Source organism: Amblyomma mixtum, chromosome 3, assembly GCF_055824585.1.
Source record: "Amblyomma mixtum isolate Tamu chromosome 3, ASM5582458v1, whole genome shotgun sequence".
Classification (NCBI taxonomy): domain Eukaryota; kingdom Metazoa; phylum Arthropoda; class Arachnida; order Ixodida; family Ixodidae; genus Amblyomma; species Amblyomma mixtum.
Genome location: NC_143014.1, coordinates 290,180,011 through 290,468,368, shown reverse-complemented (window position 1 = coordinate 290,468,368; position 288,358 = coordinate 290,180,011). Strand labels below are relative to the sequence as shown.

The 288,358-nt window shown below is 47.0% G+C and overlaps 3 protein-coding genes, 1 long non-coding RNA gene and 2 pseudogenes across 10 annotated transcripts; 3 read left to right on the top strand and 3 right to left on the bottom strand.

The window, feature by feature from the left end:
• Positions 1–66,596: 66,596 nt before the first annotated feature.
• On the bottom strand, positions 66,597–97,534 carry LOC149355140 (uncharacterized; annotated as a pseudogene).
• Positions 97,535–99,235: 1,701 nt separating this feature from the next.
• Positions 99,236–237,203, top strand: LOC149355137 (DNA (cytosine-5)-methyltransferase 3B-like). 3 transcript variants are annotated; one of them, XR_016291463.1, is made up of 20 exons: positions 99,236–99,371; positions 99,430–99,615; positions 120,106–120,246; positions 121,258–121,359; positions 133,241–133,343; positions 137,397–137,486; positions 141,624–141,665; positions 141,782–141,921; positions 148,244–148,308; positions 154,221–154,275; positions 156,918–157,122; positions 165,318–165,463; positions 175,041–175,131; positions 178,483–178,634; positions 181,662–181,747; positions 184,454–184,532; positions 204,019–204,137; positions 229,722–229,880; positions 235,040–235,133; positions 237,031–237,203. XR_016291463.1 is itself a non-coding variant. In XM_089583638.1 (19 exons), exons 2-18 carry the CDS (start codon positions 99,439–99,441, stop codon positions 229,876–229,878), a joined length of 1,950 nt encoding a protein of 649 aa, XP_089439764.1. In that variant the 5' UTR covers positions 99,236–99,371; positions 99,430–99,438; the 3' UTR covers positions 229,879–229,880; positions 237,031–237,203. The 3 variants fall into 3 exon arrangements, 2 of the variants coding, with proteins under 2 accessions (XP_089439764.1, XP_089439765.1); XM_089583638.1 differs by lacking the exon at positions 235,040–235,133; XM_089583639.1 differs by lacking the exons at positions 235,040–235,133; positions 237,031–237,203 and adding an exon at positions 234,666–234,685.
• Positions 106,727–111,528, top strand: LOC149355139 (uncharacterized; annotated as a pseudogene).
• LOC149355138 (uncharacterized) lies at positions 121,909–123,418 on the bottom strand. The gene is made up of 2 exons (XR_016289699.1): positions 122,677–123,418; positions 121,909–122,052 (listed from the first exon to the last, which is right to left on the bottom strand). It is a non-coding gene; the product is annotated as an uncharacterized LOC149355138 (long non-coding RNA).
• Positions 204,077–249,166, bottom strand: LOC149355136 (uncharacterized). 5 transcript variants are annotated; one of them, XM_089583640.1, is made up of 5 exons: positions 248,821–249,166; positions 248,201–248,316; positions 247,388–247,577; positions 227,602–227,794; positions 204,077–204,129 (listed from the first exon to the last, which is right to left on the bottom strand). In XM_089583640.1, the coding sequence occupies exons 1-3, from the start codon at positions 248,924–248,926 to the stop codon at positions 247,482–247,484; spliced, it is 318 nt and encodes a 105-aa protein (XP_089439766.1). In that variant the 5' UTR covers positions 248,927–249,166; the 3' UTR covers positions 204,077–204,129; positions 227,602–227,794; positions 247,388–247,481. The 5 variants fall into 5 exon arrangements, with proteins under 5 accessions (XP_089439766.1, XP_089439770.1, XP_089439767.1 ...); XM_089583644.1 differs by having other exon boundaries at positions 248,990–249,166; XM_089583641.1 differs by lacking the exons at positions 204,077–204,129; positions 227,602–227,794 and adding an exon at positions 243,165–244,208.
• A 24,983-nt stretch (positions 249,167–274,149) lies between these two features.
• LOC149355135 (uncharacterized) lies at positions 274,150–276,624 on the top strand. The gene is made up of 3 exons (XM_089577602.1): positions 274,150–274,973; positions 275,286–275,493; positions 276,149–276,624. Exons 1-3 carry the CDS (start codon positions 274,482–274,484, stop codon positions 276,529–276,531), a joined length of 1,083 nt encoding a protein of 360 aa, XP_089433728.1. The 5' UTR covers positions 274,150–274,481; the 3' UTR covers positions 276,532–276,624.
• The last annotated feature ends 11,734 nt before the right edge of the window (positions 276,625–288,358 follow it).

Sequence of the window (288,358 nt, the reverse complement as noted above, 5' to 3'; positions counted from 1 at the left end):
GACAGCTTTTCCGAGACCAGCGAGTGTTTAGAAGACGACTCATTCGACGATTTTGGACTGGACGAGTCGCCTTTTAGGTATAATCCACGGCCGCGCGAGCCAGCCGAGTCACACCACAGGCCGCGTCACCTGCAGCACGGAGACGGTCTGAACTCGGAGAAGTGATTACTTGAGTCATTTCTCGTGCATGCATTTGTGACAGAGTCGTCAGAACAAAAGTTAATGAGATGCTCCCGACGACAGCTGTTCGTGTGGCCAGTGCTGGCCGACCCAGCCTGATGAAAGAATCTGTTGCCGGAACGTTGCCGCGGTGCACAACGTCCTTACAGGGGCATGCATCACCAACAGTCCTCTCTGCGAAGCTTTATCTCGACGGCGAGCTTTTGGAAGTGAATTCACGCCAGCTACAGTTCTACAATCCAACATACCCCTTCTTCATGACGGCCGCGCTTCGTTCAGCTGGCCGCTGCGATAGACGGTTGTACTAGAATAACGTTGGCACAGAATATGTCTTCAAGCGCCAGTTGAACGAAGCCTTAGCGAGTCCAAAGCTCTTTTTGAAGTACACGCTGTCTTCATCGCAATCTGGCGCGAAATGTTCCGAGCACAAGCGAGAATGCTTCCTCGGAGACCAGTTTACACGGCGAACAGCTCTCACCAACTTGTCGCGAAGGTTCTTATCGCTAGGAAACCTACGCTAGATCACGCCCGTTGTCAGAGATCAAGAATTTGTGCACACCACAGCACAACAGAAGTTGCCGTGACCCATCACTCTGGCGTACACATCACATCAGGCACGTTGTGATGGCGCGAAATTGCACAGGTGGTCGAAATAATTCCGGAGAGCTCCACTACGGACCTCTTTCTTCCTTTCTTCTTTCACTCCTCCCTTACGTCGCGGTTCGGGTGTCCATTACTGCGTCATTTACTTTCCTCAAAACCATTTTCAGTTTTCTCCTGCACTGCCAGCGCCAGCGCGCGCCCAACCAGCTTGACACATATTAGCTCTATGCTTGACACGCCGCCCCGCCAGTGACGTCACAGAACAGGGTGGCCTGTAGAAGTTGCTCGATCAGTGGGTGCCGCTCGCGTCGAGGAGCGCTTGTCTTCAAAATTCGCTTGCGGAAAAACTACGCCGGCTTCAGGTGCGAAATTTTACATGAGGCATCAGACTATCATAAAGAATACAGACTTAAAATTTCATTTCAATTGATGCACATCGAAAAATCGCCGGAGTTGCCCTTTAAGCTGAACCATTTTGTTAACCTCCACGTTGCTGCACCATAGGTGAGTGCAGGTATGATACAGCTGTTGTAGACTTTTCTCTTGAGAGATATTCTCAGATCATGAATGACAGTGTGCCAATAACCCTCAAGAGAAGAGGTTTTTCCAGCGGTGACGAGAAAGAACCGACAACAGCTTAAACGGCGCCGATGGTGAGGAAGCGAGTGCAGGAGAGTGCGCGGCGCGTTCATGTGAGCTGATCAGAAGGACCGACGACGCCTTTTGTTCCCTGGAACCTCTTCCTTCTCCGCCACTTCTTTCACGTAGCTTAAAAGAAATTGATTCATTAGGTGTGTCTTCATAAATAGCGAAGGGTCAAATATGAAGCCTCTGAAGAAAGCTTTTTTATTTTAATGGCCTCTCAAGACTGCGCAAACTCGTGCACAATGACACCTGTCATGGTTGACACTGCCTTGTTTTCTGAAGTGAATACTATACCACTTAGATTCGTACTGATTAGTATGAATGGCATTCGTACTAATTAACATTCGTACTGATTAGTGTGCATGATTGAAGTTTATTCAACCTTTCAACACAGAAAAAAGCGCAAATACAGGAGCTAAACCCGTAGCCTGGAATGGGCTCTTGCTTCATGCAGCAGTCACAGATTTCATAAACACACGAATACAAAACATCCAAATATCGATAGTTAAACATTTCCGTAATCATTTTCTAATATTTATTTCCTCATCGAACGTTTGGATATACGCGAGCTGATATCAATGCCACCTTTTAATTTTTTACGCCGAACAAGGACGATCGTTCATGAAGTGCGCCGAAGGAGTCGTATATGAAATTCCCGCCTCGTGCGGCCGCTCCTGTATAGGGCAAACTGGGCGCTGTGTTAACGAGCGAATCAGGGAACACGAAAGAAACGTTCAGAAAAATAAAGAAGGCCCAAGTATGCCTAAGCATATAAGGTCCCGTCCGTCACGCTCTTGTGAGCTATGTTTTTCCGGTGTACGCATTCTGTCAAAAAGCAAAGATATAAAAGCTAGGCAACTAATTGAAGCCTTTTATATTGCAAAAAAAGAATCATGTGCGTCAGCGACACATCCATATCTTTGTACAAGGCTGAGAGCAATTTTCTCACCCGTTCGCTATCACATCAACTTTGAAGATGACAGTATTCCTTGCATGTAAGACGGCATATATTTATGCATGTTTTCTTCAAATAAATAAGTTGTTAGTGGCGCTTCGTGCCACCTGTCTGCCTTGTGTTCTGTCTTTTTTTCGCGCCTGTAACCAAAGATGATCTGTTAGTGAATGCTCTTTCACGTTGAGGAATTCCTCATCTTGCACTAGCTTCTGGGGAGCGCCCTGTGCATGCATGCGGCCAACCCAAGGCTGGTGTGGGCCTGCTGCTCGGCCCCCTATTGATGCTGCTTTTTCTGCTGCACTCCGGGACGCTGCCAGACCACGGGGTGGGCGGGGACTGCCTGGCCTACCCGTACACCACCCTCAAGAAATGGTGCCAGCAGGCCAGGAGTGACCCGGGCAGGTAACTGCTGGTGGACATGCTGGCTCCTCTGGCCCTACGAGATGCCACCGACCCTGTCAGTCCCGTGCAAGTTGGCTGTCCGCAACCAAGCATTCACAGGGCTACCGACATCTATCTGATCCGTGGTCTCGAGGATTGGGCTCCACGCGTCGTCCTCAACTACCTTCTGCTGGGCATAACCGTACTGCGGTTTCCGTCGCAATGGTTGCTTGCAATCGCTTCGAAAGGGATGATGTTTAATCACATAAATTAATTCGAGAATTTGAGCTGTAGTCCTTCATGAGTAGCGCGTCTATTACAAAATGCTGGAAAAAATCGGCATTGTGGTCAGTCACAAAAGGCGTCAACAGGTTCAGACAGTTAGGAGGTCATCACGTGACGTGACACACCACCTCTCCCCTCTTCCTCTCTTTACACCAGCATCGCAGGAAACCGAAGCCTTCTCACGGAAAAGAGCTGGTGGTCTGTCATAAAGTTTTCGGATTGGTTCAGGTAGTTAGGAAGCCATCAGGTCACGTGACCTGCCACCTTTCCCCTCCCTTCGCTCTATCCGGTGGTGTGGTCTGTCCTAAAAGTCGCTTATTGTAATGCTATCGCATTCCCTGCACGTAATGTAATTGTCACCATAGCTTTTTTTTTCTTACGGACACTATCTTATCCTTCCCATACTGTGGGTGAGCGCTGCTCAGTACGCGGGGACGGGGGTGAGAATTAGAGGAGGGGGTATGCGTCAGTCCGACGCCTGATGGACTGATGACCGTAGGCTGGCCGACAAAATCGAAGCCAGCCCAAGAATGTCCAGGTACACCAAGAGGAGTCGAATGGCTGGGAGGTTTTTGCGGCTGGGGAGCAGGAGGCGGTCTCCGGTGTCGATTGGTAAACCTGGATGCAACTCCTCTGCACTCGCCTTTGAATGGCTGATTAGAGCGTCGCGAGAAGTTTTGCTGGGGCTTTTACCGTTCGGCGCTCGGCCGCTGACGGACACGTGCCGCGCGCTCCAAGAGTCGCGTTGTGTTTCGTGCGCTGTAGAACTAATGCTAATGCGTTATTATTGCATTCACCCCATTGATCACACTTCATTCTTTTTAATCTGGTGGAATTACAGTGAACCATGAGAGATATTCTAGTAGTGTAACAGGGGCAGAGAGTTCAGTAGAGGGAAAAAGAGGGGGCCTACATGCACATTAGCCCAGGGGCCCCATTTTTCTAAATTCGGCCCTGTTTTTGCGGCCCCTATTCTTCGGCGCAGTTTATTTTAATCGCTGCCAGGAGGAGTACCAAACTCTTCCATCTCTTGCCAGTGATCGGCTACAGCATGTGTGTAGTGTCTCTGTTATTTCATGTGGCCATTCTCGCCTACTCAACTTCGGAGCGCGAAGCTTTAAAGAACCACGCGGCTCTACACAGCTGAAACCGGACCCAGTGAACAATAGCTTGTGCCTTGTCCGACTCAGTAACATAGGCTCATGTTGGCAGTAAGGAAAAATAACACAAATGTTAGAACTGCTGATTATGAGGGTGAGAGTGAGGGACGGCCGACAAATTGAGGTGAGGGAGAAGGAGTACCACATTTTACGAAGTGAGGGTGAGGGAGGCCGAGGGAATTTTACGAAATATTGGGTAGGGCCAATGATTCCATGCTCAGGCTATCGAAGGAAAGGCGAAAATGAAGGCATTCCCACCTCTGATAGCGCCTTTTTGGTGAAGCGTGGAAGGATATTTAGAAGAATGCTAGGGTGTTTTCGGAGCTTTCAGAGTATAGCTGTCCCTTCTTTGTGCAGTTTAGGTGTAAGCATACACAATAGAATTCAGGCCGGTAGTCAGGTCATCTCGTATTTACTTGAAGGTAGGGAAGCCCGTCCGAATCAGAATTTCTTCGTGATGCCATATCTGAGAAGGGCGATATCCACAGCGATGGGGCAGATATTCCGTACAGCCGATACAGCCGATATTCCCAAGTTCAGTTTGCCGTAACAGCCGATATTCCCAAGTTCAGTTTGTGAAAGAGTGTGCGTGCCTAATAATTTCCATGTGGCACTCTTCAAGGAGGCAGCTTCCAGAAGTGTTGCCCTTGTCAGGGATTTCGCTTTACTAGATGGAACGCTTCAAGCCTGTTTTTTTTTAGAGCAGAGGGAGTCGAGACAAATGCTTGGTACCGGGTAGAACGCCTACGTTTCCTACGGTGGGGCCGGTAGCACAATACGAGGAGACGCTGTCAAGCACCGCAACTGTGACAATATAGTTTCGCCTGCTTTCTATAGTCTCGGCATTCGTGCGCCGATATGGGCAACTGGTTCGTCCCTTTCATCGTGTGTCTGTCCTGCAATGCTTCCAAGGATCACAATGATCTATTTTTTATGACCCTCTCCTTTACACCTGTATTTCCTCCCCGAGAGGAATAACCGTGCCATTACAAGGTTTGTGATACCTGGAATACGGAGGTCGTACTAAGCAAGCATAATGCGTTTGAACACTCATTCTGAATTGTCATACTACGCGTGTCATCGTTGAGACACTTCAAAACGGTTTGATACGATTCGAACATCGCACTGGAAAATGGTACAAATTTCACACTCCCTCTTTTCACAATTTGTATTTACTTGCAGCGCTAAAAAGTAACAGTACAACAAAAAATAGCCCACTGTAGCGTTTTAGTGAACCACGAATTGTCACCATGACTTCCACAGCCAGCAGCGATGCAAAGTGATGGGAGCCCGAACCCAGTCCCTGTTTCCACGGTCGATGTGGAGGCAGCGGCGCGCGAGGCCTCCACGCAGGAGGTTGCGCACCGTCGTGCGCCGCTCGTCTCTTGCCCTCTCTTCCTTTTTCCAAGTAGTCGGCGACTGCCGCAGTTATCACCGATTGAGTCATCTTTTAAATTAAGAGCTCATATCTTGATCTACATACAGAGCTCACCAACTGCACTCAGGAGATAGAGGTTATGGCATTGCTATTCATATTCCCGGTTTCAATTCCTTGCCGCCTAAGCACATTTCGTTAGAAGCGTGATGCAAAACGAAAATTTGGGGATATGAGAGGCTTGGTGTGGTGTAAATTAATTACCTATCATCCTCTATGGCGCACCAGATAGTTCAGGCTCTCAATGCCAATTACTTTAGCCAATCAATGAACGAGGCCATTTTTGGCATTGATTTTATAAATGCCGGCCACTCCCACTTGTGGGTGCTTTCAGCCTTTGACACCGACTTGTAGCTTCCACTGTGAGACGCATAAAAAATGCAACTGAGGGAGCGGCTTGTAACCTAACATCTCCCGTCCGCTAGCTCCGCTGCCGAGCGCACCGCAAAAATGTCCATATTTTTTGTTGTGAGACGACGGTGTTGGCAGTAAAAGGATGCCAAGAGCAGGCATTTAATTGTAACCCAGGCTACTTCCGAAGCGCTCTCCACCGCGGTTTCGATGCGAAACAGGCCTAGCGACGACCAGGACAGCCAGAGAGCAGTGCAGTTCGTCGCCCGGCGCGCCCGCGTCCAGCGCCGTGCCGAAAGTGCGCTACGTGGGCAGGCATGCTTTGTCGCCAATACACGGCGCAATCAAGTGTTGGCGGTCCCTTATTCGTATGTCAACAGCCTCGTAATGAGTAAGGAATATCGAAAGGTGGCAAAATGCCTATGCGCTAGAAAATTCTATCCTGGAACAAAATGCAGCTGCCGCTCTGAAAATCCTCGGTTTGCTTGCGTCCTGCGACAAGCGGAATGTAAATTGTGAAGTGAATCGGCTGCACAAAGAGAGGATACTGAGTGCCACTACTAATGCTCTAATCTCGGGTGCTCTTTTCCTCAGCAGCACGTCAGAAGATGAGGTTGCCGGAACTACATCGTCGCTTCAGATTGATGCATGGCCATATTACGAAGTCACACAGCCTACGGTCCGTGGTATAACCCGCAATATCCACAAAACAGAGCGATATAGGGTTCAAGAAGTCAATTTTGGTTCGTTAAATATCGACTGTCATATGTAAACACAGCATTTGTATGTTGAGGGCTCTAGGAAGGTCTAGGTAGTCCATCTGTGCGAATTATTCAGTTAAAAAGTTCGTGGGCGCTGAGCAGTATATTGTATTCGAGGCTTTCTATGGTCACCATAATACTTGCAGTTGCGATATTAAGTGTAGTATTGACGGTTCGCTCGGAAGTTATGGAATTGAGTAAGGCGAGAGTTTCCCTAGCACTTCGACCACCCAATTAGGAAGTAATTAAGAAAAAAATTGAACCGTTTCGTTACACTAAATAATCCACCCAAGTAAAAACTTGGAGGCCTTCTTAATCACATTTTTAAAGAAAATGCCATAGCATTTAGTTTGCCTCCTATAGAGTCTACAATGAGCGTCTAAGGTTCTTGCGATACACCCGCCGAAACTCCAATTCGAACTGGTTCCATTGTCCTTATAAGGCATGCATGACTCCTGCCATTCTACAATGTTCCGCTACGTTGGGGCAGATTATCATAGGATATTGTGCTAATCCGGCTCACTGCTCCTTCGCAATCCTCCCAACAATTCACCTTATTTTGTGCGGTTGGCCTACTTCCAATATTTTGTGGTTATTTTGGAATTTTCTTTTTTTTTTTGGGGGGGGGGGGGGGGCGGCAACTTGCAATTTTCACGGCTCCTCAGGTTTTAAAATTTGGCGGTGTTGATGACGTCATGACCCTCTCGACCTATCAAGCAATTTTATGGCAGAGATGCCGGAAATTGGTAAGACGACAATTGAAATGCTCTCAATAATGCCAAAAAATCAAACATCTTTCACTGCTACTGAAATCTTGGAAGTCGGTAATCTTGGAACATCAACTGGAATACTTTACATTCATATCGGAAGCCGTGCAAAGTTGTCTGCTCCCTCAGCTAGAGGCTCAGATTGTAATTCCAGAAACAGGAATTTAAGCCTCAAGTGTAGTGCACTCCCTTCCGCCTTAATTTTTGGGGGCTGCTCGATCACTTCCCAATTTCTTTTTCATCTGCACAAATAAGAAACAGACGGGCTCGATTTTTTTTAATTATCCTACTAGTCATCATTGTTGTTCGTATACTCATATCAAACTGTACATGCTCGTTCTAGACGCGTATGCAACCTGAAATGGCATCGTCGCTCTTACTCAAACCTATCACTCATGATTGATGAGATTGGGGAAAGTAGTACTAGAAGCCCATACTTCAATACATAAAGGGAGGAGCTAGAGCCAATCTACTGTGTACGGGTTCCACTAAGGGAATTATTTTTGGGACCGCAGCGGTAGCCTAGTGGTCCGAGCATCCGCCTCGCATGCGGGCGGCGCAGGGTTCGATCCCCAGTGCCGCCGGGCACCCACCAGTGATACAATGGGTACAAGCTCTCCCCTGGTGTGGTTCTCGGCTTTTTCAGGGTGAAATTCTAGAGAAATGAGCCTTGGACCCCGTCATGAGTAGAAGAAAAATGCATTCTGCCATGGCGCTCTTTGGCCACACATGCCCTTGCGCCATAAAAACACATCATCATTGGGAACTAACTTAGAGAAATTTCAGTCATCCTTAGCGAGAATTACATTGGTCCTTTCATCAGCGGAAGAAAGGGCTTTTTTAGGACAGAAAAAGAGGGGAAAGTGTGGCGGCGCAAGGAGGGGAAGGATATCAGAGGGCGGAGTACCGAGCGCGAATTTATTTTGTTGGAATTCAGGACACTGGGCATTGCAGTGGCAGGAATGAATATTGACACCCAGAATTTTTTTTTCAACTGTACATAATTTTCTTTATAAAGTCGCGAAAGAGACGGCCAGGTCGATTGTGCAGGTGCATTTTAAGGCACGGAAGACATGATCTACGTGATTGTAGATGGAAGGAGAGCAGACAGTTGTTATTGACAACTTGCTTATTTTTTTTTAGTGCACAACGCTATATATATATATATATATATATATATATGATGAAACAACCACATGCCGCCGATGGGATACGAACCCACGACCTCCGAATTACGCGTCCGGTGCCCTACCGCTGAGCTACGGCGACGGCTGTCAAGTCTTCTGCTTTCGGGGGTATTTATGTTTACAAATAACCTAACCTTGGGAGTGTTCACCAGCGCCACCCTCGTTCTTAAGCGGCGGACGTAGCACGTCCTGAGTTACCGCTGATGTGACGTAGAACGTCATCGAACGGCGAGGGTGGAAGCTGTGTGAGAACCCTCTTATGCCTCCTATGACTTCAAGGCTGCCAAGGCTGCCAGTCTCTTTCGCGACTTTGTAGCGAAAATTATGTACAGCTGAGAAAAAAATTCTGGGTGTCAATATGCATTCCTGCCACTGCAATGCCCAGTGTCCTGAATTCCAACATAATAAATTCGCGTTCGGACCAATGATGAAAGGACCAATGGCGCTGGTGAACACTCCCAAGGTTAGGTTATTTGTAGGGGTGTGCGAATATCAAATTTTTCGAATACGAATCGAATACGAATACTTGGTTCCGAATATCGAATCGAATATCGAATAATCAAGGACAGACGTATTTAACCACTGTAAAACATTATTTAAACATCCAAGAACATCACAGTTCAACTATGAGTGATGAAATAAACACAAAAGATGTGTGTGGCTGCACAAAAAGTATCAAAGTCTCGAACATTATTCTTAGAGGAGTGGAACATAAAAGCTTGCCGTGAAGGAAAACCGGCTGCTCCACATGGTCAGGCAGAAGTAGTTAGTTCCCTTCTAGCTGAAGCAACTTCTCCAGCCACAAAAATGCCCTCTCAATTGGCTCTGGGCAAAAGGACTTGCCGGGCTAGTTGGTTCATTTCTGAAATAAAGATTTAACTGCGCGAAAGGGTTAGGACACAAGGGAGACACATTCACGACACTTAGAAGCGCAGCTTCGACACTGAGAAGCGCGCTTCCATGTGTCGTGAATGTGTCTCCCTTGTGTCCTAACCCTTTCGCAGAGTTAAATCTTTATTTCGTATTTGCTCTAGGCGCCGCCATATTGTTATGTCTCTGTCAATAGGACTTGCGGACCGATATGAACACCGGTGCTCGCAATAGAATATTCGGCTGGGTACGAATATTCGCGTCGGGTCGAATATTCGAAACAATACGAATACTTGGATTTCGAATCGAATACGAATAGTAAAAATATAATATTCGAATTATATTCGAAAATTTCGAATATTCGCACACCCCTAGTTATTTGTAAACATAAATACCCCCGAAAGCAGAAGACTTGACAGCCGTCGCCGTAGCTCAGCGGTAGAGTACCGGACGCGTAATTCAGAGGTCGTGGGTTCGGATCCCACCGGCGGCATGTGGTTGTTTTTTCTTCTGCTTTTCTAATCAATTAGATTGAAGCGATAACATATTCAGTAATGTTATAAATTGATCAACACCAGAAAATAAATAAATTAAAAATCCCCTGTGCCCTTTGGTTTCTGTGGCTGTTGGTTTCTCTCATATTTATAACGAGCCCCTCATTCCCCTTCCCTTGTTTGTTTTATATATATATATATATATGAGAGAAGCCGACAGCCACCGAAACGAAGGGACACTGGGGATTTTTTTTAATTTATTTATTTTGTGGTGTTGATCAATTAAGAATATTACTGAATATGTTATCGCTTAAAGGTAATTGATTAGAAAAGCAGAAGAAAAAACAACCACATGCTACCGGTGGGATCCGAACCCACGACCTCCGACCTCCGGAGGTCGTGTGTATATATATATATATATATATATATATATATATATATATATATATATATATATATATATTTATCATCTGAATCCGAGGCATTCAAGATGTTAAGCAAATCCAGCTTTTATATTTCTACATTGGCATTTTCCTCGTGGATATCAAGCGCAGAATTATGAGCGCAAAACTTGCTTTTACAGCCAATCGTGCAAGATCCGCCGCAAGTACTGCATCTGCATTTCAAGCCGGGGAGACGTGTTTAAAGGCCTAAAAAACGAAGCAGCCTTCATCAAGAGTCCGCCTGAAAGCGCCTCTTCCGTATGCTTTGCCCGAGTCAGTGAGAGAATCTCCTTCTCCCATCGCCTTTCACCACACCACCTTTGAAAATTATGCGCGCTCGTGACGATGTCCGTCCACAATCGTCTTACAAGGGAGACAGTTCTGCCGTACCACAACGAAGCCAAGATATCGCGCAATAGGAGTGTGTGCTGTTTGCAAGTAATAAGAGCACGTGGAAGGTGAGCGCTGCACGTATGCCATTGGGAGGTTCATGAGGGTACGCGGAAACTACCTTTTTGGTGAAGATATGCTATGCTCATAATCATCTGCTAGCTAAACTTGCATTACTTGGAATCCCGCAAACATTACTTATCTGGTTCGAACACTTTCTGAAAGGGCGCGTGCAATTTACATTCGCCAACTGTTGCAGCTCATCGCATACTGACGTCACATCAGGTGTCCCTCAGGGCGCAGGATTATCACCGTTGTTATTCTTAATCTACATAAATGATCTCCCAACTAACACAAGAACCAAACTTCGACTTTTTGCAGATGACTGCGTCGTTTATAACATCATCCATGCCCCTGAAGACACCATTAAGCTACAAAATGATATAGACATAATTGCATCATGGTGTGAAAAATGGCACATGCCGCTAAACCTATATAGGCAAATGCCAACTCATGACCTTCTCTCGTAAACAAACTTCTATTAACTGCACATATCATATTAATTCAACTACCATTGCCCGAACTTCCTCTTACAAATACCTTGGCGTTCACCTGACATCATCTTTATCATGGGTCACTCATATTAATTCAATATGCTCCCAGGCCTCAAGTACTCTTGGTTATCTGCGACGGAACCTAACATCAGCGCCACCTGAAATCAGACAACTAGCCTATCAGACATACGTACTGTCAGCAGCAAAAGTTTGCGGGATCTCCAGCGCGTGGCGGAGCGACGCAAAACAGCATTCCAGCGCCATCTGCCGCGATTACGCCCGATGTCGAGGCTCACAGCATTTCCGTGTTAGCCATTATTTGTGCATGCCTGTCCTTTCTTTGTTATAGGGCATGTCTCATCGCGTTCTTCGCCGGGATCCGCTTTTGCCACTGGCAACGAATCGCCGTGTCACCGTCGTTGCGCGTCTGTTTCGGCTGCTGCGATGGTGAAAAGTGCTCCGATCCCTCGCGCGAGCCAAAGTAGGACTGGCTGCGAACATCACACAGCGCCTCAGCGGTTTCCCTGAGTCTGATAAGCACGTCACGGGGAAGCAAACGTCAAGGCATGCTTGATAGCGAAGAAAGGATAGGCATGCGCAAAGCGTGCTTCAAACGCCATTTCCGTGAGCCTCGACATCGGGCGTAATCGCGGCAGATGGCGCTGGAATGCAGTTTTGCGTCGCTCCGCCACGCGCTGGAGATCCCGCAAACTTTTGCTGCTGACAGTACGTCCGAAGCTCGAATACGCCTTATCCATCTGGAACCCTTCGCAAGCTTACCTTACAAATGAATTAGAAGCCGTCCAAAATCGAGCTGCGCGGTTTACCATGTCACAGTACTGGCGTGATAGTAGTGTCACTGCACTAAAACGAGCCCTTTCCCTCCCAAGTCTCCAATCACGTCGCATCGTATCACGCCTATGCCTCCTCCATTCCTTTTTCTACCGCCCTATTAACAGGCATCCTTTGCTACAGCCGCCATCAAGAATATCCCCTCGCCTAAACCACAGTCAACCCATAGCTCCCATGAAAGGCCGCACGTCAGCGATGAATGATTCATTCTTTCCAGACGCAATAGCCCGATGGAATGCCCTGCCTGATAGTATTGCTTCTTGCTCAGATCGAGCAATTTTCCGCACTAAATTAGCGAGTCATCTGTGTTTCACGTGATGTATTCGGCTTTACCAAATAATCTGATCCTGTGTTACTGTCTCCTTTCATGATTTTTTTTTGCTTTGTTTGGTTCCTTTGTTTTTGTTTTTGTTTTTGTTGAGCTGGTATCATATGTTGTTACACACTGTTCTTGCCCCCGCCTTATGTAATGCCCACGGGCCCTTAAGGCTTCAATAAATGAAATAAAATGAAATGAAAGGCTTTTTAGAATTTTTTTTCCGCATGTGGCTTATTGCTCTGCTTTGAATACAGCTAAGTGGAGTGTCGTATCATTCCGAAATAACCTGTTTATATCTTTCACAATGTTCATGCTATCTGTGATCGTCACAACTGTGCGTTAGGTTTCAGAAACTGCCGGTAGTCCGTCTGGTCGGGTTTTTGAGATAGTCGAGAGAAAACTGACGGCAACGAATATTTTAATTTTGCCCAACGTTTTGGGCCCTTCTTTAGGGGTGACTTAAGTGTGCCAGCAGCAGCGGGGTGCTGGCTTCGCTCTCCCTTTGAGCATGGCATTTTGTAGACGACACCCGGTTGTTTTTCTCTGGGGACGCGGTCTTTCGGTCGTGGTGAGAAGCAGCTTATTGTCGAAACAGGTTTGTGAGCCGCGTAGTTTTCCCGGAATGTGTGCTAGTGCCTCACTGGTTCCCCTCACGTATGGAAGCACCACGCGCGCGCGTTTTGTTGTTTCATTGTTGGCTGTTCCCCCTGTCCTCCGAGGCTGACGGCGATCAACGCATTGATAAAGCCACGTGTGTAGCAAATCTTCTGTAGATCGGCGAAAACGATGGCCTGTTCTGCTTTTTTTCTCCGCTACGGAGGAGCAGATTGACAAACTCGTCAAAGATATCGATGTATTTTCACCACAGAAAGTCATCCAATATATATTCTTCAGATACTTTTGATGGGATTTCACTATAGAAATTGAGTCTGCACGAACACATCAAAGTTATTGATGTCGTTTCACTCCAGAAATTCATTCAATACGAATTGCTAAAATATTCTTGATGTGGCTTCACTACAGACATTCAGACCACATAATCTCATCGAAATTATTGATGTTGTTTCACTCCAGAAATTCATTCAATTTCAAATCGCTCAAACATTGTTGATGTGGGATCATTGCGGAAATCTAGTCCGCAATAAGCCGTCAAAGTTCTTGATGTAGCTCCGCTAGTGAAATTTATTACATGCGAATTCTTCGAACATTTGAGATGAAGCTTCACTGCAGAAATTAATTTGGCGCAAGCTGCTCATATATGTGGACGTTGTTCTGTTGTTCATTCAATACAAATTCCTCAAATAACATAACAGAGAAAACCGCCCAGCCCCACGCCTGGGAAGATTTATTCAGCATAACTGAATAATAAATGCATATAGTTTTCGGAAGAGAGATATCGACAGGCTGCTGATGCACATGTCATTTCTTCAGTTGGTATTTGATTCGGAAATGAGCCTTCATATCTCGTTTTTATACCTGGAAATGACGGTCCGATTCAAAACCACTTCACAGTTTTCGCACTCATCACAGTGTACGGCTGCCAGATGGTTTCGGCGTGACTTATTCGGTATACCTTTTTAGAGTTAACTTATTGCGGCGCTGATGCGACACTCCGCCTCACCGATACAAAAGTGGCCGCGTGACGTCGAAATTTTCTTTAGTGCACCAACGCTACACCAAACTTCTTCTGGGGCTCAATTTCTCCGATAACACTTTAGTGCGAGGCAGTACTTCCCGAGCTATGGAACCGGCTCAACAAGTTTGTGTGAAGCTTGACCTTGACAGTGATTGACCTGGCCCATGCATGCAGAAATGAAATGAATACAAATAAATATTCCCGACACTTGTTGTTGAACCCGCGGTGGTGGATTCATGAGCTTTGCTGGCCATTGCATGAGCACCCTAAAGACATGCTTTCGCACGTATACTCGGTTTATAATCGTGCGTTAAAAACTTGCCTACTTTTTCTTCTTCGTTCACTCGTTTGCTCCCCTCCACCTAGTTTATACCAGACCAAAACGAAACCTCACGCCCGCTTCGCTTGTAGCCTTTTCCAAGCTTTGCAGTACTTATCGCACGTACTGGATGAACGCTGTTTCCTTTCTGACTTTTTGGTCAAATTTGGTGAGCTTATTTTTTGGATCCTGCATTTGGAAAGCAAGCTTGCGGACTACGCTACGTTTAACAAAATAGGTATCGTGCCGCGCTTAGCCTCTTCACCTGTTCGTGGAGGCGGGTTCTGGCTATAGGCACACATAACCTCTGCAAGGCTGCGTTTAATTATGCATGCTTTTGCGATCACGCTGTTGACAATTCTTCGATTATGCACCTTAAAGTGCAGAATCAAGGATCCTCAGGGACGGCGAGTATACACTCAATACACATGCATGGTAGTTAGGAATTACGACTTTTAGATTTAAAACCCTGAGATTGAGCGGCAAGCTCTTTAGTCAAATGTAAATCATTATGTCCGGTATATACAGAACACATTGAAATGAAAAAAACAAAGCAAAACAAAAACAAAAACAGGACACACCACGAATTTTACTGAAGAATGAGTACCATTAATTCATTAATAAATTCACAAGAGTCGAAAGACGTCCATGTCTTTCATTGAATCAAATGCATGGTGACACCAGCCATTCGGTTAAAATTTCTGTGAATGCAAGAACCTTTCAAATAAATCTTATTCCACATTACAAAAGCCACACGGTAGAGTGAGAACAGATTGTTGTAGTCCAGCTACCCTCGTTGTCGCTCCAAAATTACACATGTACTTGTGAAACGGAACGAAGAGCAAAAATGGGATGTTTATGCGGTCCGTGCCACAGACGCCGATGTTGGTATGAAGCTTTTAACAAAGGAAAGCGCCATAGAAGGACTGCGCGGCACAACTGTCATGGTGCAACGGGAAGCCGGCCAGCCACCAGCGCCGGCAACGCTTCTGGATTTCGGTAAGTGTCATCATTTACTTTTCGGTCACATTTATGAACGCCAGGACTCTTCATAATTTGGTGCGTCGCATGAAATGCAGGCATGGTGCGCGCGATGGACCGCCATAGAACGAGGCTCGTTCATGAATCTGAAGTAGGCGCCGTCCCGGACACTCCCGAGAGTGGAATAGAGCCGCCACCGAAGAGGCCAAAAGTATGTGTGATCATCCCAAACAATCTCTTCGCCTTCGGTAATCTGTAACGCTGTAACACATCGTGTGCTGCCGGCCTCAGGAAGAACATAAATTCAATGTTGAGAGAAGTGGACAAACTTTTTTTCGGCAATGGTAAGCAATGTGGACTTACGATGAACAAAAAGTTGTTAGACTGGATTAGGACTGGAGCGAGTAAATCGCGATAAGTGGAGGTTAAGCGACCGCGGAGAGACCCCTTGGATTAGAGGTATCGTCACCATCATCAGCCGGGCTATACCCACTGCAGGGCGAAACCCTCTCTCATATTCCTCCAATTAACCCGGTCCTTTGCTCTTTTTGCTCTCAAATAACGAAAGTATGTATTAGGGCATTTTACTTCCCTCTAAAATAAAAAAATTTAAAGAATGTAAGTAATTGATAATACGAAATTTTTTTAGTATGCAGAGGTTTCTCCATTTTGGCTCTTTGTTAGTCGAAGATTAAGTGATTAAATGAAAGCACGCGAAACGTTACAACCTGCTGCGTATCGTGCTGTATTTTGGAAAAAAGTTTTAGTGATAACCGGAACTTCAGAAAATCTCTACTGTGGAGCATACAATACGAAGTCTCCTTTCATTTGGAAGGCTCGGAACAGTCGGCACGGAAGGGTCAATATCGATTCACAAAAAGGACGCACAATTCCTTTTAGAAAGTTTAATTGCGTTGAGAAAAGAGGTTTGAAGGGGAAAACAGGACACTAAAACGACGTTTTGTCCTTCTCAGCTAAATTAAAATGTCATCACTTTGGTGCCGCGATTATTGCGTGCAGTGAAATGTACTGTGACCAAATTCAGAATACTTAATTATTTCTTGAGGAACGTACGTCTACGTTTCGAGCAATGCATGTTCTCTTACCCTCGCCGAAAGAAGACTGTAGATGCGGAGGTTCCAGAGATATTTCCCTTCTCTATAGCAGCAGTGAGCATCTTAGCGGTCCCCACAAACCGATGTGCTACACTAATGCTCTTATGAAGATGGGTCGATGCAGGTACTTAATATCCTATGTGGTTCTGCACTCGTCCTCCTCCCAGCCCTTCTTTATCAGTGAGTGAGTGAGTAGAAACTTTATTGATTTCTAAGATTTAGCTTGCGGTGGAGGTCGTATTCAAGTCTTCAAGTCTTCAGGTTGCCTCCTTAGCCATAGGTGGTCCCCTAGTCCAGGGCTCCACTGAGTCTGGCCACCTCGCTTGCGTGTGCTATGAGTGCCCTTTGGGCCTCTAGCTCGCAGCTGGTGAGCCGGCTCTCCCATTGCTCCGCACTTGGTGTGTCGTGTTTGTGGAACGATATGTTTCTATCGCATTCCCATGTTATGTGGTATCAAATTAGGTTTGTATGTTTCCCTTGTGTTCCTCTTAAATGGTTGAAATGTTAATGACGTGTAAAATGCAGATTTTGCTTCTTCCATTTTTTTTATGATTGTCTCGCTCCATAAATGTTGCTTGTGGCGTTGAACCACAGTCACAGTCCGATGCAAGGACCTGATCCCTTTGCCGCAAAGTTCGTGCATGCCTTGTGTTTCTTTTTCTTTTGCGGGCGAGGTGGCCACGGCGCCGGTTGTTGTCAGGCGTGTCGCAGTACGGCGGCAGTGACTTTCAACCTCCCCCTTCCTCCCTCCTGCGTGGATGGAGGGTCAATGCCACCGCACCCCTTCCTAGTATTATCGCCGGGTAGCGAGCGCTTGGACGTTGTGGAGACGGGAAGCGGTCGCCCAGGCGCCCTTGCCGACCTTCGCAAACAAGTTAGCCCCGCTCCTCGTTAGGATCGTAGCTTTCTCCCAGTTTCCCTCTCTGTTTCTTCGTGCTTCTTTTCCCCCCTTTTTAACATCTGCAAATCGTTGGCGCGCTGTGCTTTGAGTTTTTGTTTGTTTGTTTGCCACGCCAACGCGGCGGCGGGAAAACCGCGAGCCGCTTAGACGGCACGGGAGCTTGTGACCGTGGCGTCAGCCGCGTCGCTCAGTTGCTACTCTATGATTGGTGCAGCGACGGAGGCGGCCCACGGAGGCGGCTTCGTGAGTCGTACCCGTCGTTACCGTCGTCTGCATGGAGGAGTTCTTTCCTTCTTCCAAGGCAAGGTCGTCTGCTGTGCCAGTGTTGCCAGACTGCGCAGCTCCCAGTGTTCCAGGCTACAAACTATATTACGGGGCTTTAGCGCGTCAAGACGATGACGAAAATGGTTACAGAGCGACGACTATCGCCGATTTCTCGCTTCTTGTGATAACACTGGACAACAGCGCACTAGGTTTGGCGCATTTAACGCCTTATCGGGGTGATGGCGAGATAAAAGGGTGAAACGAGATTATTCATTAAATGCGTAGAGCATTATCCCGCTTTCGCGATTGCTGCGCAAGACTCAACAGTTAGCCTTATCGGGGTGATGGCGAGATAAAAGGGCGAAACGAGATTTTCATTAAATGCGTAGAGCATTATCCCGCTTTCGCGATTGCTGCGCAAGACTCAACAGTTAGAACCACGCACACAAAACTACATAGAATGTTTGCTCCATTCGAATCGGAGCGAAAGCACGGATTTGTGCTACGTAGAAGACGACGATGAGCAGGCAGTGCCGCGGGACGGAGCAGATGGAGGTTGATGAAGACGACGCACTCCAATGCACAGTGCGAGAGGGCGGTGCAGTTTAGGTGTGTTGGCGGCGGTGATAGCCTAGGTCTCGCTGAGCAGCCCATAGAGATTGTTCGCGCAGCCGCGTGCTGGTCTCCTAGTCATGGATATTTCTTCGATTTCTATTTCTCCGAAAATTATCCGATTTCTTTTTCTCTTTTTCATGGTATGACTTCTAACTCAACTGAAGGTCAAAACTGGGCTACCGGCGATCGAAGCACGAGGTCCCGTAGATAAGCTTTCGCTTCAAAAAGAACATGGTTTGTTCCCGCGAAAGGCCGACAGCGGAGTCAGCGCTCAGATTCTGCAGGAACAGCCAAAGGCGAGGAGGGCTCACGGGCTCGGGTAACGAGAGCTTCATGGTGACTGCTATCGTCCGCGACTTGAGAAGTATGTGCAGGACTCGTGAAGAGTTGAAAGGTCACCGCGCCTATATGCAGAGCGGACGGGAGGAGTACAGTTAGGCACCTAGTTGCAATTAGAGATTTGTAGCCGGGCGTTAGCAATAGCCATATCAGTTTTAGAATTTGGAAAAGGCGATTAGTCTTGGCGGTGTGGCTCAACAAAATTTGGCGTTTTCGACTAGTTACGGGCCCCGGAGGGGTTGCTTTGCCTGCATGCTTTCGAAAGCGCATCTATTTTCGCGCGATGCAGCCAAATTTTGTCGAGCCACAGCGGTGAGGGTAATAGCGTTCTCGAAATTCTAAAAACTGGTATGGCTATTACTAACGGCAGGCTACAAATCTCTAATTGCATCTAGGCGGCTAACTCTGCTAGTTAAAAAACTAATTATTAAATTTAGTTAACCAGCTTACTACTTAGGATGATTCACCGTTTTCTGTTGTCCGCCAACACTGCCAAAAGCCATATTATTAACTCAAAAATTCTATTTTTGAAAAATTTTGAAAGCGCGCGCTGCAACGATCGCGTCGGCGCAAACGTCTTCAGTGTGCCGAGTTTCCATGGACACACTGGCATCTAAAAGACGTGGGTTCGGATCCCACTCAAACCGAGCGAAAAACCGGGGATAAGGGAGAAGGTTGCCGGTATTGCTTATGGCAGGGAAGATTGGAAGAGGCGGCAGGAAAAAGAAGCGGGGTTTACGCGGCTCCGACAGAGTCACCGCCTGACGGGTTTATCTCGCGTCGGCGCCATACGAGTGGCTCGCTTATCTACACAGTCGCGGCGGAGTCGCTGCACCATCGGCGGGTAGATGGAGACCCGATTGCGCCTTCCAGAAAGGGACGTGTCGCATCAAAGCGAGTGGATTTCCAGTGTGCCGGGCGAATCGGTGGGGATGCCTTTTCAAACAATAAGCTGCAAAACCAGCGAGAAACTTCCAAGCTTCGACGCAGGGCTTAACCACCGTCGCGGAAGCTTCGATGTTCCACCATATTATAAATATGCCAGCTCGCTCCGATGCGCTTCTGTCACAACCATGTAACCGCGGACAGTGGAAAAGAAAAGCCACCAGCAAAGGAGAGCCCCAAAATTCGGGAGCCACACTTTCTTTCTAAAGCCGAGGCTCTGCCCGGACGCGTACGCCGAAAGCGCGGAACGTACCCCAAGAATTAATTTTTGGTCAGATGTTTAGGGGAATCCCCAAATGTTTAGGGAGATGACTCCACTTTGGGATATTCCCCTAACATTTGAGCACCACTTCCTACTTCGAACTACTGATCAATTCGCTCTCGCCCTACCACAGGCTAGCCGTCCCGGTTAGCTCCGTTGGTAGAGTGACTACTCCAGTGAAGCGGTGGTCCCAGGTCCGAAACCCGGGCCATGAGGAATTTTTCTTGAACTACAAAGTTTCTTTTGGAGCTGTATAGCTTTCCCTTGTAGCGTGTGGCTGCGCTTGCCTTGCAGCTGCCAGTGAGAAGTTTCTTCCCTTATTAAAAATTAATGGCTGCATTAAAATTGGACAAAGTTAAACTCGTGGAATTCAAGCTCATTCCTTTTCCTTTTAGGTTCCAGTGTGCGTAGTGAGAGCCCGGCATGGTGAAGACGTTAGCGCCGACGCAAGCCGACGGTGTTGCTGCTGCCGAGACCAAAGGAAGGGAGAGCAGTGAAGTGTACGAGCCTGTCGACTGGTTTTACTGGGCCCCCTCTCACTGCCGCGAACACAGACAGAAAAAGGAACAGACACGAAAGAAGAGGCAGAAAAGCCTCGTGTCGCAGCACGCGTCCGATTACTTCGGCAACAGACATGCCCTCCTTTCACTCGGCATGCAGGCTGTAGAAGCTTATGCAAACGGCACTTATTCATGTAATAGTGAGATTGCAACTAGTGCGACACTAAAAAGAACAGCGTTGCTAAAAGCAGCGCTAATTTCATTTCGTACGTAGTGAACCACAATGAGGAAAGCAAAGGTTTATACAAAAGACACCGTACGAGAGGCAAATTTTTATCTTGTTATGAACAAACTGTGTCCTGGCGACATGAACAAAGAGAGACTCCTTGAAAACGTTGCACCCTTTAATCCTTTTTGAGCGCACAGGGGTTCTTTTTTTTTGTTTCTGCGTTCTCTGTTGCGTTCGAGCTGCGTTCGTAGCCTCCCTCGCCCGTGCTCTTGTACACGTTCGCAAATGCTGGCGGTGTCCGCGGTGTCCGCGAATCCTGTCCGCGATAGTTTTTGTTGTCTGGCGGGCTTGTCGTGTGCATAATATGTATGCTTGTGCCAACGCTGGCTTCTCCATTCCTTGCAGACCGACCTCACCTGGAAGGCGTGACACTATTGAAAAGTAAATGAAACTTGATATATTTATTATGCCTCAACGCGAACAGGTCGGAATTTCGGTCCAGTCTTGGTTCCTCACTATTGAAAAGTAAATGAAACTTCATATTTATTACGCGTCATCGCGAACAGGTGAGAATTTCAGGCCCAACTTAGTTCCTCAGTATTGAAAAGTAAATGAAACTTGGATATTATTACGCCTCAACGCGAACAGGTCACAATTTCGGGCACAACTTAGTTTCTGGCTGCTTCATATGATAATGGTATTCTGTGATATGTTCTTCGTGTTATTTTTTTTAAAGGACAAGAACGAGTTCACCGAATCCTACACTGTAGAGAACGCAATCCTCTCTTACGAGCATTGGTGCTATTGCAGAAAAGTAAGTGCAAAAAACTTTTGCTTAACTTTTACTTTGAATCAAGCGGAAGCCGCAAGAAGGCTGTACGTGAGAGGGTACGTGCTCTACGTACGCGTTCGTTAGTTTCGTTCACAAAGAAGGAACTCCGGTAAAACTCAACTGGTTTAATTGTCCGAACGGTAAAAGAAGAAAACTTTACAGAGAGTTTGGAAGCGCGGCCTTTCCGTCTCGATGCCGGGCCGAGTCCTCCTTTCTCCCACTTCCGCCTCCGGCAACCACGCTGCCCGCCCTCAGAGCCCGCCGCCCGGTTCAGGGACGGTCGCGGGGGGAAGACCGCGGGATCCCCTGTCCGGCGCCAGCCGCTTGGTCGGCTCGCGCACACACGCACACACACGCGAGCACACACGCGCGCAAGGGTCCCTGGCGAGGAAATCGCGTGCCGAATGGCGCCGCATCTTGTCCCCCTTTACGTCTCCGACAAAGACAGCATGAATAGGAATCATGCAGGTATCCTCGCGGTTCTTGAGGCCGCTGCTTGGAAGGGCGCTGTACTGGGCGAGTTCGTTGGTGCTCATTCTGACGACCAGCGCGAAATTCGACAGGGGACAGAAAGACAACACGTGCGCTAACAAGTGAAAATTTATTGCAAAGGAACGCGAATATACACGGGAGGATATAATATATAGGATTTAATATAAGGAGGATATAATATAAAAAAACGAAAAGGAAACATCACTGAACAACGCTATCGGAGACGCTCATACAAAAACGATAACTCATTATTAGGGCCCGGTAATTTAGGCACTAAAGAACCCCGAAATAGGCAGGCATCTAGGCTCTAAAAAATATTGAAATAGGCGCTATAAGGCAAAAACAGGCGCTTTGAATAATACTCTTTATTGGTACAAGATTTGAAAGTTAAGCACGGAGCGTACGCAGTCCTCAGTAGAAGCACGCCACAATAAAGCACATTCTCAGGTTTTCGAACTTGAAGCTCCTTCGGTTTTCGCTAAGCGTAGCTGTGTACTTTGAAAAGCTTCTTTCGACGTCACATGAAGTTAGTGGGGCGAACCTAAAACATGAGAGTTCATAGGAGCTCAGGCCGTCAGGTGATGTGGCCGTATCGTCTTCGCGTAGAAGGCCTCTGATTTGGGAAATTGTTTCCAGGCCCGTATTTTTTTCTCCCAATTGTTGCGTCTTTGTGGAAGCAATAGCGCCATTTCCTTCCAGTCTCCGAAGTGCTGCTTGTACTTATTCGACTGCCTTCAATGATTCATCTGTTGAGAGTCCAGTCTCTTCCAAATTTGTCATCCTTTCCGTCAATGTTGAGAAGTTTGTACTGATATATGTCAGGTCTCTTTCCAAGCTCGCCTCTTCCCACATAGCTCTTGCTTTGATCACACGCGCAGCGACATCCCTGATTTCATCAAAGGCATATTTGACCGCTTCAAAGTGGCGTGCCTAATATACTGCTGCTTTTATCCATGTTCCCCATCGAGTCAAAACAGGCTTTGGCAACAGAGGAATGTCACGTGCTGTGGTGCGGAAAACAGCAATTCGTGACGGAGATTTAAGAAACAGCTGTTTTGTGCTTGATACTAACGCGTCCACTTGGGGAAATGAGAGCCCGACACATTCGGCGACACGACGCATTGAATGAATAATGCAGGTCGGGTGAACCATCTTGTACAAAAGCGTCAGTCCGTTTCCTGCCTTTTGCACATGTGGGATGCCCCATCCGTGACGAACAAAAGTACCTTTTCATGCTGAATATTTCCTGGTCACAGAAGCTCCAGAGGTGAAGTGAAAAAACGCGCTATCATTGAATGGCTCACCTTTTCAAGAACATCTGCGTTGAGCAGGGCTGCTCGTCCGGCTTTCTCTGGGCTCAATGTTCCGACGATGACTCATTTTCCTACTCATTTTCTAGAAGGGCGCCCGAAGGTTTCGTCACGCATTTGTCCTGACTTTCAGCGATGACATAAGCTGCAAATATTTCCCTAGAAGTTTGATTGTTGTTACTGCAGATTATTGAGGAATTGCGAAGGTGTGGGAGGCAAAGGCGCTTCTCTTCCTAGCGCCGCAACCACTGAGCCACCGCGGCGGGCCTTACAGATTATGTCCTCCCGTGTATATTCGCGTTCCTTTGCAATAAATTTTCATTCGTTAGTCGGCGCACGTGTTTCCTTTTCTTTCTCTCCCTTGTTGAATTTCGTGCTGGCTGTTGCTTGCTACGGACGGGACCAGCCCTTCGGGGCATTGGTGAAAAGTGCCCCTCTGTAGCGACACTTTAACTAAATGCATAATAAAAACTAACTATTCCTGGCATGGTTCTGCGTCATACGCCAGATAGCTATTTATCCGTTTTGTTTTCGATCTTTATTTTTTGCACCCTCGAGAAAAAGAGTCCGACTGACGAGATGCTTCGATTGACAAACAAGCGCGAAATTTTAGAACAAACGTGATTCCACGTCGGCTGACCCCTGGAGCAGTCCTCCGTAACGCCGCCATAATGGCATAAAATTAGGCACACCCTCTAGGTCGTGAAAATCGCCGTTTACCAGGATGAACTGATTTCCGCGCATGGACCGAGGGGACGTTCCTTACTACCGGCTTCATCGTGCAAGCGGGCTTGACCGGCCCGGGCTTGATTACATGGCGTATAGGGCATGCACGGGACCGTCCAATATGAACGGGAACAACCACTTGGCACAAATAGTTGATCTTCGTTATTTCGTCACTAAAGTTGAAAATGACTTTTCTACATTATACACCAGTGCCTCGTCGCGAGATACTCGCGGCCTACAGGGCGCTGGGAATCATCCCGGACAGTCTCGAGACGCTCCTGTGGCTCGCGGCAGTGCGCGCACCCGTGGCAGAACAATGGTGAGCCTCTGTGCGTTCATCGAGCAGGCGGGCTTGACTTCCCGCTTGCTCTTCGCCAGGTAGTGCACGCGTGACACGAACGCCCCGTGGGTGCTACCTCGGACGGTATACGCGGCCGGGCGCCCCACCCCGGCCGCTAGTGCAGTGTTAGCAGTGTGCCGCGCGCGCGATTAGTCCGAGACAGGACGCTATGTGCGCGCGGCTATGTACATACAGTTTACTTCTTTGTTGTAAGTGATTGTGCGCAGTGGCCACTCGCGCGCACTTATTTTCGGACAATGCTTGGACATTTGCGTGCGAGCGGCACGAACTTGATTACTTTTTTATTTTGTAAATACTGTACAAAGCTCTTCCCTGTCCTTTCTTGCTATCGCTCCCCACTATACCTCTACTCACTATCCTCTCCCCTTCCCTTTCGTTTCCGCCGGCTGCAGCTCGGGTGCTTAAGATAACAGATAGCAATTGCCGCGGCCGGCAACACTCTTTTGCTTCACCTTTTTTATTTTTTATTTTAAAAAATAAGCCACTACCACCACCACCACCCAAAGTTCGACGCGCGGGCCAACGCTCTGACTGTGGGGCGAGATGGCCCCCCCCCGATAAGATCCTTTCGCGACTTCTTGCAGGCGGTGGAGGAGATGGTGAGCGATGCAGGCTGTCGGCAAAAGACGCGCAAAGTCGAGGAGAGCATCCGGGTAATAAAAGCGCAGTCTTAGCGTGCGTCACGTATTTCGCTGGCGAAATACAAAAACGCCCGTGTGCAGTGCGTTGTAAGCACGCATTAAATAACTCCAGGTGGTCGAAATTCACCGAAAGCCCCCCCTTTCGGCGTCCTTTATAGCTAACGTGTCGCTTCGGGATGTTAAACTCCACAATTTAAATTTCTTTATTTAAGCCAGATGAGCCATTATCAATGACCAGCAGATAAATAAATAAAAAATCTTGTAAAGCAACATCTCCGAAAACATATAGCTGTCACACACCCACACACACACACGATACTTAAGCAGCTACTTCGTAAAACACGCCTTCCAATCACCTCGGAATCACTGCGCCCCGTCTGCTCCTAGAGCGTGTGGACCACCCATGGCGGCGCCTAATCACGTGATCGAAACTGACCAATGGGCGGCGCGGCGGCAAAGAGAAAACAGCTGTGGAACTTTCAGAGTTCCACCACCCGGACTGTACACGATGTGGCGAAACAGCCACTTACGATCACATATTGTGGAACTGTAAAGAGGAGCCGCCACCGGAATCTCTAAGACAAGTTACGACTATCGAGCTCGCGCAGGCCGTGTTGGCCACATCAGACCTGGGCGTTCAAACCCGGGCCACTGAATGGGCTACTCAGGTCGCTGTCAGCCGTGGACTGACATCCACCCAGCACGGATCGTCTGCATGTTGCCTTTTCTGACGAACGCCAACTTCCACACATGACAAGCACTAAGAAATCGAGAACAAAGCGATATGAACGTTATTAATGTCCACGACGCAATTTTCCCAATATAGGCGCAATAAAATCTGCTCAAAACTGAGAAATACTGTACAGAGCCATATTAAGCAAGGCACACGGAACGCAAAAAAAAAATCGTTTTGGTTTCAGTGAGTGCTTATTGTACATATCAAGATCCGAACGAAATTGCATAACTAATCGGAGAAGGTGCAATTTTTTTTATGTGACACCTTGGGTTGTTCCTTGCAAAAATCTCAAAATATGAACATTCTCCACTCTTCCCACATATATACTCATTAATTAGGGACTGAACGGCATACGCGAGAGACTGCTCGCGAAACTCAAGCCATTCCTTACATAGTATGGTCCATAAGGTGATATAGAAACGCGACACATCTGCTGATTACTACCGGCGGTCTACATAATTTATATCGCAGACAGTGTGGAGAAATCGCGTCCCCTGCGTTCGCGATGCGCCGCTGTCCCGCGATGGTATACGTGCTGTCACCGGTGGGGATTAAGCGGCCCAGGTTGCTCCGGTACCAATCATTAGCTGCCACCTGCCCCGGCGAACAGTTTGCTGACTTTCCAGTGGGCAGGTAGAGATGACTCCACAAGGTCACGTGACCTGTAGGTTGCTTGCCTGGGGATTTTCCGTGGATTTTTCGCGCACGATCAAAGACCACAACGACGCCGGATTTTCTGCGACGCGTGCTCCTTGATGCTGCAGCGTTAAAATAAATTTCTGTTATTGGTCAAATACGCACGCGACTATATTCCGGTGTCAAACATTCTCGGAAAAAAAAAACATTGTAGGATACTGTTATGAAAATATTGAAGGTAATGGTCCCTTCTTCTGATATGTAGCAAAATCTTTTTTTTTAAAAGTCACCATCGATAGCATCGAAGAGTTAAGACTGCCATAGAAAACCAATCGAGAACAATTTTGGTGATAGCAAAAACGTTAATAGGAACAAAAATGCAAAACTGCCGTCGGATGATCTGCGGATATATAGATTGTTATAGTGAAATCTGCATTAAATGAAAAAAAAAGGCGTTCATTAACGATTTCTCATATCCAACGAGGAGCTTAAAAACCCGACGTTTCGGAGCCGGCTCGGCTCCTTCTCCAGGGGTGACTGGGGGCTGCTGTCGAGGTCGAAAGAAGGAACGCGGACGCGAATTTGGCGCCGGGTAGAGGGGGGGGTCGGTGGAGGGGTTAAGGCTGTGAGTCACGTTGTCAGAGTGTACAGAGGGGGACGAATGGCGACTCCTCTGTGAGCTGCAGAGCAAAGTCCTTGTGCGTACGCTGCGGGAATGTTTCCTTTCGTGCGGTTGATGTTGTTCGGGGTAGTTTGAATGTGCCAGAATTCGAGGAAGAGTCTTTTTTGGTAATTTGCTTCGGTTCCGAGGATGCTGGTTTCGTCGAAGTTTACTGTTTGGTCTGAGTCCTCGGAATGTTCGGCTACTGGATTGCGCTCTCTTGCGAAGTTGCGGACGTCATTTTTATGTCGCCGAATTCTTTCTTTTAGACGTTTTTTTCGGCAATGTAGCTTGCGTCGCAGTCGGCGCAAGGAATTTTGTCGGTAATGCCTTGGGCTCTTTCTCTCCGTGGCCGGTCTTTTGGGAACAGGTAGGCAAAGCGCAGCAGTGTTTTTAGGCTTGAGCACAACCTGGAGACCTCTTTTTTCAGGATTTTGGCGGTGATTTTGCTGGCACCTCGGACGTAAGGCAGGGCGACGTATTTCGAAGCGAAAGCTTCACTACGGGACCTTGGACTGCAATCGCGGACAGTGTAAATTTTACCTTCAGCTTAGTAAGAGGTCAAACAGTAGGAATAAATGGACCCCTGACCTTGCACTTTTATTTATTTTTTTACCGCTTTCTCCCTCCAGTGAGGATCGGCAGCGAGCTGCAAGAAGCGGTCGGGGCATGCAAACTGCAACGCAGCACATAGGACGCGCCCTCGACTCTAGGAACAATGCATCGTCAGGCTGCTTTTTCATGAGAATGCGCATACGGTACGCTCATGAACAGATTCTTCTTTCTCCTTGTGCGAGATATGTCCGCGCCGCGTAGAGCCACAGACGCGGTTGAATTACTTCACGCCTGTACAGAATACCATTTGGCCAAGGTGGAGACACTGCAGATTATCTTCCATTTTATTAACTCTTCTATTGTGCATTATGAAAACACGCGCGAGCCAGATGCATTGCGCCTCGTGCCTGCTCAGCACTTCTATGTGCTGGTCTCCGTGCTAAGTGTTACTGAAGCGCTTTGTGAAGCTAGATAGGACAGAGAGTTACAGATAGGGGGAAGGCCTTCATCTTCTCCACAGTCGCCTTCCAGGCAGGCTATGCAATCTTTGCACATATTTTTTGACGGGACGTACTATGAGTACTATGAGCTTCACACCCCCCTGTGTGCGGCAAAAAACGAGGAGAAATGATACAAGACGCAGGGTGAACAAAAGAGAGTGGATTGTTTTGCGGCAAGTTCTAAGACACTTTTTCTTTCATTTCTTTGGTGTGAATTGCGGTAACCAAAGCGGTCCCTTTCGCATATTTTACACCCATTGAGCACTGATGCTCTATCTTGATTCGATACCGCCTAATCCGTTAATGCAAACCCCATTAACGCTTTCGCCTTTTACTGCCTGGCTAGGGGGCTTTAAACATTCTAAAAACACAAAGAAAAAAGCCGGCGAACAAAATAATAAAATTCAGGGCCGAGAGAGTAAAGATTGGACAGATGCCGCCGTAGCTCAGTTGGTGGTGGTGGTAGTGGTTTATTTTTTTTTAAATAAAAAGGTGAAGGAAAAGAGTGTTGCCGGCCGCGGCAATTTCTATCTAATATCTTAAGCACCCGAGCTGCGACCGGCGGAAATGAAAGGGAAAAGGAGAGGATAGTGAGGGGAGTATAGACGGGAGCGATAGCAAGAAAGGACAGGGGGGAGCTTTGTACACCATTCTCGTACAAAATACAAAAGTAATAAAGTTCGCGCCGCTCGCGCGCTAATATCCAAGCATTGCCCGAAAATAAGTGCGCGCGAGCGGCCACTGCCGGTAGCGAAATTCGGAGGTTGTGGGTTCGGATCGCACCAGTGGTGTGTGGTTGTTTTTTATCACAATGACGAATAAATTATCTTTCAGCCATAAAATAATTACACTGTCAATTTCCCTCGGATGAGCGCAATTATTACAAAAAGGAATACGTTTGAAAAATTTCCCACAGCGCCTTTGTTCCGGTGACTGTTGCCTCCTTCATGCGTGCCATGTTTGTAAACAAAGCGAACGAGGGAGGGTACAGCCTCGGGGGGCTTGCCCTACGTTTCGACAGCAGGACTTGTCTTCGTCCTCTTGTCGAAACGTTGGCAAGCACCGTGAAGATATCCCCTCCACTGTTCGATATGTGATCATCCAAGACCGTCTGCCCTCTGCCATGGACTTCATATATTTCTAAGGTTGTTATTGCAGCTATTTTTATTAATGTACGAATTGTTAACGTCTTTTCAATTATGGCTCACTACTTACTACCAGTGGCAAATGAAACGCGAAGAGGGCATGTTGAACGCCAACAGAACATTATTGTTAGCTGGGCCGCTCCTCCTGTTGCACTCCGCCCAACACTGTGGCCATTGCTCGCTGCCCGTATCGCCCACGTGTTGGGCGAAATGGGCAAAGTATTTTGTAAATAGTGTACAAAGCTCTCCCCTATCCTTTCTTGCTGTCGCTCCCGTCTATACTTCTCCTCACTATCCTCTCCCTTTCCTTTCATTTCCACCGCCTGCAGCTCGGGTGCTTAAGATATTAGATAGCAATTGCCGCGGCCGGCAACACTCTTTTGCTTCACTTTTTATTTTTTTTATTTATTTAATATTTTATTTATTTAAATAAACCACTACCACCACCCAATAAAGACGGCCACCAGGACTAAGATCGGAAAATAATGGTTATTCTCTCTCTCTCACGGAAGATACGCAGGCATTCGAGGTCCTAAGGGGGGAAGGTGGGGGAACTTAAGGCCTGTGGGCTGTTCCTTCCCCCCCTGAGCTACGTCACGGGAAAGAGGCCCACATAGAAGTTCCGTGCAGCACGTCTCGAAGCTACGAGCGGCGCACTCGTGTTGAAAATGAGGCCTGGAAGGTACACAATGGTTAACCCCACCTATACGGAGAAGTCAGGAGACGACAATGCGATCGGTTCTGGAAACACGTGACACTCCTTTCGTTGCCTCGGGGAAAGTCACGGCATGTCGCGACATGCTTCCGAACGCACATTTCTTTCTAGACGTTGACTGCGCCTACACCTCGTGCTGCGCGTGCGGTTGTGTCCGAGACGATGTTCTAGTGCCATCGCTGGAGTGGAATGTGGATTACGCTTCTGCCGTGATATGCCTTACAAGTGCTGCGTGCCCAATTGCCGGAGTAATTTCCAATCGTGTCCCAAAAACCACGTTTTCAAGTTTCACCGGGATGAAGAAGAACAGAACACCTGGATTAGCGCAATACTACGAGAGAACTTCGTTTTATCACCGCACTCCAGGGCAAGATGTTCGAAACTTCTTCAAAGAATAGTTACTTTTGCAAAATACGATTGTATTGTAAAAAAAAGTATATTTAAACTAAGCAGCTGGTTAGCACTGCAGATAGCGAATGCAGCCTTTCAAGAAAACTCTCTTTCGAAGTTACAGCTTCTAAACTAAAATTACACTTCCTTCTAGGTTTGTGAGCTTCACTTCATTGAGGCACTGCAGATAGCGAATGCAGCCTTTCAAGAAAACTCTCTTTCGAAGTTACAGCTTCTAAACTAAAATTACACTTCCTTCTAGGTTTGCGAGCTTCACTTCATTGAGGCTGACACCGTGCGGGAGGCCTCCGACATCGACGAGGTTACAGGGCGCACCACCACTGCACCACTTTCGCATCTGCGCCTTCGCTCAGGCGCAATCCCATCAAAGTTTCCGGGATGCCCGTCTTATATTTCTAAGCCAAGCTCCTCAAGGGATCATATTCATTTAAAATATGATCTTAGAACAAATACATGTGTCTCCAATAAAAATACACATATGCAGTTGTGAAGCTAATCGAGAGTGTTTAATTCTTCATTATCGCTGTGCTTCATAAAACTAGGTGAAAAAAGATAGTTTTAAAACAATTGCAAATTCATTTCAAGTAATGCATAAAGCAAAACATCTACTGAGAAAGCGCAATGCGATAGAGGTGCTGACATCAGTGCTTAAACAATCTTTGCACTGATGGTTTGTGGCTAGTACCTCAAAATTACACATATGCAGTTGTGAAGCTAATCGAGAGTGTTTAATTCTTCATTATCGCTGTGCTTCATAAAACTAGGTGAAAAAAGGTAGTTTTAAAACAATGGCAAATTCATTTCAAGTAATGCATAAAGCAAAACATCTACTGAGAAAGCGCAATGCGATAGAGGTGCTGACATCAGTGCTTAAACAATCTTTGCACTGATGGTTTGTGGCTAGTACCTCAAAATAAATTCCGCGTAAAGTAAAAAAAAAAAAAGCTTTTGCACATCTTCGCGAATGACCGTCTTCGAGCTCTCAAAGGGCGAGATGGGATTTTTGACATAAAACTGGTGAGCTTTTCGTCTGTAATGTGCCAAGAAGTCCCCTACTTAGTACGCTCACCGTGTTCGCAGCTGTCCTATTTCACACATTTGTACGTTCTACAGGTTGGTAGTTATACGCAGTGATTGTCGAAGTATCGTGGTCCTGCCGTGTGCCGTGTCCCCCCCCCCAGACATTCTTCGTTGTCTTCCCTTGGCGCCGTCGAAGCAACGATGGCGGCGGCGGTGCCATTCTCCTGCGGTCCCCCGTTTTGTTAGCTTGACAAAGAAAGCCGACCAGCTGCCTTGTCAGAGGGGACGGAGTGAGGAAAAAAGCCCCTTCCCCGAACTTTCTATTTTGTTTCTTTTTTTCGTTACTATTTGTTTCCTTTTTTTTTGGAATACCGAAGTCCGTCAACCCCACCCCGCCCTAATCTCCGGGACGGCCACTGTACACAGGTGGGGTCTATTAACACTTCCGCTGTTTCCTCCCCTTGAAAGTGGAAGTCGTTAGAATGATACACACTAGTTTTCCACAGTCCTTTCCCCTCTGGGAGATTTCAAGGGCAATACCACACCACTGCCATTTTTCCGAAAGTCGAGGGTTCAATCTCTACGCGTTTTAATGCGTTCAGAGGAGATGTGAGCCTGCATGGTGGCCGAGCTCAGCTGGGAGCACACTCGTAGCCTTTGTTGCCTCTCTGTGCAGGAACCCAAGGGAGGATGCAAACGGCACGTCTCAGCTGGACTATCAGAGCGTGCAGATCGGAGCGCCGACTTCATGCGACTAGCTTCACGAGCTTCCGCCTACTCGCCTGCACGTTTTGTACACGCTGAAGAGATGGTCGAAGAGATGGTCTTCGCTTGGTGACTGTCGGACGCAATTTGTTTAAAAGAGAAAATGTTTGCACCATTGGATCTCAATAAGCAACATTCAGTTAATTTGTCTCGATCTAGCTGAAATAAACGGGACCATAATTTGACGCATTTAAACATTATTTACAGCTTAAAATGTCTCAAAGGATAAACCTTTTGCCGCTAGAGCTCCGGCCTCTTCGGGAGCACCAGGAAGCCACCAACTGGACCTGGTGCACGCTGCGTACAAGAAAAAGTAATGAGCAAGGTTAGGGACAGGACATAAGTTTCCGATGCTGGATTATTCAAACATCAGTTTAAGGGAAGGGGATTGGATTTCAAAATATTTCATGTGCTTGTATTGTTATACACACAGAAAGAAGAGAAAGCGATATTACGAATCACCCCACAACTGAAATGCTGATTGCTCCGTTCTATGAGGCCCCCTGCAAACCTGGAAGAATGGCTAGCAACCACCCTACTAACGCACTAACTGTGGTGATAATAGGATGATAATTTTATGGCGCTAAGAATGCTGTGTCCAAAGAGCGCCTAGGACATGAATAATGATGATCAAAGGTCTTCAAGATTAGTTTGTCGCGAAGTCGTTGCCTGCCTGCCAGTGGCGGTCCCAGACAGTAGTTTTAGGGGGGCCGGGGTGACAGACTTCTGTATATCAAAAAAGAAAAGAAAGAAACAACGATTTTTTTATTTATTTTATTTACACAATAATTTTTGTGCGCTTTGTTGTTGAAAAATAAATTGCGAACGATATCGATGTTACATCATTATTCATTCTTTCAATATTAACAGTGCTTGTTGTGCTGTTGCTGTGAAATGCTCTGTGTAGCCAAATTGTTGCTGAAGCTCAGCGGTGACGTAGAGGAGAACCCCGGTCCGGATAAATTGGATGAGATACACGCTATGGTGTCAGAGATTAGGGCGTCACAAATTACTTTACAAAATGGCTTGCAATGTGTGGAGCGTAGGCTGACCGAAATGGAAGCATCACTCGCCACATTGAGGGAAGACCATGAAAGGATAAAAGAATGCGTGAAAGCAGTCAGCGACATGGAAAAATAATTTACACATGTAAACAGGAAAATCGACGATCTAGAGAATCGTAGTCGAAGGAATAACTTGGTCATCTTCGGTTTAAAGGAAGGCGCTAAAGAAGACAAAGCAGAACTGGAACAAGCAGTCATAAAAGAGACATTTAAAGACATTCTGGGCATCGAGGTCCGTTCTGTAGAACGAATTCACCGAATTGGTTCTAAAAATGCCCGTCGTGAACGACCAGTTATCCTGCGATTTTACGATTTTGCCGAAAAGATGGAAGTATTGCGTAATTGCTTCAAGTTGAAAGACAGTGCAATATCGATATCAGAGGATTTCTCGGCAAGTGTCCGAGAAACGCGTCGACAGTTGTGGGAATCATCTAAAATCGACCGCTCGAAAGGCGATAAGGTAGCCCTAGTGTTTAACAAACTCAAGGTTAATGATGATATGTATGTGTGGGACGACACAGAAAACAAGCGAATTCTAGTGAATCGAAAATAAAACACTGTCAACGGCAATACAAGTGAGCAGGACTGACACAAGAATACTACAGCACAACTTACAATTTTAAGCTTTAATGCCAGAAGCATTGTCAATAAAACTGACAAATTAGAAGAACTTTTGCTGTTGTATTCCCCCGATGTGCTCATAATCACAGAAACATGGTTGCATTCCAGTATAGACGATCATGAAATAATCCCTCCCTCCTACTCGCTACTTCGTTCAGATCGTGATGGCCGGGGAGGCGGGGTGGCGATTGCCATTAAACAAAGTCTGACATTCCACCAAGACCCCGGAATAGCTAATCATGAAAGTACTTGGTGCAATTTAAGATTTAACGAATCTTCGATATTAATAGGTGCCATATACAGACGTCCTGGGGAGACTGAAGATTATCTTACGCAAATGCATGACTTCTTACATAGCAAAGGCAACGACCGGACTAAACTGTTGATAAGTGGGGATTTCAACCTTTCGGGAATTGATTGGGATACAATGACGATTGGAAATAAAGAAGTGCGTAGCTGTGAGCGGCTCCTAGATATAATGTTTAGTCTCTCATTGTCACAAATTGTTAAAGAACCTACCCGAGTGCAAGGAAACTCCCACGCAATTCTTGATCTTGCCTTCCTGTCAGAATCATTAAATCCAGTAATAACAATAGAAGAAGGTATCTCTGATCACAAGATGCTTGTATTAACATGCTGTAACTTCAGCGCGGGTAACAAACGCCGTAAAAGTTCTTCGATGAAAGCAGTGAAAGACTACAGCAGGGCTGAAGATGAGAGTGTAATAGACTTCCTTGACATAGCGCTAGATGATTTTTCAACCGGAGAATCCCGAGGACCAGTGTCCGTAAACAGCCTGTGGGTAAAACTAAAGAATGCGATTGCGCACTGCGAATCCAACTTCATTCCGACAAGACAGAAAAGAATTAAACGCAAAGCTCCGTGGTTAACACGTTCAATAATTCACCTGAAAAGAAAATTGCGTAGAAAGAGAAAAAGAAAAGGCAATAGAATTAAACGCAAAGCTCCGTGGCTAACACGTTCAATAATTCACCTGAAAAGAAAATTGCGTAGAAAGAGAAAAAGAAAAGGCAATAGATTAGAGGTGGTTGCGCTGTCAAGTCAACTGAGGTTGGAGATCAGGGCAGCAAGGAGGTTATTTTTTACCGACACATTAGCAAATTTCTTGAAAACACAACCGCAGAAATTCTGGCGAAATTTGGCGGAACCAAGAGACCACACCAGAAAATTAGAAATTGCTGGCATAGTCGTCGAGGACGAACACGAAATAGCCAGTTCCTTCAACACGTACTTCCAATCAGTTTTCACGCGAACAAATGCGGTAAGCATAGCTGAGACAACTTTTGATTCTCTGATGCCCGAGATATTAATAACTGAGGATGGCGTGCTAAACTTACTTCTGCAGGTTGACACGAAAAAATCATCCGGCCCAGATAGTATTCCAAATCTGTTTTTGAACCGATATGCGCAGCAGATATCCCCTTTCCTGCATACTATATTCATCGAGTCACTGAAAACTGTCACGCTCCCTGCTGACTGGCTTCGCGCGAAAATAATACCCATTCATAAACACGGAAACAAATTAGTAGTTGACAACTACAGACCAATATCGCTTACAAGTGGTTGTTGCAAGCTTATGGAGCACATTATTAACAAAGCAATTATGAGTTACTTGGAAGAAAACAACTTATTGAATCCGACCCAACACGGTTTCCGAAAAGGGCTGTCCACAATCACGCAATTATTAGAAATAACGCATGGCTTCACGAGAGCAATCAATTCCCGAGAACAAGTTGACAGCATGTTTATTGATTTTTCTAAGGCTTATGACCGTGTTGTGCACTGTAAATTAATTCACAAACTAAAGCTCCTTGGCATTAATTCGGAAGTAATAGCATGGATAGAAGCTTATCTGCCAAATCGCACCCAATATGTGGTTATAAATAATAATGAATCGGAGAACCTCGAAGTAGTTTCAGGTGTACCGCAGGGATCCGTCCTGGGACCTTTATTATTCCTTATATATATTAATGATGTTAGCTCTTGTATTGTCGATGGGGTGAAAATCAGGCTTTTTGCTGACGACTGTGTGATTTACACAGTCGTGCGGGGAGTCGAGGATCAAAGGAAACTCAATATGTCATTAAATAACATTGCTCTCTGGTGCGAAACGTGGGGCATGAAAATAAACGCAGAAAAAACTAAGTATTTAAGTGTAAGTCGTAAAAAATCGTTGTTAAGGTTTAGCTACGCATTAGGGGGGTCCGTTCTCAGCCAAACAGACACTGTTAAGTATTTAGGGGTAACACTTACACGCACAATGAAATGGGATGTACTATCGCGCTCAATATGAGTTGCAACGCGCGGTCATCGACCGGGGTTCGTTCCGTGGTGTGCCTCCTCCAAACAGTCGCTCGGAATTCTGGGGAAAACCTTTTTCCTGAGCGGGGGTGCTGTTGTTTCCTGGAACAGCAGTTTCTCCCAGAATTCCGAGCCACTGTTTGGAGGAGGCACACCACGCAACGAGCCGCGGTCGGTGACCGCGCGTTGCAACTCATATTGAGCGCGATAGTACATATTAACAACACCTGTGCAAAAGCGTTTAAAACAATAGGATTTTTACGAAGAAAATTAGGCAAGGCTCCTCCTGAAGTAAAACTTAAAGCCTACAAAACTCTAGTCCGACCAATTCTGGAATATGGTAGCATAGTCTGGAACCCGCATCAACAGTACCTGACAGATTCCTTGGAAAGGGTGCAAAATAAAGCACTACGATTTATCTACTCGAAGTACTCCCGGTTTGAAAGTGTCAGTGCTCTTAGAACACAAGCAGGCATTCCCACACTTGCGAGCAGGCGTCGTGTTGCCGCCATGAAGTTTCTTTTCATGCTTTACCATGGGTCGCTGCGCATCAACAAAGATCAGTATCTGCAGCCACCACACCGTCACACTAAACGAAAAAATCATGATAAGCACATCCGGCCATACGTCACACGGTGCAATACTTTTCAGTTTTCTTTTTTTTCCGTCGTCCGTAGAGATTTGGAATTCATTGCCAGGGGATGTTGTTGACGACGATTCTGTGTCTAGCTTTGTCAATAAGGTAGAATCTTTGTTTCACTCAGTGCCATAATGCGGAAGCTTTTTTTTCTTTTTTTCCTGCTCTTTTCTACCGTTTGATTTTGGTTGGAATGATGTTCTGTTTCAGATAACAAGTTCTAGTGTTAATATATTTTACAAAGTGTTGTACATTGTGAATACCTTTGTAACCCACTGCCTGTATAGGCCTGTCAAAGGCTTACAGTATTGCTAAATAAATAAATAAATAAATAAATTTACGTGAGCAATATTCATTTTGAAACAAGCCGACAGCTGAGATACCCCGCCACGGCATGTCCACGGAGCTCAAAACACCTGCCTGGACATTTCACCAGTGAGATTGGCGGCCTTCATTACTTAGTTCGTGGAAGGGGCTTTGTTCCTCCCTCGGTCCCCTCCTTCAAGGCGGCTGGTCAAGCCTTGTCAAGCCAACAGAAGAGTTGATCCCCTCGCTGGCGTCGCTGTGTCCCATGGTGGGATAAAGACATGAATGGGTGTCTCCTTGCCGCCCCGACGAGGCTGCTGGCCGCCGCAACCGCAGGTGAATGGCACCGCTGTCGCCGTGGCCACCGCGCCGGCGGCATGGGTGCTTGAGGCATCACAGACGAAAAAGCTTTCCAGTTCTATGTCAAAAATTGCAGCTTGTCCTGTGACAGCCTGAAAACGGACGTTCGGGAAGATGTTCAAAGGCTTTTTGGAGGAGGGCGTTGCCCCCCTCCCCCCCCCCCCTCCCTTAGGACCGCCACTGCTGCCTGCCCCTTCACTTTTGGGGCCGAGGTAGCCCAGGTGCCACTCTAAGCAAACACGTTGCGGCGTGGCTGTGACGATTTTCACCTCCCGCGTTAACGGTTAAGCCCTCGCGAGGCTGGAGGGTTATCCAAGGCCATTCCGCCCTCTCTACACTCCAGCGCTTGTACGTTCTAGGAGCCGTGGGTTGAATGCCACAGCCCCTTCGCGACCTTCGCGAAGGGTCATCGTTAGCATCTGGGCTTTCTCTCGTGTTCCTTCCCCATTTCCTGTTTTTTTCCTCCTTTCAATATCTGCGTGTACGCGGCGCCTGAAGAGTTTTTTTTTTTCGTTTCTCACGAGAACGCAACGGTGGGGAAACCGCGAGCCGAGCAGTTGGCCAGGAAATTCAGTGCGTGCGGACGTGAGAGGTAGGCAGGCGAGCCTACGCGGGGTCTGACGCGTACAGCGCGGTGGCGGCGGCCCCGAAGACGCGTAGTTCATCCTTATCCGCAAGCCCGACGCTCCCTGCGACCGGACCTCGCCAGTACGCAGCTAAGACACCTTTTCTCCCGACTCTCTTGAACTCTTTTGTTTGTCTTGTCGCTCGCTGTTTCTCGTCTTAATCTTCTGTTTAGTATTTCGGTCTCGAGTAGAACTGTTGTGTAGTTATCAGCCTTGTGTTCCTCATATTAGCGCGTTTGTCGGGGATCGTAGCTGTGTTCTTATTGTCTCGCGCCTGAGCAACTGACTGTATTTTGTGTTGGTGTTGTAATATTTCGCCACTGTTCTTTGCGCAAGTAAAGGGCTTTGTTACGGAACTTATCTACGCATCATGCCACCGGCAAACGACTAATCAGGCGTGGCCCCTATCGCCAGTCAGCAGTCGAATCTCATCTTTAATTCGCTCGCGGGGTAAAGTTTGTCGCTCCTCCCCCTCTGAACTTGCGAATAGTGCAGTAGTGGGCAGGTTGGCCCGATTAATTACAATTTCGGCGCCGACCAACCATCAAGCCCCCATGATATCATCGTGACATTGTTACGTGAGTGAATTTGCGCAAAACCAGTAAAAAAACCTGCGACATGTGTAGGGCCCTCAGCGTTCAGTGCAATTTATGCAAACTTTGTGGAGAGTCGAAAAAGAGTATAAAAAAGGTATGCAAGGCCTGAGAGTACTAAAAGGTAAATTATTGTTTAAACCAAGCTAGAGGTAGTTTTGCGTTGGGGTCAGTTGGCTTCGTGCATATAGTATATGCTAGGCTGTTCACGTGGGCGATGTCGCGGGTTTGATTCCAGGGAGTGTCATCGGCATTTCAGTGGAGCCTACATAAGGACGCCGTCCTCTTTTGATGCAAATAAGAGAACAGCCTGTAGGCGAAACTACTCCAAAGCATCGATGTAATCGGCCCAATTCACTATAACCTCAAGTGGCCTTAATTGGGCCCACACTAAGGGGATTTGAGTTGTTTGACGGCGGGACGAATCACTCACCGGTAAACGCAGCTGTTTGTTGAAAGACCGTTTTCCAGAGAATTGCACCCCAGGAAAGAAAAGCACCGCAGACCGGGAAAAATCTTATATCGAGCAGAAAACCGGCGCGGCGGCACTGGGTATCCAGTGTCTCATCGAAACATGAAAGACGATTTCATGTGTCTGTACTCCACCGCGTTCCTCTCAAAATGGGTTACACCCACGGCGCAGCTACGTCGTTGCGCAACATGAACTGGTGGGCGAGTTGGTCAGAGATTTTTCTGGTGTTTTGTCGCTTCCTCGTTTGGCTTCGAGCCGTTGCGCTGTTTTACTAAGAATTCGTTACTGCTTTTGGTAGAGCCTGCAATATTTCGCGAGTCCTGATATTATACTTGAACCTAGCAGAAAAATGATATGTGGGTATGTGGGTATGTTTCTGGTTGTATTCATGTCGCACGTCTTGTCGTTTTGGCCTGCTCTTGTTATTCGGCCACTCTGGCAGCCTAAAGCGTGCACATTAAGGCGAAGGATTCACCAGATTGCACAACGGCAGGCAGCAGAACCATGCGTGCTTCTTTCCGCACTTTTTGAAGCCGTATGTTACGAGACGCATGCAGCCCCGTCACGAGAAAACAGGTCACGATCGGAAAGAAAACAGGTCACGAGAAAAGAACCCAAGTATCATTGCACTGACTTCCTAACTTCCTGTGAGAATGCGCCTTTTTCTTTTGTTTATGATGGTTTAACGTTCGAAACCGACTCGGGCTATGAGGGGGTTCTTCAACGTGCACTGACATCGCACAATACACGACCTCTAGAATTTCGCCTAAATTCGACCCCCGCAGCCGGTATCGAGCCCGCGTGTTTCGAGTCAGCCGCCGAGCGCCATTGCCACTGAGCCGCCTTGGCGGCAAAACCGAGCTTTTTGTCGATGCGTATGATGCACGCGGACATTTGGTATCATTTTACCCTTTCAAATAGGTTTCCGCCTGCACATCTACTGCAGTATTTCTTAGTGGACAAGTTCAATATCATCAAGATGCTCTTTATCTTTACGTTCACTGCATGCATTAATCGTGCAACTTTTGCCACATACGACTTCATACTGAGCGTGCATCAGCGCTGTCGAACTGCCGTCTGCGAAAAGCACAGAAGCTCACACACAGCTGTGGGAAGCTTTCATCCAGTTCACACAAACCCAGGAATTCTGGACGAAAGCATTTTAGGAGCGGGAAACCATTTATGAACGCACTTTTTTTTTCATATAATGTAAGATTTCCCTATAACGTATACCCGCAGATCAGGCGGCAGTCTTAGTATTTTTTCTTATATTGCCGTATTTGGAATCGTCAAAAGTGTTCCCCATTGGTTTCCATTGGCAATATGAACTGTACGATGCGATCGATAGAAACACTGTAAAAGAAAGATTGTGCTACATATTAGAATAATGGACCATTGTAAGGGATCGGTAGTGCGTGCGGGGTCATTACTACCGCTAATTCTTTCTCAGTACCCCGCCGCTGCCGTCTTCAATGGACCCCCCCCCCCCCCCCTCGACGGGACGGGACCGGACGGTGGGGTGCGCTCGAAGGGAAGAATGACATTTCTTGGAACGATGCGCGCGTACGCGCGCGCGCAGGCGCCGGGTCGCTCGGGCGTCCATCGCCCTTTGGGGCTGATTCGCGTCGGCTGGGCAAGAGAGCGGTGGCAGCTTGGGACTGAAGCGCCGCCACACGACGACACCCCCCCTTGTCTTAATCCCCTCGTCTTAATGGACACTAGCCGAGGCGCAGACTCGCGACGAACGCCTCGTTCGAAAAGTCTGCAGGATTCCTGAGAGGATTAAGCACTGCCGGACGGAACGGCGTCAGGGCGCTGTTGACAAGGGGGGCAAAAGAGATGAGGAATAGCCGGCGACAGCGCGGCTAGCCGGGAGCAGCAAAGAGTCGGTGAGGCGCCGACTAAACAGCCTTGGGAAGTCGCCTTGGAACGCAGGTCCAAGCTCGCAGTGGCAGTGCAGCGGTAACTGCCCGCTTAAGCCCGATAATCCCCAATTCCGAGACGTCGCCAAGGTCAGGGGGTCATTGGGGAAACCGACGGCACGTGCTCGCACGAGTGTGTTTTGTGTTTGTTTTTACTTTTATTTTGGAGGGATAGAATGTTCTAACCCGCACATGCTGGCACTGGCTGGCACGGCTGTGCGTTTGTGGTTGTTTTTATTTTTATTTTGCAATGGAGAGGGTGTTTTGCCCTACGGAGGCTAGAGGGCTGGCCATGCTCTTGATAAGCCAATCGTATGAAGAGGGTAGTATGATTGGAAGCTACCAAATGTGGGCCGGGTATTTAGGGTTTTAAAACCGGGCCCCGGAGCCGGGAAAAGGGTTCTGAGCTAAGGTCAGGTGCTATGCATCTTCGGCTATGCCGAGTAGGGGCCTCCCCTAGTGTTAGCCAGTTCCACCTTTTGTTGTTTTGTCCTTTTGCTGCTTAATTTGTCTCCAGTGCCTAAATTTGTATGTGATGTAAATATCTGTACATAAACTTCAAGTATTCGCTTTATCCCTGCATCGTAACTCATCGCAAGACCGTCTCTGACGGGGTACCCTTGGTGTGAAGATATCGCTTCAGTCTTCCAGTTAAACAAACCGTCTCCGGCGGGGCACCTCTAGTGCCAGGAAGAATGATAAAGAACTTGTGAACTTTACTACCATTATCTCCAATATTTATACAACAGCCTCTTACAATTTTACAAGTTTTAAAAATTTTTGCCCGACAAAGCAGGACACATGAGCCTCGAGGTAAAATCCGCACAACTTTCACTTTCAACAAGCAGTGGCGATCGTGTTAACAGTTGGCTGCTGATAACCATAAAAGAAGTATTTAACTGATTGCTGCTAAAATAAAACTGATCACTAATAACCTTGAAAGAAAAGTACTTAGAAGTTGTATCCTGCGAGTTGTCGTCTGTGGGGCCTAAACTGGAAGAGAACAAAGAGAGAAAGAGAATAAACATTATATAAGAGAATTAATACTTTAATAATAATAATAATAATAATTTATTCCGTAAAGTATAACGTATTAAGTTAAAAACTTCCCGGGAAAGAGAGAAAACAGCAAAATGATCTAGAGTCAGCGTAACGTGCTTAAAGGCACTAAATAAATTATCTTTTTAGGTGAAGCTATGGTTCCTTGTGATAAATAATCAATATTTTCAGGGGCTGGAAACACCGTAATGACTATGAAATGCTCGTCATCATCTTCAGCTTGACTTCACCCACTGCAGGGCAAAACCTCTCCCAAATAATCAGATGTTTTTATGGACTGGAAATGGCTTACACTGTCATCCTGCTGAACACAACGTTGAATTCATGATGATGATGATGCGCAAGAGAAAGGTTATTGTCTTCCTCTCATATCACTGGAGCCTCCTCTCTCGAAGTTAGGGCTGCCTGTGTCACACCCAGTTCTTCTCTTGTCCGGTGCGAGCACCAAGGGATTCGCGTTAAAAAGTGCTTGCGGATACCTTCACGACTACACCATTGCAACTGGGCGGTTTCCTTGTTTAGCCCAGTCGAAATTCGAGACGCCTAGAAATTGCGTACTTTTTTCCTCGTTCTTCAAAATTGTTTCATTATTTTTAATTTGTATTCATTATTTTTTCTGGTTTTATAATTTCACTACGCTACATTTCTGCCTCATGCCTCTATAATTTACTTGCAATGGCCTACATGATTTTCATTGGCCTTCACCAAAAAATCCTGCCCATTCCCCACTCATGTGTATGTGCTATGTCTACGGAGGTCAGCAACAAAAGCAACAGCAACCTGCTCTCGAATGCCACATCAGTGCTGGGTCCACAGCGGCGTTGTGTATCAAGTGTCTGCTTGCTGGTAGCAGTAGTTTCGGAGGGAACACCCACTTCCTCGAGGAAGAGAAATGTTTCCTGCTGATGTCCCTCTTTCCATGTGCGGCTTCGGTTTTTGCCGTAGGCGATCACGCTCCGCTTCTAGGCTCAAAAGGGGTAAAGTCATCAAAAAACTTTGGTTGCGTGTTTACTTCGTCGTAATGATATGTAGGTCTTTATTATATAGGGATCACTTCGTGGTGATCGCCTACGACCGCAAAATAGTTGATATACAAATTTCTCTCACCTGTATCGGTTCAACAGCCAAGCGGTGGCTGCGATGTCAAAGGTGAGTGTAAGTCACTTCTGGCATGAAGAAAACTGTGATATACGCAGTGCTTCCTTGTTTTATTCACTAAAACGCTAAAGCCAGCCTGCCTCAAGAGCAGGAATCTCAACTAGTGAAGATGCAGCGATTATATTGCAGTTTTTTCATGTATCACGTGGCCTATACTTATGTTTAAAGTCGGCCATCCCTCGGCTCTTGGAACTGAAACCGAGAAATGTGAGAGGAATTAAATTATAAATTACTTAGCGGTCGCGGGCGAATACCACGCGGTAATTCATGTACGGTAGTGACTTACGCACCGGTACAAAAGAGAAAAAAAAATTTGGTGTCTGTACTCCTTATGTTCGTGCGAGGGTTGCCCGACAAAGCCTGGCCTTCAGCATTCAGTCGCTCGCTACGCTCTGCATGTCCCCGAAACTCCTGTGCAAGCTCAGCTGACCGGCGCGCGGGGCAGCATAGGCTGGTTACATTTTCGTGGTCTTCGTTACTGTCGCCCTTTCAGTTTTCGTTCTCGAGGATTCGCGGGAAAAGAGAGAGAGAAAACTTTATAAACTTGTCTCTGTCGTGCAGACACCGATGCTGTGTTTTCCGAGATACCAGTGACGCTTTTTCCTGCGACATGCTTCATGCATATTGGCCTTCGTAGTCAGGGTAATTTATACACTGCATACATGCTTATCGATAAATTAACAGTCCACTTCTTTCTTCAACAAAGAAGTCCGCTCGAAGAGCATATCATGTCCATACGCCGTACATTCGGCCAAGTTGTGAAGGCCCCACCGGTTTAGAGCGCAAAAAAATTGTGAACATAACATTATAGCGAACCAAAAGCACGATTATTCCCTACCGTTCCATAAAAGTAAAACTTAAAGGGTCCCTGAAAGGGGTGTCTGAGGTTGGCAAACAAATACTTGCATTATGTAGAGCGTAGGCCACTGAACGTTCATGCCGCGTACAATACATCAAAGGCGAGTAGATAATTTACAATACATTTTCAAAAACTACCTCTCCCGAGCCTCGCGGCGACCAGCGGCGGTGAACTTCCGCCCGAATCCGTACTCATTACGTCAGTTTGTACTCTTTACGTCACAAGTGCTGGGCTATGATTGGTTCGCGGTGCCAACGTGAAATCACGCATTTAACAAACTAGAAGCTCTAGATACTTCACACTCTTACTCTTTTCGGAAACATTTCGCATTTCAGCAAGCAGAGTTGTCGTTTATATGCATGTTTACGCAGTTATTGTGTGTTCGGTGTCAGAAATTAGTACTGCACTTCCGGTTTACAATGTTTTCGTCTGCTCGTGCCGCTTGTGTCACTCCGCCGGCGCCGCCGTCGAACCGAATCGAGAATCGAGGTGCGATTTGGAGTCACCGCACTACTGATTTCTGTCGCGACCTCCGTCGCATGCGCAATCAAAATGGACCGGCCGTGCTGTGTCGTTGGTTGCAAAGCCAGGGTTCGGCAAGATGTTGCCCTTCGGTACTGTCTGCCGAAAGATGGAAGTGAGCGAGCCGTTGTCGTCGTCAGGATTCAGCGCTCGATTTCTGAACGGCGTGTCCTTAAAAGCTTGGCCGACGCGCTGCACCGATCGTCGCTTGCGAACTGCCGCCCCACTACAAGCAGGGAGACACGGGGCGGTGAGCATCGCTGCGCCGCCCTACCCAAGCTCCGCTCACAACCGGTGTCGCACTTCGCCGCCGTGCAGCAATGCCTGAGCGCTGCTTGGGATGGTGTACAAATATCACAAGGCAAGATCGCCTTGTTATCAGAAATACTTCTCGAGCAGCGACAAAGCACGCCTGCTTATGTTGCGAGCTTTCGGCAACGGCACCGCTCGCGGGCGCTCAGGGCGACGAGCTCTGCTGCTGCCTGGCTGCCGTGGTCGTCGCTAGGCCTATTGCCTCTTCGGCATCGAAGCTGCAGCGGCCGGCGCTTCGGAAGTCGCCTGAGCTATAATACAAGGCTTACTCTACACATCGCTTTTCAGTCAACAGCATCATCTCAGAATAAAATAATAGTATGGTAACTTTCCGCGACTCCTTCTGCAGCGAAGCGAGCGGGCGCCAGGCGAGTCGGAGCCCACGTCGGGCCAGCGGCAGCTGCGAGACGGTTGTGGCAAGAAATTTGCTCGTATCACAGTCGTTACCTTTACCAGCAGCTCAGTATTGGTCAGCGATCCTCAAAAATGACACATTTTTCACATTTCTTATCCCAGGGTTTATTATTTACGTCAAGAACACACTTTAGCTCGTTTTTATGTCGCCGGCAGACGGGATCCAGGCTGGCCGGCCGGCCGGCATGCTCGGCGTACATCACGTTCGCACAAGAAAATGCAAAACAGCCATGATACCAGCGAGGATGCTTCCTAGATTCGAGCAACGAAAATATGTCTGTGCAAAAGTGGATCTTTCGGCAACGACACCGCCTGCGGCAACGCCGCGCGACGAACTGCGCGCTGGTCCCAGGCTGCCCTAGTCGTCGCTAGGCCTATCTGGTTTCGCATTGAAACCGCAGCTGACGGCGCTTCGGAAGTTGCCTGCGCTATAATAAAAGGCCTACTATTCACATCGCTTTACTGCGAACTCGTCCCATAATAAAAGATATGTTCGATTTCCACGATGCCTTCAGCAACGGAGCTAGCAGACGGTAGGCGAACCGCACCAAGTAGCAGCAGCACCAAACCGGCTGTTGGATGAAATTTGCTTGTATCGCAGTCATCACTTTTACCAGCAACTCGGTATTGGCCAACGATCGTCAGAAATTATGCATTTTTGACATGCATCTATCCAAGGGCTTGATATGAACGAGAACAAACAATACTAGCGCGTTTTTCAGTCGCCGGTGGCCGGCATCAAGGCTGGCAGGCCGGTCCGGCGTGGCTCGGCCCCGAGCGCCCTGAGCAGCGCGCTGTACGGCATCATGACGCTGCCGCTCTCCGCACTCGTATTGGCTCCCGCTTCCCGTCGTTGCGTTTTCCGCGCGCGGCTTGTCGTAGACATCCAGCAGGTTGGACGCAGGCGACGAGCTGCGATCGGTTGTTACGACGTCGTTCACAACGGCGCGCCGCAGCGAATCGCACACACTTTTCGCACATGTGTCCCCGCCTTAAGGCTGAAATCCCATTTCGGCACTCATCCGCAAAAGTCGTTCCTTCAGCTCGGGGTCTATAGTACGAGAGAAGCCGCAGCGAGGGTTGCGAGACACAGGTGAACATAGCAGACAGCGGGAAAGCGAGCGAGCGAGCGAGCGAGCGAGCGAAAGAGCGCGTCAACCGGAAGTAAACAAACCGATCTCGTCGATGACGTATTTGTGGGCGGAGCATGGTCCCGGCCTGTAATCTTTATTTTTTTATGGTTCGCTCCGGTGTACGAGTTGAGAGGGAAAAGGCTGGTGGTCATTTTTAATAGCCATTATCTCTGGTTCCGCACAAGGTAGATCAAAAATTTTTGCGGTAGGATGATGGATCGTTCAATGTCTATCAATACTTCGACTTCTCTTTGCCTACATGGACACCGTTTCAGGGACCCTTTAAGGTGCACGGCAAATGTAAGACGTGTCTGCGCCGACGCACAACAGTCGATTGTGGTTGGAAGCACAGGCGTAGCCGCCTCCCGTTAGCGCTCCAGATGCCTGAAGCATTTTTGCTGCGGCTGCATCATCATCATTATTATCAGTCTGACTACGTCCAGTGCAGGCCAAATGCCTCTCCTATGTCCTTTGCCACCTGCGGCCCCTGTATCCCCGCAAACTTCATTATCTCATCCGCCCACCTGACTCTCTGCCGCCCCCTGCTACACTTGCATTCTTTTGGAATCCACTCCGTAACCCTTAAGGACAAGCGGTTATCTTACCTTTGCATTATATGCGCTGCCCTCTTGATTTCGACCAGGATGTCATTTACCCGTGTTTGATCCCTGACCCACTTCGCCCGCTTCCGATCTCTTAATATTACATATATCATTTTTATTTCCATAGCTCACTGCGTTGTCCTTAACTTAAGCTGAACCCTTTTCGTTAGCCTCTACTTTTGTGCCCCCTAGGTGAGTACAGGTAAAGTACAGCTGTTGTACACTTTTCTCTTGAGGTATATTGATTAAGTTCCATTTATAATCTCAGAGAACCTGCCATATGCGCTACACCTCATTCTTCTTATTTCCCTCTCATGATCCGGATTAGCAGCCACTACCTGAACCAAGTAGACGTATTCCCTTGCCACTTGCAGCAACTCGCTACAATTGCAAACTGCTGCTGCCTTATGCACTGTTGAGCGTTACTTTGGTATTCTGGATGTTAATTTTAATACCTACCGTTCTGATCTGGCTGTCTAACTCATTGATCATCACATCTGAGTTACTTAGCAATGTAATGTCATCAGGTAATCGCAAATTACTTAAGTATCTTTCATTAACTGTTATCTCCAACTCTTCCCAATACAGGCTTCGGAGCACCTCTTGTAAACAGGCGATTAACAGCATTGGCGAGATCGCGTCTCTCTGTCTGACACCCCTCGGTAATTGGAATTTTATTGCTGACTTTATGAAGTACCATGGCAGTTGAGCTGTCGTTATAGATATCTTCCAGTACTTTCATATAAGACTCTTCTACAACCTGTTTGCGCAATGTCTGCATGACAGCTGAGGTTTCAACTGCGTCAAATGCTTTCTCGTAATGAATGAACGCCATATGCAGGGGTTGGTTATGTTCTGCGCATTTCTCTACCACCTGATTGATAGCGTGAATATGGTCTATTGCCGAGTGTCCTTTACGAAAGCGTGCCTGATCATTTGGCTTATTGAAGTCTAAGGTTGTCCTGATTCTCTCTGCGAATGCCTTAGTAAATACCTTGCACGCAACAGGCAGTAAGGTCATCGGTCTGTAATTTTTCATGTCCTTGACGTCTCACCTCTTATGAATTAAGATTATGTTAGCGCTCTTCCAAGCTTCTGGTACGCTCAAGGTCATAAGGCATTTATTTATAGAGGGTGCCTATAGCTGTTCCACCACAATCTCCGCTCCATCCTTCGAGAGATCTGCTGTTAGCTGATCCCCACCAGCCGGTTTCCGCCTTTGCATTGCTCCTACGGCCTTCTTTACTTGCTCTTTCCATACTGGCGGGATGTCCTATTGCTTAGCTCTACTGCCTCTCTCGTTAACCTTCTGATTACATTGGCTGCTGTATAGATTTGTGTAGAACTCTTCGGCTGCTTTAACTATATTTTCTATATTGCTAATGGCATTGCCCTCTTTGTCTCGTAGCGCATGCATCTGGTTTTTACCTGTACATAGTTCCCTCTTTACTGCTGTTAGGCTACCTCCGTTTTTTTTTGGAGAATGCTGGATTTTCTCCATACTAAACTTCCTTATGTCGGCTACCTTGTGCTTATTTATAAACTTTTATAGCTCTGCCTGTTCTATTCCGTCTGTAGGGTTAGACGTTTCCATGCTTTTTCGTTTCTTAATCAAATCTTTCGCCTCCTGATATGGTTTGCCGGTATCCAGTCGAACTATCCTGCCACCTATTTCAACTGCGCACTACGTACTGGTAGCTGTGAGATTATCGTTAATTGTTTGAACGTTAAGATCGTCTTCGTCAGTTAGAGCCGAATATCCGTTCTGCAGCGATAACCTCAATTTCTCTACCTTGCCTCTTACCGATAACTCGTTAATGGGCTTCCGCTTCACTAATTTCTTCCATTCCCTTCTCAGGTCTGAGCTAATTGGAGACCTTAACGTTCTGCGGTCGCTAGAACGCACCTTTCCACGGACCTCCACATGCTGCACGATACCAGGGAGAGCGCATACTAAGAAGTCTATTTATTTTTTGTCTCACCGTTGGCGCTCTTCTACGTCCTCTTCCTGTTCTTTCGTTTCCGGAAGAAGGTATTCATGATCCGTAAATTATTTCCCTTTGCGATGCTAATAACTCTCCCCTGCTATTCCTGGAGCCTATGTCATATAGTTGCCTACCGCCTGGTCTCCGGCCTGCTTCTTGCCCTACATTCGCGTTAGAGTCGCCCATTAGTACACTGTACTGTGATTTGACTTTGTTCATTGCCAACTGAACGTCTTCATAGAAGCTTTCAACATTTTGGTAATCATGGCTAGATGCAGGTGCAGAGGCCTGCACAACCTTCAGCTTGTACCTCTTATTAAGCCAAATAACGATACCTGCCACCCTCTCGTTAATACTGTAGAATTCCTCGATGTTGCCAGCTAAATCCTGATCCTTGAATCTTACACCTACTTCTCGACTGTTCGCTAATCTGCGAGAGCACCGTACGTGCCCGCGACTGCAAATGCATACCCGGCTGCAAGTGCTACCTTATAAATGCCGTGGAAAACATTCGTGTTTGCGTGTATACGGCGTGTCTCAGGATTTTAGTTTATCTCTCAGCTGTTCGAAGGCGCTGAAATAATACTTTCCAAGCTGAGTGGGCTAGCACTCTAAATTTCTGCGCGCAGCACACAAAGCACGCGCTCAAGGTGCAATGTTATTCGCCAGTTTTTTTCTCAGGACCGGCCGCGATGGCTCAGTGGCAGACGGCCAAGATGCTCGCTGCTCGGTTTGAGAATTTGAGAATCGCTGATTGCACCTGCCATCTTCGTCTCGGTTGGGTTTGTGTTCATGTTGCCAAATGTTTGCGATGATGAAGGTGAGCAGGAGAGAGATCAGGCGCGGAAACTGCCTTGTGTTCCTCCGATAACTCATCTGCTGGAAGCGGGGACAGAAGGGACAGGGTAGGGGAATACGATCGAACAAAGGCAAAGAATGGCGCGAGAAAGAATAGTAGCTCAAGTACACTTTACAGGGACCCAGAAACACAATCTTAGTTGACTGTTTTGCCTGTTGATCGCATACAGCGAGTTACAATGGTGCTATTAGCGTCGGTAATATCTCGTATATTAAGTTTTTTAATATTTTAATGCCGTCCTAAAAACAAATTTATGGCTCTGATGGTGTCCCCACACAGTAGCGGGTTTTAGCAGCGGATATGAGGTCACCTGGCGCGAGCTTGATGATTGAACAAACAGTAAATATACTGCAAACTGTGTGAATAAATAGAGACACATTTTGTCACCTGTCTGCGTTTTATATTAGATCAACAAAAACAACTTGTTCGTCTTAGATAAAAGCCCTGCAAAGCAAGTAAAATAAAAATACACCACCAGGGGCTCTGGCGTGGAAACGACGCTGCCAGTCTCAGCAAGAACGAGTTACAGAGAGCAGGCAGCCATCGAGTGCAAACTTCCGCGACGTGCTCTGGCAGGCTGTTTTGATTGGTTGCGCCAGGTGCCGTCATTGGGAGAGCGAAATAGGAGTGGGAAGCCCCGCCAAAATCGAGTTGAGGGCAGCGTTTTGTTTGCTTGTATTTTCAAATTTCTTCACTGAATAACTCCCGTTCCTGTGCATCGATTCCTGTAATTCTTTTTAAGTCAGCATCTGTGTGACATAAAGAACCCACCTGAAGTATAGCCGGTATCCCACCAAGCAGTGTTTCGCAGCCCCTTTAACAGAAGTAAACACTCGTAAAATGAAAAATTCCGAAATGCATGTGCTCTATAGCATTTGCACATTCGCGACTCACGCACATGCACGTGTCCTAGCTGTCACTGTCCACACGTTCTGAGTGCACGTGGGCGGATCACGATCATGCTGTGACATGGATTGGTGAAGGCACCTTTGAAACATTGGCCATTTTCAGTTTTCCTGGTGAGTTCTTCCGTTATAGGGTTTTCACAGTGCAGAGACGGTGCAGAGGCTGTCATACACGGCGTAGTCGAGGGCGTATCCGCATTATTAGCACGTCGGCTTGTAGCCTTGCTTTCAATAGAAACTCGCATACTAATTCCCGGCTTACATTTTCGTATGCGCTTATATGTAAAAAAAGTCAATCGTAGCAGCCTAATTAGCATCCCAGCAACGTTAGTGTACTGCGTTACTACAAGGCCGCAAAACATGCCTCCTTATAGAGTTGTTGTGTTAGTTTTAACTTTTTTATTTGAATTGCTAATGACGTTGCCTTTATATCTTGCTACTTGCTTAAAAGAAAAGAAGGGCTTGTGATGGCATATTTGAAGGAATCACGCCCACTGCAGGGCAATGGCCTCTCCCATGTCTCTCGTTAATACTGTCCTTTGCCAGCTGCGGCCACCGCATCCCCGCTAACTTGTTAATCTCACACGCCCACCTAACTTTCTGCCGTCCCCTGCTACGCTTGCCTTCTCTTGGAATCCACTCCGTTACCCTTAAGGACCAGCTGTTATCTTGCCTTCCATTACATGCCCTGCCTAAGCCCACTTCTTGCTCTTGATCTCAGCTTGAATGTCATTAACCCACGTCTGTTCTCTCACCCACTCTGGCCGCTTCCGGTCTCTTAACGTTACACCTATCATTTCTCTTTCCATAGCTCGCGGCGCTGTCCTTAATTTAAGCTGCACCCTCTTTGCTAGCCTCCACGTTTCTGCCCCAAAGGTGAGTGCCGGTAAGATACAGCTGTTGTATACTTTTCTCTTGAGGGTTACTGGTAAACTGCCATTCATGATCTTAGAGAACCTGCCATATGCGCTCCACCCCATTCTTATTCTTGTAGTTATTTCCCTCTGATGATCCGGATCAGCGGTCACTACCTGCCCTAAGTAGACATATTCTCTTACTACTTCCAGCACCTCGCTACCGATTGCGAACGGCTGTTCCCTTGCTAGGCTGTTGAACATTACTTTGGTTTTCTGCATGGTAATTTTAGACCCACCGTTCTGCTCTGTTGTCTAACTCATTGACCATGCTTTGCTGTTCATATCCTAAGTGACTTAGGAAGGCAATAATGTCATCAGTGAATTGCAGATTGCTTAGGTATTCTAAATTAACTAAAGGCCGTTAATAGCATTGGTGAGATCTTGGCTCCCTGCCTGATCCCCTTCATTATTAGAATTTTATTTCTGACTTTATGGAGAACTATGGGAGCTTTGCAGTCGTTACAGTTATCTTCCAATATTTGCACACAACGCTCTTCTACATCCTGATTCCGCAATGTCTGCATGAGAGCTGAGGTTTCCACTGAGTAAGATGCTTTCTCGTAATCAATGAGCGCTATTATAGGGGTTGGTTATGTTCTGCGCATTTCTCTATTACCTTATTGATAGTGTGCATATGGCCTATTGTCGAGTATCCTTTACGAAAGCCTGCCTAGTCATTTCGTTGATTGAAGTCTGAAGCTCTCCTGATTCAATTTCCGATTACATTAGTAAATGCCTTGTAGGCAGTGGACAGTCAGCTGTTTTGGTCGGTAATTTTTCAAGTCCTTTATGTCTTGTTTCTCATGAATTAAAATATATATTGCTGTTCTTCCAAGCTTTTCGTGCGCTGAAGGTCACAAGGCATTGCGTATACAGGGTGACTAGTTTTTCGAGCACAATCTCTCCTCCAACCTTCAACAAATCTGCTGTTATCTGATCCTCACCAGCTGCTTTCTCCCTTTGCCTTGCTCCTAAGGCTTTCTTTACTTCCTCCTTCGTTACTGGCGGGATGTCCCATTGCTGCGCTCGACTGTCTCTCTCATTAATGATCTGATTACGTTAGCTATGGTATAAGTTTGTGAAGAACTCTTAGACTACTTTAATTGTCCTATTCATATTGCTAATGGCATTGCCATCTTCGTCTTGTAGCGCATACATCTAGTTTTGAAGCGAAAAGCTTCGCTAGGCTAGTCAACACCGAGGCTAGCCTCTTCCCCGTCGTCAGAAAAAGCCACAGGTGCTCATGCGCGAACTGCGTGACGTCACAGGAGAGGCGCAGGTGGTCGGAGCCGTCGCTGCCGCGACTCTGCGACAACCGTGGCGTCACAGGAGAGGTGCAGGCGGTCGGAGCCGCCGCTGCCGCGACTCTACAACAACCGTGTGACGTCACATGAGAGGCGCATGCCACCGCGGCTCTGCCGGTTGACCTTTAGCTGCTGCCGCGCGCTTCTGCACATGCGCGGCTGTTGTCGGAGCTGCTGTGACTCTGTCGGTATATATGTAGGAGCGCTCTGAGAGGAGCGCAGGCGGCCATGGAAAACGATGCTGAAGTGGTGCGTGGAAATCGGCCGAGAAGCAGCGAATAAATGCGAGACGTAGGGCTCAACAAGCTACGCCTAGGAAACCATACGCTAAACCATGGCATTGCCGAAGCTTTTCGCTTCTGATATCCGGGCTTAACCGAGCTAAGCCCCAGCCAATTTTTTACCTATGCCTGCTTTTCTCTTCAGTGGTTTTTGGCTACCTCCGTTCTTTAGAGCATGCTCGATTTTCTCCATATTAAACTTCCTTGTGTCGGCTACCTTGCGCTTATTTAATAACTTTGATAGCATTGCCAGTTCTGTTATATTCTGTCGGTAGGGTTAGGCGTCTTCATACTTTTATGGGAAGCATATTAACGTAGGTTTCGGGCCTTCGCGCGACGCCCGGCGGTGGCCACTATTGACCTTGAAGTGAGATCACATGATGTGACGTCACGTGATGACGTCACACCGGCTGCAGATGGGGCCTCATATCGCGCCGTCGGACGTCGCCCGGCGGAGGCCTCCACGCTTCGGTTCGCGCCGTCGCGCGCGACGCGGCGGCGGCGCCACCATCGCTGCATCACGTGATATGTGACGTCACGCCAGGGATGAAGCGGCGCGCGCCCGCCGTCGCGTCAGTTTGTGCCCGCAACCGCGCCAGCGTCTTTGCGCCGGGCGTGTATGCGGTCAAGATGCCTCCAAACGCTAAGGACGTTAATAATAAGAATGCAAAACGAAGGCTGCTTTGCATCCACTGGGCTTAACCTTGATAAGCCTCCAAGTTTTTTCGTTTCTTAATCAGATTTTTCAACTTTTGAGATAGCTTGCTGGTATTCTGTCGAGCCATCTTACCGCCTGCTTCTACTGCGCACTCTGTAATGATAGCTGTGAGATTATCGTTCATTGTTTGAACATTGAGACCGTCCTCCTCAGTTATAGCCGAATATCTGCTCTGCAGCGATATCCTGCATTCCTCTACTTTCCCTCTTTCCGCTAAGTCGGGAATGGGCTTCCGCCTCACTAATTTCTCCCGTTCCCTCTACAGGTCCACAACAACGCGCACAAAGCATACACACGCAGCACCCAGTAAAACCCCTTGATAGTAAAATCTCTGGATAGTAAAACCCCTGGATTGGATGGATTGGATTGGATGGATGGATTGATTGGACTGGATTGGATGGATGGATGGATGGATGGATGGATGGATGGATGGATGGATGGATGGATGGATGGATGGATGGATGGATGGATGGATGGATGGATGGATGGATGGATGGATGGATGGATGGATGGGTGGGTGGGTGGGTGGGCGGGTGGGTGGGTGGGTGGATGGATGGAAATTATACTGTGCTGTAAACTGAAATTCAACTGATATTCACATAAATAATAGGAACAACACACAATACAATACACCAAACCTATTTACAATGATGCTACAATAGACTCGAAAATGCACATGACAGATAAACACTGATTCTTTGAGGTGTCTTGTATACATACATTATTTGCAGCCAATATGTTAAGGTAGTTATTATTAAAATTCGCTATTTTCTTTCCGTACGTTTTCCGACATTTCTAACCTTATGTCACCACTGTGCTTTTGAGGCACCAATCTTCCAATTACTTTTTGCTAACATCCACCACAGATTTATTCACATGACCATTGTTACCTCTAAACCCTAGGGTCTCAGGAAAAGTGACTGTGCCTGCATTACATCCGGATGAATACCATCACATTTGAGTATGAAGTGCCCAATAGTTTCTACAGATTTACCACACAGCACATGTGTCATCTTCGTTAAATTTCTTTTTGTAGCTGCGCATTCTAAGACACCCTGATCTAGCTTAAGAGAGCAGGGCACTGCCTCTTGAGTTACCATAGAACGATTCCTTCCTGATCTGGCTTTTCCAGTATGGATATAATTCTACACTATACTTCTTTTCCACTGAATTCAATTTTTGCACTCCGCGTTTTTAACATGTCGTTTAATGCTCTTTCTCCGTCCTCGTGTCCGGCATACTTACTGGTTAGTTTCCTAGTTCTTTTCCGCCATTGTGAGCCAACGCTCTTTCTTTATAAGTATTTAGAGGGACTATGCAAGGAATTGAAAGTTGCTTGTAAATGTTTTAAATGCTTAGAAATGACGCTAAGAAGCATTCACACCAAGTATGAGTCTTCGGAACTGAGTCAGAAATTCATTAAGGATTTTTTAAATGTTTTTTTTTTAAATTCGCAGGCCAATTCGTGTGCTCGTAGTGACCGCTTTTGAAACTAAAATCGTGAAAATAGACGTCACTATTCTCGTGACGTCGGCAGGCCACCACACACTGTCATTCGCTGGAGCCAGGACAGCCACAAAGTCACGGGCACACTTCCGAAAGCCATGAAAATCGTCTGCTCGTGCCGCCGCGCGATCCCCTAGGGCAAGCGTGAGCCAGGCCATTGCCTTCGCGAATAAGGTTTCAATGTATCTCTGCCGCCTCTTTCTGTCGGGATTCCGGAGCCACTCGCAGTGTCGTTTTAATCCGCCCGCGGCAGAGACCGGAGAGACGCTGCCGACGCTGCTTGCTGGGGTGCTGGGTGCGACAACCAGAAGTCGCAAACCGAACGTCAGCGAATGACGTATTCTCGGGCGGGGCCCAGTCCCGGAGCTGTTTTCTTTATTTTTTTTCTGGTGCCTCGCGTGTACGAGTTCAGGGGGGAGAGGAGGAGCATAATTTTAATCGTCCATACCTTCGTTGTTATTCATGCTTCTTGTGCTGGGGTGACTTGTGATGGAATGCCTATCCCTCGTCTGCTTCACATAATCTCAATTAATTTATTACATAGTACCTTTAAATGCCTTCGCAGACCACCTGTTTTCGTACAATTTCCTCAGGCGTCTCTGAGCTTCCCGTGCTTAGAACGATGCCCAGCACATACTCCCTTGTACTGCCTCGTTTGTGGTTCTGCCGTGGGCACCAGTGCTAATCTTCCAACGGCTATCTGATTTACTTCTAATCTGGACTGAACATCTGTCCATAAGCATAGAACCGCATTCTCGAAACGTAAGCCCCGTTGCGTTATTGTTGCGAACGCAACACTGCGCCAGTCGCCGAGCCATTTCGTGGAGCTGACGAAAGGCCATACTGCGCATGCGAGAGGAGCAGTGACGTCACACGGCGCACAGCTGGTGCGCCGTCGCTGCGCAGCCGCGCTGGCCAGTTGCGCATGCGCAGTAGCGGCGCATAGCTAGCGTGCTGGGGAGGCTTTGGCTGGGGCCGCCGCCGCGCGCTCTCTATTGCCTCTCTCTCTCTCCTCGTTGCTTTCGCAATCCTCCAGCTTTAACCAGAGCTAAACCACTGCCAATTTTTCATTTTCGTCTGTGTGGTACCCCATAATGCCCTATGTTTCATTATCCCGGCATCTCTTCACTCGTTCGCCTTAAGGAGCTCTTCATGCTTTTCCGTGTATATCTGCCCTTCGTTTAACTATATCCCGACATATTGGTATTCGGCCACTCTGGGTTTTTCATGACCTTGTATTGTAAGCGCCTCATCAGTTGTATAGGTGAAAATCATCACACCTGCCATAGTTGCGCTAAAACTGAAACCTACAACGTCTCCTTCGTCTCCACAATAATTAAGCAGAGTTTGCAAATTTTCCTGGCTATCTGCTAACAAACTGTAAAAAAAATGACTGAGGCTTAACTTGGTTAACCCTTTTCAGATGCGAAGCATATTGATGGCTAGGCTTGTTAATACATGGCTTTCCTTGGTTGAATACTTGATCATTTTAATACAACCACTAGAAGCCTTCGTCGTGGGGGAAGACAACGGCATGGCTACAGCGGAACGCCGACTAACCCCGAGACGCGCGTTGGGTGGGCGCCTGGATTGCCACGGAAGCCGCGTCCGCCTGCCCGGTGGAGCGAGCGTTTCACCTACACCGAGTGTGAACGCGCGTTCGAAATGCGCGGGAATGCCGCTCGAGGACATTCCGGTGTCTGGGCGATGGCATCGTTCTCCCTCTCCCAGCGCGTGACGGCGATCTGTCGTGACGTCATGTTTCACGTGGTATGTCACGTGGTGTGTCGTCACTGTACCACGTGGTCTGCACGGCGTGCAACCACAGTACATTCTAGCAAACAAGAGAAGGGGATGAGGGGCTCGTTATAAATATGAAAGAAGCCAACAGCCACAGAAACAAAGGGGCACAGGGGATTTTTTTTAAATTTATTTATTTATTTTGTGGTGTTGATCAATTTAGAATATTACTGAATATGTTATCGCTTAAAGCTAATTGATTGGAAAAGCAGAAGAAAAAACAACCACATGCCGCCGGTGGGATCCGAACCCACGACCTCCGAATTACGCGTCCGGTGCTCTACCTCTGAGCTACGGCGACGGCTGTCAATTCTTCTGCTTTCGGGGGTATTTATGTTTACAAGTAACCTAACCTTGAGAGTGTTCATCAGCGCCACCCAAGTTCATAAGCGGCGGACGTGGAACGTCCTGAGTTACCGCAGGTGTGACGTAGAACGTCATCGAACGGAGAGGGTGGAAGCTGCGTGAGAGCCCTCTTATGCCTCCTATGGCGTCAAGGCTGCCAGAACCGAGGCCCTCGCTAAGCAATTAAGCAAACAAGAGAAGGGGATGAGGGGCTCGTTATAAATATGAAAGAAGCCAACAGCCACAGAAAGCCACAGAAATTGATCAACACCACAAAATAAATAAATAAATTAAAAAAAATCCCCTGTGCCCCTTGGTTTCTGTGGCTGTTGGCTTCTTTCACAGTACATTCTAGTTCACTATAACCACAGCGACGGTGCGAGGTGGACCCTCATCTTGCTCTGTCGTGACGTCATGTGTCACGTGGTGTGCACGGCGCGTAACCACAGCGAAGGGCTGTAGTGTACCTCTAGTAATATGCTTCGCATAATATCATCTCCATACATTAAACCCGGGATCCCCTTTACGCCTAATCTGTCCAACAGATTATAACCTAATTTACTTCCTTGGAGCCTTCTTTCCACATTTATCACATAAAGCATGAACAGCAGCGGTGATAGAGGACAACCTTGCCTTAAAGGGACTACGCAGTGAACTAAAAGTCACTTGTAAATGTTTTCAATACTTAGAAATGATGCTAAGAAGCATTCACACCAAGTATGAGTCTTTGGAACTGAGCCGGCAATTTATTATGAATGTAAAAAAAAACACGTTTTTTAAAATTCACGGGCCGATTGGTGCCTTCGTAGTGACTGATTTTGAAGCTAAAACCGGGAAAATAGACGTCACTAGTCCCGTGACGTCGGCAGGCCACCACACGCTGTCATTCACTGGAGCCACGGCAGCCACGACGTCACTGGCACGCTTCCAGTAGCCATGAAAATGGTCTGCTCGAGCCGCCGCGCTACCTCCTCGGGCTAGCGCGAGCCAGGGCATTGCCTTCACGTATATGATTTCAATTTACCTCTGCCGCCTCTTTCTGTCGGGCTCGCAGCGCCTTTGTCGCGGTGACAAGCAAAGAAATCTGACGCGCGCCGCAATTCAGGAAGGCAAAGAATGTTGCGACCTTCCGGCGCGACGGTCAAGGGCGACCTTCGGGCGCGAAGGTCAAGGACGGGCTCACCCTACCGCCCATTAGTGTTCTTTTTTTGTGTGCCATCTCCCACTTGTCGTTTTCCGCCACATGTCCTTCTGGCCCGGGGAGCGCCTGGGGGGGGGGGGGGCGTTTGGAGGCTCGCGCTATGGTCTTCCGAAGTAATCAGTTAGGAGCCGTGCCGGCTCACCCAAAGCGGAAACTCTTTGTGTGAGCGCGGGCGCCGATGCCCCCCCGCTCAAAGGTGCCGCGGTTGGAAGGGGCTTTGGACAGCGTGGGGAGAGCGAGAGCCAGTTGTACTCCGGACGCCGAACGACGAGCAGCTAGCTTCGCTGACTGCTCGAGCGTTCCGAGAGATGTGCAGTTGCTTGCATTTGATTCTTGTATTTAACATGTAAATAAATTCACAGAGTTAAGTTTCAACGACTGGATCAAGTCTGATCATTTGTGATTAGGCCAACGAATAGCAGCAGCTATGCATAGTTACAACAAAGAAAGACCCGAGAGACGCTGCCGACACTGCTGCTGGGGTGCTGGGTGCGACAACCGGAAGTCGCAAGACGAACGTCAGCGAATGATGTATTCATGGGCGGGGCCCAGTCCAGGAGCTGTTTTCTTTATTTTTTCCTGGTGCTCCGCGTGTACGAGTCGAGGGGGGAGGTAGGAGCGTAATTTTTAATCATCTATATATTCGTTGTTATTGATCCATCGTAAAAAACAGCGCTAAAGAACACGGACAGAGGACAAGGTGAAACAGACTGACGGCGCTGAACTTACAACTGAATTTTATTCACTCGAAGGCAGCCAATTTATACATTTACACAAACATGCGCAAAGGCGTCTTGGCAAACCCAGATACACTGTCGCCACTCACATGCGTAAAACTAGAGAAAACAAAGAAACAACAATCATCCATTCAAAGCACGTGTGCCATTACCTCACCCTCCCTACCCAGAATGAAGCAAGCTCATTTCCCTCTCCGACAAGCTTATCGAGGATTTGCTTACGCATCCATCCCTCGCCCTTTCTGATGATGTGGAATGCTTCCGCGATCTTCCTCGTGCGCTGATCGTGATGTACAAACACCACTTCCGTGCCAACAAAATACGGAACACAGTCACACGTGAGGCAGTGTTGTGCTACATTTCTATTATCTTTGCTGCTGACCGAATTGGCGTGTTCTGTGAGGCTGTCACAAAGTGCGCGCATGCTTTATTTTTCTTCTTTCTTCTCCGACCAAAGTGGCCACGGCTGGCCACGGCGCCGGTAGTATGCGGGCATGTCGCGACGCAGCGGCGATGACTTTGCCTCCCCCCGCGTGGGCGTTGACCCCTCGCGACGCTGGGGGGGTCAAGACTACGCCGCCCCCCTCCTCAGGATTATCGCCGGGAAGCGAGTGCTTTCGCGAGGGGGGGACGGGAAGCGGCCGGTGAATGCCCTAGCACCTGTCCCAACCTTGGGAAGTTAACATCGCTCCTCGTTAGGACCATACCTTTCCTTCGCATCCCCTTCAGTTTCTTCATGTTTCTTCTCCCCCCTTCTCAACATCTGTAAATCGTTGGTGCACGGGGCCGAGAGGATTCGTTTGCTTTTATTTGTTTTTTTTTGTGGTTTGTCACGTGAACACGGTGGCGGGAAAATCACGACCGAGTTAGTTGGTTTAGAGATTTCGGTGCGTGCCGACGTGTGTGGGGTCAGCCAGGGAAGGCTCGGCAAGCGAGCCTAGGCGGTGTCTGACGCGTAGAGCGCGGCGACGGCGGCCCCGAAAGACGCGTGGAAGACGCGTAACCCGGGGCCCAAGTTCGCCCGTATCCGCACCCCCCCCCCCATCAGCACCGCGCGCTTCCGCAGCCCGACGCTCCCTGCGACCGGACCTTGCCACTACGCAGCTAAGTCACCGATTCTCACCACTCGCTTTGCTCTTTTCTTTGTTCTGTCGCTGTTCTCGTCCTATTCTTTTGTATATTGCTTTAATCGTGTAACTTTGTTGTATAGTTCTCGCCCTGTTGTTTTCCTTCTTCTTGTTAATAGTTTGTGTTTGTGTTCTGATTTTGTGCTTGTTGTTCGCATCGCGCCTGTGCATTACCGCTATTTTGCTTGGCTTGTTTCGTAGCCGTTGTTCTTGTTCTTACCCGAGTAAAAGGGTTGCTGAGAAACTTGCCTATACGCCTCATCCCTCCGGTCAACGGCTAATCAGGCGTGGCCCCTATCGCCGGTCAGCAGTCTAACCTCATCTTCCGCATTCGGGGTGGAGAAGTTTGTCGCTCCACCCCCTCCTAACTTACGGAGAGTGCAGTGGTGGGCAGGTTGGCCCGATTAATTATAACTTCGGCGCCAATCAAACATCAAGCCGCCCACCATATAGTGACAGAGGCAAATGTTGATACAACGGCCTGTCTGGCCGACGTACACACGGCCGCAAGACAAAGGGATAAGATACACCACTCCCTTCTTACAGGCAACGTACTTGTTTCCATGCCTAATTTTGCAAACGTTCTTACCATCCTTCCCCTCGCGTTTCCTCTGCACTGCAGCCCCTACTTTTGCTAGTTTATTGGGAGCAGAAAAAAGCAGGCTTACTCTGTATCGGGCCCCTGCTCTCTTTAGCCTGTGAGATAGGGCGTGAATGTACGGCATAACAGCCCCATTTCTTTCTTTAGAACCAGTATTAAGTTCTGAGGAGTGGCCGGATGCCTTCACCTTTTTGGACATCTTTTCAGTGCAGGACACGATAAGGGCCTCTGGGTACCCTGCATCCCTGCACCTGCTTGCCTGCGTGAGGAGGCTGTTTCCCATCCTATGGTGGCATGATTTATTCACAGCCATACCTAGGGGGCTCTTAACAATACCTGTTTTTACAACTTTAGAAAGGAAGGAGCCATAGTTGAGCAACGGTTTCGCGCTCCGAGGGGAGTACTCCCAAAATACATGGTTCGGTTCAAAGGTTAATTTCGAATCTAGAAACTGCAAGGATCCCTGTTGAGGCACTTCATGTGTAAACTCTCGTCCTGACCCTTTGCGGGCAAAAACATCAAGGACGTGAGACACGCAACCAGGGCTTGGAGGCTTCGCTAGTACCAAAAATTCATCGACATAGCGGTGAACGCGAGTGCCACTTCCGGCCAGCTCTTCCTCCACTAGTCTGTCAACTCTGCCCAGAAAAATGTTACTGAGAATGGGGGCTACCTTAGACCTTATGCAGACCCCAGATTTTTGCACATAAACCTGGTCGTCCGGTCCCACACTACATACGTGTTGTTGAGTTCAAAAACCAACAGTTCCATGAAGGAGGCAGTACTAATCCCACACCTGTGTGTGCCGCGGCCGTGTGTACATCGGCCAGGCAGGCCGTTGTATCAACATTCGCCTCACAGAACATGCCAATTCGGTCAGCAGCAAGGATAATAGAAATGTAGCAGAACACCTCCTCACGTGTGATTGTGTTCCGTATTTTGTTCACACGGAAGTGTGGTGTTTGTACATCACGATCAGAGCAAGAGGGAGATCGCGGAAGCATTCCTCATCATCAGGAAGGGCGAGGGATGCGTAAGCAAATCCTCGACAAGCTTGTCAGGGAGGGAAATGAGCTTGCTTCATTCTGGGTAGGGAGGGTGAGGTAATGGCACACGTGCCTTGAATGGATGATTGCTGTTTCTTTGTTTTCTCTAGTTTTATGCATGTGAGTGGCAACAGTGTATCTGGGTTTGCCAAGACGCCTTTGCGCATGTTTGTGTAAATATATAAATTGACTGTCTTCGTGTGAATAAAATTCAGTTGTAAGTTCAGCGCCGTCAGTATGTTTCGCCTTGTCCTCTGTCCGTGTTCTTAAGCGCTGTTTTTTACGATGGATCACCACCAACTCGCCCAATCCTTAGTTCTTCCGTTGTTATTGTTGCTAGCTCAAAAATTCTTGCGCTGGGGTGACGAGTGATGGAATGCCTATCTCTCCTCTGCTTTACGTAAGCACAATTAAATTACTGCATAGTCCCTTTCATGAGGTCTTTATTCTTTGTATGGAGAGTAAGGGAAATTGTGAGTCCTTCTCCAGAAATGCTTGTTTCGAGCCGATGGTGTCGCAATGCAGCGGCCATTTTCAGCAGCAGAAATGAGGAGGAATGCAGATTGGGCGCTGCCTTTCTGATTGGTCGGGCGTCCAGTTTGCATATTGTTCCTTCGCACAGCAGAAAACGTCGCGGCGGCGCGACGCCCGGCTGAAGATACACGGAGCTGGAGAAGCGGCGGCGCGCCGCGGAGTAACCATAACAAATGGCAAATACCACTGAGCGAGGAAATCTGTGAGAGCAGCGACGCTGCAGCTACTGTTAAAATCACGGAAGTGTTCACTTTTACACCAGTGTACTTATTTTAGCACGCATGCATAAGCATCTATAATAATTTGAGTGCTCGAATGCAAGCCGTCGCGTACCTTTGAACGTCCGCTCAGCCGCAGACACCACCGGCTGCTGTTTTATTAAACAATTTCGCTTCAGGAAGGAAACGCAGGCATTTCGATCCAAGATTCGGTGGTGTTCACCAAAAAAAGTGACATTTCATGACTGATGAGATTATTTTCCCGATAATAACTTTTCCGTGCCAAAATCCCTGCGTAGCTCATCGGCCATGACGGCCATGTATCCGGCGGCGGGCAGGGGCAGCCAAACTGTAAGAGCGGGCGTTCTGCGCTGCTAATTGGCTCGCTTCACCCGCCGCATCTGGTCTCACAGGACGCCGCGCGCCAATATCTGGCGGGTCCAGATCGGCGGCGGCGGGCGTTTTTCTCGACGCCGGGCGTCGAGTGCGCGCCGTTGGGCGAAAATCGCCGACATGCCGCCGTAAAAACGCTGCATGTATTCAGAATACATGGAGCGTTTTTACCGCGGCGAGCCCGCGGTTTTCGCCCGACGGCGCAGATTTGACACTCGGCGACGAGAAAAACGCCCGCCGCCGCGGCGTTTGCAAGTACAGAAAAGGCTTAGCACGAAGCGCATTGTACGGTGTATTTGCGGCGACATTTTGGACGATACATCTTTGTGACTACGTTTGTGCTGCGCAAATGCGACGTTGGTGTTTATCAGTGCGTGCAGTGCAAAAAACCTGTGGCGCATGGCGAAAGTGGAATGTTTTCGTGGATGTCAGATAGCGAATATTTTTGATGGTGATCGCACTGACCGTTGTGAGAAAGTGCACTGAGGATGGAATATGAATGTGCTTTGATGAAAATGTATGATGAGTGAATAAAATGCGCCGAACGTCGCTATCGGTCGGTCCCAGCCAAAAGGCTCTCAGGGTCCACTTCAATTCACGTGACCGCTCTGAAAGCGCCTGGCCATTCGGCTCTGCAGTGCGAGACATGTCGGGCAGTGAGCACACACACGCAAATGCGAACAAGCAAAGCAAGGTAGCAAACGGCTCCACGCTTATGAGAGGCAGTTAACGGACCGTTGGGGCATCTCAAACTGTAGCACCGTCACTTAATTTTGTTTTAATGTCCCTTGAACGTACTTATAAAACTCATCTCGCAAAAAGTAAAGCCGCTGCAGTTAACCGCACCAGGGAAAATTCGTTTCGTTCCATCGGCAATTTCAAATCGTAACGGTCAAAGGCGGTCAAAACAAAGACACGCAGGTCACTAACGGTTTTGTAAACTTGTTATGCAAAGAGGCATACGATAAGCCGTGAGTTCATAAATACCTGTGGTCGACAGGAACACTGAAGAGATGTCCTCCACTCTTGCCGGATGTGCTGCACCACTTCGCGCGACAGTACACGTGCGACATGACGCTGCTCCAGTGCGTACGTCGCCGTTTCGACTTTATCTCTTGCGCGGCCGTCCGGTCGTCTGCTGCCTCCAAGTTTTTTTTTTTTTTTTTTGGGGGGGGGGGATGAAGCTCTCTCTCTGCCTGCCTCCGCGCCGGCGCTGTCGACGCAGACGCGTTGTGTCGTCTTTGATATCTTATTTTTAATACTTATGGCTGGTTATAATTTAGTTCATAAGCATGTTTTTGTTATCTATTGTCGTCTAAAAATTTTACTTTTATTAGGCTCAACTGCAGCCGCGTTTACCGCCGATACCAGGATCGCTGCAATCGTTTCGACCGTGGCGGCACTCACGGCGCGGACGCGCAACTTGCAACATGCACGCCCCTGATGCACACTAATTAATGCCCGATACGACCTTAATGACTCAAAAACTGCATCTTGAATTCTTTACAAGGACGAGTCCATGAATCGCCTTCCGCATCCTCAGCTCGCCCTCCATAAACCCGCCCTGGAAAGTGGAGCTGACCTGGGTGCCAGCACACTCTCGGAACCCCGGCAACGAAGCCGCCAGTGAGCACGCCCGAGGTCTTATCAACCGGGTAGTGGCAGAGTCGGCCTCTTTCCAGGAGCGCAAGCACTCCTTCAGTGAGCTGACCCAGGCACACCGCGTCGAACGCCAGCTACCCCACCAAGCCCTTGTCAGTTACCACCCAATATCATCGCGCCACCTCCAGGCCCGCACCCTTTCCTCCCCCTATTTGCTTCCTGCATTTACCCGGGAGCATACACCCTCTCCTGCATTCAGTGCACCCACTCCCACGCTATTCTTACACACACTCTCCTCGAGCGCCCTGCGGACCATCCCCAACGGGGCTCGGAACTCCTGGCCACTTCGGAGGAATGGGAATACGCTTGACGGACCCGGCCAGCAATAGATCGCCATTGACCGGGCCGCCCACGTCATAGAACTCCATGTACTCATGAGCATGTCGTGCAGAGACAGGGATCTACGTGTCCCAAATCCCATGGTCAATAGTTCTTTCTCTCTCTCTCTCTTCACATCTCGCACGATTCCAGGGTGAGCACATAGTATGAAGTCTGCTTATATTTAGGCTATTTTTACGTAGTGTAACCGATCCTTGAGTGTGTTTACCAGCCACACACTTGTCTTTAGCGGCAGGCAAGATGGCAAGTGAAACGGAACACGATAATATCTCTCACGAGGGACACACACAGGTACGGTTTATGAACTTTTCCAAAGAGTAGTTTTCCCTCCTTCAAAGTGGAAGTGGTCAGAATAATACCAGTTAGGTATCCACAGCTCATTCCTAGTTCCTCGAGGATGATTTGAATGTATAATTCGGTATTGCTGCTAGGCAATTTTTCTGGAAATCGAGGGTTCAATCTCTACACGTTTTGCCCAATTAAATGGTAAATGCATTCGGAGCAGTTGAGCATGCACGATGGTGGGCGTGCTGGGCTGTGAGCCCCTTTGTTTCCTGCCTGTGCAGGCACCTAAGGGATTATGCAATGACACCACTCAGCTGCAGTTATCGAAACGTCAAGATCACAGCACCGACTTCAGGTGGCTAGCTTCACAAACTTCCGCCTACTCGCCTGCACGTTTTGTACACGCTGAACGAGGCTTCGAAGAGGTGGTCTCCGCTTGGCGGCTTTCGGACGCAATTTGTCGAAAATAAAGTGTTTTGACTACTGGTCCTCAAAACGCCAGATGCAGTTAATTTGTTTCGATGTAGCAGGAATAAACAAGGCCTTAATTTCACGCATTTAAATATTATTTATTGCTGAATATTTCTCAAAGGATAAAATCAGGCCGCTAAGGCGCCAGCAAAGTCCCGGGCCTCTTTGGGAGCGCCGGGTAGCCACCATCTGGACCTGGCGCACGCTGCGTATACAAGAAGTAATGAGCAACTTTAGAGACACTTCTCGAGGCAGGATTAATCAAGCGTCAGTTTCAGAGAAAGGAATTGGATTTTAACATTTCATGTGCTTGCATTATTATACACAGCAAGAGAGGAGGAAGTAATATTTGACATCACCTCCCAAGTGAAATGCTGCTTGCTCCGTTTTATCAGGCTTCGCTCTGCTGCATACCTGGAAGGTCAGGAAGGTGATTCCTTTGCACAAGTCCGGTGATAAACATTCACCGCTTAATTATAGACCCATTTCTTTAACGAGCATTCCGTGCAAAATCATGGAGCATGTAATTTACTCTCACCTTGCATCATTCCTACAGTCAAATGCCTTTTTTACAGATTATCAGCATGGATTTCGTAAGTCATTTTCCTGTGAAACACAACTCTTATCGTTTACGCATGATCTGAATTCCATCCTTGACTCGGGTTCCATTGTCGATTGTATATTCCTAGATTTTTCAAAAGGGTTTGACAAGGCTTTACATCAACTGCTTTTTTTTTTCAAACTAAGCAAACTTAATCTTGATACTAATGTTCTTGCTTGGTTGCATTTTTTTCTTACTGATCGTTCACAATTTGTCACAGTCAGGCGTACCACAAGGCTCTGTGTTGGGGCCTTTGCTTTTCCTAATATATATCAACGACTTGCCTATTAGCTTATGTTCATCAATTAACCTTTTTGCAGATGTCTGCGTCATATACCGCGAAATTAACAGTGACGCTAATGTAACTCTTCTTCAGTCCGGTATCGATCATGTTCTTGACTGGGCTAATACCTGGAACATGGAACTAAACCCTAAGAAATGCAAGCACATGCGTGTTTCTCGTTGTAATACTTCACTGCCCTCGTATCATCTTAATAACAGCAGCATCGAATCTGTGTCTTGTTACAAATATCTAGGCGTATTTATTTCTTCTAATCTCTCATGGAACACGCATGTAGATTATATAACTAACAACGTTAATCGCATGCTGGGTTACTTACGCCGCAATTTTTATGTTGCTTCTAGTTGTGTAAGATTACTTCTTTATAAATCGTTAGTTCGTACTAAACTGGAATATGCTGCATCTGTTCGGGACCCCAGTCAAGAGACGCTCATCTATCAACTGGAATCCGTCCAGAACCGGGCGGTTCGTTTCATTCTTTCAAATTATCATCGCAACTCCAGCGTCACGACTATGAAAACAAGCTTGTCACTACCCTGCTGTCACAACGTAGGAAAATATACCGTCTTTGCCTGTTCCATAAGATTTATTACAACAATCCCATTCTTAAGAATAAAATGATATTACCGCCCTTTTACATTTCACATCGCATTGACCATCGTCATAAGGTTGGTATTCCTTCATGCCAAACCAACCATTATCACAATTCATTCATACCAAGTACGTCAGTGAGCTGGAATCACCTTCCCGGATCTATCGTCGAAATTTCTGATAATTCTACGTTTAAATCTGCTTTAACCAACCTGCTACTGTCATAAACTCGAGAATCCTTAACACTGTCATCTTTTTTTAACGGTTGTTCCACTTGTTTTATATGCGCGCATGTTAGTGCCTTTTGAACGTGGTTTCTCCTGTCGTTTTTGTTTTTCTTGTATGCTGCTGCTTTTGTTATTATTTTTATTCTGCGATATATGCTCTGTTAATTTTTTAAATGTTTTGTCGTAACCTGTTTGTTCGTTTTTTCTGTGAGCTTCATTTATGTCTAATTTTTAAGTCTATTTACAGCTGTATTTTTTGTTCACTTTCGTGTGTAACCCACTCCCCTCTGTAATGCCTCTGGCCCTGAGGGTAGTGAAATAAATTAATGAATAAATAAATAAATAAATAAATGGCTGGAAACCACATCAATTTCCGCCATTTCCACTGAGACGCGCTAGGTGTGATGATAAGATGATGTTTTAGGGCGCCAAGAAACCTGCGGGCTAAGATAATGGCTAAACGTTAATAATGGTCATTTTCGGCACCAAACTTTGTTTGTATTGTACGTTAGAGGGTACGTGCTCTACGTACGCGTTCGTTAGTTTCGTTCACAATGAAGGAACTCCGGTAAAACTTAACTGATTTAATTGGCCGAACGGCAAAGGAAGAAAACTTTACAGAGAGATTGGAAGCACGACCTGTTCGTTCAGTGTGTCACAAAGCACTGTCCCTTCGATGCCGAGCCGAGTCCTCCTTTCTACCTCTTCTGCCGTCGCTCCCACCTCTCCGACCTCGGATAGTAGAATTCCCGGAAAGCCTGCCGCCCAGTTCAGGGACGGTCGCGGGGGGACGGCCACGGGAGCCCCTTTCGGGCGCCTGCCACCTGGTCGGTTCGCGCGCACACACTCACACACGCACACACAGGCGCGCACACACATGTACAAGGGTCCTTGACCGAGGAAATTGCGTGTCGAATGGCGCCGCATTTTGTCCCCCTTTTCGTCTCGGACAGTCATCTCAGGTCTCTGAGATGTGTTACATGGGTGACTCTGCGTAAATTCTGCAATAAAAACATGTGAACGTGCACATCATAATCATCATCACCAGCCTGACTACGCCCACTGCATGACAAAGGACTCTCCGATATCTCTCAAATTAACCCTTACTCATGCCAGCTGCAGCCACCCTATCCCTGCAAACTTCTTAATCTCGTCCACACACTTATCTTTCTGCCACCCCCTGGTGCGCTTTCCTTCCCTTGGAATCCAGTCGGTTACCCCTAAGGACCATCTGTTTTCTTGCCTTCGCATTAGATGCGACGCCAGTAAACTTTCAGATCTTGTTGAATTTAAGATCTTCTGTTCGTTTCTTCCAGGAAGGTTCCCAAACCCTTCTTCTAGTGAATTCGGCGTGGAGAAAGACCAGAAGGCAATCTAGCAGATGATGACAGATAGAAGAGCATAGATCCAGTGTTGTCGGTAACGCGTTACAAGGAACGGCGTTACCGGTAACGCGTTACTTTTTGCGGTAACTTAGTAACGTACTCGTTACCATATCGGAACTGTAACGGGTAACGTACTTATGTTAACATTTTTCGGTAACGTGAGGTGTCACGTTACTAGTTTCTTTTTATTTAAATTGTCCGCCTCCGCCTCTATTTAAAAAAAATAAACGCCGAAAATGATGTTGCAAATAAACAAAATCTACCGGTGTTCTCGACGACCCTTGTTGCGGCTCGCATGCATGCCAAAAAACAGCTGCTCTTGACGACGCACTCAACTAAAAAAAAAGCACGAACACGCACTGACACACTCATCTTCACCCCCAAACCACTCACACACACAACTCTCTAAAGAGTGGACGCATGCCGAGCCACCAATGGACCATTTGCAGAAATCTGTAAGTCAGTTTCTGCGTAAGCTTGTTTTCCAACCAAAAGGTCTCGTCTCCAGGCGACACTCTCGCATTCTTTGTGGAAGCAGTTCCCTCTTGTGAGTAAACTCAGGAATGTCGCCAGTTTACTTCAAGATGGCCCCAAGAGAGCCGTCGAAAGAGTACAATGGTACAGCACAGAAAAGGGGATTGCAGTCAACCGGCTGTTTCGATCTGCAACTGCGGCTACGTTTCTGGTTATTGAGTTCCTAATTGAGCGAAGCTGACCTTGAACACCTTGACGAAAACACTCGCATTTTTTGCGATAATAATGCAGTTTCAAGTAAAAAAAAATTGTTCATGTGCGCAAATATATTTTTTTCCGGAACTATGACATTTAAGCATTTCTTTATTGCTGCACAATTTCCGCGTAATTTCGTAAGCAGAAGCACACTAGAATTACTGTAAATTTGTTGAGTTCAGCTTTGTTTTCTTTGTGAAGTTTGAATTATATGAATTATGAGCTTGATAAAGTTATTATCTTGAGTTCTTACAGCGAAGGCGCACTGATTAAAATTTATGGCCATGGGGTAACGGCAAAGTAACGTGCGATAATTTTTTTCGGTAACGGTACCGCGTTCTCTTTTTTTTGTAGTGTAACGAGTGACGTATTTAGCTACTTTTTTTCGGTGACGCCTACAACACTGTTTACAGCATACATGTACAAATAGAAAACTGGGAACAGCAGAAATGAATTTACAAAAAGAAAAACAAACTTTGCGCTACTTTACTCATCGACCTAGCAGGTTAGAGCCTAAGTAGCAGAATCTTGCATGCTAAGCATAGAGCCCCAGCTCAGGCTGGTCTCCATTCGTTCAGTTTGGTTTTTATAACCGTAACAAACAAAGAAATAGGGGCGGTCATTTCAAGTGGCCCGCCCCAAGCATCAATTCTCCAATCCAGCATAAACCTACCCCGTGGGTTGGGCTCAGCCTCAAACCCAGGGTCTCGTTAAGAAAACAATATCAAAAACAAACACAACACCACCCTCTCTTCGGTAAGAGCATGCACATCCTATCCCGTTGGGGCTCTCCTTCCGACCTGTCCCATGCGCCCATGCCTAAGCCAAGCACACCGCCGCCCCCGTCTCCACTCGCACTGCAAGTCAAGTTCTTGGCACAGATGCGTACCCCCTGTCATCAGTGCGTGTCATATGCAAGCAATAGATGAGAGAGAAGCCGGTACGGCACAAACGGTGGGACGCTCGGACAAGAGTGATCGATGAGCAGGCGGATAAGAGTGAGGAATGGATGTCGTTCCCCACATCGCCAAAAAAACGCTCTAATCGTCCTTTCCAGGGCGCTCTTTGTCAGCTCGGCTAACCAGCTAAGGAAGGGTTCCTGTTTTCCCCACACATTGATAGAGACACCGTAGTTGGAATCACCGTCCCTCAGAGACGCCCCGGCTAGGCCCCGCGGCAGCGCAGGCAGTTGTGCGACCTTGGGTGCCTTTCTGACCTCCGCCGTGAGGGGGCCGCCCCTCAGTTTTACTATTTTTTACTTTTTATGGCAAGGGTTCAAGGCTGTCGCCGCACGCTCCCTCCGCAGTTTTTTTTTGTTCCTTAATGCGGGTTTGTAGGCATGAGCCAGAACAGAAGGCGCTGCGGAAAGCGTTGTGCAGACGACGCGACGCCAAGGCTACGCCCAACCTTCTTCCGTCAGTCAGAACGATGCACCAATGGAGTGCCTTTAGCGAAAGTAGCCCCCCTTGACGTCAGCGGGGTTCATAGTAGTGGGCCGGGCCCGTTTTTGTTATAGGAAAGAACGAACGGGCTTTGATTTGAATTTTCGCAGCTTTTCGGGGCGCGCATGGCTCTAGTATTTTGCAGAGGTTATCTTCGATGCCTCATCTATGCAGTGGGCTTGTTTTTCAAAAATGTCCGGACCCTGGGCAGTGGCTCTTTAAAGGAGGATAGACACCTAATTTTGGTGGCATGTTTACTTCTCTACAATGATGCGGAAGACGCCACTGTGCTTGAATCACCACGTGGTATTCGCCTACGACCGCTAAATAATTTGATAGAATTCTTCTGAGATGCATTTTCTGTTTCAGCATCCGAACGATGGCTGAGACGTCAAAAGGCCGGGTGGTTATTTGTCACGTGAGGCATGGAAAAACTGCGATATAATCGTTTCTTCGTTTAATTCACTATAGTGCTGAGACCAGCCTTCCTCAAGAGCCGGAATGACAGCGACTGTAGAAGCAACGATGATATTGCAGTTTTTTCATGTCTCGCGTAACCTATAACCACACTTTGACTTCAGTCATCGTTCAGCTGTTGGAACTGAAACAACACGAGAAAGAAATTCGATTACGAATTATTTAGTGGTTGTATAAGAATATCACGTGGTAATTCATATATGATAATGCCTTACGCATTATTACAAAGATCACGCATCATTACATCATTACGTTACACCTATCATTTTTCCTTCCATAGCTAGCTTCGCTGTCCTGAAGTTAAGTAGAACCTTTTTCTTTAGCCTCCATGTTCCTGTTCTATAAGTGAGTGCCAGTAAGATATAGATAAGTACTTTTTTCTTGAGGGATACTGTTAAAGTGCCAGTCATGATCCATGTCTAACTTTCTCCGACAAAAATTTTGAAAATTCAAGAACAGTACGATACTGCTATGGAAATATGGAAAGTAATGGTCCATTCTTCTGATATGTAGCAATTTTTTGTGTTTCCATCGATCTCATCGAACAGTTAAGACTGCCATAAAAAATCAATGGGGAAAGCTTTGGACGCTAGCAAAAACATTAATACAAAAAAAATGTACCACTGCCGCGGTGTGAGCGGCGGATATATTGATTCCTATATTGAAATCTTCCATTATATGTAAAAACGGCGTTCATAAACAGTTTCTCGCTGAAAAATGTTTCTGTCCAGAACTTCCAAATTTTTCTCCACCTCATTCTTACTGTTCTAGGTATTTCGCTCTCGTGATTCGGATCTGCGGTCACTACCTGCCCTAAGTAGACGCATTTCCTTACCGCTTCCAGCACCTCGCTGCCTATATATATACCAATCGTAAACTGCGCTGTTTCTTTCCAAGACCATTGAACATTGCTTTCATTTTCTGCATGTTAATTTTTATACTCACAGTACCGCTTTCCCTAACTGATTGGTCACATTTTGCAGTTCATCTCCTGACTGACTCAGCAAGGCAATGTCACCAGCGAATCGCAATTTATTATGGTATGCTCCGTTTATTATGGTATCCCCAACTGTCCCCAATCCAGGCCTCTGAATACCTCCTATAAACAGGCGGTGAATAGCATTGGCGAGATCACGTCTTCATGCTGGTCAAATTTTCTTATTAGAATTTTATTGCTCACTTGATGTAGGATTATGGTAGCTGTGCACCTCCTATAGATATCTTCCAGTATTTTTCATTGCTCCTAAAAAATTCTTTACTTCCTGCTTCGTTAGTGACGGGATTTCTCAGTACTGTGCACCACTGACCATCTCACTGATGACCTGATTACATTGGCTACTGCATAAATTTGTGTAGAAATGTTCGGCTCCTTTACCTATCTTATCCATATGACATCACCCTATTTGTCTCTGAACGAATACATGTGGTTTTTCCTATGCCTAGTTTCCTCTTGACCGTTTTTAGGCTACCTCGGTTCTTCAGAGCATGCTCGATTCTCTTCATATTAAATAATAATACTCTCCATATTATTATGTACATGGCGTATTAAAAGTTGAGTGTGAGTTATGAAAAGTTTCGAGCGGATGGAAAGAGAGAAAATGAAAAAAAAACACTGGTGTACTTAAAAGGTCAATTGTATTTGAAAGAGATAGTTTAGCGTTGTTTACTGAGATTGCTCCAAGGATATATGCTACCCTGCTTCGAGCACGTGGGGGCGGGTTTAATTGCCGGGCTCGGCAACCGCATTTCAGTGGAGGTTACACAAGGACGCTGTCCCACTCACACCTCTGACGCAAACCAAAGGACAGATTGTAGGCGTAAGTAATCAGAAACTGTCAGCTGTAATCAGCCTGAATCACTGTAACCTTAAATGGCCTTAAGTGGCTTTCACCAGGCGAGGTGGATTTAAGTTTTACGGAGGAACGAATCACTGACCGGTCAAAGCAACCGTTTAGTGCAAGACCCTCCCGCAAAGCTAATTCCGCAAAGCTAATTCCGCAAAGCTATTTCGTTGCGGTTTTTTGTAGAGACCGCATTCTACTTGAAACAAATTCGTGAGTCCTGATAATATACTTGAACCGAGCACAAAAATGATATGCGTATATGTTTCTGGTTGTATTTATCCATGTCGCACATCTTGTCGTTTTGGCTTGCTCTTGTTGTTATTCAGGCACTCTGGTAGCCTGGGGCGCGTACATTAAGGCTAAGGATTCACCAGACTGCACAACAGCACGCAGCAGAGAACCATGCGTGTTTCCTTCCGCACTTCTTGAAGCCATGTGCTACGAGCCGCATGCGGGCCCCTGTTAAAAGCGGACGCGCAATATAGGAAGGCTGTGGAACGCTACTCGCCTAATAGCACCTAAGACACCCCCGTGGCAGCGCCGAGAAATCCTGTCTCTAGTGCACTGCAGTCCATCGTGCTCCTTAGACCAACACATAACCCTGGTGACATTGGTGGTGATGGTCGGCCCCGTAAATGTCACCGCCAGCCGAGCCGTCATAGCACGAAGCGGCAACCCGATGTTTCGCTCCGGACATGACGGCGGGCCAGACCTTGGATGCTGGCGGCAATTGAAAGGTCAAGAGACGACGTGCAAATTGGTCATTTAGCCGGTTTTGTTGAATAACGCGGGGTAGTCCGATGTAGAAACAGTCTACAACTGTTGCCAGGGCATCTAAGCGCAGGAACTAGGGAATAAACAATCGAAAATGCATTACCGTGGTGGTCGCTAGGAGATCGGCTGACGGGTTTGCCGGGATGGGTGGACTCTCATGCGGTTGCTTCTCGCGACATCCGCGGTCCTTGTCCTGGAGCCGGGTTGTGCCGCCCATCGCCAGCGCCGAGTGCCCCGTGTGTCCGGTGGTTGAACCGGGCAGAGAAGAGGCATTGGGCGAGCCCTGAGACCGGTGACTGCTAAGATGAAGACGGCGCGCTGACCGTAGTGTGGACTCCCCTGCAGTTGATGAAGCTCGTTCCTTGTTTAGCAACGGCCAGGCACGCACGAGGAGGCCAGGAACCTGTACAGCGGAGCCGAGTCTGCGAGCCATGGGGTGAACAAACAGCGGTAGGCAGACGCGCACAACGCGGCCACGTCCAGGGCCGGATTAACAGTGCTGAGGGCCAGGTTCAAGAAACAAGAGCCCCCCTCCCCTTCTGCTTCACCTGCCCCTCTCGTCGTTCCTGAGAGTTGACGCTTTTAATAATTCTGTACAGCGAACACATACCGCATTTACTCGAAGAATCTCCGCAGTTTTTATGAAGAACGCCTGGACATCTACATTCCCGTAGAGCACGCGGACGGACTGTGATCGGGATTGAACTATTCAAGGTGATAACGAGACATAAAAAAAGGAAGGAACATGGAGGAAGGAACACTCCTTCCTCCATGGCCAATTCGGCAGTGCGCGTTTTGATTGTCTGCGTGTGAGCACTGTTGAAGTAGAGAGGTGGATCGTTTTCATTAACTGTTTGCAAATTCGTATAGCTAATTCACTAGGAATCGTCTGGCTATTTGGTGAGTTCACCCAGCAACAAGAATTTAAGCTCTTCAAAGCAGTGTTTCGTTGAACTGTGATATTATGCATATTCTATATGCCGACTTAGCGCAAAACGTAATATAAACGGTTTATTATACAAATACTTTCATCATGCGGGAGGGCTGAACCTTTTCGAAAAGGTGGCCCCTGCAGAAAATTAGATCGATATTGAACTTCCGCAAAAATGCTTTTAATAACACGCTCAAATACACAGTGTACGCATTTAAATTTATACACATCTTGTCCACTTTGAAATATGCAATACATTTACATTTTTACACGCAATATACAATTTTAAAATGGAAGGAAGTGCATTCGCATTTCACACCCCCTTTTCTCCTTTGAACTTACGGAATAAATTTATTTTTCCAGACATTTTACACTTTTACATATTGTAGAAAATACTTTATCCATTTCCCAGAAATTCAACCCTTAACTGGGCGTGTAAACGTAACAAGAATTTTGATAAGAAGTTTACTCTTTCTATTCCTCATCTAAGCAAAGGAAGAAAGGCATTCATATTTCTACAAGCGTTTTCGGGCCTTTTGCAGGGAGAGTTTGTTGATCAGATGTTCATTGACCTGCCTCAGAATCTCCGTCCACGCTTAGCAGCGACAAATCGCTCAGGCGGCTGTCAGTCATCGCTGATCGAAGCCTGTTCTTCATGAGTTTTAGTTTTCTGAATGATCGTTCGCCTGTGCAGTTCATGGTCACATCGGCTGGCCGTCCGACAACATCGCCATGAACCCATTTCTGCTTTTTACGCAGATATTGACGCTAGGAACTGCTCTGACGGACAGCGCAACGGAAGAAGCAGTGTGCCGAACCTATCAGACTCACCTGGTCGGAGCCTGCGCACACGAAAAGTCATGCCGTATCGACACCAACGCCTGGACACCGCCCCCTCGCACGTCATCGTCTTCGCCCTACATAAGGAGCGGTCCGATCTGGGATTCCTTTAGTGGGCACATCGGCTGGCTGTCCGACAACATCGCCATGAACCCATTTCTGCTTTTTACGCAGGTCAGTAACAAATATGGTTCCATTCGAACCAGTGATCGTTGCCTCATCCAGCTGGTGTGCCCTCACAGTGTGTATACTTTATGTTCGCGTATCCGGAATGTTTTTGTTGCTCTTCTCATGCTTTGCGGAGATGTCGAAAGTAACCCTGGGCCTGGTAATACAGCAGAGCTGCTCCAACAGTTACTCGAAGGACAGAAAGCTATTCATAACCGCTTGGATGGCATAGAAGCAAAGTTAAAGCAGGTAGATGAATCCGTGTCAACTATAAAGGAATTAGGCAGTAAAATTACTGACCTGGAGAGCAGTATTCAGAGCCTGGAAAAAAAACTGGTAGATCTTGAAGACAGAAGTCGGCGCAACAATGTTATCATATATGGCCGATGAGACTTCTGAATCACTTTCGGAGGCAGTAGTAAACTTATTTCATGAAAAATTAGGTGTAGAGGTGTCTTCGATAGAGAGAATTCACCGATTAGGGCGCAAACAAACAAACAAATCGCGACCAGTAATTATTAAACTAATCGACCACCGTGAAAAAGTAAACATATTCAAGAATTGCCACAAGTTGAAAGGAAAGAGCATTTCTGTATCTGACGACTTTTCCACTGCCACAAGAACTATTCGAAAGTACCTCTGGGATAGTACAGCTGAGGAGCGAAAAGAAGGCAAGAAAGTCAATCTAGTATACGATAAGATTAAAATAGACGACGAAGTGTTTCAGTGGGACAGCACTCTGAAGAAAAGAGTTCCTATAATTGGAGAACGCCGCAGTTCCAAACGGTCACAATGAATAGATGATGGTTCTAATAAGACCTTCCGTTGTATCAATGTCAATGCCCGAAGCATTTTGAATAAAGTAACGTACTTAGAGAGCATTGTCCTGGCACATAATCTTCATGTTGTAGTCGTGACAGAAACGTGGCTGCATCCTGATATTTATGATTCTGAAATAACACCCTGTGGTTATAACATTTTCCGGAGAGACAGATGGCCGCGGTGGTGGCGTTGCCATATTATACAAAGAGTCTTTGCGGGTCTCAAGGTTGCCAAACATTGAGGGGTTAGAAAGTGTTATACTCAAAGTATTCCTTGAGGAATGTCACCTAATTATTGGAGGATTCTACCGTCCCCCGAATTCTAATAACACATTTCTAGAAAAGCTTAATGAATTCCTATGCCGAAACGAAATCCGCTCAGCCAATTTGTTATTGACGAGTGATTTCAACTTTCCGTCAATAGATTGGTTGCCTGATACTCCGGTGGCTCTCACTGGTGCCTCCCAACTATTTCTCGACGTAGTGTTCTGTCATAACCTGACACAACTAGTCACTGAGCCCACCCGTGTACAAAACGACTCTCAATCAGTTCTGGACCTGTTTCTTGTTTCTGGCAACCTGCTACGCCGAACACCACGTGTGACTGTCTTAGAGGGGATATCAGACCATAAAATGTCAAGTTTAACTTTGCAGTTGGGCCCTATATCAAAGCTCCAGAAGAGAGAGACAATTATCCCGATCTTCTCACGAGCAAGTGATGTCGATATCCTAGATGCACTAGACACTTCATTTTCTTCCTTTTCGTGCTTGTACGAAACACAGAGTACCTCCGTTGAGCACATGTGGTGCTTCTTCAAAAACTTAGTTCACCAATGTATAAGCGATTTTGTGCCAAGAAAGCGGAAAATTTTGCGCACTAGCAATCCTTGGATGACAAAAGATATTGCGCGTCTGGGACGTAAGCTTAAGAAAGCGAGACAACAACACTCAAAGCGTCCCTCATCGGCCACTGCAGATAAGATTTCCATGCTACGCCTGTCGTTGCGGAACGCCATCAATACAGCCAAACACCAATTCCACACTGTACGTATGAAAAATTTCCTTGTTTCTTCTCCAAGCAAGTTCTGGCGACATCTCGCGCCACGCAAGAAATTGATTCTTGGCCTTTCTGCAGACAGTGCGGGTATGCACGACAAGTTAGAAACAGCGCAGGCGCTCAACCAGTACTTCAGCTCAGTATTCACTCACGATGACGGCTGCAAGCCACATTTTTCTTCTTTTGATGATCTGGCACCAATCAGTGACATTTGCATAACTGAGGAAGGTGTGCTGGCTCTTCTGCTTAACTTGGACACAAAGAAGTCGCCAGGGATTGACGAAATACCTAATGCCTTTCTGGTACGGTACGCTGAATGGTCCGCCAAATATTTAACTTTAATATTTAGGAAATCACTAAACTGCTCTGAATTGCCAAGTGATTGGAAACTCGCAAAAATCACCCCGATTCCCAAAGAACAACACAAATCAGCACCTTCTTCCTACCGGCCAATTTCTCTTTTGTGCACTTCAGTAAAATTGCTTGAACGCATCATCTGTAAACACTTGACTAACTTTCTCGAGGCGAACCACGTCCTTGATAACCGGCAGCACGGGTTCCGTCGCGGTTTGTCCACAGTAACACAACTTATTGCAACAGTTCACGATTTAGCGGCAGCACTGGATAGGCATAATCAAGTTGATATTGTTTTTCTTGATTTTGAGAAAGCATTCGACCGTGTGTCTCATCAAAAATTATTGCAGAAGTTAAAACCTATACTGAAACACGAGTGCCTACTCTCATGGATCGAAGCCTATCTTTCGCATAGACGTCAAAGTGTGGTTGTTGATGGTGTCCTCTCTGATGCTGTCCCAGTAGAATCCGGTATTCCACAGGGCTCAGTCTTGGGCCCCCTTTTCTTTCTAGTATTTATTAATGACATAGTTCACAACGTACATGTTAAAATACGGCTTTTCGCCGACGATTGCATAATTTATCAAGAAATTTCTAGCCCTGAAGATCAACTCCTTTTAAGCGATTCACTGTCTGCAGTAGAAAAATGGTGCTCCACGTGGCAAATGACTTTGAATTCCAGCAAGACAGTAGCAATGACTGTGACACGTAAAAAGAATCCTTTAAGTTTTACATACCGTATAGCCAATGAGCCCCTCTTAGTTGTCTACGCTTTTAAATACTTAGGAATTCAGATAGCCTCAGACCTTCGATGGAACGAGCACATATCGTATATAGAAAAAAAAAGCTCTAAGACAACTGCACTACTTGAGAAGAACGCTGGCACAATCCACACAAGAAATAAAGCTTTTAGCTTATAAAACATTTGTTCGGCCAATGTTGGAATATGCTGCGGCAGTGTGGAATCCCTGGACCGAAAGTAACAAACTTAAAATAGAAAATGTCCAACGCAAAGCTGCTAGGTTTATTTTTAATTCTTACAGTTGGAATATTTCCCCAACAGCCCTACTGCAAACCGCAGGACTTGAGCAGCTGGCCATGCGTCGTCATCGTGAAAAATTAAAGTTATTCTTTCTGTATTATCACAATAAACTAACAATAGAGGAAGGAATTTTAGTTGAGCACACATCTCGACGCCCTACGCGCTCTTACCATACTAAGAAAGTTACCGCGTTTTCATGTAAAACAAATGTTTTTAAGTACTCGTTCTTTCCTCATACTATCACTAAGTGGAATGGTTTACCTGCTGAGGTTGTCAATTGCGAATCGGTCAATTTATTTTTACAAGCTCTGAAGGATGTGTAGGGCTCTTATGTATCCTTGTTTTGGGCCAAGTCCGATCCCTTCGTTTGCTGCCAGGTTCGATTTAATTACATGTTCTCTGCCTTTGTATTCAATTTTGTGTTGTATGTTCTGATTTTTGCTCTGTTCGCTATCTGCTTCTTTTTCAATGTACTTGTCATTTTTTATCAATATGTTTGTACCCCACTCCTGCCTAAGGCCTGTAACACAGGCCGGCAGTATTTGCTAAATAAATAAATAAATAATAACTCTCAAGCACAAAAAAAGTCTAATAGCGACATGAACATCCGGAAATGAACCTTCAAGCTTTCCTCGAATTAGAAGTTGCAGCATGTCTGTCGCAGAAGAACAGCCTTCGTTGCTCGCAAATGAAATAATCTGCCCAAGCTCATCGGGAAGTGTGCCGGTCAGTTTAGAAGGATACTTTGTGACGAGGTACATTGCCTTAAGCCACCGGTGTGCTATGGAAAAGGTCTTCCAATCAGCAATAACAGCAAATTGCGACCAGACTTCGGTGTAAGCGCTCAAGCGAGCTGTGAGCGTATGCAGGAGGTTGTCTATCAAGACAAAGAAGGTCTCACAGCGAAATTTAGCTGAAGGATCTTGCGTCTGTGGTCTGTTTGTACATTCAGCGCTGTCGTGTCGTGTCGACTGTTTTGGTTTTCTCTGGGGGCTTGCCTTGCATGAAGCATTGTCCGACGCTTGCTTCGCAAGTTTTTCAATTTCATCGAACCTCTCTTAAGCCGGATACATAATCCCACAACGATTACATCAGGCTGACAGCAGCATTCAATGAGAGCGTTGGGCTTTGAAGTGCCTTGCTGGTGGCGTTGAAACGTGGCAAAACTCCATCCCAAAACTCGGCCATCAGTGCAGTTTCCAACGTTGTCGTTGTCTTCAGCAAACACTTTGCCTCGTGCTTCGTTTCTCCTCTCTCATCTTGACCTTTTGATAGTTGCATCAAGACGGCTATGATTTCCTTAGAGCCGGCCACGAGAGCCCTCGCTACATCCGCTCGAGCTGACCACTGCGTGTCTGAGACTTGCTTTGGGATTACCGCTGTCGCGTTTTGTTTCAGGTGGGTCTTGAGTACAGCCCAGCGATGAGTAGATGCAGCAAATAAAACGTATATACGCTGTACAAACCCGAAAAAACTAACGGCTTGCACACAAGAATCTACAGCATATATGCCCTGACCAGGTTCAGTGAGTGGGCAGCGCACGGGATAAAATTAGCTTGAGGGTTGATTTTTTCAAATTGCGCCTGCATGCTGGAGTACTTGCCGGCCATGTTGCTTGCGTTGCCGTATGAATGGCCACGACAGTGTTGGAAGTTCCAAGATTTTTTAGGAAGTCAAGTGCTGACTTCGCGAGATGTTCCCCTTTGTGGCTGGTAATGGGTAAAAATCCGAGAAAGTGTTCTTCAGGCTCATCCTTAGCGACGTAGCGAATCACCACTGTAAGCTGGTTTATTTGACTTGAATCAGGTGTAGAATCAACCGAAAGAGAAGTACTTGGCACTCGCAACCTCGCAAGTGTTTTTCTTTCGGGCTTCAGTTCCGAGAGCTTCTACAACCTCCTCCACAATGGTTGAGGAGAGGTAGGATGTCTTGACGCGTCCAACATTTCCAAAGTTTTTTTTATGGGCAGCGAGAAACGGATCAAACTTGGCGATCAGTTCAAGACACCCTAGGAAGTTGCCATTTTGGGAAGATCCGATTAAATCATTAGATCCCCTGAGAGAGAGAGCCCTCGTTCTGCCAGAAATCTTACAACAGCAACCACGGGCTGAAGGACATTTCTCCAGTAAGTTGCCCGTTCCGAGCAGTGTTCTTCAAGGGATCGAACGATTGAGGCTTTAGCAGAACGTCGCTCGCACAGGTCAAGCACGCATTGTCTGTGACATTGACTTTCCTCATGTGCCTTCAGCTTCGCATATGCCTTGTTCAATGAACTGAACCCATCTGGCTCCGAAAACTGGTGCTTTCCTGCCGACATCAGGGTACAAGGAAAGCAGTATACGGATTTTTTAGAGGGACTGTGGAGCATCTATTCGCATAAGACAACTTCGCCGTTGGTGCGATGAACATAGAACATTTCTTGCTTGAAGTAGCGGTAGTAGCCTTTCGGTGTCGCGTCAGTTGGCTGAAAGTACCTCTTCGAGCGAGAGTAATCACCCTTCATGTTTCTAGCATTATCACATACATCCTGGTTTTGTTCTACCCAAAAGTTGGTAGTAACTGCGTTCAGGGGAAACCAGTCAGCGGGATCCGTGGACGTGCAAGGACCGTCACCAAGCACTGGCTGATCTGACTCGGTCGAGCTGCTTCTCTCTGGAGGAACAGGCTCCATTGCAGTGTCCGATGAAGCTGGTTGTTCAAACGTACTTGTTGAGGCAGTTGACTTCAACGCCATTGACGAGAGTGCCTCGCTTGCGTCTGTTTCGTCACAAACAGTCTCGCTAAGTGCATGGTCTACTTGGGCACCTTCACTCGACCGCCTCACTGGTCGACGGATTGCTGCTCGTGCTCTTGTCGGTGGCAAAATAGCTAGAAAGCTTAGGCATTTTTTAAAGTGTCGCTAAGGTGCTTTTTCTTCACTGTTGCCAAATGGCGCTTTTGAGCGCCAGAGAGCTCTTTTTTCCGCTGCATGGTACAGAGCCACAGAACCTGCAAGCCAAATTTACGAAGCCATAAGTAATTGATGCGGAGTGTGGTTTTATAGAATTAGTTTTCATTAAGCGCAACAATGAGAAATAATCTCAAAACATATTTTTGAGTTATATTACAGGAATTTAGCACGACAATTAAAATCCAAGGTTCTGCTGTTTCCTGTCTACCAACTGCTGCCACGACATGACCTGGGTCTGTGTCCTGACAGATCACAGACGAAGACAAGACAGCGGTAATTCAGTTTACAACATAGACCTCTAGGCTATTATTGTCTGCATATCTTCAGAACGGGATGCACACTCAAGCATCTTAATTCAAGTTATTCGCGGCGGCGCTCACTCACTCTAATGGGCAAATCCCGACAGACTCTAAAGACGGTAAAAATAGAGGAACAAAAGTCTAAGCCTGCCGAAAGTCGCAGCAGTAGTTACTGCTCGTACCTATTAATTACGTCTGATGCTGTTAGAAGTGGCATCCCAGACCGCTGCCACCAGTTGTTACATGTGGCGTCCGACCGCTGGCATCAGTTGTTGCAAGACGGTCCGGGGCCGTCAGCCGAGCGGCCCGAGGCCCAGCAGAAAGCATTGAGGGTCCAGGCAAAAGACGAGGCGTCGAGTAACAAGAACAACTTGTTTAATTAAGCATCGCTTAAGAGAGGCCACACGGCCCAGAGGAAAGAGAGACGTTAATTATCGCCTCTCGACGAGAGCAGACGTTCATCTGACCGAGTCCGCTCAGTCCGCTCGCCAGAGTGTCGAACCGGAACCGAACCTGAACCCGAAACCGGAACTGAGCCCGTATTTTTGCCCGGAACCGGAACCGAACCGAACCCATATTTTTTTCGCCATCTTGGAACTCAACCCGAACCGGAACGATTCAAAGGAACCGTTCCGAACCGGTTCGGGACTCGGTTCAGTACCACTTTTTTTGCAACTCGGCATACTTTTCTGGTTTTTCAGACAAAATGAGATGTAGAGCGCAGCAGTACCCACCAAAAGCTAGACAGTGCGAAAATGGCACCCAGCCTGTGCGAAATTAAAAATGCGGGAAGTATGATGTCTAGGAAGAAACTTAAATGACACTTTTGTAATGCGCTTTCGGCAATTCTAAAGCATTGTACGCCAGACTGATGTGCAATCTTCATTTTATTAGAGTCTCCCTCTCTTAAATGTTTCTTTTGCTTTTAACCAAACTGTTACCAGTGCTCTAAATTATAAGCCTTCCCCCCCCCCCCCTAGTGAAAGCTCTATTTAAATACCGCCAATGGTGAGCGCTTTGCCCAGACGAATACCGGTCCTCTTGACAAAAAGTTCGCAAGCAATCTGAAGCTTTCTCTTCATTTGTCCACTTTTTTGCGTAAACCACCGAGGAAGAATAGCTTCGCTTTCTTTGTATCATATACCATGAATGTGTGAAACATATATCTAGTCAACGACCCAACCGTGCACATTGTGTAACAATTACTTTCGGAGCCATTCGTTGTCGTAGACATCAGGTACTAAATAAAAGCCCTTGTGATGGTTTCGTAGTTCAATAAAGAAAAAAATATGGCTTAGTGGCGCTCGGCTGCTGATCCCAAGTGACCAGTTCGATCCCGGCCGCGGGGTCTCATTTCTATTGCGGCGAAATTTTAAAAACGCTCGTGTGGTGTGCAATGTCAGTGCACGCTGAAAAACCCCTGCTCGTCTCCGTTACTCTGTAGTCCTCGATCCACTTCAACGTCCCGTGTCGCTTCGACAGGTTAAACCCCAGGTGCTACTGCTACTATTACGAAATAAAGTATGTGTAATTTGGTTCCTTTTTTCCTGATTGTGAGCAAGCTGCCCACGTACTAACATTCCTTGTTACACTTGACGCAGATAAGGAAGAAAAGGTGGGCTGTTAAAGCGATAAGATACTAAAGAAAAAAATTAAATAGCGATTGTAATGATTACGCCCAGAAAGATGCCACTTTAATGAAATGCAATTGCTATGAAATAGTTTTGTGTAATGCAGATGCGCTGAAATTGTTCTTATGAAAAAATATAGATGCCAATAGCCAGCTGGTTAATCAGGTGTTCAGGTTAATGAAGATTCATTTTTGCCAGTGGGTGCCCGGATGTGCGCACACCGGAGTGTGCATTAAGGATGGGGGCGGCACACGCCCAAGCGCACGCATGCACGCATGCACGCACTCACACCGCGGTTATTTTTGGGGATTAGTATATAGTGCTAATGCAGTAAAAAAAATACCATATTTTAACCTCTGGTGGGATTCATACCAGAAGCAGCCCAAAGCTTTGTTTACCTTTGTCTTAGGGTACTCGGCCATCTCCAAAGCTTCTTTTTATTGTTTTCGCATGGAATATCAAAACCCTCCCTGACCCTCCTCTAGCCTTACCTGACCACGTCGAATTCAGGAATCTGAACATGCGGTCTCGCATCACTATCACGCCACCATCACGGAATAATTACAAGATTCCGGAAGGCACGCACCTCAAGAAAGAGTAGCTAGTCAGGGGTTTGAACTTGCTCAGCACCAAGCTGCTGTGCTAAAATGCACTGTTCTCTGAGCAGACCTCGTTCAGAGCGGCGGTTCTGCGTGTTTATCCACCACGAGGCTTTTTTACACGCTAAAAAGTCGTACTAACATGAAAAGTTCCAAAATAACATAGCATCACGGGCCCAAAAATAATTTCATTGCTCAATAGTTTGTCGTTGCTCGCACAGGCAGCAATTCACTGACCACGGCACAAACGCCCCTTGATGCGAAGGCACGTCTTAACGCACAAGGGAGGTGTTTAAAGTCTCAAAAAGGCTTTTGTGGCTGGCTGAACCTACATCCGCTGAACTCGCATTAAACATTGGTGTCAAGAAGGGCTAGGTAAGGCTGCAGACGTATGGGTAGGGGAAGTAGTGACCGATCAGAACCTTTGTCATTTGTCTTCTGGAGAGGTTGTACAGGTATTCTAAAGAAAGCGAAGAGTATTAGCGAAAGCGAAGTGTATTAGCACTAAATTCTCTCACGACCAAATCCAGAAAAGACGGATGACTACTTCCGCCTACTAAGCACAGCTGTCACTAAGGGGTTGTTCGTGGTTTCGAATAATAAGAACCTTGAAGCAAGTTGGTGGACAAAAATTAGAGGGGACACTTATCTCTCACGAAAGCTCTCAAGAAAATTATAGTCTACCACGAAAAAAGTCGGCAGAGACAATTAAGTGACTGCTTACGCGTGAGAAGGCGTAAGCCTGCCCGCTCACTTTGTGAACGCAGTCGTCGCGCGCTGGGGCGTGATGTAACCCGGTGTCACACAGCTGGCAATTCTACCTCTGCATGGCTATACGCAGCCGCCGCCGCGACGCCGCCGCACCCCTTCTTATCCACACGCTGATCCACCTTAAGGGTATGACGCGATAGGTAATGGGTTAATGCCTATATATGAAGAATTGGTATTTCATTACTTGACATTCATTTATAGCTCCCTGGGAGTCCTCATGCCCCTTCTGGAGCAGTAGTGTAGCGGGTAAATGATGCGCCACTGCCCTGGGACGGCAGGCACTGCAACCGATGGAATTTGTGCGTTCCCGACTGCTCTTGCCGAGCGACCAATCATTAATTTAACGGACACCTGCCACAGTGCGCAGTTCGCTCGCAACCCGGTAGGCAGGCTGTGATGACGTCACAAGGTTACGGGACCTAGTTGGCCCACCTGCTTCCTGGGTTGCTTCCCTGGGGATTTTTCGCTCACGGTCAACGGCGCCGACGACACCGACGACGACACCGGGTTTTTTGAAGCGATAGCTTCACTCTTCTAGATGAAGCCGTGTATCGCCGTTTGTGCAACACACACAGCCTGCCCACCTGATTGTGAGTAAGCTGCCCACAGGTGGTAGTTAAATTAATGACTGGTCACCCGGGAACGGCAACCTAGACTGCACAAGGCCCACCGCTGGGAGCACCTGCCATCGCAGGGCAATGGCGCATCGCTTAACCGCTGCACCACTGCGCCAGGAGTGGTACCAGGGCTCCCAAGGACCTATATGAATATAAAGTAAGAAATCCATAACGCTATCGCGTCATATCCTTAAGTAGAAGCTTAAGTGGCCCTTCATTTTTTGAGACACGCGCTCCCAAACAATATCGCGTTAAAATGTACATGACGGATTCGCCAGACTTTATCAAGGGAGCAAAAAATGCTGTCGACGCACAGGCTCCCTTTGACAGTGCCCCACAGAAGTCACAGACATTCTATGTTCCGCAAGTACCTTCTTCCTCGTACGTTGCGGCACTTGCTACACCTTTGCAGCGATACCTCAGCAAAATCACGAGTGCTCACTCAGAAAAGTTTGGTAAACCTATGAGCTCACTCAAACTCACACTCACGTAGGCCCGCGCTCACTCGAACTCACGAAATCAAGTTCAGCTAGGCTCACAGCTAATTTGCAATCACTGCGACTCACGGCTCATCCGGCTCATTCATTTCGACTACCGACTCATCTGGGCTCCCTCGCTCGTTTAGGCTCACGGCTGATCTGGACTTACTCATCTCACAACTCACATTTCATTAGGGATCATTCACTCGTTTTGACTCGGCACACGTGGGCTCACTGCACTGAAGCGCCGAAGTGACTCGCCCCCGAGCCGACCAAGCAGCACGACAAAGGACCCCCGCCCCGAGCGAAGTGGTATGGTGGGACTCGGACAAAACTTCCGCCACATCCCCACGCGGCGCATTACTGCACAGGGACCCGCGCAAACAAACTAGCGCGCCGAGTCCCAGTCTCGGCCGCTTTTAGACAGCCTTTCTTTTAACCGCCTTTTTCTCCTGTTGCCTGAATTTTTGCTCCAGTCTTCAATAAATAAGTTTTGTCTATCAAGAAATTTGGAGTGGCTGCCCCAACCGGCAACGTGTCGCTGGACGAGTGGACGAAGGCGCGAAGTGCCCTTCGAACTGCTAACCACGTACAATCATAGACGAACCAGCCATTCCGACGAAGATCCGGTGTTTCAACTTAACTGGTGCCGTGACCAGGATGACCAGTGTTTCAAGTTAACTGCTAGGCTGCTCAAAAGATAAATGTTGGAGGTGTGCCGGGGGGGGGGGGGGGGGGGGATTTGACTGGCAAGTAGGTTACAGGGAGACGGAAACATGTCTCTCTCTGATAACTGCTGATGCAGGGCAGCTTCTTTTCTCAGCAGTGTGCGCTAACGTAGGGGCCGCACGCCGTGGCCCTAACAGTGCTCGCGTAAGTACTCTGCGAAGCAGAAATTTCCAAAGGGCACGAGCTTCAGGAGAGGCCTATTACTCACGCGATGGTGTCTTTGGAACTGCCGAATCTGGAGGGTTTTGTAGGCGCTAAATCCAACAACTTTTAGCTTTACCTCATCACATGGATTCTACCGCATACAAAACCTATTTAAAAAATTTAGTTCATCTGATTTTACGGCTCTTGCCGTAGATTTCTATCTTTTTGCAGCTGAAAGTACACTGAAGTGTATAAAATTAAGACATCTCGCAATTTACATATCTGGAATTTTTAAAATTTGTCTACCCCTTTCACCGGGGGGAACATAACAAGGTTGATTAAAACTCATCTAATTTCGGAATTTTTTTGTCCTGAACCCATTTGAACCCGTTTGAACCGGATCGACCGAGTCCGAACCAGTTCGAACCGGAACGGAACGTCGCTCCGGAGCCGTTTTTGCTGAGATGTGCGCCGTTTCTTTCAGTCCGTTTTCTTTAATCGTGCAGCATAAGTGCCGCGCTGCCGGGATGATCGCTGAATGCGGCAGAGGTAGGTGTTAGGTACCTTCGTAGTGCACGCATCCGGCCGGCTCGAAGTCTCACGTTCAACTGGTCCATGGTTGCATGCACTAAGGGAGTGTGTATATCAGGGAGAGAGCAGCTGGAAAGTGATGATCTTTGAAGATGCAGTTTATGTATTTTTCTTTCACGAGCGAAGAGGATTGCGACTGGCACGGCATTTAACCGCCATCGCTCTCGTTCTCGAGCTACGTGGACAGTCACGCTCAAGGAGCCGCGTAAAGGGTCCGAGGTATAGCCAGGCAGTTCATTGCAAAACGTTATGTATGTGCTGTAGACATTTCCTGCGCATAAATCCTTTTCCATGGGGTATTCCTCTCTCGTGTCTCCGCAAAACCCACTAGTAGGAAATAAGAGATGACGACGGCAGCGAATAACCAAACCATCACCACTTCTATAATGGGAGAGTTCTATACCATATGTCAGCTGCACATTTCGGGCGCACTGCGGTCCGGGATACCTGACGCTCCTGCTATACGTCACACGGACGTGTCAAGGGCCTAAAACAATTAAAGCTCTGGCAGGGACCTTCGCGCGCGCGCGACCTGTATATATTTTAATTCGTTAATATGTAAATAGTTTTATTACCAGTGTACCTCTCCCCCTGTCCTTTCTACTATCCCCTCACCTCGTTCATTTCACTTCTACGCACTGCCTGCTATCCTTTATTTCCGCTGCCCCAGCTCAGGTGCTTCCAGCAGCGATGGCAGATGCCGGAGCTAGCAACAATCTTTCGCCCAGGCCAGTCACCCAGCATCGGACTGTGCACCCCGCATATACGCCTCACCACGGATCGCGCGGTGTGAGGCAGGAAGAACCAAATGCACGAGAACAAGAGCTGCCGATCGAAGGTCACCTAAACACATCCCAAACGCGGGGGTCACCGCAAGGCGGGCTGGGAGGGAGAGGCAAACGGGAGACGCGGCCGAGTAAAGACACAGCACCAACGTACTTCCCGCCCTGCAGATCCTCATAGAACCATCGTTAAGTTTTATTAAACAGTTCTCTTTGATCGAGTATCCAGCGTATTGCTGTCACATAAATTTCATTAGGAGTTTGCATTATCACGAAAAGACAATATAATTTAGAAACCTCTACGTTAACTTAATTCCGATCATTTTGTTTTTGCTGTCAGTGCATGAAACGAGGTTTAAAACCGAAACCGCTCTTTATGCGCCTTCGCATTGCGTGTTCCGAAACTGTAGAACTGTTGCTGCCCAGAAGGCCTAGGAGCTAGTCTGTGCGCTGATCAGCTGGATGAGCCCCGTCCGCTCCATCGCTCTGCGCGATGCATGGGTTTTTGGCCCGGTGCAGTTTTCTTCTTTCGACTCGGGAACTATGAGCTAAGCATATGATGCGATGAAAAGCTTTTTTGCGCGCGGAGGTAGAGAGTGAGGAAGAAAGAGAGAGAGAGTGATGCCGCAGCTCGTAATTGTGCCTGTCGTTTAACGTAACCAATGAGCGATGCGGATGTGCGAGGCTTCTCGAGTGACCGAACATACCGAAGCCACCACAGCGCCGTTGCGGCCGCGTGGATTCCTCTTCGCGCCCTCTACACATTCATTATTTCAACAGATACTCTCTGTTTCAATCATGGGAAACCAGCAGGAAACTGATTCTACTTTTATGGCCAAACCATGAAATCCGCCATTTTGTCCAGCCCTCGTGGGGCCCCCTAAGCATGGAGGGCCCGGTTCCTTTGAACCCTTTGAACCCTTGATATTCCGGCCCTGTGTGTGGTATATCTGTAGAAACAATTGAACGCCTCATACTCATATGTGATGTTATCCATCCGGATGTCGGTGCAGGCATGCGCCGTCACTCTTCTTGAGGCCCTAGGGTTTAGAGATAACAATGGTCATGTAAATGGATCTGCGGTCGAAGGTAACAAAAAGCTATTGGAAGATTGGTGGTTCAGAGGCAGAGAGGTGAAGTTAGAAGTGTCGGAAACCATATTGAAAGGAAATGGCGAATTTTTATAACAACTTACAACACAGTTAAACAAATATAGAAGAAAGCCGAGCATAGTTGCAACTGCCCTCGTTTCAAAGGCGACGCTCCTATCTTCCTTCCTTCCATGCATCCACCCACTCGCCTGCAGCACGGAACTACTAGTACACTGCAACGGAACCAGTTCCGCACTGCGCTGGCACCAGCGGCACTTTTTCAGGATTGGTGCCGTAAACCAGTTCTGTACCGAATGCAGCTCATGTTTCACATCGGCGTGAGCAGAGCAGCGACGCCACTGTTGCTGAAAGTTGTGTGCGCGACTTGCAGGTTCTAAACTCCACTTGTAAGACGCAACGTTGGTAAGAAGTGAGGAAGAGAGGAGCGCCATGGTGAAACTGGGCGTATCAACTGTCGCTTATGTACGCCAACAGCATCGCGATTTCCTGTTTTAAAGGCGCGCGGACAGAGATCGTAGTGATGCGTGGGGAACTTAAAAATATCGATGGAGCACGCCCTCCTCAACACCTGACTTGGTTTCCACTTTTCGTGCCAAACCGATGGCCTGGGGAGTGACCAGCGCATTTCCGCGATTTCAAAATTGGCGCTCTAGAGGCAAGGGGCAGTATTCTTTGGTATTAGAGCATTGATAACTGCCTCCTAGCTATTAATTTTCAACGTTCAGTTTTAAAATCGTGATATGAAGTGTTGAAAGCACAAGTTTGTTGGTTGTGCTGAAGCCGGTACCGATACCCCGACCATTGCCTCTTATACAAGGGGTCGCCTGCCGCAGAGACGTTTGCTATAGCTACGGCACGCGCATGTCACGGCCGCGCGGCAGTGTGTGCGGGCTTCAGTTGCAAGCGGCCGCCAAAAGGATCGCTATCTATCACCTCTAGTGGAAAGGAGGAAAAAGGGAAAGGGAAGGGCAAGGGAAGGGCAGCTGGTTTTTGTCGCACACGGCCGGCATCTCTCTAGAGAAGGCAATGCCCCATAGGAGAGGCCCTCGCTATCCGGGCCGCGTTACAAAAAACGTGCAGGAAGTCACGTGGTTTCGCAAGGCCTACTGGGATTTCTTGGCCAACGGCGCAGCCAATAGCAGCGTTGGGCGCAGCGGCGTCGTCTGCTTCACGCATCACCAATGTCGGCAGACCGGTCGAGTAGAGTTGGAAATTCGCACTTTTATTCAATCGTTGTGGTCCGCGGGAGGCACAAAGTTCCAGAGGCCTGTAGTCGGTGCTGGTCTTCATGGCTGTGCTCTTAGTTCATTCATGATGCCGTCTTGACGAAAGCGGTTGTTTTAGAAGCCCGCGACAGCTTTCTCTGAAAAGGCTTGGCGCTGCAGCTTCGCTATTCTCTTTCGGTTTTGTGCGGTTGCGTCCCTCAACGCTGCTAGTCTTGTTCCAAGGAGAAATTGACAGTGCCGACGGCTCATAAAGCGATAGACGACGGTGACACGCTGGTTTATGGTTACAGCAGCGCGGGAAGAAAAAGCCATTTGCGAGTCGGCGCTTGTTTTGTGTATGTACACGTGTTCTGCGTGTTCCTTCATTTTTGTGTATTTTTCCCGCGCGGTTTTAACCACGAATAAATACAAACTCGTCCAGACCGTGTCCTTGTAAGTATACCCGTTGTGTCTACGTTCCCCTATGTATGACGGTCACAATTGTTGGCGACCGATATGCGTGGGCCGCGGTGTGCTCACCGAAGCGTGCAGTGCCAAGAAAGCCGCGCCGCATCCGATGGTATCCGTCAGCAAAGCGATACGCGAAGCAGTCTGAAGCGTACCATATCTGTTTACTGTACGCTGTGCGAGCGATTTGTCAAATGCGTGCAAGTTTTCTCCGATATGGACCCAGTGGATCGACCGACCCGCGCTGCTGTCTCGATCGAGTGCTGTTGTGCGAGCGTAGGGACACATAGACGGGTTTAGGAGGCGCAGTGTTAGGTTTAAAACATTTGCGCTTAAGGGTGGTGAAGTGTAAGGCCATGCCATTGTAAGATTTGAGTGTACCTCGCAACTTACCGTTTACCGAGATGCCGAGTCGACCTGCGACCACCTCGCCGAGTTGCACTTTCTTGCATTCAGCTGATTAAACGCATTAGTGAAGTCCAAAATTTGTAGTTTATTGGACAATCAAAATATGAGCCTTAAAAAGGATTGATACAGCATAGCACTTATTACAAAACATAGTTTGCTACCTGAAGCAAGCAAAATCTTTTAACAAAAGTGATAACACTCGTTCGTGTATGGAAGGAGAACACACATAAAAAGGATTCAACAGAAAGACTAGAAAGAAGATTGGTTTATGGGGTTTTAACATCCCAAAGCGACTAAGGCTATGAGAGATGCCGTAGTGGAGGGCTCCGGAAATTTCGACTACCTGGGGTTCTTTAACGTGCACTGACATCGCACAGTACACGGGCCTCGAATTTCTCCTCCAAAGAAATTCAGCCGCCGCAGCCGGGATCGAACCCACGTCTTTCGGGCCAGCAGCCGAGCACCATAGCCACTGAGCCACCGCGGCGGCACTAGAAAGAAGAAGAAATGCACAACTGAATTAGATCACTTTGCAACCATGAACTATTCGAACAGAGAGAGAAGAAGAAATGCACAACTGAATTAGATCACTTTGCAACCATGAACTATTCGAACAGAGAGAGTAAAGCATATATGAAGGCAGTAAATGAGGGCTTTGAGACAGAAAAATATTTGTGGACCGATCTTGCCAAATTGTGTGAGAGCTTTCATTTCTCGGTAGTTGTTTCTGCATCACAAAGTTGATAAAATTTAAGCAATGTAAATGCAAAGTAATTGGAGCACTGTGTGGAAGTTACTTGAAAAATTGGTAACAGTTGTCGCAGCTGGTGGAAAAAGTGAATCATTTCCCTCCCTTCTGCTTCATGTATTCCTTTCTGTAATATATGTAAAGAAAGAGAGTACCCTGCTGACACTATTTCTATTGTTGCAGTGTTGTATTCGACTCTTATCTGCCTAGCCTGGAACAGTATAAAAATAGCATAGTTTTCTGTCTAATTTTCTGTTCTGTTTGTTGTGTGCTATGTGGTACTTGTGTGCACATGCTGTTTTATATTTGTCAAAACCACGAGCCAACCAACATAGTCTGCACATAAGACGGGCATTTGAGCTGTGCACAACTAAGGCATGATGACAGCTAAAGAATGATTAATATAGTGTACAAATTGTGGCTGGTAGAATCATAAGTTTTTCCTCTGTATGCATATGTACCAAGTGCATGTGGAAAAGTGTTTTCATCACTTAAGAACATGAATTTGTTGCAGGTTGCGAAACTTATATTTTTTATTTATTTACATATACTGCAGGCCAATGTTTTAGCACAAGTAGGATGGTCATACAAATGTAGAATACAACAAGAAGAACATATACAATGCGAGGAAGAACACATGGGAAACACCACATTTCTTAAAAGAACAACTGTATGATAAAACTAATATTGGGTAATAAATGGCAACAACACATCTCATGTATGATAAGAATGCGAAATGCATGACAAATAACTCTTCTGGAAGGAAAACAGGATATGTTAAGTATGCAAAATATGGCTTTCTAGTCCTTTCAAAAAATCTTTGCTCTTAAAAATGTTGCGTGGTAAGGAATTCCCTTATATGCTAGAACTTATATGCTAGTAGTGCTTACTCTGTTGCTGCGTGCAGTGGGATGATCACCCCCTTTTGACACTACTAGTTTGAAAGGCCAAAATCACCTTCAGTTGTGTTGAATATCTAGAACTAAAATTGTAAGTATGGTACACTAATTACTCTCTTGATTATTCCGGCTTCTATAGTATAAAAAACATGCACTCCATATATTTTACAAAATACGATACATCAGTCACCCTGTACCCTAAAGGACAGTAGTGCAGGCACGCTAAAGAAAGCTCTAGGAGACTGCTAACTGCAGCCCCTATTCTTGAACATCAGTGACCAATAGTACATGTCCATCTGTGAAGCTACAGCGTATAGATTCATGAACAAGAACTAGCATTTGCACTCTGGACATGTACTGCTAATGTTACTTAAATGATTTCTTTTCGAAAATGTGCGTATTGTTCATTTACCACAAAAGACAAAAATCTGATTTTAGGAAGCAGGAAATTTCGGGTTGATTCAGTAGCAATGAAGCTAAATCAAAGCCCTGATTACTCCTGAAAAAACTGACAGTGACTGCCATCAAGCATGAGCCTAAAATCGGTGGTGTACATGACGCATTCATATTACAAGGCTATTCTTTTCAATACTCAGTATGGCAGGTTGTAATGTGCTCTAAATTGTGAGCGGCCGTTTGAATAGAATTTTATTTTGACAAAGTCAGACATTTACCGTATTTACGCGTGTAATTTGCGCCCGCACTTAGATTGTGCACCCCAAAAAGTTCAAACTTTTAACCGGATTAAAAAAAAAACTACTCGTACATTTTGCGCACAATGCTGAGCCACACCACCAGCATGTACCGCGTGTTCCGTATTTATCTGTCCCTGTTACGAAAAATTCCGCTGCGCAATCTACTGAACTATATGGGCTCAAAACGCCGACTACAAGGTACCTTATGATGGTCTTCGTCTTTCGATAAGTAATTTAACATCTAAAATTGCCTACATTTTCGGGAATCGGCGAAAAACTGCATTCAGCTGCGGCAGAACTTTTCGTCCAAGCGAGCAAAGAAGCCACTTTGACAGGTTGCGCCATCTGGCGAGCGGTGAGGCAACCGATGTCACGGCTTGGGGCTGGAATGCGCACCTCGCGTGGTTTCTTGGGACGTGCGTGTCGTCTGCTCCTTGAAATTAACACCGCTCGCCAGATGGCGCAGTCTGTCAGACTGGCTTCTTTGCTCGCCTGGACGAAAAGTTCTGCCGCAGCCGAATGCAGTTTTTCGCCGATTACTGAAAATGTAGGCAAGTTTAGATGTTAAATTACATATCGAAAGACGAAGACTATCATAAGCTACCTTGCAGTCGGCGTTTCAGCCCATACAGTCCAGTAGTTTGCGCAGGAGAATTTTTTCTAACTCGGACAGTTAAATACGGAACAGGCGGTATACGCGGGTACGAACTGTGCGCCGTTAACCCGGCTTGCTCGCGCTGGCGGTTGCTATCCGGGACGAACAGTTGCGCGCGCGCCCAAATCCAAAACTCTACAGTACCGTTTGCTATACGGTTTGCCGCTAGTCAGCCGGGCCAAACGCAAGGGCCCCGCTTTATTGCCCGTTATCTCCTCCCACTGCTGACTTCGCGATTGAATCTTTGCGCGTTTATTGCTTTGAGCTAAGCACGTGCCGTCATGCCACCCCGCTGGGAGCTACATAGCGTGAGTGGGGCCGAAAGCCCTCAAACCTTTTTGTTTGCCAGAGAGGGGTGCCAACCTTTTTTTTTTAGGACGTGTTCGGATAACTTGCTTAACTCGCTTACGCGTAAATTGCGCACCCTATTTTTGGAGCCCTAATTAAAGAAAAAAGGTGCGCAAATTACGCGAGCATATACGTACGGTGCTCTATGCCTATGGAACTTCTTTGTGATTTCCTTTGTAAACGAACTATAGTTTTAAGGAATCACAGTGCTCTCTTAGTTATAAAACAGTGACACTTCCCAGGCGCTATGGCTGAGATAACAAAAAATGCACCGCCATACAGATTACTGCTAGGCGCAAACATTTGCACACTACAAGTAATAATCAAATTGAAATGATGCCCCAAAGAAACTGCGGTGTGCTCGATGCTATAGATGACAAGGATCTCTTTTTTTATTTTCTTCTAATGAGGGAGTGCGTCAGCTAATAAATAAATAACCATGTACAGTAAGCAGATTTTCATCAGAACCATATATAAACCGCAGACAGTTTAGGAGTAATGACACAATTACTTTTCATCTGTGAGGGAATACTGTAGCCGTGCTACTCGATCATAACGTCTAGCTAAAGCCATTTATTCGCAAATCGTTCTATTTCTTGCATGAACATCTAAAACGTCATATTGAAAGGATACATGCAGTCAAGCTATATAATAAGCACCTTCTCGATAAGAGCATTTCTTTCCAATCTCTTGAGAATGTATCGAGGTGGTTCCTCACCTGAAGGGAGACGGCACCCGCACGTATACGAACTACGAGCGGCGACATCCGATCGAAGTGCTCGGGCAGAAAATGTTTTAAACATATGCAGGTCCATTTTGCTGGTTCCCAGTCGCTTTGGACTCGTCTAACGGCCTCAGTCCACTGCCTCCTTCACTCTGGATCTTTTGGAAACCTGTTTGAAAACAATACTATTCACTGCACTCGGACAAAGAGCCACGAATAAGGCCGGGGAGGTACGAATACCACGTTCACGCCGTGTCGTGCGTTATGTTCTGAGAGCATGCATTTTACTCATTACGCAGTCAATTAAATACGAAAACAAAATGCAGTATACTTACGTTTGGAAAGTGACGCCCAGTTCTTGTCCTGGCGTGCGCGGCCTACACCCAGGAACGCAGCAGCTGGGCATCGCAGCGTCTTTGTTGTCAATCGGAGCACAAGTCTCACTTTCCGCCGTGTCTGACAGCTGCCGACAGCCAGGCGCGGCGCGAAATCGTCTGCTCGCGCCGCTCGCGTTGATCTTCGCGGCGCTAGCATGCCATTGGCTGAGACAGTGGCCAAGTGTCGTGGCGGAGCCCAAGCTTCCGGCTTCCAAAAATGTGACGTAGCAGCCTCTCCTCTTTTCCTTCTTTCCTCCATGCAATGCCCCGACGATCCGACTTTCAACCAATCGGAGGACTGGCTGCTAGCCATTGTTAGTATCGGGCCGTGTAGCGCGGTTTTGCGTGTTGGTGTTGAGTACGAGGTTAGTGTTTTCGTCTCTGGTGTTTACGTCGTAAAATTGAAGAACAAAGTTTTTACAGGCTGCCACCATGGAACGTGTGACGCGTAGTCATCGCTACGAGCGGCGCCCGGGCACTCGGGCGCAGTCGCGGCGTGCAACGCCTAGGCCAGCTGCCACTGCGAACGCCTCGTGTGCAGGCAGTGACCCGGGAGCTTTCCCGCCCGAAGGAACGTCCGGTACCTCGGGCCAACCCTGCGATTGCTCGGTGAGTGTCTCTTGTCGCTGAGGGACACGCCGGAGGAGTCGTGCGCCGCCGATCAGTTGGGCCCCGCAAAAACGAGCGGCTACCAGATCCGGAGGGATGGTTTCGTTTTCCCTTGTTTCTATGCGTATTTCCATAAATTAAGTGGTTCCGCACAGCCTTATTTGCTTGAAGCGCGCGCAAAAGTGCTGTCGAGTGCAGAACGCATGTGATGCATTCGGCGATCACTTCGACATGGGCCTGTTTCGGTGGCGTTGGCTGCTTTTCATGGTAGCGCGCGCTGCATATTTCTGCATCTTTCTAGAGAAGGCAATGGTCTTAGACTGTTTATTCGCACGAAAACATAAGCACGCAGAGCTGAAGGGAAAGTGTTGCAAATAAGTTTAGTTTTGTCTCTTATAGATTACTTAAACCCTCTTTGGTTTATTGGGGTTTAACGTCCCAAAGCAACTCAGGCTGTGAAGAACGCCGTAGTGAAGGGCTCCGGAAATTTCGACCACCTGGGGTTCTTTAACGTGCACTGGCATCGCATAGTACACGGGCCTCTAGAATTTCGCCTTCATCGAAATTCGGCCGCCGCGGCCGGATCGAACCCGCGTCTTTCGGGTCAGTAGCCGAGCGCCGTAACCACTGAGCCACCGCGGCAGGGCACTTAAACCCGCTTAACTTAACTTAAACCCTCTTTAAATTAAGTTTAAATCTTTTGTGAAAACCACGGTGGCAAACCTATCAGCAGACGAACGGTTTAACGCGTCTGCAGACGCACGGTTTAACACGTCTGCTGACTGCTACCGCTCACTGCTTGGAAATGTTTCGGTCTTTCGACACTTCAGCAGCAGTTTTACTTGCTCGTTGTGCGTACTGAAAAGAGTTCGGTTTTGTAAAGTGCGATGCGCTATTGTTGCGTCTTCGCTGCACCACAAGCGAACGAAGAAAGGAGCCCAGACTCTCATTACATGAGCTACCATACGACAGCGCTACGCGGGACCGCGACACCTCACCACCCCTGACCACCCACCGCATTGGCGCAGATATGGAAGTAGCTAGCGCCATCTCTGAACAACCGCTCGCAACTGAATGCACAGCGGCTGCAATGTGTGAGCGCGCGACTCCGCAGGCATCTTTCTAGAGGAGGCAATGCTAAAACGCACGGAGGGGGTCGTCTGCTGCAGAGACGTCTGCTACAGCCAACGTTACTAGATTACTTTGCTACAGCTACGGCACGCGCATGTCACGGCCGCGCGGCAGTGTGCGCATGCGCACTTGAGTTGCAAGCGGCCGCCACAAGGATCGCTAGCTATCACACCAAGTGAAAAGGAGGAAAAAGAGAAAGGTAAGGGCAGCAGGTTTTTGCCGCACACGGCCGGCATCTCTCTAGAGAAGGCAATGCCCCGACGATCCGACTTTCAACCAATCGGAGGACTGGCTGCTAGCCATTGTTCGGTATCGGGCCGTGTGGCGCGGTTTTGCGTGTTGGTGTTGAGTACGAGGTTAGTGTTTTCGTCTCTGGTGTTTACGCCGTAAAATTGAAGAACAAAGTTTTTACAGGCTGCCACCATGGAACTTGTGACGCGTAGTCATCGCTACGAGCGGCGCCCGGGCACTCGGGCGCAGTCGCGGCGTGCAACGCCTAGGCCAGCTGCCACTGCGAACGCCTCGTGTGCAGGCGGTGACCCGGGAGCTTTCCCGCCCGAAGGAATGTCCGGCACCTTGGGCCAACCCTGCGATTGCTCGGTGAGTGTCTCTTGTCGCTGAGGGACACGGCGGAGGAGTCGTGCGCCGCCGATCAGTTGGGCCCCGCAAAAACGAGCGGCTACTAGATCCGGAGCGATGGTTTCGTTTTCCCTTGTTTCTATGCGTATTCCCAGAAATTCCGCACAGCCTTATTTGCTTTAAGCGCGCGCAAAAGTGCTGTCGGGTGCAGAACGCGTGTGATGCATTCGGCGATCACTTCGACATGGGCCTGTTTCGGTGACGTTGGCTGCTTTTCATGGTAGCGCGCGCTGCATATTTCTGCGAAGTGCGTCCTCCATTGTTTCACTGGGCGACTTTGGTGTCATTGTTCTGGACCACGTGGTTTTGCAGAACTAAGCAGTATGTTCGTTTTTTACTGGTTTATTATTTGACAGCGAATTAGGCAAGTTTTGCTAGAGCGGCCCTGTGACAAAACAAAACTAAGTTGAACCCAGCGGGTTTACTTGCGAGATTGCCGACTCGACGCGCGGTCAGTGCGCCCGAGCTCTTGGGTTCAATCCGTGCTGCTTCTGCTGCATTTCGATCACATTGTAGGGCAGAAACGGTGCACATTGAGATTTTTGCAAAAAAAAACGGGTGTATGGGATCACCCTGCGGTTGGGGCCTATAGTAGTTACCAAGGCAGGTACAAAGAATCATGGAGGAAATCTGCTCGGCGGTCGGACCGTCATGCAGAGTTGTATCCAACCGTAGTTGGTTTTCGCTAAAAGTTGTGATGTTTAGCGCGAGCACCCGGTTACCAAGAAGAGGACGATTAATTAAACCTGTAAGCGCTGTTGTAGAGATCCGGAATTTGTTTTATCTGCTACAGCTTACTTCTTAGCCCTTGTTCGAGCAGGTTGAAATATGATTCCATCAATTGGTTTCTGTCTGGCCCTGTGGGAAATTTGAGTACGCCTTCTTTCCATTCCTTTTTTGGAGATGTGAAGGCTGCCCAGATTGCAGATTGCCCTTCTGGAGTGTGCAAAGCTAGGAAGTAAATGCCTGTCAGGACACATCTGGGCTAGCTGCATCAATAATATAAATTACATATCAGAACAAAAATGCGTGCACTTGCTGGCTTGTTAAGAGTGGTAATAAATATTGATAGTTTTGTTTATTTTTTGCTGCAGTGTAGCGGGAGGAACTGAAAGCAGTGATTGGACTGGTCATCCTGAGAGGCCTTTCACAACCATGCAAAATACTCTGAAAATAAGCATCCAATGTTCTGTACTCATCTACCAATACTTGCTTTTTGCTTTGGAATTTAGACATGTTGGAAGTGTGAAGCACCCATATCCTTCTGCCTTCCATAGTCATTGCAGCTGTTCATAAAGTAGTAATAGCCTATTATAATCATTGTTCTTTTTTGTTTGCAATAATTTTTAAAACAGAAAAATGCTAATGGTAATGGCTAGCAAAATGAATTCTAATAGCAACCATGTTTTTGAAAGAAAATAAGCGATGATAGATGTCATTTGTTTAGGAATGAATGCCTAGACAAGTTGTTGTTTTTACGCAGGTGAATTTTAGTGTTAGTTTTTAGCTTTCATTCATACTAACTCTTTTACCTTACTTTAACCGTCTTTTCACTTCCTCTTCCTTCATTCACCTCTCACTGCTTGTAAATCTTCCATTGTTTTTCCTTATTTCTGTTGGTTGCCTTCATCCATTGTGATTGGACTGTGTTGCTGATTATTATTTGCTAAGCTTCGTAGTGTTTTTGCAGAATGCAGGCTTAAGTACTCAGCAGCAGCAATACAGCCCTTTGATACACCTGCTGGCCATGAAACTCTTGGTGAAATTTAGTTTTGGTATGAAAGCGGGTGATATAAGCCCCACTGCCGATTGAAAGGCTGCAGCTGGCAGCCCGTGCAGGCGGCATTCAGAACAGGTTGTATTACAGAAAGTTTTTTGCATACACAGGCTGTTATTTTCTATTACCATGCGGCCATGTAGAAATGGCAGTCAGTTTTCTTTGTTCGGTTTTAGTAGCTTCTGCGTGCATAAGTTGAAAATAAGTGGTACCATGGTTGGCTCCTTATCTACGTGCACCTGGAATAGGTCGGTGAACTCACTCACGAGTGGACTCACCCAGGCTCACTCACGCTCATTTCAGATGATGATCTGAGTCGTGAGTGAGTCTGAGTTCTTATTCAGATCATGATCTGATTTGTGAGTGAGTCTGGGTTCTTATTCAGATCATGATCTGAGTCGTGAGTCCAGCCTCACATTCAAATCATGATCTGAGTCGCAGTGAGTCCACGCTCACATTCAGATTATGATCTCATCGAGTCATGAGTTCTGGCTCGCATTAAGATCGTTATCTGAGTCGTGGTGGGTTCGGGCTCAAGTTCAGATTATGATGAATCATGGTCAGCCGGTCGAGTTTCCTGTCCACTCGTAATACTTATTACGATTCTGATCGAGATGATGGTGCAAGCAATTTCAATGTTTCCTGATACTTAATTTCTGTGGCTGTTGCACTCCAGATTATGAAAACACGAGAAAAGTTTATTGGCTTCCACACTTGGTCTCGTTGGATATTACCTGTGGCTGGCTGTGACACGGTTGCTGTAGTCCTTCCTTTGCTGTTACTTAATTAGTTGCAGAATACATGCAGTGCCTTAGACCTTTGCGTCCCGCGAGCAGCAGCTACAGGCCTCAGCCAGGCCTGCCACAGGCTATCTGCAGTTCAGAGCTCATTGCATCAGTGTTAACATTATTTTTTGCATTTTAACTTAACTAAGTCATTAGGTCTGAATGAGGCCTAATGACATGTTCCCCATTTTTGCTGTCCGTAGCGCCATATTTTTTATTTTAATTCTTTGCTTTTTATGCATACAATGTCCCAAAAAATACTCCGTCTGGACTCATAGTCAGATGGCCAGATGTTATCTAGCAGAAAGGAATTCAGACATGCGAGGGTTGAAACTAAATGCGGACTTCTTTTTTTTGTTCAATTATGTCGCGGCATACCGTAGTAATGGAAACACGAAATTAGCCGTACATTTACAGTGGGGCATGAAATTGACCAAACCCTGAACAGAATAGAGAAAGGCGACAAGCACGAACGAAGATTCTTTGCAAATCATTTATTCGCTCACTTACCTTGTTCCTTAGTGACTTAAGGTGCAGAGGTGCCAAAAGAAGGAAAGCGATGATGCGAAGGGTGCGGGATGGGAAGAGGACATTGACATAGAGGGTTCAGGCTGTGAGTAACGCTGCCGGGCTGTGTGGGGACGGTCGATGGCACGTTTTTTTCTTCTTGTTAGGGGCTGTTTGAATGTGCCAAGATTCGAGTAAGAGCCTTTATTGGTAATTTGCTTCGGTTCTTACGATGGTGCTTTCGTTAAAGTTGATTCTATGGTCTGAGTGCTTGGAATGCTTGGCTATACGATTGTTCTCACTTGCGAAGCTGTGGACCGTTTTTGTGCTGCCACATGGACAAGTTGCAGAATATTAAGCTCTCTCCAAATGAAAACTGTCATTCGCAGACGAAATGTTCACAGTTTTTTCGAAGGGAAATCAGGGAGATGCCTCTTTAGCTGTATGTAAGGGAAGTTGTTGAAAGGACATGGTGGAGAAGCCCAGAAAGCTTTCCAGTGAATCCTATATTCCCCAGACTATACCGCACCATGGTGGCATTCCCTCAGCAGCACTGTTCACTAACTTATCCATAGTAAATACTCGCTCTCTCTTTTTTCGTGTTGAGAGCGGGGGTGCAGTTGTGACAAACAGGTCGAGACAGGTACAATGGTGTTAGAGAATGCACCATTATACCCTTTGCGCAAATATACTCGATCTCGAAAGCTGGTGGTTGCCCGACGGGCTTCAGGTTCACGAAGGTTAAGGGGCATCCCCCCTCTCCTTTTTTAAAAAGAATACCATGGAGGGAATATGACTAATCTTCGCGCTAACTTTTTCTGTTGGCAACGCAGAAATAAAAACACCGTCTCTTAAAAAGGATTTTTGGCTGCAAAATTTTCCTGCAATTCTGCAAGCTGGGTGCACCCCTTCTAGCCACCACAACTAGGAGGTTGCTGGAAGAAGGTCCATTCCTTCCTTTAGATTTGTGGTTGAACCCCTCCTGTGCTCTCTAGACTTTGGACAAAGGCCATGTCTGTAATTAAAGCAGATCTGGTCGCATATAGGGTTGTACTTGCAGAAAAAGTAGTAGTCCAATGACTAGGTTGGGACATTAGAAGCGTCAAATTTTAAACAAGGCCCTAGATGGAATATGGGGTTGGACGCCCCACCCTGGCTCCTTGTGCAGTGCTTGGCACGTGCGATTCATTAGCGACATGACGCTACGTTCGCGCGGCTTTGTATATAGAGCATTTGTATGTTGTAATTATGTGCAGTGGTCGGCTCGCATGCGGTTGTAATTAGAACAGTGCCCGAACAGTCGCGCGCGTGAGTGTTCATCTTCGCTGTTCCTGTTTCTTTTATAGGTTTCTGTAATTAGTATATAAAGCTTTCCCTGTCCTATCGCTCCCCGCTGTACTTCTGCTTGCTATCATGTCCCTGCCCCTTTATTTAGGCTGGCGAAATCTCGGGTGCTTTAGATATTAGATAGCAATTGCCGTGGCAGTTCCAGTTAAAAATGCTGTCAGGTGTCAGTACATGCATTAGGAAAACAGTCAAGCAATGTCTCAAGCGGGCAATAACAGCTGATTGTGCTCGAATTCCTACAGCAATGCCTCAATACCTCTCGAAACGCACAGTTGCACTACTTAGTCTTATGATTCAACTGTCTCAGTGAGCTGCTGGCTTGTGCTTTCTTTTTTTCTACAGTGGCTAATTTTTTAATACTCCACTCAATAGTCATCTAACTGCAATGTATAATGCATGTCAATGTGTATGATGTTGAAAAAGATCAATCCGCATATTTTTTATCCTTTTTTTTCGTTTGGTTTAAATTGTAAACTCTGATTCTTACTTGTACATATTTGGCGCTTAGGCACATTAATCTGCCATTACCATGCCATACCATATCATAATACTGTAACTTTATGGGAGCAGGAATTAGTAATGTAATTTAACTTCATGTGCATGACTTCTAGGAGAGGATGCAGGCTTTTAATTTCAATGCTTTCCGAAAGTAAATTAGCGATGTATGCCACCGTTGGCCTTCTTGACTAATGGCCTGGCTTCCGTGACGATCTTCTCTTTTGCTTTCCACTGCTTGAGGGTACGGAGGCAACACCCTTTCTATTCTAAAATATTGAGAGCGCGTCGTACGAAGGGGTGGCCAAGTGGTTAAAGACATCACTTGGCTGCAGGCTTCGTCCCAACTGCCCAATGAATCACCTCAGGTGGGATTTCAGACCCTGGTCATTGGGCGTGGGCATGAGGGATACCTAGGTAGACTCCACTGTGACAGCGGAAAGTGCGTATTACTTCGTACCTGTGCATACTTGTGTTTGCCTGTATGGGGTTCAGCGATATTCGACACATGTACCCCACCTTCATTGCTGGCTCTCTATGACCCGGCCTTGTGGACACCGCGAGAGAGATTACAGCATTGTTGCAGGGAGCCCTCCTGCTGCAATGGCGTGCTGGCGCCGTCACTGCCCAAGTCACCCTGAGCGCACCGTGGCGCCTTCCTTGCTACGCGTCATCGGAGAAGGGTGATTGACTGTTTCGCTAGAGGAAGACTGCAATAAATGTATCTTCTAAAGCAAGAGCATCACTTGGCTTGCTGTGCAAAAACTGCGCCATAGCCAGTAAGCCGTGGCAGGCACACGTGGCAGAAATGCACTGCAGAGACGCCATACATGAGTGATGTCATCACCATTAGTGAACTTTCCCCTTCTGAGAAGGGCAAGATGACTTCCGCAATGAATGGAAACAGGTTTGGGGATGCCCCTTCTCTTGCCTGGGGTCGCTATACAATACCCCCTCACTGAGATAACAAAGCAGACCAGTCTCAAGATGGGAGCGGCTGGCCCCCTCCGCCCCATGCACTGGGCGAGATGCCATTGTCCTACCTGACTTGATGTACATGTAAACAGTGGCCTGTTGCCTGTGCGAGATAGGCTAGGAAATGCGATCTGCGGCTGTCGTATTCATGTAAATGCAGCTAGAGATTACACAAACAGGAAAGTACCCGCCGCCGCGGTGAGTTGGCCTTCAGTTGAGTCGCTCGCGTCTACATCATCAGGTGGGACCGCAAAGTGTGACCGGAAGTGGCAGTTCACTGCCGATGAAGTATGCGACCATTGGAATGCAGCGAAACCACGTTCACCTCCCAAGCCCCTGACAACAACTCAGCAACAAGCAGTGCTCTCGCATTTACGCATCATAAGAGTTGCTTAGGTGCACGCATAATTTTTGTGAACTAGGGGTCATGTTTCTGGAGGTGAGCCTCTCTCCTACCTGTAGATCTCGCACCGCACCGCTGCACAAGTGTTTGTGTCCATGGTGGATTGGTGAAGCTTGTACCCAAGGTGTTTGGTGGGCAGATAACACCCTAGATGACACAATTTTTGCTCACGTCCACGTAGTGCTGATTAAGAAAATGGTAGAGGATGCTACCCTGACAATGCGGCTAAACAGTGTACTCCAGATGGAATCCATTAGGGGATAATAAGGGAGAATGGGTTGCAGAGAAGAATAGGAAATTTGTTTATTACAACTGTATACAGCAGTAACGTAAATAATAGTAACGTAGCAGTTCTAAACAAACAAAGTCATTACGGGAAGCTCTCGTCCAGGGTTCGCACGGGTCCTTGAAAACCTTAAAAACCCTTGAATTTGAAAATGTGATTTTCAAGGCCTTGAAAACCTTGAAATATTTAGTGGTGCCTGGAAAACCCTTGAATTTCGTGATGATAGTCATTGGCGCCGTTCAGCAATTGCCCATTGATCAACTGGCCACATTGAAAGCGAGGGTTGCCTCCCGATCCAAGCCAAGAAAATCCAGTCCGGTTCAGGCGTTCGTCCTCCATGTTGTCATATTGTCGGGTTGTGTTCTTTTGTTCGCTGCGGTCGCGCACTTTTTATAGTTGCCGTCCTCATACCGCTTGTTAATCGCCTCCCGTTGGATTATTCAGAGCACGTGTATTGCGGCACGCGCTTGATGTGGACGTAATTGTGTGCGTGCGCAATGCCCGAGAAGTGCAATTTCCAGTGATCGTGGCTTAGCCATGACGAGTACAAAGACTGGGTTGCGCCGGACATCAGGAGTTCGCATCGTGCTTGATGCAGACCGTGCGGAAAAGTGTTTGACATCTCATCGATGGGAGAGTCTGCGCTGAAGAGCCACAAGAGGAGTTTGAAACACAGTGCGAGCATGAAGAACGCAGCAGGTAACTCCATGTTGAACTACGTGACATCACGCGAGTGTGGCGAATCCGTTCGTGTGGTCGAACCGCAGTCCTCGAATTTGAATACCGCAAGCAAGGCTCACGATTTAGTGACAGAAGCGGAAATATTGTGGGCTTTGAAAGTTGTCATATGTCATTACTTGTACAGCTCATCCACCCACACAAGCGATCTGTTCAAGAGAATGTTTCCCGACAGTGAAGTTGCGAAGGTCTTCACATGTGGAGAGAAAAAGTGCGCGTACCTGGCGTGTCATGGTCTTGGACCATTCTTTCTATCATCCATTCATCGGGCGATAGATAAGTGCGAGTATTACGTCGTTCTGTTTGATGAATCCGCAAATGATTACCTCCATCAGAAGCAGATGGATATATACATGTCAGGTACTGGGATGCATCTCAAAATATAACAACAAGGTACTTCACATCCGTTTTTATGGGCCACGCCATGGCAGATGACATCGAGGATAAATTGTTGAAGGCACTGGAGTCATTACCACTTGTTAAGATCCTACAAGTATCCATGGACGGACTGAATGTCAAGTTGAAATTTTTCAGAAGCTTTCAGGAGCACCTGCTATCAAGTACAATGCCTAGATTTAGGCACTTGCGGTGTGCACGTTGTGCACAATGCCTACAGGGCGGGTGTAACTGCCAGCAAGTGGGGAGTGGACATTCTGTTGTCTAGTCTAAGTGCATTGTTTGAAGATTCCCCGGCGAGGCGAGAAGACTTCGTAGCGGTGACTGGTCAGGCTACATTTCCCCTTAAAGGCCTACTTGACCGAAGTTTTTCAAACCATAAAAAGGTTGTTTTTTCATAGTACACCCCCGTATCATGTTACCCACAAAACATTACGCTCCAGTTTCAAGCAGTTACAATGTCAAAGGCACACAAAAATCGGAGTTTTCAATACCGAAACTGGAGAAACGGGCGCCATTGCCGCCCGCCGGAAGTGACGGATGTTTGAGACTGGAGGCCTGACAGGTTCGGAGCGTCTGCTCAATGCGGCGCGAGCAAAGCGCTGGTACCTGTAGCGCGTGCAGCACTTTGAGCGATAAATACTGGTTATATGTGAAAATACACATCTTAAAACGGATGAAAGACCCTAGAAAAAGTTTTAAACGTGTTTTATTTGCTGTAGTAGACTAGAAAACTCCTCGCTCAACCTCAGCGAAGATGATCGCGCCGCAATGCTAGTGAGCGTTGTTTGCCTGGCAATATTCGATTACAGCTTGCGCAAAGTTCGGACATAGCGGAGAAAGGAAGCATATTCAAATTTAGGCCAAGTAGAAGTGCTTGTATTATCAAGTCGGCTTTTTTGAGCGGGCACGCACGTGCCACCAGCACATGTGCGCTCTGCTGTGCGTGCAATATGGTTGTTGTCATGATAAAAAAAATGACCTGCTTTCTCCTTTTCCTTCTAATTTTTCTCCCCGTCGAAAGATATGCCTGCCTGCGTATAGAAATTTGTAACAGGTGCTGTGAACACGAGGTAAATCAATAAAAATAGCTAGATGTCTAAAAAGGGAGCTCAAGAGAATCAAGCGCTGCGTTAAGCGAAAGAATATGCCAGAAGCAAAATTTGTGTTGCAAAATAAATATATATATTTTTCTCTTCGAGGACCGTGGCATCAATGCGGTGCCGATGGTGGGCTGGTTCATCTTTGCGCGCCTCGGTCGGGCCAGCCACTGCGCGTTGCGAAATACATGCCGATTCAAATGAACAAAAACTCATGCGCTGCGTTCATTACTGTATTTACCTAGAATCACTCACAGCCAGTTACTGCAGGGACAGAAAAGTTTTTCTAATCTTTTCAAACCACACAGCTGGGCAGAACGACGTGTGGTTGCCGGACCCCAGTCGACCGTTTACACCCGCCGCGCAAATTACCATAGGCAGTGTGTCTGTACCGACTGAGTAATAATGAAGAACATATAATCAAAATTACGTGTTGTCTTTCTTTGAAAATATTATCATTCAAATAACATGCGTTCAGTTCTCTGAGGTCTTGGAGACGAGCCTCGAATGGTAACGCTGAAGCTTCCTGTAATCGACCTCAAGTATGAACGGCGTGAGGCAGTAAGAAATTCGACATTTTCAGTAACGCTCATGCAGCCTTCCAGGATTCTCAGCTCGGCCTGCAAATCTTCCGAGACAGCGGATACACTCGGCGCACGACGGCATTATTGCGCATTGGGCAGAGCTGTACGTGCAGTAAACGCGTGCATATGTTGATTCCTTTTCAGACGAAGCAGACCTCCCCTTAGACTTCTACCTGGTGTAAACAACGTGCCGTCAAAAGGGCAATGGAGTGTATACTGCAACCGCGCAAAATGACGAGGGACGAAGAGAGGAAAGCATAGGACAAGATACAGATCTGCGTCTTGTTCTGTGCTTTCCTCTCTTCGTCCCTCGTTGTCTTGAGCGGTTGCAATATGCCCTCCATTGTCAACCACCAACTAGCCCGCCTTCACTTGTTACATGTCAAAAGGGCGCTGCTCGATGAGCAAAACCATCCACTTTAGCTTCTGAACCGGCTAAGCTAGCTTGTGACAAGTGGTCCCCCGTCCTCTTCATTCTCCCGATTAGACACACCTCAAATCCTTTCTTCTACGAATTATTACCCTCTCGGTTCGTGGCATGCTTTGCCGATCGGGCAAGAAACACGTACGTGCTCTGCTGCATGATGTAGACAGGGACAGGTCTACTGACAATGCCCAACCCAGAAAAGGGGTTAGCGCGAGGCAAAAGCATCAGTCACCCACCATTATCTTTTTTGAAGAAGAGAGGAGAATTTACCTTAAAACCTGAGCACCAGACAGCTGACACCAGCTTTCGAGATCGGGGGTGATGGGCAGTGGCTGAGAGGTATACATGGTGCTTTCCGCATTCCTCGTATTCCTTTCCGTGGCCACGCACTTCGTCAACATGATGCTAGCAGTTTATTTTTCTCGGAGACCATCGAGCTTCGCGGTGAAAACAGCCAGAAACGCGCCAGAAGAAGAGGTTACAAGGAGTGCGCACTCACTTCTGAATGCCTGAAACTGGCAATGCCGGTGTCTCAATTGTGCGTCATTTCCGGTCAGGTTTGTTAGTTGCCCAGCACACCGCTAGGGGACTGCGTCGTCTGCTACAGAGGTTTTTGAACGCTTCTAGCTAAAATTTTAGACGCTTCACAGCCCTAATATTAAATATAAATATTGTTCATAACATGCCCACTTTATCCACCGCAAAATTAGCCGAAGTAAACTTTCGGTCAAGTAGGCCTTTAAGTACGTCGCCCATCGCTGGGTTGAAAATGTTCCGGTAATTGAATGAGCCCTTGCACTGTGGCCTGGTGTGAGAATTTACATTGAGTCTGCAAGAAAGAAAGAAGTGAACCAGCCGAAATGTGCCTCCTTTCAAAACTTGCTCAGTGTCTCCAGTGACCCACTAGTCCCCGCAAAACTGAACTTTGCCCTTGGGATTGCACTGATTCTGAAACCTTTCCTGACGGACTATCAGGCAGACCAACCACTTGTGTTTTTTCTGGCAAGAGACCTCGAAACAATTGTCAGGAAGCTTCTCACAAAGTTTGTGAAGTGTTCAGTTCTCTCTACATCAGTCGGGACTACAGGCCTGTTGAAAATCAACATTGAAGACGTGAACGATCACACAGCACTTGAGAAAGTGGACATTGATTATGCAGCTGAACAAATTTTGAAGAATTCCAAGGTCAGTGCAAAAGATACGTTTGCATTTAAAATGGAATGCAAGTGGTTCCTTGTTAGTGTGTGTAAAAAGGTTCTTGAGAAGAGTCCTTTAAGATTCCCATTGGTTAGAGGCCTTTCCTTATTGGATCCCCGTCAAATGTGCACCAAGCCAGACCAGTGCCTAGCAGGACTCAAGAATGTTTTGAATGCCCTCATCGCTGCAAAAGGTTGAGCGATCACCAATGGGATTCTGTTCTCTGTGAGTACGCTGAAATGCTGCAGATGGAGAAGCACAAGCTGCGATTGTTTGAAAAGAGCTCTGACAGGCTAGACATTTTTTTCTTAGAACTCCTAAAGTTCAATTCATCCTACGCTGAGCTCTGAACAGTAGTCGAACTTTTGCTTGTGCTCAGCCACGGCCAGGCAACTGTGGAAAGAGGATTTAGTGTCAACTGGCAGGTCTGTGTGGAAAACCTGAAAAGTCTGTCGTATGTCTCACAATGCGTTATATGTGACACCGTTGATAAGGCAGGTGGCATCCTTAACATTCCTATAACAAAGGAGTTGAAGACCTCCGTTTCAGCTGCAAGGCATCGTTATCATGCATATCTGGAGGCGCAGAAGAAGGAGCAACGTGAAGAAGTGAAGGAGTCAAAGAGGCACCTCGTTGAGGAAGAAATTGATACCTTAAAGTGAAAGAAAGCAAGACTTGAAGCAACCGTTGCTGATCTGACAGCTTCAGCAGACAACTTGGCTGAGAAAGCAGAAGAGACAGGCGACGTCGTGCACATTGTGAAGTCAAATTGCCTTAGGAAAACGGCAAAAAGCAAGACGGAAGAACTTCTAAACATCAAGCAAGAAATAATCACAAAGTGTCGGGAGCTTTCATGAACGCTTGTTACGACCTGTCTTAGTTTAGTGTTAAACTAGTCAAGTCTGTAAGTACTTCTTTTTCTTAGTGTTCAATAAATTTGTTGCAGCGTGTTTTAAAAAAGTTGTTTTACTATAAGGGTACTAAATTGAGTATTGAAATGAGTCCTTGAAAGAAACTTTTGGGGGCCTTGAAAGTCCTTAAAAACCCTTGAATTTGTGCCTTCATAGCCTGTACAAACCCTGTCGTCGCTCTCGAGAAGGGTTAATATATGGTTTAAAGGCTGAAACAGTCCGATTTAAAGGCTTAGTATTTATTCTGAACCAAGGGCAGCAAAGCATAAAAAAAACACCGATAAAGGCAAAAATATTGAAACAGCAAAAACAGTGCCAATCTATGATCTAAAAGGTTGCCCGAAATCGTTAGTGAATTGTAGAGCACAAAACCATAAAAAAGTACAAGTACCGGTGCTGTAGTTGTCACACTTAAATGTTCCTTAAGGCGCGTAACATTGGCCGTTGGGTGTAAAACATATTCAGCTGTCCGATGTGTGAGTTTATACGTGTCGTGAGTCAAGGTGAGACTGGCTGAGTCAAGAGTTGAAATGGACGAGTGAGCCCGAATGAGTGAGCGCAGATAAGTCGTGAGACGAAACGAATGAGCCCAGATGAGTCAGGAGGCGAAGTGAGGGAGCCTAGATGAGTCGCGAGTCAAAATGAGTGAGTGAGTCCGCAAGAGTCGAGAGTCGAAATGAGTAAGCTGAGGTGAGTCGTGAGTCGAAATGAGTGAGTGAGACCAAATGAGTCGTGAGTTGAAATGAGTAAGGTGACATGAGTCTTGAGTCTGAATGAGTTATGAGTGGTTGACCCCTGATGACTAGTGAGTTTGAGTGAGCTCAAGTGAGTTCTAATCCTGACTTTGGTGAGTTCATGAATACGAGTGAGCCCAGTCCTCTGTGAGTATGAGTTTAAGTGAGCCCGTATGGTGACCAAACTTTTATGAGTGAGCACTCAAGATTTTGCCAAGGTATGGCACCTGGCTGCTGCCTGGGGAGACCTATCACTATTTAGGTGATATGTGAAACAGTGGTTGAGTATGCATCATGCTCAATATCCTGCAGTATGCATGCAGCAATAAAGTACTCCTTTAGAAGTTGGCTAGCAGTTGTACGTAGGCTACTTTTGCTGTGCTTACTGCTTGCAATACTCTGTTTGAGACAGGTGCTGTTTTACTAAAACCTTGCCTTTATTGTTAGATGCAGAGCACCAGCGCAACTTATTTTTACTGTGCTATGAATGCATGGCAGAGTGCCATCTTGGCATTCACGTTTTGACAGTAGATAGTGTTCTTTCAATCTTGATACTCACGCACCCATGGTTACTTCGATTCTCTCATCCTTTATGTGAATAAAGGTGCAATGAAACTCAATTTCAGTACATTGTTTTGCTTTTTGGTTGCATAGAGTGAGTTATAGTGATGCTATTAGCATCGGTAGTACCGCGCATGTTCTGGTCGTTAATATTTTAATTCGTTTGCAAAAACAATCGCGGCGCTGATGGCGTCACCACACAGTGGTGGTTTTTAGCAATGGATATGACATCATTGGATGGGAGCTTGATGACTGGACGAACAGCAAATATTTGTTAACAAGTGAAGGTAGATGTTGTCACGTTTTTGCCTTTTTATATTAGATCAAGAAAGCCAACATGTTTGCCTTACATAAAAACACTGCAGAGCAAGTAAATTCCAAAAAAAAACACCACTAGCGGCTCTGACTATTATTTTGCATCGAATGACTTTGCACCTCTCTGTACACATCTGTGACCTAGCACACAGCTATTATGGCTACTGTCTATGTATCTGAGAACGGCTTAGCGTCATTGATCTGGTCGAGCCATTGCATTCTACAAGCATTCGTTTCGGTCTCAAAGAAGTACGCAAGAGGTAAAGTCAATTATTTCACATTTAGCACTGCACAACACCAACAGCGCGCCTGCCTGCCGCCTCGGGCCAGTCAGTGCGTGCGCAGTGGCGGTAGCGGTACGCCCTATGCTAGAAGTAGATACTTTTAGCATAGCACGTCCCATTGCCGCTACCATGTGCCGTGAGCCACTACCACGCATATGCAGATCCCCCAGGGGGCACCAGGTGGTGCCATGTCCCCGTCAATAGCGTGTCCACCTTGCTCGCTGTGACCAATCAGTGCGTTAATAGGGGCGGGCCACAGTACGTGGTAAGCAGTAGTGCTACACGATGCTAAATGTACCTAGTATCTCGCGCAGGTCGGCACTCCATCGTATTATCTCGCGCTCTAGTTCAGATAAGTCGGGGAAGGCCATTGATCAATGTTATGAAACATCGCTGGGCCAGCTGGGTGTCCATGTGGTTGTTGTAACCATAGAAATAATGCTGCCAGCCTTGACAAGAACAAGTTACAGCAAACAAGTAACCATGGTGTGCAAACTTTTGCAATGAGCTCAGAGAGGCATGTTTGATTGGTCTCACACCCAGTGATGTCATTGGGAAAGTGAAATGGGAATGAGAAGCACTGCAAGAATTGAGTTGAGGGCAGCATTTTGTTTGCTTGTATTTGGAAATCTGTTCTTTGAATAACTGCCGTTCCTATGTGACAATCCCTGTAATTCTTTTTGAGTCAGCATCTGTGTGACTTAAAGAATTCATCTGAAGTACAGCTGGCATCCCTTCAAGCAGTGTTTTATGGCACCTTTAAGCAGTCATCTCGTTGTAGTCATTGCAATTTTGCTGGCAGCATGCCGTTAGAAGTCCAAGTCCAAGTACGGCTCCGTTAATGGTGCCAGTGGATAACCCATCTGAAATGCGTTGTGTTAAGGCATCTAGTGAAGCAGTGTAACATGACAATAAATGTGAAAATAATGTATATAGTATTCTTATGCCTTGAACATTAGTGCCCTCACAGATATGCACACTGAATCTTGCATCCAGTGACTGCATAGAATACGAGAATACGATTCTGACAAGGGTGACTACCTGGCTGATACTGTCCTTCACACAGCAGCAGCTTTCTGCTTGGTCTTGATAGCACTTGTCCTCAATATAGTTCATAGTATCAGAACGATTTTTGCATGTGTGCACGTACTGTGCTTCATAAGAAAAGCTCTCGACTGCTTTTACTGGAATGACTGCTGGCTGTTTGGTGATAATTTGTGTTGAAGTACTCGAAGTGCTGGAAAGAAGACTGTTTGCTATATGTCTTGCACCGAAGCACCATCTCTTATTGGTACATGTACGTAATTCTCCACCTCAAAACATTCTGTTCACTGTCACAGAACTCATGGAAATTTGTTGTGTACGTTGTGAGCATCAAAAAAGTTGCCGTTATTGGCCATGGGGCTGAAGTGAACCACCACCCTCACTCCACCTAAGTTCCCTCCACCCTCCAGTAGTGCCATCCACCACCCACCCCTCCGTCCACCTCGCCCTTCAGAAAAATTTTGTTGTATGTGTGAACCCTCAGGTTTTAGCTAAGCATTCTTAGCCCTTTCAGACATGCATTATGTATTGCTATTGAGCAAATTCAAAATTTGTGTGTATGCAGTCAGACCTCGATATAACGAACACGGATATAATGATTTGTTGGCTATATCAAATTTTTCATGAATATTCTCTTAAACACATACACATGTATTTTCACTTGATATATCGAACACGGTTGACCCTAAAACGGATACAGTAGAATCTTGATAAATGAAAATTGTTTAAACGAAACAGCCGCTTAACCAGAACAAACTCGAGCACTTGGTTGGTTTTGTGTTAGAGCAATGTAAATAAAATCTTGTAAATCGGGACTCACATTTTCTGATCACCGCATTAATGGAACTCAAAGCAGACTGGAAACCGCAACTAATTGGTTAAGTGCAGTGGCGTAGTGGTGTGCATCACTGTCCCTTAGTTTCCGTTGCCGGTTTTTTTCTGGTTTTCTGACTTTTCTTGCACACCGCACCGGCATCGCATCACTTGCTTGCAGTCGCATTAGGCTTAATCCTTTGTTGAGTTGTGCAGTATGTGACACTTGCAAAGTCGGTAAGCATTTCCAATGGCAGCATAGAAGTGACTGCACAATGCACTTGCGTTGGAAAGGAAGATGGAAATCATCAAAGACTTCAAGAGTGGTCACTTTATGAAAACAGCTTTTGCGACAAAGTACGCTGTCCCCAGGAGCAGCCTGACGAGAATACTTCAGTACAAGAAGCTGCGGGATCACGTTTTGGTCCAGACAGAAAAAGACTTCAAGTGGCTAACCATGAAGATTTGGAAAAGTGCCTGTTGCTTTGGCTATGGAGAGCCTGGAGTGGAAACATTCCCATCAATGTGCCGTTTCAGGGAAAGCTGCCACTGCCGACTCGCCGTCATTTGGAGACTGGCGAGCAAGAAAGCTCCCAGAAATTCTGCAGGAGTACTCCAGAGAACATCTACAATGTAGATGAAATGGCCCTGTTCTTCAAGATGCTTCCCTCAAAATCTCTCTCATTCAAATAAGAGCAGTGCACCAGGGGGAAGCTGACAGTTCTTGTTGGTGTAAGCATGACGGGAAGCGAAAATTGAAGCCGCTAGTGATAGGAAAATCGAAGCATCCTCGTTTCAAAAACTTCAGGACCTTGCCCGTTTCTTATCAAGCCATTGGCAAGGCATGGATGACACAAGCCATCTTCAGTGAATGGATTCATTGTGAGGTTGTGCACTTCTCACGAAAGAGTAGGAAAGTTTTGTTCCTTCCTGGACACGGAACAGTGATGGGTCTGAAGTTCATAATGCTTGAATTTCTTCCAGCGAACGCTACAGCACTGCTGCAGCCCATGGATCAGGGTGTGATCCAAGCGTTAGAAAGGCGCACTTGTGCAAAAATCTTCGGAGGATGCTGTTGTGCATGGACCAAGGGAAGGAGTGTAAGGTTGATGTACTGCGCGCGTTCTAACTGCTTGATGATGCTTGGAGACAGATCAGTGCAACAACTATTGCAAACTGCTTCAGGCATGTGTCGTTCACCATAATTGCTGAAAAACCGTGCGAGCAGGATGAGCCCGATGTCCACGATGCGGCCAGGGGCGATCTGCTTCTGGAGAATTGTAATGCACTGGGAATGCAATTGGATGACTGTGTTACGATTGACAGTGATGTGGCAACATGCCCAGAGAATACTGTGCAAAGCATTGTAGCGGATGTTTGCCACGAGGAAAGTGAAGATGGAAGAGGAGGAAGATGGGCCCGAAAACCCTACCCTGACCCTACTGTAACGTTTGCGCAGGCAGAATCAGCAGTCCAGATGATGAAAAAGTTTGGATGAGAGGAAGGTTCAAAACTTCGGCACAGTGGAACTGGCACAGCATGCCTGCAGTATCGAGAGGTCCCTAGTGAACAATCTTAATTGCTGAATATATCACCATTCTCACTGTATATTATTTATTTATTTTTATTTATTTTATTTCAAAATACTGCAGGCCAGCGTTGGCCCAAGCAGGAGGGGCATAAGATAACACAAATTACAACACCACGTGAAAACATTTCATGTGACACACAGCAAAAATGGAACTTAAAAGATAACATAGCAACGAAAAAGAGAAATACATGCTTAAAATTGAATACAGGAGAGTCACTTCCTTTTTACTGAAGCAAAAATGTTTTTAGTGCCTGTTCTACATCAGGAGAGTTAAAAATCGAATCAGGGAGTGCGTTCCAATCTGCTATTGTTTGAGGGAAGAAACTGTGCTTAAATGAGTTCGTTTTAGCAAAAAGAGGCTGTAAGGAGTGCTCCCTTGTATGGCGGGTCCTTCGAGCAGTGGAATGCTTGATGAATGAAGGGGGAGAAATGTTAAGCTTGCCTGAGATAATTTTAACAGGTGGAATGAGGGATTGAATTTTTGACCATTTCTTTTTTTTAATTCCAGTAGTACTTTGGAAACAAAAATTATTCACTGCTTACTTTTGTGCTATAAAGTTATGCTAAAGTATGGTAAATGATGCTAATGCTAAAAATGATGCTAAACGCTGTCTGTGCTAAATCTCTATTCTCTGTCTAAATGGAACACCTGTTAAATGGAACATATTTTTCTGGTCCCTTGAGGTTCTGTTTAAAGAGAGTCCACTGTGTATTGAACTCCCCAGCAATAAGTGGCACCCACTCGGATGGCAGGTGGCAGGCTTCGCCACTCTACACACGTGACTGGCGGTGGTGCGGCAAACATTCGTGCAAGTGTTCATGCTTTAATCTCATGCTGGTGTTCAGATCACGCACTTGCCAACAGCACCAGAGAAGATAAAGCGATGTGGAGGGTTGGTAGCTAGGCAGTCAGCATGTGTTGCTCCTCTTGTATCTGTCGGCAGTAGCCCGGAAGCAGCGGAGTGGGCTGTTGTGGTGCCATTGCAGTAACCATCCTGCACTCATATTGGCTGTTGCAGGAGTGGTGAAAATGTCGATAGCTTTCGCTTTTGACATAACATTGTTCTTGCAATGCAGTTGTGAAGCGAGGAAGCCACTGTAGCTGGTTCTTGACCAAATAGCATTGTTATGTGGGAAGACAACCTAACTGGTGCCCGGTCCTTTCACGGCCTACGGAATTGCCACGAGAACCTTCAGAAACGGCTCTAAAATTTGCGAAAATGTATCCCTGTTTCTTTAGTAACATCGTCTGTGTTGTGATCCCTTCACTAACTAAACTGCTCTGCTCTTGTGCGCGTTTTTGATGAAATTTTATATCATGAATTTCGGCTACATCAAACCCTTACGGTTTTTTTGTGTGTTTGCTATAATGAGGTTTGACAGTATTTCCAATCCCCTATTTAACAAAATAACATGAATGATTTCAAAAATTTTTTAAATTCACGCGCAGCCTGCACTTTCATGCTCATGCAATTTAAGGCCTATTCTTTAAAAAAAAACACATTTATGCCCAGTTAATTATTTTTTTTATTATCCGGAGCAGCACTGCACCGAAAAATCAGCTACAATGTTTTTAAAAAACTAAAAAATTCTGCCGCATGAGAGAAGAAAAAAGTTGCAGCAGCAGACCACACTTGCTAGGCGTGCAGAAGTGATTCTTTTTTTTTAGGCACAAAATTGTCCTACCATTCTGTCGAGCAGGTATTCCAAATGTTGCAGCATCACTGACTTTGTGAAAACAGCTCTAGATGCTTCAAGAAAAAGTTCAAAAAGTTGCATGCACAATCATAAATGCCGAGTCACAGAGAGTTTGGGTAAAAGCATCAAAGTAATTATTGAGGGTAATTGAACTGCTTTGCAAAATTGTCATTTCAGATGTATGATCTTCCCATATTTTTTTTTTACTATCTGTTCCCTGGCACTGTTTCCTTTTGATGTTCATTACAGTTATAACATTTTGTTATGACTCAGTAGACCTGCATAAAGGTACCCTAAAATTCCGAGCAAGCGCCCCCTCACCAGCAAGTCGAAATCACTGGCAAAGTAGGGGGGGGGGGCGCTATCCCGGAACAGCGCCGAAATTCAAGATGGCGGCGACATTTTTCCGCCAGGAAAAAAAAAAACGCAGTGCACATGGGTTTAAAATTTTATTTAGCTCCAGCAACATGAACTTTATTGAGTGAAAGATTGCTAGGTCAATTACTCTCGAAACCATCAAAAGAATCATCCGAGTCAGTCGCAAAAAAAAGTTCACAACATTCCGCTCGAAGCGCACCCCGGTCTTCTGGTGCCACGGCTCCAACGTCTGCCAATCGGCCATGCAGGTCGCCGTCCTCCGAGCCATCGAGTGTGTTAGTAATTCCGCATCCCTTGAAGGAGCGTGCCACAGTCTCCTCAGGTACAGCAGCCCATGCCTCGGCAACAAAATCAAGAACATGCTGGCGCGACGGCTTCTTCAGGTTTCCTTTGGGCGTCCTCTTTTCTTCGTGCATATATTCTTCCCACAAACGCCGTAGGGTGGACTTGAAAGGCTTGTTCCAATAAACGTCAGCCGGCTGCAGGATGCTAGTGCACCCCGCAGGCACATAGAGCACATCGGTATCGCGCTCCTCGAAAGCATTCTTGGCAGCTTCTGTTTTATGGATGGGCGCCTGGTCCAGTACCAGTAAGCGGCGCACGTCATCGACGTTTGGGCCCCATGTGGGTCCCATGTGTCGTTCGCGGGTGCGAACGACACATGGGAACGAGCATGGATGGGAACAAGCATGCGAATGGCTTGAAAAGCAGGATTGGATTGGACTGGATTCTTGGACTGGACGGGGTAGACCAGTGTTGCTTGGGTGCGGTGCGTGATAACGGCCGGGGGAGGGGGCGCTTTCCCGGAACGGCACGGAAATGTGAAATTGGCAGTGATTTTAGGGGGGGGCCCTTGCATGGGTGGGGGCGCTTGTTCGGAATTTTACGGTAGGTCAGAGAGCATACATAAATGCATGAAACAAAGCGTAACTGAAAATGCAGTACCAGCCTTGTGTCTGTCTCTGCCTGATCCTCACCGTTTTGTACTGCCAAAGATGGCAAAAAGTCATGAATCAGTCAGCCCAGGGGAAAGGTTTATCTTCAGTAGAGTGGAAGTGATAGAGCATGCCTGCAGAGGCCCCTAGTGAGCAACCTTTGCGTGCAGGTCGGTGCCCTGGTGTGGGCCCAGCTGGGCTCTGCACGCCGCTGGCCAGCCGTGGTGGTGGAGGCATCCATGTGTGGCCAGAGACCAGCTGCAGCTGGCCGCCTGTGGGTCTGCTGGCTGGCTGAGTACAAAGTCTCCCAGGTGGGTTTCTCTGGACGACTGTTTTCATGGGACTTCCCTCTGCCTGAATATAAGCCTTGCAAGCCGTGGGATAGTTGTTGGCAGAGGCCCTCAATGCCAACTTAGTGTGTGCCGTAAAAAGGCTGCAGGTAGGGCAGGGTACGAAATTTGCCTCAGTTTCGCATTCACAGCTGTCCATTTTGCTGTTTGCTTTTGCGTAATAGTGCATGCAGTGAGGTGCAGGTGGTGCAGTGCTGCAAGAATCCAAAGGACCATGGTGTGCCTCAGCATGGGAGGTTGTGTATGTGGCAGAGTGTTTTTTTTTTCATTAGTGTTACCAGGTGTTAGCAGATACACTGCGCTTGTCTTCTTTGATAGGAGGTTTAAACTGGTCTCATTGTCATTGATTATGGACAGTCTGGTTTGTATAATTTATGCACACCACTCACGTTGAGAGTGCAGCAACAACGGGGGTTGTTTATTCAGCGTTCACCATATACATCTCTTTGGGGGCGCTGGTGTTGCACCCAGGGTGCTGTAAAAACCACTGAACACAACAAATACCATTACACCATCCTTCCTTCGGGCCTAAACAAAGTACACACAAGCAACTACTCATTCAACTGCTGAAAATGTTCATCATAGGTAAGGCGCCTCTGATGTCGAATAGTTCTTGCTGATCGCCTGGTTGCACACTCTGCACACCAGTCTGCTCCAAAAGTGCTCCAAAATAAGACTTGCTGCTCCAAAGCTGCTCCAAAATAAGACTTTTGCTGCTCCAAAGCTTCTCCAAAATAAGACTTGCTGCTCCTGTGCCTGCTCCAAAAAGCTGGAGCCTGCTTCCACCCCTGAGTGGGAAAAGTAAGAAGTGTGCTGTATGGGATTGTCACGGGTGGGAAATGATGGGTGACTGTGTATCAGTGGAAGAGGCCTTTTGTGACTCGGCTGGTGGTGATGATAGGTTGACTTGTCTAAGAGCATAGCTTGACTGTTGGGAATTGCGTGCCTTTTGACTCATGGCTCCTGTTGCAGGTTCACCTGGAGAAGGTGTGGAACTTTGTCCTGGCCTTCCGGTCCAGCCATTGCAAGCTGGGTGGCAAGCGGTACCTGGCTGCAGTTCACGAAGGCATCAAGGTGCGCAGCCCCTTGTTCCACATGTGGGGCCAGTGTTTTCTGCTCACATGCATGAGTGGGCTAGGCACACACAAGGTCAACAAACCTTGGATGTCACATGTACAGCTGTGGCCAAAACATAACGAAGCATGCTGTGGCATTTGAAATTTTCTCAAGCACTGTGCAGAGCTGATGTGATGGTTTCTTGGGTTCGCACGCGAGTGCACCAGCGGCATGTGTTCATTTCATTTCATTTCATTTATTTACCCTAAGGGCCCTTTCGGGCATTACATAGGGGGGGGGGGATACAATTCAAAACTGCCAAGCAACCACCGATATCCTTCGGACGGCCGACAGAGGTCTGTTTCGGATGTTCTGTACGTCCGCTGAACATCCGCAAACAGCCGGTAGACGTCCGTCGGCCGTCCGAAAGGTGGCCAAAGGTATACGGTTCGCCGGCCGACGGACGTCCAGTTGAGTACGTCCATTGGCGGATCTTTCTCGAATATTCGCATATATGGTGCATGCGTGCTTTTTTCACTCCGCGCGATGCAATAAAACAAAAAACAGTTTGATGCATAGCAGGCATATTTTATTGTGGTTGATGATACATCAGCAGAGCAATGGGTTATATTCGGAAAATTTCTTAAATGTGACTCTTCAAATGTGGCAAGCTTGGGACACACATCCGTAATCTTCCCACCCACAGTATTTCTGAAATAAAAAGAACGCGGCAAACATCAGTCATGTAAAACAAATGGCACAATGCAGCAGCCCAAGTAAAAACATTGGAACCAATTAATAGAAGTGTTTAATGCTGCAAGTATAACAGACAATGCACTTAGGGAAAGGCATCCCTGCCTTTCCCTCTCTCTCTCTCTCAATAAGTACAAGACAATAACTGCTCTCACTTTCCACACCATATTTGACAATGTATATGTTCTTTATTTGTTCTCATGGGCCTTAGCGCACTAACCTGCGCAGCACTGTACGCGACTGTGCACAGAAAGCCGCAAAGCTTCCGTTGCGAACCACTGCGAACTACACGTGCTTCCTATGGTCTGCCTTTCGGACGTTGCCACTCTTTATATAGGCACAGAGAACCTAGCGATGCCTTAAATATTAACAAGATGCGAAAATACTCCGTCCCGCAACTTTGAAGAGGAGTGGGAATTAGCCGCGCGAGTCGAGGGCTCCCGAAAGTGTGAGAACAGCACACACTTGTGGAAGCCATCTCCTCGCGCTTACTGCTCCCACTGTCCTGTGAACGAATTTTATATGAGCATGCATGCTGCATTGTCCTAGAAGCAAGTTCCAAGAAGTGTACTGGATACATACCTTCGTAGGCAATCACATGTGCACTAAGCCTTCTTTAAACCAAGGTCGACGCAGTACGGGATTCCAGTGTTCCAGAAGAGCTTCAGGAGCTTCCCGTATCTTTCGAATTGCTTAGTTACATACTACTTTCGTCCACAGACCGAACAAAGCCACACATTATAATAACAGAGCTATAAAGCTCTGCGCGACAACACTATGCGACAAATCAAAACAGCGCTACGGAGCCGTACTGATGGATTGGATTGGACTGGCCGCGAACTGACATCTATGATGATGGTGATAGCAGAATGCACGGGAGTTTTGATACTTACGAGTGGTTTCAATGGCAAGTTTAGCTAGCAAAACGGTGGACATGTCGCACAACTCCACTAATTTGGAGAAGTTTTATAAATATAAAACTAGTTATTGAGTTCTTGCAAAATTCTGCAACACCTGCTTCTCTTCGATAAAAGCTCGTTGGCGGCTCTTGCACTGCAGGAAGGAGTGGAATCGCACCAATTTACAAACATCTTCGCGTCAAGCCCTCCAACTGATGCAAATAAAACAGTATACATACACGAAAGACGCGAGTTTTCTGTGAAATAAAAAACGTCCATACTCATGGCCTGGGAAAATACTCGGCTTACATCCTTCGGACGTACACCTCGTCTCTCATGCGGATGTACAAAAGTGGACACTGTCCGTACGTCCGGCGGATGTACGAATACGGACATCCGAAATCGGATTGTGTTCGTACGTCCGATGGACGTCCGATCTAGGCAAAGGACGTTCGGATCTAGCTCGTACGTCCGACGGATATCTGTGGTTGCTTGGGTGGTTATATATGCACACAAGTAAAAACGCACTTACAAGATAACCATAGAACTATAGAAAAGGAAAAAAGTGTAGGGAGAAATAAAATAATTTGGAACCTGTGTATTTATACAATAGATATATATTTTGGAATGATTACACAAGGCCATAACAGAGTTAGCTATAAGCACGCGCAATACCGGGCAGGGAGCGCAATACAGCAATGAATACAGCCCAGTACATGAAGGGAAAAAAAGCGAGATAAGTAATCTAAAACCATCAATAACAAGAAGGCAATCAAAACAGCCTAACATAAGATATCTTCTAAACCCTTGAGGAAAGATGCATGATTAGATATGGAGGCGACATCTGCAGGCAAACTGTTCCATTGTGAAATGCCAAGTAAAAGAGGTGAATATTTGAACAAATTTGTGCGCACGAATATGGGGCTGATTTTAAATGGGTGGTCGAAACGAGAAGATATGTGGGCAGCAGGATGCAGAAACAATTCTTGAAATTCTGATGCACCATGATATAGATTGTGCATAAACGATAGGCGGGCATTTCTTCTTCTAATTTGGAGGGGCAATAAGTTTAATTGTTGCTTAAGGCTATTTACACTGGTCCAAAATGAATAATCGTGGGCAATAAACCTGGCTACTTTATTCTGAAGTGATTCAATGGAGTTTACCAGATAAGTTTGATGAGGGTGCCAGATGATAGAAGCGTATTCGAGTTGGGACCTGACAAGGGATGTATAGGCTAGAAGTTTTGTTTGTTGGTTTGCTTGATGCAGGTTACGTTTCAGGAAACCTAATGTTTTAGCAGCCTTGTTAATAATGTACTCAATATGAACATTCCAAGTGAGATCGGAAGATAAATGAACTCCTAGATATTTAGTGGATGATACATGTTCAATGGCATCACCTCTAATGAAGTACGTATGAAGTGCAACCTGTCTCTTTTTAGTGAACGTGAGTGCTTTCGTTTTGTCAATATTTGTTTGCATTTGCCACCTTGTGCACCAATCAGAAATAGCATTTAAGTCATCCTGCAAAAAATTGTGATCACGAGGATTTTTAATGGGATATTAGTTAACATCCCATGAGATGTTAGTTATATCCTGGTTTAATTGTACTGACTTAGTTTCATGGGAATTTCGAAGGGCTCAGCATTAGAACTGTGGGAATATTTGATAATTTTGAATATTTGGTCGAATAGTAAAGTATTCGATAATCGATTCAATCCGAGCGTTTGGCTTGGTATTCGAAACCTCGGAATATTCGTCTCATGCAAGCAATGCTTTTGGAACACTTGCTTTGCGTTGTTTCAGTTCAGTTGACATCCTCTGGGATGGCAGCGCGGCGCACGCATAGGCAAAGCCCAGCTTCATAAATGCTTCCTAGGTGTACGTGCCGTGTGCCTGCATGTGCATGTGTTCAGAAGCATACACGAGCAGGCATGAGCTCAGTGCCCTGATCTGTACTTGCTAGGTGCATGCGCCCGCGCTGCCTGCAGTGTGCACATGCTTGAACCGGCAAGGCGGCATGCATCAGCTGAAGGATGCACAGCTCCCTTGACTTCGATATGATGAGTTGCTCTTCTCCGCCTGAAATTTGCTAATCAAGCACTATGCCGCGAGCACGAGGAGGAGTAGCACGAGGCACATGGAGATGGGTGCCCCTTTCTGACGCCTGACATGGGGTGGTGCTCGGCACGCAAGTGCACAGTGCGTGTGTGCCTAGCAGGTCTCCGTGCAGCCACCCACAAGTGCGTCGGCTCTGCGTGTAGATCAACTCCCCTAATTTCTCGTGGCCATTTTTGCAGAAGGTCAGTACAGTTTCAGTGAGTATGACAAAGCTTCAGTGCACTCTTATTAGTGCGCTAGCACTAAGGCTTCTAATCTTGAAAAAAAACTTGTTTGTTTGAGTGTCTCAAGCCAGGTAGACCCGCAGAAATGAAATAAATACTGCAAATGCATTTTGAACCCGCGGAGGTGTGAACAGATCAGCTTTGCTGGCCGCTGCACGAGAGCACTACGCTATCATCGCAACTGATCATCCCTCGAGTTTAACTGCCAAGCTCTCGCGCCTTGTATTGCATGCTGTCATCTTCATCAACTTCCACCCGTGCGCAATTGTTCCAGAACCCACTGCTAGTGCAGTGCCCTCTTAAAGTGTGTTAAGAGAACAACGTAGGCTAAAATGAAAAAAAAAGCTGTTTTTTTTTCATGGCATGAAATTCTGGCATTTCTCTGAACAAAAACCAATATCTCACTTGTGCGAGAACAATTTTTGTGACACAGCCAGCCGCAGTGGCTCATTGGTGACGACGCTTGGCTGCCTACACAAAAGACATGAGTTTTATCCCGGCCACGGCGGTCGCATTTCAGTGGAGGCGAAATGCTAGAGGTTCGTGTACTGTGCGATGTCAGTGCATATTAAAGAACACCAGTTGGTCGAAATTTCCGGAGCGCTTCACTACGTTGTCCCTTATATCCTGAGTCGCTTTGAGACCTTAGACCACAATAAACCATCTGTGTAGCGCATGTACCTTCTTCCTCGCAAGATGCAACATTTGCAACAGTGTCACAGCGCAGCATCGCAAACGAAAATGTTGCAAATTTGTACTGCATGAAGTGCTCCCAACCCATTCAAGCCTGCTTTTTTTTATCACTCTTTTTATCAGAACAAAAGAGGGCAATGTCGTCACCATAGACCAAAATCTTAATTTTACATCATGCTAGCGAGAAGCCACGATTAGATGTGTTTTTGAAGGTACTTTTCTAAGGACCTTAAGATATGTAATGTGAGGTACAAAGGCGATGTCGAAAAGGTGAGTTAAATCCTTTCCTACTATTGCTCTCCCCTTTCTTTCCCTTCCCTTTTCCTGTCCTCTCCCTGTCTTTTTATTCCCACTAGCCACAGCTAAGGTGCTTCAGGTTTCGATGGCAGATGCCGCGGCTAGGAATGTCTTTTCCTTCCATTGTTGTTTATTTTTATTTATAAATAGCCACTAACAACAACCACATGTTTGGCAAGCTCTTGGTTGTTAGGGGAAGGCAGTTTTCCCACGAGGCTTTTGGTGGGTTGTGAATGGGCAGCTTAGGGGGTCTTGCATATTTTCATACGCAGGGTACATGCGGGTTCTTGAAAACCTTCAAAACCCTTGAATTGAGGGTCCGGGAATTTTCGTGGGGTCCTTGAAAGCCCTTGAATTTTGGTTTGGTGAGAAAGATGGCCGTGGAAAAACGCTAGGATCCTTTAATTTTTTTTTTACAAATTATCTTGTTGGAGATAACTTTACCGGAATCCCACCTCTGCGGCTTTGATCGCCGTCCCTTCAACAAGAGCTCTGCGTAAATGTAGACGAAGCCCCACTGTCTCCGCCCGACACTGCACATGGCTTCCATCACCCCGTAAGCTGCCCCAAAAGCAAGGTTTGGGCGCGAAGCGAAAAGTGACAGTGCGAACGCGGTTTGGGCATGGGACCTGGTGCGCTGTAATCGTAAGGAGCCTACACAGTTGCAATGCAAGCAGTTCACCGGCACACAGCAAGCACGCTTGCGTCACTCCAATAACGCAACGTAGGATTCACCTAAAGCCATTCTGTAAAATTTTCTGTCCACCATAAAAAAGCTGTTATAAGGGCTTCAGCATCTGTGCCGCCATGCAGGAAATTTTCCTTCATGCAGGCAACTGTGATCGAGCACCGCTTGGCTCGCTATACATACGTAAAGTTCGCACCAGAAAAGTCGAAATAGCTTTCTTATTAAAATGCTTTCGAGCAAAGACTGAGCATGCTGGCTCAGGTGCCAATCTTTTCGAAATGATGCCACGCGCAGGCGCATCTGGCGCCAGACTACGGTGCTGCTTGGCCACCGTAGTCGTTGCTAGGCCTAGCCTGTTTCGCACCGAAACCGCAGCCGACGGCGTGTCTAAAGCGGCCAGAGTTGAATGAAAGGTCTGCTTTTGGTACGGGCAGATGTGAGATCCATCAGCTTATAATAAAATAAATATGAGGTCAAGTTCCACGATGCTTTTAACAGCTAAGCTTGCAGATGCAGGACAGATGTGAGGTGCAACTGTGGGTAGAAACGACAGAAATGTGTTGGTATCGCAGTTGCCGCTCTTACTAGCAACTCGTTATTGATAAACGGCCCTCAAGAGAGGTTTATTTTTTACGTTAAAAGTCTCTTGTGCAGTACATGCTAGATACGTAAGATGTAAAAAATGTTTCTTTATTAAAATGCTGTGTTGCTGAGTCCTTGAAATAAATAGTCGTGGGTCCTTGGAAGTCCTTGAAAATCCTTGAGTTTCATGGCTGAAAACCAGCATGAACCCTACATACCGTGTCTCGGGGAGGGTGGTAAGGGTACTGCTCAAAAGATTCATGTTGGAAGCTGGCCGGGGGGCAAGTTGATTTTATGGCGCTGGAAAGGTGTCTGTGAGTACCCTTGTAAGTACCCTGCGTAGGGGAAATTCTCAACTGACACAAGCCTCAGCGGACACCCATTACTTGTGTGGCAGTGTCCCCAAACCTGCTGAAGCTGGAGGGATTTGTAGATGCAAAATCTATCAGCTTTCCGCCTTATGGATTCCAGTGTATGCATACCTGGTTTACATTAATTTTGAATGCATTTGATTTTGTAGCTTCTACCTTAAATTTTCTTTTTTTGGCGCGGACAGTAGATTAAAGTGGATTAAGAAAAAAATCTCGCATTAAACAAATTTAGCATTTTTTTGTTTCATATACAGTAATGCCTTGTTACAACAAAGTCAGCGGGACGGCGGAAAAATTCGTTATACCACAACTGCGAGGAAGCTGGCGGACGCCGTGTGGCGAGCACATGACATCCGCCAGCTGCGGCAGTTGCTAGGCAGCAGCTCAAGGTTGGTATCTATGCCTTCTCGGAGTACCGCCACAGCGAAGTCGCAAGTTCATGGCCAGTGTAGCTTTTGCTACAAAATTTGCTCTTATCACAGTCGTTACCTTTGCCAGCAACTCAATATTGGTCAGCGATCCTCAAACATGATACAGTTTTCACATTTATTATACCAGAGCTTATTATTTATATCAAGAACAAGCTTTAGCTCATTTTTGTGACGCCGGCAGACGGGATCCAGGCTGGTCGACAGGCTGGCAGACTCGGCGTACTTCACGTTCGCACAAGAAAATATAAAACAGCCATGCTACCATAAAGTCGGCCACCTAGATTCGAGGAACGACAGCATGCCTGCGCAAGAGTGGAGCTTTCACCAACGATGCTGCCTGCAGGAACGCCGGATGACAAACGGCATGCTACTCCCTGACTGCCCTGGTCGTCGCTAAGCCTAGAGCTGGGTTGGCATTGATGCCGCAGTTGATAGCGGTTCGGGACTGGCCAGCAGTCAAATAAAGGCGCTACACTCGGCACCCCTTTCCTGTCAGCCTGTCCCATAATAAAAGATGTGTTAGATTTCCATGACGCCTTCAGCAACGCAGCTAGCTGACAGCAGGCTAACCACACCAGGCAGGAGCAGTACCAAAGTGGCCATTGGATGAAATTTGCTTGTACTGCACTCATCACCCTACCAGAAACTCGGTATTGGCCAACGATCATCAGAAATGATGCATTTTTGACATTAATCTATCCCAAGGCTTGCTATGAATGTGAACAAACAATACTATTGCCTTTTTGAGACGCTGGCGGCCGGCATCAAGGCTGACAAGCCAGCCTGGCTCAGAGGAGCGCACCCTATATCATCACGACGCTGCCGCTCTCCGAGCTCATATTTTCTGCCGCTTCCAGTCATTGCGTTTGCCGCGAGCGGATCGTCGTTGACATCTAGCAGGTTGGACGCAGGTGACGAGCTGCGATCGGATGTTGCGACGCCTTTCTCAACGGCGCGCCGCAGTGAATCGCACTCGCTTTTCGCACATGTGTCCCCATCTTAACAACAAAATTCATTGACCGTACGACGCATTTAGACCGTTAATCTGGTCGGATGGCGCGAATCGAGCATGACTGGCCACTTTTCCGTATCCAAGACACCGCGGTTTTCTGGCATCGCACCTTAATCGAGCATGACTAGCCACTTTTCCGCATCCAAGACACCGCGGTTTTCTGGCATCGCAAAGCGCGAGGAAAACCTTATTTTCATGTGGATTCTATCACGGGGGCACCAGCGATGTGCTTCTAACCGAGATTAATGGTTTGGGCGTGCTGCACCATGGAATTTGGCCCCGCTGAGCTGGGGACACTTGGCACTCGCTTAGCACCCGTTACTAGGCAGGCCACCGATCGTGGGTTTGGTACTTTTGTGGCCTATTCTACTCCTGCATGAGTCTAATTCGTGAGCGGTATTAATTTGCCACTGCATGTGCCACCACGGCGGCGATGCCTCCGCTTGCCACTTCGCTCTAAGCGGGTCAAGCTCTTCATGCGGTTCGAGTAATGCGACTTAAAAAGCATGTGTTTTGGTCGGGACCGGAAGAAATTTCGAATGAAGCAATTTTGTTATAACGAGGGATTACTGCACCAACATCACACAGAAAAGTAAACAGCATAACAAGATTGATCAAAACCCATCTATGTTCAGAGTTCTTTTTTTTTGTCCTTCGCCTGTTTGAACTAGTTCGATGAGGTCCGAACTGGTTCGAACGAGAACGGAATGTTGCGCTGGAGTCCGAAAGGTGGGAACCCGAACCGAACCTGGAAAAATTCTGGCTCGACTCTCAGGTAGAAAGGGGGAGGGGGTTACATAATTGCGGAAGTGTTGCAGTGTTGAGTGGTAAGTAGTAAGTAGATGTTCTAAAGCTGGACCTTAGTGGAAGGCCTCCTTTTCACCTTCAAAAGTGAAGAAGAGACAGGTGGCTTTCAGTGCGTCCCAGTTTGCAGTGGAAGGCTGCGCTGGAGTTGCGAAGGACGTGCTATCACCTGTAAGCATGGTCGGAAGGCTGGAAAATATAGCAGCATGTGGCCATTCCGTGAATGCTGCTTTTTGATAAAAATGGTTACCTAACCTCTGCAACTTGCATGTTCACACTTGTGAGTCGCAGGGCTACTCAACTGTTTATGTTGAGAAGCATTAGTCTCCACGACAATTGCCTTTTGCCCAATTTTCCGGCCTTCTGATCCCGAGTCGCAAGCCACTATATGAGTGGGCTTTTTGGCGATATCATGTGTCGATAACAGACCAGTATTGACTTCATACATGGTTGCAGTCTTGTTTTGAAGCATTTTATGGTTTATGGGGGTGTAACGCCTCAAAGCGACTCAGGCTAGGGGGGGCGTCGTAGTGAAGGGCTCCGGAAATTTCGTCCACGTGGGGATCTTTAAAGGGGTGGAGACACCAAATTTGTGGTTCGCGCGTTCTTAGTTTCAAACGTTTCTTATGGCTCCAGGAAGCATGATACACACTCAAAGATTCATATATTCACAGTGAATAATTTATTATAGCATTTTTAGGTGAACGATTTTCGGTTTCGGTTTCGGAACGCCGAGTTGTACAGTGACGTCACAGAGGGGGAAGATCAACTGCTTCGCTTGGTCACGTGGGCCCACAAAAGTTGTGACGTACCTACTGCTGCATCGTCTGCTTTCTCACACACGTGCTGACCAGCGCATGAAAACAAACAACTGCATGTTTAGTCCCAGCAGCTCGGATTCTGACAGATCTGCTTCCAATGAGTGAGGACATCGACTTTTTTTTTGTTCGCACGCTAATATCGCCTTCGCGGGTTCGCGTGAGGATGCAAAACACTTTGCAAAATGCCAGTAAGCACCGCTGCGCCGCTCTACCCAAGCTGCGCCCAAAACCGGTGTCACACTTCGCTGCCGTGCAGCAGTACCTGAGCGGTGCTTGGGATGGTGTACAAATATCACAAGAAAAGACAAGATCGCCTTGTTATCAGAACTGCCAGCTATACTCGAGCAGCGACAAAGCATGTCTGCTTATGTTGGGAGCTTTCGGCAACGGCACCGCTCGCGGGCGCTCCGGGTGACGAGCTCTGCTGCTGGCCAGCGCTCAGAAACGTGCTCCGCTCGGCACCCCTTTACTGTGAACTCGTCCCATAATAAAAGACATGTTCGATTTACACGACGTCTTCAGCAACAGAGCTAGCAGACGGCAGGCGAACCGCACCAGGTAGCAGCAGCACATAACCGGCTATGGGATGAAATTTGCTTGCATCGCAGTCATCACTTCTACCAGGAACTCGGTATTTGTCAACGATCGTCAGAAACGATGCATTTTTGATATTCATATATCCCAGGGTTTGCTATGAACGTGAACAAACAATACTATCGCGTTCTTCAGATGCCGGCGTTCGGCACGAAGACTGGCGCAGGCCGCCCGGCTCCAAGGAGTGCGCCCTATGTCATCATGACGCTGCCGCTTCCCGTCGTTGCTGTTGCCGCGAGCGGCACGCCGTTAACATCTAGCAGGCCGGACGTAGGCAATGAGCTGCAAGCGGACGTTGCGACGCTGTTCGCAACGGCGCGCCGCAAACCGAGCGAGCAAACGCAGCTCGCTGGTGCTACTGGCGCGTCGACTGCGCTCACGCGGCTGTACTCCGCTCATCGTACGTCACTGTATTTTGGTATGACGTTACTAAAACTTTAATTTTTCTACACCCCTTGTGACGTCATGGTTGATGGCGCTAGCGATGGGTCTAAATCGTGAGAGTGAGCATTTAGGTAATCTTTGGAACCGAATTAAAATATTTTTTAAACGTTTGTTGCGTCCAACACCTGGCTGTGAGTGCCCTTGCATACATAGGAATCCCATAGCAGGCTTTTTATAGCTTCAAAATTTGGTGTCTCCACCCCTTTAACATGCACTTACATTGTACAGTGCGCGGGCTTCTAGAATTTCGCTTCTATTGAAATTCGATCGCCACGGCCGGGATCGAACCCGCATCCTTTGGGTTAGCAGCTGAGCGCCATAATCACTGAGCCACCGCAGCAGAATTTTGACGCGTTTCGGCAAGGTAAACTCCGCAGATGGACGGCATTTCTAAATTACTGCACCGTTGAACTCTGCGGAAGTGTAACTTGGATTGACTCCTGCTACCAATTTTGCAGAATGTGACGTAGAAGGCACTGGAAAACTGAGACAAAGACACTCGGCAAACATCAGCGAACACTTCAATTCACTGGTTTAGCACACGTGGTTTTGTGCACGACTGTGGTTTCGGAGTGCCGGAGACAGTGCGATGTACCTGATTCACTGTATCTTGGCACTGGTCATGTCATCCATTGCTCAGCAGCAAAAGCTAACATAGCAAGCTACTGAGGTCTTCAAAATCGGTAGCTACAGTCAGCAGTCAGGTACATATCTCGAAGGTCATGCAGCTAGTTGCCACTGCTATGCTGCTGCTAACATGGAGAAAGAGACCCCTCCATCATCCGGCCATTTTACCCTCTCGACATCTCCTCCAATGAGGTGGTGCAGTCTCGTAGGTGCTTTAGTGGCAGGCATTACAGTTAGCGAGCTATGTTTTACATAGACTCTTATGGAGTGTGGGCGGACCATGTTGCACTGTTCAAATCATCTAGAAGTTCAAATTAATGAAGTTTGAATTGTCGTCCTTTCAGTGTATATGGTGAAAGGTGCATGACATGTTTCAGCATCCTAGCAGAGACACTAATGATGGATATGTGTGATAGCTGCTTGGATAACAGGTCACTTTGAAAGCTGGATTAGCTGGCTGGTCGTTTAGTTGGCCTGTTCCTTTGTAGCGCTTCAAGTGGTAACAGTGTGTGGCTACCACGCTGCCTTTTCTGCAGGAGATAGCGGCAAGGTCAGGTACGCCTCCAGGCGCCGATCCATTGGTCTGGGCCCTGGCCACATTCCCCAACACGGCTCTGGCGGCACATACAGCAGGACCAGGTGATGCTCAATTGCATGTGCTGGCACTGTGTGTTTACTTTGCACGTGGTCTCCTCATGTGGTTGAGATTGCCCCAGAGACACAGAACCGAGCAGGCAGTTTTACTTGCAGTACTTCCCTCACCAAAAACAGTGCCTCTGGGGCTTGTGATTATTGGTGGGGTGCCACGGAACGTGTTGAATGCAGGAAACAGTACGATGTGGAAAAACAGATTGGAGGTTGTACAGTTTAGCGAAATTAATTTCATCTACACAGCGCTGTCCATGCACACACGTGCATCACATTCTTCAGCCTGTGAGCCACAAAGCGTTCAACATACAAGGCAGTTTATTTATAGAGATAGACCAGGTACGGGGTCACAATATTGCATGAAGGAAGCTTATTTGCTGTATAGGAAACAGTAAGCACATCACTTGCCCCTATGCTGCCTTCCTTTTCGATGAAATGTGCTTCTAGCGATTTCTGTGGGATACTTGAGGCCCCTATATTTCCGTGTTTCTACTAAAATTCATGGCTTTTAGCATTTTTTGCAAAATTGTTTGTTATCAGTAACATTTTCTTCTTTTGATCGTATTGTGTTTGTGGTCATCAGCAGGAATAATAGAATGATAGGAATTTGAATTTATTAGTCAGAGTTCTCTTTAAAGGCAGAACCTGGCAACAAATGAAGTTCTGCTGATGTCTTGACATGCTTGTTACCCCACCTGCTCAAGCCAGCTACTGCTTCAAGTGCTGTGGCTCTGGTAGCAGCATGCTCACACGCTTGTATGGAAAGAGTCACAATATTGACGCCTGTCAAAGTAGTGTTACTGTAGTCATACGATTATGACACCAGTTCCCTGCAGGGGCGTCTGCTACATGCAGATGTTGGTGAGTTGCGATACCATGGGTTCCTGAGCATCCGCATGGACATCCCCACAGTGGGATGATGGTGAGCAGGGCCACCACGGACCCAAGCACCCATGCTTAGCCGTGTGTGGCTTCGCCCTGTCCGGGGAAAAGGAGATACTGATGGTTGAGCCGATGCCGAGCGTTTGAACCTTTAAGGCCCCTCGGCCGAGGCAACACAAAGCACTTCGTCCTGTGTGTTCGTCCCATTTTTTTGATAGCGCTCACCAATATCTTCAAGAATGTATTTCCAACTAGCCCCAGTAGTAGCTCTTTTGACACCACTGTGGCCCCAGCTTCCCGTAGGTGGCACCTCCGCCCTGACCCGACCGCGGGAAATCAGCAGTCGCCTTTTCCTATCCTCCCCTCTATCTTTCACTTTCCTACCTCTTTCTTACAACTGTCCTGTCTCCTCCTCTCTTGTTTTTTTTTTCACTTTTCATAGGCGACTGGTTAACCTTTGATACCCTGTAACCATAGTTTTGTGGAAGAGAGGATGATAAGTTTACCCTTCTATTACTTGTTTTTATCAGGAGAAACCAGTGGCATCCATTTAAAGAAGTTGTCTCTACATCCCTCAAAAAGTTTATCACAAGGATCTTGCGTAATATATTGTATAAGAGGTCAAAGGCTTGTTTTGCATGAGAACTGGTCACCTTTGTGATTGAAATGCAGAAATGCAGATTCTATGAAGCTTTCCTAATTGTGACTTCAGTGATAATTTAGTCCAAGATTATCTTCCCTGTCATAAATATAGTAACTTGTAACGGGATCTGGAAAAAGTTTGTTAGTTGAAGTTTTTAATACCAATATTTCACTGTATTTTTATTGTTGACATATACACCTCACGCTGTCTTGTGGTATATTGCCTCTGTTCTTGATGAGACAAGCTTCCAAGAGTTCTTCGGCCTGTGTGATCTCGGTCCAGCCCTAGTGTTGTGCACAGTTGAAGCCACCATAGCACAGTGACAAATGAGCTTGCTCAGGAATGGTTTTGACAGTCGGCTACCTTCCCCACGATCAAAACACCATGTGGCCGTTATGGGCTTTCCGGTGGGATTTTAGTAGTATCTTTTAGTCTTTTTCAGTGGTCGGGCATATGGCTTTTTGTCTTTCTTACCGCATCCAAAGTGTGCACAAGGCTTTGAAATTCTTGAAAATCTTCAAATTGAAATATCTGATTTTCAAGACCCTTGAAAGTCCTTAAAAATCATAAATATATGAAAATCGTGATTTGCAGTAAGAAGCTCTTCAGATGCGTGAATAAAAAGAAAATTGTTTTTTGAAGCGAATAGCTTCACTAGGCTCGTCAACACCGCGCTTCGCGTGGGCCACCCCTGGGCGCCGCCGCAGCACGCCCTTTTTCCTCCTCGCCAACCCCTCCGTTCTCCTCCTCGCCACCGATTTACCCCTTGCCGCTGCTGCACGGTCTCCGACGCCGTCCCAAGAGAAGGTTCTTTCACAAGGCGTTGCGAGAACGCACGCGTGTGCGGCGGCGGCCGTAGAAGAGGCGCAGACATTCGCCATGGGAGGAAGAAGACCCAGAAGTGGTAGCGAGGGAGTTGGCTCAAAATCTACACCGCTATCGTGGTGCTCCCAGTGCATTGTGTGCGAATTGCGACAGCTATGACGTCAAACAAAGCGTAACTGCAGCTTTTCGCTTGTATATCCAGGCTTAACCAGGGCTAAGCCACTGCCAATTTTTTTTCTCGATGCATATGTTTGTACTTCATGTCTAAAATTTCACCATGAAAGCTTCGCAAGCTTGGCAGATGCACTTGAGATGGCTGGCCACGTTGAGGCCATTGCTATTTCCGGCCGTTCAGTAATTCCGGCAACCTTGATTTCAGCTGCTGGCTTGTGGTGGTTTTGCGTTGCATATGTGCAAAACCCAAAGACTGTACTGTGGAGCATTTGGGTAGTTTTCCGGATGTGGATCCAGCAATCCTGCAGTGCATAAAAATTCCCAGAAAGTGTAAATTTCAAAGCTCATGGCTCAGTAATGGTGAATACACGCACTAGGGGGTTCTGGATGCTATGAACCTGTGTAGAGGGAAATGCGTGCTATGGGGTAAATGCTTCAACCTGGCTGTCACAGGTCAGTCTGCACTGAAAAGCCACATGAAAAGTGCAAAACACAGCTCTTGTATGAAATGAGCAGTGGCGGGTTTGGTATGCAAACACTTGTTTAACTGCCAGCACAAATGATCGACTAGTCAATACTTCATCACAGGCATCTGACATTAACAGCACGTGCTGCGTGAACGTATTGGTTACTGATGTCAACGGAATTTAGTGGATGTTGAAGATGCAGTGGTTCCTTGTAAATCCCGTAAAAGGGCCTTGAAAGCCCTTGAATTTCTCTGATTCTTTTTTTTTTATGTGGAGCATGTACAATCCTTTTGTGTGCTTATGTGCTTATTTTAAAAGCAGCTTGCTCAGAGAAATGAGCTCTCGGGGTTTTTTTAGCAGGTGTATGTGGTGAGGGGCTGGTGTATTTGGTACAGCTGAGCCGCTATTTGCCTGGCACACAGCAGAGCCACAGTGGAGGGTGTACTGCAGGCACCCCACCAGAGGGGAACCAGCCTCATCTTCTGAACATGTCTAAAACAGTGTGCTGTAACAAAGCACGGTTTTTCGCTTGAAGTTTGGCTCTTCTCTTAATTGTGGTTCAGTTTTGTTTGGGTGTGATTCTGCTTATTGGTATTGGTGATCCCTGTTACTAGAGGTCCATGTACCGGTGCAGATAGAAGTAAATAGAGCACGCTATGGCCTTCAAACTTTATTTATTACTTGTCTAATGGAAATTAAACATTGAATGGGAGGTATGGTAGTGGTTGCTGGTACAGTTGCTCATAGAAACCGTGTGACTCGGTTTCTGCTAGGACAGTTGTGACTGCATGTAGAACAGAACAGCATGCTATGTTTACTTACGTCCACACCTGTACATATTTTCCCTTTGATTCTTGATTTTGTTGGTAACTGGTCGGTGATACATTTTCATGTACCGCTTATGTGCTACTGTTCAAACTGAAGCTGCACAAGGAACTTTTAGCAGGGAAAGCATGCACTTAATTCTGTAAATAAACAAAACTTCAATTCAGGGGCGCATTCTAGATTGTAGGTCGTTGCAGAGACTCACTCGACCCATGGTGTCTCTTGCAGTACCTGAGGCTGTCCGAGCCAACCTTGGGCGCATGCAGGCACCTGCTGTGCCTCTGGTTGCACCACAAGAAGAGGCAATGCATGAGACAGGTAAGCTGGGCATAAAATCTCAGATCGAGAGAGTTTTGGATGAGCAAACCTTGCAGCTTTCCTGTGTACCCCTTCAATTGTGATTACTTTAAAGGTGCACTGAAGACGAATCTGAACTCGTGTTTCTACCATGAGGACTCGTTCTACCCATTCCGAGCATTCTTAGAAACTTCTATTATTGTCCTGTGCAGCTGATTTTCATAATTTAAACGCTTTAAACTTCCCGGCTCCCTCCTTTTTTTGAACTCACTACAGATGATAGAAGGAATCAACTAATGCATGGAGTGCCTTTCAGATAGTTTCGTGGCGGCTTTGCTTTCACTTTTATTTTGTTTTTTAGGTTTCCATAAATAAATAGATCCAGTCAGAGGCTACATAGCCGCAAATTAGGCCCGCAGAAATAAAAATGCTCATGGACTCTTTGCTTTAGCCGATCGCTACATATCACTCCACTGATGGCAGAGCGGCAAGCTATCACAGAACTGGCTGAAAGGTTGGTTGACTCCTCCCACCGTCTGTAGTGAGTTCAAAAAAAAAAGGTAGGAGCCGGGACTTTCAATCCGATTTAAGTTATGGAAATAGGCCGCACAGGGCAATAATTTTCTAACAGGTCGCAAACAGCACATGTGTATTGAGGTCATGGTTAAATTATGAATAGTAAGCAATGACTTCTACTCTGCACAGTTTATGGGATGTGGAAGAGCAAATGTCTGCATGTGCGAATTTCATGATGGGAGTATTGGTGAGCATTACACCTAAGCACTATATCTAGTCTTTTTCGTGGGTGGTGAACCTATCCTATGGGTAAAAAAACTCACAGACTGTGTCAGTTTCAAAAGTTGCTGTAAGCATGAAATGTGTTGCAGGGAAGGCGCAGTGTTTTCTAGGACTCATAGACACTGATAGCTGCACTGGATTCCTGGGGAGCATCCCACTTCAACCGCTTTTCTTTTCTAAGCTTTCCTTCGCGAACAACAGTGCGCTCGACTTTCCTTACCGCTTTTTGTGTAAGGGGAACCAAGTGACCAGAGCTGGTTACCAGCCGTGCTGATGGATGGCGCTATGGGACCTTTGTTGCCGGTCCGCACATTACATAATGACGTCAACTCACACGATGCTGTCGCCTCGCTTGTCAAGTGCCACCAGGATTGCATGTGCTCCTCTTGGGCTGCAGGGCAGAACTTCAGCTCCTTCACGCCACGCGCTGGCATTTCTTTTCACTGCAGGGCCATAAAGATGCTGTTGTTGATGCATGCGCTGCTGTGGCGGCAGCGCAGGATGTAGGCACCAGGAGTGGGTGAACTGAAAATTTCGCCAGTGTTTGTTTAGGTTCGGCGCATGCATGTTGTGCTACATTCTGGCACCAAGGTCACCGGTGGCCGACAATGGGAGCTAAGAGCATTTGATGCTTAAAAGTGCAGTTTTTTGATGAGAAGAAAGAATATGGTCTCGTCAGTGTCGAGCCTCATTACTCAATGTTCATACCATTCAACAGTGTTGGTGGGAGGCTTTTGTTCCAAGGATTTTTTGTTTCTGTCATGCACTTTTTCTTGTTGCCTGCAGTTTGAAAGGTGCAATTTCTAAACTTTTCAGTAGAAGAGAATTGTGTAGGATTAAAGTGGCTGCTGTAGAAGCAGTGCACAGAAGTGCACAGAAGGGCTTCGCCCATTCCATCTCCTCACCACTGCCTCCCTGCCACTGGCATCTGCTTAGGCAGACAGAGAGCCACCACAGGGCATCCTGGATGTTCTGTGTGTGCAGGACGATCACAGGAGCTGCGAAGCCTTGCAAATTCTATACAAGCATGTTGTTGCACTTACAAGAAAAAAGAAAATCGTAGACGGCAGTGTACATATTTTGCACACTGTGTTCAGCTACTAAGTTTCCCGGCTGATACCTTTTTTTCCCCCGATAGTCCGGGGAAAAATGTAACAGTGCAGTTGTACTGTATTTGCTTCAAAATGAACAAACCGCTATTCGCTCTAGCCTAGTTCTTATTAAGCCATCAAGTGAATGAATTTTTTTTTCGTGAATAATTTTGTACCTGTTGAGTAGATTTTCTTAAACTATGTTGGAAAATAGAGAGCACCTGCTGTTCTCCTAGAAATCTTTTAATCTGATTATGAATATTATGTTTGGTTTGGTTTATGGGGTTTAACGTGCCAAAGCAGCTCAGGCTATGAGATTATGCCGTTGTGGAGCGCTGTGGAAATTTCGGCCACCTGGGTTCTTTTAACATGCACTTACATTGTGTAGTATACAGGCATGTAGCATTTTGCATGTAGCATGGTGGTCAAAAAGCGACCACCATGGCTGGGACAGAACCTACCTCTCTCGGGTCAACAGATGAGCACCACAGTCACTGAGCCACCTCGGCGTCCAATATTTCATTCATTTAGTTTACTACATGATGTTAGGGATATTGGAAGGTAATTTTTTAATAAAGAGCAGTTTTCATTGTACGTAAAGGATCACATGGTACGGTCTTGAGGCTGTGATGCTTAGTGCATTTTGGCTGGCTGCTGCTTGAACAGTGCCTAGCGCAAGTTTGAAGCGTTTAATATTTTTTTTCATCTTATTTGCTTTAGTGAACTCTGAAAAGCACCTCCTTCGACATAAGCTATTGAGCTCTAATGAATTGCTTCTTCTTTTTTTTGCTATTATGTTTCGAGTCTCAACCTATTCACTTCTGTCCGCAAATATTCGCATTGCTTTGAACTGAAAATTCACTACTCGGACATGCCTGTTATTAAGGCATTTTGCCAAATGTCCAATAATGAATCTATCCTTTGCATGGGAGTAGTCTTTGAAAGAGCACTCTGAGGCTTGTCTGTTTGGAGGCAAGCACTGACAAGGTGGTCAGAGATCCCTTCTACAACTGCAGTGGTATGTCCATTCAGGCCTCTAGGCAAAAAAGCAAATCCAGTGCAGATTTACAAGGTCATTACACGTGTTGGTTTTATACTAGGTCGCACGTTAGCATTATGTTGAGTATAGTGCTCAAAAATTGTGTTGTGGAAATGATTGATAGCATTCCCAATAATTGCTCGGTAAGGATAAGTCGCCTATCAGTAGAAATTTGTTTTTCTCGAACGGTTCTTTTCTGACTTCACTTAATACTCGGGTGTGGTGTCAAGAGGTCTGTAATTAGTGTTCAGTACAAGTGGCCCCAGCATAAGAGTTTTAGTCACTGAAAGTGGTTGAAGTGTGTGAGTGGCAATAGAACTGCATCACAGTACATTGGAGGAGGCTCCTCCGGTGCTTGTTATCCCCGTCCTGTTGATGGTCTGAGCATTGATTTTAAAATGCTGCATCAGATGCTGCACTGATGCCGGCAGCAATGTTTGTACCCATCAGGTTGGTGGCGCAAAAACATGTCTTGCTGCTCGCAGGTTGGGAGCAAGGTATGCCCGTTGCTCAGAGGGGCATGGCACTGAGCTGTCTAAAATGAAACCCACTCACCTGGCCATTGCAGAAGTGCAAGTGCCAAGTGTGAGATGAAGTATCTTTACATCCCAGCCAGTAAAGCTTACTGCTGCATGTGTGCAGCAGCTCCTTGCTTTTATGAGTAATTCGTAAACATTGAAGTTTGTTTCACAGTTTTTGCTAATTGTTGTGCAGTTAAATATTTGACAATTCTTTCTTGATTTGATATTTGCTTCTAAAGCTGGTAGTATTTAGTAGCTACACACCCCTAGTATTTTGTCTGTGGTGTGCATTTTCCATCAGTGTCCACTATTTTGCGAAGCGCTGTGAGAGTGCAGTTTTGACAGTGCAAGTCCTAGAGTTAGCCTAGCTAATTCTGGGGTGGTACATTAAGTAGTAGCAGGGAGCGCTCTTCAGAGAAGCTCCGCAGTGAGATCTTGCAGCAGGTTGTGCGTAGCATTTGGGGTGGTGGTCTCCTGGTTGGAGTTGTTGCAGTCAGTTTGTGTTGCACTTCAAGGGCATCTGCGTTGATTTCTAATATGCAGCAAATGTTTATGTATGTTTTGCAACTAATGACAGTACAACAGCGAATTTGCTGCTGAGACTGCTGGTAAAGATATCAAGAATCAGCAGGGTTAATGTTTTTTGTTGATGTAAAGAATGTTCAAGAGAAGTGGGTGTGCTCTTGATGATAGTATCTTGCACTGGCAGGTGCCCTGGAATCTGTGAGGAAGCGGCAGCGTCGACTTGAAGGTGAGCCAAGCATACTGGCTGCATGTGCTGCTTCCTCTGCTGGGCATTTTCTCCCCACTGCCCTACAGCCAGCTCCTGCGGAAGAAGCATCATGTGATGTGCTTGTGCATGTGCAGACGTGTGCGTGTCGTGCGACGTGGTGCTGCCCAGTGGGGAAGAGAGCCAGCAGCACCCTCTGGTGGAAGGAGGCATCTGTGTTGAATGCCGGGAAAAGCTACTTGATACCCTGTTTGCCTGCTCCCCGGATGGTACAAGTGTAGGTGGTTGTTTTCTGTGACATGCATGTTTTTACCGCATCAGTAGTATAGTCCTCTTGTGCTTGTGGTAAACAAAAACAGTTGTCTGTCTTTGTGAAGCCTCCACCTTCAGGGCACCCTCTGCTGGGTGCACTGTCAGTGAAACCCCCTGAAGCATGTTTTGCAAGCAACTCAACCAAATTATTAATACGAACGCTTTAGACAGGCATAAATGAGAAAGGAAATATACTAGACAGGTTTGTGTTGATCTGAAGTATTTGCACTAGCATATTTTCTCCAGATCTGATTAAATTCACCGAGAAACAACTGTTGTTAAGTGGCAATTACTTCCACTTGAAATCCACAATGACTGGTTCGAAGCAGTGCCTCCAGTAAGCTGAATTCTTGATTAAATCTTGATTTCTGGGTACTTGCAAAGGAGACCACGTGCAGTGCAGTTCCCTTTGTGAATACTTACCAGTAACAAAGGGCTGCTAGTTGCTGCCATCTATGTTAGTGCACAGAAGCACTGTAACATGTAACATGCAGTTTGCTGTGCTTTTTGCCTGCACAGGGTCTTGTCTTTCAAGGCATGCATTTTTGATGGTATCATCTGTTAAATCAGTGCAATAATGCCAGTATTGTAGATGCTGTGTTGAGCATAGCTTACAATTGTTAAAGTGCTGTTGGAAAGCCATGCACCAATGTTCTCGCTATTCGCTGATGCAGCCTCACCGGTGACAGTTTAGATACCATTTGTGGGGTTTTAATAGGGGGAAAAAACATTTCCCCCGTTTAATCGTGGCTTACACAGTTCAAAACTGCCGGACCCCACCACATGATCGCATACCCTGCCGAGCACACGCTGACCATGGCGGGCCTTGCTCCAAGGGAACAAAGGAATGACACGCTGGCTGACACAAACAGGCATTTATTGTTATAACAGCAACGATGCCAGCTAGCAAAAAAATACGCTGAGGAATCGAGGGCGTCCAACTCACCAGCACGGTTGCAAGTGAACTTTCACCCACACTAGGGCAAGGGGAAACGAGGCTGGACGGGACGAGCTGGTGTGAGCATATTCCCACCTTGAGGCCTCGCGCCCACTCGCGAAAAGCGGAGCCCGCGGCGACACGTTTGCATGCAGCCAAATCCCCAGCTGAAGAGGGCCATTTCCCCCCGTGCGCACGCAGCAAACATGCCATCCGTGGCGCTCGTGGTGCTGCGACGCCGGCGCCCTCCCTTGCTAGTTAAAGTAACTAACACGGCTAAGGAGGGTGCATTGCGAGGAAGAGAACATCAGGGGACGAGTAAAGCGCATCCCCACATTCCCCCAGTCTTAAATAGATCCACACGCCTGCAAGTACATGCTATGGAGTAGTCTCGTGTTCCTCATGCACTTGAGGCAGGTCTTGCAGCGGAGGTCACGCCGACAGCGTCCACGCAGACTTCTGTGGTATTCCGAAGGAGGCGTGAAGGTCTTTGCTGGGACGACTCACATGGCCCGTGGACTTATGTGTCCACATGCCTGTGAAGAGAAGACTGGTTGAAAACTGCAGGACAGGATTTTGCAGTAGTCGCCAGGCTAACAGCAGGCGGAAGTGACTGCTGACTGGTCTCACAACCGCTGTCCCGTATGGATGCGCCAAACAGGATACAGGCAGCTCAGTCACAGCAGGCGGCAGCAAGACGATGTGCACAGGACAGCAAGCCTGGGTGGCTGTACTGGATCTGCAAGATTTCCGAAACACACTCCGCATGCCTTAAACGTAGGCCACGGGAGGGGAAATGGCGTCCGCAAGGGCCTCATGGCGAATGCTTAACTCGCTGTCGAGCGGCTGTGCAATGCAAAGTTTGAGTGAACAAAGCCCTTTCCTGAGTTGAACGAGACTGCTCAGTTCGTGTGAGGTTACAAAATGGCTGGGCAGCAAAGTGTGCCCCCTCTCAACACTATGGTTCAGTGGTCGTGTCCCTTCCCACATGTAGCAGGCAGCTCTGGAAAGCCTTAGGCCTCACTACCATTGTGACAATGATTCTCAACAAAAAAAGACCCGAAACAGGTTACGTGCTCGCAGCCGCGAAGAGACATCACCTCTGTGGGGTGGTACTACCCCGCTCACTGCACAAAGCAGCCTCTGAGCAGTCGGTGCTCACCTTATCGGACAGTGTTGGAGCGCCCGGTGCCGAGCTGCAATACCAGCGAGCTTGTAGTGGCACCCGTGGCCCCAGGCCACCCGGCTCCCGGAGCCGCGACTCCCGGAGTCGAAATAGAGACAGTAAAGAAAATATATACAGAAAACTCGGACCACCTACGCGGCTTCCATACTCACTCGCTTCAGGCTCAGCAACTCCACGGGCGCTAGGCCTCGCTCTCCCTCGATGCAGACCAAGTGGTTCTCGTGCTGAAGAAACTCCCAAGAAAACTTGACGAAAAATATTCTGAGCATGTAGAAAAGTTCAAACATGCTGCAGCGCAGTACACCTCGCACTCAAGAAAGCATGCTGCATATCCTAGTGATCAGAATTCACACTACAGTCTAGCACTTGTCAAGTCCAGACAGGAAGCGTTCCTCGAACCAGGCAGACAGTCGTTCAATCTTCCAAGAGCAGGCCCCACATTGGGCTGCTAGATGAGGGGTTTTAAATAGGGGGAACAAATACGTTTTCCCCGTTTAATCGCGGCTGACACAGTTCAAAACCACCGGACCCCACCCCGTGATCGCGTATGCTACCGAGTGCAAGCCGACCACGGCGGGCCTTGCTCTGAGGGAACAAAGGAACGACACACTGGCTGACACAAACAGGCATTTATTGCTAAAACAATAACAACGCCATCTAGCTACAAAATACGCTGAGAAACCGAGGACATCCGACTCACCAGCACGGTTGCGAGCGAACATTCGCTGACACTAGGGCAAGGGGAAACTCCGAGGCCGGACGGGACGAGCTGGCGGAAGCATGTTCCTACCACGAGGCCTCGCGCCCGATGGCGAAGAGCGGAGCTCACGGCGACACGTTCGCATGCGGCCAAATCCCCAGCCGAAGAGGGCAGCTTCCTAGTGCGCGTGCGGCAAACACGCCATTCATGGCACTCGTGTCGCTGCAACGCCGGCCCCCTGCTTTGTTAGTTAAAGTAACAACACGGCTATAGAGCATGCATTGTGGGGAAGCGAACCACAGAGGACAAGTAAAGCGCGTCTCCACACATTCCTTAAAAAGAAGTATATCAAGGGAGCCACTTTTTTGGGGGGGCTGAAATTCAGAAAGTCCAAGAAGAAAGCAAAACCTCTTGCATTGGAAAGAATCTGCAGTCCAGTGATGGGGATGCTGCAAGAGTTTGCATCAAAGAACCACTGAAACAGAACACGTTTAACATCCTAGTATGTCGCTTTCTGAATGTGTTCTCTTGTCGTTGAGTTGCAATGCACTTGTACTTGGAATCTTGACCTTGTCTTTGGTGATTGTCAAAATGGTAGTTTGACAGGCTTTGTTCCTTCACTGAGTTCCAATTTCTCATTTTGGGAAAGTGAATTGTGAATTGCTTTCTGGCATTGGGAAGTTGACAGGTTTCCTTTTGCAGTTATTGATCTTGGTATACAGACCACCCTCATACTAGGCGGAATTGCGGTCCTCGGCCTCATGCTATCAGGCAAAGCAGCCTTAGCCCCTCTGATACTACATAATGTTGATGTTTATTTGATAGTAGCAGACTCATTTGTTGCAGAGAAAATGGAACTCAAAAATGGAACATTTTTGTCCTGCCAGCCACGATTCAAACTTGTGACATCGAGGCCAACAAGAACTCTGTGATAACTCTATAGAAGTGAATGAATGGCCTTCCAACTTTCCTCCTCTTTGGACGCTTTTCCCAGGCTGCACACAAAAATTTCAAAATTCAAAAAATTCAAAATTCAAAAATTTCAGCCAATAACCACTTTTTTGTAATTTAGTTTCAAGTTCTTATTATCCTGAAGCTCAAATTGGTGTGAGTAGAAACCCAAACACACTTTTCTTAGAACCAACAAATGAGAGCGAACTCAGCAAAGTGTTCTTATCGCTCAGAAATAGCCATGCTACTGACATTGACAATATTCAAATAATTCCTGTCAAATATGTTCTTGACTTAATATTACCACAGCTTACACATATCTATAATCTTGCCCTCTCAACAGGTAACAGGTATCTTCCCGGAGAGAATGCAAATATCCAAAGTAATAGCAATATTTAAATCAGGTGATAAAAATTCATTCCATAATTACCGGCCCATTTCGATTTTGCCGGTGTTTTCTAAAGGCCTAGAGAAAATAATACACTTGAGAATAACAAAATTTGCAAATAAATATGATCTTATCAGTGCATCCCAGTTTGGATTCCGTAAAGGGAGATCTGCAAAACTGGCACTTTTAACACAAAAAGAAATAATCCTGAAGGCATTTGAGGATAGGAAAATTGCAGCGGGCCTCTACATTGACTTTTCTAAGGCATTCGACAGTCTCAATCACCTAACACTATTAAAGAAATTGGAATTATATGGCATACGGGGAATCTCATTATCATTAATGACATCATATTTGCAAAATCGAAACCAATGTGTAGCAATAGGCAAACATTTATCGACCTATAGAAGAGTTTCGACAGGTGTACCTCAAGGAAGCATCCTAGGACCTTTACTATTTAATTTTTACATTAATGATATCATAAATATCACCTCGGATGCCAAGTTTATCATATATGCAGATGATGCAACCTTGTTGTTTCATAGTCAAAGTTATGATTGCCAAGAAAGAGACATGAACAGAACTCTCAAGGTCTTAATTTTATGGAGCACGTTAAATTCATTACAACTAAATGGGAAAAAAACAAAGGCAGTAATTTTCACCCCAAGACAGTCTACATTTACAAAAAGTATCAATTTATCTATTGGTCACACAGCAGTAGAACTTGTCGATACAGTTAAAACTCTTGGTGTATATTTTCATAAACCTATGCTCTGGGATGTGCATGTGAATAACGTCGTTTCTCGAATTTCAAGGACCGTAGGTATACTAGCTAAATTCGAAAATTTCTTACCTCCTGCTGTTAAACTTCATTTGTTTAATGCGTTATTTATGTCTAATGTGAACTACTGTTTTCGTGTTTGTGGTAACACTACAGTTACAAACTTAAATCAAATTCAAATTCTACAAAAGAAAGCCATTCGACTAATCGCAGGTGTGGAGGCAAATACACACACCAGAAGCCTTTTCACGAAATTCCAAATACTTTCCATACATAGCCTTTATTATTTCACCTTGGCCAGAAGATATAAGCAAGATCTTCATAGCGAGGAGGCTCTTATTCCATCCATAGCAAACTTAAAATTAAGAGAAGGCAGGTTGACGCCTCGGTCTCCAGAAATTTGGAAGGTTCCTTTTTTGTGTACAAATTTTAGCCGTCAAATGTTAAGAGTATTCCCTCCCATTGTTACTTAACTATCTGCACAGTCATAACATCAATTTAGAAAATATTAGCATGTCAATGTTGAAGACTTTTTTTTTCGTCATAATAGAGATGGTACCTTCACTAAGAATTGCATAATGATGATGTATTTTTTTCCTGCTCTTTATATATGTATTGTGCTTCTGCTCTTTATATATGTATTGTGCTTATGCTATCTTCCGACATGAAAATGCAATATTCTTATTTTGTTATTTTGCTTCAGTTCGTGCAGTGGCTTTGCACATCTATTATATTTTTTTTTTATTGTGTAAAGTGTGTCCGGAAAATTAATCACTACTAATGTAAATACGTTGCGCAACCGTTGTATGCCTTGTAAAGAGGGGCTTGAACCTCGTCAAGTGAACTATTTTTCACTTTTGTTCGAGCCCCTACCGCTTTGACGGAAATAAATCATATCATAAATCATATCATATCATATGCACGCAGTGGTGAACCTTGTGTGCCATGTAGCCCATCAGCACGCACCGGGCCGGCTGTTCTACACTTCCAATGCTGAGTTTTTATTGCTATTTTTTTTTTAAGTGACCAACTTATATCTGGGGTGTTGCAGAGGCTGGGAAATGCTCTTCGGTCTCTGCGCTTGCGGGTGTCATGGGTTTTTGACTGGAAGAATGTGCTTTGGCGCCTCCTTGTTTGCTGTAACAGAGTCGTGCAGTCACTCTAATCCATGCCTTGATGCTAGCACTGCCCTTGTTCATAACAAGCATGCGTTCATTGTAACTGTGGCCATTCTAAGCGGGCTCGACTGTATACATGTGTGTCATATATGAAATGTTATACCAGCCTGCCCCTCCGTAGCAGTGTCCTTTTCTGTGTTCATAAATGGCTGGCTTTTCCTTTCAGGCATATTGTGTACTCTGTGGAAGTGGCGATCTGCTTTTCATTTGTGACAGCACCAATTGCAGCAGGTGGGTGCATTCCACTCCTTTATCATCGTAATTTGGGACTGTATTTTATAACTATTTTTTTCTTGATTCGTTCTTTCACTTCCTTGCCATTGGTCAGCTCCGCCCTCGATAGCAGAGCCAGTGACTGGTAATGGTTGTTTAGCTGTCATTAATGGTGCCGCAAGTTACAACCACCATTGGCAGAAGAGCAAAAGAGAGGATCAGGAAAAGAATTGTTAAAAGAATACAGCCCCTGGTTAATTTGCTTTGCCTTGTAGCCACAGTAAAACCCTGTTAAGGCATGCTTAGTGGTACAGTGAAAAAAAGCCTGTAAACTAATTGGCAGTACTCCTTATTGAAAACAGCCTGAATATATATTGCAAGCTTACTTGATAACGAAGGGTAACAAGTATTTCATGAAAGAAGGCTCACATGCAAGCATTTATTTTTGTTAAGCCACAAAAATTCATTGCTTTTGTTTGCCGCTGAGCTATCCATGCAGCTATCAGTGCAGCTTCAAAAGATCTTCAATCTGGTGCCAATGTCCAAAGCTCTCTCCACCTTTCTTCATCACCAATTCTTCATCACCAATGCTTCATCAGAGACAGAGGTGACACCCACTGTTGGAACACGCTGAGGATGTCTCTGCTTTGCTGTGTATGTCTCAAAGCATGCAAAAATGATGACGTGTTTAACAGTACCCTCTGGCAAACGTTTTTGAGTAGTCATTCACAGTTTTTGGCAAGCGGGTTTGATTTTAATGGAGTTAGGTGAGTGTGAACTGAACTAATCATTTCAGAAACATTTGCACACAAGTCTTGTTCACCTGCTGCCTTGAGTACCTGAGTAGCTCAGTGGAATATGAAATATGGCTCGTAATTTTCTATTGCCTGCGAAATCCTGTGCAACTGATTCTATGCATCTGCTTGACCAAATTGGATGATCCCTTGACCCGCTGTCTGTGCAAGTGCAGTTGTGTTCAGAGAGTGAGGAGGTTGTGTTGATGGTGGAGGGGTCCTCCGGTTTCGCATGTGCCTATGAGGAGATTTGTGGGAATGTGTGTCAGTTGTTCCAAATTGTACCATTTTGTTAAACCTACTTTATGCTGCTAAAATGGCTTGTATGTGAGAAAATTGCCCCAATGATGCACCAAAGTATCACTCTAACGACCTTTAGGAGCCATTGTAAATGCCAATTAGAAGAGGCTGCCATATTATGCACAGGTGTGAGGCACTGTGCACAGATGTATTCACATTTATATATGGTGAAATAGGTGATGAACGGAACTTCACTGTCATGCATGACGACGGAGGCGAAATTCTAGAGGCCCGTGTACTGTGCGATGTCAGTGCACATTAAAGAACCGCAGGTAGTCGAAATTTCCAGATTTCTTCACTACGGCGTCCCTTATAGCCTGAGTCGCTTGGAACGTTGAACCCACATAAAAAGAATTTTAAAGTGAAGGGGGGGACAGAAAGGTGGGGCTGAAGGATGGGAGGTCAGAGAGACCCAAGAAACACTCCAGGGAACCGAAAGTTCCACGGAACCCAGTTTAAGGGCTCTTGATATATATAAAACAGTCGTTGAGCATGTTGAGTGTGCATTAACCGACAGTACACATGCAGGATTAAAGTAGTGCATTAAAGGCAAGGGCTGCATTAGAAGGTGGTACTTGTTGCAGTTGTGCTGCACTTATTGCTTGCCACTCTCCACTGGTGGAGAGGATCGCAGGTTTAATGAAATGCCACCCTCTCACTGTAATGTGCACAGCACCAGTGGGACTACTGTTTCTGTTGGAATTTAATTGCTTGGCCAAGTGCCTGCAGCTGGCTAAAGAGTGTCACAAAGCTGCCCTTGCTACTGCTATGTGCAACGACACGGAACTTACCTTTTTACGGCAGAGCGTTTTCAGTTTATTCTCTGTGACAGTCATACGCAAAGTATCCAGAATAGGAGAAGCTTGTTATCTGAATGCCAGTCTGGTGCCTCTGTAGCTTTGTCCCATCCCTGGGGATTTGCTGAACCTAGAGTGATCACAGCAAGCACTTCACCCGCTTTAACTGTGGAGCTTGAGGAGGGGTGGGATGCGAGCTAGTGTTTGTGTAGTCTGTGGCAGGATGAATGGACAGCTTGATTGATTTTCATTGGTAGGGTAGCCACGGCAGTGTGGACATCTTGAGGTACAGGGCTGACGTAGTATACAGTAAGCGAAATGTGTGTGTTGGAACTTGGTGTAATTGCATTCCGTTTGATATTGTATAGTATTTTGCTATGTTTGCCTGTGTGCTTGTTAGAGAAAACAGTGCAGAGGTTGATAACTTTTAAATATGGGTGTATGAATATTTGAAATTAAGAATAGTTTGTGAATAGTATTAACTATTCAATTTAATTCGCAATGAATTTTCACTTTTTGAAGTATTAGAACCTTCTGAACTCTCAGAAATTCGTATTTATCTGAACTCTTCGCCAAGCATGCAAACAGCGCTTGCTATTTACACTAACTCGCACTTGCCACATCAGTTAACTTGCTGTTTCCTTATAGAATCAACAGGCAGTGCCCGGAAAAAGCACACGTGCGGTAATGTTGTCTTTCATGAAGCGAGTGCACTGATGGCCACCAAGAGCCGCCACTGCATGCATGTGGGTCAGGAAATGAAGTGTAGCATGTCATTGTGGCATGCCACGATGCAGTCAACAACTGGCTGTGAACATGGCGGCTGCGAAAGCGAATGGGTAGCAACCATCCTCGTTTTTGATGATGATAAGACTTGCACAGAAGCAGGGCTTTCAGAGGATAGTAAAATGGGCAAAGCTGTGTCCGGCATGTGTTGCTGCGGTTGTTTCCCGGGACCTCTTTCATCCTTCAGATGAAAGAGGTCACAACATGCCAGCCACATTGCATGGTTGCGTTTTTGCGCCTTCGGTTTGAGACAGTGTTGGATCCTTCATGGTGCTGGCAGTCGGCCAAAGCCAACACTTGAGCTAAGTCGCCCATGTGCCTCCATGAACGCTGCACAGAGTGGCATTTCACAGCCAGCGCTTTGCATTGAGGTGCACTATACTTCACCTCACAAGAAGTTTGCCATTCAGGATGGCACACTCCATAAATGTATTCCTCTGCGTTCGTATTCACTGATGACTGGTGGCTCCATCTCTGAGGAAGAAGGAGTACCAGTAGTCAGCTGCTCTCTCTTTGCAGCAAGTGACGCTTGGTGTTTCTTAAACTTTCTTTTTTTTCCATTCAAAGCAATTTAAGGGCTTTCAAGGCTAACTGCTTTGCTTGTTTGGGGAAACTGCACTTTCAACAGACGATGTGCAGTAGACATGACCGACTCAGCAGAAAGCATGTTTGCAGATGGCGGTGCACCACTTTTTAGCATGCCTCTGCAGAGCTGTGCCCATGTGGGCTTTCTCTGATTATTTAACCAGTGATTGAAGCGCTTGCTGCATTTTAAAAAACACCTGTCCGAACTGCCTATTCAATTGCAGTACAAGCTTGTTAATTAAAACTTCAGTGTATTGGAAAAAAATGTTTGAATTATTGAACAACCCTGAAAAAACTGACGAGTTTTCATCACGGTAAATTTTATTGATGAAAGACTCACAATGGCTGTCTACTTTTGATGCGGGCACAGAGCAACAGTGACTATTTTTCACATTTTCATCAATGCTTTACTGTACACACTGCTGGGAGCGTCGAAGCAGAGCAGCTCCAAAATGATAGGGGCTCCCCGGCATCATTTATGTTATGACGAGGTAGCGGTGGAGCCTCTCAGAGGCAGCTGTGTTGCCTGTGAGAAGGCTTCGCCACACAAACGGCAGATGGCACGGGACGAACACAAGAGTTTTGACACCCTCACTGGAATGGAAGAATCGCGTGGATGGAAGCAAGAGAAATGTGCAGCAGCATCAATCAGTGTCTGCAACAGCGTGCACCTGTGTGTAGTTTTCTGGCTGATGCATGGCTGATAGCTGTTGCCATCACTGTGAGCTGTTTTGAAGCTCAGAAAAGTGAAACCGAAACTGTGGCACGATATTAAAATTAAAAAGGTGCACTAAAGAGGATTCTGAGCTCGTCTTTTTACCACAGGAACTCAGTGTACATACTCTGAGCATTCTTAGAAACTTCAAATTATCGTCCTGCGTGGCTGATTTCCCTGTTAAATTGGATGAACCGTCCCAGATCCTGCCCTTTTTTTTAACTGACCATTGAGAGGAGGAGGCATCGGCCAATGCATGGGGTGCCTTTCAGCCAGTCGCATGGTGGCTTTCCTTTCGCTTTTATTCTGTTTTTAGGTTTAAATGAATGAATACTTTCAGTTGCAGACAACACAGCTGGAAGTGCTCTGGCAGCCAAGGTCTGCTCCGGCATGCACCTGAGTGCTGGCTCTGCCAGTCAAGTGCGCATCGATCTAGCTTGTGCGGGTGGCTTGTTTTTCTCATTTCTTTGTTTTGCATCGCCAGTAAACTTGCAGCGTGTTGGTACTCGCTATGTGCTGGCTTCTGTCTGTGAGGAGCGTTGTGAACCAGGAGCTCCTAGTTTGAGTTAACTGCTGTGTATACCAACATGTTCAAATTATCGGGAGTTTTTCCGCATTGAAATGCAGAGGGCTGTGTCATTACCCGGCTGTCAGTTTAAATTAACAAGAGTCCAAATTAATGAGCCTTTACTGTACTGTATTAATTGTTCAAAAATAGTTCTGAACTGTTCAGATATTTGAGGGACTATTTGTTGTGTTCTTGCAGCCCTGATTCTATGAGAAAGCTGTAGCTTATACACTGCTGCAAACTACTTGTGAAATGGGGCATAGGAAGTGTGAAAGGGGTGCCAGCTTGCGTAGTAGCTTGAGTTGCCACTTTTGTATCCACTTGGCTAGCGGTCTTGTTGTTTTCGCCAGAACTGCCCTGTGCCTTGCCCCTCCAATAATCACTCCTTCAATAATCACTCCAACATCACTACTCCAGTGACGAAGTATCTTGCCACCTTACAATGCTTCATGAAAGCCTTCGTTCAGGAAGCTCCTTTGTCATGTAAGCACTAAGTCAAACTGTATATTAAACTTTGTTCACTGAACAAAATCATGTTGTTGATAGAAGTGTAAACAAGGTACTAGCTCATCTACAATAAGGTTACTGCTACTACTACGATCCCCCTTTCTTATTTAAAACCTGAAAATCTTTACGGTGTGCTAAATTATGCTCATGATGGATGAAAACAAAATTTGCAGTACATCTGCTTCTTTTCGTTAGTACACTTTGCGGAAATGTGTTTTGGCATAGACTACCTATACTGACATCCGAAATTATTTTAAAATGACTTGCATTGATATTCAAAACTATTTGGAAATATGTTATTCAATTCACAACCAGTTTTTGTTACTCATAATCTCTTCGCAACTAAAAATTTGATATTCGCACCCCTCTGCTTTTAACCAAAAGATAATGTGTTCTGAATTGTTGTGTTGCTTGTGAAATGCGTTGCATCTAAGGGGCTTTACTGGCATGTCTAGCAAGCTTCTTGGCTGTCCATGGGAAATCCATCAAAGCTGTGGTTCATGCATTGCCTGCTTCAAAGTTTGCACCTGTCTCATAAATGATGGGGAGCAGCTGTGCGCTTCATTTTCCTGATCCTTTGGCGTCTTTATTTTCTTTTGTCTTGATGACCCTTCAGTGCACATAGAAGAAATGCTAAAAGTACATTTGGAGGCTAGAAAGATTTCTCAAGAGTACTAGAGTGAATTATAAGAGTGGATTCTGAGAGTAGCAGGGGACAGCAAAGAGTCGAGTGGGAAGGTGAGATAAAGAAATCTGTTGGGATAATGTGGCCACGTCTGGCACAGCACAAGGCTGATTGGAGATAATCGAATGAGCTCTTGTCTCTCATTGGCTGTGACCGGGCTGGGGGTGGTGGTGATTGTGTGGTTGCCTTGCAGATGCATGTGCTCAAGCTGCCTGAGACGGCTCGTAGGAGAAGACGAACCTGAAAAGGTGGGTGCACACAGTGATTGATTAACAACAGGAATGCCTGCTTTTGTCAGGCACATTTGAATTAGGAAGGGAGTCACAGAATTATTATGCCTCATGCTTGTCATAGACATTGCGCTTTATGCTTGGCATAGAGGGATAAATTGCTTGTGCAGCTCCTTGCAGTCACCTTTTTTGCTTGTTCTTACTAGTGGATGTAAAGTGCTGGTGGCGTGGTGATATTGATGATGAATGTGGGAGAACATGGGAATAAGCAGCATAAGCTTTTTGAAGCCAGACAGGCTGACAAGGGAAAAAAAAAATTGAAGGCAAATTGTCGGCATAGTGCACAAGCTGGTGAGGTGCTGGTTTCTGGCACTTCAATTGTTTTTAGTGTGCACAGCCATACTTGCACACATGCTCTTCGTGTGTGCTTCGTAGAAAAACTGGAAGGGATGGAAGGGGGCACTGAAGGGAAATACTGAGTTTGGCGAAATTCAGAGATTAGTGTTGTGGAAGTATGAAAATGTCATTTTTATTCAGAATAAATGTGTAACTCCCCTCACAAATTCCAGTAGTTATCTGCCCCCCCCCCCCCCCCCCCCCCACACATCAGATTTTTCACCGCCCGCAATTGGTTTATTACTTTCACGCAGGACACTGTTCTGATAGGATGGGGCGGGGGGGGGGGGGGGGGATCCACTGCGCGAAGGTACTTGACGAGTAGATGTTCTTTCAAAATTTTATGGGTGCTTCCCACTGAAATCTCTGGGTATTGGGTAAGTTTCTTGACAGTGAGGCGTCCATCAGTGTTTATCATTGCAGTCGCTGTGTTGATGGTTTTCTCAGAAAAGGCTGTAACAGGTGCACCATCGTCTCCTTGCAATTCAGGGCCTGCCCTGCCCTCTTTGACAGCCTTGAACCATCAAAAACAAGTTGAATAAGATATGACGTCCTCACCAAATGCACACGTCAAATCGGCGTTGTTTTCTGTGGCCATTTTGTTAATCTGCTCATAAAACTTGGTAGCGTAGCGTTCATGCAAGGTCGACGTGGGTCACACAGCCAGCACACTTGAGGCGATTAAATACTGTCTTCTGTTTGATTGAATATTCTTACCGCCAAATTAGAGCCACAGTGATGTGGCTTCTGGTGCAAATTAGTGGAGTCACAATGCTCGCCAAAAACGCCGAGAAATGGTGCATCAAGCTCACAGCAAAGAGCACTGGACCCAGTCTCAGTCTTTACTGAAAAGCCCTCCTAGAATGAGGCTGAAATCTGTGTTAAAAGAGATTTTAATAAGGTTTGGTTTAGGTTTGGTTTATGGGGTTTAACGTCCCAAAGCGACTAAGGCTATGAGACACGCCGTAGTGGAGGGCTCCGGAAATTTCGACCACCTGGGGTTCTTTAACGTGCACTGACATCGCACAGTACACGAGCCTCGAATTTCTCCTCCAAAGAAATTCAACCGCCGCGGCCGGGATCGAACCCGCGTCTTTCGGGACAGCAGCCGAGCACCAGATTTTAATAAGCACAAGATAGCATAATATCAATCTGAAAGCCTTATTACAAATCTGTTACGGATCAGATATGTCCGCAGTGCAGCAGTTGCTTTGCTTTGATGGCTTGTGTAGGGCAGTTATGAAGTGTTCGCTCATTTTGCCATGCTCTTGTCTACAGTTAAGTTAGTCAGTTCAGTACACCTAATTCAGTGTTTCCACTAGGTGAGCATTGAACTTTTTTCTAATTGTCTCATAGGTTTATGGGTGTTCTTTTGAGAGACTGAAAATTTGGTAGATTTTCTGGTCTTGCCTGCCCACAGTTTACAGGAACATCCAGAGCTGGAGCTTTTTTGACCTTTTATAGAGCCTTGTTGCGCACTGGCAATCATTGAAGTCCTCAACCTGTTCAGGCTATTCGAGTGTTTGGTTGAAGCTGAAATCTCTTGGTTGAGGAATTGATGATGCGATGGTGAAAGGAATGGATGCTGAAGTAGTGTTCAATGTGTGAGCTGATGCCACTCAAGCTCCATGACCAAGCTGTGTACACTTCTGCAGCTATATCACAGCTGAGGCATGCCCCAAATGAGAGGTAAAAAGAGATACGCAAGTCAAGTGTGGCAAGGAAAAACATTCCCGTGCTTATTGCCGCCTCCTGTATTTAATATCTGGTAGTAGTGTGATAAGATCACCTGTGCTGCATTGCCACGATTGCATAGAACTGTGAGCACAGAACTTGGAATGGCGCCACCGCACTCATGCACTTGGCCAGCTGGCACCATCACAGCAAGAAAGGAAGCAAAAAGCTGAAAAAGGAAACAAGTTGCAGTCACTGTGCGAGAGAGTAGACAAAAGAATGATGCTATTTCTCTGAGTAAAATTATTTGAGCTTGTATCGTCATTTGTAGTGCAACAAGGCTCTTTTTTTGCAGTTATTTTCTTACTGGAAGACCATTTTATTTAGTATTTTTGCAGAAGAGGTGTTTGGATGTGCTTGGTATGCTTGCATATGATTTTTGGGGGTACTCTGTATAAGACAGGAGTTTTCATTATCCTGTTCAGTTCACCAGCCTACTGTAATTGGTGATCATGATTAGTGGTGATTGGTGGGACTCCCCACTGTCATGTGGACAGGAGCTGCCACTGCCTGGTACTACCTCGATGCAGGTGTCCCGATGCTCTCCGTGGAGATGCCATTTGTGTTCTGCACGCACAGCCGGTCAACTGCGGCCTCGGCCTGACTGGGAGGCACGGCTGCTGGACTTCTTCCGTCCTCCTCAAAACCAACGGGCGGAGCCAGTTCCACAGCCAATGCCCCCTGACCGGCGCCGGGGGCTGCGTGTGCTATCACTTTTTGACGGCATTGCTACAGGTTGGTTGCAGCTTGGCTTAGCTTGGCCACCAATGCTAGCGTATCTTGTTTACTCGATTTAAGCTTGCACCTTTTTTCGAGAAACAAATTACCTTCAAATGAATGCATGTTAGAATTGAGTACGATAAGAAAACTGCGCCAGCAACAGCCTATTTTTGTTGACATCACAAAAATGGTGGCTTGGTACTACTTGTGCTTCGATATTATCTATATTGCCTGCTGCAGTCTTAGATACTGAGAGGCCATGAGAGCATCTGAAGTGTTTGTTCAGCAATGTGCCTACCTGGACTCGAGCCAACACGAAAATGTCAGTTGCGAAGGCACACTGAGTCCACTACAATGCTGAGTTTAAAAAAACATAGAGGGACCTTGTGCGTGGAGGCTCTCTATGAACTTACTGGTGCAGACGGGCAGCCCTGCACCGAGCGCGCAACTGCCGCCACTGCTCCCATCAAGAGCGCACATCGGGAAGGAAAGCTGAGGAAAGGCCCCTGCTGTTCGAGCTGAATCACAACAAATGTGCTGGATGTCAAGTGCTCTCGCAAGGACTACTGGGAGTCTGACCAGTGGTACAGCCTTTTAAAAGTAATGTTGGGTGCAGCGGCGTTATCTGCTTCATTGTCTGCTGCTCATGCGCAATCGTGCTGAATTGGCAGCAAGTGGGAGCCCTCGTGCCCGCCTTGAGGGTGCACAAGCATCTCGGCACTCTGCCAAGTTCGCCAAGCATGCCACCGCTGCTAGAGCTGCCATCAAAAGATATACGCGCCATAATGTATTTGGAGTGCAGCATCTTGGTGTGCTACCAAGGTCGTAAAGGGCGGGGACGCGGGAAAAGTACACGCTATCCGCTAGTATAGCCGACTAGTACATATTTGCCATTATTCACAATCTGAAAGAAGAAAAATTCAGGCACAGTATATTTCCCATGAGTATGCGTATGTACATGTACTTTATTTGTTTGCTGGCGACCAGAAGTCTGATATTTTCAGTTGCCGCCATGGCAGCCATGCGGCGATAACAGCAGTCTAAAAATTGGTGAGACGGGGGGGCAAGCTTTTCCATGAGGCCCATCTTCTCTGCGAATGTCCGCATTAATGCCAGTGCTTGAGCAGCTCCCGTCACAGTAGGGCTGAAATCTTCTGTTCCCAAGTTTTTGCCACTGTCCTCGTTCTCAGTGCCCTTATTCCTTTGGATTGGGCAACAGCGGCAACAATCTCACTGTCTGTCCAGCCCTGAGACGTTGCAACCTCGCTGTCGACTTTGCAGAACATTTCAAAGTCGACAGTCTTCACACCGGCTTGTCGCTCCAACACTTCTGTTAGTAGGGTGTCACAGTCATCACTGACTTCTGGATCGCTTGTGCGCACTATGTTGCCCACGTCAAGCAATTCTGTACCGCAACGGGGTCAATCTGCTGCCATGAGAACGCTAGGATGTGCACCGCACCCAGCAGATCGATAAGGTACACCTTCCTGCTTGCCATTGCCAGAAGCATTCTGTGTAGGAGGTTCTTCCTGTAGTGATGCTTGGCGGAATGAATGATTGCCTTCGTCGAGAGGCTGCACAAATGACGTGCTGTCTTGGTGGCAAGAAGAGGAGCTTGATTGCGCTCAAGTTTTCTAAATCAAAATGGGAGGATGCGTTGTCAAGCACTAGCGGGATTTTTCTTTTTTCTGCCATGAAATGCTGATCCAACAGCCGGATGAATTCTTCAGAAAGCTTGGCAGTCATCCACACTTTCTGCTCCTGTAAATAACGCCCGAGGGCAACCGACCGCTTTTAAAGAACCCTGGTTTTGGCGTACCTTTCAATCCCGAGGAGTGGCAACTTCTGGCTTCTTGTCATGTTGATCGCAGAAGCAACCAATATTCTTTCTTTTGCAAGCTTGCCACTGGTACAGTCTTCCCCCTTGATTTTCAGCACTCTGTTGGGCAGAAGTCGGTAGAGAAGTGCCGACTCATCGAAGTTGAAGACCTCTTCCGTGGCGTAGTTAGTCAACTGTTGTCTCAGTAGCCCATTCTGCCGTTCTTTGGTACCCTCTTTGTCCGCGTCTGCTGCCTCTCCGCACACCACCCTCGAACTTACCGTATAAACGCGTGTAAGGGCCGCACTTTTTTTTCCAGATTCGGGGGCCAATTTTCGGGGTGTGGCCCATACACGTGACGTACAAAAAAAAAAAAATTTAAAGCAAAAACACCAATCAGGGAATGAGCGGCATTTATTCTACGTTCAGTCGTCACTCACGGAGTATTTCGACTCTGAGCTGGTGCTGTGCTCTGGTGCACGCTCATCCCAAAGAAGCCGCGCACAGCATGTCCGCTGTCAACGCGTAGCGGTTGTTCCGCATTTCCATCACATAGCAGAGCAGCTCTTCTTCCAGTTCAGGAAACTCGCACGGCTCGCCTCGGAAAGCGCGCTTTTTGCAGCTTGTTTTTCTCAATGCACCCTTTTTATTGCACGATCATCGGACGCACTTCTCCTCCATGTCGAATTTCCTGTGGCACGCTTGCCTTCTCCCAGCCATGTAACTGATAAGGTGCTTGCCCATCGTGCTGAAACTGCATTAGCTAAAACTGCATTACCCGGCGGCAGCACGCGAAAGCCACAACTAGCGAAAGCCACAACTAGCGAAAGCCACAACTAGCGAAAGCCACAACTACTAACACGCCATAAAAGGCTGGAGCTGGCTATACTGATGCCGATGTAGATAACGCATGGAGGAAGGAAAGAAAGATGCCGATGTAGATAACGCATAGAGGAAGGAAAGATAACAGAAAGTGGATGTAGATAACGCATAGAGGAAGGAAAGATAACGGAAAGCAGGGGAACAAGGGGGGGGGAATAGGAAGGAAAGATAACGGAAAGTGGATGTAGATAACCCATAGAGGAAGGAAAGATAACGGAAAGCAGGGGAACAAGGGGGGGGGTGGGGGAATTGCCGATGATGATGATGATGATGATGATGGCTGCGGGGGGGGGGGGGGGGGGGGGGGGGGGGGGGGGGGGGGGGGCCTCGGGCACCATCCATGGATGGTTTTTGGAAGCTCTTGTGCGCGTGCTTGGCCTCCGCGATCGAGCGCACCGTTGTCCACAGCCGGAGCCGATCGCGGAGGCCACGGCGCGTGCATTTAGAAGGCTATTCCGAAACGCCTGGGTCATGGAAAGTTCGGGTGCGGCCCTTACACGGATTTATTTTTTTTTCAAGATTTCCTTCGGGAAAACTGGGTGCGGCCCATACACGGGTGCGGCCCTTACACGCGTTTATACGGTATATTGTAGCGTGCTTTGAACCTAGACAACCAATTGTTACTGCAAGAAAAACTTTTTCAGTTCAGCTGGGCCGCAAACGCTTCTGCTTTTTCGGTGAGAAGGGACCCGGTGCTTGGCAGGTTTTCTGATCTAGCTTTTTTGAGCCACAAGCACCAAAGGAAAGCAGACTCCCCCTAGTGGCACCTGTTCATATTCGATGCAGCCCCGCTTTTCAGCTTCTCCCGAGCATTCCAGATGCCACTGACTGTAGGGAAGGGCAAGGGGCAAGTCCCACGCATGTGCTAGTGCAGTCTTCGTTGTTCCATTTTCAATGGAATGAGTAATGTTCAACTTCTCCTTCACTGTCAGCACGCGATACTTTGGTCAAGTAGGTTTCGGCATAGTGCTGACTGTTCGCACACACACTGATGCAACTACTGCTTTACACGTCGCAGAGCATCAGCTTGGAACAAAGGATGCCACCACAAAATGCATGTTGACTGCTCACAACACATCCTCAGTGCAACTGCACGTGCAACATAATGCGTGCAGTGTGAGGTTGGCACGAGGTGGCGAGGTCGGGAGGTCATATGGGCAGGGTGGACGGTGACGGCTACTATGATAGGGCTGGCATCGATATTACTCAGCGATACGTTCGCGCGCAAGAACTTATATCCTCCTAGGCAAGAACACAGAAGTGGCCGACGCTTCCTTGGCTCCTCATTTACATTGACATTGCCGCGCTCGCAGAGCATGGCCGAAATGGCCGTAATATTGTATCGGTGGCGGTCCGCATGTTGAGAATGCTTTTCGGAAAGGCGGAAAACATTTTGCATTAGCATGTCGCCTGCCAAACTGTGATGGCAAGTACACATTAAGCGGTAGGTATTTCATGAGCCACTACGCCTTAAGTGGTCAGTCAGCCAATAGATGGGTCTCAGTGGTTGCTAAGCCGGGGAATTCTCAAAACTACAATTTATTCGCAACTGCTTGGTAAGCGGGTATGTATTAACGAGGTTTTACTGTATATGCCTGTTGTCCTCACGCAAAAGAAACTATGCTTCGGTAAGTGGCTCATCATTGGCAGCTGGCAGACTAGAGGTTAACTGAACTGCATTACTGACACATTAGTACATGGCAGCAGATCAGTGCTTGAATATCGGGATAGTGGTCCAGACCATGACGTCATTCCTGAAAAAGAACTAAGTATACAATTTTCGGTTCTGCTAGCCTAGCTTTTTATAGTACATGAAGTATACTCTTTTGATGGTAAACACAGTTAAGCGGAATTTTAATGAGCAGTGTGAGAACATTAGCTTGCTGTGAAAAAATTTTCTTAGTATAGAATTTTGACATGATCATGGGTGATATGAATTTCAGTATGATATGAAATTGTGGAATTGGCTGTCTGAATTGCACTGTGAACAATGTTCAAAATTTTGAGTGCTTCGAAAATTGGTGTATCTACTTGTGAACGTGCCCACTGCACTTGACATATGTTTGCCCTGCAAACCAGCCTACTAGCCACTGTTGGTTTTGTATGCAGTTTGTCCTTCCAACGCTTCTCGTGTATTCACATGCCTGTGTCACGGTTGTGCAATTTCATATTCCTAGCTGCCATTGGCTCACATATCGACCAACACCAATCTGTGACTTAGGCAAGATGTGGTGGTGTTGCTGTCGCCGGCCGAGTCAGCTGGGGGGTGTAAAGTAGGGTTAGCGGCCATAGAAATAAATGTAACAGAAGCTTTCTAAACACATGTCTGGTTTCATAGGGAACCTGTGATGTCATCCTTTCATGAAGAATATCCAAGTACATTCTAGGAACAGATGGTGAAAGCATGAAATGTTATTTCAGAGGCAGTGTATTTTTAAAACTCTGTGCTATGCACACGTGAGAGTCGCCCTCGGCTGGGGGTGTTAGGCAGGAGTGCAACCCATAGATGGAAATGTAAGCAAAACTGTCCGAGGTAGCCGAGGTGGAGGTAGCCATTAACAGTTGGCAAGTGCTTTTAAAACAAGTACAACAAAGCATGCTTTGTCATTTTTAAGCTATTGCTTTAGAATGACACAATGAATATGTGTTGTAAAGCCCATCATACCCTGGAAAGGTGCTCTTATCCGCTGGGTGTTCTCTCGAACTGTGCAAGCTTCTCGTGTAGCTCTACATGCTGCTGCATGTAGTCCAGTGTTGTTGAACTTGTTCACACTACTACTTTTTTCTTGGAACACCAACGGCATCTGCATCTTTTTTAGACTTTCTCAGAGCTGTGTTCTTTCTCGATGAGCCAAACTTCACCTGGGATGCCAACTATTTTTCACCATTTTTTTTACCCTCCATGTTTATTCGGAAGGTCTTCCTGGTGCTGGCGGTTGGAATGTTTTGCTGTTGGTGATTTGGCACCCAAGAACAAACTCTACATACGATGCTTGAGAAATACCACTCAATATTCAGTTGTTAAACATCCAACTATTTTCAGCTTGGTAAAAAATAAGTGCTTTACTCTTATTACTTGTAATCTCAAATCTTTGGAGCAAGTGCACATTGTGACCTAGAGTTGTTCTTCTCTATGCAGAAAAAAGGAATTGCTCACTAGGCATTTTGATTTTTTTTTGCCTGGTCGAATATAGCCAGAAACTTGCAGCGCATCCGAAAAGAACGAAATTGCAAGGTCTCGACTCACTACCTCATCTAGGGATGTGGCTAAAAGCATTTTGAAATAAACGATCGAAACCTTAAAATAAGTGGGAGCACAGCTTAAGGGGGACTACTGTGTCCATCTGCCTCTTACGCACCCTTCAGCATGGGGAACAAAGTGGAAAGTATGTGTCCCATTGTCCTACAAATGATTAAGCACTAGATTTGGGGTTTAAACAGCAGAGAAATATGTTCTCAAGTAACGCTTGTTGCTGGGCTAGTCGGTGCATTATTCTTTCTACAAAAGTTAGCGCAAAACACAACACTCACAAGAAAGGTGGACAGGACAAGCGCGTTGTCTTGTCCACCTTTCTTGTGAGTGTCGTGTTTTGCGCTAACTTTTGTACGAAGGAGAAATATGTCTTCCCTGCTTATTCGTGGTTCACCATTCAAACCACTGCCCCCACCCCATGATCGCGAGCTACTGAGCGCGCGCTGACCACGGCAAGCTGTGCTCTATGTGGGAACAAGGAAACATGACTACACTGGCTGGCTGACACAAAATGGCATTTATTGCTACTACAACAATAACATCAACTGGCAACAAAATATGCTAAGGAATCGAGGTGGTGCGACTCACCAGCCAGGTTATAAGCAAATGTTTGCCCATGCTAGGGCAGGGGAGTTGCTCCGAGGCCAGGCGGATGAGCTCGCCTGAAATGTTTCCGTGAAATGTTTCCATGAGGCTTCACGAGAGAGAGAGAGAGGGAGGGAGGGGAGGGGAGGGAGGGAGGGAGGGAGGGGAGGGGAGGGAAGGGAAGGGAAGGGAAGGAAAGGGAGGGGAGGGAGGGAGGGAGGAAGGGGAGGGGAGGGGGGCTCTCTTTCCAGTGCCCACAGCAGTGACGCCATCTGTGGTGCAGGCGTCCTCCCTCAATGTTTAGGGTAACTAGAGAGAGTGCAGAGAAACAAACCAAAGGAGATGGAGCAGGGCAGATCCCCACAGTGCGTAGTGCAATGCGTGGTTGCGGACATGCAAAGGTGAAACCAAGTGTGCGTGCGTGCGTGTAACCGTTTGGGCTGGTGCAACAGTGACAGTGGGAATGCTTCCTCTACTGAACGCTTGTGGGTGTGACTGCCTGACTAGTGATTATGAAGTTGGAGATGTGGGGGGATCACAGTCGTGACCGATATACCAACCAAATATTCCCCACATCATTGACTATTTTTGTTGCGATAGCATGAAAGATGTAACACCTGCTGTCATAGTAAGGGACACAGCTGAATGAGAAAATATTGTTAGTCTCTGTATAGGTCATCAGAGATGAGGATTTAAACTGCCATGGCATGGCCACAGGGATGTGGAAAAAGTGGAAAGGAGAAACAGCATGTGAAACTGCCTATCTGGCTGGTTGGCTGGACTGCAGGTTGAGGAGAGTAGTGGTGCATTAGAGTGACGTTGAACCCTTTGGCGCAGGGAAGAGGAAGTAGGTTGGGCACGACAGTCCACACGAGAGCTTTACTCGCTCAAACTTCTAAACCCCAAAACGTGTTGGTGCCTCCTCATCACATTGCTACCAGCAGTTGTGACTTCTGAATTCTTATCGTCTGTGATGGTTTGGGTGAGTGTTAAGAACACCCAAAATTTTGTAAACTGTACACACTGCACTTTGGCTAGGCAATTCCATGAATTTGTATCGTACTGAAATTGATATCGGCCATAGCTGTACCACTGAGGTTCCACTATATGTATTGTGCCTCCAGGTGCTGTGTGAATTGACTGATTTTAGACACTAAGTGAACAGGTAGCACAGCTGCTCACAAAAGCTTGTGGAATGTGGAAGGCAAGAAAAGCTGGTAGGTGGGAAGTGTACTCTGCACTTGTGTAGCCTTTGCAGTGCTCCTCTCAAATTCAGGGTGTGTGTCCATGCAAGCTATGAACGTGTTAACTCTTCCCTTAGCATGCTTAGTGATTGGCTGTTGGCTTATCAAGACCTGTGGCCTAAATTTTCGCATGCTGTGCCATTTGTGCCAGCACAATAGAGACAAGGCCAAAAATGTGAGTAATTTGTTTTCTCTTCCTCAAGGTGTCAATTTTTAAAACAAATATGCTACAGGAGGAAAAAGATTGTAGTCCACAGCAGTGTTTAGCACATGCAATGCCTGAGTTAACAAAACGATTCATTCTCACTATTCATGGCCTCATAAAAGCAGTTCTGCCAGTTTGCTAGTTTGCTAGTTCAGTCGCACCTGCATTAGCTGAAATGCTCGAGACCAAGGTTAAAAGAGGTGGTTGGTGGTCACTATGCAGGAAAGTATGTGCTTGACCAGCTGGGCATCTCGGTGGAGGCTTACTTCGCCAGTGAGGTGGACAAGGATGCCATCCATGTGGGCATCACCCAGCACGGCACCAGTGTCACTTACCTGGGTAATGTACAGGCACTGGACACTGCTCAGGTTAGTGATTTGCTGGTACTGTCTGCCTCTTAGTTCGACGTGAGGCAGGAGAGGCTCTCATATCCAAATGCTTGTAATCGCATTAGATCATTAATACTGCACTAACTGGAGTGCTGTTCAAAGAATTGGAAACTGGGACCTGCTGTGGTGGCTGAGTGGCTTTGGCTTTGCTGATCATAAAGTGTTGGCAGTCATATTTCAATGAAGGCAAAATTAAAAAATGCCTCTCTATTGTGAGATGTCGGCACTCATTAAGAAAAAACCTAGGTGGTCCAAATAAATCCAGAGCCCTCCACTACGGCATCCCTCATAGCCCCTGTGTTGCTTCAGGATGTTAAACCCACATACCATGCCATATCATACCATTGATACCATAAGGGTAATGGAGCCAGAGTTTTGACTTCAAATATGACCAATTTTTGCAAGGTTTAATGATGTTGTTATGCTAAAATGGCTTTCTACTGCATAGCAATGATACTATGGTATCATTAGTGTGGGATTTGCACCCATTTCACACCTCTACCTTGTCAAAAGCCTATGTTATGTCTGGCTTATTAGCATCCTCGAGTGCACGGCACAAGGAATTGGGTCACAGGTTTTGTAGGCATCATGGTTATGATGCTTTGTTTTGAACCAGACCTGTATCATTTTTTACTACCTCGGCACTTCAGCAGTGTTTTTTCTATATTTGAACTCCAAATCAGTTCTGCAGAATTCCTCTTTAAGCTGGATAATTTAAGAGCCATATACAGTGAAGCCTCGATAATTTGAACTGTGAATTCAAAATCTCGGATAATTTGAAAGAGTTCTGCAGTCCTGTAATTTTTAATGCAAATTTGACCGGATAATTCGAAGTGGAGGCCTGCACTGGCCCGGTTAGTTTGAAGATCTGGGGTGTTACGCTGGAATGCCCGTTCCAGATTTCGCCGCAAACCAGGAAAGCAATGGTTCTTGGGAACTGTGTTGCGGTGCCGCAGAGCGATGCTGATGCTTGATATGCAAAGCGTCCCAGCCCCAGTACTACCAGCACGAAAACCAGCCTGTGCTATGGCTTGTGGACCCCCAAAACGCACACCTGCACTTGTCCCACGGCCCGATCATTCTTGCTGTGTGCCTGCGACGAGTTGGCCGTGCACAATGCCGGCCTGCACCATTTCTTTGAGGGGTGTGCTGTAGTTAGAGGGTTTAGTTGCAGGTATACCTGATTACTTTAAGTACCATTGCGTGTAAGTTGACCTTCCTTTAGAAAAGCTACTATCCAAAATTGGGGGGTCAACCTGTACTCGGAGCTGACCCATTTGGGGAGTCTAAGGCAGTTTTGTATGAGCGGTGGGCAGGATGTGCCCCATGCTGGTGCCCGTTACTTCTGCTGAAATTAGTTCTGCTAAAGAAGCTTCGAATTGCGCGCTGTTTACCCGGTTCTTTCGCATGTGCGGTCGCTTTATCTGATGAGCACTAGGCAGCGCGAGATCAAATTTCTGATGCTCTCTGAAGCTTTTGTTGTGCCAGAATACGAAACTGCTGAACCATTCATTTACAGTCGGGGTTGCCGTTAGTCCGTCGGCCCATATGCGAGTGTGGAAGGCAGGATGGAGTACCGTTCTTTCGCTTTTGATCTGTATTGTCTTCAGACTGCTCTCCTCAGTTGTGATCATATCATTATACGTTTGTTGCTTTGAGTTGAGTGCGCGCTGTGATGCCACGCTATGGAAAACTACAAAAAAAAATGAGGTGAGGGGACGAAGTGGCAGAATGAAGTGGAGGGAGGCCGCGTATGTGTCCTTTTATATTTGTAGTCCTCTTTTTGTGGCCAGCAAGAGCTACAATTTGGGAAGGTAGACTTCTACATGTCAGTGTAAGTTAGCTGCAAAGTTCATCTAATGAAGGCAGCAAAATTTTTTGCGTTGGTCCTATTTTTCTGCTGTGTCAGTTAATTTGAAAGTCTGGTTAATTAGAATATTTTTCGCAGTTCCAACGAGCTTTTACTGTAAATGGCTACAGCATCTGCACCATTTTCTTCCCTGTTTGATGGCATAGTAAAAATCTGCCTAAAGTGGACTGCAAATTGACATTTGTTGTAGATAGTTCCGTGTGTTAATGTTGCACACATTTTGAAATACTGTATAAGCATTTCTTAGTTTTCATGTTTGTGTGTCTTCCTCTTTTGGCAGATTTTTCATTTAATTATCAGTGTATATACAGTAGATTCCCACTAAGGGAGGTTCTTGGATATGATGAACAATTTGAGACCATTTGGTCGGTTTCCCATAGCGCTCATGAAAAAAAAAATCTGCTTAACCCTTTAGCAGATTAGTGATGAGCCAGTCTCGTCATAGCTGAGGGTCTTTTCTGGCCACTGACAAGTCCAGTTTGTCGTGTGTTTTCTGGCACTCTGTGTCTGGTTTAACCCTCTTGATGGTTTTTGCCCTGCATGTACGGTGGCAGATTTCCGTGCCAAATGGGCTTTGCCGTGTGGCAACAGTGCAAACATTATGTTTTAAATTTCGTGCTGTACTGAAGGTGCATGCTCCTGGGGAGGTGCTGCCACATTCTAGGACTTACGAGAAGCATTAGAAGATTGCTTATGACACTGTATTGAGGAGAAAAAGAGAACCGATTTTGCTGATCTTCAACATGAAGTGCAGTTTGCAGAGATGCGCTTTGATGGTTTCGGTTGCTCGGCCTGATCTCAGTGCATGGAAGTGCATGAAAGTTGATTATTTATATTGGCACTTTCTTGTTGTGTTCTCTCCCCCAAATCTTGATTTCTACGATACACCTGTATGCAAGTGTGCAGTACATCAGAGGTAAGCTATAGATGCAGACATTGCCTTCACACACTTGTTCAGCACCTAGCAGTTTGTAAGTAATGCTTTGCTGCTCAGCAACAATTCATTTTTAGAACATTTGTCTCATATGTAAACTTTCCTATGTGCTGTACAATAAAAGGTTAAAAACAGCTAGATTATGTTGGCTGCTATTTTTTAGACTATACATTACTCCGAGTTGAAGTGGAGTTTTTAATAACTGACTAACTCAGTGTGAAAACAATATTGGTAAACAATTCTTGTCACTTTCTAATGTGATCACCTTGTCTGTCACCGTCCCTCTCCGCACACAAGCACGAAGAAACATAACTGCTCCAAGCGGTCCTACACAAACAGATCTTTCTATAAGCTTACACCTTGCTTGTAATTTCGTCATACTTGCTGCGTGCTCACGGCTGTTTTCCTGCTGCTGAAAACGTGTTTCAGTTTGGGCATGCAATTAGCAAAAAACACCTCATGTAAGAATCTATAAATCCAGTAAGTATTCACAAACACGCGTGACATTGCGACCTGCAGCGTACATTAGTCAGTGAACCCCGCTGTGGCCGATGTCACCTTTTGACAGCTGACGGTAGTACTAGCGTAGTCCTTATATGCGTTGGCTCTGGATTCGAGCAACTCGCATGGAGATGCATGAAGAACAAATCGTTCAGTCCTAAAGATCTTGCCATGCTGTAGTGATGGGGGTGAATACACATATTTGCAAACCTATGACCGCTTGCTGCTGCCACCGTTATGCAAGAACAACTGTAGCAACATTGCTGAAGCTGCGTGAGCAAAAACTTGTTGCTTCGTAAGGAAAGAAAACGACCTACTTTAGCAAATTCTGTAACTTTCACAACATTTTTTAGCATATAACGCTAACAAAATGCTTGAAGCGAAGGTCGGTGGAACACCTCGCAGGCAGTATGTCAGTGGATCTCAATGGCGTACTGTTTTTGCCGCTCGCTACTTGACGGCACTCGGAACATGTTGCATCTCGTTGCTGTAAAGTTGCTGCAATTTGAAGCAGCGCACAACACCCCTTTTCCAGCGATGTGAGCGTTAGTATTCAGAAAAGAAAGCTCGAAACCGCACGTCAGCAAGCAATGTCTACGCAAGCAAAACCACAAATACAACCCGGAAGTCCAAATTCATGTGACAAAGCTTCGCTGTGATGCAATGTCCGCCATAGTTTGAGCACCACCTACCGTATTTATTCGCATAATAGGCGCACTCGCATGATAGGTGCACCCCTAGTTTGGTCGCGAAAAATCTGATTTTTTTTATTTCTGCGCATAATAGGCGCAGCACGAACTTGGCACTGTGATCAATACTGTATTTAAACGATTGCAAGCCGACACCTTGCCGCCGCCCGCCCCCCAATCTTTATTTTAACGTTTTTGCTGAACTGACTACTAGTCCTCACTAGTGCTTCTGCCGTCGCAGCTGCTGCGGACCCACAGCACGCACAACGACATCGCATAGAACAGCCAGCCGCACACAGTTTTCTTGGGATGCTCACTTTAAACGTCTGTTTGGAAAGCTTTATCTCCAGCCGGAAACGTTCCCGACTTAGGCTTGCGAAAACCTCGGCGCCTGGAGTCGCGTACGAAAATTTAGGCACGCCACAGTCGCAACTGCCGCACTTCTCGGCCACGTCGAATTTCCGACCTGCCGCACGCTTGCCGTGTAGCTCTCCCTACTCCCAGCCGTGTAGCTATTAAGGTGTTTGCCCGTCGAGCTAAAACTGCAAAGCTCGGCGGCTAAGCCACAAGCCACAAACCACGATGAACGAACGCGCTACCGCAGACCCCGGCACTTGACAGCAACAAAAAAATTGGAGCTGGTGATGCTGATGGCAATACAGATAGCAAAAGCTCGCGGCGGAGAAAAACGTTGATGATGATGATGAGCTTGGCCTCAGGTGCCCTCCGTGGGCGGCGTCTGCAGACTCCTGTGCGTGCGTGGCCTCCACGATCGGAGCAATGGCGCGCGCCGCCACCGGAGCAGATCGCGGCGGCCATGGCGCGTGTGTGGCCTCTCCGCGATCTAGCGCCCGTGGCCTCCACGATCAGCTACCATTGCGCGCAGCCGGAGCTGATCGCGGAGGCCTCGGCGCGTGCATTTCGAAGGCTATTCCCGCGTGGGTCGTGGAAAGTTTCGGTGCGGCCCTTACACGGATTTTTTTTAAAAATATTTTCATCAGGAAAACGGGGTGTGGCCCGTACACGAGTGCGCTTATGCGGTATGTCCAATTTTGCGAGTCGAAAAATTTCTGGAGAGAGAGAGAGAGAGGGAAAGGCAGGGATGTTAACCAGAAAGGATTCCGGTTGGCTACCCTGCACAGGGGAAGGGAATGAGGGGAATTAAAGAGGAAAGAGAGAAGTAAAGGGAAATAATCACAGTCTGTCAATTAAGGCAGTCGCTCTCAAAAAGCGAAAGAGTGCCTTGTAAGCCTTGATGGCAGTTGACTGTTGTGGCCACGGACCGAGGATCTTGGCCTCTGTGAAAGGGCGAGGGTCCAGGCGGTCCAGAGCACATCGCAGCAGCTTATGTCTTTCGGCGTAATAGGCGCACCCCGAACCTTCAGCCGGATTTTCTGGAAAAAAAGTGCGCCTATTATGCGAGTAAATATGGTAGTAATGACACTTATGGGGTATTATTGCTCTCTTCGGTTTAACGAGTTTCTGAATGTTGATTTTTATCTTTATTGGTGCTCTCCTTCATTTAGTTCTTGCTGACACTCGCACAAATATTTTGCTCTCTCAGTTTATTGAGTTTTGTGTTCTTCTGGTGCCTGGCATAATGGCATTATGGCAGCACGCAGTGTCTTGTCTCTTGACGCTGACAGGATGGCTCTTTCGATTTTTAGTTTGTGGGGTTTAATGTCCCAAGCGACTCGACTACGATGGCCACCGTAGTGAAGAGCTTCGGATGGTTTTGACGACCTGCGGTTCTTTAATGTGCACTGATATCGCACAGCACATGGGGCTCTAGCATTTAGCTTCCATCAAAATGCGACCACCGTGGCCGGGATTGGACCTGCGTCTTTTGGGTCAGCGCCGTAATTACTGAGCCACCGTGGCAGCTGCTCTTTCAACTTTTTGCACTACTGAGTGATCCTGTAACTGAAGCACTGTCTGTAATTTTTTTCCCCATTTTTTCCTTTCTTTACACACCTTGTGTATTCAAAATCTACAATGAAGTAATTTGACTATCAGGAAAAGTTCTTTTCGAGACAATTTGACCATCAGAGGGTTTAGGCAAGTAGTGCTGATTCAAAGTGTTATGTTGGTTTGCTGACAGATGGCGACATGAGTACTTTATGACCAATCTGGTACAATTTACCATAAAAACTGGGGTATAATACGTTTTTTTTTTTGAAAATTTTAGCATGTCAAATTTTCATCTTGTGTTATATGCTAATCCAAACTATTTTCATTCAAAATCTTGACGAGACCAGTAGGTTTTGTGATGCCCACTCATCGCACCACTCCGCTTGGCTCACCCAGGAGTGGCACCGAGAGGCTGTTCTGCTCGTGCGCACCCATCTGAGCGATTCGAGCATGTGCAGAAGTGCTCCCACTTGCTCACTGAGCGGAGCATGTGGACAAACCCGCTCTGCTAAAAGTCTTAATTATCGAGTGCCATCACCATCACGTTTCCAGCGAGAGGAGGCGCTATCTAGCGGTGGCGTAGGTCGGTATTTTCGATTTTGACGGCACTTTGATCTGACGTCATGATGCCTGGACGATCGCACCTGGCATGACATTTGGATCGCAAAAGCAGCACTCGGTTGCTTTTAAAAAGAAAGTAATCGTAGCTGCCGAAAGCATTGGCACTGTGTCAAGTGCTGCTACATTGTCTGTGTGAGGTAGGGAGAGCCTGCAGTTACTGCCACTGGACACAGGCTTCTGCAACCACACTGTGCACTTGAGTTGCGGATGCTTGGGCCAGCATTTTCGAGGAGCTCACCGGTTGTTATTTCAGGATATGCGGGATATCTAACGTGCTTCATGGTACCGGTATACGAGACGATGACAATGACCAAAGTTCCTACAGACACTTCCGAAGTGTGCTCGTATGCCAGAACTGGTCTGTGCTTGCTCACACCGCAGGATGTGAGTGGGCATGAGCGCGATGTCTCTGTACCTGCCGCTTGCGCTACACGGGTTGTATTCAGCACACCAGCGCTCAGAAATAATCGGAGGGTGTTCGGCTACCAAGTCTTCTGGAACGTCTTCAAGCTGACTGCCCTTCCTTACTCACAATATACGTGGATGAAAAATTTTTTTTTCCGTTTTTGCTATATCTAAATTACACCTCGTATTATAAGTGGGTTTTTATGGTAGACAAAAAAAGTGTTCGTTAAGGAGTTAAGGCAAACTCTTTCATTTGTCCTTCAGCTACGTACTCTTGAGCGGCTACGAGCCATGGCGACCCTGTGCAATGGCACATATAGGGCATCCATGCGGTACTGTGAAGGACAGGAAAACATGCATAAAATGCTTCTACGCAAGAAAGCGCACCCCCACGAGATGGCTTCCGTGCGCCTTTGTGCAAAAGTGCGGGGAAGCTGTCTTGCGGGCACACGCTTTCTTGGGGCAAGCCACCATCATGCCTGCGCTGCTGCAGTAGTCAGATCTGAGTATTGCACAGCCAGGGCCAAATTTCCAACTGAGAATTCGCAACACATTTCATCACAGCGTGGAGATGGCCAGATACCAGAACCGTGCACTTTGCCTGCCGTGAACGGAAAGACGTGTGGTGTGCCTGGTCACAGAGTTTGCAGCAGTTGTGCTGAGGAAGGAGCGAGATAAGGGAGAGGCACGCAGCTGCCCTGCTGGGCACCTTTGAAGTACTTGGAGCAAGATGGAAAACAAGAATAAAAAAAAACACAAATAGCAGCCACTGTGGGATACAGTAAGAATAAGAGGCAGTGAAAAAAATAAAACTAGACAAGTGCCGTTTTCAGGAAGGATAATGGAGCTTGTTTCATGCTCTCAACCTTCAATTCCCTTCATGCATAGTGCAATAAATGCTGCATTTGCAATTATTCTCTCCCTGTAAGGTTAATTTAATCATAACTGTTTTCGTGCAACATACAGTAGCCGACCAACTTTTCGGACTCCAATAATTCAGACTTGCGCGATATTTCGAACTTCACTGAGGAACAGTGGCGCACCTTATAGAAACATGTACCAATATTTCAGACTTTGTGGAATCTAAAAGTTGGAATTTTCGGACTAAAATAAATGCCAAGAATATTGTGGAGGTCGTTTTTCAACAGAAAGTTTGCTATTTTGACCTGATATAGACACGAGCGGGCATTGCTGTCGCAACCAACCTGTTCCCCACCACTATGAAGGGCGCCATCTTGTTTTTAAACAGAATCGGAGGGCGCAATCGGACTGGCTTGGATAGCCTTGGCAATCTGTTCTGTATTGTTGGCATTAGAGATAAAGGGATGCTCTCCGTTGCCATCGAGATGGTCTACAAAGAGACTGCGATTTCATTGAAAATGGTACAACGGGACAGTGGGACAGCTGCAGCGTCCGCCGCGGCTTGAACGACGCCCCCCCGCAGTGCGGGGCAGCAAACGCGGTAGATTTGGGGAGGGGGGACTGCTCGCGTCTTTCCGTGGGTTACCTCTCGGTCTTTGCGAGCGTCATTGCCCCATGCAAACTGACTGTACTTGCTTCGCGCAGTGAGTGCATTCATTCGTGGCATGAGTGCGGCCGCGTCGCACTGTCTCGTATTATGATGTGATAGAGCGCGGACGTGACGGAACCATGACTATGACTCAGATAGAGGCTAGTAATATCGCTTGTAGGCGGAACATGGGGATTGGTGATTTTCATGATTTTGAAAGCTGGTTTTTTGCAGAAAAGTTAATTTTATGAAGTTCACGGATTTTTCAGACTGTGCGATTATTCGGACCATTTGCGGGTCCCGCCGCGTCCGAAAAATCCGTCGGCGACTGTATATATGAACACACCTAATATGCTCAGATATCTTTTTAGGCATTTCTGTTAAGACGAACAAATTTGCTGGTCTCTTCAAGTTTGTCTTAAAGGGCAGGGAGTCTGCTGTAATTTTCTTCATCATATGATTTTTTGTTGAGTACAAGTTGGGCCTGCTTCAGATGGCAAGTGGCTTAGAGATTTGTGTGAAACACCAACTGTGCAACATTTTTGATGCTGTTTATGTTGTGGTAGTAGTACAATCTCAAAGCAAACAAAGGCTCTGATGCTCGCTCTTCTTTATCCCACCCAGGGGTAAAGAATGGTAGTGCAGACGAAAATAATGGAAAAGGGATGGAATGTGCACTAGCCAGGCTTTATTCAGTGAGCAGCAAACATGGCACCTCTCTGCCAGCGCTGAAACAGGGTCTTGTAAATAAAACTGAATGGAAAGGTGTTAATTCTTTCCCAGGCTACACGAGCAAATTAAGTAAATGCATTTCACTTCCATTTTGGATCACTGAAGTATCATTGAAACACTTAATTTCTTTTATTCTGTAATGAAATAAGCACCTCTGCAAGCTCAGAGTAGTGTTGTGTATTTACATTTCAGACATGGACATTGGCCTAGTATCTGAAGTCTGCTGGCTGTGCTTGTCAGTTGCATTATGAATTTTAATTTTTTTTATGTGAGTACAAATTCTCCTGGTATGCTGTTTTAATTTGGCTAAGCCATTCTTTTACACATTATGTGTATGCAGTGGTGGTCGATCTGCTGTTTAGATGCAAATCTGTGCTATGCAGCTTGAGAGGCTGTGCCCGATAGACCTGCTGATTGGGGGATCTCCCTGCAATGACATCTCGCTTGTCAACCCGGACAGGAAAGGCCTTTACGGTGAGTGCATGGGGAGTGTTCTCGCCCTTTAGTGTTTTGTGGCTAACCTTGCATGTCATATTGTAGTGACACCACACTAGTGGGGTTTCTACATGCTTCATTTTCCTAGATTGTAGCTGCTGGCAACCTTTGTACTAAAGGGAACAGCAGTATTATGTACCAGCTTGAATTTCATTGTACGTTTTGCAAATGTTGTTTTCTTTATCTTTTTTGTGCACCTCAATGTGTGCATGCTTGTGAGTGCTTTGGAGCGTCCGAGGAAGTGGGAAAAAAAATTGTTTATTGTGGAAATGAAAGGCGGAGATCTGTTTCACTTCTGGGTGGACCTCAACCACTCAGTGAGGAAAGAAAGGAAGATAGGAGTGAAAGATGAAAGAGAGAAAGAGGCTCCAGAATAATTTCAACCACCTGGGGACCTTCTAACATGCATCACATCGCACAGCTTGCAGGCGCCTTTTGCGTTTTACCTCCATTCAAACGCGGCCGTCATGGCCAGTGTGAAAAGGAGAAAAGTGGAGAGGGGGCAAGTGTCTCCGCTGCCAGCTGCATGGGTTTTGTGAAGGTCGCTGCTGGCTGCTAGCGCAGACCCTGCTGCAGCAGTTGGGCCAATCGCCCATAAGTTATTTGTGGCAGAAATTGCACCATCTTCCCTTGTTATGCTCCTTCCAGCTGTCCTCTTGAAATGCCTTTTCTGGTTCCTAGATAATTCTTTTGGTGTTCCGGCATGGTGAGTCTTGTTACATTGCACACAGTATGGCATGAGGTTACATGCATCATTACTCTTTATCATGCTTTGTGCCACATAATGGCGCTGATTTTCTGGTTGGAGCAGTTTCTACTCATCCCCTTCCTCGTGGCACTTAAAGCAGATCAGATCTTTCAGTTTGCATAGGGCCACTGAGAAAAGGAAGTACTGGTAGCGGATGATTCTGGGGAGCTCATGATGTCAAACATGATCACTGCTCTGTTCATCTTTCCTTGTCTTCTAGCACTGATATCTGCTACCTTGCATCTCATGTTTGTCATCAGTGGTTTGTTTCGCTCGGTTCTGCCTTATGTCTTTCACTTCCAAGCATTTGTTGCTCATTGGTGTGACTTGTACTTGCGCCGTTCTTCCTGGTTGTCTTGGATCAGGATTTTCCGTGTTGTGCATGGCTTCGTGAGCTGCTCCTTGCTGTATATCGTGACCGTGATTGAATTGGCCCTTTTGCTGGCTTGTATCATTCAGTATGCAGCATCTTTTAACTTGCCCACAGTCTGGCTCATAATTGAGCTGTTATATTTTAGTGGGATATGGCTCAGAGGTTGCGGTGTTGTTTGCGATGAAGCTGGATTTCTTAGTCCTTGTCTTCTTTTTGCCTTCTTTTTGTGTGCCTTCTTTTTGCTCTGTGTTGGCCACTCTTTCTCCAAACTCTTTGTGGGTCGATGTATGTGGCTGATCTTTATGGTGTTCAGGAGGGCTGGGATATCTCTAGGTTACTTTGAACAAATAAAACCAGTGGAAGGACGCAGACACCATGAGGCACACAGGACGATGCTGGACTATCAGCTGGATTTATTGCAGTAAAGATCACACTTACATACCCTTCAGCAATGAAACCAGACATGTGCACATGACAGCATGAGGAAATAAGAAAGAAGAGAAGAAAAGATGCCAGTCACAGCCCACTTTCTATAGTTACAATGGGGGCTCTAAAGAACGTAAGAACCTAATTTTCTTATGGAACAAGCCCACTTGGATATCATCAGTGACACATGTATCTTCTTTTCTGATGATGTGATATGCCTCCAAAGCTTCATGTTGGCTCCTTGTTTTACCCCGGCCAAGAATGGTGGTGTTTTTAAGTTCTTAAGGGCGGACTAAAACAAGGAGTCAATGTGAAATTTTGGAGACATATCACATCACCAGAAAAAAAGATACATGTGTCAGTCATACGTCAGTGAGCTTGTTTGTCAAGGAAATTAGGTTCTTAAACTCTTTTGAGCACCCGTAGATAAGTCTGGAAAGCGTGGTGTGATGGGCATATTTGCCTCAGTTATGTTTTCTCATTATTCATGTTATCATGTGCACATGTCTGGTTTCATTGCTGAAGGACATGTATGTGTGATCTTCATTAAAATAAATTCAGTTGATAGTCCAGCAATATCCTGTGTGCCTCTCTGTGTCTGCGTGCTTCCGCTGGTTTTATTTATTTGAAGTATGTACCAACTCGCACAGCTCTCCACTCTACTAAATCATTTCTCTAGGTTACACGCATTCCACTGCTAGTGTGGCACTGTGGTTGACTCTCTTGCAAATGTTGCAAGACATAGCGTAGCTCCTCACCTGATGTTGCTCACTCTGAGGTGACTCGGTCTTTAGGGCGCTCGGCCACTGAGCCGGAGGACTTGAGTTCAGTCCCTGCTGCTGTGGCCATGTTTCAGCGGGGGTGAATTGCAAAAGGCGCCCATGTGCTGTGCGATGCCAACGCATGTTGAAGTACCCCAGACGGTCTAAATATTTTGCAGCCCTTCACTATGGCATCCCTCATGATCCATGCATCACTTTGGGACATTAAACCCCACAATTTTCTCCTGACGTTGCATTGTTGGACACCATTATCTTCTCTCAGAATTTGTCTCAGAATGCACTGTGCATACTTGTTTCCTGAAGGCATTAAAAACAGTAGGTAGAACATTAGGACCTTAACTGTCGGCATTATTCTTCACCACAATGCCCCTTCTCTTGGCAAACTCGGACTTTTTCTTTTGTGCTCATTGGCATAATTGTTGGCTTGTATGTGCGCTAGCTCGCAGTTCTGCTCACAAGGTGAATGTCCTGCACCATGAAAGTGCTGGTAGTATTGTTGCCACATGTTGATCACCATGTAAGGAATAGGAATAGGCATAATGAACAGCGCAAAAGGACCATGACGAAGAAAGGAACAGCCGCACACAGCGCTGTTCATTATGCTAAACCTCCACCAACTCGCCTAGTTTTCCGTTGTACTAAAGAACAAGGGTCATGCTAAGAATCGGGGTGCAAGGATTTTAGCTGAGTTCTTTTCTGAGGGAGCAGTGAAGTATGTGGCATAAAAGATGTTAACAACATGACCATGCGCAAATGGTCTTTAAAATGAAAACCATGGACACTAAAACAGGAAATGTGCTGTGCTCTGTGTTCCTGACTCTTTTGTTGCCAGTGCCAAGAGCAAATGACGTTTAATCATGTTTTCTTTGTCAGAAAGTGCAAGCATTCCCCCCCTATCTCTCTCTCTCAGCCCCCTTTATTCCACACTTTTTTTATTTCTGGGAATACTTCCAGCAAAAGAGACCTTTTCGAACACAGTGTGTTATGTAACCTCTGCGCAGATCATACGGGCACTGGAATCCTGTTCTTTGAATTCCACCGAGTGCTGTGTACATTGCAGCTGGCAAATGGCAGCAGGCACCTCTTCTGGATGTTTGAAAATGTTGCTGCAATGCCGCGGGAGTATCGTCGTACCATTTCACGCTTTCTCCAGGTACGTTGTGGGGCCTACCCTTTGTTTGGGCCCTTTGAGAACCCACCGCAGTGCCAGCTAAGTTTGAAGGTGGGTTAATTTGTGTGCTGAGATCAATGGCTGAGTTTGTTTGTAGCTTGTGGAAAGAGCCTTTAGGGCCATCTAATTGCATTGAAGGCATAGCCTGATGATGTTGTATCACTGGTGTTTATGATTCCACTCTTTCTTTGTCTTTGCATTTTATTCTCACTGAAGGTCCTTGATTTTTATGTTAAATGCAAACTGTTGTCTATGGAAAATGCAGCTCATTGTGCACTTTTCATTTCATTTGATTTCATTTTATTGCCCTCAAGCACAGAAGCATTACAGAGGGGAGTGGCACATACATAATGTATAATAAACGAAGTGCAATAAAACCTAAGCCGAAACAAAAGCCAATACAGAACACCAAAAACTGAAATTGAGAATAAACGGCGATAATAAACTGTTGCACAGTAGATAGAACACCCACGAGCGGAACAAGCATACACATAGAACACGAGGAACTGAAAACGAAAACTCGGTACTACAAGACTACGGCTAGGCTGCTTCTGAAAAGGAAAAAGAAGTAACCAGCGATGCACCGGTCGGCGACTGAAAGGGACGCGGAGCTGCTTTCGCAGGCGGACGACCAGCGAATGCGCTTTCCGACAGCTGCAGTTGCCGCGGTGAGTGGCGAAGTTCGGAAACCGAAACTACGTGGCCAGGCTATTTTTGGACTTTGCAACAAAGGCCCTGCGAATGTTCTCATGCCTGCCATTGCGCCCACTTAAAAAGCGCACGGGTTACGATGGACCGTGCAATAGGCGGGATTTTCACACGATTGCTTGCCTTGTTGTGACACCTTGATTCGCCTCTTCAGGAGCCTTACGCGAAATTCTGCAAGTAGGCTTTCCCGCTAACCATAGTTCACCAAAATGAGACGTGGGAGGTCATGCTCGGAGAGTTTTATTGAACGCTACAGGACGAATGCCATGGATATAGCCTTTAAGCATGTAACATATAACGGAAGGGTGAGGATAAAAATATTGCACGTTTTCGCGTTCCGATTGTTTGAGGCATAGTTTGAAGAGGGTCGTCGGCCATCTTGTCCACAGCATGTGTGATATGTGGGAAAGCCCACTTGCGGAATTTCGCCCGATGTCAGTCCTGACGCCGTCATATTGCGATCGGTCGACGAGAGATAAACGATGGCGAAGAAAGGGAACAGGACCTTTGTGTTATTTTCCTGGAATTTTAAACTTGATCGTCGGGTAATTTGCCCACATATTGTAGTTTTGCTATTGTTGAATTTATGAAAAGCGACGGAAGTGTACGATCGCTGGCGAATATTTGGGAATTTTCTATATTCGGAAATTCTCAAATATGGTTACGAATTGAATAGCAAACATATTCGATTCATATTCGACATTTCGAATATTCACACTCCGCTGCTTATTACAAGTTTTCTGAAGCGGAATCACCTTTGTCTGTTTCCAATGCTCGGGCAGAACACCAATATCTAATGATCGTTGAAATATTTTTGGCAAAATATAGAAGAATAAATCTTGGTTTTTTGCAAGAATCTTGCATATACACTGTCAATACCAGAAAAACATGAGGGTTTCGGTGTGTCAATAACCTTTACAATCCCAGCCGCATATTGACGAAGTTGAAGGATGGATACAATCGCAATGGAATATTAGTTTTCGAAGAAAAATTGAGAGTGAGCACATCATTTAAAATATAGATGCACACTTATGACTAAGCAGAAGTAAGCCATTGTGATCGAAAAAAGAGATATCAGAGTTGCTGTGGTTGTTAGTTACAATGTTCCAAAATTTTAGAGGGTTACTTGTGAGCATAGACGGCATGGCATTTTTCAGAAAATTTGATTTTGCATTAGAAGCCGCTTGAGTATGATTGTTGGACACGATAATGTACGCATACCAGCATTACTCGGTTTGCCACAATTTTGCTTTCTGAAATAAACGCTTTTTCTTGTTAGAAAGGCGATTTAAATATGTGCTACACCACGGTGCTTGTGGAATTATTGGTATTATTTTCTTGGAAATGTAGGCGTGTATAAGATTTGAAATTAGGTTTGTGATGTTCAAAGCCTTGAAGGTAGTTGTAGAGAAAAAGGGAAAGTTCGCTATTGATCTTTTTGAAGTTTTCCTTATAATCAAGTATACCTTGTCATTTTTTGTGGCTGACGATGTAATAAAGCTAAGATCAAAATGAAGTAACGAATGATCGCTGAGTCAATGCAAGAAATTTATTGTGCCTATCATATCGGGGTTAGTAGCCAAGATTAGGTCAAGAAGATATACAGAGCTGCCAACAGTATGTGGGACCATTAATGACTTGGGTAAAATTGGAAAGAATGCATGCATTAATGAATGCTTGGCAATGCGAAGAATACTGTGCGCAACATGGTGGTGCTGATGGCGAATTTATTGTCGGATAATTAAAGTCGCCTAAAACAGTTAATAGGGATGATGGGAGCCAGAATATAATGGTGTTAATTATGTCATGCAATTCATTAACAAATGTGATGTCTGCATTAGGAGGATGAGAACATATGCCAAAGATTTGTGTTTTATTGTTAAACATGACACTGCACCGGAAAGACTCAATGTTACATATGATATTAATGTGGAACGATGTTAGACTGGTAGAAAAGGGAAGCAATGTTCCACTCCGTTGTCTTCCATCCCTGTTGCAACGATGGATACTGAAGGGCTTTGTGTGAGCAAAAATTTTGCACATATGTACATGAGAATTTAACCATGTCTCAGTGAGTGCTACCAAGCCAGCATCACGCGTGTTGATAGCTCTGCAAGGAACATTGGTCATGACCAGTGAGGAGCTTTGGGCTAGTTGGTTTTAAAAAGCATGGAAGGTGCAGCCATATTCCATGAAATGCTGGCCGCATTAAAGGCATATTAAAGCAAGAAATTGCGAGTGCTCTCATGCTTAGTGTTGTTGCACTCAAGAAGTCTCTATTGCTTGCACTGTGTGGCGCAGTGTGAGCCAGCCCTGCTGGATGGCCGCTTCTTCTCGCCTCAGGCCAGGGCTCGGTTCTTCTGGGGCAACATTCCTGGCATGTATGGGTGAGTACCTCAAGCGTCCTTCCTTTGCTCACTTCTTCCAGGCACAGGGAAAGGTGCATGCTGTTCCCAAAAGCAACTGCAGACCACACAAGGCAAGGCCACTGATAGTGCCAAAAAGACTGTGGAGTTTATGTTCTGCGTGGCTTATTGCTTGTATAGCTGGGATACGCATCACCAGTCAGCAGTAATTCACTTTGGAGTGGATAGCATACAGTGCCATGTACCTGCAGTGAACCTTTTGAGACTACCCAGGTATGATGGAAGTGAAGAGTTTATAATTCATTCGATGTCAGAGTTAGCGAATCGCTGAACACGCAGGCGGTGGCCATGGTGCCAGAGCTGGCGAGTCGCTGGGCGGACTAGGTGGTTGTGTGCTGTGATTTGCAAAGTTGTTCTTAGTAGGTGCTGCATGTGCTGTTGAATCTGTGAGCATGTCATAGCAAACCTTCAAGTAAAGCTTAACTTCATTTGTAAATGTGAGGACTTCCATGAGTACACCCTCAAGCAGAGCAAAGATTTCAAGCCACACGTAGCCAAGTGCTAGCTCAAGAAGCTGCAAGACTAAAAGGTGGAAACACCGTGAAGGTAATCTCAAGGAGGATTTCTTTTGAAAGCAGCAAGCAGGTAACTAATAATCTTTTGACTCCCGAAAAAAAAAAGAAAGTTAGAGGCTTGTAGTTTCTTTTTGTGATTTGTTTATTTATTTGCTGTGCATTTTTCATTGAAACCTCCGGTCTCGACTCCCTTTGATTTTATTATTGAGTGATCAGTGATAGAAAGTGATTGTAATCATTGAGGGTGGCAGAGAGCCAAGATTGATGCGGTCAAGATATTCACAAAGGTGGAAGTTATGGCTAGTGCTAGAGTGGGATAGCTGGAGGCCACTGGGTGTAGCCTTTGTGCACAGTGGGCTTAACTGAGCTGATGGTGGCATTGCTAACAATGAATTAAGTTGTTCTAGAGGTGTTGCAAGGTTGAGTCTTGAGGCAGCCTGCCCTAAAGAAGTGCTTGTGGAAGAGGTGATTGTCTGTCTGTACTCTCTAGCCTGCACCTCCACATGCAACACACCCATAGGCTGCAAATATGTCAGAACGTAGCTTTGGCAGAAGAACACTGGAATGGGAGAAATGCAATGGTGGGAAGGCACTTCCAGTGTACTGGAAGAAGCATCATGCTGTAGTCCAGAAGAAACATATGCAAGATGCTACAGGCATTTTTTTTTTTCAGCCTGAATAAAATGTCTAGTAATGAACATCTGTTAGCGTTATTAGGACTCGCGCAGTGCAAGAAAATAGTTAGCACTCTTTAGTACACTTGTCAGTGCAGTTTCGTAAGGCAAGTCTTCTTTCCACCTTAATTACACCATTAAAAATATGGTTCATTGCACTTGTAGATGGCTGAACTGGTTCTGAACCCCTGAGATTGCATCCTCTCACTCGCCTTGGCACAGAGCTTATGCCACCACTTGAAGAGAGCGAGTGATTACACTTGTTATGCATTGGGAATAAGGCTTCCGCTCAAGGACTAAAGCATGGAGATGATTGGTAACAAGAAATGAGAAAAGAGCATACAGCACGCACAAGTGATGAGGCTAGCTGTGTTTAAAGCAGCTTCGTGCAGTTGCACTGCCAGTTTACTCAAGGCTTTAAGGGGAGTAGTTGATCCATTACAAAAGTAGACATACCAAATTCTTGGGTGTATGTTTTTTTCTTTGCAGTGGTATGCTGGACAATTTTGCAGTGATGAGTGATTTGCAGTGATAAGTCGTGACATGGAATTCACCTACACCAGCTGAATAATTTATAATTGAATTCTTTTTCTCATGTCGTTTAGGTTTCAACAGCTGAGTGACATACGAAGTCGGAAGATTTGAGGTCACGTGTTACATGCGAAAACTGTGATAGTCACTGATTGTTTATTTTTGTAATTCCAAACTTTGCACAGGCTTGCGTAAGAGTTTCTGTGACTTGAAACAAAGAAAGTAGCTACCGTACTGCAGTTTGTGTGTCTGACATGAGCTGAATGAGTCTTTTACATTGCATCCATAGTTTGACGAGGAAAAAAATTAAATTATAAATTATTCACCGCTTATTGGCACAGTCCATATGGCTGTCTCATGTTTTCTAATGTGCTACGCTAGCCGCCGCGGTGGCTTAGTGGTTATGGTGCTTGGCCGCTGACCCCAAAGATGCAGGTTCGATCCCGGCCATGGCGACCGAATTTTGATGGAAGCGAAATTCTAGAGGTTCGTGTACTGTGCGATGTCAGTGCACGTTAAAGAACCCCAGGTGGTCGAAATTTCTGGAGCCGTTCACTACGGTGTCTCTCACAGCCTGAGATGCTTTGGGGCATTAAACCCCCATAAACCATAATGTGCATCATTCTAAACAGAGTAACCATCTCTAAAATTTGGTGTCTACTCCTTTAACGCATAAATAGTTAATTTGTGAATACTAAATACACATTTAGTATACCAGGTAGGTGCATTTTGGTACGCAAACACTACCAGATGAACTTTTCCTGTATGTTCCTTTATTCCTCTGACTTTGGTGTCTGAAGGCAACGTGTAGTGTTTCAAGCTTAGGGCGAGACGCTGTAAACATACCTAGGGAGCCAAGTAGGGTATGCATCTGTGTTACTAGCATTCTTGGCTACAGTTGTTTCTGCTGATGCCAGGAAGGCATTAGTGAAAGGCTGTGCTTGCAGGACCCTTTACCCGGATCAGCTGCAGCAGAGTGCCAGCTTGGACAGCATCCTGGATCCACTACTCAACAGGAAGGCCATGGTGGGTACCGGCACAGTGAGCCAGGGAAAGCAAGCTGTCGTGAGGATTTTACTGCTGTGGGACTAAAAGAGGGAGAGTGTCATCTGAGAGGGGTCTGCACTCTTGATCGGGATGGAAATGGGCATATTATCCCTTTAGGGTTACAACACCCCAGTGTAAGGTTAGCAGTGGAATGGTCAGGAAAGAAAAAAAAAATGGGATTTGGAGATGCGGGACATTACAAGGTCTGACTTCGAACTAAAGATGTGTGAATGTCGAATTTTTGGTTCTGAAATGAATGCTAGTAATAACAATTGCTTGTAAATTGAATTAAATTTTTGCTAATTCATTCGAACCTGCATGTATCGAACTCAAAGGGGATCATGAAATAGTTCAATATATCTTTAATTCGGTATATAAAAAATTGCAGCAGATAAGGTTATCTGTAGCCTAGAAGCAGGAATACATTACTCGCATGCTAGTGGTCCACTTCATGCAGCGATGTGCCACCCGCTGGCATACTGGCAATGCACTGCGCTCTAGGCATTGCTAGCCTAACCTGCTTCGCATTTAACTCTTTCCCTACCGTGCCCATTGAACATCGTTAGCCCGCTAACGATCATTGATCGAGCCCGCTAACGATCATCAATGACCATGATGCAGATATAGCTTGTAGGCAAGGAACCAAAGTTTTGTTCCTGATGTAGTTGAATACAAAGCACCTTTATTCAGCTCTGTTTTTGGGTATTGCAATAAATATTGAATGCAGTAGTGTTTACAGAAAAAAATGTACTGAAACCTTCAGAAAATGGTCATTTTCCCCATGGTACGGAAAGAGTTAAGTTGCAGGGGACAGTGCTTTGGAACAGCCACTGCCTGTCATAAGATATGTAATCCTGTTACCAGTACACTATAAATGCAATAATTGCTCAATAAAATTCCAGCTAGTGTGGGTGGGTTTCAGCAACGCCTTCAGCAGCAAAGCATGCTAGGTGAGGGGGTGCCACTAGATTTTAGTTAGATAAGCTTCAGTGCATGACGATGATTGGCAATGGGAAAAGTACAAGAGGCTGAAGGCTACCCTCAAGCACACTCCGAAATGCAGTTGCACATGGCCACACAGTCAACCTGTCTCCACACTTGAAAAGTTATTGAAGAGCACCGTTATGACAAACGCCACTTGCAGACGCAAAATATTGAATGGTTGGCGAGATTAGAGTGATTTGCGTGCATTTCCTGTTCTTTTACTCAAGATTTTCAAAGGGATAATCTGTGTCTTCAGTATAGTCAATAATTCAAAGTATCTGGGTTCTATGTATCCAGGCTATACTGTACTTCATGTTCTCGGTGTCCCGCGTAACTTTAGCCAGAAATTAAAAATAACCTGAGGCACAATAGGCGGAGACAGCCTAAACCGTATGGTTCATCATTGTATATAGTGTCATGTGGAAACTCGCACAGTTAGCGTGGACGGCCACAGTCCTTGTCCCAGCGGTGCCGCTCAGCAGGCCAGCGTTCGCAAGCGCAAAACCTGAACTTCGTCGGCTTCGCCTATCTTCTTCCTCGCCTTCGTCGGCACTAGCTGCTGGGGCATCAAACTCCAACTCTCTTTCTTACAATAGTTTTAATTTTTTTTTCTACTTGTTCAATTGAACTAAATAAAATGAACAAAAAACTTTTTAGCTATTGCGTTTTGGGCAGATATTCCGATGCCAAACTGTAGACCGCCTCAAAAAACATCTGACTCATCATTTCTTGTCATTATGAATGCTGTGGATTGTTTTCTCGAGGTTTTATTTAATTTGATATAGAGCATACTGCAGTTTCGGAAGACCAAGCAGGTTGGAAGATACAGGTGCAGGTTACAACCTATTATCAGTGTTTTTCGGAGCTATGGTCGGTGGATACGGTGGTCCTCTGTAGCGATATGCAGTCCAAAACACTAAGCAGCATCCGTAGTGCTTGGTTGGCATATCTGTGTCTGTATCTCTTATTTGGTATCTTTGCATCCCAACGCACTCCTTTGTTCCTCATGGTGGTGATTTCCCTTCAGCCCGACAGACGAAATGCACAGCTTACTGTTTCAACCTTTATGTTGCGTCTGCGAATCGCGCCTGCTCCTTCTGCATTGAACGTGGCCAGGTCGCAAGTGTTGCTTCCACTTATGCCACTATCCGCAGGCGACTTCATTGTTTTTGCCCTGTTACATTCACAGTACCATCAGCTGTTTTCAAAATTTTATGCGAAGCATACTACTTTAGCTACCACTTCAGCCCTTCACCGTGGTTATGCGCCTCCAAATCACGTGATACATGACGTCACACCACGTGACACGATGACGTCATGACAGTGGAGAAATGGGGGCCCACCTCGCGCCGTCGTTGTGGTTGTGCGCCTCCAAATTACGCGACACAATGATGCTTCGCATTCTCCAGGCTTAACCAAGCTAAGCCTCAGCCATTTTTTACATTTTAGAGCACTGCAGGAGTGGCACATGAGTGGATTTTCACCATTTTTTTCAATATTTCGCAGGCTCCCTTTTCAACACTGAAAAGCTAACCTACAGCACATGCAAAAATTTAAACTGATGAATTATACGTTTCTGGGATGCTCTGGAGTTTGGCACTGGAACTTCTGCTTGGAGCGCAATAGCTAAGAAGTAAATTTTTTAATTCTATTAAATTGCTGTATTTTCCGGTGTATAACTATGGCTTATTTCTTAATTTTTCATCGGTTTGTCTTATACAAAGGTATGCCTCGTATATGGCAAAAATGATGCACCACTGTGCACTGTCTTTTGCCATGTCCAATAACTATGAAAATCTACGTGTAAAAGAGGAAAGAACTACAGAGAATGTTTACTGCATTCGAATCCGAGGGAAAGCATGGATTTGTGCTGTGTAGAAGACAACGGTGAGCAGGCAGTGCCGCGGGACGGAGCAGATGGAAGTTGATGAATACAACGATCTACAATGCACAGCGCGACGGTTTGGTGCAGTTTAACCCGGGGCGTGTTGACTGCAGCGGTTACCTAGTGGTCTCGCTGAACAGCCCTTAAAAGAGATCTGTTCGCGCAGCTGCAGGTTCGACTCCCAGTCATGAATATTGATTCAATTTCTTTTTCTTTTTTTCATGGTTTGACCTCCAACTCAGCTGAAGGTCAAATTTACAAGGTCCACGGTTGAAGCCCGAGGTCCCGTAGTGAAGCTTTCGCTTCAAAATCGAGTTATTTTAAAATGATATCTTATGGGTAGAATTGCATGATCTTGTCACGACCAGACTGATTTCAGAGGTGCTTGGAATGCATGTCTTTGCCTCATCCAGTCCAGCTTGTCCAGCCACATTCTTGAAAGTTTTGATTTTGGTGCCATATCCGTTTGGCTTCTCACGCGTGTTGTTCTTGCTCAATATGATGCTACATATGAGGTGAAGGAGCTGCGATGCAAAATTCAAGTTGCTGCCTTTAAATATGTGCTGGAGAATGGGAACTGGATAGCAGGGAGACAGTTTGATGAAAATGAATAAATGGTTTGTGACTGTTGAAACCTGCAAGAACATTCAGGTCACTGAATCCAGCGAAGAAGGCAACTCGTGGGAAGAAGGCATGCTGGCCAGAGCTTGAGATTTGTCTGTGCATGGCAGCTGCTGTAAGCATCTATTTTTGTTCCGCTCTCTGATGAAATGTTCCTGAGCTCATTTTCGTAGCGTTTACCGAATGAACAGGTGCATCTTATACACTGTTGTGGCTTACGCTTGACTTTTGAAAAAACTGTGGTTTGCAGAGGGATGCGAGTTATGCATAGGTCCGACTTGTAACCGGAAAACATGGTAATCGATTGAACAAACTATAAAACTACTCTGACTTACTATGTATGGGGATCAACGACACGGTTGAAGCGTACTCCACCTATTGAGCCTTGGCATATTTTTAATCTTTGGCTTAAGTTAAATAGGACACCCAGTATTAACATTGACGGTTCTAAAATACAGAAATTATATCAAAACATTACCTTTAAAAGAAGCAAATTTATTGTGAGCATTTCACTCATCATCATTTGTTTATGCCATGGGCCCATAGGGCATTACTCATTGGGGAGGGGAATCATTGCACGTATAGTTTGTGCCGTTGTGTTCAATGAAAAAAAGTGATATGAGAGTTTCAGCTAAGCATATGACAAGTAAGCTTACTGTGTGTTCTTGCAAATTACTGCAAGATGTTGAAAACATTATTCAAGGGGATATGGTCTTATATGCTCATCATTGTCCAAACACATTTGAAATGGGGACTTGCCAATGGTATAGCTCAAGCTTGATTTTACTTGTGGTGGAGGTTCCAGGGCAGCCAATTGCACAAGGCATTAGTTCCATCACCAGTGTGGCTGCACTTGTTCATGGTGTACAAAAACATGCCCATAGATGGTCAAGGCTCCCCTGTTCGCATCATCTGGTATCCCTCTCTCTTGTATTAACTGAGTCGCTGGCTAAGAGGGTAATTAGTTGCAGGAGATAACCTCTCAGCAACTGCAGCTATCACATACTGATTTGCTTCCACTGATTCTCTTGTTCGGACGTTTCCAATTGCAGCTCTGGTGCATGGCAATCATGTCTCAGCTGTGCACTCACACCAGATTGTTATTCAGACAGCGCTGTCCAGTGTATGCAGATTTGTGCACATCTCTGGCACTTTCGGCTCTGGCAGAATTTCACCACAATGATGCATAGTATGCATTACCATTCAGGGGACTTTACGCATTGCTTAGTAAAGATAAGTAGACTGTGGTAATTGCTCGGGAAGTGGAAACCATGCAAAACAATATCGAGTAATAAAGCCGTATAGGCTGCACTCTGGTTCAAATTAAATGCCCATTTGGTATCTATGGCTTAAGTAGAACAAAATATGGGAACAGTTATATGGGAAAATGTTCGAATTATCGAATGACCCCAAAAAAGCTCAAGAACTGCTTGCATCACGGTGAATTTATTTGGTGAAAGACTGGGCAACGGGTGCCTGCTTTTGAGACCAGAGTGGCGCGGCAATGACTCTTTTGTGTCTTTTTTGCCAACTATTTTTTACTTTTTAGGATTAGGGTTCAAAGCTGTCGCCGGACGCTCTCTCCTCGTTTTTTTTTTTCTTTCATGCTGGTTTTTAGGCATGTGCCAAAACGGAAGGCCCAGCCTTAGTCGGTCAATCAGAACAACGCAACAATGGAATGCCTTTAGCAAAAGTTTCCTGTACGACGTCAAACGAGCCAAAGTAGATGGCGAGGATGTTTGCTTGTGGACGGGAAGAATGAGTGGGCTTTGATTTGAATTTTTACAGCTTTTCGGGGCGCGCATGGCTCTATTATTTTGCAGAGGTTATCTTCGATGCCGCATCTATGCAGTGGGCTTGTTTTTGAAAAATGTCCTGACACAGAGCAGGCGCCCTTTAAGGCATTTGTTGTTACATGCAAGCTGTTCTTTGTGCGATATTTTCATACAGCAAACACTACAACTCTTTCAGGAGTTTAACTCTGCCACCTCAGTGCAAAAGCCACCTGGACGAATGCCTCCAAAATCTAAACAGTCCAACGCCATCAGAAGCATGCAGTACATAAGAGCAGGTTTAAAAGCCAAAATATCTTAAGATATCTCGTCAAGGCACATATTTTTTTAGTCACAATGGTTTCCTTGATTATATTGTATTGTACACAAGTATCTTCTAATAAACTTGCAGTTTTTAATTAATAAAAGCCGGGTGCGAGGGATAAAGCTTGTCTTATCTCAGTTCAATGCCACAATAGGATATTTGTAGGACATTTGAGGAGTTTTCGTCCTTGAGTCATTGAGCAAACTGCAAACATCCTCATGAGGACTTTTGGCCATGATGCACTCAAAAAGTATTCAGAATGTCCTGTTCAGGATGAGGACGTTGTGACCATTGAGGACGTTCTCAGGACGTTTGGTGTTGCCTGGGTGCTGTTTACGTAGCAGTCATCATTTGGTCGGCACATCGTGGGAACCGATTGTGCAACTTTCTGTTAACTAGATTCTATTGCTGTTGTATATATTAGCACGGACAAGGTCATTGCGTGATAGTGGTTTAATTTTGCGCGTTTACATAAATACTATATTTTTGGCAATTATCTATGATTGTAAGGTACATCGTGCATGCATTAAACTACGTGCACTCACTGTGCAAAGAATGATCCTTCTGCTTTGCGTGAACAGTATTCACGGAACGATTGCACATGTATTGCGTGAATGATGCATTAAATTATGTACTGAACATGTCAGCTGTGCGTTTGAGATAAACTCGACCTCTGGTGCGTCGACCACATAATCTGTAATGTGGGAAATGCTGTAACATATATATAGTGTATAGTGTGTTTTGAGAAATATCGCTTTTAGACTGAAAATAATGGAAAGGACATATTGTCAATAAAATCATGGATAATAGTGCTGCGGTTACCATTGTTGACCAGCAGCGCAACTGATTTTAACATGGTTAAAAAGCACGGTAGCAAAGAAATGGTGCACGAAAACCCAGGTAAATTGCTGCGCGCTACTGCGCACAGAGCAGGCCGACAACAATACATCTGCTGACGTCCCATAGCGGGCCTGATTTTGGACCAGTCCACGCGTAAAGCAAATGCCACACGAAGCAGGATCTGTGTTTGGTGCTCTGTTGGTAGCCTATCGACGTGAAGCTTACTCACGGTATGTCAAAAAGGACTATGGCAATTGCGTTCGGTATTGTGAGACATCTCATCTCTTGCGGAGTATACAACCCAGTCTATCCTAATTGTGACCACGGAGTGTTCGCCACTCAGGCACACATTCTCTGGGGACGCGAGGGTAATCCACCCCCACAAAAATTGCTGCTAGCTCCCTCCATGGAGGTTTGGAACTGACTTTTCGCAAGATCAGACAAGAAGACTCAACTGCACTAGTCTCGTGGCCCCAAGACGTCACACCCACCGGGGAGCCACACTTGACCCACCTGCCCTGACCCCCAGCCCTCAAGTGGCAAAGTTGTTTCTCTCTTTCTCTCTCCCCATTGGTCTTATTTTGTTGAGATGTGGGCAGCCACTTAGAACGAACGTAGATTTTTATCTCAGCCTCGCCAAAAAATGGATATGCTAAGTGACCGCGGCAGCCGCGGTGGCTCAGCGGTTAATGGTGCTCGGCTGCTGACCCGAAAGACACGGGTTCGATCCCGGCCATGAGGGATGAATTTTTATGGAGGCGAAATTCTAGAGGCCTGTGCACTGTGCGATGTCAGTGCATGTTAAAGAACCCCAGGGAGTCGAAATTTTCAGGGCCCCTCACTACGGTGTTCCTCGTGGCTTTGGGACTTGCAAAGCAATGTAGAGCATGGCTTGGCCACCAAAGCCGTCCCCCCATGTATCAGTACGTCCCTGCTTTTCCTTCTCTTAACAACCCAATTTCCCAACAAAGAGCCTCGAGCCTTCCTTTCTAAATAAATAGCTCATTCATTCATTCATCCTCTGCCTATAGTAGTGGTGCACCATTTATAACCATCGCTTAGGGATGCACTTTACTGCACATCTTGTGTGTTCGCTGCTAACTTTGTAACAGGCTTGGAACATGAGGGCCAGCTGATCTTCTAGAGATGAGCCAATGGGACATCAACATACACTACGATAACCTACGAGAAAACAAACAGACCATTCCATCACCCCACCCCCAACTTTCCATCTCATCCATTTGTCTCTTACGTAAAAATCAGCTTAACATCTTTTATGCACTGGCTAAGCCATGTGTGTGTAGCACCAGCGGGACACACCTTCATATCCCAACTGCCCAGAACACTACAAAGTCTTCTAAAACGTTAAACGCAACAATACAAAGGAGAAACAGCTGGTGCTGGACGTTCACATTGCCACGAGTGTAATCAGCATTGACGCTTTTATTAGTGTTAAGGTTGGGAAAAAGAGTATTTGTGAAAGACACCTAGACCCTTTATTAGGACACACAGGCTACTTGAAGGAAGTTTCATTATTTTTTTAGAGCTAGGGTAGCGTTTTCTTTATAGAGCTACCAAGGCATTCTTGCAAGCTGCGTCATTGCGTGAAAACTTCTCAAGTGTAGCATAGCATCAAGGCAGCAAAATTACCTCAGGAAGGTAACTCTCGTACATTATCCTCACGACATTTCACATTGACTTAAATATGTCATATATTAGATAAACTGTAGATTATGGGATTCAGTGTCCGAATGCGGCGTATGAGGTGTGCCGTAGTGGAGGGCTTCGGATTAATGTTGACCGCTTCGGGTTCTTTAAAGGGGCTGCAAAACATTGCTTGAAGAGAGGCTGGCTATAGACCGTTTACAGCGTGCAGTTCTTCCGTTTGAGACCAGACGGCGCCACACTTGCGCTCAGAACACGGCACCATTACTGGCTTCGTAAGTCGCCGGCGTGTACGCCTCGATGCAGCAGTGCACATTTCGCGGGTGGTTGCCGAATGTGTTCTTTCTACGGTGTAAAAAGGCAGAGGAAACACATGCACTGTTGTGGATTGCAAGAATAGCGACAGAGAGTTAAAAGTGCGGGATGTGGTCGTTTGCGAGCTTCGCGAAACCGAACTGCACAAGGAGGTAATGCCAATGTTCCCGCCCGTTTGCCATGCACCCTTTCCGAACTGGCGAATGCAACAAACACGTTCGCCAGCGCTAGATAGCTAATAAAGAAAGGTTTCGATCTTGGAAAATCTGCGAGGGTAAGTGCACAACACAGCCGCATGAAGAAGCTGTCCCGCCACCGAAACCATGACGGCGTGCTTTCAGTTGTTGTGCACTGTGCTGAGACCACATTGATCGTAAGTTATGGTCTGTGACCATTAGTAAAACGAGCGCCCAAGGCCGAATTAGGAACGAAAAATAAAGACGACTTACGCTCCTTCATACGCCTGCTGTTTATTATGCACTGCACAGGCGTGAGAGCCGACAACGCTTACCGTCAGTCCGTGTATTACACGCCGTCTTGGTGCTACTGTTCAATTTCGCTCCAAGTAGCGCGGTTTTCGTGGACCGTGTTCAGATTACAGCATTTGGTTTACGGCTGCTGTGCCGGGCTGTTGTCACTTGCTCGCGGTCCATGCGAGACAGTCACTAAAAGTGACTCCGCACGCTCGGAGTGAAGCTGATTAATTACAACCAATGAGACCACGAGCATTTCCATGCCCGCATATCGAGCGTCGAGCGTACCAAAATTTTTTATATGAGGCTGACGTTACTGTGAAATTCGTCCAGCATGAACGCGTGGCCATGCGCGCGTTATAACAATTATATCGCGGAATCCTTCGAAACGATTGCACGCCAGCTTGTGAAGGCTGCTTGGTGCATGGTACTGCTACCATGATAGGTAACCTTTGTGTGTCTATTTATTTTTGTCGCTTTTCTATGTTTAATCAACCAGTCGGAAATATTTCAGGTTTTCTAAGCACCGTTAACAGGTTGTAAACAAATGCATACGATGTGCATGTGAGTGTTTTAGAGCAGTGTCTGCATGCAGGTACAGAATAGGACAACAACCTGTAAGGCCGCAAGAACATTAAACCTTGCCGTTTTATATAATAACAATAAAAAAAACACTAAGCAGAGCCTTCAGCGCATGCAAAGACAAGCATTTAGGCGATCCGTCCGTTGACTCGAAGAGGCGAAGAGCTCAGCGGCTCTCCGCGACATGAAGTCCGATCGTGTTTTCACGCCTGAAGTGATCAAATTAGGGTTCTCACATGTCCTTCCAAGCTTTGGCCAAACCATAGTTTCGTCTCCCCCCCCCCCCTTTACAGCCGTATCAGCCGGAACACTGCCTGTCGGAACCGAACCGTCAGACGCAGCAGCCGTCGCGATGAGGCGAGCGCCGAGCGGTCAGGAAGCGAGTAATGGCGGCGTGATCACGTGATCAAAGATGGCAGCCCCCATGATACGCCGCTGTAAAGCATCTATACTTTAGGTGGATTGTTTATTTCACACAGATGCTGATTCAGAAAGAATTACAGGAATCTATGCATAGGAACGGGAGTTATTCAATGAAGAAATTTCAAAAATACCAGCAAACAAAATTCTGCCCCCAACTCGATTTTGGCGGGGCTTCCCATTTCACTCTCCCAATGACAACATTGGGAGGGGACCAATCAAAACAGCCTGTCTGAGCACGTCACAAAATTTTGCACATCATGGTTGCCTGTTCGCTGTAACTCATTCTGGCAAGAGTCATTTCCATGGCTACAACAACCTTGTGGACTCCCAGCTGGCCCAGCGAGTGTCATCGTCACGTAGATGGTGCAGAAGGGAACATTGATCAATGGCCTTCCCTGACTTATCCAAACTCGAGTGTGAGGTGCATTTTAGCATAGTTGCTGCCTCTACCGTGCCCTGCCACTGCACGCTGATGACAGGAAGGTGGCGCCATCTGGCGGCTGCACCCGGTGATCATCCTCAATCTGCCGATGAGCACTGGTAAATGTGAAACGAATGCATTTTTTCTTCCTTGGGACCGAAACGAACGCTTGTAAAATGCATTGGTTCGATCAGGTCGATTCCGCCAAGCCGTTCTCAGATATATGGAGAGTAGCCTTAAAGGGGCCCAGAAACACAATCGTAGTTGACTCTTATGCCTGTTGTTCGCATACAGTGAGTTATAATGGTGCTATTAGCGTCGATAACACCACGTATATTCCATTTTTTAATATTTAAATGTCCTCCCAAAAACATGGCTCTGATGGTGTCCCCGCACAGTGGCGGGTTTCAGCAGCGGATATGACATCACCTGGCGTGAGCTTGATGAATGGACAAACAGTAAATATACTGCAAATTGTGTGAATAAATAGACACATTTTGTCACCTGTATTTCTTCATTGAATAACTCGCGTTCCTGTGCATCGATTCCTGTAATTCTTTTTAAGTCAGCATCTGTGTGACATAAAGAATCCACCTGAAGTATAGCTGGTATCCCCCAAGCAGTGTTTCGCAGCCCCTTTAAGTGTTGTTTCCTATTTCATAGGTGTGTGCAGAGAGGCGCAAAGTCCTTTGATGCAGAACAATAGCCAGAGCCTTTGGTGCTGTTTTTTTGTTTGGCTTCCTTTGAAGTGCTTTTACGTAAGGCAAACGCATTGGTATTGTTGATCTAATAGAAAACCCAAAAACATGGCAAAACGTATATTCATTTGTTAACACAGTTTGCAGTATACTTACTGTTTGTCCAATCATTAAGCACCCTCCCGATGTCACATCGACTGCTGAAAACTAGCACTGTATAGTGAGACCATCAGGGCCATGAATTTGTTTTTGTGAGCTAATTAAAATATTAAAGACTGGAATATACGTAGTATGACCAATGCTGATAGCATCACTATAACTCATTCTGTGCAACCAATAGGCAAAACAATGCACTGAGAATGTGTTTCGCGGCCCCTTTAATGTGCGCCAACATCGTACTGCACACGGGTGTCTTTTGCGTTTCGCCTCCATCAAAATACGGCCACAGTGGCTGGGATTGAGCCCGTGTCCAGGTACTCCGGCTAAGTAAGTTGCAATTTTGTCACAACACTTACCCGGCAAAAAGTGTTGCAGTGCGCACCTGCAAAAACTGTTGGACTTTATATGAACAAATTGTTGTGCAATTCCTAAAAGAAAGTAAAACTGGCCAGAAGAAACAGTTTGTTTCATGTTACGGCTATCGTTTACCACCTACCATTCTCGAGCGGAAGCCAGTACTTTTCCAGGACAAGACTATACTGGGACATTTAGAACAGTTAAAAACAAATTGTCCCAATCTCATACATACAATAATGGCCGCACAGGTGGATATCTAAATGTTTGGTTAAAGCGCATATACCGTATTTACACAATTGTAAGTCTACTCCCCCCCCCATATCTCATATCAGGAAAAAAAAAAACATTTCGAGGTCCCTTAAGATTCCCCTTTAATAGCAGAATGCGAAAGCTTTATCCGGCCTCTGCTGCTTATCCTCATCCTCAGATGCTATCGGTTGCCACTCGGGCGTGCCCGTAGGCACATTTCAAAAGTAAAATGTATTAGTCACTGGTCTACTCGTCCATACTCGCGCCATCATCCTGACTAGTGCCGTCGCCATGATCACTGCTGCGGTCCCACAGCTCATCATTCTAACATCGTCGTCCAGTGAAATCCCGCACTTCGCTTCAGCTACCGACATTCCCCGACACCATTGCTGTTCCAAGTGGTGGTGCCACTGCGATTGTAACAGTGCCCCTTTCACCAACTTTTGACACTCCCTTGAGCGCCGAGTGTGCAGTTGAAAGTAAAACAAAAAGCATGGGGAACAGTTAAGCGTCGTCAAGGGGGAGGGCAGGGTGTGCCAGTTCGCCGCTGATCGACAGCTGCCATCAGCTGCCCCGCGCGAGGACAGGGTATCGGTTCTGCGCGTTAACAGAGCAGCTGCTCAAGGCGAGCACTAAGAGGGATGCGACGGAGCCCCACAGCGAAAATGCGACCACGCTGTAGCATTCCTGATATCTCATTTGTCTTGCCCTTATTTATGGTGGCATGCTTTGGTTTCAATTGTAAGTCGACCGCTCCACTTTGTTGCGAAACGCAGTCAACCAAGAAATAAATGTTTCATCATTGTGTTTCTTTTTTCTATTCCGCTCCTCCTCCTTTTTCTTTGCTGGTGCTTTGTATACATACTATGCAGAGAAATAAACAGTTCAAAGTCAGTGCCATTGCGTGGTCTGAACATCGCATTTTCATGAATGACCTCGTACTAGGCTTTGCTGTACCACCTGTGGTTGCACTCCAAGGTGACAAACCCGTTTTGCCCCAATGTTCAGCAGTGCGGGTAGGTTGTCTTGTTACTCGGTGCCTGTGCTTTACATTTGGAACAAGTGTGAGCCAATGCGAAAGCATTCCTCGAATCACTGCACACTAGTATTCCGGTGACACGTATAGTTGCATGACAGCACTTCATTGATCGTTGGTGTCAGTCATAGGTTCATGTTGTCAGGGGTGGAAGTGCTGCGCCAATTGCGCCATTCTGTGCCAATTTGATCTCCTGCGCCAAGCTGCGCCTAAACGGCAATTTATGCCCATTACAAGTATACAGAGCCAAATTTAGCTGAGTGTTATTGTCGGCTGGGGAACACTGGGCGCTCGCTACGAAACGGACGCAACCGCATTCGCATCGACAGTTTCGTTAGCTTGTGCTTGTCGGTGCGGCTGTCACAAATGGCTTGTATACAAGCATGAGCAAAAATAAGTACTTTTAACTATTATCTGGGAATATAACTTCATCGCGGCCGGTGTTCTGAACTTACCTCACATAGCAAGCTGTATTTATTGTGCACAAAACGAGATACCAGGTTCACTCGCATATTTTGTGCACTTTTTTCAGTAATTAAGGGCTCCAAAAAGAGATGCGGAGATTTCGCGAACACGTCCTTAAAAAAACTTCATGAACGTCATAATGCGCATATATGTCCTACAATGTCGCGCATACATCGACTCTCACTCGCGCCTCTCGCTGGTCAAAAAAAAATTCCATATACAGGTCGGCGCAGCCCCCGTCACCGCGCGATGGTATGACGCCGCGTGCTCAGCAATAAACGCGCAGCGATACAATCCCAGAGCCAGTGGAGATAAACGGCGCTAAAACGGCGTCTTCGCGATAGGCCCGGCTGACTACCGGCAAACCGAACCGCCAGCGGTTCGGTTGTTTAGAATTTTGGACGCCTTGTCCTGGAAAGCAACCGCCGGCGCGAGTGGGCCGGGTAAACGGCGCGCGAATATAATTTTGTTCACCGGAGATAATTTAACAAACGAATTACGAACTCCTTACACGTGGAGCTGCCAGGGAATGGGCAGCGGGCTTTCTACCCGTCGTGCTCGCGCCTCGCAAGCAGCAGTTATGAAATTGCTTTGATTTGGCGTGGCCAGTTACGTGGTTACGTCTTCACAGTGGTGCGGCCGGCGTCCCCTCGCTGCTCGCACCTTTCACAGCCATACACGGCAATGCGTTCGCGCCGTTCTTCCAAAGCCTGCCTTGCGCGCACCCGTGTGTATGCTGGTGAATTTTTTTTTTTTTTCATATATGTTTGGGCAATAAATTCTGGGTGCGCAATCAAGCGAGGGCGCAAGTTATGCGAGTAAATAGGGTAAGTTAGCCCCCTCTTTGGTTTGGCTGCGCAATTTTCCGAATTTTAAAATCCATCGGTTGGCGGGTATTGATTCATTTTGTTTTCGGTTCTGACATAGTATATTCGAGATTCTGCTGCCGTGTTTTGACGGTTTGGTCGTGGCTATCAAAAAGTTATGCAGAACTGAAAGGCTTTACAGTTTACTAAGCAAGACCTGTCGCTCGATTTCACGGCGCATTGTTCTGTGCCAGAATCAGGCGAACAATGCAGGTCTTTTTTCCTTATAGCTCCCACTGGCATGATACAAATAAATGGATTGAGTGGCACAAATTTTGGTATCAAACCTATTTGCAGACTTGTTTTTGTGGTGAGCGAGCTGACACTTGTTGCTGGTTTTCTTTTTAAGGTTTAACGGCAATGTCTTTGTATTCTATATGGCAGTAGCTAGTTCTAGTCCACTTTGCTTCTAGTCATTATATCTACTGCAAGCCAATTACCATCTGTGATCCATTTTTCACTTGTTTTCTCTGATACATCCAGTAGTAAACCAGTCTGAAACAGTTTACCATAATTGTCTCGGCTAATGCTTTACCACTAGTGTCATAGTCACATATGTGGTGTTTTTGGAGTGAAGTGCTCTGGGTTTGTTTGATACAAATAAAACTATCCCCATTATGTTGTTTTTTTTCTGAACTGAAATTAACAATAGCTAATGTACTGCAACTACTGTTCGTAATAGCTGCCACATGCCTTTTTTTTATGAACCCTAGCAAATATCTTCAGACCAATTGCTGTCCTTTTAATTAATTCTGGCCTGTGGGATCCGTGATCAATATCTATGCAGTTTTTGGACTAGTTGCAAACAAAATTGCTCTCAGTTGCATTTAAATGTCGCCAGTCTGCTCCAAAAGTGCTCCGAAATAGCCTACAAAGTGCTCCAAACCTGCTCCAAAATAGGAATTTTGCTGCTCCAAAGCTGCTCCAAAATAAGACTTTTGCTGCTCCCGTGTCTGCTCCAAAAAGCTGGAGCCTGCTTCCACCCCTGTGTTGTACGGAAGTACCTTATTGTTAGTTCACTGCACTGAAGCATGAAGTAGTTCCAGCAATTCCTTTTGAAGGAGTAAGCGCTTGCACCATATATGACTCCCTTCTTTTCTTTAAGAAGTTTTCGCACTCTCAGTAAGGCCGAGTAGACTGTTTGCTAGTAATGCAGTCAGAAGAATAAAACTACGGCGAGCGGGAGAATCGGGAGCCACATGCTAACGATGCTCTTGGTTTTGAATAAGTATATGGGGTGTTTCACCTAAGATGTTCTGCAAATTTCTAAAATAAATTTGATTAGTTGGAACAATGTCACGTAAAGCACATGATACGCAAATATTTTGGAGTGATATCAGATTGATGTTTCATCACGTTTACATTGTGCTCCTGGGTTCGATCCCGGCCGCGGCGGCTGAATTTCTTTGGAGGAGAAATTCGAGGCCCGTGTACTGTGCGATGTCAGTGCACGTTAAAGAACCCCTGGTGGTCGAAATTTCCGGAGCCCTTCACTACGGCGTCTCTCATAGCCTCAGTCGCTTTGGGACGTTAAACCCCATAAACCAAACCAAACCTAAAATAAGCTTTTTGCAAAGAGTGCTTTTTTTCGACGCAGCATTGTCAGCGGTTTAGCACATAAGAATACAACTAAGACGTGCTAACTTGTAGGCTGGATGGATAACTAATATTGAATAGTTGCCTTTTTAACTATTACTGTTAGTCTCTTTATTTGGAGTCGTGTAGCCCACCGTAATCAATATCTATATCAATTTTTTTTCGAAAATGCAGTTGTCTTTGGCACTGTGGCCCAACAAATGTTGCCTATATAGCTCCAAAGCACATGCGTTTTCGCAAAGTTTGCAGGCAAAGCAATTTCTCCATTGCACGTAATCGTTGAAATAGCCAAAATTTGTTGGTCCATAGCATTAACGTCACACGTAGCAAGGGCAAAAAAAAAGCGTACAGTAGTGTTTGTTCTTTAAATTCGGCAATATTGCACCCGCCACTGATTTAGCCACATTAGGATTAGGAACAAAAAAAAATTTTCTTTTACATTGGCAACATTCTTCGGGGTAACTCATCTCCACACTTTTTTGGTTCATAATGATAAAAAAAAATTTCCTTTTACATTGCCAACCTTCTTGGGGTAACTCGTCTATACACTTTTCTTTTGTTCATAATCCAGGTTCGGCAGCTAAACCAATGGCGGGTGCATTATTGCCTCATTCAAAGCAAAAGCTTTTGTAGTCATTTTTTTGCCCCTTGCTTCCTGTTGTGTCAAGAATCTTTCCCCCTGCCCTCCCTGCCAGCAGAAGCGACAAGGCCCCACATTCTTCCACGAAGGTAGCTACACGGCCACGCATGCTGTCACCCATCTCTGCTCAACACGCCTGTATTTAAGCAAGCATGCAGTACTCAACAAAGCAGCGGTCGCGTCTGGACGTATTTCCTTACTGCTTACATGTTCGACACACACTCCATTTTTTTCATGCGGCTCCCGCTTTTCATATCTATTTTTGTTGCTTTGTTTTTACTTGTATTTTTACTTTTACTTTTTTCTTTACTCTATTGCTTTCTCACTCATCTGTTCTGTGTCCAACCCTATAAAAGAGGAAACACCAGCAAAGGCAAATCACTCTTGAAAAAGATCGGTCCTGCGATCGAAAGTTCGAGTCACAAATGTTTCTGCTAATGGAGCGCATACTTCGCTGTATACTTTAAGCAGTCAAGCGCGCCATGTTCTCGCAATGCATACGTGCGTACATATATGTGTACATACACACCTAGTAACCTGCCCACTGTGTCAGGCTGCAGCTCATTTAATTAAGCTGCTCGGGAAAGGAAAACTACCGTCACAACCCAATTCAAATCCCTCCGTTGGCAGCACTTGCCATAGAAACGCAGTTGCGCATCACTTGACTGCTGTACCACTGCACCAGGAGTGGCAGGAAGACTCCCAGGGATATATGAATGGAGAAAATGACCAATTCCATAGATGTGGACATTAACCCGTCATCGCTTACTGAACTGCCATCCATGAACTCTGGATCTGAACACCGGAACCGAAGGGAAAACCGACCTGCTAGCGCACCAAATTCGCATTTGGCCTGATTACGTAAAACAACCATCATTTTTTTCAATTCCGCTTATCTCTACCTGCTTCGGCCTGCATTGTGAAAGCTATGCCTTGGGCTCTACCATGGCCCTCGTGACGTTGCGTACAATCATGTGTAGATGCTGCATGGACATGTGTCGGCGATGGTGGGTGTTGTTTTCCCGTGAAGCCGAGTTTGCTTCCTTTAGCTGGGAGTCCTCACAAGGCCACTGCATAGACGCAGACCGGTGACATGAAATGAGTGGTTTCCACCAGTGGAGATCAGGACGGAAGAATCGACATTCAGCTTAGCGCAACTACTCTATATCCCATCGTTGTTGTCTAGGATGGCCGTAACAAGGCCTTTTCAACTTATTGGCTCGCCCATCGCTTGTCTTGTCTAAGCAGTTATGGCTCACAGGTTAGCACCTCTGCCTGCGTACTGCACCACTTCGGGTGTATGCATTCGCATGATTCGTATGGCCGCCATTTTCAAATGCAAAGCGACGCTGACTTTACTTCTGCTCCCGAACGCCATCCGCACCTCCCCAGGCATGCGTTGGACGCCATTTTTGATGCGGGAGAGAGGAAGGAGGGGAGGTGTCGCTACTTTACAAAGTTTGAAGGGCTTTAGGGAAGAGAACTGTGCCCCCACGCTGCGAACAAATTGTGATGGCAGGCACCGGAGGTGGTAAATGAACGCTGGGTTAAAGCAAAGATGTAATAAAAGCTTCCAGCAGAGTGCTATCCCAGGGGACACTCTGTGGTGGCAGTTCAAAAATTAAGGTGGATATAGGTTTGCAGCACTAGCACAACGCAAATAAGAAATGGGTCCCAAAATGGTTAACTGAATTGTAGTCCAGCAGAAACTCAATTTGATACAAAATAGCACCACACCTGGTTGTCGGTATATTGCTTATCTCGGTAACACGCAGTGGAAAAAAAGCGTTTACCTCTGCAGAATGTTGATAAGCTACTAATGATCAATAAGTGCTGCTAAATGCTGCGTGGGTAGGTGGACTGGTTGAATTAATCTCAGAAATAAACCACAGTGTAAGCAGAATGGGGTTATCTGTCCTGGAAAGCCTCCTAGTAGCTTTTTGTGTGAAATTGCCGCCATGCAGAGTTGCGGAACTGTGTTGCAGCTGGATGAGCATCTGGAAAAGTGCATTCTTCTGCGCGAGAACATCCCAGACTTTTGTTCTATAAGAACATCTTTCAATTTCTTCTTTTAATAAAAGGTTACTACCCAGAAGGTGAAACTTAATGAATACCGTCAGCATATTGGCAGAACATGCTGCCAAGGTGACTTTTTTCTCTTCAGATGTTATATATATATATAACTAGTGTAGCTCACATAATTGTCTATGCTTGCGTTACAGAGTTGTAAAAATGACTTTGGAAATATAGACTGGAATGGTCTAATATAATGAAATAAAAATGCCCCCATCAGTCTGAAGTATTCAGACTGCTGAGAAAAATCATTTCTCTATTGCTATGTACCCGAGCGTGTGGCTGTTGTCTTGGGGCATTGCGCGCCAACTAAAATCACACTGGGTCCCTTTTGTACCAGGATTATGTGAGAAGCGGTCACAAATGATGTGATGATTTATCATGTGTACCAAGTCTTTTTTGCAGGATGCACCTTTTGTAATGAAAGACATTGGTATTGTCTTGTGAAAGTTGGCACACAGAAAAAAAAGTTACTCAATTGCACTGATACGCACAAGTTTTGTGTTACAAAATTGCGTTGAAAAAAAAGTTGTGCAAAACTGTCTTTTTACAGATAGTCTGGCTGCTGCTTAATTGACTGAAGAGCTGTGGGCTCTGCTTTCTGGCATGGGTGCAGCTCTCACACAGCTGCTTGCTACTGTTTGTACTATCGGGGACAAAAGTTTCTGGGACGTTCAGGAAGAGATTTAGACCCATAGGCGCCATGTTCGTCAGTGGTAAAACAATTTCGCTACCACAGATTGAAGAGCGTGGCTTTGACTTCAACTTCCACAAGGTGGGCTCGATCCAGCAGCTAAAAATAAAATTACCGGCTTCTTTAGTGGCTCACACGTCCCAGATACTTTTTTCCCTGCCTGTATGACCACCTAATGGGTGCATGATAGTTGCGCCGCATTAGTTACCAAGAAACTTTAACCGGCACGTTGGGCTAACCTCTTGGCTTGTACTGACAGAAAACAAAAATTGATGTGTGAGGAAATACTCTAATGCGCATGTTTATTTATTTATTTTTTTTTCAAGGTCAAGAAAATACGTACAGTGACGACAAATCCAAACTCCTTGAGGCCAACTAGAAATGGCATCTTGCCCGTCATGATGAACGGCCAAGCGGACGTGCTGTGGACCACGGAGCTGGAAGAGTGAGCACTCAGTGTCCTAAATGTGTCACTTGCTCTTGCCTTGATGCTGCCATGTGAACATCAGAGCTGCAATACATTACTACTTGAACGACAGCTTGTAATTAAGAAAAAAGTTACTGTGACGGATTCACGATATATGACTTACTATAAACTTCACCAGAGAGAGTTAAGACATGCTAAGGTGGGCTATTAGTACCGTATAGTGCGGAATATAGGTCTAGGTTTTTTCCAAAAAATATTACCAAAAGGTAACCCCTCGACTTATATACCGGCCTTTGGCACAAACTGAATAGTTGTCTGGCAACATGTGTGAGCCGCGGACATTTTGGCATCCACACCATTATCGCTTCCATGTTGACGATTCTTTCCTTCCTCTTTGTCGACCGACGTGGCCAAACGTTGACGGCGGTAATCGTTCTTGGTGTTGTAACGTATTAATTTCGCGACAGCCCGCAAAATGAGTACCGGTACTCGACGTCAGTTCACCACAGCGTTTAAAAAAAAGTTATCGAATTCACTGAAGAGTATGGGAACATGTCCGCCCAGCGACACTTTGGCGTCTCGGAAAAGAGCGTCCGGTACTTGCGAGTGCAGAAAATCGAGCTGTCTGCCTGAAACGCCTGGAAGGCGACCTTTCGCGGGCGCCGCACGGTGCACCCTGAGCTCGAAGACAAGGTATGCGGGCATTCAAGAAATGTTGCATTAGCAACTCTTTGGACGGTATCAAGGACGAAATGCTGTGGGACGCAGCCAGCGCAAAGCAGTCGTCTTTGGACGAGAGCTCAGACAGCTCGGACGAATGAGGAGGCAACGAGTCTGGTGGCACCAGTGAATAAAACGAAATTTTGTGCCTCATAATTTTTATGTTGACTTTTTTGCTTCAAGGTAAGGGGGTCGACCTATATTCCGCCTCGACCTATATTCCGCATTATACGGTATACCGTGATGAAAAGGGTTGAAGCAGGACACACACGCAGAATTTTTTTTACCAATCACCTGAAAGAAGTTTTAGCCTCGAAGTACCGTGGCTGATGGCGCTGCACGATAGCGGCTTTCCTTATTAAATACCAAAAGTGTCGCCCTACACGGAAGATCCTCAGTTGTTTAAAATGCCATTCGAACAGGCCATATCCGTACTACTTTCTTCCATGTTAATGGGTCTGGATTTTTACCAGTTCATGTCCTGGCGCCATGTGCCACGTCGAAGAGGCGTATGGATGCCTTCGTTCAAAAAGGTAGAAGCAGGGTGTTGAACCGGAACCAAACCGGAACCCAGAACCGAACCCGAATTTTTGCCGGAACCAGAACCGAACTGAACCGGAACGATTCAAAGAAACCATTTCGAACCGGTTCAGGACTCGGTGCAGCCCCACTTTTTTTTGCACACCCAGCACACTTTTTTTTTTCAGACAAAATGAGATAGTCTAGCGCGTATGTTTGCCCATCCGAAGCTGTCTGCGCTAGAAAGTGTGAAAATGGCACCCAGTATATGCGACAAGAAAATTGAATGAAGTCTGGTGTCTGGGAAGAAGCCTAACTGATGCTTCTGTAATGTACTAGCACCAATTCTAAAGCATTGCACCTGAGGTATATGTGAAATCTTGAGTTATTACTCTTCCCCCTTTACATGTTTGCGTATGGTTTTAATCAGATTGTTAGCACTGATCTAAAGCGATGAAGAACTTTAGACACCAAATTTTTGCTTGCATGTTTTCTTCTTTCAAGCGATGCTTTCAACATTGGTGTATATGGAGCATCCCGTGGTATTTCCCTACGACCAAGAAATAAATTTTATTTGAATTTTTTCTTCACGCTCTTTTGGTTTTATCAAAAGAGCGGTGGCTGTGACGTGCAGTTGATATCAGATTACACGAGGCACGAAAACAAACGGCAATATGATGGCTAATTTGTTATTAGTTGTAATTCTAGCCTATCAAGTAGGCTGGTTTATATGCACTAGTAAGTGAAAACAACGTATCAGCATTTTTATCACAGTTTATCCGCTCCTCACGGGACATAAAGTTCAACTGCATGTTACAGCATCCTTCGGTTGATGAAACCGAAACAGGGTCAGAGAATAAATTCTTTTCTAAATTATTCAGCAGCCATAGGCGAATACCACATGGTGATCCAGGTATTCTATTACCTAGGGTATCATTTGAAAGAAGGAAATGCGCAATGAAATTAGTTGTGCATAGTTCTTTAAACACCAATTAAGAATACCTTCTGTTTCTTTGTGCCATTTACCATAAATATATGAAATAGCACAAGTACTCAACAAAGTTGTTGCAGTGGTTTTTGAGGAAAGGAAATGACGCAGTAACAGTCTCACTTCTCGATGGACTCCTCAACCGCGCCGTAAGGGAAGGGATGAAGGTGGGAGTCAAAGAAGAAAGAGAGAATGGGTTGCCATAGGAGAGGGCTCCGGAATGATTTGGACCTACTAAAGATCTTTAACGTGCACTGACATTGCACAGCACACGGGTGCTTTTTGCATTTTGCCTCTATCGAAGCGCCGTCGGGTTCTAACCCGGGTACACCGAATAAGTAGCAGAGCACCCTAAACACTTGGCCACCGCAGTGGATAGTGCAACATTTACTTTTTAAACATTCGTTGTCTCCGACAGCAAGTGCTAAATACAACCCCTCACGATGCGTGAATGGCGCAATAAAGAAAAAAAAATGCCTCAGTGGCTGTGGAGCTCGGCTGCTAATCCAAGGCTGCGGGTTCGATCCCGGCCTCGAGGGCTGCATTTCGATGGAGGCAAAATGCAAAAATGCGCGTGCGCTGTCGCACATTAAAAAAATTTGCTGATGCTTTAGCTTGGTTAAACTGGGTGTGTACACAAAACGTTCTCACACGCTGCCGAACGGGTTGTTCGTGAATTTCTGTGAAACTGCCTCGTTGCAGTTACAAATTTGCTGAGACCTGAGACGAATCACGTGGTTATTCTGTCTCTCTGACTTGGTTTCTATCGGCTGTTGTTGAGCAGGCTTCGTTCGTGACTCATTGTCATTGCTTCTCCACTTCTTGTCGTTGTCTTTTAGCCAGCCGTTCTTCAGGTGTCTCATCTGCATGCTAGGCCCTCCTCGCTTCCTTCTCACATTATCGGCTGGCGTTGTATTATGCTACGACTTCAGGATCCGTCGACATAGCTACTCGTAACCTTTGCTGCTGCCGTACTGAGTGCGTACACTTGCAATCCACGTCTTCATCTATTAAGCATCTGACAAGCGAGCGAAAGCTCACGATCACCCTGACAAGCGAGTGCAGCTGCAGCACCGCCGCGGTAAGAGCGCGGCGCAAGCGCGATAAAGGTCCAACTCCGTCGGCGCTTTTCGATGTGTGCGCAGAGCGCCTGCATGATCAGCATGCGCCGCGACGAGCGTCGAAAAGGGGCATGCATCTTCATGCTCCTGGTGCTGGCTCGCTCCCCCTCGTGAGTCGACTGAAAATATGTCAAGCCGTGAACAAAAGATGGTTGGGGAGCTGCAAGGATTCCGAGAAAATTTGGGGGAGCCTGAAAGAGCTTTCAGTCATGAAGAAAAGAGTCCCCCATCCTCTGCTTGTTGAAAACTGGACCCCGCTTCCGACGCGCGCGCTAGCACCCGTGCGCAGACGCCGATATCTGGCACTGTCAGATGCGAGTGTCGTGGACGTGCTGGGCGGCGGCCGATGCGTCGCGCATGTGCAGACCTGTTCTGGCCAACGCGTGGGCCTCCAAGCGCGCAGTACGCGTGCCGATGAAGTTGGGCCTTAAGGTGGATACCTGAGTGATGAGGTCACGTGCGGCAACACGAAGGAGACTGGCGTATGGTGAACTCCCGTGGCTGGGCCCAGCTGGTTGCCATGGAAACAGCGCATGCACAGATGTGGCCTTGTATCCGACCCGGTGAAGTGCTCCGGAGGTAGCGTAGTGAAGGTTTCGCTTCAAAAATGGTAGTGGTTTGACTCTTCTAAACCTAGTTAGATAGAGCGAAAGCTTCATTACACTTGGCTACGCTTAGTTAGATGCCTGAACCATCTCGCAGGCGTTTCAGGCACACTGTCAGCCGCGCTCTCATCTACGGCGAAAATGCATGAGAAAGCGGCGTCGCCTCCTTAAGCGAACTCTGAGTCACGGGCATAATCACATGGCCAGTCTGGTGAAACTGTGGTCATTACACCGCGGTTGGAGTAGCGGCGTGGCTACCCTGGCATGGCGGCTGCAGCTGCGGCGAGTCACATGGTCTTAGTCCCGTGGTCTTAGCCTTAGGAAAGCCTTAGGTGCAATGAAAAGAGGGAAAGCAGCTGGTGAGTATCGGGTAACAGCGGATTTGTTGAAGGTTGGAGGGGAGGTTATGCTACAAAAACTAGCCACTATGTATAAGCAATACCTTGTGACCTCGAGCGTACCAGAAGGTTGCAAAAGGCTAACTTTATCTTAATTCATTTGAAAGGAGACGTCAAGGACTTCAAAACTTACACACCATAAGAGAAATGCGTAGAATATAACCGACCCCTATATATAGCCTTCATTGACTATGAAGAAGCATTTGACTCAGTGGAAAATTCAGCTGTCATACAGGCATTGTGCAATCAGGGTGTAGAAGAGTGTTATGTGTAAATATTGGAAGGTTATAACGACTGCACAGCTACCATAGTCCTCCATAAAGTCAGCAATAAAATTTGAATAAGGAAGGGTGTCAGGCAGGGAGACCGGATCTCGCCAGTGCTCTTCACCGCCTGTTTACAGGAGGTATTTTGAGGCCTGAATTGGGAAGTTGGGCATGAGAGTTAATAGAGAATACCTAAGTAATCTGTGATTCGCTGATGACATTGCCTTGCTAAGTCACTCAGTACATGAACTGCAAAGCATTTAGACAGGCAGAGCAGAACGAGGGGCCTAAAAATTAACAAGCAGAAAACAAAAGTAATGTTCAACAGTCTGGCAAGGGAACAGAAGTTCGCACTTGGTAACGAGGGGCTGGAAATAGTAAGGGTTTATGTCTACTTAAGGTAGGTAGTGACCTCTGATCCGGATCATGAGAGAGAAATAACTAGAAGAATATGAATGGGGTGGAGCGCATATGGCAGGTTCTCTCAGATCATGAATGGCAGTTTACCGCTATCCCTCAAGAAAAAAGTATACGACAGCTGTATCTTACCGCTACTCTCCTATGGGGCAGAAACGTGGAGGCTAACAAAGAAGGTTCAGCTTAGGGACAATGCAGCGAGCTATGGAAAGAATATTGATAGGAAACAAACGCGGGTTAATGACATCCTGGTTGAAATCCAGAGCAAGAAATGTGCTTGAGCAGGGCATGTAATGCGAAGGCAAGATAACCGACAGTCCTTAAGGGCAACAGAGTGGATTCCAAGAGAGGGCAAGCGTAGCAGGGGGCGACAGAAAGTTAGTCACAACAATCCGCCTCACAGGTGGGTGATGGGGGGGGGGGGGGGACGGTGAAGGTTGTTGAAAAGGCATTTTTACCAGCGAGTGCCCGGATGTGTGCCGACCAGGGTGTGGTGTGCATCAAGGATGGAGGCTGCACGCGCGTACGCATGCGGACACACGCCCCTGCAGTACCGCCTTTTATCGCAGTTTTGGGTCGACGTATTCTTTCTCGGGCGGTGTCGTGAAGGTTCAGAGGTGCTCTCTCATCTCCGCGCTTACTTGAAGCACAACCTCTTCAACTCCAGAGGTGGTTTACAGTGCCTCCTCGTTCGCTATAACCGAGTGGTGTGGCCATATTTTTTGGTTGTATCTGCGACGCATTGCCATTGCTATTATGCATATTTTAACAGTAGCACCGTGCCCGTTCGTAATAAGCAAGCATTCGTTATGTCTGCGGCCGTTACAAGTGGGCTCGACTACATCCACTGAATTTGCTTTAATACACTGGCTTCAAAAGGCTGGGTAAGCTGCAGATATATGGATGGGTAAAGGAAATAATGACCGATCACAACCTTTGTCAGTTGCTTTTGGAGAGGTCGTACAGGTGTTCTAAGGAAAAGCGAACAGTGAGGAAACCGAATGTATCAGCATGAAGTTCTCTCACGACCATGCCCTGAAAAGACAGACGAACACTTAGTCTCCTATTTAGCTCAGCGGCCAGAAAGGGGTTTTGTAGTGTTGAAAATAAATGCCCTGAAACTAGTTGCTGGACAAATGGTGCACGGCTGATTCACCAGACTCTATCAAGGGTGCAAAAAATCTGTAGACACACAGGCTCCCTTTAATAGCGCCCCCAAAAAAAGTAACAAAAATTCTATGTAGTGCAAGCATAACTTCTTCCAAGCAGAATGCTGCATTTGCAAGAATGATGCAACGCAACATCCCAGTGAAGATGTTACCAATTTGCGCATGTGCAGAAAAGAAGCGTTCTCAACCGATCTAAGTGTGTTTTTTTTATCGTACTGTTTTTATCAGAACAAAAGAGGTCGATGTCATCATAATAGTCTAAAGTCGTAAGTTTTTCACTGTACTAACGAGAAGGCACGATTAGCTGTGTTTTTGAAGGTACTGAGTTATAGGGGCTCGTGCTATATAATGACAGTCACAAAGGTGATATCGAAGAGGTGATTTAAATAAAAATGTTTGGTAAGCTCTGGATAGGGAGAGCCAGTGCTCCCAAGAAGCTCTCATTGGGTGGGGAATAGGCGATTGCAGGGTTCTCGCATATTCTCGTACCATGCAGGAAAGGAGGGGGGGGGGGGGGGACTGGCAAGTCGGTTTCGGGGTGACGGAAAGGTGTCTGTCTGGCTGTATAAAGGTGCCGATAGATGACAGCTTCGTTCCTCAATAGTGCGCGGGAACGTAGAGGCCGTGTGTGGCGGTCATGTTGGCGCCCGCGTAAGTGCACTGCGTACGAGTAATTCCCGTCTGACTCGAGCTTCAGGACTACCAATCACTCGCGCAACGGGTTCTCTGAAACTGCTCAAGCTGTAGGGTTTTGTAGATACAAAATCCAGCGGCTTTTTGCCTTATACCTAATCAAACAGATTATAGCGTACATAGCCGATATACATTAATTTCAAGTTCATTTCGTTTTGCGGCTCTTGCCTTAAATTCATCTTTTTGCCGCAGACAATAAATAAAGTTGTAAAGTGAGAACATCTCACATTTAGAAAAAATTTGCATTTTTATTCTGTATATCGATGGGCCAGAAAAAAGTAACTAGCATAGCAAGGTTGATTAAAACCCATCTACGTTCTAAATTTTTTATTTGTCCTGAGCCCATTTGAGCCGGTTCAGCACTGTCCAAACCGGTTCAAACTGGAACGGAATACCATTCTGCTGCTGAACCCGGAACTGAACCCAAAAGGTGTGAACCCGAACCTGAACCGAACCCGAAAAAATTCCGGTTCGACGCCCTGGGTAGAAGTATGTCTCTCCTCTGAACAGCAGCTGTTCACAATCAACACACTGTGCTCACTGCACAGGTCCCTCAAGACTGACGCATGGCAGAGCACAGCTTGAAACCACTGCATCTCTATTTGGTATTCAAAGAAAGGCAGAGTGCTGCAGTGTGACCCCAGGGCGGAGTAAGTCGTTTTAGAGGTCAGGTTTTGCTCACCTCTGAGAATTCTTAGTGGAAAGTCGAAGTGCCTATTTTTTCGTGTGGCCGATGGGTCTTAAGCATCCGGAAAATAAAAAGTATTACAGTGTCAACTCCCCCAAAAGGAGCCTGCAAGTTTCTTTTTTTTTTTTGTAATAATCCCCGTTGACGCAAAAAAAGGCAGCAAAAGGGTGAAGCGGCTCACACGTGTCCACTGTTGCGCAGGAGTCTCGCCTTCATTTTCAGTTCAACCTCGATAAATAAGTCGATGTGCCCGTCAACATGCATGAAGGGATTCGACATTCTTTTTGTGTTCACGTCGCTGATGTTCTTGAGGGATAGACCTGAAGAGAATAGAACGAGACCTCCTCTTTCCGAAGCGTCCCCACCTTTCCGGAAGCTTCCCTCTTGCACCGAAGATAAAGTCTGAATGTCGCACTCAGCCATGTGGTAACGTGGGCGTGGCCGGCATGCTTCCATGCCACTTTCAATGATTCCAGTTCCTTCTTCCTCACCCTCCTTCTTCCGTGTCTTCTGGCAGAAGTATCTGCTCTAATTATTACAGACAGTCCCCTGGCTGACGCTTGGATCTGGAAGGTTGGACCTGGGGACCTCATTATAGGACACTACTTGAATTGCTCTGGGAATTTTGTGTACGGTTAATGCTGTTATTTGTGCCATAAGGCAGCTTGTTGCAGTAAAAAAGCGTTCACATCACCACCCTAAGCGGCTGTGGTTTGGGCAGTAAATATGGCTTATAATATTGTTACGTTGCCCGAAAGGCTAGTCACAGGCAAGGACGACCGGAGCGCAGAAAGAACAACACAGGAGGCACAGAACAATAGCGCGCGCACACCAGTCAGGCACTTCGTTCACATCGTCTTTTGTGAATATCCGTTGTATGGCCCCCCCGTCCGGAAAAACACCATCACGGTGTACTGGATGACGTTGAGGGGCATGGCGAGAGGTAGGCTTTCAGGCGAGAGACGTGGACGATATCACGTTGAAGGTGGTGGGAGGAAGCATGCGGGAAGGCCGGAGCGATCTCGTAAGTGACAGCAGTTACCTGGCGCAGGACACGGTACGGGCCAATATAACGGGACAGACGTTTTTCGGAGAGGCTGACGCGGCGAGATGGGGACCAAAGCAAGACGAGGGAGCCAGGAGAGAAAGAGACTGTGCGGTGACGGCGGTTGTAGAACTCCTGCTGGGAGGCCTGCGAGGCGAGAAGTCAGGAGCGTGCAAGTTGACGGGCGTAGTCAGCACGGGCAATGGCGTCTTGGGCGTATTCAGAGGACGGAGCAGCAGGAGTAGGCAGCAGCATGTCCAAAGGCGATTGGGGCTCGTGGCCATAGAAAAGTTAAAAAGGGGAGTAACCGGCAGTATCATGGCGGGAGGAGTTATATGCGAAGGTAACATACGGGAGAGCGAGGTCCCAGTCGCGGTGATCGGGGGAAACGTACATAGTGAGCATATCGGTCAGAGTGCGGTTGAGACGTTCAGTAAGTCCGTTTGTATGTGGGTGATAGGCGGTGGTGAGCTTGTGCTTAGTAGAGCAGGACCGAAGAATGTCGTAGACAACCTTGGACAGAAAGCAGCGGCCGCGGTCGGTAAGAAGTTGGCAGGGAGCACCATGGTGCAATATGAGGTCATATAGCAAAAAGTCCGCAACATCTGTAGCTATACTGGTTGGCAGTGCCCGCGTGATCACGTAACGGGTGGAGTAGTCCGTGGCAACTGCAACCCATCTGTTGCCGGAGGTGGACTCTGGAAACGGACCCAGAAGATCCAAGCCGACGCGATGGAAAGGTTCTGGGGGCACGTCAATAGGTTGAAGCGTGCTAGCTAGGAGAGTAGCAGGGCATTTCCGGCGCTGACACTCATCGCAGGCTGCAACATAGCGGCGTACGGAGCGGAACAGGCCGGGCCAAAAGAAGAGACATCGCACACGGTCGTATGTACGCGATACACCCAAGTGCCCAGCAGTGGGGAGATCATGGAGTTCATGAAGGATAGCAGGACAAAAGTGCTTGGGGACAACGAGTAGAAGGTTGGGGCCATCCGGATTGAGGCTGCGGCGATACAAGATTCCGTCAGAGAGCACAAAGCGCCGCATCGAGGGATCAGACGGGGTGGAATTGAGGCGGTAGATAATTGATCGCAAATCGTCATCGCGGCACTGTTCTTTGCCCATGTTGGCATGGACAGAGATAGAAAACAGGTTGGCTTCAGTGGCAGTGCCAATCAAGTCACACTGGCCAATGGGGTAACGGGAGAGGCAGTCAGCATCTTGGTGTAACCTGCGAGACTTGTAAGTCACGGTGTAATCATACTCCTTCAGACACAATGCCCATCGCCCAAGCCGCCCTGTAATGTCCTTCAGAGAGGAGAGCCAACATAGCGCATGGTCGTCGGTTTTAACCGTAAAAGGGCGACCGTATAAATAAGGACGGAATTTGCCAACTGCCCAGACAAGGGCTAAGCACTCACGTTCTGTAAAGGAGTAATTGCGCTCGGGCGCAGAAAGAAGGCGGCTGGCATAGGCGATGACACGGTCCTGACCGGATTGTCGCTGAGAGAGCACAGCGCCGATACCGTAGCCACTGGCGTCAGTACGGACTTCGGTGGGGCCCGCAACATCAAAGTGAGCCAAAACTGGTGTGGTGGTCAGCTTGGCGATCAAAGTGGAGAAGGCTCGTTCTTGGTCAGGTCCCCAGATGAAGGTGGCGTCTTTCTTCAAAAGGTCGGTGAGGGGACGGGCGAGGTCGGCGAAGCCCTGAATGAATCGACGGAAGTACGAGCAGAGCCCCAAGAAGCTTCGGACGTTGTGGCAAGATCGGGGAAGGGGAAAGTCTTTCACGGCCCGAATCTTATTGGGATCAGGGTGAACCCCCTGGAAATCAACGATATGGCCCAGAATAGTGATCTGACGTCTCGCGAAACGGCACTTCGAGGAGTTAATCTGGAGGCCGGCACGACGAAAGAGGGAAAGAATCTGGGAAAGGTCTTCGAGGTGGGATGAAAATGTAGGTGAAAATACAACGGTGTCATCCAGATAACACAGGCACGTGGTCCACTTAAATCCTTGCAAAAGGGCGTCCATCATGTGCTCAAATGTGGCTGGCACGTTGCATAGGCCAAAAGGCATTACTTTGAACTGATATAGCCTATCAGGGGTCACAAAAGCAGTTTACCACGGTCCTTCTCATCGACGGCAATTTGCCAGTAGCCGGAACGAAGATCTATGGAGGAGAAGAATTTGGCTCCGTGTAGGCAGCCAAGGGCGTCGTCAATACGCGGCAGGGGATAGACGTCCTTTTTAGTGATCTTATTGAGGTGCCGATAATCAATGCAAAACCGCCATGAGCCGCCCTTTTTCTTCACTAGTACCACTGGAGAGGCCCAGGGACTGTGGGATGGTTCGATTATGTTCTTGGCAAGCATTTTTGTGACCTCGTTGTATATGATCTTGTGCTCGGCGTGGGAGACACGGTAGGGCCTGCGGCGAATAGGAGGGGCATTGCCGGTGTCAATGCGGTGCGTCACAGCGAGAGTTTGGCCCAGTGAGGTGTTGTAGAGGTCAACAATGTCGGAAAACGACTGGAGAAGGTCAAGAAGCTGAGAAGTTTGGGCGGGGCGGAGATCGGTGGGCATCATGGTCGTGAATGCGTCCGAAGACAGCGGAGTGGACCGCGGTGGGTCTGGTGGGTCGCAATTAGGAGAGGCATCTAATGTAGCCACATGGCGAGTGGGGACAACGTAGCGACGCACATGCCGGCTGGAAGCAGCTGGGAGGAGAAGCCGAAGTTCAAGAAAGGTAGAGACAGGTTGTTGGCTGTGACGGTGGCGATGGTATGGGGCAGGACAACACTGCGGGTCAGTGCGAGGTCAAGGATTGGCGCAACGATGTAGTCACCATTGGGAACAGGGCGAGAAGGTGCGAGGGAAACGAAAGATAAGGCTTGAGAGGGCAAGTGGGCATAGTCGGGGCAGATCAACCGGAGCGATGAGTCGATGGGGTCAGGATCGAGTTGGGGAAGCTCAAGGTGAAGGACACCCTGCGAGCAGTCAATGAGGGCAGAATGATCCGACAAAAAGTCTAAACCGAGAATGAGGTCATGGGCGCATGTGGTAAGGACGGTGAACTGAACCGGCATACTGTGGTCACCGATTGTCACACGAGTGGTGCACAGTCCCTCGACAGCAGGCATGGCACCATCCGCGACTCGCACACGGGACGTTGCAGGCGTAAGGACTTTGCGTAGGCGACGGCGGAGGTCAGCACTCATGACGGAAATATGAGCACCAGTGTCAATAAGGGCGCGCACAGGAACACCATCAACTGTAACGTCTAGCAGATTGGGTCGAGTCGTCAGTAGAGGGTTTGAGGTCCGGGTCATTGATGCAGCGTCACCTCCGGGAGCTGCATCACTTAGTTTTCCCGATGAGAGGGACGGTAGGACGCGGCAGTTGAAACATGAGGCGACTGCGGTGAGCGTGAGCGGTGGGCTAGCGGCGAAGGCGAACGGGAGGACTGTCGTGGAGGTTGATTTGCGGCCTCAGACGTCTCGGATGGGTGGCGGGGTGAAAAGCAGTGAGTATAGTTTGGACGGTAGTAGGAGGTGTCTCGCGGGGGTGATGTCCAGGGGCTGCGGCAGTGGCGGGCAATGTGGCTGATCCAAGAGCACTGAAAACAGATTGGGCGGTCGTCTAGCGTGTGCCACTCATTCGGATCGCGGTAACGCCGTGGTGAATAATAGGTGGGACGGAAAGGGACGGGAGGTGGTTGCTGTTGGGACGAGTTTCCGATGCCGCTCAAAGCCGGAGGGAGGTTGAGATGGGCAAGTTGTTGCCGCACGACAGCCTGAATAAGCGACACAGAAGGCAGCGTGTCATTAGGTGTGGTCGATGATATTACCACAGGGGCTAGGGCTTCGAGTTCACGGCGAACAATTCTTGTCACTGTGTCGGTGACAGGAGGAGACTCTGAGGGCACTTGAGTTTGAAGTCGTTGGTACTGGCAAGAAGATGTAGCGGCTGTGTTTGGAAGTTGGGAAAACTGTTGAGAAATGCGACAGCTTTTGACTTGTTCAAATCGACGGCACTCCTTGATAATGCTGTCAACAGTTGTGCAGTCTTTGCAAACGAGCAGATGAAAGGCATCGTCAGCAATACTTTTCAGCACGTGGCCCACCTTGTCGAACTCGCTCATGGTGGCATCAACTTTGTGGCAAAGTGCCAATACGTCCTGTATATAGGCCACGTAACTTTCCGTCGATGACTGCGCACGAGATGCAAGCTGTTTTTTCGCACAATTTCTCTTTGAATATATCCCAGCTTGTAAGTTCTTCTTCGTTGGTTTCGAACCACACCCTCGCCGTTCCATTCAGATAGAAAATTACGTTAGCAAGCATTAACGTTTGATCCCACCGGTTATATGTGCTTACTCTTTCATAAAGGCTTAACCAGTCGTCGACATCGGTGCCGTCGTTTCCCAAAAAAGTACCTGGGTCACGGGACGAAGCCATGACCACGAAAGGAGCAGCAGAAGTGGTCGGCGACTCGCCGGGTGGGGCCATGATGGTAGTAGCGCCGGTTTGACGACCGCTTCGGATCTCCGTGGTACTGGGAACGATACCTCGCACCTCCACCAAAGATGTTACGTTGCCCGAAAGGCAAGTCAGAGGCAAGGACGACCGGAGTGCAGAAAGAACAACACAGGAGGCACCGAACAATAGTGCACGCACACCAGTCAGGCACTTCGTTCACATTGTCTTCTGTGAATATCCATTGCAATATCGAACCACTACTGGCTGTCTTGAAGCTGGTTTTGCGACCGGACTTTTGAAGAGCAGAATGCTGCAGAAAGGGTACAGCTTTCACAAAGTACTTTGTACTCTTGCTGACGTTTCATTAGCTTTACCCTAATGATATTGAGATCTCAGTATCTCTTCAGTAAATCCTTGCGCCGTACCAAGTGTTGCTTCATGGAGTGGAGCAAATGATCCGTTTTGAAATCACAAAAAGCTGTGATTTTACACTTGTGGTCTTCGAGGGAAGTGGTGCATTTTTTCCCTGCTCTACCGATGTGTAAAACCGAAAGGTTATCCTTGTAAAAATTCTTTCCATATTTTCTAGTACATGTCTTGTTGCATTGAAATGCTAGGACGAGTGTGGTCTGGGAAAACCACTTTTCTCCCTCTCGAGTACACGCGTCTTGCATGTAAGGCACAACCTATTTGTTCCCTATTACAGTCGAGAACAGAATAAATTGGACCACAGCTCCGGTTTGAAAACGTGGATCAGGGCCATATAGTTGCCGGGCAACCTGGTGTCAAGAGGTCAGCTTGTGCATGCACGTCTTCTTTTGCGCAGCTTGCCTAATCGCTCACTTCCACTAATACACTTTTTGATCGTAACGAGTGGTGTGAGATGGTGCCACTGTACAGAGGCCACGGCGTTTGCGCTGCTCCAGATGCTTCCCGTGTGGATGATCTTGCTCCGTGCTCTGCTACCAAGGTAACTGAGGACTGTTGCATCATTATCGCCAGTGGTATGAAATTTTTGGATATCCATCATGCAGACAGAGAGGGAGTGTAAAAAAATTGGCCGTCATTATTTGGGTCATTTTCCCTACAAAAGATGTCTGATACATGCTGGAATAAGTGTCCATGACCTTCTAAAAGCATGCTATTAGTGACATATCGTGGGTGAGCTCATTAAAAAAGTTTGCTAAATCTCAGCCTTGGGTGGAGGACAAGGGGGTCACGAATGGATAGCATGGCTTCGAGCACTACTTGCCCCCCACCCCCCTCCGGAGAAGAAAAGCGGTGAGCTGACTAGGAAATTCTGCGAAAGTAGACGACAGCTACTTATCTGCTGCTTACAAAGAAGCAGTGCTGGAAAGCATGTTGCATGTATAACTAAAGTTGTAAGTGTAGCCAATAAACTGTGTCAACATCCTACATAAACAGTTGTGTGTCGGTTATTCCTAACGCAACAGGCAAGCCGTCACATCGTTCACGAGTCCAAAAATTTCATACCACCAGCGATAATGATGCAGCAGCCCTCAGCTACCGCGGGAGCAGAGCGCGGAGCAAGATAGCCCGTGCGGGACGTGTCTGGGGCAGTGCAAAACACTGTGGCGTCTGTACAGTGGTGCCATCTTGCACAACTCGCTACGATCAAAGAGCGCATCGAGAGGAAGTGAGCGATTAGGCAGGCTGCATGCAAGAGAGGACACGCATGTGCAAGCTGACCTTTCGATACCAGGTTGTTCGGGAACTAGACTTTGCTGTCCCCACTTTTCTAGCCGACAAACTTGAAAAGAGTATTACAACACCCTATGTGCTCCCGCTAAGTTGTGAAGGCACGTTTTGTTATGCATCGCAGTAACCTAAACAGTGAGGAAAAAATCGCTGCGGAGAAGTGAAAGGTGGACACCTGTTGGCACTCGGTGCCAACTTAGTTAAGGTCAATTCATGTGCGACAAAATCGCCGAGAGAGCACCATGTCACTCATAGTCACTGGTTCCACCTCGTATGCGGGCGGCAGCGGCTTGCATGCACATGGCTAGAGTGCACGACGGCGTGGACGGACGGGAGTACCAGTTGTGGTAAGCCTGTATGAGATCCTCCTGTCCTGGCGGTAACTTGGCGGTGCGGGCTGGGCACTTTTATTTTTCTTTCTTTATAAAGCCCTTTGTAACACATATCCTGTGGTAACTCGTACAGGGTCTTCCACAATACATGCGAACACGGCACAGTGTGGCCGCGCTCTGCGGAGCCATGGCGGAGCGCCAGTGCATTCGTCCTGGCCGTATATCGAAGCGGAGCAGCAGGAACACAGAGGCCTGGAGGCGGTGCTTCGTGTCATCTGCTCCAGTGCAGGAGTGCACCGTGCTTGCTTTGCTGGGAAGCACACCTAACTCACTACATGCTTACAGCGCCCGTGTGCACCACAACGGCATTGCGGGAAAGTGCACTTCACTCACTGCAGCACGTCGTTAGTTGCGCGTACGAAGTTAAATGCATGTATTGTCTCAGGGTCGGTTTCGCTTGGTTTGTAGGTTTTAATGTCATAAAGCAATGCAGTCTCCGAGTATAATAGAGCAGTAGAGGGCTGCAAGTAATTAGACCACCTTGGGTTCTTTAACATGCACTGACAGTGCTCAGCTTGGGGAAGGGGAGCCTTGCTTTTCCCTTCCATTGAAACGAGGTTGCATAGCCGTGATCGGACTCGGGTGTCCCGACTCAACAATCAGACGCCTTAACCACAGAGCCACTGCGGCTGGCCATTCTAGTGATTTGGCCACATTCTGCTAGTGACAGGGCTATCAAAGCAAATATTTATTTTATTTATTAAAGCAGCTGCTTTTTAAAGCAGCTGCTGATGTCATGTGCACAGAGATAGCGTCGAGCACGCTTTTTTTGTCGCAGTCGTCACATGATCAGTTCATCGCGAAGGAGCTGGCAGATCGCTTGGTGCAGTGAAGTTTCACACAAGTTCTTTATCTTCCCTCCTTGCACCAGGGGTGCCCCGCCAGAGACGGGTTTGTTTAACTGGAAGACTGAAGCTTTTCTTCGCACCAGGGGTGCCCCGTCAGAGATGGTCTCAAGATGAGTTACGATGCAGGGATAACTGATAAGGCGAATACTTGAAGTTTATGTACAGATATTTACAATCACATACAAGTTAAGGCACTGGAGACATATTAAGCAGCAAAAAGACAAACAACAAAAAGGTGGAACTGGCTAACACTAGGGGAGGCCCCTACTCGGCGTAGCCGAAGATGCATAGCACCTGACCTTAGCTCAGAACCCTTTTTCCGGCTCCGGGGCCCGGTTTTAAAACCCTAAAGGCCCGGCCCACATTTGGTAGCCACCAATCATGCTACACTCTTCATACGATTGGCTCATCGAGAGCATGGCCAGCCCTCTAGCCTCCGTAGGGCAAAACACCCTCTCCATTGCAAAAAAAAATAAAACAAACAAACGCACAGTCGTGCCAGCCAGTACCAGCATGTGCGGGGTAGAACATTCTCCCTCCAAAAAAAAAAGTAAACACAAACACAAAACACACTCGTGCGAGCACGTGACGGCGGTTTCCCCAATGACCCTCGACTTTGGCGTCGTCTCGGAACTCGGGATTATCGGGCTTAAGCGGGCAGCTACCACTGTAGCTTACACTGCGCGCTCGGACCTGCATTCCAAGGCGACTTAGCCTTCCCAAGGCTGTTTAGTCGGCGCCTCACCGATACCCGTAGCGTCACCCAACTCGGGCCTTCGCTGCTCGCGGCTAGACGCGCTGTCGCCGGCTATTCCTCATCTCGTTTGCCCCCTCGTCAACGGCACCCTGACACCGTTCCGTCCGGCAGTGCTTAATCCTCTCAGGAATCCTGCAGACTTTTCAAACGAGACGTTCGTCGCGAGCTTGTGTCGCATATCTGGTGTCCGCCAAGACGAGGGGATTAAGACAAGGGGGGGTCGACGTGTGGCGGCCCTTCAGCCACATAGCTTTCACCGCTCTTTAGCCTAGCCGGCGCGAATCAGCCCCAAGGGGCGATGGACGCCCGAGCGGCCCGGCACCTGCGCGCGCGCGCGCATCGTTCCAAGAAATGTCATTCTTCCCTTCGAGCGCGCCCCACCGTCCCGTCGAGGGGGGGGGGGGGGGGTCCATTGAAGAAGGCAGCTGCGGGACACTGAGAAAGAATTAGCGGTAGTAATGACCCCGCACGCACTACCGATCCCTTACAGTGCAATTTCCAGTTTCATTACAGAAGTTATGGAAATCCAAGAAAATTTGTAATCATTTTGAAAAGAAATCAGAATGCGTTGTTTATTCAGTCGTGTAGTTTTTCTTATGCATGTGGCTCATTCTTCTATCAGGCTGCCGCAGTGGCTCAGTGGTTATGGCACTCGGATGCTGACCCCAAAGACGCGGGTTTTATCTCGGCCACAGCGGTCGAATTTCGATGGAGGTGAAATTCCAGAGGCCCATGTACTGTGTAATGTCAGTGCATGTTAAAGAACCCCAGGTGGTCGAAATTTCCGGAGCCCTTTACTACGACGCTGCTCATAGCCTGAGTTGCTTTGGGACGTTAAACTCCCATAAACCTTTCTTTTATCACTAAACAAGGTGGAGGACTAGGTATTTAGTAGGAATCTGCTCCCGCTACGCGGGTGACTCAGAGGTGCCACCGCTGCAATTCTACTCTGGATGGCCATTGGTCAAACCACAGCCAATTTTTCGTTGACAACACTGACTCTGGATTTCTTGCAATACGTGGCTGTTAACACTATTGCGTTAAACACACCATCATGGCGAAGCAAAACAACCATTTGTCGGAAACAAGAAGCGAAGGCAAAGGTGCAACCCCATACAACACGTCTAGCAACTGCGGTAGCTGAGTGGTTATGGCGCTCAGCTGCTGACCCAAAAGACACGGATTCGATCTGGTGGCGGCGGTCATATTTCAGTGGAGGTGAAATACCTGAGGCCCGTCTATTGTGTGATGACAGTGCGCTGAAAGAATCCTGGGTGGTTAAAGTTGCGCGGAGCCCCCTACTACGGTGTCCCTCATAACCTGAGTCGATTTCGGATGTTAAGGTAAACCAAGCTAATCCAGCCCTGAAACTAATGTTTAGTTAGCTCAGATTGTAGTGCTGAGATGAGCAGCCGCTCACTTGTACACGCTACAAATAGTGAAGTGCCCTTCCCGCAGTGCCGTTGCGGCGCGCTTGGATGCCGTAACCATGCAGTCAGTTAGGTGCGCTTCGCAGCAAAGCAAGCACGGTGAGCTCCTGCACTCAAGCAGACGGCACAAAGCACCGTCCCCAGGCTTCTGTGTGCCTGCGGCGCTTCACTTCGATGCACAGCCACGCTGAGCCGTGTTCACATATATTGTGGACGATTCTGTACATCTGCCTGACGGAACAATGTGTGAATGACCGACTCGGAGAGCACACAGTGCATCTTGCTAATAATGAACGCACGCACCATGTAGACCACCGTGCTTTCGTTGCGTAAGAATCCAATGCAGAAGTCGGCAAAAAACTGCTTGCGAAACATTGGCAGCTTATTTCACCAGAAAAATGGGCGAAGATTGTGTCAGTGATACTTCCCTTGCTGTCTACGATAGAGAGATAAATTTTCTTTCACACTTTATCTGCTAACTTCCTGTGTGCTCATTTCCAAAATCCCTTGTAAGGTGGCATCTGCGCAGGTCAGCAAACATATATAGGATGTCCCAGCTTACTTTAGCCAGGGTTTAGAAATATTCTGTGGCATTCTAAGACAGTGCGACCAATGCATATTGCTCGCTATAGACCCTTTAGAAAATTCAGCGCCATCTGGTGTGTGGTGCGCAAACCGCGGTGCCTCCGCCATTACTTGGGCATACGCCTGCCGGTATTAAAAAAAGTCTGTTCAGCATTGAAATCATTTGTGCAGCACCCCTTCAAAACAGTCTCCTTTGCAGTATATACGCAGCTTCCAACGCTTCTTGAGGTCTTGGAAACAGTTGGAAAATGCTCCTTTCGGCAGGGCTGTCAGTTTCTTTGTCATGACGTCTTGAATGGCCTCCACGCTCTCCATCCAGCGACCTTTTAGGGCTCTCTTCACGCGAGGAAACAGGAAAAAAATCACATGGGGAGAGGTCAGGTGAGTATGGCAGATGAAATACAGTAATGCTGTGCTCGGCGAGAAATTTTGTCATGCTGAGAGCAGCGTGCAGCCTTGCGTTATCGAGGTGAAGGCTCCATTGTCCAGATGCCCATAAGTCAGGGCAATGGCGTCGCAGTGCATCACACATGTGTTGGAGCACACGGATATAAAACTCCTGATTCACCGTCTGCCCTTGTGGGACGAACTCGTGGGACGAACTCGTGGTGTATGGCACCTCTGGCATCCATAAAACTATCAGCATCGTCTTTGCATTGGTCTTCTGTCGCCGCACCTTTCTCGACGCTGGAGAGCTTGTGGACCGCCATTCGGCGCTCTGCCTCTTGTTTGAAGATCATATTGAAAACGCCATGTTTCATCTTCAGTAATGATGTTGTCGATGAATGCAGCATCCTTCTCTGCCTCTAAGAGGAAATCAGCGCTCACTGGTGCCCGCGTGTCCGTCTGGTCTTGTGTGTGGGAGTGCAGCACAAGTCTGGAATTCAGCTTTCGTTTCCCGAAGTTCTCATGCAAAATTTGGTGGCATGTTGTCTTACTAATGTCAAGAGCATCGATAGCATGCGGACTGTAATGGTGCGGTCTTGCTGTATGGTTTGCCTGATCCGAGCCACGTTTTAATTCCGTAAGGTTGAAGGATCCCTGCCTTGCGTCATCTTCCATCGACATTCTCCCGACATGAACCTGTTGTGCCACTCGAAAACTCGTGCCTGCGATAATGTCTCCTTGCCGTAAGCATCACGGAAGGAGCTCGTACGTCTGTGTGGCTGCCTTGCCAAGCTTCACACAGAATTTTATGTTTACACGCTGTTCGAGGTGAGGTGGACGCCCATCTCGCCACATTCACTCACAGTAGAATCCACAGACGACTAGCGACAACATACTTTTCTGCATGTAGTGCCATCTAACGGCTGCCACAGCAATTAACATAAATAGCTCAGGTTAGCCCGAAAAGATGGCGCTACACATACGCATCAACATTTGTTTTGGGGAATCATTTCTAGAGAAGAAAATAAATCAGTCTCGAAACTTTGTGGAAAAAGGTTGTGCATGTCGTCTTGCGCACCGCGATTTCAGTGCTCTCAAACGTTCTGCTTACAAACGAACTGCTTATTTAGCCAAGTGTGCTGCCACTTAAAAGGTTGCAGGGCAGAGGGCCAGGCCAGCGCCTCCTCTATTTATACTATGCCTGCCGAGTATGGCCGATCTGACCGTCCAAGGCCCTCTCCCATCCTCCTTTCCTACCCTCCCCCATCGGCTAGCCTTCGTGCCTGCTCTACTCTGGTGGGGGAAAGTGCCATCTGAGGGGGCGCCTGACGACGAAGAGCGGACAAAATAATTTTTTAAACATTCTCTCTCCGTGAGGTGGCGCTCTGCACCTCTCATGACCATCAGGCTGCCTGTCGGGTATGGACACGTCATAGTGCGCGCCGTTCTTGGCTTTGTGTGCAACGACTGCAGGCGCTGGTTTTAAAAGGAGCCATAGCGAGTGCGGTGCAGCGGCATCGGCATTGTAACGAAAGGCTGTGGCGGCTTGTTCGAATCATGTTGATCTTTCAGCTGCAACGCTGAAACATTCCGGGAGACGCACTGAAACTGCTTGGCGGAAAGATGAAACCAGAGGGTAAAGGTAGTTGAAAAAAAGAGATCACTGCGGTGACCTGCATTGGGAGAATGCGAAAGCATTGACGTCTCCTCGGTACTCTTCACCTCTATTTGTCTCTCTTTATTGATTAATTATAGATGAATTGATTAGTTATTGATCAATTATTATTGGTCAAACGATTAATTGTTGGTCAATTGATTATTAATTAATTAATTATCAAGTTTTTCAACCTTATAGGTCAATGATTGCCAATTTTGTTGCTCAAATTCGACGCCTTAGTTTATTTTCCATTCACTTACTACATACCCATCCAAACCATTCAACCCTCCATTGGTTTTGCTTCTAATTAATTAATTACTCCAAATCAATGAGGTTTTAATTGATTACTTTGGATTGCATTCACTGAACACGTTTCAATCTATCAAACTTTTTATTTTTTCACTCATTTTGTACAATTTCCTGCGGTTGCTTGCTGCTCGTGCTATTTCGACTGATTTTGACTGATTACTGGCTGTAATTAATTAACTAATCATCTTAGTGACAATTTGTTTTGTGTATCATCCTATCACCATCCTTTGTCGATCACGACCATTCGTTTGATGCTACCTCTTCTGAGAAAATCACAACTGCTGCAAACAAGTTTGGTGACACAGTGCCGCCGACATAGCCTAGAAATGCTTGTGCATTAATAAGTTATGCATTAATAAGTTATAAGTTAGAGAAGGGGGCAGATAAAACTGAAATAAAGTTCGCTTCAGCACGTATTCAGGCGCAGTCACTGTAAAGACCAAACCACAAGGCAGTGTTTGTTCAACGCCGCGTCATCGTCTTATTTGGTTTGGTTGGTTTGGTTGATGGGGTTTAATGCCCCAAAGCGACTCGGGCTATGAGAGATGGTGTAGTGAAGGGCTATTGACTCTTTAACATGCACTCACATTGCACAGTACATGGGCCTCTAGAATTTCGCCTCCATCGAAATTCATCCGCCGCGGCCGGGATCGAACCCGTGTCTTTTGGGTCAGCAGCAGAGCACCATCGGTCCACTGGCATTATCCCTTGGTGCTGCAGGAGAGGGCTATCAAACCCATCAGGGCGTACGAAGTGGCGTCTCTAGGCGGGTGTTAGGTGTGTTTTTTTCGTTTGCTGTTGTGTTCCGGTCTCGCACAAGGTGGTTCCTCCTCCTCCTCGCGCGTATCAAAGGTGGTTGTGCTACAGTGAAAATTTCTTATGGCTGTAAATTCGTGTAAATACAAGAAAATAGCCACAAATTCTATAAATGTAAATGGTTATAAATACAAAAAGTTCTAATGTATATTGTAACAGATACATGCAAAGTATTGTATATGCTATTCCTGTAAATAGGTGCAAATATATGTAAATAAATGCACGGAAACGTTCCCTTCTTTTCTGCAGTCTGTGCAGCAATGTTTCTCAGCTGCACGTAAAGGAGCTTAAAATCTTCCAGACTTCACACAAAAATGAAAGCAGCAGCCGCACTGAACGTAACTGGTGCCGTTTTACTGCTGCTGCAAGGACACCTCGTCAGCGTCGCAGACCGGAGCATTTGCCTGCGCAAAACAATTTTCGCTAACCATGCTGCCACGAAACGAACGAACGTAACTACTTACAACGTTCTATTCATCCGGCAAAGAAGAGCAGTAAGCAGCGCAAACACCTCAAGTAGCACCTCAGGTATGCCAGCCTCCATCCTCAAGTGATTGGCGGAGCTAAGCTGCCACTCCAGCTGGTCATCGTTGGAAGAAGCGCCGCACCATGGATGAAGCGATGAAGCAAGAATCTGACAGACGCGTGGTGTAGGAGTATGACAGAGCTATCACCAAAATGCTAGTGCCACGCGCCCATGCAAGCATGATGCAAGCAGTCCTGCCATCTGGGTAGTGCCACAGGGCAGCAACTAAATAAAATGAGGCGTACCGCCGGTTACCATTGCGAAGCTGGCCATAGCGCACCCTGCAACCGCACCAACAAATCGGAAATGGGCAGGCAACAGAACCGTGCCTGCCACATACATTTAATCGCACAAAAGCATCCCCAACCTAGTAAAAGAGAAAATAAGCGAAAATACCAGTATTGAGGTGGAGCTCGCTCGGGGATGAGGGTACACTCATGAGTTGTACTTCTGAAAGCGCAGCAGACTGCAGCTGAAGCGGCAGTGTGCAACCCGCGCGCCTGTATTTGGCTTGAGAAGCCTGCACCATCCGTGGCCGAGGCGGAGCCAGTGATGTCGGGTCACGTAGTGCTGTGTCCGCGGTCGGAAAGAACCGATTTTGTTCATCGTGTGATTGGGCATTTACCAGCGCCATGATGAAACACGGTGCAATTCCCCAGTGCCTTCAGGCCCATATAGAGGCATATAGAGGAGTTAATTCATTACGCTATCGCGTCATGCCCTTAAGGCTGGGCTTAAGTTTGCCCTCCAATTTTTTTCTCTTTTACTAGGATGGAGGTGCTTTTGTGTGATTAAATCAGTGTGGCTGGCATGGTTCCATCACCTGCCCATTTCCTTTTTGCTGGTGGAGTTGTGGGGTATAACACTTACCTCGCTGTTGGGAGGGAAGTGCAAGCAGAACAGTGGAAAGCAATGAGAGGGTGATGGCATGGGAGGAAGAGGCTTACCAGAACTGGTTTTCCAGTCCATCCGCACTGTCCTCTGCTTTCGCCATCTGCCATGAGCATGCGAGCCGTTGCTGCCCACGGACGAGGGGGAGCCAGTGGCGTCGGGTGACGTGCTCTGTCCACAGTCAGAATAACTGATTTCATCCATCGTGTGGATTGGCCTTTGCATGCGTCATATTGCTGTAGTGACTGTCTGAAAGAACGCAAACATTGTTTTTGGTTGTTTCCAATAGTGTGCAGGAATCCCTTGCCCTTGCTAAGAGTGGAGTAATTGAAATAATAAATTTCTACATAGCAGAGCTTCACTTTAGGCATTGGGGCACAGCCTAGTGGAGGGCTACAGATTAATTTCGACCGTGTGGTTCTTTAATGTTGTAATACATGGTGCATGCAATTAAATATTAATAAATGCAAATCAGTGAGGGTATCTCGCACTAACCACATAAGTCGCACTTATATGCTTAATAACGTCTCATTAGAATCGGTGACATCATACCGGTATCTGGGAGTTCTCATTACCAATAATCTATCTTGGAAATCGTATGTAAATTATATCACTTCTAAAGCCAATAGCACCCTTGGATATACACGCCGTAATTTCCACCTTGCACCATCATCATTAAAATTATTATTGTACACAGCTTACATTCATCCACAACTTGAATACGCGCCATCTGTCTGGGATCCCGGTCACGTAACACTCATACATTCTCTTGAGGCAATACAAAATCGCTCAGCCCGGTTTATCTTAAACAACTACCAAAGGACCGCTAGTGTTACTAATATGAAAACCTACTTACAACTACCAGTTTTATCGACCCGAAGAAAGCTATCTCGCCTGTCTCTTTTTCATAAAATATACCACCATAACACAACCTTGCGCTATCTTTGGGTTCAACCACCGTCATACATTTCAACTCGCCGTGACCACAGCAAAAAGGTACACATTCCGCACTAAAATACGCTTGCATATTCATACTTGTTTATTCCTCGGACAAGCAATGACTGGAATAACCTACCAGCATCACTAACAAGCATATCTGAAATTGAGAACTTTAAATCGGCATTACACAGTTTCTTTTCATAGCTAGTGCTCATATCATCATCATGGCATTCATAGATGATGTTCATATTCCCATTACGACTGTTTGTTTATTAGGAACTGCATTCCTTGTTTATTATTTGTTTTCTTTGTCATATTTTTCTGTATTTATTAACACCGTTACCGATTTCGTAATTTACTCTTTGTACCTTTGTTCTTTTTCATTCTTTTTGTATGCTTACTTTCGTTTTTGTACTGGTTTTACAGAGATTGTGTATATTTTTTACTAATAACTTTTTGTGTACAATGTGTATGCCTCTGCATCCGCCCCTCCCCTCTATAATGTACATTTGTACCCTGAGGGTATAATAAATGAATAAATAAATAAATTATCAGCACACGAGCATTAGTGCTTTTCACTTTTATCGAAATGCACTAAGGGATGGGTGGTCATCGCGTGTGTGCGGCAAGAGTTCCATTGAATGACTTTCTTAGACAGCTATCAGTGAGCGCTAGAATGATTCATGTGCTTGGGCATTCACTGGCTGGTAGGCAAGCATCGTGAATGTGAAATGGACAAAAGGCAGCTGGAACTGGTGCAGCATTAAACAGGCAATGAGGAAAACTGCTTACAGTTATTGTTCACAGTAAAATTTGACTCTGTGGCTCTTTTTTGGCTATGTCGAAGTTGGTCTGGGGGAAAAGACATGTTTATCGCCGATAAAGTTGTATTTAAAAATTTTCCCGCCAGTCGATTCAAGCTCATGATGTCCTTACCGAAAAGGACATGTTTGCTACTGTTTTGAAGAGAATGGCGGTGTAGTATAGCCTCCGAGATCGGCACCCAAAAAATTGATGTCGATGCACTCGTTTTGGTTGTGAAATTGGCCGGGGAGGGAGACATTTGTACTTCATTTTTTGTGTCTTTTCTGGCTGATAAAAGCTCTGTTTTTGGTAAGAATGGTCTTTTGTGATTAGAATGCGGTGTCTTATCGATATAGGCCAACTTCTGTTTGTCTTCAGTGTTCCTTTAATCTGTATTGTTGTCTAAGTTCGTTTCCTGCTCATTGTGGTGCAGGGTGTTTGGCTTCCCAAGGCATTATACAGATGTGGGGAACATCTCCTTGGGCAAGAGAAAGCAGCTGCTGGGAAAGGCCTGGAGTGTGCCTGTTGTGTGCCACATTCTGCGGCCACTGCGCACCTTCTTCAAGAGCAAGCGTCGGGTCAACCACTGAGCGTAAGTCAATTTGTCCAACTGGGCTGACAGGTGGAAGTGAAGTTTTGATTCAGGCCTCCATATGTTAATGAAACTGCCCAAAGTTGAAAAAGCTCTTTTATAACCTTGTAGCTCCGTAATGAAGCACATCAAAATTCTTTAAGCTACGCCTGCCGATGCACTGAAGGTGCATAATATTTGAACCCTAAATTTGGTTCTGTGTGGTGCCAGTATTTAAATAACACCTATGCAGAATATTGATGTAACACCTTCGTGCAGTGATCTAAGGCATCAGTGTTTCTTGCAAAGAAGCTGTCACTGACTTCTTAGATAATTGTGATCTTTTGTCGTTACTGTGCTGTATTGGGAAATTGAAATCGTAGCATATTTACGCCTTGTTTTTCTGACAGTATTTATTAAGAGATGAAGGTTTAGATCATGGTTCTGCTTGCAGTGGTTGCTAGTTGCTTTTTGAAATGCAGCATACTTAATAATATATATGCCATTATTCTGGAAAAACAACATTTTTCCTCCCCCTTCTTCTATTTGGATAAGAAAAAACGAAGATAGGCCACAGCTTAAGCTCCCTATAAACTTAGAGCAGGTTAGCCAGCAGCCTGATCTGCCTGGATCGTTGTTCTTGCCTAGGCTTGGAGGTTTTGATGTACACTTCCAGTGGCGCTTGTATTCATATCACTGAAGTGTCACCGGGGACTAGTCATTCAGTTATCCTTGGCTTGTTTCAAGGGTAACAAGCCATTGTATTGTGAACACTGTACATTATTCATTTACTTCTCATTATAGCTGGTTTCATATCTGGCCATATTTGTTGACCTGCATGTTTAATTTATCTTCTTAACCGTAATAAGGTTTTCAGCATAAATCATGTTTTTGTTTTTAATATTCGGTTGTTCGATGTTGAAGGTAGGGAGACTAGCTGCTTCCAATGCAGAAGCTGGTGATTGTACTTTTTCAAACGTTTTGGATTGTAGTTAAGGCAATCAATTTCATTCTCTGTGACTCCTTTTGTTTAGTTTCTTTTCTGTCAAGCTCGTCACATCTGTGTTCGTCACCTTTGGTTATTTCATAGCTCACAATGTCCGCCGCGTTCGCTGCAACTTGCGCCGTCACACTTGCAGACTGGCTCTGGCTCGCTCAGGCGCTGCAACCACTGTTGACATAACCGCCTGCCGGAGCAATGAGGTCGTCGCGCCTTGCCAGCAGCTGATTTCGTTCACTCAAGCCACGGTTGAGAGCAGCACAGTCGTGGCGTGCGAATGCGCTAGTCACGTGATTTTTTTTGTATTTCGCGGGCTTTCTTTGGAGCTAGGAAAAAAGATACACGTGAGGCTTTCTTTATCGCAAATAAATGGAATGGGGGTTTCTGAAGGCGCTCTCCAACTTTGCTATTCCCATTTGCTGTCTAAAGCCAATATTTACGTGTTTAGAAAAATTATCTTAATTGCTAATTAATTCATTGCAAAACAAAAAATTGCCTAAGATGTACAGGCCGGTTGGTGGTGTATGTAAATGGTTTCCCAGGCCTACCTCAAATATTTTATTTTATGCGAAGCATATGAACGTAGGTTTCGGGCCTTCGCGCGACGCCCGGCGGTGGCCACCATTGACCTTGAAGTGAGATCACATGATGTGACGTCACGTGATGACGTCACACCGGCTGCAAATGTGGCCTCATATCGCGCCGTCGGACGTCGCCCAGCGGAGGCCTCCACGCTTCGGTTCACGCCGTCGCGCGCGACACGGCGGCGGCGCCACCATCGCTGCATCACGTGATATGTGACGTCACGCCAGGGATGAAGCGGCGCGCGCCCGCCGTTGCGTCAGTCTCTGTGCCCGCAACCGCGCCAGCGTCTTTGCGCCGGGCGTGTATGCGGTCAAGATGCCTCCAAACGCTAAGGACGTTAATAACCTAAACCACGTCTCCGTTACTTAGCCCCATCCACACTGAGGCAGCTGCTTAACATGCTTCGCATCCACTGGGATTAACCTTGATAAGCCTCCAATCTTTTTTTTAACCCTTGGCTAAAGTTAGCGTGAACACCCTGTATATATATATTTATATATGTATACATGCACATACACAGGATTGAAAAAGATCTGTCCTCCAATCTAAACATCCAGTCAGATATGTTTCCTTTAACGAAGCGTGTACTTTATGTGTGTGTGTGTGTGTCTGTCTGTGTGTGTGTGTGCGTGCGTGCGCGTGTGTTGCATTATTTCATACATTGCGCTTTTCCCAACAAAAGCCCGAGGCTTGTCATATGCTCGGAGTCGCTAATGCCCATCGGTAGCTCAGAAAATGCTAGCACAGCAACTAATGTATCATCCCCAAGTTTGTCGTGTCTCTGCCCAGTGAAGTGCCTCGCGTGGAAAATAGGCTCAGTGGCGTCACCTTAGACAAATAGTGGAGGGAAACCACATGCATAGTACTCTGCTAGAAAAAGTAAGTTTCGAATGACACTTTTCTAAGTACATGCAGCATTGGTCTCACGGAATACACCTGCTCGCAATCAGTCACACTAAATTTACCGGCCTAACACCTATACAACTACATCACTTCTGTGGCACAGGCTGTGGCGCGCACATTGGTGAAAATGTGAAGAAAAAACAAAACTTAGGGAAGTGTGACACAGTAAATATATCAGGCCTGTGAATGGGGTGCAAGAAAAACGCACGCCATAATGTGAGAAAATCACAAAACCGGAGATACTGGTTGCGTGGCAGTCCTCTTTTTTTCCTGCAATCCGCGCTTCTTTTACGTACCGTTTGCGGTCTTTACTCTTTTTTGCGCGCAACTGAAACATTTTAAGAGGTATGTCATTCATCCATTGCAGAGGGTACATTTTCTTCGGCAGAAAACCCTTCCGTAAACTTGAAAGCGAACCGCCTCGGGTACATTTCAGCGGGCGCCGCCGGCTGCCGATCCACACTGGTGGAGCGACAGTGCTGCCAACTATACGTCGATCTCGCAGCGAATAGTGGCAGAGAGATGTGCGCTGCATGCATTGGCAGAAGTGTGGCACTGTAGCGAAATGCGTTGGCATTGAGAACATTGTTGCAGAAATGTGGCACTTGAGCAATAGCCTGGTGGCGTTTTCTGGACAAATAGGCAATGACAATGAAAAAGGTGCTCAGTTTATTTAGAGGAGATGCGTAATGTGGTTGGGATTTTAAAACGAGCGTGACAAGCCCAGGGCAACTCGGTCTGCTTCGAGATGGGCAGTGCCTGTGCATTCGCAGCAGCAACACATGGCGTGGTGTCGACCTTCAAAGACCTGCTTTTGTGCAATATTTCCTGCTTCGCAATGCTAAATCACCATCAGTTTTGTTCTTCAAGTTCTTATATCGCAAGGATATTACTTTCTTGGAAGGTGCAGTGCCTGTGTCCTCACCAGAGGGGCAGGTCACGCACCAGAGAACATACCCCGTGTTTCAGCGAACACTTTAATAATTGTTCGAAATAGGTTTTCTGGGATTTAAAAAACACCGTCAACTAGTTCGCGGCGTGTAACATGTTTTCGGACATGCCGAGGAGTGAACGGTGCCGACTACAGAGCGCGCGCCGGAAGGTGCAAACTTGTCGAGGAGCGGTCGCCGCTAGCGTCTAGGGAGCGCCAGTCAGTATCTTTGCTTTCAAAACATTACCTTGCACTCAACACATTGCGGGCTTCACCAGACGGGAAATAGGCCTAATGCCCGATTGCTTCATCGCTTGCTGTGCGCACCGAAATCGTCAAACAGGTGACCCCTAAAGATGCACAGGACACTCCTTCATCGATGAAAACAAGCACAGTGTTGGCCGACGACATTTTATGGCGTCAAAAGGCTAAATAAAACAGTGTACTTTACGTGCACGAAACGACAGCGCATTGCACAGCTTACCGCTATGCCACTAGCCTGTCAAGCAGTTGATTCCTACACTTGGGGACAGCTTTCTGTGCCTACTCAGGTGAAGCTACGAGCACGCATTGCCAGCTTAAGCGCCTCTCTCTCTCTCTCTCTATCGTGAGCGTGTGATAAGTGCCACTTGTGGAAGCCTCGCCCTTCGTAGCTTCAAGCGCATAGCCAAATAGAAGCCGTCGTCGAGTGTAGAAGCGGCTCAACTACTTCCGTGCACAGTGATAACAACACCATATTATCGTCCAGGCCTTGCATCTAGGTGGCAATAGTTGACGTCGTCAGCCAAAAAGTGCAGTCGAAGTAGCCCCTCGCTCACCCATAAAACAGCTGCGTTGCTGCTAGAGCTGCTTGGAGGAGTAGACACAGAATGCATGGCCCTCTTCGCTCTTCTGTCTTACCGGCTACACTTGCAGTGTTCGTACCTCTCCCACTCTACTGCGCATGTTTCTCCTGTCGTTGCTACGCAGAGCTCGGACTCCCGCAACTGCGGCGGATCTACTTTTCCTTAGGTGGTGGTGGTTACTATGAAATATTCTGGAGAGCGGATACTGATCCCGGCGTATGTTGGCCAGTTAGTGGCATCAATCTTGGGGACCAGGAGAAGGGGATGGAGGTGGGAAGGGGAAACCTTAATTCTATCGGCACACCTCGCACGGTATACTACAAGCTCTGGTACATTTTCTCAATGACGCAAACACCGCTGCCCACTTCTAATGCTCACCACTCATGAGTTCCCCGCGTCTCACCCAGCTCTGTGTTTATGATTACGCGCTATTGTCCTTTGCATATATCTCTTCCCCTCTTTCTTTTTCTTCCCATTCTTCTTCCTTGTCTAATTGCTTTTGATCTTCCCCCCACTTCCAAACATTCCTCATTGTGTCGCAGCAAAGGCAACCTGGACAAGGACAGTGGTACGCACTGCACAACTTTCATTTTCATTTTCAAACAATAAATAACCCCTAATCTTGCAGCACGCGCCACACTGCCTGAGGTCAACTCTCATTAAGTAGTGCTCACATATGGTGCACCCTAGTTTTCCCGCTCAAGTGTCTCGCCTACGTTCCGCTGGTTTCACCCTGCCCTCCTCAATGCTCTTGGAGAGTGTCTGCTAAACAGCCTATGTCCAAGCACAGACGTTCACACCACAGATAACAGTGAACGGCCAAAGTTTGAACTTCTTCCTTATGTGCACAAGGTCGCACATTATCTGAGGATAGTGAAGGGAAATTCAGTGTGGACGTTTCCTTTTCCCTGCCCAGCAAGCTGTCCCGTCTGTGCCAAGTACCCAACAAAGATATTCGAAAGGATACTTCGTGTGGCATCAACTACAAAGCAAGCTATGTGCCCTGCAAGGTATCAGCTGTTTATGAAATCCCGCTAAGCTGCCGTTTGGTTTATGGGGAACAGACGGGATGCTGCATGAACAAGTGTTTACAGGAGAACAGCAGCTCCCTGGGCTTGCACTGCTGTCAGCATATTTGCTTGAGGAATGCCTATCATTCTACAAAAATTGTATGCCGCTTTTCAAGAAAACTAAGGTAATCAGCGGCGCCAAATGCAACAAGGTGCATGAAGTCCACAAAGCTTTACACATGCACAAACATACCCCCAATAAATGTGTTGGCGAGACTTCCATTCACCTGTACAAAAAGGAACTTAGTTCCCTTTGCTTGATAAGGTGATTGTGTTCGAGTGCACGGGTGAGTGCTTGACGCGCAGGTGTAGTTTTGTGGAGGAAAGTATCAGGCATTGCTTCAATATCTAGTTGAAAGTCTGTGTTTGTCCTGTCTATTCTGTCCTGTGTGCTGTCTATCACGCAGTTTGATGTTTGATTATATTCAAATTGAAATCTATAACAAAGTGAATATTGCATAGAAAGAAGTTGAAAGGTCACGCGACTGTCAAAAACAATGCAGTTTTATTTCTGAGTTCTTGCGGGAAGCCTGAGAGTAGGCCTCGCCACGTGGCTCAAGTCGAAAACTGGTGGCCAAGCCGGCTTCTCGCTGTTTCCAGTCCCGCTTTGTCCCGAGCATCCTTCACTATTCGATGGTTACCACATCATACCAAGAATAATCGTGTCGTTCATTGTAGCATGTCCCTCATGACCTATTAGGAACTTATACGTACAATGCTCTTGTAATAAGCGACAAACGATTTATCTGGAATGTCACCCCTGGATCAAGGCGCATTCAATTGAACGGTGAAAACCTCATGCTTTGCAAAAGAGATAATTTCTGTGTCGAAATCAGCGCCTGTTGTATACGTCAATCAGTCTTGGGATGTACTAGAATAGTGCTAAAGAGACACCGATGACAAAGCGATGTTTAAGTGCATCGATAAATTAACCTGCACATATGAAAAGAGGCTACATTAGCTGAAAAAAGGAGCATTTATTAATTAGAGAAGCCACAAAAATCAAACTGCAATATATTTGTTCTCAGCAGATTTCGCAAGCAAAATCGGTCACACGAAGCCTATTATTTTCACGCTTATCCCTGCATCAACACTTGTATTCACTCTGAACATAATGACCTTGGAGTCCTTTTCGGTCTTGACGTCGCAAATTTGAGTCTGGTGGCAAGCAAATTTTTAAATCAGATTTTCTGTCCAATGAATGTGTATTTAACTGCCGGAACAATATGAACACAACCATAAAAAGCCAACAGGTTGGTTTTTACTAAGGCCAAAGGTTGGATGGATTGTTCCTCAGTGCCCTTCTGAAGTGCATAGAGCTCACGCTAGATCCTTTGTTTATGCAGTGTGTCGAAAGCGACGAGGCCATGCACATGGAATTTATAAAAGGAGTGGAGCATTTATCTTCGTCGCCTCTCCTTTTGGATATTTGACTGTTTTTTAATACTCTCAATACGGCTGAAAGCATCGCTTGCTTATCACACCCATTGTTTAACAGCCAAATGGAGTACTGTAGAAAGTAGCGGCAAAACTCAAAGGAGTGAACGTGCTCACATACTGAAGTATACTTTCGTTCCATGAGGATAGAATATAGAGTATCCAAAGCTGTGAGTGGCCAAACCTCTTGCGTTGTGGTATTACGAGGGAGTGCATACAAGGAGCAGCCGTCAATTCCGAGGATGCCTCAGTCTGACCGGAACTATACCTCAGTGTCTCATTTTGTATGGACTGAAATGGTAGAAATATGCTGCGTTGAACACGGTTCCTTAGTGACTGTAGTCAGGGTCCCTCTGGTTGATTCACCACGATCATTCACTCTTTTTTTTCTCTTTTGCAGACTGCTGCTCCTGAAGTTTGTGGCCATCCTGAACAATTTGATGTGTCCTCATGCGCCCCGAAGAAAGCGGGTGGCAGTTTCGATTTTATATATTGATGTTTTTTTTTCAATATTAGTGAATTGCATACGATTATCAGGAGTGTTGTAATTTATTAAACCAAAGCAACATATAAGTGGTCTCTTCATTCCTTTTGCGGGGTAGCAGCACTCTGCAAGCACTTATGTGCCATTGTTCTCAGAGGGATTGTTCACTCACGAAAAGCGGTTAAAGGTGGCTGTAGAATGGCCTTATGTGTACTGTGAGAGGTCACAAGGAAGGCTTAGTGCATAGCACACATGGTTCTGTTAGTGGTGACGTAGAGTTATCGCTGACAGTTTCTCCGCAATGCGTACTAGTCCATATAATCAGCTGGCGGTATGCTCTCGACACCACCCTCTACAAGCCAAAACGACTCTCAAAGGGTGGTCCATGGAGATAGTTCAGTCGCTCGACACGTTAGTGCGGCAGTGTTCGATTAGGATGCGCTATGCCAGCGGGCGCACCATTTATCCTGTAAGCAGTTCGTTAGTGCAGTTGTTATTGGCTGTAGTTTCGTCCTTTTGCTAATTTTGAGAAGGAAAGTAATTGATATGTTAATCATAATGGCTGTCCATATATAGTGGACTGTGTTAGAATGCCGCATCACAAAATGCAGACTCCTATCACCTAAAGCCCGCTTAATTTACTTACTTTCTTCACTCAGAGTTGCTCAAGCTACACTGGACTATGTAAATCATGTTTGAAAGACTGGGCATCTACCCCGTATTTGCAAAAAAAGCCAATGTCATTCTTGTACTAAAACAAGGGAGACCGATGAATTCACCGGCAAACCTCCGGCCCACACGGAGAGAATGGTGCTACAGTGCTCACTCGCCTGGAGTGACACCTATAACACTTCTGTCATCTACTCCCTAAACTTGATAGCTTCAGCAAGCACGTGTGCTGCCAAGACGTTGCGGCACAATTGTACAAAAACGTATACGCAAACCCCAGCGCTGTGCAACTACACATTATTGTGGGTGTGTCCATATACTGGCTTTCGGCAATGTCTCCCACAGCACAATCCTAGCCAACATTCAAGAAACCGATCCTGGTGTCTGACTGTTCAACTAACAAAACTTCCTTTCCAATTGGTTAATAAGACTCATTGACCCAGATAATCAACCCTTACCACCGGTCCCCATAGAACAGGGCACAACCCGACGCTCGATTATATCCGCTACGTTGTTTAACATGGTGACATCTTTGCCGCCATTCCCCATCTACAAAATGACATCTATAAGGAATAAATCATGATCTGCTGTGCCCATGGTAAGCCAGGATGTTAAGAAACTACCGTCCAAAAAGGCTTGGATGGAAATTATTCAAGCCCACGTTGCCTGGGTGGACTCAGGGACTCCAGAACGTTTTTAGGAGTGGAGGGCAAGTATTGTCTTTGCTTCATCATCATCATCATTATCAGCCGGACTAGACCCACTGCAAGGCAAAGGCCGCTCCCATATTCCTCCAATTATCCCGGTCCTGTGCGGGCTGCATCCACTTGACTCCTGCAAACTTCTTATTCTTATTAATTATTAATGTTTTAATTCATTGTAGCCATTTCAGTTTTACATAATTGCATCCTCACTTATTCTACATTGGTATATATACTTTAAAAATAGTTGGAAATTTCACAATTACTGAAACCTGCGCAGACCGCACAAGTGAGTAAACGGATTTGAAAGCTGCGAAAAAAACGTTTAATATTTTTGAATTCATGCTTGCACTGAAGCAAATGTGAACTGATATATTCATGCAAGTAGACATGAAAGTAGGCACTAGGTACAAAGCTATAGTACCGCAGACTGACTAGCTTCAAGGCTAGCATGACACGAGGACATTGGGCAGGAGAGGTTTTCAAAGCAGGCCGAAGGTTGCTGTTCGTTCTGCCGTTCTAGATACGAACTCTCTCTTAAGGGCATCCAAATGCAGGTCTGCAACTCTCTTGTGCACGTGGAGGAGGAGAAGGTGTGTCAGCCGCGTCTGCGTCATTCAATTGCGCAGAAATGTTTTTACTCTCCTCGGAGCACTGAAAGAGCTCTCTCCTAAAGTAGCTGATGCAGGCACAGAAAATACGAGTTGCAGATACCGGACAACCTGGTCCATCATGTCTGCAGACTTCCCATGCAAAATTTGTAAAATGCGTTCACTTGCGACCGGACCCTCGTCACGCAGGAGCGTTGGGAGAAACAAGAGTTTCGCTGAAAGCCTGCTGATGTCAAAATCTGCAGCGTCTGCTCCTAAAAGCTCATTTAGGTCGTTTGACGCGAAGTTTTGACCTTCAGCAGCGTCAGTCAAAATGCGCTTGAGGCTAATCAGCTGCTCCATTCCAGGCTGTTCAAATCGCTGTTGGATCTCAGTGGTAATACGATCGACAGCGGCAAAAAACTCTTTTCTCTGTAATGACTTGCCATCAAGCACTGCAAGCCTTGTCTGTGAAGCCTTGTCAGGCTTGTCTGTGAATTGAAGCCTTCTGGGCGGCTGCGAAACTCTGGGTGCTCGAGGTTCCTTTAGACCTAACTCTGTTGCTCTTGAGTTCATCCGCTACCACACGACGTCAAATGAGGCGTCAGACCGCAGCCCTAACAAGTGGTCACAAAGAGCCTGTGCTGCTGCTTTTGCTCCTGCAGCGCGGTAAACTGGGCGTTAAACCATCCTGGCTAATTCCTCGCATGGGCCAAACAGGGCTCTAGAAAGGTGGATGCCGAATAATGTTTCGAACTTCTTTGATTCATTCTCATATCCTTTTAAGGCTGTATTGCCGGTGCCAGTGAGAGAGCTTTGAGCTTGCATCAGCTCCTGCAAAGTTGCCTGCACCCTTTCATAGTTCTCAACGAACCTTTCCATTGATTTCACTCTTACTATCCACCTCGTTGGACACGGTGGTAGCAGTAAGGTGTTCTGTATAGAACAATCTTGCTCACCGGCATCATTACCCGGGGGAAGTACAAAGCACGAATAAACAGTCTTCCTGTTCTTCGATTCGAGTATTGCATTGAAAACATCCTTTACAATGTTGAGTGCATCGCCGATGACATCGCAGTTCCTTGCGACTTCCTGGAGTGACAAGTCTAGGCAGTGGTAACTGCAGTGCACAAGTATTGACCGTTGTTCAGATTCCGTAATTCTTTTCTGCACGCCAGTAAATCTGCCTGCCATGTTTGTGGCCTCGTCAAAACAGTGCCCCCTTAGGTTCTGAAAGTCCAGGCCCAGACGTAAAATCATGTCCGCCAAGGCTTTATACAATATCTCGGCTCTGCTGTCTGGTGCATTGTACATGCCAAGAAATTCCTCACGAACTTCCAGTGTTATCCCGTCTACCCAAAGCACACAAAATGTGAACTGCTCATTGCCTGTTACATCCATGAAACGGACTGCATCTGATGTCTTTGATGATGCCTCGCTGAACGCTGTGCACCATCGTTCACAATTGTGGTGCTCGCATCGGGTGTGGATGTGTTCTCTGCTGGAGTTCGTGATTGGTTGGTATAGTGCCTGATATAATGCGCCTTGCATTTGAGTTGGGCATGGCGTTTTCACATTGTTTTCTGTTTTGTTGCAGCGATATTTTTGATATGTTAAAAACTTGGCACCGACTGGATGGTGGTGGTGTTTTGTTTGTCGTGTTCCGCCTTTGTAATCTGTACCTTGTATCACTCCTATCTTGGTCCTGACCGGACTGATACTATCTCTAATAAATAAATAAATAAATAATTTCTATGAGCTTGTTCTGTATGTCGCTGCTCAGCCACCTATCTCGCTTCTCCAGCCATTTCTTCAAAGCAGGCACGTCTTGCGATCGTTCATCTAGTAGATCAAGGAAGTTGCCTTTGTTCTTCGTTTGCCCTTATAAAGCTTGGCCTGTGCAGCATAGGTAACGTGCTGAACTCACTATTGCATGCAGTGCCTGCCTGGCTTCCTTCTGCTGTCTGCTGCTGTGTTGCGATAATAGCTGCACTACACGCATTCCTTTTTCTTTCGACAATTGGCGGCTTGTGGAAACAGTGAAACTGGCTCTTCTCATCACACTGAAATTTTTCAATAGCCTTTTTCCAGTTACTGAACTCGTGAATGAAACAGATTTCCACTACTGTAACGTTGTCTCCTCTTTCCTTGAAAGCAATCTGGCACAATTGCAAAACACGACGTCGCGTTTGTAGTCGTATGACAGCCACATGAATTTCTTAAATCATGCATATTTACAGGACCTTCCAGTCAGGTTCGTTGGAAATGTGTAGCTCTTCAGTGGCAGTGGTCGAACAACCAGGGGCGCGTCGTCATGGCTTGCAATTTCTATCGGAGCACAGTCTGTTGCCAACAGGGGCTCTCCACCTTGTGCTACGGTTGCTGGGATCTCTGTAATAAGTGAGCTAAAAGAGATTATTAGCCGATCAACACTGTATAAATGCTTTTTTAATTACCGTATATGCTTGTGTAAGGGCCACACTTTTTTCCCGCGTTTCTCACGGTGTGCGGCCCTTACATGGAACCGGCGTTTTTCCGCTAAAAATTTCTGCTACAGCGCAGCCCCGATTACGTGTCCTTTTTTATGCGGCGATACCGATTTTATGACAAATTAGCGCAGGAGCAATGAATCCTTCGAATACTGAATGCATTAATAGTGTGGATTGTGCCTGCGTGATTACCGCCCACAGTAAGACAGGTTGCTAGCGGTTGCTTGATCACTGTATTACTTTACTGGCAAATTGGAGTGGCGCATCACCGCCCAAAAACGTGCCACTCGCGTTTTCTTGCATGGTGAGGCACACCCAACACGCCTGCACCCCATCCTGGCTTTTGCACAGCATAACGTTTTGTCAATCCTTTCTGGTGCGAACGCCGAGCGAGCTAGCGTTGATGACAGACCACGTGTGCAGGGTTCCAGGCTGAGCAAGGCTTGCGGGATGACGTGTTCGTGGTCGTAGCAATTTTTACACGGCCAAAATTATGCATGCATGAAACAGTTTTTGGCTCACTTTTTTTTCGAATTGCTGGCGGCCAAGTTGAGGGTGCAGCCATTACACGGGGGCGGCCCTTACACGAGTATATACGGAATTCTTTCAAAAAAAGGAATATAGCAAGATGTGCAACACATGTATGACATGCAAAAATGTTCATGAAAGGCACATGAAGAGTACGATGGAAATAAACATTGCAAAAACGTACCGTCAATATTTGCTGCTCCTATCACACGCTCATCTGGTTGACTTTCATGAGAGGTGCCAAAATACAAATACGAAGGGGCATTAGAAACACATCAATAATCAAAGTGGTGACAAAAAATGTGATGCAATATACCTTGTGCAACCTCGCTTCCATGGCCTAAATGTTTTGTCCTAGCCACGAAGAAGTTGTTGATCATCTTTTGAGACCCAGATATTTTCCAAGGCAACGACATTGTAAATCTGCAGTTAAAAATACACTCAAGCGATGAGAGACGTGCTAGTAGACCACGTTAGGTTTCGCCACCGCCGCGCGAGATCAGTGCGGCTGCAGTGGATGCAGGAGTATCATTGCGAGCAACGGACTATTCGCTTGGCCGACTGCCACCCAGAGCCGTCTCGGGAATTGTGTCCAGACAGATCCACTTGCTACGTGTCATCGTGTGCGTGCGTGTGTGCAAATGCTTGTGAGAGCACGGCGTTCGGGGAGAGAGTGTTCGCCCCGGGCCGGATGGATCCGGATCATGGCGCCGCCGGGTCTGAGTCAGCGACGCTTGCCATGAATATGACCGCTGGTTTGACACGTGCGCGTCTTCGGAACCTTCCTTCTTTCCCTCTGAAGGATGCTTCCACCGCTAGGTCACCGTTGAGACACCTGCCTGCTGTGTGGGCATGTCAGGTTTTTCTCTGGGGCCAGCTTCTCTTGCCGTTCGTACGAGATGTATTAAGCCTTGTTCTTGTTAGACGATGCCACCGTCCTTTGCCGTCCTTTTCCAAGGGGGCGCTGGCCCCCCTGGAAAAAAGTTGGGGGGGGGGGCGCCCCCTCTGCCCCCCCCCCGGTTCCAGAGTCCCTGCTACTGAAGATGTCATTGTGAAACTTTATATCTGATTGTTTGATGCTGTTTTTAGCCTGTCTGCCAAATTTCATCAGTCTAAGTCGAAAAATAGAAAAGTTGCCTTCGATCCCCTCATCCCCCCTTAAGCCTGAACATGTGCAGGGTGAGGTAAAGGAGCTGAAGGAGAATAAAAACAACGGTGAAGTTAAGAAGGGAGAACAGCAACACAACAAGAAAAGCACAAGCATGCACAGCAGCAAGATAACACACAAAGGGGGCAAGAAATGCAAGGCTGACATGGCCCACAGTATTTGAGGGAGGCAACATCACAGACAAGCAGTGGTATTCTGGCAAAAGGTTCATTAACGCAGCATAACACTGGATGATGTGGATTGGTTTTGGCAAGCCCTGTGCACTTCATGAGGAGTCGAGAGGCCTCAGTCATGTTTGTAGCCTGATGTGCAAGTGCACGACCTTCCCTTTGTGCACACTCCTGACCACATACATATTAGGGCCATTGTTGGTTCTCTTTGAGCGGTGGATCACAACACCGTTAGGCAACATTTACACCATACACTGATGCAATAAAGACCCTGTGATGCCACTATTGTGCACTGCCCGAGAGTAATCCTCAATTAAATGCGTTCACTAAAATAGATAACCCTCTATGTACACTCAAAATATGGCATCTACAGTTCAGTGAAGGGCACCTTACCAGATATAGGTGCTGAAATGTAGGCAAATGTCTGAAAGGACATTGAGGACCAATCGAAGTTGCTCTGCAACACTAGATTACCGCATTCCAGTAACAAAGGGACTGCCTGTACAGAGAACAAAGCTCATGTACAGCTCGGAGATTATTTGTTCAAAGAAGCAGTTCAAGATTACCATGGTGAACTGCATTGGCAAGAAGGCTATTACAGCCCTTGGTTAGTAATAACTTCATTAGTCCCACTTGAGTGGATCAGGTGAGGGTGGGTGAAGAGGTGTTGAACGGGACGGCGACAGGACCTCGGGCCACTCTAGATGACCAGGCACTGTTTGGCTGCGGTGACCTTCAAGGCCCAGGCCATGATGCGAAGCTGTAGCTCTGCCTGTGAGCTGCGCAGAGCAGCCTCCCATCACTCCTGTGATTCCATCCCTTTGAAACAAGGTTCCGGTTTGTTTGGGCAAGTTTGATATGTGCATACTGAAAAAATTGCGCAAAAAAAACGAGGACGAAGCAAAGACAAGACGAGGACGAGCGCTTCAGTATGCATATCAACCAACTTGCCTAACTTTCTGCTCTCCTATTTGATATGTGCATTTAAAATCCACTCCGGTGCTTCAGCATAAGTGACAGGTTTGAGATTTCTCCGCTCTATGTATGCTTTACATTCCTTCACTGCATGGAAAAAAAAATAGAACACTTAAAATGCCTAGTGGTGTGTGCACATGGAGGGTAAATTGATGTTGTGAGCATGATTAAGGCAGCTTGAAAAAATGGTAAGCAAGTCTGACTCAGAGTTTCCAAGAGGAGAGTTTTAAATTAATGAACATGAATTATTCATCACCAATATAATGATAGAACAGGTTGCAAAATGTTAATAAATTTGAGTCATTGCAAATGTCTGTGCGTAAAATTTAAGCCCCCTGAAAAATTACCATCTTGTACAGCTTTGCTGGCCATTTTCTATGTATTATAGTTCAATCAGAAGTATGAAACCAAGTCAGGTGGAAACAGGCTGCTATTCTTTTTTCACACTATAAGAATAATTTTTTCTGATTACTACCAAGTAATATCAGTACTGTATGGTATATGATGGCATCGTAATTAGTGCTAACAAGTTACTGGGTGCCATGTGCAACCAGAAAAGAAAGGTATGGAAAGCCTGCACACACCACTGTCAAGGAGAGAGAGGCTGCCATTCAGCAGAAAACCCAGTGTTATCCAGCCGGCATTGTGTCAAAAAACATGCTTCGCGCGTGTATGTCTGCAGTGAAAGTCGCTGAAAAAAGGATTTGTAAGCTGAATCAAATGTCAGCACATGTCTGAAACTACTTCACTTTATAAAGTAATAGATTTTACGTACAAAAAATTTTAATAAATTTCTGTCTGCATTGAAACCCATGACCGCTGGATCGCCAGCCAGGCACGCTACCAGCTAGGCCATGTAGGTACATTGACTTTGCTGAGGTACAAAAGGGGGGGGAGTGATGTGTGGGTGCTGCTAGCTTAATTTGAAGCTGAGTAATGTAATTACTGCAGTGAACTGGAGATGTGCCAATTAGTGAGAAAGTAATTACAGTAACATTATGTAGGTGAACTGCAGTATGGAAGAGTTCAAAGACAAGAATGTGGAACCTGTGTTGAGGCAATTGTGATAAATGTGTGAACACGAATAAAGAATAGTGACAGTGTGTGTGAAGAGAAACCGCTGCAGGGAGCCATAAACACTTCTGTCGTACCCATGAATGCTGAGCTTAAGTGTCCCCCTACATTTTTGGGGAGCGAGACAAGTTGCATTGCCTCTTAGGTGTTGCAATTTGCTTAAAAAAAGTGAGGTGTCTTTTACATGCACAGTGAAAAGTTTGTGGAAGCCATTATTGGCAAAATAATTTATTTTCATCACTGAACTTCATGCATCCTAACTTCGAATCATTACCTAATGCAACAATACATATTAACGAATATTTCTTGTCTACAAAGATGAGAATTTTTTCGGGACAGACCCGTCTTTCATAACCGTTTGACAGTGGTGTACATGCACATTAGTGTTGCCTAGTTCGCAAACTTAAGTAGCCAGCAGTCGTCTTTGCTAAACAGAAAAATGGCAGCACGTACACTGATATGGTCCAGTCACACTAAGGGTTCAGAGGGTGAACAGGTTGTCTAGGATTTTGCATAAAATGACCAAACAGCATCCCCAATTTGCATGAAGCAAAGTGCAAGGGGACAAGTCAATGAAAATGGGATCTAACAGAGTTTCACTGGGAGGACAGGTGGGCAGTGATCTTCCAATGCATGCATTCAAGGTTGATGGCCCAGCACAGAAAAAGAACCAAGACCAGAAATCCTGGGAAGAGAAAAAGATCCCAAACCTGGGAAGACCGCCTGAGTAACCCAAAAAGATCAATAAAGTTTACTACTACTACGCCTATTATGATCCATTTCCAGTTGAATTATTGAACCGGATCATGCCCTTCCAGCTACAAAATGCCATTTGAAGCATTATTATTGAAACAAAAATTATGTCCAGCTGTATAATTTATACTTCCAGTTACCTTCATCTGAATTAATGTACAATTTGTAGGTTTTTGTCAGGGGTACAAATTTCAGCTAGAAGATGGGAATGGGTACACATGTCAAAACGCTGGCCAGGCCTTGCATTTTCATCTGGGAAATTGACCATGAAACAATTACGTGACTTTTCCTTCAGGAAAAATGGTTCACTGCTGTATAGCGGCATGCAGCATGTGAAAGAAGCAGTCGAAAGCAAGCACACAGAGGCAACCAAATGCCATGAGGCAAAGCATGTTGTGATCTTATCACACAAACAGTGCCACACAAGACGTGTTGTACCCTGAAGAAGAGATGTTGTAAATAACTAGAGAGATAGCGACCATGCTGTATGTTGAGCATGTTCTAGACTACTGGCTCTCAACAAACACCAAAGCATACAGAAAAGCACTGGTGAAAGCATGTCCAGTCAACACCCTGGTGCTAGAAAGAAAACATTTTGGTGCCTTCCTGTCCTTCACTGAACTTAAGCACCAAATAAAATGTGCATTGTGTACAAGCAGAACTCATAGGGAGGCACCACACGAAGGGACGGCACTTCTTCATCATCACCAAAGCATGTGTTGAAGCACACACTCAGCAAGTTGGCTGACGGTAGACTAAACACTTGGGGCACTTCCTGACTCACACAAAACTGCAGCACCCGTCAAAAATTATTTCTACTGTCATGGATACCACCAATATGGTCCTATTTAAAGAACAGCACCAAAATGATGAAGACTTCACCAGCTTTCTAGCAGTATGCTATCAAACTTGAAGCAGAGCAAATGTACACTGATAACTTGTGGCATAGCTACATGTGACAAACACGGTAGTGAGTGCAATTCCCTCATGCAGCTGCTGGTCATGCACTTTCGGGTAGAATCTAAATGGTGCTGTATCCTCCTCCTTGTTGTAGATGTTGGTGCTCCTGCTATTATCACCACTTGCCAATGGTGTCATGGTCCTGCAGCTGAGTGTGGATGAATATGTTGCGTCGCACAATGCAAGCTGTGCTGACCTTCGCAAAGAACTCTTGACCATGCCGTATCATGACCATGACACCTTTGCAGACACCTCATGCAATCGTTCAGGATCCCAGTATGACCACCCAGCTAGGCAGCCAGTCCAGCCGAAGGGTGAGCGAAGATGAATCTGGCATCATGGCTCCCGAGCACATGAGACCCCATGTTGAGAGTGGTCCGCCACATCTGCATAAGATGCACACCATCACCTGCACGTTAACCAACGCTGTGCACTGAAATCTCCCAACTAGCTAGACAATGCATTTCCAAATATGTGAAATTGTTGAAGCCGCAAGTTCAACTATAGTCTAGTTTTACGTATAAATTTAAAATATGCTCACTGCAAAATCAATAATTAGTATCAAAACGAACTGTTGCCATATAGCTAGAGGTACTTGATGGACACAAATAATTGTTAAGAGTCTTTTTATACTCAGGAAAACCACTACAGAATGCACTGCAAGGAAGGGCACAAGTTTAACTGTTAATGACTACTTTAAGGTTTTTAGTATATGCATGCTTTTGCATTTTGCACCAATCAAAATGAGGCTACCTTGACATTGTGGTCACTAAAAGAAATCCAAAGCCACAGAACAACACTGCCTGTCACCCACACCTACCACCGCTGTCACCTGAAAAGTACAGACATAATTTACATTATTTTAATATGTGGTTCTATTTACACTGTTCTTCCTTGCTCTATAAACTGTATGTAAATGCAGTCGGATATCATTAGCCGCATGCAATCTTACTGCAGGCAAACATGGTATCCCTTTATGCCTGCCACAATACAGTAAGCATGTGCTCACCAGTTTGACGATTTCCATGCGGGCAGCACATGGAGAGATTGCACATAAATGGTTCACGGATGTATCCCGCACAGACTTCTTGTGAGCTGGAACCTTCATCGGCAGGTACACCGCACCTGTAAATAAAATGTACAAGACTCATATATTTTTCTTTTCCATGTGCCCTTAGAGAAATAATTTTTTTTCACCCTCCTACGGTCATTTCCACGTGACTGCTGTGTAACTGGTGATGTAACACTGTTATGATAATTTCAGCTTGAATAGCGAAATCACTTGTGTGCTTCATTAATAATGCTTAATCTAGGTTATATATTCTTTTAGGGTTTCACGCAATTTTTTTCACACTTACGGAAACTACACCTTCCAGCTGATTTCACTGATGCTGCCTTTCAAATTTATCAACACCAAAAACAAAGAAATCGACCAACATACCAGCACGATAGGCTTTGTTTTCTCAAATTGGCGCTGTGTGGAAAAACTGAAACACAGTATGAAAAAAGCAACGCGAAATGCCGAATACAAATTTCGGATTCGCAGCATGCATCCTGCATATACTCCTGCTCTTGTTTTAAAGTCATTTCCAGCATGCATGCAGAAGGAATGAGAATGACGCTACACACACAAGGATGTCTCGTCGAGAAGCCCTACACATTCCTGGAGTTTGTTGCCAGGCCGCGCGAACACCTGTTGTGTCATCCACTCATCACGCGTGCAAAGCTCATCCATTCAGCTAGGTTTCACAGATGGCGATCGCCCCTCAAAGCTTGACAGTTCGGCACTGCTTCTCACCGCAATGCATCCTTGCATAGCCACCACACCATGTGCCTCGTCAGGTGAATGCACAGACGAGCTGTCTAATCAGAGACAACTCGAAAGCATCGCGGTGACCTCGAAAGTCGCTCACCTTTCCCACTTCTAGGCATAGAGTTTCTTACTATTACCTAGAGGGAAAGCTGGCGGCGCTGCACTTCAGCCACCATGGACGCCCAAAGCATCATGGGGCGGTGAGCTACTTGTTTTTATTTTTTATTTATTTGAAAATACTGTTGGCCGTGAGGCCGTTACAGTGGTGGGGCGTGACACTTGGAAAGCAAAAAGGTTTCGACGATTATACAAAAATACAAAGTGAATCTTGCGGGGCAGTCGTAGTTTTTCGGGAACATGGAGTGGCACTACTAAGATGTTTCATTCCGAAAACGCTATTCGTCTTTCGCGCGAATGCAGCTTGTAAAAACCATAGTAGTGAAACCGCAACGACACACAACACTAATAAAAGGTTTCACTTTTCTAAAATGCCATTAAAAACTTTTTGAGGTATTTAAGCAACTAAATTTCTTTTGGAAACATATTTCCTTTTAAAAGCGCGCCTGTTGAGCTCAAAATATTAGTTTTTATAATGTTCAATACTTGGCCAATAGGAGAGCGAGTCGTCTCTTATTTTGGGCAAACTTTGCACTTAAAGGCTTTTCTGCTCACTTGTTGCAATTTACAGACAGGATATACAATGTTAAGACATTCGTATTTATCAAACAGCTTTATTTTTTCATTATTTTTTGGTCAAAAGTTGAAGTTCTGCAGTCGGTAGCTCACCGCCCCATGATGCTTTGAGCGCCCATGGTGGCTGAAGTGGTCACGAGGGGCCTCTATGCAAACTCCCATAGACGGCTTGCCAGCTTTCCCTCTAGGTAATAGTAAGAAACTCTATGCTTCTAGGGTTTAACAAACAATGAATAAATGCAATGAGCAGCAAATCGCAGCACCGGCACCGCCATTCATAGAGTTTCTTATTATTACCTAGAGGGAAAGCTGGCGGCGCTTCACTTCAGCCACCATGGACGCCCAAAGCATCATGGGGCGGTGAGCTACTTGTTGCGGCGCGGTCGTAATTTTTCGGAAACATGGAGTGGCACTACTAAGACGTTTCATTCCGAAAACTGTTCGTGTGTGCGCAGACTTTCGCGCGAATGCAGTGTGCAAAACCCATAGTAGTGAAAACGCGACGACACACGACGCCAATAAAAGGTAGTTTTCCGAAATGCCATTAAAAAACCGCTTATAGTATTTAAGCAACAACATCTTTTTTGAAAACATATTTACTTTTAAAAGTGCGCCTGTTAATTACGAAATATTAGTTTTTATAGTGTTCATTACTAGGCCAATAGGAGAGCGAGTCGTCTCTTATTTTGGGCAAACTTTGCACTTAAATGCTTTTCTGCTCGTTTGTTGCAATCATTAGACAAGATATTGAATATTAGGACGTTTGTAGTTATCAAACAGCTTTATTTTTCTATTATTTTTGGCCAAAAGTTGCAATTCCGCAACAAGTAGCTCACCGCCCCATGATGCTTTGAGCACCCATGGTGGCTGAAGTGGTCTCGAAGGGTCGCCATGCAAACTCCCATAGACGGGCTGCCAGCTTTCCCCCTACTCTATGCCGCCATTCGAGCAATTTTCGCGCTACACTAACCACATGGACCGATGATTACTCACTGCGAGCGAAGGGTTTGCAACAGGAGAGCAGTTAGCGCCCCAATGCGGCTGTACACTTAAGCCTTCACTATTAAAGGGACCATGAAAAGAATTAAAAGCCGCTTGTAAATGTTAGAAGTGATGCTCAGAAGCATTGACACCAAGTATGAATCTTCGGAACTGAGCCGGCAATTTATTATGAATTTTTAAAAATCGTGTTTTTTGAAATTCGCGGGCCGCTTGGTGTCTTCGTAGGGAGCAATTCTGAAACCAAAATCGGGAAAACAGACGTCACTAGTCCCATGACGTCGGCAGGCCACCACACGCTGTCATTCGCTAGAGCCGCGGCAGCTTCGACGTCACGGGCACACTTCCGGTAGCGGTGAACATCGTCTGCTCGAGCGGCCGCGCGACCCCCTCGGGCAAGCGCGAGCGAGAGCATTGCCTTCGCGCATATGGTTTTAATTTACCTCTGCCGCCTCTTTCTGTCGCGAGTTCGGGAGCCAAGAAAGCGCAGAGACCGGAGAGACGCTGCCGACACACGCTGCTGACACACGCTGCTCCTCGGGAGGGGGACAACCGGAAGTCGTAAACCGAACGTCAGCGAATGACGTGTTCATAGGCGGAGCCCAGTCCCGGAGCTGTTTTCTTTATTTTTTTATGGTACCCCGCGCGTACGAGTTGAGGGGGGAGAGGAGGAGCGTGATTTTTAATCGCCTATAACTTCGTTGTTATTGATGCTAGCTCAAAAATTCTTGCGCTGGAGTGACGAGTGATGGATTGCCTATCTTTACGTAATCTCAATAAATTTGTTTCATAGTCCCTTTAACGCTCTCAAGGGTTGCTTATTTCAGATGTAACCTTATAATGCCATATCATTGCATTGTACAATGAAAACAAGACTTTTGTAAGCTTAGTTTTGTCTTGAAATAAATACCCGTTAAAATGCGGCTACCTAACGGCGTATAAATCAACATTTCACTAACTCATTTGCATGAATCGGGTACCTTTCGCGGGGTGAAATGATGGCGGCGAATTTCAGCCATTTTTTGCAATGGAGCACAATGTTGGTTGGTTGGTTGGTTTATGGAGTTTAACGTCCCAAAGCGACTAAGGCTATGAGAGACGCCGTAGTGGAGGGCTCCGGAAATTTCGACCACCTGGGGTTCTTTAACGTGCACTGACATCGCACAGTACACGGGCCTCGAATTTCTCCTCCAAAGAAATTCAGCCGCCGCGGCCGGGATCGAACCCAGGAGCACAATGTAAACGTGATGAAACATCAATCTGATATCACTCCAAAATATTTGCGTATCATGTGCTTTACGTGACATTGTTCCAACTAATCAGATTTTAGGAAGTTGCCATTTCCGGTGTGCAGCTATTTTCTCCAAATAGGCAAGTCGAGCACAAGTGCTCTCGTACAGACCACTTGTAGCTTCTTTTCCCTTCACAATCACATATATGTACCAGCCGGGCACCAAGAATAGTGCTGCGAAAAATACATTTTCGGTGCCACGTCAAATCGATGTCAACGCAAAAAGTGCTCCTGCAACTGACCCTGATTGGTACACCCATTGACGGTGATTGACACTTCTGACAGCCAATCAGAGAGGCAATATGGCACCGATAGGTGAATGTGAATATCGAGAAGTGGGCCCCCATTGCGCTAGTGTCGCCAACGGTGTGCTTTATTCTGTTGCATGTTCCCGCACTTTAAGCCCAAGTTGCATCATTTTTGGGGTGTAAATTTAAGGAATAATAGGCGGAAACTTACGCCAGGCAGTTGACTTTGCAGTGACCTCTTTACCGAATGAATTATGTTTCTATAAGACCGCAGCGAGGACGCGGCTAATATCTGCTGAAGTGCCGATGGCGTTCAGGGGCGCGATTACGAGTCGCTCAAAATTGTCTCAATTGGAAAGTGTCTCAAAAGGTGTTTCATTTGCCCCATTTCTAATGTTCGGCCATGGCCAGCAGGCTTATTGATTTTTTGCGTCACCGCCTTACGTCATAAATGTGTCAGAAATGTTGACGTTGCTTACCTAATTATGTGAACCGATTGAGACCATTTTTACGACCGGGACAAGTGGTCTCAAACCGTTTGAGACAGAAAATGGCGGCTGTTTACATCACCGGTGGTCGCGTGAGCAACGGTGTAGGAGGGTGCATGAAGACGGTTTTAACATGCGGGACGAGTTGTTTCGACATTTTCACATAGGAAAGAGACTGCGCAATGGCTGTGCGACGAACTCGGTGTTGAACTTGGAGGTGTGCACGGTCAGTGTAGTGGCAAATGCCGTGCGCACTGCGCTTCGCTGCCGGTGGGTTTCAAGCGTGGTTTCAAGGCACCGTAGGAAATGAAAAGAGCTACTACTGGGGCTAGTTGGAAATACATACTTGAAGGAATTGGTGAGCGCTAAAAACCAGGGAAAAAGGACTAACACACAGCGCTTCGTCCTGTGTGTTAGTCCTTTTTCCGTGGTTTTTAGCGCTCACCAATTCCTTCAAGTAGGAAATGAAGCAAACGTCGGTAGCCCAACTGACTGTGAGCAAGTGTTTGCGGCAGGTTGCGGAGACCACTGTCAAAGTTACGTCACAGAAGGTGCGCGCTTTCCAGCGAGACCCCCAAGACAAGGCGGCGGCGGAGGAGGGCTTCCTTTGCTTAAACTTTCACCACCGCAGTATCCCCGGCGTCATCCGAGCATCATCCGAACGGAAAGGCAACAACACGAACATCAAGTGCTTAGCCCGAAGCGGGCAGCATCACTGGTTACGAGGCAGAGAGCGATTGTTGCCACAGTGACCGGGTGTGCCAGCGCTCATTCCCCGCACTGAAGGCGGGTTCACACTTGCCCGAAAATCCGGCGAGCGAAGCAGATTCGATCGCCACAAAAACTAGGATCTGTTCTCATCTGTTGACGCCCGGGCGAGGCGGAACCGCCGCGCCGCTGCTGTTTCTCGCTTTTCCACACCACGGGCCATATTCTGCACCTCTCAATACTAAAAAGTTACTAAAACGCTCACAATGCCGCCATATGCAATGCTCCCATTGGTCGGCCTTGGCAGGTGGTTTTTGCGGCAACGGTGACGTAGTGAACACGGCTGAAGTGGTGACGTTGCGCACCTAATGATGCGGGTTGAAACTTGAGAGCGGAAAAGGCAGCTCATAAACCGCTCTCAGTCTTTGTGATCGAAAATGGCGGCTGTTCCGCGCGAACAACGGTGTAGGAGGGTGCATGAAAACGGTTTTGACGTGCGAGACGAGTTGTTTCGACGCTTCAAGGAGACTGCACAATGTGCACAGTGGCTGTGCGACGACCTCGCCGTTGAACTGGGTGTGTGCGGGTGAGCGGGCTGTCGGTGCATCGGCAGGTGCTGTGCGCGCTGCGCTTCTTCGCCACCAGTGGGTTTCAAGGCACCGTAGGAAATGAATCTTGGAAAAAACAGCGCTAAACGAAGGACAACGATAAAGAGTACAACAGGACCGGCGCTGACTATCAACTGAAGGCTTTATTAGGAACAACACGCAATATTACTCCAAGACAACCAAGAACGCCTGGCAACACCAAAGGCTACAATGATACATCAATCACCTGGATCAAGATACTTCAGTTCACAGTCATGAACTGTTACAGAGGGGATGCTCACGCACGAGTCACTGCTTTTTTTTTAATATGAAAGGCTTCACTGATTTCCCGTGTTAGTTTATCTTTGTGTTTGTACAGAATCCTAGTTTCATTAAAAATGGGGGTACATGATTTTTCAGGAGAATCAGGCTGGTTATTCTGGGAACAGTTCCTGTAATGCAAGGCCAAGTTTGACGACAGAGCACCCCTTAATGAAGTGTTGTGGTCTCTTAAGCGGGTGTTCAAGCACCTTCCTGTTTGACCTATATAGGTCTTCCCGCACGTGAACGGCACTTGATACACAAACCCATCAGCACAAGGGACAAACCGCCGGTCATGCTTAATCTGGCAACCTTTTTTTGTTTTTCTTCGTTTCTTTTCCTCTTCCCTGGCCCTTCTATCTACAATGGCGCACAATTTGCCGAGCTTGTTTGGTGCGGAAAAAAGAACATCAACGCCATATCTGCTGCCTACTTGCTTGAAACGGTGTGACATTTGGTGAATGTACGGTAGAACAACGAATTTCTTTTTTTCCTTTTTTGAAGGTTCCTGTGGTTCATGCCTTTTGACCCTTTTAATTATCTTACTGCAAGCAAGTAATAAAACATCATCTGGAAAGCCCGCACTTCTTAGCCTCTGAACCTGCTGATTAAAACTTGTACTGATGGCATGCACGCATGATTTGGTTATGGCAGCACCTAAGCAAGAAACTGCTATGCCACATTTAACAACCTTGGAATGCGCTGAACGAAAACTGAGCAAAGGCTTCTCTGATCTCTGAAGGAAGGACCAGCACACGTGATCTTGCTTCGTTGTCAATCTTATATCTAAAAACTGCAGCTCGTTGTTGTGAGGTTTTTCAAAGGTGAAATTTACTCCGTGCCCGCTTGCGTCGAAAATCTTTTAACACCTCATCGACCTGCCTATTCAAGTTATGATGTTCGACAAAAACAAGATAGTCATACACATATCTAAAGATGCGTTTTATACTGACGCCCAACTTACTTTTAATAGCCTGATCTACATAACTGAGAAAGATGTTACTTAGTACAAGAGCCACTTTTGAACCAATACAGACCCCCTGTTTTTGAGTGTACAACTTCCCTTCCCATTCAGTAAAGGTGGACTTAAGATAAAAAGACAAAAGCTCCAAAAAGGCACCACAGAGATCCCGCATTTCGAAATGAAATCACTTTCATCATAATCGTCTATTATACACTTGCTAACATATGCTAGCAGGCTATTGTGCGGAAGTTAATAAAATAAGTCCTGAACATCTATGCTGAACATACTGCACAAACCCGGATTATGACACTTCAAATAGTCAACAACAGCCAGGGAATTAGACACAAGAAACGGATCAACAATTGTTAGTGAACTAAGGTTTTTCTGTAAGAAACTTGACACCTCATATTGCCCTGTTGCTCTCTCTGTAACAATACAGCGGAATGGAACATCGGGCTTGTGCGTATTTGCTGAAAAAAATACATCCAGACAATCTTCTTTAGCATTCTTAACAGACGAGTGGAGCAACTGTAGATTCATTTCCCCCAGTAACTTCAAGGCTTCTCGCTTTTGCTGTTTAACATTTGCAGACAATGGTTTAAAGTTCTTTGCGATGGCTACTCTGGCTTTTTCAGTAAACAGTTTTTCCGGGAGAACGACAAAATGCCCCTCTTTATCGGAAACAGTCAGCCTCAACTTTTCAGGCTCCAGAAAACTAACCAATGGCGCTAAGTTACGACTTCTTCCCGGCACGTCCTTAGTCCTTTTCAGAGCATCAACACATTCAACGACGCACCTAGGCCGCTGCTCTTGCGGGACAAGACGTGAGATGGACCTTACTAGAGCCAGTTTTTCCTCTTTGTCAAGCGTCGGCTGGAACAAAATTTCGGACCGGCCTTCAGCACCTCCTGGAACCTCTCTGGCACTCGCTGCTCACCCAACACCAGTAGCTTCCCTTCAGGATTGGCGGGCTTCATTTTCGTAGGCGTCCAAGTGCGGGACGAGTACCAAAGGAAATCCGTGTGCTTGTTCGCCACTTCACACCACTCACGGAAACGCCGGGCGTGAAGAGGATCTTGGCGGCATGCTACCCAGAGGCAGTCCTTCTAAAAGCGATGCTGTCGCCACCACTCCGAAGATATTATCCGGCACATCCTGCGGCTGTGGCCCTTTGAAGGAAGCATCCCGCCGCACAACACCTGGACATCAACCGGGCACAGCGCACGACTCGCATGCCACGAGGCTAGCCGTTCCTTGAAAGCACACAGAGCGATTAGTGAAGCCAATGCAGACTGGTTGTAAAGTGGAGCGGGGTTAACACAAGGAATAGGGCTCAATGTAAAAGAAATAAACTTCAATAAAGCGGAGAGTTGAGCTAGTTGGTACATGTTTCTTGGAAAAAATGGCTGAGGCTTAGCTTAGGTTAAGCCTAGTCAGATGCGAAGCTAGTGATATTCGAAGCGACCAAGGAGGCGTCCTCCTTGGTCGCGACGCCTCGCGCGACTGCGCTAGCTGGGGCCCCGTTTCTCCTATGTCGTTACGTCACGCATCACGTGGTCCTCCTTGGTCGCGACGCCTCGCGCGACGGCGCGAGCTGGGCCCCCGTTTCTCATCTGCTGTGACGTCACGCACCACGTGGTCACCCTTGGTCACGACGCCTCGCGCGACGGCGCGAGTTGGGCCCCCGTTTTCCATCTGCTGTGACGTCAATCATCACGTGGTATGACATGGAAGTCACGAAAGGTCAATGGTAACGACACCGCCGCGCTCGAGGAGCTGGGTTGGGCTATTTTAGTATGCTTCGCATAAAAACAGCGCTAAACGAAGGACAACGATAACGAGTACAACAGGACCGGCGCTGACTATCAACTGAAGGCTTTATTAGGAACAACACGCAATATATACTCCAAAACGCATCTTTAGATATGTGGATGATTATCTTGTTTTTGTCGAACATCATAACTTCAATAGGCAGGTTGATGAGGTGTTAAAGATTTTTGACGCAAGCGGGCACGGAGTAAATTTCACCTTTGAAAAACCTCACAACAACGAGCTGCAGTTTTTAGATATAAGATTGACAACGAAGCAAGATCACGTGTGCTGGTCCTTCCTTCAGAGATCAGAGAAGCCTTTGCTCAGTTTTCGTTCAGCGCATTCCAAGGTTGTTAAATGTGGCATAGCAGTTTCTTGCTTAGGTGCTGCCATAACCAAATCATGCGTGCATGCCATCAGTACAAGTTTTAATCAGCAGGTTCAGAGGCTAAGAAGTGCGGGCTTTCCAGATGATGTTTTATTACTTGCTTGCAGTAAGATAATTAAAAGGGTCAAAAGGCATGAACCACAGGAACCTTCAAAAAAGGAAAAAAAGAAATTCGTTGTTCTACCGTACATTCACCAAATGTCACACCGTTTCAAGCAAGTAGGCAGCAGATATGGCATTGATGTTCTTTTTTCCGCACCAAACAAGCTCGGCAAATTGTGCGCCATTGTAGATAGAAGGGCCAGGGAAGAGGAAAAGAAACGAAGAAAAACAAAAAAAGGTTGCCAGATTAAGCATGACCGGCGGTTTGTCCCTTGTGCTGATGGGGTTGTGTATCAAGTGCTGTTCACGTGCCGGAAGACCTATATAGGTCAAACAGGAAGGTGCTTGAACACCCGCTTAAGAGACCACAACACTTCATTAAGGGGGGCTCCGTCGTCAAACTTGGCCTTGCATTACAGGAACTGTTCCCAGAATAACCAACCTGATTCTCCTGAAAAATCATGTACCCCCATTTTTAATGAAACTAGGATTCTGTACAAACACAAAGATAAACTAACACGGGAAATCAGTGAAGCCTTTCATATTAAAAAAAAACAGTGACTCGTGCGTGAGCATCCCCTCTGTAACAGTTCATGACTGTGAACTGAAGTATCTTGATCCAGGTGATTGATGTATCATTGTAGCCTTTGGTGTTGCCAGGCGTTCTTCGTTGTCTTTGGAGTAATATTGCATGTTGTTCCTAATAAAGCCTTCAGTTGATAGTCAGCGCCGGTCCTGTTGTACTCTTTATCGTTGTCCTTCGTTTAGCGCTGTTTTTTCCAAGAAACATGTACCAGCTAGCTTAACTCTCCGTTTTATTGTAGGAAATGAAGCAAACGTCGGCGTAGCTCAGCCGACTGTGAGCAGGTGTTTGCGGTGGGTGGCGGAGACCATTGTCAACGTTGGGTTGCAGAAGGGGGTGTGTTCGCTTTCTGGCAAGACCCAAAGAGAAGGCGGTGGCGAAGGAGGGCTTCCTTCGTTTAAAATTTTCTCCCGGCAGTATTCCCTGCTTCGTCGGGTGTGTCGATGACACACTCATCGCCACCAAGAAGCCGCGGGCCAGCGCTGCGAGCAAGTCTCAAGGGGTTCTACGCTACGCATATTAGTGAGTAGACCTCGGCCACTGTTTATGATCGCATGAGTTCGGCTACAAGTGCGGGCCTCGGCAACGAGAGTAAGTTCATGCTCTGCGTGTTTTTTCTCAGATCTGCGGCGCAAACATGCGTATTCTGGCCGTGGACACGCGTTGACCCGGATCCTTCCACGACGCGGTCGTCTGGCGCCACCCCGAGGCAGTCGAAGACCAGCTGTACGATGGTGAAGTTTTTTCTGGGTAAGCAGTAAAAAGGCCCCGTCAACCGTCGGGCTACCTCACTCACATATACTGAGCTTTAGCACATTGCATTTGCCCTGATCTGCTAAAGCTACAAGAATGAGCCTGGCTAGTTACACCAATGGAGACACTTTACAGTATGGTACAGTGTATTTTCATCCAATTGCAGCAGAAACACAGCACTCATATAACGTTGTTGAAATACATGATATTTTCTGTGTAAGAAACCAAGGCAAAATGCACCTGACAGCATTTGTGTTGTGTAGGCAGTCATAATGCATCATTTATATTAGTAGGATGGTAGAATACTGACCGTATAGCAGTGCTCACTCATATATCGCCATCCTGTGTTGTCTGTATGCTCATGAATATCATGTTCTGCAGAGCCTGGCTCTGGGCTACTTGGCATGAGTCTTCCATTGTATAGTAGAGCGTCCTGTAAGGCTGTTGAGATCACTGAGAAAGGACATGATTAACTGCATAATTTTTTGTTATGCAGGAGACAGTGTCTACTCATTGGAACCAGCCATGGCTGCTTGCACCAGTGGTGTGGCATCACAGACCCGACCCAGCTGAAGACCTATACAACATACCCAATTTTTTCGTGCTATTTGTGGTTGAGCACTGCACCGATGGGCCGAATAGCTACTCCCAGTGCTTTCAAAGGCACCGGATGCACCACCGCCTGTGGGAGTGGACAGTGTACATCATCACTGCGCGTGCCACACTTCACAACCTGTCTTTGGATGCATCGATGTCAGCAGAGGGTGCAGGCAGCACTGCCACTGACTTAGAATTAATGGGCTACCTCTACATGCTGGCTACCTAGTAGAGACAGGATAACTCCTCACCTACCTGATTTATTCACAAATGAAAATTGGGTCGCTGACCAAGTCGAAAGATGAAAAATGACGTTTCGGGTCCCATACGGGGCCCTTGTTCACAATAAGGCTGTCACAGAAGAAGGGATGGTTATATACGCTCCAGAATCTTCTGCAATCTTTTCGCGTAAATATGATGTAGCGTGCCCTGATTCTTGTTTAGAGTGTTGGCCGTTGTCTGGATGATTATTGGGTCTCTTGGTCAGTGACCCAATTTTCATTTGTGAATAAATCATGTTTCGCCCTGACCAGACGGTGTTCCGTCGAACCTTGGACTATCCTCACCTACCTCCAGGGGAGATCAAGGCACTACTGTATTTTCGGCCTCTTAGGACGACCCGTCTTCAGAGGCAGGCGTACCTTGAGATGGTGCAGGGACAGTTGCGGTGGCAACTCTAGCGTTAGGCAATGACTCACCACGCTGGCATGGAGGGTCATATCACATCCACTCTTTCTATTGCCACTGTCATTGCCTCGTGTCGGTGCACAACACAAATCTGCAAGTGGGTGAGCAACTGTGTGATGTGGTTGTGCCCTTGCCCAAAGCCAGCCTCGTGGTCTGAATGGATTGCCAAATACAAGCCTTTATAACTGTGTTTAAACAAGTGCCCCACCAGCTGCCACTTTATTGACAGTGTGTGGCAGTATACTTCCCAGTCCCAGTGTGTTGCAGTCATATCTCGGCACCGTGAGAGGTGGCTCACTCACACTCACACTCATGACCACTCGCACTCACTACTACTCACACACACTCACACTCATGTCGATTCATACTCGCAACCACTCACTCACACTCGCACTCATGTACACTCACAACCACTCACTCACACTCACAGCCACTCACTTGCACTCACACTCATCCTCACTCACACACACAACCCCTCTCTCACACTCACACTCATGACCACTCGCACTCGCAACCACTCACACGCACTCACACTCATGTCCGCTCACACTCACAACCGCTCACTCACACTCGCACTCATGTCCACTCACACTCGCACTCATGACCGCTCGCACTCACTCACACTCATGACCCCTCACAACCACTCACTCGCACTCATGTCCTCTCACACTCACAACCACTCACTCGCACTCATGTCCACTCACAATCACTTACACTCATGACCACTCGCACTCACAACCATTCACTCACACTCATTTCCACTCACACTCATATGCATGTCCGCTCACTCACATTCACGTTCAGTCACTGTTGCCTTCTTTGCTGACAACGGAGGGGATGAGAGATTTACTGTCGCGGTGACTTCCCTCGTAGCTCCCCTAACATTAGCCTGAGTCGCAAAGATGTGGTGAGCCGCCCAGGCTTTGTCGGGCTATTTGGTCAATTTGCACAGTTGCGATTCCGGAAGAAAGTGGTCACTCATCACGCATATTCCATGCACCGAATGCTACGCACCTGTGCTCCTGCGCTTGCTGCTGAGACGATGAGCGCCTGTATATCGTCAGCAGCTAAGATGCTTAGACAAGTTTTTGAACGGTGTCAATAGGCGTGCGCAGGGTTCTCCATGAGAATGAGCCAAGTTTCAGCGCAGTGCCCCCCCCCCCCCCCCCCAAACCACCTCTCACCTAGGCCCCTGCTGCCAATACGGAGAGCAAATATGAGGAATTATTATAAAACATTTATTTCCATGTGATGGAATTGCAAAATATACAGGATATTACTTTCCGGGAGCTCCGGGAGGCGCACCTTACAAACCAGTACACGCGCTTGTCGCTAACGGAGTCGGGTCGCCGCCTTCTTGCTCGACTCCATATCCAACACACCCCTCCAATGGAAGACAGGTTTCGCATGCCGGAACTGTGGAGACGTGCCCTCCACGTGCGGCCTCTTCCAGCAAACATGTCACATGAAGACCATAATGGTCGGCGCCTGGCACGAGTGGAAGCGCTAGCCCGATATTATGGCAACAAAACAGGTGTATACTACGTGGACGCCTCCGGCCCTCACCACGGGGGATGGTACACGGCCGCGGTAGTTCACAACAGCAACACAGTTAACGGCCTAACTTTCAGAGCCCGCAGTGCAACACAAGCAGAAGAGGTCGCGATTGCTCTCGCGGCCTCACATTCCAATTCAAAATACATAATCACCGACTCGCGAGGGCCCTGTCGGAACGTCGAACAAGGCTGCACTCCTTTCCTAGCCTATCGAATATACCAAAATTGCATACGGGATTCGGACCCCGCACACCGTTACCTCATAAGGGCCCCTGCTCATCAGGGGTTGGCAGGAAACGAGGCAGCAGACGCAGCCGCCCGCGCGCTCTCTCACCGGGCTGTTTTCTCCTCCCCATCCGATCAGGAACCCGATTTTAATTCGGTCTATACATTCAAAGATATTACAACATATTATCAAAATTGTCATCGCCTTTACCCTAGCCCATGTAAAGGCCTGAAGAAGGCGGATGAGCGGCTCCTTCTCCGCCTTTTCACCAATACATTGCTGTGCCCGGCAGCGCTAAAACATTTTGACCCCTCCTTTAGCGGCAGCTGCCCACACTGTAGTGCAGTGTCTTCTGACACCTATCATATGGTGTGGGCCTGCCCCTCCAACCCCGCTATTCCCCCCATCCCCAACCCAACCCGGGATGACTGGGAGGCGACCCTGCTCGGCTGCCACGACTTACAGGCCCAACAAGCCTTAGTCGGGCGCACCCGGGCGGCGGCAACCGCCACTGGGGTCCCATACTAGGGACCTCCACCTAGTGTTTGTAAGGATCGGTCCCTTACGGGCTGATCCAAACATACCTTCTGTTCATTCGTAATAAATGTTTTCACCACCACCATCTCCTCGCTTCTTCAGCCTGGTTGTCATGACAAGTGTTGCCCTGTAAGTTATCATGTGGTTCGCGCGTTATCTTCTGCTCCACCAGTAAGAGTAAAATTCAAGCGGTCTTAATTGGCCATTGATCGTTCGTCATCCCAAAACATACTACTACATTATTAGAAATGCATTCGGGAAGAGCACGTTAGTTTAGGACGCTTATAGTCTTCAAACACACACCGTGAAATACTCAAGCCTTTTAGCTTTTCGTTTCTGCTGAAAGGCGACCAGTTCGGCTATGAGTTCAACCTGTGAGATCGCGTTCACTAAAAAAATATCCCACTGCTTGCTAGGCAGCTTTAATGATTATACTTCGCGGGCGGCAAAATATAACTGGTTAAAATCATGGGGGAATGCAAAGTAGTCTATTACGCGCGTTAGCAGCCCTTTTTATTTGGCTCTCGGAACTTCCGAGTTTATCTTTGCGCACCTACACGAAATCACTGTCCAAAAGATGGGCCTGGGGAGCACTAGTTTTAATCACTTCCTTCTGGGTTAAAAAGAACCAACCTTCTGCAAGCCAAACTGTGGTTTCAGAACCTTTGTAAGCCAGTTTCTTATCGGTCTAGTAGCAGTCTACTTGTTCAGAGTGAGCAGTATACCTCAAGCGATACTGTGAAACGGGCCGGGCCGGGCCAGGGCTGGGCTTCACTCCGGGATTTACGGGCCGGGCCGGGCTCGCTAGAGCGATAATTTAGTGGGCTTGGGCCGGGCCCGGGCTTGAAGCCGCGGGCCTGGGCCGGGCTTCAGGTCTTGGGCCCGGGCCGGGCTTGGGCCTCAGATTGAGGCCCGTGCAGTGCTATATTTCGCATATCGTCTATTGTGAACGCGCTGCTCCCAGCAGCTGCACCGGTCTGCCCCCGTATGTCGGCAGTTGCTGCAGGGTGATTATTCATGGTCGCCTGGTATTTTCTGAACAAAAATAAATAGAACCACGCATCGCCCTTAGAGCACAATTGCCATCGATAGCAGGTGCCGACCGAGAGCACAGGCTAGGCGAGTTGACGCTGGCGAGTCGCGGAGGTCGCGCGACAGGTTTAAATCGATTTGTTACGCTCCCCCGCTTCACAAGTGCTTCGGAAACCGTAACTAATTGAACGAAATCAGTCGCGCGACGCTTGCGACTCGCCAGGGCGAACTTGCCTTCGTCGGTTTTCGAGCCGAGCGCTCCTTGCAAATTGATCTCGGCACATCCGTAGCAATCATTGCCTTCGAACAGATTTTTCCGCGCACTTAAGACGTCCGCACAGTATCTTGATTCTACAGAATGTGCAAAAAAAAAAAAGACAGGCATCGAATCAGCTTTACGTTGGCGGAATATCTGGGTGGATGGATAAGGTTGAATTCTTTGAATCGGGCGGCAGTTCGCGTCACCTAGCCGATGCTTTTCCAGCGGCAGCGTACCCTCGCGGCAGCAAAAGTGACTGAAGAGCAAACTTAATTGCAAAACTGAGGACGCTTCTTGTTTTGCTTCATGTTGTGGAGCTTGAAACAGTTTGTTAGCAAAATAAAACATTGTTCACTTTATTAACGGCGTTTTTAGAACAAAACGTCAGCATACGGTCCCTTATCGTGCAAATAAATGCTGCTGGGGCGGAGCCCTGCTACTAGCCCCCGCAACCGCGCTGCTAATTAGTTGATTCCGCGGTCAGCGTCTCGCGGTGTCGTCATTTTGACGTCACAGTCTCAATAACTGAGACGAAAATTGAGAGCGACTCGTAATCGCACCCCTGGTTCACATCAGCGCTTACAATAAGTAAGGTAGTGCTTTTACAACGGAGTGCATCAAGTACTGTCTCGTATTGTACTAAATTATGCTTGAATGGGCTTTTATTCGTAATACTTTGTCCAGTTGACTTCTAATAGCGCCAGCCCTTCGTTGCTCTTGTCCACAATTCCTCTCGCGCTGAGCACATCGAAAAAGGCACGTGCTGCAGCATTCGTCCTTCTCGTCTGTTGCTGTCGCGCTGTGCACGGTGAAACCACGTAGAAGCGCTGCCAGGTGCCTTGCCGAAGCGCGCGGGACTCAAGTTGCAGTCGTAGTTCGTCGGCGCATCGTTCTCGACAAACCCGATTTCACGAACGCTAGCGTAGCTTCCCCGCCGTCTCCAGAGGATCTGTTTGGAATGGGTAAGGGAGGGGTGTGGAGGAGGGTAAGTCCGACGGTCCAAGCGGGGCATTTGCGTGAGCTCTGCAAAGGTGTGCGCCCGTTCTCTCGAGAAACCTGGACCGAGGCCGTCCTGAGCCCGGCAAATCAAACCTCGGGCCAATTTATCGGCAGCCTCGTTTCCTGGATTCCCAGAGTGAGCCGGCACCCACTGGAGCTCTACCCTGCGTGGTAAGTTTTTGGAGGGGGTGTTCAACAACTCCCAAGCAGGGTCGTGCTCTCGTCTCTGGACCCGCCATCGCAGCTTGCTGCGGTGCTTCGGGGTGCCGACGTCATGAACAAACACCACATGAACGTTCCGACGTAGAGTGGGACCGTGCGGTGGTCCAGGGACCCAAGGGGGGTCTAACACACTTGCCATAATAAAGTTTTTTTCTCTCTCTCTCTCTCTCCCCGCCGAACGAACGGGCAGCAAGCCGCAAGCATCGTGGTGTGCGCGCCTTGGATGTGCGCTGCATTGTTCGCCGCTCACCGCGTGATTCCTGCGTCCGCGCACGGCCCCACTGCGCCCGAACGAGACGAGCGGGAAGTGCTGTATGGATGGATGGATGGATGGATAGGAGCGCCCCCTTAGAATCAGGGCGGTGGCAATTGCCACCATGCTCAGCTTTTCTTAATTTTTGTTCAACTGTGTTGTCAATTTTCATTAAGATTCGCCATCTTCTTTACCTACGGTTTCCTACACTTTGCCACATCTCTGCTTCTCATCCACCAATCCTCCAATAATCGCTTATTGCTAACTTCCACTGCAGATTTATTTACATGACCATTGTTATCTTTAAACCCTAGGGCCTCAGGAAGAGTGACTGGAAGAGTGCCTGCATCGACATCCGGATGAATACCATCATATTTGATTATGAGGTGTTCAATTGTTTCCACAGATCTACCACACACTGCACATGTGTCATCTTCTTCGTTAAATTTCTTTTTGTAGCTGCACGTTCTAAGACAGCCTGACCTAGCTTCAAAAAGTAGGGAACTGCCTCTTGAGTCATCATAGAAAAATTCTTTCCTGATCTGCCTTTTCCAGTATCGATATAGTTCTACACTATATTTCTTTTCCATTGAATTCATCCGATTTTTAACTTCCGCGTTTTTAACCTGTCGTTTAATACTCTTTCTTTCTCCGTCCTCATGACCGGCATACTTAATGCTTAGTCTAGTTCTTTTCCGCCACTGTGAGTCAACGCTCTTTGTGTATAAATATTTAAATACCTTAGCTGCCCACCTGTTATCGTGCTATTTCCTCAGGCGTTCTTAATATAGTATTTTACTCTCAGCTTCCCGTGCTTCGAACGATGTCCAGCCCATATCCCCTTGTACTGCCTCGTTTGTGGTTTGCCGTGGGCACCTAGTGCTAATCTTCCAACAGCTCTCTGATTTACGTCTAATCTCGACTGAGCTTCTGCCCTTAAGCACAGAACCGCATTGCCGAAAGTCAGTCTCGGCACCATTATCCTTTCCAATACCTCTTAGTACCTCATATTTGTTGTACCCCCATAATGCCCTATGCTTCATTATCCGGGCGTCTCTTCGTCCTTTTGCCCTAAGAGCCTGTTAATGCTTTTCCGTGTAATCTGCCCTTCGTTTAGCCATATCCCGAGGTATTTGTATTCGGCCACCTTGGGTATTTAATGGCCTTGTATTGTGAGCACCTGATCAGTTGTATCGTTAAAAATTATCACACCTGATTTAGTTGCGCTAAAACTGAATCCTAGAGCGTCTCGTTCGTCTCCACAGCAATTAACCAAAGTTTGTAAATCTTCCTGGCTATCTGCTAAGAGTACAATATCGTCCGCATACATTAAACCCGGGAGCCGCTGCTCAACTACATTTCTGCCTAATCTGTACGACAGATTATAGCCTAGATTACTTTCTTCTAGCCTTCTTTCCATATTTATCACGTAGAGCATGAACACCAGCGGTGATAGACGACAACCTTGCCTTAATCCTTCATGCACCCCCACAGTTGTGGTACTTTTTTTCCCTTCCCGTGTAATTTCAACTTCATTATCTCCGTAGATTTCCTGTAGAAAATCAGTTACCTCATGACCGATACCTAAATATTTCAATATGCTCCACAAGAGTTCCCTGAGTTCCACAAGAGTTGCACAAGAGTTCACGTTATCGTGTGCACCGCTTATGTCCAGAAAGGCTAAAAACCGAGGTCTGTTTTCCGCCTTAGCTATTTCTATGCATTCAGTAAGCACGAACAGGCTATCATCTAAGCGCCTACCCCTTCTGAACCCATTCTGAAGTTCTCCGAGTATCCGATTACCTTCTACCCATGACTGCATTTTTAATTTCACCGCCAGCATTGCCAGCCTGTACATTACAGATGTTATCGTAATCGGACGGAAGGATTTTATGTTCATCTTATCTGCTTTCTCCTTATAAATCAAATCCATTTTACTCTGTCTCCAGCTGTGCGGAATTTGCTGATTTGTTATGGCTGTCTCCAATGCTTTTACCAGCGCTTCCTTGCTTCTTGGGCTAAGTTCATTAATCAGCTTAATTGGAATTTCGGGCGTAGTCCTCAGCGCGCCACCACGCCGCTGTAGGTTGACGTTGAAGAGCTCCTCCAAACGGCAATTTTCAGGGCCACTTCGTTGCTTCCTGGCATATTGCGACCATCCAATCTCGCGGCCGTGTTTCCTCTCTTTTGTCGAAATCGGCGCCAGACATCAGAACCCACGCTAGGCCTCGTTGCAGGGTTAAACGAGTGCAGTGCGGCTTTAGAGAAGTTATGACATGCGCTTGGCCTAGCTACATCATTCACCCAATGCAGTGTACCTTTGCTTCTTTAGCGACTTCTCACGCTTTGTCGAAATCGGCTTTAAAGCTCACGCTACGCCTCGTTGAATGGGTTAACCGAGTGCAGCGCCTAGCTTTGTTTCCCTGTGTTCTAACCTGTATACAGTGCACCTTTGTTCGCTCCTTACTTTTGTTCTTTTCAGCCGTTTCCTGAATCCGTCCAAAGAGCCGGGCTTTCCGGAAGAGCCGGGTTCGCCGTGAATGGAACCACGAGGCTATCGCATCTGCGTACAGCACGACTTTGTTCCCTCGTGTTTTTAAATAAAAACATCGAATGTCGTGGAAGCGTCCAAGGATTGCTTCGACAGCTCGGGCAAAACCACGAGGACTGCGCACGCAGTGTCGTCGCTGCTTAGTGAAGAGGCACAAAACGGATGTCGTCCTTACTGAAGGCCCTTCTCGGGGACACCTCAGTGTTTCCTGGCAGACCACGTGCTTTCCGCCTCGTGCACATGTTCCCCTCATTTCCAATCATTTGTAAGTTGCATATCAACGAATTAATAAATCATTCAATGCACTTTATTTACCAGAAAAATCTGGCCAGTCACCCTGGGCTAAAAGCTGTGCACAAAGCTTGACAAGGCCCAGGGGACCATTAGATGACAGTTTTGAACGTAAGAAAACAAGTTGCTACTTTAAAAGAACATGGAAAATACACCAAACAACATAAGAGATACATATTACAATCGCGCTTCACATTAAAGAAAACACTTTGACAGCAGACATACAGTATCAATTTACACTATCATACATCCAAAAATTACGAGATTCAGCACTATGGCACGAAGTACAAGAACAGCACATGAGGTAAAATAGGGAATGCAAGCTACAATAGTAAAGATAGATTAGCTGTTTACATTTACATATGCATAAAATGAGTCCTTGGGCCTAAAATGGGCTGTGCTCTTATATAAGCATAGGTCCTTCAAATCCTGCAGAAGGCTTGAATTTGGAACTGCTAATATCAAAGAAGATTTAGAAGAACTTCAGCTTGGGGTAGATGGTGCATTGTACTTCATAAAACAAACAATAGCGCCTACAATGACAAACACAGCAGAAGAACGATGCAGGACAAGCGCTATCCTGCGCTCTGCAGTATGGAACTTTGTGAATGTGAAAAATGAACCTTCACGTCAGTGCAATATGAGTCTTTAGGCTGCCTACAAAGCGTTATTACAGAAAGAAAGAAATATTAGTGAATGTTGTGTGCGAGGCTTGCATATTACTCTGTATGTGTTTATTTATTTACGCTACCCCTCAAGACCAGTGGTATTACAAAGGGGGAATGGTAAATATACAAAAACTGAAAGAAAAATACAGTTGATTACATGATTGTTCAACAGCGCCTGAATATGCAATGTTAGCTAGTGCTACGCGGAACTGCTCATAATTTTCAGTGCCGGCAACTTCTGCGGGAAGGTGATTCCGGTCGCATGAGCTTAATAGTGTAGTGACCATGCTGGAATAAATAAATTAATTTACACATGACAGGCACATTGAAAATAATTGTGACGTGACAACAGAGGAACTGATACAAACAGGTGGCGACAAAAAAAAAGAACAAGTGGGCCCAGTGCGTCTGGAACGGGCGTCTGCCTGTACAAAAACAAACAGATGAAAGAAGATGGATGGATGGATGGATGGATGGATGGATGGACGGACGGACGGACGGACGGACGGACGGACGGACGGACGGACGGACGGACGGACGGACGGACGGACGGACGGATGGATGGATGGATGGATGAATGGGAGCGCCCCCTTTGAAACGGGGTAGTGGCAATTGCCACAATGCTCAAGTTTTCTTTCTTTACTATTTTTTGTTTATAGTGTTGGCAATTGTCATTAAGATTCACCATCATCTTTACCTACGGTTTCCTACAATTCCAACTTTATGCCACATCTCTGCTTTTCTGCCACCAATCCTGCAATCGCTTTTCGCTAACTTCCACTGCAGACTTATTTACATGACGATTGCTATTTAAACTCTTGAGCCTCAGGAAGAGTGACTGTGCCTGCATCGACATCCGGATGGATACCATCACATTTGAGTATGAGGTGTTCGATTGTTTCCACAGATCGACCACACACAGCACATGTGTCATCTTCTTCGTTAAATTTCTTTTTGTACCTGCGCGTTCTAAGACACCCTGACCTAGCTTCAAAAAGCAGGGCACTGCCTCTTAGTTATCATGGAAAAATTCTTTCCTGATCTGCCTTTTCCAGTTGTACGCTATGTTTCTTTTCCATTGAATTCATACAAATTTTAACTTCCACGTTTTTAACCTGTCGTTTAATGTTCTTTCTCTCTCCGTCCTCGTGTCCGGCATACTTACTGGTTAGTTTCCTAGTTCTTTTCCGCTACTCTGAGTCAAGGCTCTTTCTGTATAATTATTTAAATACCTTAGCTCCCCACTTGTTATCGTCCAATTTCCTCAGGCGTTCTTCATATAGTATTTTACTCTTAGCTTCCCGTGCTTCGAACGATGCCCAGCCCATATCTCCTTGTACTGCCTCATTTGCGGTTTTGCCGTGAGCACCTAGTGCTAATCTTCCAACAGCTCTCTGATTTACGTCTAATCTCGACTGAACTTCTGCCCTTAAGTACAGAACCTCATTGCCGAAAGTAAGCCCCGGCACCATTATTCCTTTCCAAATACCTCTTCGTACTTCATATTTGTTGTGCCCCCATAATACCATATGTTTCATTGTCCCGGCATCTCTTCGTCCTTTTGCCCTTGAGAGACTGTTCATGCTTTTCCGTGTACCGGGTGTTTTTTTTTCGAAGGTCCAAAATTTTGAAAGAAAGGTAAATTCCTTGAGATTTATTTTAACCCTGGGGCTATACTGAGGGCTACGGGGGACGCCAGGTAAGAGGCAAACTACTTTAATTAATTCGCTGATTAACTGAATACGTTAATTACTTTTATAATTTTTATTTTAGAGGATATGTTGTATTAGCAGAATTAGAGATTGTCTTCCGAACAGTCCAGCCAAGAAAAAAAATGTAATGAAAAAATTTTTTGCGCGCGTTACGAAGCGAGAAAAAGTCACCCTGGTAGGCAGCTTCACACTGTAGCACAGCGTATGTGACCGCCTGTGACGTAGTTCACTCCGCCCTGCGCTTTGTGCCAGTGCGTTTTTGTTCCAACGCGGCATTCCGTGAGGCCGCGGAGCGAAGCGAGACAAGCAGCGATAGCGGAGGCCGCCCGTCCGGGCTTCAGGTGATATCAGCCGTGTGACGCAAAGCGCAGGGCGGAGCGGGCTACGTCAGAGGCGCTCACCGCCGCTGAATTACGGTGTGAAGATGCCTACCAGGATGACTTTTTCGCGCTTCGTAACGTGCGTGAGAAATTTTTAATTATAATCTTTTTTTTCGGTTGGACTGTTCGGAGCACGATCTCCAATTCTGCGAATACAACATAAGCCTTAAAATAAAAATTGGAAAACTTTAGTAACATATTTAGTTAATCAGCTAACTAATTAAAGCAGTTTTCCTCTTGCCTGGCGCCCGCCGTAGCCACCAGTATAGGCCCAGTGCTAAAATAAATCTAAAGCAATTTACCTTTTTTTTCCATTTTGGACCTTCTAAAAAAAACACCCGGTATATCTGCCCTTCGTTTAGCCATATCCCGAGGTATTTGTGTTCGGCCACTTTGGGTATTTCGTGGCCTTGTATTGTAAGCACCTGATCAGTTGTATCTTTTAAAATCATCACACCTGACTTAATTGCGCTAAAACTGAATCCTAGAGAGTCTCCTTCGTCTCCATAACAATTAACCAAAGTTTGTAATTCTGCCTGGCTACCTGCTAACAGTACAATTTCGTCCGCATACATTAAACCAGGCAGTCGCTGCTCAACTACATTTCCGCCTAATCTGTACGACAGATTATAATCTAGATTACTTTCTTCTAGCCTTATTTCCATATTTATCAGATAAAGCATGAACAGCAGCGGTGATAGAGGACAACCTTGCCTTAATCCTTTGTAGACCCTCATATTTGTGGTACTTTTTTCCCTTCCCATATAATTTCGACTCTATTATCTCGGTAGATTTCCTGTAGAAAATCAATTACCTCATGACCGATACCTAAATCTTTGAATATGCTCCACAGGAGTTCCCTGTTCACGTTATCGTGTGCACCGCTTGTGTCCATAAAGGCTAAATACAGAGGTCTGTTATCCGCCTTAGTTATTTCTATGCATTGGGTTAGCACGAACAGGCTATCATCTAAGCGCCTACCCCTTCTGAACCCATTCTGAAGTTCTCCGAGTATCAGATTACCTTCTACCCATGACTGCATTTTTAATTTCACCGCCTGCATTGCCAGCCTGTGCATAACATATGTTATCCTAATCGGACGGAAGGATTTTACGTTCATCTTATCTCCTTTCCCTTTGTAAATCAAATTCATTTTACTCTGTCTCCAGCTGTGCGGAATTTGCTTATTTGTTATGACTGTCTCCCATGCTTTTATCAGCGCTTCCTTGCTTCTTGGGCCAAGTTCATTAATCGGCTTAATTGGAATTTCGTCTATCCCTGCGGATGTGGTTTTAGGAATATGTGGTTCCGCCTTTTTCCAGTTAAGACTAGTCAGTTCTAAGCTATTCTCTATTTTGCTGCCCTGTGTTGCCGCCTCACTTGGGGAGATTACTCCATTGTAGGCGCTGCCGTCGCGCGCCATCTGTTGGGGCAGTGGCGTACATTGCGAGGAAGAGGAGGAGGGAGTGGTTTTAGTGGGCGCCGCCTGATGGCTCTAGGTGCGCGCCAATCGAAGAGGAAAGGTAGCGGAAAAGAACTTTGCTACTCGCTTAACTGCGACTTCTTCATTTCCAGGCTCATAATTACTAGTATACACCGCATTACATGTTTATGAAGCTCCCTTCTAAGACAACACCGTATTCACTAGACGCGCTTTTGTTCATTCCAAATCCATCAAGCTGACGTGTCGGAGTGGTTAGCTTGCTCGTCGTGCACTCCGGAGACCCTAGTTCGATTCCTCAACTCGACTACTCGGTTTCATTTATTAATGCTTCTGGGATTTTTCGCTCACGGCCAACGCCGCCGACGATGACACCGGCTTTTCTGCGACATGGGGCCATTAACGCTATCGCGTTAAAAGTGACTCTTCCCAGAAGCCAGTTTTCGGGCGCTTAGTGATGGTGACGTTATCAGGAAGCGGCCAATAAAGGCTTTTATCTTGTGTGATGATTATCTTCTGAAAGGCGTTTCTTATTTTCCCACATTTTACACAATTTATCTTTCAGACAGGTACATTCATGAAATTTTGTTAATGCATCTGTATCTGATTCTGCTGCCAGGCGGTTGGACATTTATCAACAAACTCGAAGTTCAGAGCTTGATCACGGTTTATTGAGTTATTGACCTCGGGCATCGCGGCACCCTGTAAACATCGAATTTTGGCCACCTCAGACCACCGTTTTTCGATACACGATCGACCCATGGACCGGACCCTATTGGAAGTTTCAAAACTGGTAAGGGCACGTGACATCAATTCTGCTCTGGGATATGAGATGCGTTCGTTACGTTCTCCACCCACCTCTAGAAGCAGGCAAGTCTAACACGTGATTATATTGTTTGAGGGCATCCAGTCATACCCAGAAATCTTTAATCTAATGTGTTCTCGACACGTCGTTCTGATCCTCCGATTCGGAGCGCGCAGGTGGCGCGAGCCCTGAATGCGAGTCGAAGGAGACGGCGTCAAGCCGAATATGTGGGCTCTACGCAAGATGTCACGTGACGAGAACCAGATGGAGCTTTTCTGTTTCCACCTACACGTTCTGGCGGGTTAGTTGGTTAAGCATCTTGAATAAACAGCGCGAACGAAGACGAGCACAAAAGGCAAGGAAAGCGTTGTGTCGTCCGTTTCCTTTTCTTTTGTGCTCGTCTTCGTTCGCGCTGTTTATTCAAGATGTTGCCACCAACCGCAAGCCACGTTCGACGCATTTTAAGGCCAGAGCTTTTTTTTATAGGCTCATTACTCGTCAGCGTGTCCGTCCGCGCGAACTTGTCAAAGATGTGACGTCACAAGTCGACGTCATGCGAAGTCACGCGAACTGCCAATCCAACAACAGCACGGCACCCCGCATATGGTAGTATTCTAACCACCATAGTAGTATCCCGCCGACCGAAGCAAGTATTTTTCTTATCTTGTTTTACGCTCTCAGGGTTGTGTGAGGCGGATGGGTGTCCGGGCAGACGAAGGCACAGGTGCAAAAGTAAAACTGTTTATTTGAGAATAGGCATGAGCGTCCGGCGAGCCCGGTGGCACTCAACCGACTGCTAGCAAGCCAGCGACCTCTCTCGGAATATGCGAGTACTGCTCTCGACTGCGCCAGATGTGAGGCGCTGGCGCGGTACATGCCGTCGACGCGTAGAGAGAAAGTAGGGAGTTTTAGAATAGGGGGCCCCAACGCTTGGGGGCCCCAAGGAAATAGCGGGCCCCAGCGCTACGTACGAGTGCGCCGGTGAGCTTTAGAATAGGGGTCTCCCCTTCGCAACGGAGCCAGGCTTGCGTTTATCGATCGCAGCGCCACTACGGCAAACAAAAAAGATACTCTTGAAAGAGATTTTAAAATATGCGTTTGTTTCGTCATCAGAAACTGGTATTATCGCAGACACACAATTTAAGAGTAAAAAACTGTAGCAAGTGTGTGTTTTTAAACAGCTCTTTTTTTGGTTTTAAAGTCGATGCAAAATCGGTCACTCTTAGCCAACTCAAGTCTAGCGTAGCTCGGCGGTATCTCATGCCTGGGTCTTTTCGTTCTGCGAGCCGTCGGTTGTGGTTTGGGCGAGTTCTCCAACGACATCATGCCGAAATTACACCGAAGCCGCGCCAGTGTGCTCTGTGACCAACTTTTGTATTTGGATTTAAGCTGGGCGGAGCTGGAAGACCTTTTTCTTGGACATCGGCTGCGGTCCGCCCGAGCGCCGCGACGGTACAAATCGAGCGCCGGGCTGCTGAATACAGATGCTGTGGAAGAAGAAGAGTTCCGACGAATGTTTCGCTTTCAAAAGGAACATGTGGATATTTTGAAATGTGCACTAGGAATTCCAGACTTCCTCGAGAGCAGCCAAGGTGTGCGCGTCACGGGGAAAGAAGCCCTGCTGATGGGACTGCGGCGCCTTGCCTACCCGAACCGATGGTGGGATTTGGAGCCCATCTTCGGCCGACACTGCTCTGCCATGTCCAGCATTGTTTCAAAACTATTCTCTCACATCGAGGAGAACTTCGGCCGCCTCCTTGACGACATGACTTCACATGAATGGCTGAACGTTGATGCCCTCGAGGATTACGCAAACGTGAGTTCGGCGGAACATTTCACTGGAGTTTTTATGACATCGGGAGTTAACTGCCATGTCAACCAGTTTGTCAGTGAAAACTGGTCGAGGTAGCAGCGAATCGAGAGTAAACGAGATTGTTTGTTTTGTTGCATGCGAAATCAAGGTAGTACAACTTGTTGCCATTATGCATTTGTAGTTATTCTCCTGACAGCGCTAACCTCCTTGTCCGTGGTTCAGTGACATTGCAGCTAATTTTTTTATATTACGTACCAACCTTTTAAACTGTTATATTTTGTTGTATCGTCACACAACGTGTTCCTTTTCATGCAGGCTGTACACAACAAGGGTGCCCCGCTCACAACCTGCTGGGGTTTTGTGGATGGGACTGCAAGACCAATTTGTCGACCGTCCATGAATCAGCGCATCTACTTTTCGGGCCACAAGCGAGTCCATGCCGTGAAGTACCAGGCAGTCATGTGCGCAAATGGCATCATCTGCGAGCTTGATGGTCCCTTCCCTGGGCACAGGCATGATGCTGGTGGGTTCGAGCTGCATCCACTTCATTCTGTACTCGAATAAGCGCTAATATATTGTCCTGCTCTCACATTTCGTAATGAGTGATAGCACAGCTGATAGGTATAAAATCTCCCTATACTGTGGAAATCACATTAATTTCATTTTTAGTATGCCAAGTACTCGGAAGAGGGCTGAGTTGGTCTGGGTGGTTCATCTCAATACAATGGAACAGTACTAGCAGATGGGAAGGGTTTTCTGCCTCCGTTCTTCTGTTATTCGTGTCAACCTTTTGGCTACAGCCATGTGCCGGGCTCGTCTTATGTTCAGAGTCGACAGCTCACCTGTCTCTCTTCTCTCCTGTCCAATCTGTCAGTGCTGGTCTATTATGCCAAGTATGTATGTCTTCATACTATTATTATGTACAGTACAGGCCTCCATTGCAATCACTTACAGACAGCATTTAAGCTATGTGCACATATGTGCATGCAGGGTAATAAGTTTGCAATAAAAAAGAAATGGACATGTCGGCACTGCACGGTGGTAGTCGCAAAAAGTTTCACTGATAGCTAAAAACATGCTTTAAAACTTCAGTGCCAAACTGATATAATCGCCTTGAAAATCACACAAACCTAAATCACATGACCTAATAATGACCATATGCATCATGTCTTTTACAGGGATGCTGCGAGAAAGTGGACTCTATGAAAAACTGGAGAGGCTGGTGCAGGGTCGCGACTACACCATATACGGGGACCCAGCGTATCCTCTGCGGCCTTTGCTCATGCGTCCATACGCTGGTTCATCTTTAACTCTGCAACAGCAGCGGTTTAATGCCGGAATGAGCACGGTTCGACAAGCTGTCGAGTGGGGTTTTGGGAAAACTGTGAGTCTGTGGGCATTTCTAGACTTCAAAAAAAATCAAAAAATTCTGCTCCAGAACGTGCCGCAGATGTACCGAGTGGCAACCATCCTTTCAAACTGCCACACGTGCATATATGGCAGCCAAGTAGGAATGTTTTTTGGGTTGCGCCCCCCTTCGTTGAGCGAGTACCTTCACTGATATCTGTTTAGTTGTGAACTGAAAGAATGGTGGCAGAAAGGTGCAGAGAGAGACTTTGTGCCTTCCAGAATAAAGGTGCAAAAATTGAGCTCACTCTCTGGTTTTGTTTGCTTCCTCACGTCGGAAATTGACACAGCAGCGTGCAGTTTTATTTATTTTGCTGCTGCATGAGGGTTTTTATTAGTTCTAGGGATGCATTTTGTTGTTGTACAAAAATGCGCCTCTCTTCTGCCCGCTCTTCAGACTGGCGTTGAAGCTGCTGCTGAAGGCTGGCAAAAAGCTCCATTCTGAGGCGGCTTTCTTCTTCCTTCTCCCTTCTTTCTGCCAGCCATTCTTGCCTCCGCTGTTCAAGTTTTTCTTTCTCAAGCTCTATGCGCTTGTGTTCCAATGAGAGCCTTTCTTTTTCTAAGTCGTGTTCTCTCTGGCGCCAAAGAACATCATGATCAAGGCGCTTTTGAAAGAACTCGAGGTTGTCCTCTGGCTCTTTTCTTTTGCTGGGACCTATGCGCAACAAAGAAAATAAATGAACAGTGAACGAACATATGCAATGGCAACAAAAAATGTTGTGCAGCACACTTAAATTCTGATGCTCTTCTTTGTATTCATGTTAAGTATGCTGTTATGACACATATTGTCGTCACCAAAACTGCGCAGTATCCAATTCGACATCGAGCCACCAGGCACTGATGATGTGAGGAACGAACATGCACACAGCATGGTGCTTGAGTAACACAATTCAATGTTTCCCTTCTTTGCTGACAGCATAACACATTAATAATGAGCAACAAAGTATAAATTGTAGTGCCATGCAACGACGCATGTAACAGTTGCGCACAAATACAACTTTTCTTTCCTACAAGGACCACCTTTTTGACAAAACTATTTTAAGCTCGTCCCTGGACCTGGAAATTCGAGTGTGACGCATTGCACATGCAGTGTTAGTCAAATGTGATAGTTTTTTCAACTGCAGGGGTGAAGTTGTACGCCACTCTTCGAACTGCATTGATGCTTGCGCATTGAATGTTTGTGGAACTGTAGACATTGCTAGTTCCCACAAAAGTGTTCTTTCAAGTGTACACATACACAACATAGCTACCTTTATAATCGCAAAGCAGCTGTACTGCTTGGTGACTGAACTTCAAGACTTACCTCGCCTTCCTTGCCGAGCAGGGTCTGCTGCAGCTGTGGCACCTTGTGTAGTACTCATTGCTGCAGACATGTTGCTCTGCCCTTGTGTGCGGTTCATGGCCTGGTCACTGGATGGGCCTTCGCCGTTTAAGCAGACTCCAGTGGTAGCCATTGTGCTGTTGGCAATGTCGGCAATGTGATCATCATCGAGGTTTTCATTGCCTTCGTCTGCATAAAATATTTCTTCAATAACCTCGCTCACATTTTGTGATGTTCCTTGCTGCCCTAAAACAAAAAAAAAATATTTCAGAGACTGTAAGTACAATGCGACAGGCATAAAGGTATTACTTGTCCACTTCAAGAGGAATAAGCACTGGTGCTTGTATACAACAAGAAGGCACAAGATAAATTGCATCATTCTCTTGTTCATAATGTTATAGACGCGTTATCATTTCTTCATGCTAAAGGGTGCACGTGTGGTGCAGACTGATGCAGGAAAATTCACAAATACCTGGACATCGATACAGGTAAACTGGATTTAATTTCTGCTAGAGTTTACAATCCAATTTACCCATTGACAAAAGAGAGCTTTTCCTTGTGCTCTAAAATGCTGACCTGGCACTACAATTAGCCTCTTCGAGATGACGTCGGGTTCATTGAAACAGGAGAAATCTTCAAGTAAAACAGCCCGGTGCAGCTCGTGTTTAATAGTGGCAGTGCTTACATTTACATTCGCACTATATTTGCTGAGAGCAACGTTACTAGTACCTCAGGCAGGAAAGAAGTATTCGCAAGCACACTGGCTTTGCTGCCACTCTGAACTGGTGAAGCATACTCTGCAGCAGTGCATGAATGCCAAGCAAACAATTTCTAGAGTCCCACAAATAAAGTGTGGGGTTAGCACAGACATATTTCCAAGTCATTCCGTTCAGAGGACACTCACACGAGCTCTGCATCTGTGGAGGCAGCACAGGGTCTTCTTGGTCCGGTGTGTGAATGGCTGCGGCTCCATCCCTGGACGCGCACGCCCGCGCTTTCGACGACGGCACTCCGGACCGCGCCTGGGGGCGGCAGAAGGCGACCTTGTTTGTCGCCGCTTTCTTTATCACATGACCAAATTCTTTGGCCATGTCATATACATCCTGCAGAAGGTGACATTTCTCGTCATACTCTTCTTCAGTTCCGGACCTGTGACAGCACAATGAGGTATTAAAGCATCGCGAGTTGGAATTACGAGCAACACAGCAAGCATGAAATTAATCGCAACCGCCTCGGGTAGTGATCGTAAAAGCAAACGAAAAAAAAAAAAAAGCTTAGATGTTACTTACTTTGCAAGGTTGGCCCTGTCGTTTCGCTCGAACTGTGCTAGCAGCAGGTCCACCCGGTCGCGTATAGCCCTTTTCGACACATTTTTCCCAGTTCCCTGGGAAATTAATGCGGCTACTTGATCCCATCTCCTGGGATCCTCAAATGGGTTTGTAGCGTAAACTTCTCTCAATATATTTATATCGTCCTCTATCGTAAAGCGGACGCGCACGTGGGCAGCTGCTGCTTTTTCCGATGCCATTCCGCCTCGTGTTCAAAGGAGCACTTTGTTTTGACAGAACAGGCACATGTTTATGCACGTGGATGGGCACGCTTTTGTTCGTAGCGCCGCAACGGCTCAAAACTTAAGCAGCTACTGAAGGTAAATGAAAGACTTATATTTATTGCTAATTCAAATCGTTATTTGTAATAAACTGTAAAGCTATTTATTAACAAAAGGTAATTGCCTCCTGCTGACGAACTACTGAGGCGGAAAACCCTGTTCGAATGTCCCGCCAAGTCATCTCCATGGCGACCAAACACTGCGTACTCGCTAAGCCTAGCAGCTCTGTAAACACGGGAGCAATCTGAAAATTTAGAGCACTTCATCGCTAAAATTTTGTGGTGCGGGCATCTTCAGACAAAGCGAAAGCTTCGTGCGCCTTTCGTTTGCCGTAAACTTAATACACAGAGTAGCGGCGACAACGAATCGGTGGTGTAGTGAGAGGCCCCGCTTCGACGGGCGCCGCCATGTTGCCTGAACGTAGAGCAACGTTGGGGCGCACGCTATTTTGCCGAAATAGCGTTCGCCCCTAACGTTAACCCAAGACGCAGGGCGACCCTTGCGTTCTGCGCATGCGCACTTCGACGCCCCAAACTTCTTGGGGCCCCCAAAGCTTGGGGCCCCCTATTCTAAAACTCTCTAGTAAGTCCGAGGTGCGCGCGGGGCTGGCGCGCACACGTGCACTGGCAGGGGCGTTGGAGAAGTTATAATATGGCAGTCCTAACATCCCACCCCCTTTAAAAATTTCCCACTCTCTTATATTACTTTTCATATTCTTCCAGCCACCTCGGCTGCCGAATATGACGCCGGGAGCGACTGGAAACACGGGCAAGCTGCCCTGCCTGAGCGATGTTCTCAGTGTTCTCATAAACACAGTCCGCGATAACTTCAGATGCTTCGGAAGGGAGTTCAGATATGTCATCATTTTCACTGTGCACAGCACTTTCCGTTGATGATGGAAGTGGCGTTGGCTGTGGGTCTAGCAGGACTTGGTCGATATACGATGGCCGGAATCGTTTGATCTTGCTCAGATGAATAATTCTTTCGTCCCTTGACGAAGTACTGGCAGGATGGGCAGTGGCGCGACGAACTACGAAGGTGACAGGCGTGTTTTGGTCGACTATTCTGTAAAGACCCATGGACTTGGCAGCAAGCTTGGATGCGCCATCTGTAATGGGCTCTTGGCGCTGAAGCCACACGTACTGACCGACTTGGAAGTTGGCATCGCTATGTGTTTGGTCGTAACGGTTTTTCCGTTCTTGTTGAGCTTGAATTGAATCGACATGTGCCCCTGAGCGATGTTCGATGAGGTCTAGCAGCCTTGTCTCAAAGTTGGTTGTCGCTTCGCGGCGGAATTTTTCTGCTGGCAGTTTGGGAACATACCCATGCAGAAGTTCAAAGGGCGAAAATCCCAAGCTCGCGTTTATGGCAGTGTTGACGGCAAAGGCTGCCGCATTAAGCTTTCTTTCCCAACTGAATGGTTCAGCACTGCATGTCTTCTTGAGCACGGAGCCGAGAGTTGCATTACTTCGCTCTACGAGACCGTTGCTGGACGCACGGTACGGGACAGAAAAGTGTTGTCCAATGCCATGTAGTCTCAGAAAACGTTTAAACTCTGTGGGTTTCTAAGGGGACACCGGCCACCACCCACCGCGGGTTCGAGCTTCGCGCGAGCCAAGGGCCCCGATCAGCCGTCACCACACACACACTGGGACACCGATGCGGTGCACTCAACCTCCACTGGGAGGAGAGCGATTCGCCGCAAAGAAATAGGCCTCCAAGTTCACAAAGGAGACGTTTATTCACGTCGTCCTTCAGCAGGTACACACGCACTCAATAGTCACCCCGTCCCGGGGGCGCGCGAGGAGCAAGGCTCCGCTGCGCGCACGAAGCGACTCGAGCAATTTGCGCCGCTAGCACGCCGCTGCAGGAGAATGTCCCCGCGGCAGTGCTGTGATCTCTCTCTCGTGTCGACCGTTGGGCCGGTTGCGAGAGAGAGTGGGCATTCAACGCAAGGTACGCCTGTCAGAGGTCGCTGGACCCCGCTGGAGAGGCTCGAGCCGCTGCAGGTCAGAGGACACGTGCGGGCGAGCTCGAGTAAGCACTGGTCCGAGCGGCAAAGCCGGCACGGACAAACAGTAGCGTACGCACCTTACGCTGTCTCGGAGGGATCTCTCTCTGGGCCCCGCTCGGACGGTCGCGCGGTGCGCGGCCGCCCAGAACGGGTCCCGGATTCCCGCCAAAAGGCGCCAATGGCAAAGGCCCTTGGGGAGCCGGGGCGGAGCTGTGGCTAAATGACAGTGATTAGTCACCCAGCCGCCTCTCCACCGCCTGAGGCGGGAGCAAGGGAAAGAGGAGAAACAACGCGGGAAGCCGGCACAGCCGAGCAACGGCAACGGCGGAAAGCCAGGATTCCCACATCCCCCTCTCCTTAAATGCCTTCCTACCCATCGGCAAAGCACGCGGCGAAATAAAGAAATCAATACACAAAAAAATAAGCTACACTTCAGTTCCAAAATAAAGAAATGAATACACAAAAAAAACTAGCTACACTTCAGTTCCAAAATAAAGAAATAAATACACACAAAAAACTAGCTAAACTTCAGTTCCAGCCAGAACAACGTAAAAAAAACACAAACAAAGGAAAACAAGGCAAACAACACTTGCATACGCTTCAGTAAATCAAAACAGCTGGCAGATTATATACACGGTACACAAGAAGATGTGAATAAAACTGTACAGCTATGTGACAGGTGGATGTCAGCCTCAAAGTTCGATGGCACGGCCCAGTGGGCCGGTCGGCGACTCACCGCTCGCAGACTTCAAGTTGAACGGGTTGGGAGGGCCGACGACTGATGGCGGTCTTCTTTCCGTTAATGACGACGGGGTCGCGGCAGAGCACTGGCCTCGCGCCCTTGGACACGACATCACGTTCGGGCACAAGACAGTTAGTGCACCCCCTACACGCCGGCTGAAACGGGCGAGGACGTTCGGCGGCGTCCTGATGTGTAACCTTGGCCACTGCGAGGGGTCCTTCTCATCCTCGCGCTCACGCAGAAGCACAGCGGCCCAACTCACAGGCGTCGACTCGGCTCATGGTTACGCGCACACACAGCCACAAACACAAACACATGTACACAAGCACGTGCGCGGACGTCGGCGACAACGATCCCCTCATCAGAAGCGTCCAGAGGCGCCGCGGCGAGGGTCAAAGGGTGCACTTTCTGCCCCCCATCGCCCCAAACGTCCCGCCAACTTCCCCTCCATACGGGCCGCACAAAACTCGCACCGCGACACACGGCTCCTTAACGAGCCAACCACCCACAGTCGGGCCGGAAATGAGAAAAGGCGCGCTGTGCAAACGACACCTAATCCAATCTATTCCTTCTAGAAGATAAGAGCAAGCACGAGCGGGCTGAAGTTTGCCTATGTACATCTCGGTACGTTAGAACAAAAACAGATGTTAGAAGCAGGAAGCGAAAGAGGCTAAAAACTGATTAAAACAAAACAAATAAATAAACTGATAAACACACAAGGCTGGAACTGAGCATGCTGCAAAAACAAAAAAAAAATAGCACACCGTGCTTCGCCTGGGTAGGGCCTGACGAGAAAGCTCGCCAGCTAGCTGAGGCTGCGTGCCTTCGGTTGCGGAAAAGTCCGCCGTCCGGCATCAATCACACCGGTGACCGTCGCCTCAGATTGTACCGGTGCTCCGTACGTTTGCGTTCCGCAGCACCAGTTGTGCCTTTGCGCTTGCCTTTGATACCAATGGGTACCGGCGCAAGCTCGTCAGACCGTGACGCGTAGGCCTTCAGGTCTACGATGTGGGCACGGCTGGTTTTTCCCGTAAGGGGATCCTCCAGCAGGTACGTGAGTGGCGATCAGACTCTGACCACTCGGTACGGACCAAGCCACTTAGGAGCGAGCGAGGCTGAGAACCCCTTGCTCGCGTCGCTAAGAACGTGGTTGCGCTTCAGGACAAGATCACCCACCTGAAAAGTCAGGCGGCGGTGCTTGCGGTCATATTGAGCCTTCTGTTGGGCTCTGGCTGCCGCCAAACTCTGCCTTGCTCTGTTGAGAGCCCGATCAAGCCGGTCCCGAAGCGTCGACGCATAAGCAGAGCAGTCTGCCCGCGTCTGTTCATCCCCGAGCTGGCTCTGCACGACGTTTGACATCGGATTCGCCAGCTCCCTCCCGAAATTGAGGAAGGCGGGAGAGAAACCAGTTGAGCGATTCTCAGCTGTTCGGATGGCGAACGCAAACTCGCTCAAATGGCCTGCCCAATCCTTTTGACACTCGGCAAAGGCCGCAAGCATTGGCTTGAGCGTTCGGTTGATTCGCTCGGTCAAATTGGACTGGGGGTGGTAGGGTGAAGTGGTGTAGTGCTCGATTCCGAGGGAACGGCACGTGTTACCGAACACCCGAGCGGTGAAATAGGACGCATTGTCCGTGATCAGTCTTTCCGGAAAGCCGAACCGACAGAAAACTTCCTGGAGTTTATCCAGCACCGCTCGTGCTGACACTTTCCGAAGAGGGTACAACTCAACCCATTTGGAAAAGCGGTCAGCGACTACCATCAGGTAAATGAACCCCTGCTTGCTCCTGGGGAAAGGCCCCATCAAATCGCAGGTGGCCATCTGCCACGGACGCACACTGTCAATTGGTTTCATCATTCCAGGCGGCTTGCCGCCCCGTGACTTCACCGCTTGACAGACATGGCAGGAACGGCAATAGCGGAAAATGTCACGCTTCATGCCGGGCCACGTCACCGATTGACTCAGTTTTGCAAAAACTTTGGAGCCACTCAGATGACCGGCCAGTGGTTCGTCATGAGAGAATCGCAAAAGTGCGCCTCTTAGACTTTTGGGGATAACCACCTTGAACGGGTCGATGGACTCGTCATCGGTGGCTATGTACTTCAGCACGAGCCCGTCATTGTCCAGCAAATATGAATCCCCGGGGTTCGCCGCGACACACGCTGGCTTCTGCCCCCCCCCCCCCCCCCCCCCCCCTGCGCCCGCTACAATACCAGTAGCGTCACGGCGCTCCGTCTCCCTGAGACCGTCGCTCATTACGCGACAAAAGGGGTCATTTTGCTGGGCTTTCAGTAGCTCTTTACGGCTGAAAACGATTCCAGTCATCCCAGAGGGGAGCGTGGTCTCGTCCCCACTCAGGTTTGCAGCCAAAATTTCCGTTCGCGTCGGCAACTCCGAGGCGCTCACGAAGAGCTTCGCCTCTCGTCCTCTTTGCGAAGCGCTGCTTGCCTGGTTAGCGGAATGGGTTAACCCGTTCGCGGGCTCTCCCTCCTTGCCGCCCGGCGGCTCGTCCGCTGTTTCGCCCCCTCCGCCTACAGGCGTCAAGGCGCCGCTGGCGAGTGGGGCACGGGATAGCGCGTCAGCTACCACGTTTGTGCTCCCCTTTCGATACTGCACCGAAAAGTCGTAATGATGTATCAGGAGAGCCCAGCGCGCCAGCCGACCCGCAGGCTCGCGGAGCCGCATCAGCCAACTGAGCGCACTGTGGTCTGTCTGCACCACGAATTGCGTTCCATCAAGGTAGACGTCAAATTTGCGCAGTGCAAACACGATGGCGAGGCACTCCTTCTCGGTCACGGAATAATTCCTCTCCGAGGGCAGCAAGGAGCGGCTGGCAAAGGCCAGCGGTTGCAGCACGCCATCGCATTCCTGTAGGAGAACTGCTCCTAAACCCAGATCGCTCGCGTCAGTCTGGACTACGAACTGTCTGGTCAGGTCGGGTAGCCTGAGCTGCGCTGTCTCGGCAATGGCACTAGACAGGAGGCGAAAGGATCGCTCTTGCTCGGGCCCCCATCGCCACGCTGCAGTCTTTCCCAAGAGCTTGGTCAAGGGTGCCTGCACGCGGGCACAGGAAGGGATGAACGACCGATAAAAATTGGCCATTCCCAGAAAGCGGCGGAGGCCGCGTACGTCCTTGGCCGCGGGAAATTCGAGTATGGCTCGAAGTTTCTCCGCATCAGGCTCAATGGAGCCCTCGCCCAGCGTGAACCCTAGTAACTGAACCCGGGTCCGCGCTATTTGGGCTTTCGCAAGATTCAAAGTCATCCCAGCAGCCCGTACCCTCTCGAGCACGTCGGCAATGTGGCCTAAGTGCTCATCGAAGGTTCGTGAATAAATCACGATATCGTCCAGGTAGCACATGGCGTGGGACCATTTCGCTTCCCCCAGGACGCGGTCCATGAGCCTCTGAAAAGTCGCAGGACCATTGCAGAGACCAAAGGGCATACGAGTGAACTCAAACAGCCCTCTGTGACACGTGAACGCGGTCTTAGACCGGTCAGTGTCAGCCATCTGGACCTGTAGGTAACCTTTGGAGGCATCTAGCGTGGAAAAGTACCGCGCGCTGCCCAGGTTTCCTACGATTGAGCTGATCGTCGGGAGCGGATAGGCATCCTTGCGAGTCAGCGCATTCAGACGGCGATAATCCACACACAAACGGTGGCTGCCATCTTTCTTAGGCACCAACACCACCGGAGACGCCCAGGCGCTGGACGAGCGGCGGATAATGTCCGCCGACAGCATCTCATCCAGCAACCCATCAATCACCTGCCTTTTCGCAAGGCTGACGGGTCTAGGGTTGCACTTCAAAGGAAGCGCGTCTTCAGTGTGGATCTTGTGGCTCACTAAAGTGGTACAGCCAGGTTGATCCGTGAAGAGCTCATCGTACTGACGCAATAGCGCTGTCAAACGAGCCTTCTGTGTGTCATCCAATGTTACCGCACTGGCGGCCAGCGGATGTGGTGCCTGGTCGTGCCGCGCCGCTCGGTCCCAATGGGGAGGCTGAACGACGGAACGCTCGACACAAGGGCGTGGCCCTGTCCGCTGAGCGTGGCACTCTCCGAACGCCTTCACTGCGCAGGCAGGTATTGACGCCGGTGGGCTAATGAACGGCTTAAGCTGGGAAAATGGTCCGTCGCGATAGCCGCCATTCGCAATGTCCACCACGATCCCGGTTTTCAGGATAAAGTCCCGTCCGAGAATCATGGGCACACTGAGCCCTGGGAGATGGATTAAACGCGTGCGTCTCGTCCGCTCTCCCCACCTGACAGTCAGCCTCGCGGCGCCAGCCGAATGGGCCACGCCTTTTGCAAGGTTGAATGCCGTACGGCAGTCCCGCAAGCGCACAGAGTGCTTTTGCAAGTGGGACAACACCTCTTCACCGAACAAGGAAGCGCTGGCTCCCGTATCCAGTAACGCCGAAAATTCGCGGCCAGCAATGGTGACCAGAATAAACGGCGCGTGCGCATTAGCAAGGCAGCTTGCTCTGTACGCAGAGGGAATTAGCAGAGATTGGGCCGGCGGTCCCTTTACGACCGACCCCCGCTGCCGTTTCCCTGCCTCGCAAGAGGCCTGGCTACGTTGCATTCTCTTGCTAAGTGGCCCCTCTCTTGGCAGCGGAAACAGCGCACACCGCCGCGAGCTTGGTCGCGGGACAATGGCGCCTCTCCCTGCCTGCGTCCGCCCGCTGCACGACCAAAGGGTCGGCCGAGTCGGGTTTCCCCCTCCGCTGTGCGTTGGAGCGCTTGGCGCCCCTCAGCACGCGCTTCAGAAAACGGTGCAGCGTAGGCTGCTCGTCTCCCGTACGAGTAGGGATCGAGAGCTCTCTCGCTCAACTCCCATGCCTCGTTTTGCCCGCTAACAGCTGCAAAGACAGGTTGTGCGGGTGGTCGCCGGTTGGGTAAGGGCAAGGCCCCTCTCCATGCACAGCGTGGCTCAAGGGCCTCGCTTGCCGGCGGTGGCGGACGATAGGCGCGCGCGGCGAGAATGTCGCCTTGAATGCGCTTTGCCTCGGCGGCCAGCTCCTCCAAATCTCGGAATCGGCCGCCGCGCAGGTAAGCCGAAAAGGTCGGATGTGCCTGCCTGATCGTCCTTTCGACACGCTCCTCGTTCGAGGCTCTGGGCTCGGCGATTGAGAAAAGGTCTTCCATCGCACGAACATACTCTTGCAGCGACTCATCCGGAGCCTGAGTACGGAGCTCCAGCTCTCGCCGCATCCTACGCTCGTAGTCAGCGGGCAGGAATTCGCGCAGGAATGCTGCACGGAACTCCTCGAGAGTCGCTGCCCGGTGGCCGGAAAGCCGATGCCACCGAGCTGCCGTGTCAGTCAGCGCTGCGGGGATGATGTGTGCAAGCACCACCTGCTCAGTGAGACCCATAGTTCTCTGATAATGGGTGAGGGACTCAAGGAAATCCCGGGCACTGAGTAGGTCATCATACCCGCGGTATGTTGGCATGGGCAACTTGACCGCGGGGTGAGACAACTTCGGCGTGGCCAAAAGCGTCCCAACAGCCCCTGACAGCGACTGGATCATCTGGGCAGCACTGGCTAGCAGCGCCTGCGCCCCGGCCTCAGTGGAGGTTTGGGCGGGCTGCACGAACGAGGGAGGCAAGGCTCCTAGTTCGATAAGCGGCGCGGTTTCCGCAGGGAACCGGGCCAGCGCCTCGCCGTTCCCAGAGCAGAATTGACTGCTCGCGGGGCACGGTTGCTGCTGTTCGAAACTGCCGGTTGCGGCAGCGTGACACGAACTGCTTTCGCACTGGGCGGAAAGCGTGCACAGCTGAGGCATGTGACCAGCGGATGCAACGCAGGGTGCTTCCGATACTGCTCCAATGGGAGCCGCGTGGTCGACATTTTGAGTTGTGTCGCCTAAACCCCAATGGGGGCCGCGGCCAACCACGGTGTCTGGCTATTCGAAGGAACAGCAGCCAGCGGATCAAACGGCGCTACAACTCCGTAGGGAGCCGACATGTAGCTGCCGAGTGCCCCGCTGGGGGTAGACATGGTGCGCAAGCGTGATCGGCAAGGCGACCTGCTCGGCTAATGTGTCATCAAAGGCGTAAGCGCCAATGACTTAGCACGTTGGGCGCCAGTTGTGGGTTTCTAAGGGGACACAGGCCACCACCCACCGCGGGTTCGAGCTTCGCGCGAGCCAAGGGCCCCGATCAGCCGTCACCACACACACACTGGGACACCGATGCGGTGCACTCAACCTCCGCTGGGAGGAGAGCGATTCGCCGCAAAGAAATAGGCCTCCAAGTTCACAAAGAAGACGTTTATTCACGTCGTCCTTCAGCA

Coding starts and splice junctions, on each gene's coding strand:
- LOC149355137 (XM_089583638.1), top strand. CDS start 99,439: ATGGAACTTGTGACGCGTAGTCATCGCTACGAGCGGCGCCCGGGCACT. Junction 99,616..120,105: donor GCCAACCCTGCGATTGCTCG/GTGAGTGTCTCT, acceptor CTTTGCGTGCAG/GTCGGTGCCCTGGTGTGGGC. Junction 184,533..204,018: donor TACTCAACAGGAAGGCCATG/GTGGGTACCGGC, acceptor TTTTTTTTCAAG/GTCAAGAAAATACGTACAGT.
- LOC149355136 (XM_089583640.1), bottom strand. CDS start 248,926: ATGGATGAGCTTTGCACGCGTGATGAGTGGATGACACAACAGGTGTTC. Junction 248,317..248,820: donor TCTCGACGAGACATCCTTGT/GTGTGTAGCGTC, acceptor TTTTATTTACAG/GTGCGGTGTACCTGCCGATG. Junction 247,578..248,200: donor GCATGGAAATCGTCAAACTG/GTGAGCACATGC, acceptor CATCTTATGCAG/ATGTGGCGGACCACTCTCAA.
- LOC149355135 (XM_089577602.1), top strand. CDS start 274,482: ATGCCGAAATTACACCGAAGCCGCGCCAGTGTGCTCTGTGACCAACTT. Junction 274,974..275,285: donor CCCTCGAGGATTACGCAAAC/GTGAGTTCGGCG, acceptor CTTTTCATGCAG/GCTGTACACAACAAGGGTGC. Junction 275,494..276,148: donor TGGGCACAGGCATGATGCTG/GTGGGTTCGAGC, acceptor TGTCTTTTACAG/GGATGCTGCGAGAAAGTGGA.